Raw genomic sequence first — 247,591 nt, forward strand, 5'->3', positions numbered from 1 at the left:
TACCTGGATAGTAGGAATGTAATGCAGTACAACTTATTGTTTATAGATTTCCCTTTGTATTCCTACCTTTCTCTTATATTTTCTTAAGAAGTCTTGTTTACTATCCATCAGGGTGTATTTAGACTTCCTGTAGTGGCTTTGGTGCAAAGGAACTGATATTACTCATTAATAACATTTTGGGAGGACGTCACCAAAAACATATAGAAACTGGTCACCAGCTTGGTTTGAATTTGGCAAGTAATTTTAGCAGAATTTTTTTTTTAATATCAAAAAGTAATAATTGACATATACAAAACGTGAATTCTTTCAACATATTGGTGTTTATGTATGTGACATAAAAGTCAAAGAAAAGAAGTATTAGACTCTGCAGTTAGATCATCCAGATAAGAAATGGGAGATGCGTGCTGCACTCCGGCTTCTTGAGAGGTGTTGAAATAGTGTTACTGAAGAGTTGCACTATCCCCTCACTGTTCCCTAACACACTGTGAACAATGGGGCTTTCTCAATGTCTTTTAAGGGATACTGTTCATTGTGAGAGGCCTATTTAGAAAAGAGAGGTACAGAGAGAATGTAGTGGTTGGTGGCTGGCAAAGGCCTGAAACACCTGAGCTCAAACATTGTGCTCTAATACACAGCAGAGCATCTCCATCTTCAGAGACTGAGGATCTGCCCAGTCATCGATGCTGCGCTGTGGCGATGCAGCTCAGGGAGGAGGATAATACAGGTTCAAGTCCTTTCAGGTAGGGAAAGGATCTCCTCACCATTTGCCCCCTTCCTGGGATGTCTGATATGAGGAGAAGCCCTGTCAGTAATACCAGTAGGAAACTAATTCTCCATCTCCCTGACTTTTATCAGTGTGCACCTGAAAATTGAAACACTTTAGAAATTACAAACTAATGACTAAATGCTACCAAGACATTTCAGCTTTGAAGGATTAAAAAGAAGATTTCACCAGTCTGGAGGAATTGGGTTCCTTTCAATTTTCTGGATTTTAATCTTGGTGACAAGAAATAAAAATATTCAAATAGACTTATTGTCTGCATAATTGGTTTGACAGCTGAACCAAAAAAACCCCCTCCAAAACCCAAAAATAAACAAACAGAAAAAAACCACCACAAAACCCCCTCAGAGTCTTTGCCCCCCAAGCAAGGTTCTTTGTGTACTGCAGCAGAAATGAGTGTCACCCTTCGAAGAAAAACTCTTTCAGATTGTGTTGAATAATTCATTTTCTGTTTTCTGACTGAATTTCATAACAGTTGTTTGACTTGTCAAGAATCCACGTGACCATGTAGTGCGCATTTGGATCCATGTAAAGATGTTGAGCTTTCTCATCTGCATTTCTGGAGGTATGAAAATTGTCTCATTATCCTCTAGATTTCCAGCCGACATTTGCTGGTGTAGGTGAATGGTCACTGAGGCACAGTATTATCGTTGCTGCCACACTGCCCATATCTCAGAAGAACGTTACTGTCGCAGTTGCTGCTGTTCGCTTTTCTGTAACATGAAAAGACTTAAACTAAAAATGTCATCTGTTGAGCACATATGCTTTTATTTCCAAGAATCTGGATAATTTAATTGCATTATCTATTACAAAATGTGTTTCACATAAAAAGCAGTATTTTAACAAATTATTTTAATTAATACTAGATTTTAATGCATGTCATAAAATGTCTTTTTTTTTCCAGACAGTATGCTGTTGTTCACAGTGATACAAGTAAATTAATGCAAAAAGATGATGTAGTCTATTAACTACCACTTTCACTAACTGGCAGCCTTCATTCTCCACCTTTTTTCATGTTAGGTATTTGGTGGCAGAGAATGCTGCGTACCAGACTGCATCTTCAGTCTCTGTTCTGAGCTAGTGTACTCTCTTCCTTTTACTAACACTTTCTTTGTCTATTATTTCCATTTCTTTACACTTTTTTTTATGAAAACAAAGTTAAATCCTTGTACTTTGCAAAGACTGCATTTAGAGTCTGGACTAAGTTTCCCTCTCTGGGTTGAAAGTGCACCATTAGAAAAAAGTTCACTTAAATGTTTGGGGGTTTTTTTCATTGCCCTCTGAGGCTAAAAAAACTTGTGATCTGTCAAAATTGAAAAGGAAATTATTGTCAAAGATATAAAGATATAGGAGGAACTCTGCTGCCCTACAGAATTTATGTTGTGGCTGTTAAAGTGCCTGGGACAGTCATAGCTGGTGTGGTAACGCACACAGAGAGTGCAAATAATTCCCAAAACCTTTGGGGGAACTTACATATAACATAGTAGAGTTAATTGAAGTAAGAAGTGAGGCCTCTTAAATATCAAAAAATGCAGAAGTATTTTGTAGGGTTTTTTTCACCCAGGTTCAATATAAATTTGGTTTCGATTTCATAGGACTGTGTGAACTGAGACAGCTACAATTCTATGAAACGTGTAGAAACTGTTTGCTTCTAAACTTGCCTGTCACCAACCTCTTCCTAACAGTCCACATTTAGAAAAGAAAGAAAAGAAAGCAAAAAGGAAAAGGGAAAAGGGAAAAGGAAAAGGGGGGAAAAAGGGAAAAGGGAAAAGGAGAGCAATTCAAGCCAGGATGCTAAAGCCAGGAGGCTGCAGACAGGATATTCAGGCAGGTGAGAAGTGTCTTATGGCTGCAAAGGCAGCTTATGGATAGCTTCTTTAAATACCCAAGTTTCCATTGCTTTACCCAGCATCCCTGCATCTTAGAGAGATTTTGTCTGTATGTAGTAAGGCTTCCCTTAGGCCACAGCTAATTCAAGAAGGATCTGTAGGTGTTTTCTCCAAAAAGTCCCAGTACCTGGCAGATGAGACTAGGGGTATGTTGAAGTGTGAAGGTAGCTGTACTACCCAAACAGCACAAAATTACCAGGTACCAACTTCCCTGTCACATCCCACCCATATGAAGCAAGGATGACCGGCCCTCCTCTTCCCCACTGTCACCCTCTTCCTCCTACAGCACTGGCTCTAATTGTATTTAAAGCAACACACAGTTAAAACTAACATGCAATTATGACAGAAAGTAGCCATTCCTGAAGCTCATTGGTTAGCGGCCCTTAGAAATTACCTCCTTTATCTTATTTTAGGTCAAGATTCTTATTATTTGAATTTGCTGATTTTTCAGTCTTTGTATGTGGGATGTTGTAACAGTATAGTTTTTGCCCTCATATGTCCTGAAGGAGGACCTACAAATACATGTAGATTTAGAAACAGCAGTTTGACTAACAAGACTGGTCGCTTCAATGTGGTTTTTAAAGATGCTGGTGATTTTATCATTGTTTGAACAATAGTAATAAAGAGAAAGGAAGAGTTCCACACAAAGTATAGCTGTGAAAGAAGCAGAAAAATGCATCTAAATGGAGTCCTAAGACTACCAAAGAACCCTTTCTCTGCCCTCCTTCACCCAACATTATTTTGACAATTTCTAATTTCCTTTATGTTTTCCCCAGCAGTAAAGGTCACCAATAATCTGTCCCACCTGCAGAAATTGCCAGCGCATCGTAGCGCTTGAGCTTCCATCTGACTCATCTGAAATACATGCCACAACAAGTAAGAGAAGTCATCTGCACCGTCCCCTTATTGTTGATAAAGCTCATTTAATAGCCCTGTTGCACCTTTGTATTGACTGAAATGAGTGAAAGCTCTGCAGAGTAAAACACGGGAGAGGAAGTGGTTCAGAAAACAGGCACTAATAAAATAGTATTTTGGAATGAATGGGAATTTCTGCAAAAGACAGGGCACCTGATTGCTCTGATTTGAACTCCAAACAAAAATTTCAGATAATACGGTGGCAATTTAATCAAATATTTCCATATCAGATATTAAATGCTTTGCAGTGAAGTCCCAGGAACTGAAAAATCAGCCAGCTGCGCTGAATGGGCTTAAATATAACACCTAAGGAGAATCTGAGATCAAGTCAACACAACTCCCCAATGAATATTCTCCCCAGCAGAAGGTTTAAATAGACGCACTTTGGCATTTAAAGCAATATAATTTAAAGAACAACTGTCAGGTTTAACCTTTTATACATGTCATGACCATTAAATGGATGAGACTATTGATAGATAAATGTATAATAGGAAAAGAACAAATAAAAAATTAACCTCTAATAGCTTTTAATATAAGAAACAAAATTAAAAACTAATGTTTAGTTCACATGTCAGAATTGAAAATATCCTGATAATATTCTAAATGTTGACTCTTCCTGGGTAAGCAGTCTTGTGTCCTATTTATTCTTCTATATATGCTCTCAATATTGTCATGGTTACAGTCCAGCTAAATTATTAATATATATGTACAAAAATTCTGAGACCAGTTTTAGATTTACAATTAAAGTAAGCAGTACAGCCTTGCACATTGCTTCTGTGCCTAAAAAAAAAAAAAAAAAAAAAAAAAAAAAGCCAGGTTTCTTACATCAAAGTTCAGAACAAAGGAGAAATCTGAATCATAGTTGATTAAAGTTGTATGTATTTTGCATAAGTAATTTTTAGCTATAAGTTTATGCAGTTAATTAGAGTATTTCTATCAGCATCAGTAGGTGTTCAGTCCTTTAGTTATGTGCATAAAGCTCTTGTAATGAAAAGTTAGCTTCAGTAGGTTTTAGGAGCAAATGCATATTTCTCTATTAAAAATATGTCCATCAGACAGCCATAGTTAAACCAATACTCTCTTTGTCACTCTTAAGCTTCAAATCTCACTTATTAAAAATTGCATCTAAATAGCAAAAAGGAAAAGCATGGAATATAAACTATTTGAATTATTCATGGTGATCTGGAAAAATTAATTGATACAGAGAGAATAATAAATGTCCAAGGAGTATTCCTTTTGATAATTTTCACTTTTCTTTGCCTATTTGGTAAAAAATGAAAAAAACCCACCTTTTCTTACAACAAATGCAAAAAGATGGAATAATTTGTTACAGAAATAACCAGGTGGATTTGAAATACTGCATACTGCATAATTATATTTTTTTAAGCTTCAGCTACATAATTAAAAATACTTATATATATATATATTTAAAGTTTAATTGTACCTAAAAAATGTTACATTGAGAATGAATACCTGAAGAAGTTTAACAATTAAAAAAAGAGTACATTTATGTATTTTGTTGGTATTCATTCTGAAAAGTTCTCTTTAAAACATACGATATGATCCCAGCCACATCACTGAAGCTGAATCAAGGAACATGCTTTCTTGTTTGAAAGAAAAACAACAACAAAAAAGTAGTAGGTTGAGAGATGGGGAAATGTTAAGGAAATAATGTATTGGGAGCTTGATCTGCTGAAGCCTATATTGGACCACCAAAGAAAGGAAGGGGGCTGAAGATGCTTTTGCCCTTGTTTGACGCTGGATATACAAACTGATTCAGAAGGTGTAGGAAGGACCTGGACTTGGGTTACACCCTGCTGCCAGTTGTTCTCAGTCTTTTTCAAGTGTGTCAGGGGAAATGTGACCTGTTGTCCCCTTCCTGCTCACCTGCTCATGTTCTTGAGACAGTATCAGTGGGTTTATCCTCCTAAAAAGTACTGTAAAGAGTTGGATGCCAACAGGACTGGAGCAGCACTCTAGTCCCAATCTGGCCAAGAGAACCAGCTGAAGGCTGAGAAAAACATTTCTAAAGCTCAAGTCAAGACAGTGACAGTGCTACACTTTCTCATGAGGGACTGAGACAGAGTCTGAAAAGGCTTATATGTCCTGTAGAACATTCACAGGTGTGATCTGCTTGCTGTTTGCAAATTTAGTAATGAAAAATCACCTGTAGAACCAGACTAACTGGCCAGTGAAAAATAATATTGTACTGCTAGTCTGCATTGCTGTGAAGGCTTCAGCAAAGCGTAACAGCAAATCTTTCTCCTTATTACTAAGTAAGAAAACTAACAGCTTCACTGCCATAAAATAATAGGAGCCCTGTAGCAGTGTTTCTGGAAGAATTCAGAGATTGGCTTGTGAGAGTTGATTAACCTTTTTTTCCAGATTTGTCACCTAAACTCCCTGTATCTTCTTTTCTGAAGAAAAAAATTATTATTTTAATAACAAACATGCAAAAACATGTCAGTCAAACACTCAAGAGAACATATTAATTATATTAAACCCTAGAAAGTCTCTTTGATAATTAAACTCACTATCAGGAGTTAAAGCAGGCTAAAATCTAGCTACCCTGTCCAGAGCCTCGTTAACCCTGGGACAGGCTGTGAAAGGCTGCAATCAGCTACGGGGGCTAGACCAGCTAGCTAGGAAAGGAGAGGGGAATTTCTGCTTTAGCATAATCCCATAAATAAAGAATTTCCTAGAACGGGGGATCTGCTTCAGCTCAAAAGCAATGATGAGCAGAAAACTTCATGAGAGGAGAATGCTTCTGCTTTAAAGGGGATGACTTTGTAGGCAGTTGACATTAATCCCCTATATATTAAAAGGGAAGGACTGGGAGAGTAATACTGATGACGTCTTGTGGTTTTTATTGTTAGGATGTGATAGAACATGAGATGTTTAGGAAACTGCTAGATCTTGCAATTTCCTACCAGTGATAGGATGCTGTTCCCCATAATTGCACCCATCCCATCTTTTCCCCTGGTTTGAGAAAACTTTCTTGTCCACCTGGTCTTTACTAGTCCATACTGACCAAACCATCCTCCTTCCTGTCTTTGTTATTGCTGAGGCATCTCAGCTGTTCAGGGCTGGTTTCCTCTCACCATTGTTTTCCCAACTTCACATGACATGTTAACTTTGTGAGGCAGAAACACTTTGAGAAGATGCTGTGTTCTCTTCCTAACTGTATCACTGCCCTTGTTACAAGCAAGCCATCTCTGCCTTCCTGCTTCTTTCCTTAACCCCCACCTGCATCCCTAAACTGAAGATTCCGAATTCACACTTGAAAAGATAAATGCTGTTCAAAACACTGGGTATAAAGCCAAGCTGGACCAGGAAATCTACTGAATGTGTATTCCTGCAGTATGAAAGAAAAGGTATATGATCTTGCATGATGTTGGCTATCTTCTGGTACAGGCAGAATGCATTAACGTTTGTTAAAGCCTCCAACAAAATCCAGACTTGCAAAATCTCTCAGGCTGCTTAGCAATTTACAAGACAAATCACCATATTTCTAATTATATACAAAAATAACCCCCAAAAGTTAGCAAATAGTTATTGCTAACATACAGAAATCAGCCATGGGAGGCCAACTGATGTCACAACATGAATAAGAAAATATTCACAGAAAACAACTCCGACAATTAGTAAGTTAAGGCCTAGATACCCTTGAAAAAAAAAATCTGGTTTTTTTCCCCTAAAATATTACAAAAACTAATACAGACCAAACAATTGACACAAAAGCTGATTTATACTAACTTTTTTCTCTCACTGTAATCACACCAGAATAACTTTAGACATATGGACTTTGCAAACGGTATCCAAGCTGCGCATAGTTCTAACCAATCTGTTTAAAAGCTGAACAGTTAGATTGGCTATTTACTGTCCATCAATAGAAATAAAGAAGCTCAAGCAATTGATAGAAAAACTGGTTTATTTTGGGAAAATGTCACTGCTTTCCCCTCATAAGCAACATCAGGTTCCTAGGTTGGATGGATAACTAGCAAAACTTGATTTCCCCAACATACTTGGATGACTATCAGAAGGCGGACTTCTTCATTTGGCATGAATGAAGCTGTTGTAATCAGAACAGCCTTTGACATTGCCCTAAAGTTTTTCGCTAACGCACATCATCATCTGCAGAAATCAGGAAGGTGATTATGGACATGAATGGAAGCAAGTCAGTAGGGATGGGTGGCTTTTATGACCAGTTACATTTATCAGCATTAAAATCTAGAAAGAGCTAGAAAAAACACACACTGGAAATGTTCTGTGATTTCTTGGAATGAAAGCTTCTATCCAGCTTTAATAAAACTATAAAAAAATAGTTGTAATTTGCTAAATGAGTAAAGGTTCTGGTTGAGATTCTTAATAAACCCTGGCATCAGTGAGTTCCAGCAGTCAGAATGCAGCCGGAATACTCAAATTCTGAAAAAGTTATAGAAAACTGTCCGGGGGCTCGCAGGGGCTTATCTAGCCCCCTTGCCGTACAGCAGGATCAGCTGTAGTTGCCTTTCAATCAACTGCTGACAGCTTGTCTGGGTTATAGATTAACTGTGTTGCGAGACGGCAGGGAGACTCCTGAAAGCCCTGCCATGAGCCAGCCCACACCTGCAAGCAGGACAGCTGCGTCTGCAGGACGCTGCCACACTGGCGTCCCCCCCACCGCCTGGTCCCCACCCCCCGCAGCCACTGGTACCAGCCGCCTGCTCACTTCCCCATCGCATCCTCATCCCAAAGACCCCCCAGCATTCATCTGGGACTGCCCGCGGCCTCAGGGGCAGGGGTGGGCTTTCATACATACTTATGAATGTACTGAATGAAGTGAAATTTCTCTATCACAGAAGATATATTTTGGAGATGTTATAGGTATAATGGAGACACAGGTATATGTTACAGGTCTATCACATAGGTATATGTAGTAGGTATATTGAGATGATACAGGTATAATCCTCCTAGAAAAAGAGAAACAGATCTTCCTTGTCATTAATGTTGTTATTCAAAAATCTGTTTTCAGTGGTCCCTGAATAAAGTTGCCATTCACTCATAATTAGAGAACCTTCCTTTAAGCATTTGATTCAGCTGCAAACCCGAGGAGAGGCCATTTTGCCTCTGTTTGAATCAGTTATTTGAAAAGTTTGAAGCTCAGTCAAGTTCTGATGAGTTTGAACTGAAATAGAGTATTACAGCTTGGGCCTGACTTACCTGCACAATCCGCTACCCACCAGCTTAGTCTTTAACCACCAACTTCAGCCTCTCATGCTTTTCCTCCAAGAGTTCAAAACCTTGTTCAGAATAGGAAGCACCTTGCCTAGAACTCCATGAACTTCTCTTGGACCTACTAAACTAGGGAATTAGCTATGACAAATTTTATATCACATCCAACAAATACTTCATCTTACCCAACTTCATTTTATGCTGCAGTTATTGATACACAGCAGATTGCTCTGAAATAAACACAGTATTTTCAGTTTTATATTTTAACATTTAAAATCTTATCAGTATGTGGCACTACAAAGAGGACTGTAGATACTGATCTAATCCACCTACTTTTCTGGTGGCCAGATTTTCTGTAATAAAAAAGCATATAACGCCTAGAATGACATACCAGTGTAAAGGACTTCTACGTTTCTTTTGTAAACTGACAGCAAGTTGTTTTTCCTTGCTAACTGTCCTTATTTGCTAAAAATATTTTCTTCATGCTAAAGAAGCTAAAACCGTGACCTTGAGTGCAATCAATTTAAATACAGAATTGCATTTCTAGATATAGCAGTTATTTCTCCTGATAGGCTCCTAGTAGATAGCCTTAAATAGATACATAGTCCCTAGTTCTTTAACCTTGCAATTTTTGATAGCTATTATGAAACATTCACATCTGAAAAAATGCTTACGTTGAACGCCCGATGCTTTCAGTGATTTAAGTGCAATGGGAAGAACTGCACCTGTAAATGGCCAGTCCTATTCATTCATAGCATATTTATGTATAATTTTTATTAATGTGTAGTTTCTAAACCTGTGAAAAAGCATGCTCAAGTAAATTACTCATGCAATTGTATTTTAACGCTGCTTACGTAGTTGCTCTGGCACCATTAAAAGAGCAGGTTCTTTTTACCTGAATGTTCCATATGAGCAAAGATGTTATTAGGAAAAAGCTACAAACAATTCTGTCCTTGGTTATTCTGGACTTAGATTTTGAACTACTGAGCTGTCCCAAGCTAGGGATTCAACTGAGAGGAAAAGCTTACAGGGCTGAAAAAAACCAACAGAGACTATCTGATGGGATATTTATTTATTGTGAACTGATTCAAAACAATTCTTAAAAAGATTGTTTCTATTAAAATGAATTCTCATATTCGCTTTCCCAACTTCCCACCATTTTCCGTTTAAGGGTTTTGAAACACCTTGCAGCTACTAGTGTAATAAGTTTGTGATATCTCTGTGAAGAAGAGAGAAATTACTCTCATGTGTTTTAGACTGATTCAGCACTGCTTGTATTAGTGGCAGGTTTCATCTTTATGGGTTTTTTTTTCTGGGAGTAGAGATAGCTCATGTGTATAACCTGTTTACCAAAGAGTTTGTCAAGAGACTGCTACAAAGGAGACACAAACGATCTTAACAGACTAAAGAAAAAAGGAATTTCATGTTCAACAAAGACACAATGAGGCACAGAAAAGAAACAAAACATTTGCATAGAAAACCAGTATAACTTTGGTATTAAAATTTACCAATGTTCCCAAAATTCAGAGATAGATAAGGAGTTACTAGTATATACCAGCACAGTAGAAACAATGTTTTGAATTGAAATGAAGACATTTTGGTATTTTTTATTCTGTTGGGGGTGGAGGTGTTTTTATTTTTGGTAGTATACAGTTATCTTCACCTATGTCAAAAAATGAAATCTCTATTTCTGTTGTCATTATTGTGAATCTCACACTTACCAGGAGGTCTATGCTGAACGCCTGTTTTTTCACGTGGGGAGATTTACCAGTAGGAAAAGGAGTGAGTACAGAACTGAGGAATTAGTGAAGAGAGCAGTAGTTTTCTCATAGCGCTGCGTTGTTTTGCAAGAGCTCCGCATTACACGATGACCAAGAAAGCTATACAGCTCCGCTGGATTACTGCTGCAACTTCATCCAGCCTAGATGTGGCTTCGATACAGGACTAACACTGCAGGAAAACAAGCCCAGGAAATTTCAGCTGCTACAGTCTGTTTATCAGAATGCTTTTCTTCCTCCCACAGTTGTACTTAGCAGTATTTACAAACCTGTTTCTAGGGGAAATTAAGAGTTGGATTTCACTTCAGTAGCTGAATCTACTTACTCCTAAGCTATTTGGATCAGTAAATGAAGAGGCAGCAAGAAGCAGGGGTGAGCGAATTTCCCTGTGAAGATCCTTCACTGCTTCTTGTGGGGGAAAGCAGGTATGTGCACTTCCCCTGTGAAGTCATCAGATACCAGATTTGCTGATTTCCAGGGAGGACCTTGTTGTCCCTATGGACCCTCAGGTTTGGGGCAGAGGCATTCTCTACCTTTCCTGTTGAATCTGTGCCACTGTGCAATGAAGTATTTAGATTCCTGAGGCCAGAAAAGGGAAACAAGCATACGCACGACCAGCCTGTGACTTGCACCTAAAGGGCAAGACATAGGGAGAACCCTAAAAACCCCCTAAATTTTGGCCCTTGTCCCATAAATATCGCCATATTTTGCTCCCTTACATGCAGCTATCACTGGGTAAACGGTGTACGGAGCAGGGTACTAATCCCGTTCGCAGCTGAAGCCTCCCTCATTTGGCAGTCAGCTCAAAAGTTTGCTCTCTTTTTCTCAGGGCCCTGCAACATTCTTATCTAAGCTGCCCGTAGCTTTCCTCTTCATCTGTTTTTGTACTGCTTCTAGCGCTTCTTTGTTCATTCCCACACAAGCAAACAGGCACAGTAGGTCCAATGAATTCTTTGTGCATTGAGTATACTGCACATCAGTACAGTACATGACTGGTAGGTCTGGCATGTCTGGGAAATATTGAACCGCCTGTGCATGCAATCCAACATGTCTGGGATTTCCATGCTGGCTATGTTCACAAGTCCTGGAAAAATACCTACATATTTTTCATAGACCAGTTCATTTTTCCACATGAAGGGATTCATACACTGTGATCAGTTCTCTTTTCATCTTTTGATAAACTAAGCTTATTGAATTCAAGTCTCTGATCATGTATTGTATTGTGCAGCATCCTCTCTCGCACTGAAATCACTTTTGTGATTCCTCCCATCACAATCCTGGGTTTGTGAACAGTGTTTTAAAAATACAGCCGCTGGAGCTGTACACCTCATTCGAAAAGCAATCTCAGCGACACTATTCATAGATGGTAAAACCCCTTCATGCGCCTCGTCAGTAAAAGCCATGACCAAAAGGCAGTGTTTCCAGTTCGTAGGAAACGGCATGTTTTTACAAACTGCTCTCATCCACATCACAGTGGGGTTTTGGTGGAAACTTTTGGTGAATCAAAAGTACTCTGACCCCTGCAGGTGCTTCGGCAAACTGACACGAGAGGGCTGAGGGGAGAAGCTGCCTTCTTGAGGGAACAGTGCAAAATTTCTTCTTGGTGTGTTCCTACAGCTGCGAGTTATCATCCATTTGCCATAGTGTTCAGAGCTTAAGTGCTTGTCTAGTGCGACCTTCAGGGTGCTTTCCTGCCTTACTGCTCTCCAGAATACAGGAACACACAATGTTTTTGGTTGTTCTCAAAAATACTCATCAGGTTTGTTTACACCAAAACTTGGCGCCTTTAATGAGATCACCTTGTCAGTTACTTTCCAAATCTATTAAAAAATGTAGCACAGGATCAGTTCAAAAACTGATGCCAAGTAGATGGCTGCTTCTCAGTGCCCATTTGCTGTTGTGATATGTCAGCTGCATGGCCCTAATCCACATAATGTATGCTGTACTGATAGTGCTTTATCACAATAATGAAGTTTCACTGAAAAAAAACCCACCAATGCCTTGCAAACTACTGGGGCTAATTAAAACATTTGTAGCTCTCGCAAAATAATCATCCACAATGTAGTTTAAGTTCTGAGTGGTTGAGTCTACAGTCAGCGATTCTGATATGATTAAAATGTCATTATTGTTAATAATAGACAAATATGGGAAATGCTTTTAGACAAATATGGAAACGCTTTATTTTTCGGCGTCGCGTTGCAGGGCTGTACTGCTTCCATCAGTAACAGGCCTGGGCTAGTAATAGGGAACCTTTGCTACTGGTAGGCGTTTGGGCTGGAGTGAACGACAGTGAATTACAGGGCTTTTAAAAACACACCACAGCAGTACACCGCTGCTGAGAAAGCTTTATGCTACGGTTTCCTCTGTTAATGGCGGCAACTTGTCTTTTGCCTGGCCGATGGGGCCATACACAGCAGCTCCACCGTCGACACAAGACCTAGTTCTTTCTGCCGAAAGGGATGAGCGCGCAGGACCGGAGAAAGTGTCAAAGCCACACCTTGGCACTCTCCGTAACGGCCAACGTTAAGTTTCCAGGACCTTTCGCCTAAAATACCCGCACAGCTGGCACCAGTCCCCGCAGCCGCAGGCTCTCCCGGCACCGCACAGCGCGGCCCCGCCGCAGCCCGGGCAGCCCCAGCAGCGCAACACGCCGCTCCCAGCGCCGCCTTCGCACCCCGGGCAGGGCGTCACACGGCGGCAGCGCGTCCCGCTCCCCGGCGGTGCCGAGGGGCTGCCCTTGCCAAGGCGACGACCTCACGTTAAGCCGCCGTCGCTGCTCGCCGCCGCCCGCGGTTAGCGAGCGCAGGCAGGCCTGCCGGTCGCTCGCCGGTCGCGCCTCGGTGCCGGCGCGGGGCGGGCAGCCCCCTCCCGCCGCCCAGCGCTGCTGGCCCTCCGGGCCCCGGCCCCCACCGCCGGGCCCAGCGCGGCAGCGCCGCCGCAACCGCGCCGCCTCCCACCGCCTTCCCCGGGCCGCGCCGCGGCTGCCCGCCCCGCTCCCCGGGCAGCGCCGGCAGCCGCTCGCAGAGAGAGCGGCCGGTAGCCGCGGGCGCCAGCAGGGACCCCTGGCCGGCCCGGGGACGGCGTCGGGTGCCGAGGTCCAGGGCCAAGCCGCGGCACCGCCGCTTGTTTACGAGCCGGCGAAGGGCGGCCCGGGGCGGCAGCCGTGAGGGGCGGCAGCGCAGCCGCCTCCCGCCCCCGCGGACACCTGGGCGCGACCGGGGCCCTGGCTGCGGGGCCGGGCCGGGCCGGGCAGCGGGCGGCTCTCCCCCGCCGCGGCGCAGGGAGCTCCCGTCCCGGCTGCCCTGCGCCCCTCGGGGGAGGGCGGGCGGAGGAAGAGGCGGCGGCTCTCGGCGCCGCGGACGCGGGGCCCCTGTCGCGGCTCCCCTCGCTGTGGCTGCGCCCTCCGCGGGGCCCTCTCTCTTCCCTCCCCGCTACCCGGTGCCCCTCGGTGGGCAGCGGTGTCCCCCAGGCCGCTGCTGGCCCGTCCCCGCGGTCTGGCGCCGCGGCCGCGCTCCTGCTCGGCGCTCGCAGCCCCGGGCGGGGGAGGGGAGGGGCAGGCGGAGGGAGAGGCGGCGGGCGCTGTGAGGCCCAGGCCGCCGCTCGCCCCCGCCGCGTCTCTCCCCGGCCCCGGGATCTGGGGCTGCGGGGGGGCGGGAGGCAGGCGGGGAGGGCTGGCCTGAGCGGCGCCCAATGAGGGCGCGCTAGCGGGCAGGCGGGGCGGGGCGGAGGCGATCACCGCCCAATGGGGGAAGGGCAGAGGGCGCACTCGGAGCGGGGCGAGTCGCAGGCAGGAGGCGAGTCGGGACTCGGGCAGCGAGCGGGGCAGAGCGGAGCCGAGCCCAGCCGCTCGCTCGCAGCCGGGCGCCGCGCTGCCGGCCAGGACGGTGCTGCGGGAGCCGGCGGGCGGGGGGCGAACGGACTGACGGGCGCCGCTTGCCGAAGGGCGCAGCGGGCGGAGCCGCCGCCCGCAGGAGAAGTTTGGCTGAAGCGGCCGCTGCCGCCGCGAGAGGAAACTTTCCTCGGGGGGCCGGAGGCGGGGGCGGCGGGAAGGAGCCGCGGCGCGCTCGGGTCCGCCGCCCGGCTCGGGGGCTTCCGAGAGGCTCCCCCGGCCCAGGCCGGGCTGCGGCGGCCGGGATGTACCTGGCAGCGGTCTCGGCGGGGAGGAGGCGCCCGGGCGGAGACGGCGGCTGGCACCTGGCGGCGGCGGGGTGGCTGTCGCTGCTGGCCCTGCTGCTGGGCGAGTCGGGGACGCGGGCTCTCGTCTGCCTGCCCTGCGACGAGTCCAAATGCGAAGAACCGAAGAGCTGCCCCGGTAGCATCGTGCTGGGGATCTGCGGCTGCTGTTTCATGTGCGCTCGGCAACGGAACGAGAGCTGCGGGGGAGTCTACGGGCTGCACGGGGCTTGCGACCGGGGGCTGCGCTGTGTCATCCGACCGCCGCTCAACGGGGACTCCATCACCGAGTACGAAGTGGGCGTCTGCGAAGGTGAGAGGCGGTGGGACACCGTCCGCCCACCCGCCGTCCCCGGGTGGGGGTACCGGCCGGCCGGGGGGGCACGGACGCCGCGCCGGTGCGTCCCGCTTCCCTCCCGCCGCCCGCCTGCCCCGCACCCCGGGGTCTTGTAACCCTTTCCCTCCCCAAAAAACCTCATCCTTATTTAAAAGTTTCACCCTTCACTTTCTCAGCCTGAACTTCCAGGCTCTTCCACTTCTCGCTTTCCGTAGGGATTCACTGGTTTGCTAATAGCTGCCACCAGCTACTGACGCCCAGCTAAAAATCCTTGGTAAAGGACTTGGGAAGGGTCTGGCAGATGGAGATCGGCGGAGGTCAGTCGTGCACACATGATGCCTGTTCCGGATTCCCTCCTCCGTAAGGAAACACAAAGGCAGATCATCTGTTGTAAAGTTTTCCTTCCTGTTCCTGTCACTTAATATCTGCCCGCCTGTCCCGCTCGGTGTGTGATGATAAGCGGTGGCTTTTCCCGGCTGGAGCATCAAGGGGGAGGCAGAAATCCCCAGGGCAGAACTCCTCTCAAAGTCACTCCAGCTTCCTGCCGGCTGCTTGGGAGGTGATGAATTGGTATGAAATGCAAGAGGAGTTCACCCACCCACCCCCCCCCCCTTTCGAATTTTGTATCTATCGGAGTCCCTGCGATTTATTTTTTATAGTTTATAATTTAACCGGAGGCGAGAGGCAGACCTCTAGGCTCTTTTTGCCTTGTACCTTCAGCCCCCTTTTCCCCCAAGCTGAGGGAAAACATGGCGCTGTAAAAAGATTACAAATAACCAGTAGTTTGGGATATGTGTAAATGTATGTGAGACTCGGAGCGGGAGCTTCGACAATTCTGGAAAAGGAGCGGGAGGCGGGCGGCGCTCGGCGGGTAGAGGGCAGCAGCACGGCCGGGGAGCTATGCAGGCAGCATCTCGCCGAGAAACGGGCATTTAAAATGATGCGCTGTTTTGAGCGAGCTAAAACCGGTCGTTTCTAGGGGGCAGCTGACCTTTGTCCCGGCGCTCATTATTAGTTTAGGACGCCGTTTGCCTCCCTGACAAATAAATTGCAGATCACAGCAGAGCAGCGCGTCCTGCCTGTGCTGGAACCAATGCCATCAGCCCCTGCAGTTGGTGCTTGGGTAGGATGAGCTCCAGGGTTAAAAGCTCTATTGTTAAACGATTAAAAATAGCCCTAAACTACTCTGAAGAGCTTGGCTGAGACCATGTTGCTGAACATGTATACGTGCTGTGGGCTTTCTGTCTCGTTATTCTGATATGTATTGGAAAAGTTTTCTTCGGTAGAAAAGTGCAAGCAAAGAGGGGAGAAGGTACTTTAAAAACCTACCTGGTTTTGGATGAGTCTTCTCTTTTTGCATGTTTTCAAGTAAAAGCTTGGCTTAAACAGCTGCCCCCTCGCCAGCTCCCCCCGCATCCCCCGGTTAAAGGAACTAAAAGCCTGCAGTCATTAAATGTTCTAACTCCCTTACTGTATCACAGTACGAACGTCCCTGGCAGTTTAGGAGTATTTCATTCCTTTGAAGTGATGCAATCTGTACATTGCTGTAGTTCAACTCATAACACGTCCCATCTACTGTTGAAAATAGTGTGAAGCATTTGTTGGCAAGATTGCATTTCAGTTAGTGTTGTGGTTAGAAACTAGTTCCAGCTGTCTCTATAGGAATAGTTAAGGAGATAAGTTATCTATTCAGTTTTCATTCTCAGAAATGAAAAGCAACTGAGCTAAACTGTCAGCCTAATAAATAGTCCTGGAATACCTATTACTGAATTGTCAGGAAACTGCCTCATTCTAAGCAACAGGAGTAATGTGGTGTTCATGGGGCGTGTTGTGCATGAGGGGTGGCAGCAAGGAAAAAAGGGGACTTAATGTACTACCTCCGATGACTAAACTAAGGTTGATTAGCTCTATTTTTTTGATTGAGGTGACCCAAACAGTTGTGCAGTTTACAGGCACACGTGCGACAGGGTAGGCTGGTGATGTCTGATGTGCCAGTAGTACTACGCCGTGCCTTTATCCATTAATGAAATGAAGGCTACCTTTTTTTTTTTTTTTTTTTTTTTAATCCTGTCTGCTGGGAGTGCAAACCCTTTCTTGCCCCAGTTCAGAGAGGAGTAAATGGAAGTGACTTACAGAACTGTGTGAATAGAAATTGGTATTTTTACTGTCCTCCCTGTCTCTAGCTTTTTCTTTCACTGCAATTTTTTACACTGAAATGACCCCTACTGGCTATAGTTATAAGCATATTTTTTATCATTTTTGAAGCTTCAGCAATGTCTTATTTCAAGAGTATCAACACATACTGGGCTACAGAAAGCTTTAAGAGCTGGAGTTTCAGCAGGTAAAAATACCCGTCCATTAACTCAGTTTTAGTGTTTAATGCACTCAGCATAAGTGAACTCTGTAACACCTGATGGAGAAGTCTCTGTGGCACCTGTCACTGGTAGCCTCCATTTCTGAAACTAGAAATGGAGTAGTCTTGGTTAAACCAGTGTTTATTAATGAAATATGTTGCTGCTTCTGGGTTCTTCCCTTTATCCTAAAAGCTGGAGGAATTCCTCATTTATCTCGCCACCTTAACTTTATGCAGTTTTAAGGCTCCATTTGTGGCATTATCCTGAAGTATGTAAATGCCCTTCGTGAATGTCCTTGCATTCTTGCTAAAGAATAATTCTGAGGTCAGCTTCCCCCAGCGTGGGCAGGTACCCTTCGTGAAGGGCAGTCTTGGGAGACTTTGCACACCTCCAGCCTCTGTTGGCTTTACAGGGATGCTGCTGGATTGGTTCCATAAGGTGTTAGAGCCTGCAGCCCCTTCCAAACACTCTTAACCTTGAGAAATTTTGAGCTCAAAGCAGGGACTGCCCTGGGTCTCTGCCTTTGAAGGTAGACCTGGAGCCATCCCCTAATTAGCTTGGAGTTCCCCCAAAATACCTGAGGCTGGGCTTCTGCAGCAGTCCGGCTGGGCACAGCTCCCACTTTCTGGGGCGTCAGAAAGCCTTGGAAAAGCTCTGCCAGAGAAGTTCGGTTACTCTGAAGGTACTTCGTGTGATGACTCTCTTGTCTGTTTCAACACTTCGCCAATTTCTGGTGCTATTAGATGAAGAGGCCTTGATTGCTTTGCTCAGTCTTCTAAGGCATAACAGTAGCAAGTAAAATAACACTGAAAATGAGCTGAGCTGAAATTATTTTTAACTGTGTAATAGAAACATAACTTTTCACAATATATTTGAAATGCACAGTTAACAGAACTGCTAGTCTCACACTGTTCTTGTGTTCCTTTCAGAACATACTTCCGTATGAATTAAACACTGTGTAGTCATTGAAAGAAGGTATTTCTGCTCTAGTAACTTACTAGTAACATACAGCGCTTTGTTTGTTTTGGTGTGTTCTTTTGGTGGAGTTTGGGGTTCTTTTTGGGGGGAAGAATACAGTTACTGCTATATTCTTTTTGCTGATGGTAGGTAGTTTAAGGCTTGCCTTGAGTACTTGGGGCTTGTCTGCTTATTGTGTAGGTTCTGAACTAGAGTTCCCTCAGGACCAGGAGAAAGCTGCTGTAGCAGACTTGAGGCAAGTATATGTGTTCGTGTTAATCATCTAGGAGGATGGTAGAAGCTTGTCCTGCTGTGGCTAGTCCTGGTATCTTAGAATCATCGAATCATTTAGGTTGGAAAAGACCTTTAAGATTATTGAGTCCAGCCATAAACCTAACACTGCCAAGCCCACCACTGAACCATGTCCCTGAGCACCACATTTACTTGTCTTTTGAATACCTCAAGGGATGGTGGCGTAACCGCTTCCCTGGACAGCCCCTTCCAATGCTTGACAAACCTTTCAGTGAAGAATTTCTTCCTAATATCCACTCTTCTACTGAACTGCATCTTTTGGGGAACTTGGAGCATTACTGTCTGTCTGACTCCTTGTTGGGACAAGCAGTGAGAACTTGGGTGTCATGTCGTCCCCCGTCCCGTCCCCCCCCCATGCACCATGAAGCCTACTGTGGATTAATTTTCCTCCTGTAGAAACATGTGCTAGAGTATGATGTGTAAGGGCACACTGTACTGTATGTAACCAAACTGCAGAGAACCTGGAGCTGATGAAAGGAAAGGAAACTTTGAAAACTTAGCTTTTTTTTTTTTTAAAAAAAAATAATTGTTGCTAGTATTTTTACCATAAGTGGTGCTGCTTCTTGTAACTTCTGTAGCTAGTACCCTTGGGAGAAACTTGTTTTCAGTTGTCTTCAGACCCATGCCCTGTAGCTAATGGGTCATGGACCCAAAGCATAGCACGTGATGCTTTTTCTCCAGACAGACTTCTATACAACATGCTTGGCTTTTTGCCCATGATGCGGTCCAGACCCCTAAAGATCAGGTAGTATTTTGCTTTGAGTAAGAGTTACTGAAGTTCAGGTAATTTAGAAGTCGCATGTGGGTAACCTGGTTGTTTATATCTGTTTGACTGGAGCAGTGTTGCCCAGATACCTTAACTTTTTGTTTGGGTTTTTATCTTACTCTGAGTGGCTAGGGAGATGTCCAAATAGTTCTGATGTGTGTACACAGGACTTCCTCCGCTAACATCGCATGTTAGTACTGATGATTAAGTCTGGGACTTAATCATTATTAAGTGATGCACTAAATGATTGTTGGCATGAAGACAGTCAAAATACTTGGTTCAAAGGGTGTCAGCAATCCAGACTTTTTTTTTTGTGTGTGTGTGTGTATGTAAAAATTATTCATGGTGTCAAAAAAATACTATCACGAAAATTACTGACCTTGTGAAACTGGAATGAGAACTAATTCTTTGGTGAATGTTCAGATTCTCATGTGCTAGTCTTGACCATATTTAACAGGGTTTTTTTTATTTAACATATTTAACAGACCCTTTCCCTACCCCCTAGGAAACACTTCCTAGGCACACGCTGACTTCATAAGCACAGGCTGGGTGATTTCTAAGCTATTTCTACTCCGTCTTGTGTCAATGCCGAAATCGCAACATCAGTAAAAGCATGCATCTTTGAGTATGGCATGGAATTTGAATTAGATCAGGTGCGTATTTGACTTGGAAATGGTTTCCTTTCTGTTTCTGGGCATCATGTTTCTATTTTAGAAATCACTTGGTTCCACTATTTCAACAAAAATTAAATGGAAAACTCAGATAGGAGGAGGGATATTGATACAGGAATTGGTAGGCTTTTGCTTTTTGTGGATCAGCACAGTTTAAAACTGGAAGTATCACTGTGGATAGGCTGAATGACTACACATCTCTTAAGAGGAATACGCTTTTATTTATTTTTATTTTTTTTAAACCATTTGATTTCACATGACTGTATGTCAAGCATCCTCTGCTGAAGTGAATTTTTCCCTGAAGAAAATGGTTATTTCATCAGATTCCCTAGAATCATGCTGGGTATAAAGATTCTTATTTTTTATTTTTAAACTACCTTCAAACTTGTCAAATAGTAATTTCTGCACTCCTAGGCATGTTTGCTGGTTTAAGCACCCTCCAGCTGATTCAAGTATACTTGCATAATTTAATTTCTTGTGTAGTACTTAGTCAACCAAAATGTCATTTGACTGGCAGGCATATTATGCAATAATGAATCCATTAGTATGGCTCAAAAATACCTTCCTCTTCCCCTCCTTCCTCTGCCTCTCCTCAAGGATTCTTCATCTCAATGCATAAAGTTTACAGCATCTTGCAGACAGGACCAAATGTTTCTCTGTTTTAATGGATTAAATGCTTTGTAGAAGTGACCTATTAAATGTCTCTTGTGACTTGTAAACCGCTTTCATTTGCAAATGCATTTAATCTACAGGGAATGTAAACTTGGATATGGTGAATTCAGGGTTTTGCCTGAGACTTCAGGTGACACCAGTTGTGTAGTCTGGCAAGATAATGTTTTAACTCTCCCTTTTGGTATTTACGCATGTAGTTTGGAAAATGACGGATACTGACACAGAAAACTTACGTATATGGAGAAACTTAGCAGTATAAACTAACATGGGAAGACAGCCTTTATACAAACTAGATAAAATTCCACATAAGCATCTGAGTCAGAAGAGGGTCCCTGAGGGAGCTCTAGTCTAAGCAGACTAGTTTGGCCACGTTTGGGGGGAATAAGCCCTTAAGAATGTATTGAGATGAATGAACGCAGTTCACTGCCTTTACCAGAGGCAATATTAGCTCCCCAGCAGCTCTCACTGGGTATACTGAGAACTTTACTTCAGCACCTGCAAATCATGTTAACACCTTGAGGGTCATGAGCATGCAAGTATTTCAATAAGAAAACAAACTGGAGAGCATAGGGTTGTGGACAGGAGGGAAAGCACTGGCTCACAGGCAGGCACTCATTCCTATGTTCTTACTCGTTTCCAAAACTTTAAGCCTTATAGAGCCAGCTGTCTTGACAGTGATAGGCTTCAGGTGTTTTTTTAATTAGTGAAAGATCTAGCAAGTGTAATCTTTCTGAATCAGAGAGAGACCATTCTCTTGGGTCCCTTATCCTTGAAACTAATTAAACTTCAGTGTTTTGCTACAGCCTGTGTTGCGCTCTGTTCAGGACTTTCTAAAAAGGTTGGATGAACGTATGTGGAGGTTTTTCTTCCCCTCACTGATGGTCTGTGGATAAAGAGCTGGGGTCATACTGATAATGGTATTACATCTGCTAAAGTAAAATGTGCTACTTTGATAACAGACACACTGAACTTGATGTCCAAGTTAAGCTTTAGAAAAAGGAAAAAGCCTTGATGTTAATTCTAAATCCAGGGTATGTAGAGATTTTCCTGTGGTCTTCTGTGACTTCAGGAATCAGGTGTAATTCCTTTGAACCATCCTGCAATTCTGGCGTTCAGTGATGCTGCACTAATGACTGGGGGGAGAAAGTGGCAAAAGGTTTAGGATATCAGGTTTCTTCCAGTAGTTTGAGCTGCTCGTGGTATAGGTTGCTTTATTCATATCTCTGTTCCAGAATTTGTCTTAGGCAAAACTTCTTCCTCCTCCTGTCAGCTTTGCCTCTGCTGAGCAGCTTGTGCAAGCTACCGGCCAGCTTACTTGTTTGCAATGCAGCTGGTGCGTGCTGCTGTACACGCAGGCTTCTGAAGAGTGTAGGTACAGAGTGCAACTTGAGAAAAGAATTGGAATTTTATCCACCTTTGGAAAATGGATGTGATGGTTTGGCCCTTTGCTGAAGCTTTAGCATATTTTTTTTTTAAAGAGTTTTCTAGAGCTAGAAGAAAAATCTGCTGGGACAGCTGAAACTCTGCTGTCCGTGCTCATTCTAATCAAGGGAGTACTGGCAGAGGCTGTGGCTGACCCATTAAACCCTGGGACACCATGTAGTATTTTCAGTCAACTATTTACAAAGAAGACATGGTTCTGGTCATAAGATTGAAATAACTCACTTGCAAGTCTCTTCTTCAGATGCTTAAATGTCTAGGGGTCAGACTTCAAAACTAATTACTTATTATTTCCAAACATTTTTGAGGCAGAAGGCTATTGGACATAGCGTCCAGTCTTGTTGCGGGAATGGGGGGTGGTACCTGGAGAACTGAAATATTGCAGACAGTGTGGGCAAGGGAAAACTATAACACTTGAAATAGTTGTCTATGTCATGTGGTTTGCTTAACACTTCCATTTATCTCATTGCTTTCCTTATGGCTATTGTGGAGTTTCTGATAATTATATGGAAAGCTGGTTTGTTTAAATACTTTCTGCATTCCTTAGTATGAAATAACTGCCTTGAGACACATGCAGAGCTGCTGCAGTGAAAATCTGTCTCGCTATACCAGGGAATCACCTGAGATACACGCTCTTGAATAAGATAAATCAGGCAGTCAGATTTGAGACGAGCCTTACACGTATGGTGTTCCTGAGGTATCTAAATGTTATGGTGTGGTTTTGCTGTCTAGCTTTGACTAGAAATTTTATCAGGAGGCAGCAAAACCCTGTTGTACTGATGCACATTTCACATAAAGCTTTGATTTTGGAAAGTGCACCCTTCCAGAAGGTGGGAAAACTGCTTTATCATAAAACTCTCAGCTGGGTGTTTTACCATAAAAGTTTCTGCCAGCTCTGGTCCCCAGTTCATGGCTTCACTGATAGAGTAAGTTGGGAGAGGGGAGAGGATTGCAGCCAGTACATGAGCTCAAACTCACTTCAAGGCTAGCCTTCCCTTCTGCTGCTTTTCAAGGTCTGGGGCTGGGTTTCAAGCATTCTTTAGTGGTGATTAGTCAGTTCTATTGTTCAGCTCCTCCAAAACATGAATTTCCTTTCCATCATTCTTTTTTTTCCTGTTCAAAGAGAAGCCAAAGCTTACTGGCAAGAAGTATTTCCTTTTTTTTTATTTTAGAAAGTCTGTAGAATCTTTTCAGAGTCTCATACCATCTTAATGAATACCACTGATTTGAAAATGCTGTTGTGTATCCCAGTGTGTGGGAGTGGTGTGGCTCAGACCTTGGGTCTGAATTGATGGAGAAGCTTCTGAAAGGTTCCCCCCCTCCCTTTCCCATAGGGCAGTATCAGTCCCAGTAGTGATCAGTTCTGTGTCACTGTGAAACCCGTTCTCTCTTCTCCTTCAAATGCAGGATTTAAAAGGATGCAAGAGTCTGTAAGTTGTGACTTTATTTCATTTTCAGATCAGCACTGTATTTGATGGTCTCCTTGCTCTTTCAGTATCCTGAGAACCTGCCTGTCACGCTTTAAACAGGCAGACATAGCTGAGGAGCATGCTGTGGTTAAGTGTGAATTATGGGAGTTCACTCAATTCACTCCAGTTATGTTTACCACCACCCCTACCCCCCCGACTTGGAATTTAAGATTATTGTGGGTGCAGTGCTTGTATATTAATGTTCAGCAGTGATAATTTAGTGACTATTCCAGCATGTTGCTTGCTGGTTTGAGGTGATGCCTTATCTTTATAAACAGTGAAGGAAAACAGTATATGGTTTTCCGAACAGTAGCTGATATTAATTAAATGTCCAGAAAGGAAGAGAAGGGTTGGAGCACAAAAGAGAAGATTTTGTGGCAGGCAGAAGGAATTGGGAACTCAAAGGAAGGGAAAGCAAAAAATTTGAGCAGGGAAGAAGGAGCCTCTTAAAAGGTCTTTCCTTGTACTTTTAACTTGCACCTGTTTTGAGATGGTCCTTTGCATATGGGGACAACAATTGCAACTATAGTGAGCTGCTGTGTACTTTATAAACGCACAGTAAAATAAGGCTCGAAGTTAGTTTCTCATAGTTGCATGCTTTTCTGGAAACATGAGCAGCTGTTCAGGTGAAGAAGATGTAAATGCTTCAGTCCTGAGCATCGTGCCTTGCATGCTGCTGTGCTGCTGTGTTCTGAGTGCTGGTATGTGGGATTTGGCATGGAAGAAGTGATGGAATGCTGCTTACCAGAGGCATGTTTCCCAGACTGGACCTGTTGTTTAAGGACCTCTTGCTCAACTTGTTAATGCCTTAATCCTCTTCCCTACTCTAGCTGCATGCTATGACAGGTCTCGGGAGTTCAGCAACCCAGAGCAGCACTTGAACTGTTAGCAAGCTGAAACGTTTGCTTTGCAGAAAGCAAGTGATTATATGAATGATGGAAGAAAATGGAAAAGGTTTGGAATTAATGCGATGCCTCCCCTCGCATGCTTTCCTGATGGTATGAAAGCACACTTAAAAGAATGAAAAAAACCCCAGCTATGTCCAAGGCTTAACTTTGGTCTGAGTAAATGCAGAACTGCTTTACTGGCTGAAAAGGAAACTTGCCTGAATGAGTTGGAAGGAGTGAAGAAATGCATGTAGGTAGACATGATTTGAAAGAGTGATTTCTGTGCTATAGCTATCGGCCTGATGGGAACATGGGAACCACTTCTAGACAGTGTACAATAGGTAGCTGAGTGGCTATATAACAATCCAACGTCAGCTCAAGACTACTAAAAAGTGGCCCGTCCCTTTTTTGCCCCTACCTGGTCATGCCAGCACAGAGATGGTGGAAAGCACAGCTAAACTGAGATCAGTTTGGATGAAAACTAACAGTTTACTTGGGCTGCTTTTCAGCTGGATTGTTTGTAAAAACTCAAGAATGTTAAACACCTACTTGGTTTTTCATATTTTTAAATGTCCTTGAAGTCAGCTAGTGGATAAGATGTGCATACCGAAGCCTGAGAGGCTCTTAGATTCTTACATTTGGGTTTTGTCAACTCTGCTTGCAGAGAAGTAAAGCATTCACAAATGATTAAATCTCAGTTTCTTCCTTCATATCATCCAGATTTCTGAGAGGTACGCATGAAAGAGCACTCTTCTTAGAAGGAAGCCATAGAGGAGGTCAAACAGCATGCAGGAAAATGCTTCTGCGGTCTGAAATTGTTCATGAACTGTCCCAGGTCTCCAGATTACTGGTGTGTAAAAGTTTGTTTTTCGGAATAGTCCACAGGACATGATTATCTCAGGAGTAATAGAGGCTAGGTTATATGCTTCACGGAGCCTAGACTTTGTTCAAGACATGTTTCCATTATCAGCTGAAATACTGCTGACCTTTGAAGGAAGAAGCAATGCTGTACTACTGGGTGACCGCTTACCTGCATCAAGCACAGCACTAGATGCCTTCGCATCAAGTAACTAAAGCTTTGCATTGCAGTGAGACACAGGATTCATCCCTTTAGCTCATGCGAGTGCTCTCATGTGGTTGTACCTTTTGTACCAAGGAATTTTGTTCTGCCTATACTGATATGACTTCTGAGGGTTTACTTTGTAGTAAACAAGTACTCATTTAATGGGACCTTAAGATTCTGTTGAAAAAAAGGACAAAATCAACTAGCAAAAGGAGTCTTAAGTCTGCATGAAAGATCATGCTGGACTGCATTGATTTACTAAACTAAAATAAGCTCTCTTCTTATGACATGTTTGTTCCTTTATTGATAGCAATCGTATTTCTAGACAAAATGGTGTGAAAAGCAGACTGGCAAAAGATGTTCAGGCTGGAACTGGATTTGTATTCTTCCTGTCTGAATGATTCAAGATTCAGCTGTTAGATGTATAGCTTGCAATTATTACTGAGGGATTTCTCTTCTCTCCTGTCCTCTTAATGGCTACCAAGCTAGTTTGGGGGCTGTGGCACCGAAGACTTCAAGTGTGCCTAGTACTGGGGCATGCGCTTCGTATGTACCCTCTCTTCTGTTCCCATCCGAGAAGCCATGAGAGGTGGCAGGCAAGATATCAAACACTAACCTGTCCTGGAAGTGACATAATGTTTTGGGCAGTGCTGCAGCGTGTGGTGCATCTGCATCAAGGCGTTCTGCCGTGAGCGAGGAACAGCCCTGCTGCCCATGCCAGGTGGGTACCACCTTACGGGGGGTGAGCAGCTCCTGTGTAACAGGCATCCCGCTGATCTCTGTCAGCCTTGAAAAGATCTAGTTGCTGAAATGCCACTGGGCAGAGACACAGAACTGCTCTGAACTGGTGTGCTGGAAAAGCAAAAGCGTGCTGTCATCCCCGTCTGTGGGCTCCACCTGTCTGCACTATGCTGGTCTCGGGGTGCTGGTGGGCAGAGCAGCTCTGGGGAGGGGGGCCAGCCTGTCCACAGTGGTAGGGGAGGAAAGCCTATGTGTCAGAAACAAGGAATGATTCAAACAGTTTTCTTAAGACCATTGAACAGACCAATCTGGATGAAGCTGTGGTCCCTGTGGTTACAGAATTGGAAACACCAAGTCTTGGAGTGTAACTATAGCCTCTTTTGTTCCTGTCATTACGTGGATTACTGCTGTGATTTGTAAAATACAAATTGTCCAGGCGGTATTCCGGCTTCTCGAAAACAGGATGTATTATTGTTCTCCAAATTCTCATGATTTTTTTTTTCCTCCCTCTGCATGCGTGGCCTCCTCACAATGAAAGTGTCCCAAGTGTCCCAAGCGTTACTGAAGCGGCATCTTTTCTTGAAAGAATTTTAATAGTTTCTCTTCAGGAACTTCTACGCTTCCTTTGGCTTTTATTGATAGAGTTGTTGTATGGGATGATAGATGAACTTTAACTAAAAAAAAGAAAAAAAAAAAAAAAAAAAGAGACAAATTACTTCCTGGGGTTAATGACTGCCCTTCCTCTGCTGTTTTTATGGCGTAGAAGAGCCATGGGGTTCCCATGGAAGTTCCCTTCGTTATGTCTAAAATCGACCTGGTTTTTATTTGGTGCTTTTTGTCAGCAGGGTACTCTGCTGACTTACAACAGAAAGCAAGCAAGTAGTTGTACAGGGAGAAACATACCTCTGAGAGTTGGCTGTGGCGCTTTCTGTAGCACCATTACTTGATAGGTAAATGGCTTTTTCCAGGTGTTTCCCCCAAATGGGAAAACCTGCAGGTTAGTGCATGTTCTGCATGTTTCTTAGAGTGGACAGTACTTGCATGTCAACCCCAGAGTGTGTGTGTATGTGTGTACACTGTTATGTACTACTGGTTTTTAGACTTCTTTTGAGTGTCAGGCTATAAATGACAAAGAGTTTGTGTTTGGCTGTGGCCTCCCATACTGGAGGACACTTCTGATAACCCCAAAACCAACAACCCCCGCCCCCCCCCCCCCCCTTCATAGCTGGAAGATGTTTATCTGTTGGTTTGGGTTTTTTTTTTTTTCAGATGTTTCTTGGCAGGATCTGTATCGGAAATTTGCTTGTTGGTAGTGTATATTAAAATTGAGGTGAACCTACCAGAAGGTGTGACGTGAAAGCTGCTGTGGAATATGAGGATGTAAAGATTGATAATAAATGTTTGTTTCTTTTGTCATTACTAGAAGCCAGTGGACTTTCTGTGTGAATATTTTGTGGTACTTGTTTTGGTAGACAGACCAGGTTAGAAAATGATCTGGTGCTCTGTAGCGAAGAATACCTAATGACTAGTTTATTTTCTTGAATCTTGCATAAAAAGCACATGTCTTACTTAAACTTCTGCTTTGGTGGGATGTTGCTGGGTGTGCACTTGACCTAAGGAAGCTGAGATCTTGTAGGACTGGTAATCTTGGTGGAACTCTACCAACTGGATTTATCGCTTCCTGGACGGGGGTGGGGTGAGGTGGTGGTGGGGTGGAGTGGAGCATCTTGTTGCATGTAGCCTCCTTCTAAAAGGGAAATGGGCAGCTGTGCAGTGGGAACATCAATTACACACGTTTGACGGGACTCATTGGAAAGAAGCAGAATTATTTGAGCAGAAAGACTCGTTCCGGCCCAGCTATCCCTCCGCCCCTTGACAGCAAGGAGCGTGATGTGCTTGAGCAATTCTCCTAGAGTGTGGATGGCAGTCCAGGAGTGCTGGAAAAATCACTTTTGGTTATATTACAGAATTGGAGGCCTGGTATCTTGCAGTATTTTTGTAATGAAAAAGTTATCTCTGTGGAGTGAATTCTATGTGATGTATTTTTAATCGGGTTTAAAAATGCTCTCTTTCTGACTCAATTTTGACTTCTGTAACAGCTGCAGATTCTGTCCAGCATTCTCACTTCCATGATAAATATAACTTCAAGTATCTGCAAAAGTTATTTCAGTTAGAATAGCAGTCATTTGTACTACAGCTATGCATTTCCCTGAGACATCATAGTTTTTCATACAGATGGAAGTAAACAATGCCAGTAGCTGTAGCAAAATGGGCAATAGAACAGCTGCAAAACATGGTATTTGGCAAACCCCACAGTTTAGATTAATCCATTATTTTTTTTTAATGTGTTATCTTCTGTTTAGCACTGTTGAACTCCAAGTAGATCGCACCCAACTCCAAAGCAGCTGAATTTATATGCTACAGCCAAAATCCAATAGTGAGTGAGTTTGTTTGTTTATTTTAGATGAAAACTGGGATGATGATCAGCTTCTTGGATTTGAACCATGCAATGAAAACCTTATAACAGGTTGTAACATAATCAACGGGAAATGTAAATGTGACACCATTCGGACCTGTAATAATCCGTTTGAATTTCCAAGCCGGGATACTTGCCTGTCGGCCTTAAAAAGGATTGAAGGTAAGCACTTGTCTTCCGTAATTCAGTTAGTAATTTTTTTGTGCATTTGATGAAAAGCTAGGGTCTAGTTTAATGTGTTTTAGCATGACCTGGGTGGTTTCAGATACCTGTGGTCTTGTACTTTTCAGAAGACAGTTGTATGTTTTAAAGGAAGATAGGATTTCGGTAAGCTTGGTCTTCTGAATGCATAGGTTTGGAAGAAGCTACTACTCTATGTATTATGATGTTTTCAGATTTTAAGACTAAACCAGTTCTGTTTATAGTTCATGATAGCTACCGTAGCATATCTTTGGCTGAGAAGCAGTGGGGAAAACTCCCTTTAGATGTATTGATATATGACTGAACCATGAATAAACACAGTGGATTGTGTTAGCAAAGGCATAGAAAAAGGAGTAGTTGTTGATTATGCTTGTATGTTTTCTTGTATGAATGCATGAATTGTTATTTCTTTAGGTTTACATAACGTAGCATTACTTTAATGCTCATATTTTTCAGTTTGTGTTCCTTTGATTAGACTTGCATTACGCCACATACGTTTATGCTACTGCACGGATACATGATGGGTTTTTGTCTGGGGTTTTTTTGGCTTTTTTTGTTGCTTATGGCTGAACTGGAAATGAGTTCGCTCAAAAAAATTCAGTCGGAATTCAATTCCCACGATGTGTTTCTAGGACTGTTTTGAACAGCTATCAAAGCTTTGATCTTGGGTCCTTTCTTATGATGCTGTAATTACTGTTTATTTTCCAAAGTGTCCAGGAACATGCAAAAGTTGATTAGTGGTGTGAACCTGCTTAATGACTTTACTTTAAACATTGGTTTAAAGTCATATTGCAAAAGTAAATGTATTTATAAGGCTACTAACCATATTTAAAGTTGCTATCTTTGAGTTAAGGAGGTGTGATCTGATGTCATCTGTTGTAGTCCTTTTGTGATAAGAAAAGTGGGTTTGAGCTTTACATTAACCAAGGAGATCTTGTGAGAAAAATGCAGCTGGTGGAAGTATGTTTGTTATCATTGTACGCCTGTAGTGACTGATGTCATGACCAAGTGCATTGCGTGGGTTTGTGTTGTTTTGTAGGTCTAGGAAGAGGAGAGGCACAACCTCCGGCCTCTTGTTTGTTGTTGCAGTAGTGGGCAGTAGTGTATATGGGTTCTTAAATAACCTTACTACTTCTATTTTTATTGGTGAATGTGTGACTAAGTCTGTAGTAGTTCAGCAGGACTCTAATGGCATGACAATTTATCATGTGTTTAACTTGCTAAAAATCTCTTGTGGGATGCCTTTTTGTTTTTTGCAGGCTTGGAAGAAATGGACTTAAGTTTGTGGAATGGTATAGCTAAAGCAGGTTGTGAGTAACTTGCCTTCAGCAACTGCTTGTTTCGGCTAAAGTGGCATTTTAAAAAGAGCTGCCTTTTGAGCTTAGCCAGGTGGTAACAATATGCTACATGTAAACTGTCTGGCATGACAGTGATGGTGCGGTTGTTTTTCAGAGGTGTACTTTTCTTTTTTGTTTTCATTTTCTTGGTTTTATTTCTTTTCTGGGCGTAAAGTGGAGGATGTTCTTCCAAAACCTCAGACTATATTAGAAGAGTTTAGGACACGTTGATTTTTAATCCTTCACAGGCAGGAAAGATAGTGATAAAACAACAACGGTACCCTTATGTATCAGAAATCTGGCAGTTAGACCTTGAGTATTAGAACAGTCCAGCTTTTACTCATAAGGATGTGAATTTGCATTTGAATCCTCAGACTATCAAACCCTGCCACTGAGGAATGTTTGAAGTTAAAGCCATCCATATTTCCTAACAGAAGGGCAGAAGTCATAGCATAACTTTGATTTGTCTGCATTTGACAGCAGTAGTCAGTTAAGTCTGCCTGCTGTGTTTTGCACTGTAAATGCTTATCCCTCTTTCTCAAAATAGGATTGGGAATTGAATCATAACTGCTTATGGAGGCTGTTTCCTTAAATGCATTACTTGTTTTGGTAATTAAAACTCAATTAATGCTTCATCCTGTACCTAAGCTAATGGAAAAGAAGAGTAACTTTCTCCCCTCGTGCTTGCCACATCCCTATTCAGTAAGCAAGCCAAGTCTCTTGGGTAGAATGGGATAGGTACTTTGGTGTGTCTGTGCCGCTATTTGCTGTTTGAGTATTTCAGGCTTTCAAAATTTAAAGCCTAGAAGTTGATTTGATCCATTTGGAAAGTCTACCTGAAACATGCTTGGGCATTAAACAAAACAGGCTCTTTGAGCATGTTAAAACAAAGAAATCTTTCAGTTTCTTTAAGGCAAGTTAAGTCCTAAACTGTATTATCGTGGAAAAAGGAGTGATTCATAAGATCAGTTAAACATGTCTAAGATTTTCCTGAAATCCAAAGTACTGATGTGTACTTTACTCTTGGCTTGTCTGTTGAAGATAATAGCAGGAAGATTTGAAAATAGTAATTCAGATCTTGAAATACTCTTAATAGAATCCACTGGCATGGAAAGTAAGACCAAGAGAGGGTAGTCTTAATGTCCCTTTCCTCACCAGACTTGATATGGTAATTAAATGCACAGTGTGATTAAAAAGATGTAAGTTGAGCACCTGAATGATATCCATCTGTGCCATGTGCCATGATCAGAGTTTCTCAAGTAAACTTAGAAGAAAAGTGCCATCTAAGCAGCTACTTCTGTGTATTTTCTACTTTGAGGATACTTACTAAATAATTGAAAATGCTTTGTGTTGTTCAGTGACATGTGTCACTCTGCAAGATTTTGATATTCATTATAAGTTTGTGTGTCATTCACATGTTGTTGAACTTCCATAACACAACTGAGGCAAGGGAAGATACTTAACCCCATACTGCTGAGGGGAAAAAGGGGTCAGGTAGCCTTCCTTCTAATTATGGAGGTAATTGGGAAGGGAGAAGGTCCTACCAAGGGAACTTTTTTAACTTTACAGAGTATTTGACTAATTGGAACCTAGAAAATTAGTATACAATGGCATCTAGAGAAACTCTGGCTGAAGGAATTTCATTAAAGTTGCATAGCTATGACAAATTGTCTTGGGCTGTATAAATTCATTTAACTGAGGAGCCGTCTTTCAGTTTCCTGAGCAGTTGAGGCAAGGTGGTTATAGAGGCCAGTGGTGCTAGGTCAGTGTGGTTTGCTTGTTCTGATTAAAATGAATTCTGTGGCTTTTCTTTCTTTCTATCTCCTTTTTTTCTTTTTTCTTTCTTTTGTTTTGTTGGATTATTCTTTTGTTGTTGTTGTTCTTTCCTTGAAAGAAGAAGGAAGGATGTATTTAGGCTGCCTGAACCATGCTAAGTATACGTAGGTCTGTGCACAGGAGGTGCTGGTGCCAGTGCATAGCGTTAGCTGTAGGTGCCAGCTCTATCAACCTGTATGGCTGCCTCTGCCTGCAGGTGTAGAATCCGTTCCATAAGTATGACCTGGCAAATAACAAGTGGTAAGCTGAAATCTGAAGTACCATCTCCAGATACGAATGTGTATGTGCTTAAGGGGTCGGGGCTTTTGCACGTGCTCTGGTTTCTTCTGTCTCTTTGCGCTCACGCCTTGCCTTTCAAGTGCCTCTCCAGTCATCTTCCTTTTGTATCTAGTTTGTCTTATACTGAAGCTTTTCAGGCTGTGTGTGGTCTTCCCTTCTGGGCTTGATGTCAGTTCTAGCTTGCTTACCCAGCTAACCCAAAGTTTTTCTTGTTACCTTGGTATAGGATCTTTCCCTGTCGGCTTGTGTCTGCCTGCCTTCCTGGGCTCCTCATATTGCATTCTATTTTTACCTTTTTCTGCCTCCTTTTCTTGCTTTCTTTGCCTACCTATTTCATCCCATTCGCACCCCAGTTCACTTAAACAAGCTACATGAGGCAAATAGGGCAACTTTATCTGTCCTTCCTTCCCAAAATTGGGCTGCACGGGCTCTGACGTTGTGTGGTGTAGGTGGCACTGACAGGGCCTGAAAGCCACGTTCTTGATTTTATCTCCCAGAGCCTTGCTCTGCCCTGACTGGGACAGCCTGTAATGAGGAGAGTCTACTTTAATCTCTACCCAAATGCATGTAACTTCTGTAGGGGTGCTGAAAAAACCCTATTTTTTTTATTTGCAAAGGAAGGACTATTTGCAAGAAAGGACTGAGAGGCTGGTGTGGGGTCTCAGTCATACCGGTACTGAATGCCCTTGTCACCCCCACCCCGTGCCCTTGTTTTCCTGGGCAGATAGGGTTGGATACATTTGAAAGGATTGGTTTTGTCATAGAACTTGGTAGCTAACTTCTAACTAATCTTCGTGTAGATGTATTGCAAATGTTCAAAGACTTGTTACTTGCGTAGAGTACCACATAGTGTAAAGCATGCTGAGGCCTTAGAGGTCTCCCAGCTCTATTACCAGGCTTAAAGTGTCTGCTTCCCTGTATGGGCCGTCAGCGACTTACCATATACACGATTTGCAAGGAGGTCACGAACCATCCTACTGTGAGGAAATACACATATTTGGGGCTAGAAAGAAACTGTCTGGAAAAGCTATCGCGTACCTAAGTAATAATAGATTCCTGTGTTGGGTTTTTGTTGTTGTTATTTGAAAAGCTTTTGGTTATTGTCTTGATGAGCGCCTGCTCTGATATGGCTCAGGAAATCCTGTGTTCTTGAGCTTGGAAAGCTTGTCTCTATTCAAGAGACTGCTAACGATGACAGTTTGGTTGAACTTGGGCTGTTGGAGTGGACTGTGGAAAATACGGCCAGAGGGTGAAAAGTGATGAGATGCCATCTGTCTGCTGAGCCACAGTAACAGGCTTAAGTCTAATAAGCTGCATCGACACATTCTTGTAGTTGTGATCTGCTAAGATTTAGCTGTGGACAGTACAGAAGAGTCAGTTCTTCAGACTTTGCGTGAGACACTGAGGATTGGGGGTGAGGGAAACACTGAGGATTGGGGGTGAGGGAAGTGGCGGAGAAAGTTGTGTGGGGGTTTTTTGTTTGGTTGGTTTTTTTTTAATCAAGATACATTTGCAGGGCACTGGTAGGTAGTAGCATTGAAAACTTGTGTTGTGCCAGACCAAGTACCTTGCAAGCTTGCCTAGCATGTATGAAGAGTCACTAGGAAGTCAGTGTCTGTCTGACATGACCCAGCCTCAGTACTTTCATTACAACTCTCCTGTTCTGGCATCTTCTTTCTTTCCCTCTGTGCTAGACTCTGGCAGCAGTTCAGATGGCCCAGCAGAGCTTTAAAGAATAGGAACCGAAGTATGTCCTTGAGCCTGCTCTTCTTCCTCCTACTCTCCAGAGCAGGTCAGGGTCTGTGCTGCCACAAGCTGCTGGTGGGACGGCGGTGTGCCCTGCCGCCACCCCCCTTCAGAGGCAGCAGCAGGTCTTTGCAGTGGTAACTTGTTCCTTTAACAACCATACCCTGCTGAAACAGCTCTCCTCTCCCCTCTCTGGGAAGTGAGGGAAGAGTTGTGGATCAGAAGCATCCAGGCTTTCACTAGGTGGGCTGTACTTCAGGATGGGATCTCTTCGACTGCATTTACTAAAAAATTCAGTCTGCTGATTCTCGCAAAGATGAGAAACTTCCTGGTACTAGTTTGCTGCTTTAATATAATTCAGCAGCTGTGTTTGTTTTGGTGATACCAGGGACTGGTGTGACACACAGATAAAGGTTTCTCAAGTATTATGGAGAGCCTAAGTGCCACTGGTCGTAGCAAAGGTGGTGGTTTTGTGTCACGTTCTCTCAGTGTACACTTGGGCTCTTAAAGCAGAGAAACCAATTGACTTTCTTTATCAGTTCATGCTCTACAAAAGCGTGAGCATTTTCCATGTCAAAAGTTAACCCCTGTATTCAGAATATATGTGAAGGATAATTTTCTACCTTCTTCAATGAAAGATGCATTTAATGCTTTAGGTAAATAGACACCCTTCAGTTGCATCTTTGCATGTAAAACCTGCTGCTGGTACTAAGTTATTGAAACTGCTATTTTAAGAGTTGCTTCTTGGCTACCTGGCTTGCACCTTTCTGAGCTATTCACTGCTGTCCTTCATAGGTGAAAGAAAAAGGCCTTTTAAATCACTGGCATCTATTAAGCCGGCTTATTGCAACATACTCATTGCATTCCATTATTTTTTACATGTAACTGAATAACTTTATGCTGGCAAATGTTGCAGTACCTGTTAGACCAGTCCTGGAATAACAAATATGAGAAGGTAATTTTATTCTGAATGCTTGTTTGGTTGTTGTTGTGTCTGATTTTGTGTTAAACTTCACTTGTGTGGTCTTAATGGCTGCAGCTATGCTGAAAAACTAGAACAGAATAAATCCAGCTTTATGCTGAATTATCAAGCAAGGAGGGGAGTGAAATACTTTCATATGTGCTTAATCTGATACACTTTCCACTCCTCTCGCATAACAATTAACGTATGTTTTTGCTCAAATAACTGAACTTTGAAGGTTGGCATGCATTCGCAATAAGGAATGTGGTTGTGGCAAAGGTCCAGATTTTACCCTTGAACATGCTTGTGAGAGCCAAGTAAATGCATTTGAAGGCAAAATTTCACATGAAAACTCTGAGGAAAATAGCAGTATAGCTTTTGGGCTTTGTTTCTGGATGCGTAGATACAGAAGGAAAAAACATTTGATGTGGAAATGGTTCAGATTAGTAATAATGATATAAACTTGAATATACAAAGAAATCTTCCCAAAACCAAAAAGGAAGAGAGCTCACTCATTAATTGATGAGAGGGTTTTGTGGCATTGCAGTTGCCTTCAGAGCATAACAGAGCACTGTTAAATTTGCAGGACTTGTCACTTTTTCTAACTCCTCAGAGAACTGTTCCCTGATCAAGGAAATATGATCTTTTTCTAATGTATTGGCTCTTTCAGCATGTCCTATTTTTAAAATGAGTTGTCACACAGAGAACATCTGTGCCATGAAATTTCAAGCTAACAGTAAGAAAACCTTGCAGAAGTTTCAGAAAGATATCAAAAGGGAAAACTGACTTTCATATCTCTGTATTGATGTGGCCAGATACCTAATTTTAGGCTTAATTAGATTATGAATAATGCTGTTTGTATTAACGGGGGAAAAGCTGCATTGCAGAAACTGTTCGGAGGGAAGACTGAAGAAAGAACCCAAAAGTGAGTAGCTGGTTTAGGAAAAACCCTGGAATTGTTAGCATCACAGAGGTCATGTACGATTGTAACTAATACTGTATCTTTACATTTCTATTTTTTCCTTGCCATTTTATGTAAATGTGTGGTGTTTTTACTGTATAGTAACTGAGTTTATTGCCTTTCTGTGCTAATACGAGCTCACGTGAGCTGCTGGGCAGATGCCAGCCTTGCCTTTTCTTCTGTATCCAAATCCTGGGGTGTGGAATGCTTATGGAGAGAGGGTACAGGATCTTCAACTTGTGACACTTCTCTTTAGAGAAAACTTGCAGTTTCTGAGATGGCTGTGGACAGAAGTGTAACCTTAACTGTAGGCCTTGGGGTAGGGCTGCGTGACAAATGCATCCTACAAAGCTAGCAGTCTGCTGTGGATGGTCAAAGCGTGGTTTTTCCTAAAGACAAAGGCGCATTCTTCTCACCTTTTGCTGTTTCAAATGCTTACCTGCATTCATCTGAAACAGAATACAAGATAACTTATTGTACCTGGACCCCCTGTAAGAGAAGGGAAAGGACAGTTACCTTACAGCTGGTAAGATCTTAACTTTTGATAAGGTCAGTGCCTGCCAAATGTTCTTTTCCATGTTGGCAAGCAGGCTGTGCTGAACTGTGTCCGCTTTAACTGTAGTGGCAAGTTAGAGGTTTTAATGAATGCTTGACCTTAACCTCTGTTCCAGTTGGGGAAGAGAGAGAAAATGAAGCAGGTCACTCTTAGCAGAACACTTCCAGATGCGGTGTTGATTTTAAGGATCAAAAGTTACCTACATGTGACAGAAGAGACTTGAGCAAAGATCTCAGATCTCAAATTTGAATGGAATGTAAACATGAGGTTAATGTGGCATGCTAGCAGAAAGCTATATTCCTGTGGCACTTCATGTCCTGGGTCACAGGTCTTGTTTTGACAGGGCAAGTTTTGTTTGGATAAATGCAGCATTGATGCTGATGGAGATAACTGAGTGTTGGATGAATGTATCCAGTGATATTCTATCGGTGGCATACTGGCCAATGTGACAGTTTTAATACAATGGTTATGTCTCTGTAAATAATGAAGAATAATTTATTGGAAAAAGTTGTCTCTTTTTTGTTTGTTTGTTTGATTGCAACCAGTAACTTCACAGTTGTGTCTCCTAAAGACTGATATACCAATACTTTGTAGTTCTGAATGGTTGTATAGCATGGCAACAAATTATTTTAGATCTTTGTCTCCAAATTTAGGCTTTGAATTATTTTGTGAAGTTCTGTTGTGGTTTTTTCTCTAAATAGAACAAACATTATGCGGCTTCCACAGCATGAGGCTAAATTTTCTGTGCAATAGAATAAAGCATTATCAACAAAATGTTTGTTTCCAAGATGGATGGAGGGATGGAGACTAGAGGCAAAGCAAGATCCTGTGAACTGGTTGGCTTTTGGAGAAACTTTGAAGTTGGATAATCCCTTGCAGAGGATGGAAGGTGGGAGGGGAAAGGAGAAAGAGCAGTGTTTCTGGAAAACTTCCAATGACTCTACTTCAGAACAGGCTGCAGGTAGGACGCTTAGTAAGTTTGGTTTGCCCTGGCAGCTTTTAAGTAGAGCAAGGATACTTGAACAGTACCCTTTTCAAGACTCAGGAGAATTTAACTCAGTCCAACTTAAACATTCCAAAAATGTGTATGAGCCTGCTTTTTTATCTGTATTCACTACTAGAAGATGAAACACTTACTTCCCCCATATGCAAAAGCACTTGTTAATTAATACAGTAATAGAGGATGTCCCTATCAGTTTTCAAATATAAGATTTTCACCCTGTAAGAAAGCAAAATGATTAATATTTGCAATGGAATTGTGATATTAGTGTAATAAAAAACCCCAAAATTATTTCTGTACCAAAAATAATTTTTTTGCATTACTAACCTTTCTCCTCCAGGTTATCAGTCCTTATTAATTTAGTAGCTTTAGATCTGGGTGATGCATGTGACAAGTCTGTAGTCTGCCCTTCCCTTTTAAAAAGGGGGGGGGGGGGGGGGGAGGGGTGGGTATGTGCAAAACCATTTCAGGTTTTCCTGTACATACAACAGCTTCAGTCTAACTAGCTGGGATTGGTCACTGACAGCCTGATCTAATGATCTAGGCAAGAAGTTTTGTTCCAAGCTTCTTAGTTCTGTTTGCCTGTTATATTGATCCTAGAAGGGCAGAGTGAGCAGGTGTTGCTTGATTGCACCCTCCTGCCTCCCAGAAAAACCCCAGGTCTTTAAGTTCTTCTTACAAAGATCTCTGAGAAGGATGTCTCACTCTGCCTCAGAGTGTTAGCAATGGTATAGCTCACAGTACAAACAGAAGTCCAAATGTCTGTTTAAGGGTATGGAAACTACCTAGTTGTAAATGGGCATGTTGGGACTCGGTTGCACCTTTCCTGGTGACACTGCAGTGAGATGATGCTCTGGCCAGCATCCTTCTGCACTGGACCTGAGTGTAAGTGGTACGTGTGTGCCCTCTGTGGATGCCTGGAAATAAAATGCCTGTGCTGCAAAAGCTGGGGCATCTCTCTATTCGCTGTCAATTCATTTTTGGGCACATGCTTGTGCTTCCAGTTAGCAATAAAGGATTCCTCTACACAAATACTTGGGGGTGGTGGTGGGTGCTCTATAGGCAAAGCACTGACCTACAGGTTGAATGGCTTTCTCATAAAAAAAACCCTCAACCAAAGGCATTATTAGCCTTAGTGTTGATAAGCAATAGCTCTACCTCCTCCTGAATTCCTGCATATTCTCTTCTCTGTTCAAGGTTCCTTCGGGTGTTCTGTATTCAAAGTATTTTTTAAATTTTTGCTCTTCAAATCAAAGAAAAATTCCTTCCCTGTGTATAATGTAAGTTACTTGATGAATATTAAAAAGGTTGTCTAGAATCAGATATGTTATGCCAACTTACGTTAAAAGATGTAAATTCTGTGTTTCTGTCCAGGAGAGGTAAAGCTTTCAGTAACTTTTAGCTTTGGTTAGGAAGAGAACAAATAGTACTTTTGTATGATCAACTTTGTTCTAGAGACATGTAAAAATTGTTGTCATAGTGACAAACCAATCTACATAATTTAAGGTGCTAGAATTTAAATGACTTGTCAGATACATATGCCAGAATCGCAGCTTCTATAAATGAATGCACTAATGTTAAATGTTAAACATGTTTGGCACTAACATATAACTTTAGAAGGGCAAAGAAAACACTCCCTTGATTTAAAACAAACAAACATTTGAAAAACAAGACCCAACACTGGAAACCCAGATCTGCTTTTGACCTCTGGCTAGGAGATGTAGTCACATACAGCAGCGGAGGAAATGCCTGACATTCTAGCCATCTGAGCTGGGGCTTCCAGCTCTTTGGCACACTGACATGTGTAGGTCTGATGTTTTTTTCTTCTCAGTTGTCATTGCAGACTTCTTGTAGAAGTGAATAGGGGACAGAGTAATACCAAAAGCAACGTTTTATCTTTGTGCTTTGAGTCTTTCTGCATCATGTATTAATTGCTTTATGCAAGTTTGGAACACGACTTCCTAATCTTTTGTATGCTTTTAGAAGCCAGGTTAGAATATTAGTATCAAGATTTTACAACTTGAGTAAAAATACTATGTTTTTAAAAAGCCAGTCTGGATGCATCTGAAGAAAACTGCTTCAAACATCCAAAAATGTCCAGTGAACTTGTGACTGATATACCATACTGGAATGATGGACAGAAAAGAAGATGTAAAATAAATTTTTCTAATTATTGTGCTGTTAGTTTGTGGCAGTCTGGGTATTCCTTACCTGGACAGATCATATGTGACAGAAGGCTAAAACATCAATCTCAATGCTGCTGCTTTTGGAAAGTCTTGCATTTTGTACTGCCACATCAGCTGTACAGTTAGAGCATATACTTCAGTCCGTGACACCGTATGAAGCGTCTAGTCCTTACCAGCCCTCTGTGTACAGGCCACTGCTTTCAGCTTCCAGCTTGCAATATCTGGGTCTCTGCTGTTGGGGCTTTGATGTCCTGCAAGGTGGGCAGGCTGGGTAGAAAGCAAACACCTTGAGCCTGGAACTCTGCTGCTAGAGCTAGAGAGCTATTGGGAGCTAAGTGCCACCTGTGTCCTTGAACTGGATCAGTCCCTGAACAAGATGCTCGCAGCCCCCAGAAGTCATGAATAAGGAGAGCAAAGTAAGGCAGGACTCCTCGTCCCATTCAGAAGCTGAAAACAAGTGAGCCAAACGAGATCAGACTGCAGTGTCTGTGTGGCAGTGGGGATGAAATGAGAAACAAATGCCTGTCTCCCCCCCAGACATCTGGTGTTGGAGAGTTAAAATGCTGAAACAGATCAGTCTGTTGATGCTGTTTGTTGTGTGACACTAGGTGTGCTAAGCAAGAAATTTGAGTAGTTCAGGAAAGTGGAATTTTGGGAGAACATACAAGTAACCGAGGGTGGATGGGACTCTGATCCCGGCTTGGGGGCTGTACTTGGATAACAGGGCTCTGTTCATTATAAAAAACCTCTTGAACAGCCGATTCACTGATAGGTCAAGATGTCTTACAAAACATGATATGCATAACATCTAATGAAGCACAGCTAGAGATTCGTAGAAATCAGATCACAGAAATTATACTATGTGAAAATGGCTTACTGTCTCCTGTGCCGTTCTGACTGAGCAAGTTATTTATTGAAATGAAGTGTAAATGAGGACTCTGGTTAACAGTCCCTTTTGAATATTGTCCTATATAAGGGGCTGTGTTTTACTACTGTACTCTGCAGGTTGCTTAGGTTGCAGCTGAGTTTCAACAGAGCTGGTCGGTACTAATGTGAAGTGAGATTAAGTGAAATGTGGAAACTGGGATACATCTTGATCTTCACCGTAACACATCCCTAACTTCTTGTGAAGTACCGTGATGTTACAGTAATGTGAGTAGCTTTCTATGGGTAGCCTAGAGCATGAGCACTCGGTGTAAGAAAGCCTGACGCTCTCTATGCTGAGCCATTGTGGGTTTGGTGCAGGAGGCTGCAGACAGAAGCAATCTGTGTCTGGCTTTTACTCACAGTCCTGTATTTGTGAAGTGTTGCTTTGCCAATGCATTTTATTCCAACAATCTCTGCTTTACTTCTCAATCCTAGGGACTATTGCTGTGAAAGCTACTAGCTTGCTGACAAGGGAGAGCGAGCTTTGCTTTCTAGCAGAAATCTGGTCTGTCTTTACAGCTGCAGTCCACAAAGCTCATCAGCGAGTGGTCAAACACGGTTTCACATCAAGGTACACATTGCACCTCTTTTCATCACTGTGGTAGTTCTTACATGCTTATTTTACAACTATACCTTACACAGCTGAAATTCAAATCTGTAGAATACAGAGCAAGAAATGAAACTTGCTGAAACATTCTCTTTTTATTTTCTCATAAAAGTCCAGCAGAGATCTGTGAATCATTGCTGCCTCTGCAGTATTGGCTCACCTGTGGTCTCCTGTGGCAGATCTGCCTTTTTCCTTCTTCTTCCCTACCCCTTAAGGGGGAAAATTGCCATAGGCTGCAGTTAACAAACTTTGGGGGACGTGCAGGGATTGCTGTGGAGTCAGAGGTAAAAAATTCAGAAGGCGAAGGAAAAATGTCAAAAGGATAGGACTTACAGCTGTATAGTGCTTGTGATCTTGCTAATGTTTTGGGTTTCTTGCATTTGTGGGTTTTGTTCATTTGTTTTTTTCTGGTGGTTTGGTTGTTGATTTGTTAGGGTTTTTTTCTGGACTGAAACTAAAATATCCAAACCTATCTGTTACTTACTAAGGGGTCTGTAGTAGATGTAGCCCAGAACTGCTCATAGCTTCCCAGGTTTACAAAAATTGTCAAATAGGGGCTGGAACCTGAGGCATCTGGGAGAGTATAAGCCTAGTAAGAATAGCAGATCACTTCAAACTACATTGTCAGTACTCCATGGAGGAAGCATATCTGTTTTCTGTGGAAAAGAGTTGTTTGTTACCTGGCTACGCCTGTGAGAGGTATGTTCTCTGAATGTGCCTTTGATAAGGATTTGTTTCTTTTTAAAAAAAAGGAAAAAATAAAAAGAAGAGATGCAATATGCTGCTCTGTGCTTTGTTGTCCTGTGGTTTTGACTGATCCTAAGTTGAACAAGTGATACTTCCTTTCTCATCTGTGTTTTGTGTAAACAAAGACTGACCTAGTTTAGGCATTAAAGTGTTTCTGGCTTTGAATCCCAAGTGGGAAGGGGGTCTTTTGAGTTTATGGCCTGGCAAAAGAGGGGGGTTCTGCTAGCTGCTGGTCTTAAGGAGTTCCTGCCTCCGCCTCAACACGACACGCTGTGGCTCCTTGCTGTGAACTGGGCAGGGGAATCCCTTGACCTGCTGGGGCCCACAGAGATTCTTTACTAACAGGCTGCAATGCAGACGGTGTTGTGAGGAAACAAGGCTTTACCATGCTGCTGCTTTTGTCTCCGTCTCTGCCTTACCCTGTTTCTTGCCCACAGTTACTTTCAAGATTTACCAGATTCCAGCGGTTATGACAAATGGATAGGACCTCAAAGATACTGTAGTAATGCAAGTACTGAAAATGGGCAGCTGACTGTAAGAGAAGACTGTACAACCTGAAATAGACTTCAGTGTTAAGCAGCAGAGAATCTAATAGGAGCTGGAGGAGGGATGAAGAGGAAATATTCTATGACTGTCTGAGTAGCTAGAAAAGCTTCAATTGAAACTCTCATCATCTTGGGTGCTACAGAATGTAGTACTGAAATGAAGCTGCAGGGAACCAGGCATGGTAATTTCAATGCTACTGAAACTATGTGTTCTCTATTCTATCCTGTGCTGCCAAATGCTTCCAGTTAAAAAAAAAAAAAAACAAACAAAAAGTAATAATAATATGGTAGAAGCAATAATTTGAGGGTCTAGATGCCACTAGGTGGCAGAACCCCTGCATCTATTCTGTGTATGTCTCTTTCTGTGTCTTGATTCTTCATCTAAGTATACTGAAAATACTTTTTAGCTGTAGTGTAATGAGAATAGACATTGGTAGGGATGCTTAGATACTATCCTGATAGGGTTTATGTCAGCCGTTGTTGTGGGAAATGTGCAGGGCTTTCAATACTCTATAATATTTATTGCTGAGGCTGCTACACCTTCTGAAAAGCCTGCAACTCCAAGCAGTTTTCCTTCAGTTTAGTTGCATTTTGATGTCGACACGTGAGTCTCTTCTTCCCCTGTTTCTTGGTTCTGTTGTTAATAGATCAGAAATTAGATGGCAAAGAGGAGTATACTGTAAGGACTGGTGGCAGTGGTAAGAGCATGAAGATGGTGAGTGGTGTGACCTGTGGTGGAAGGCATGATATTTGAGTGTTGGAAGCTTACAGTGTTGTGGAGTGAGTCACTTGTGTTGACCAGATGGTTGTAGCTAAATAAAGTTACCACTTGGGAACAAATGTATCTTGAAGCAATAGCTGTTAATGACTGTCTTTGATATTCTTTTAGTGCTAGTCTTCAAATGCAAGGTGCTTGCTATCTGCTCAATGTGGGAGATTATTTTAGCTTCGTTTTGTTGCTATTTTGACTCTCAGAGCAGCTGGGGAGGTGGCTGAGAACAGCCCACGAATAGGGTCATTGCCCGTCTGTATTTACTAGGAGAGGGCCAGATAGGTCATGGGTGTGGGGACATGATAAATTATGCAATTATTATTGTAAGTTTGCATATTGTAATACCTGGGCTATGGCCCTCATCTTGCATTTGGGGATACACTTGAGACCAAGCCAGAAGACACCCACATCTTTGTGATCTAGTTCATAAGTACGTCATCTCTTCTGAGCATCCACCCATTGAGGTCTTCATTAGTTATGAGTCTGATAAATACTGAATGACAAATCTTAAAGCAACACTATGGGTTTCTTTCTTCGGGTGCTGTATTTCAGGAACATCTTCTAGATACTTCAGTTTGGGGTATTAATACTGGTTGAAACAGAAGTGTCAGATTTTGAAGCAACTTGGTTGAAGTTCTTGGAAGGGTTAGAATCACTTAACGAAATGTGATGCCTACTCTGAATTTTTTTTGTACAGTTGATGTTCTGCTGCAACAGGGCAGTTTAATACAGATGCTTCATTTCAGCTGTGAAGAAACATGAAGGAACTTATTCCATTTGTTGGGTACCTAATGGTTAGTTTATAACTTTATTTTGCAGTTCTGGAGTAATCATGTGAATGAGAGTGACCTTTTGAATGTAGTGTCTTGGAGGAATTATACAAGTCTCTTATTTGTCAGTAAGCCCAAATAAAAGTTTGCATGCAAAAGGTTTTTCGCTACTTCTAATTTTCATCCAGTGCTACAGTCAGCTCTGTGTACAACCTTCTTACTCCTTCTCCTTTCTAGCACATCTACTGTGCCTACTCCTAACCATCTTTTCCCCAGCTACCCTACATCAAACCAGTCTCCTCTTCTGGTGATCTTCCTGGGCATGCCCAAACCTCATGGACACCTCATTCCTGGCTTCACTTCTTTCCTTGCTTCATCTTCTATGGATCTGCTCTGAACAGCTGATCAGGCAATGTGGGTGGTGACGCAGCCACTGTCCAGCTCTGCCGTACCGCTTTGGGGATGTGATGCGGATGTCTGGGAACTTCTGCTCTGGGTGGTGCTAGGTATAACTCTTAGTCTGGACAGTGTTGGTTTGGTTTTGGTTTTGCTTTCTTTTTTGAATAAGGAGATCTTAGGCTGTCAAATGCAGGCAGTGTGGCCTACCTTGAAAAGCTCTTTATTGGTACATGTGTCTGAAGCTAGTTTGTCTTCACCATTTCTTTAAAATTACTGGTGTTTGACTGAAGAGTCTTTGTGGCATGCATAAAGGAATGTTGAAGGAAGTACTGTGAAAGAAAGAAATTCAGCCAAAAATTAGGGTAGTTTGTAGGAAGGTGCTACTTTGGCTGTATGTTTGTTTATAGTGGGAAGATAAGTTAAAATACAACCCCCAAATACCAAAAAGTCATCTGTTTTTAATGTAAATCTATTTTTAAAAATACATTACGCTGACAGAAATTCCTGAAGCATCTTGGTGCTCAGAATTGGGTGTATAGTTTCTCTCTTGTATCTTGTTCATGTCATCCAACTCCATATAATGGCTACCCACAAACCAATGCCACAGAGATCATTCAGCAGGATTTGTGGTGTAAAAGCTATGGGTATTTATGCATAATAATGACTTCTGTTTGAAAATTACTTATCTCTAATACATGCCTTCAGTTCTTCACTTAAAGCTATTACTGTCCTACTTACAGTATTTTGAAGATGATACATTTCTTGAAAGTTTGAGGGGTTTGGTTGTTAGGGTGATAGCGTTTGAAGAGCAGAAGTTTGATTTTTTTGTCGTTGTTGTTTGTTGGTTTTGTTTTCGTTTTTTTTATTAGACTTTACATTGCTTTAAAAATTGTGCATAGAAAGCAGCCTTCCTAACTCTGTGCTTCTGTATGCCCTGTTGAAAATAGCTGGTGGTTGGACCTTGGCAACTCGAGAGCTGTAATACACGAGATCTGTGTGACGCCTGGTGAATTCTAATACTGTCATGTAAGGCAGCATACAGCCTTGCATCATGCTAAACTGGTGGTGCAAGATAGTTTGTACTAAGCAGATGAACTGTGAGCAAGAGTGATGCCTGGATATAGTCATCCCAATGTAATTGACTGTTTTCAAGTGCTGATGATTTCTGATGAAGCTATTGTAGTGAGGTAGAGAATACACTACTTAAGCAAGGCTTGGCAGCCCTCAGGTGCTGAAGAGTTCAGTGTGGGCGAAGGGGATTATTGAAGAAAAAATAGTGTTGTGGGCATGTGGAGACACTGAAAATACTATTTTACAGATAAAACCCCGAGTACAATTGAAAAGACAGCTGTGGAGTATGCATTCAGAGAAGCAGTGTTAGAGATAAAGGTGTATTTATCTCCTGTTGATGAGAGGATGGCTAATGCTGAAGAGAAACTCTCCTTCCTGGCAGAGGTCTTGTGTGGGTCCTGATGCGTTTTTGTCTGTTTAGAGAGAGGAGCTGGAAATCCACAGTGAGGGAAAACACCTTGCACTGTCAGATAGCCTTGGGTTCTGTTAGGCTTTGTTGTGGAGTATGTGAAACACCGTATGACATCTGCCTGAGACACTGGGAGAGAATCTTGCTTGAAGAGGGGCTTGGCTTTAAAACACTGTTTTGTCCTGACATACAGGGTTGTACTGAGACTGTACGAGTGTGGTGGGCTCTATTCAGAAAGGGTGTTTCTGAATTCCTGAAATGATGATGACCCTGTAGTCGTTCTGAAATGAGAGACAGAGAAGACCGTTGTTAGTGCTGGCTTGTATGTCCAGGTTGTGGCTGTGGTCTTGTCAGCCTGGGGAGGAAACAGTTCAAGTTAGTTCCGTGCCAGCTTCTGTATGAAGGAGTTTAATTTCAGCCTTGCAGTTCTTCTTCCAGTTCATAGTAGACGTAACTGCTGACTGGGATGTAAATGTTTTAATTCCCATTGTAGTGTGCTGTGGGATATTCTTTTCCTGCTTACTTACGAGAGTGCCTCTGGGGAGAATTGCGTTGGTCTGGTGTGTCTTGTGCCCCTGAGGGACTGCTGCCACCCTGATCTGTTGGCTTCAGATTGCTTCTGTGACTCTGCCTGGCCAACGAGCTAGACAGTAAAGTTTTCAAGGGATGTCACACTGGGTTAAGTGAATTAGATTTGGACTGTGCAGCCAGTGGTTCTTACCAGCTCCAGCATGATCCTTTTTAGCAGGTGGATTAAGTCTTATCAGCTCTGCAGTCCCTGGCTTCCATCAGTCTTGAGCCTGTGGATTCGTTGGCACTGGAGAAGGTAAGTCCCTTAAAAGGGAATTTTCTTTGGAATAACAAACCCAGCATTCCTTTCAGTTAGCTTGTGAGGGAGTAACTAGGAGTTAGTGCTGTATATTTAGACCTTTCACTACTGCTGCACATGCCAAGTGATCATGCAGTGATCGCCACTCTTGCGGAGAAGTGTTTCCCAGTGTTGTTTCTCGAGGATCACAAAGCTTTGCTGGATCCAAGGGGATCATGGAGTATTCAAGAGCAGTACCATCGCTCTCCCCTGTGGCCCTGCCTTGCTCCATTTGGCCAGGGTTGGGAGAGGAGAGAAGCAAGCATTTGCAGAAACTACTGGCAGCTGTTCCTCCCCTCCGAGGGGAACGTGCCTGCAGCTGCTCCCTGCTCTTCTTGCTCAGCCGTAGTGGAGCTGCAGCCGATAGAAAGAACTGTGCAAGAACAAATGAGCCAAGCGAGAACTGTGCTTTCCAAAAGTTTTGAACCCTCTGCTTGTGCGTAAAAAGGCGTCACCCTCCTTCCCTGAGGGTGATGGTAGAATTATGTTCTTTCAAGTGTAATAAGTGGTTGTTGCCTTCCCTGCCCCGTTAAGACTTAGTTAAAGGAATGCTAAATTTTCAGGCGTTTTATCTGTGAAAACATGAAGTATCTCTTTTCTAGTCATGTCATACAGTTTTCTCTCTGTTGGTAAAAAGTTCGTAAGCTGTGGTTCTTAACATCAAAAAAAGAGGATAAATTGACTGAGACTTCTGTTGTCTGTGGCTTGAGGAGATACTGAGGTATTTGCAGTTCCTGCTGTTTGCAGTGAACCTCATGTAGGACTGGAAGCGCACAGATGACCAGTCTGAGTCAACTCCTTCATCTGCTCCCTCCGCAGGTCTTGGCTATGTAGGAATTCAGCTGCATCTCAGTTTTCCATTCTTAATCTATAAAACAGGAAATAATAGTTAAAAAGAGAGAAGAGCATTAAGTAAATAATGATAGATCAAGAATTTAAGGATCAGGGAAGAGGAATAAGTGTTGAAAGCTGTCCCTGACTCGTTCTCTAGACATTCATAATGAGAGATTTTGGGTTTCTGATGCATGCAGGGTTGAAGCTTCTCTGCAGAGGATACTGAATTTTTGTCTTGCCATATTTCCAGCCTTTTGGCCTGGAATGCAGATGCTGAATCACGAGTGAGTGTTCAGTGCAAATTATGGTATTAGAGCACTGTACTTTTCACTTTTGAAGCTTCCTTGGTTGCAAATATGAGGTTATTATGAACCATATTATATTGTTGGTAGCTTGATTTGGAAACTTCCTTTTGGTTGGTCAATAAACATGATGAAGACTATGAAACTCCTTTACTTTTCCTGTTTGCTCTATCTATTACAGTTTTCTGCCTATAGTCACTTTCCTTTACATACTAACATTTGTGTTGAATTTACTTAGCTAGTACAGGGAGGTTTATATTCTTAAGTTTCGCTTAATTCACCTCTAGGGTTAACATTTTAGGGAGGAGTTCACTGTTCTCCATAATAAAACCCTTTCCCTTCTAGTCAAGGCATCTGCTTTGTTCTGTGCTGTTTCCCCAGAAACTATGAAATGTTCCCACTAAAACATTATGCCAAAATTGCTCCTTGCTAATTGCTTGTGGAAGCGCAGGATAGGTTTTACCACTGTTTATAATACTTTTTTGTTTCTACACTTTCATTGTCAAGGAAAAAAAATATCTTGAACCTCTTTTTAGAGTTTAGACATGAAAATTTTAAGATTATATTTAACACTCAAAAAGACCCCATGGACAGCAAAAACCCCAGCCTGCCCCCCCCCCCCCTCCACCCCCACCCCCCCAAAAAAAAGGAAAAATAAAATCAACAAACAGTTGAAGGTAGGAGAAGCAACAACCACTACTTTTTTGTTCCTGTCTCTTTCTTATAGAGAAGAGATGGAGAGTAAACTGAATTAACTCCTATTTTGCTCTTGCATAGTCATACTTAGATCCTCTAGTATTGTGCAGCCTGATGTCTGCCAGTTAGATATAATTCAGGTTTTCTTACATTCTTTTAAGTTCCAGGTTGTATCAGCAGGAGGTGACTTCTGCTAGGTCAGCAGACCCTGTAATACACACTATGAAAACCAAGCGCTCGGAGGGCTTCCTAACCTTTCAGTATAGTAGAAATTTCCTTAGTTGCAGTCATCAGCTGAGAAGCAACCTCCTTCTCGTGCTTTTGCAGCATGCTTGCACTTCTAACATGAAGATGAGTAACATAAACAGAAGTAGTCAAAATCGGCTCCTTGCCAGTTCTTTTTAATTCTTGTGTGAAACACTTACCGTGCAGATTTAATTTTTTGGGTTTGGGAATAATTTCAATAATTGTAGAATAGCATTATCTTTTCTAGTCACTTTTGGAATCTAAAATATTTGATATGAATGTTGACTAAATCTCACTTTTGTCCATTAAATACTTCTCCTCCCTCTGCCCCGCATTGTGGAGAGATCTTTGCCAGTCTCAGTCTTCACCTGTGGTATTTCTACCACTGTTTGAATTCTTTCTACTCTGATGTGTTTATACAGACATACTTAATTATTTTTCATAATTCCACTCTCATCATCATTCCTATAATAATGTACTCCCATTAGTTCGTAGTACCCAGTAGTTATTTTATTTAATATTGGGAATTTTCTAGTTGCTTTTTGTTATAACACACTAATAAAGAAGATTCTTAATGATTAAATTATGTATTTGTGTATATAATGTATATGATTTTGGATTATCTGTTCTTATATTCTGGTCAACTGATTATATTGCTGACTTATTTCCAAAATGTCAATTTTAGATACTATTTAAATCTCGGTAAAAAAGAAAGGATTTTGTGTCTCTGTGAGAGTTGAAGAGCAACACAAAAATAATTTTGGAGTAATATAATATTGTACTCGGCCTCATTCCTGTCTCTGCATTGCCTGCCTGTTGCCTTTTACTTTCAAAGCTGGTGGTACAGGTAAACACTTCAAAGATTGAGGAAGAGGATGCACTTGAGCTCCCCTCAAAGCACTTTAGAGAGGAAGTACAACTGACCCATCAATGAAATTCTCTATACAGCAAGTGCTGGTAAGTGTACTAAATGAACTGGGGGAAAAAAAATTGTCTATGAACTTTTAATTTTAGCAGTCCTATAATAGGACTACAGTGTCTAGATGACAATGTATGTTTGCTTTTCAAGTTGAATGGTGCAAAATTAATCATCCTGTCTTTAATTCTTCCCTTCTCTTGTCTTGGATCTACAATTGTCTGTTTCTTTCAGATAATCTGTGAAATTGCTTTTCCTAGACTGTTGCCATTCTTGGCTGGCTTTCTTCCTTACAGCATATTCTCCTGTTCCTTTCACAGTAAGAATATTTGTCAGCAGCAGCACTACGTATCCATGTATGATCTTAAAGCATAGTTTTCTCCAGTGGAGGGAAGAATTGTTTCATGTGTGTATAAAAGTGTCTTAGATCTGCGCTTAAATCTTGCTGATTATTTGCTAACCACGCTGAGTGTTTGTTAGACCCAAACCATTTTGAATCCTCCTGTAATCAGATTTATCCTATGTTTCTAAGATGTGGAGATATATGATCTGACAGTAGATAGGTGAGTGTCAGCTGAATAAATTGTAACTGCTTTTGTCCACACGCTCAGCTTACTGCAAATGCAAATTAGAATTCATAAGTTTAGTTGGAATTTGCATTTGGGGCAGAGAAACCCGGTTGTTTCTTGTCACAGCTTAGGTGACCAAGTGCTAGGTTGGTAAGACAAGGTAATAGTAGTATAGTATAGATAGCACATTTGTGTCCTTGGCCTCATTGGAGGTATTGACAGTTTTAAACTTGCCTGTTACTGTCCATCCTTGATTTCTGACTGACTGTTCTATGTAGTACTGCAATAACTAATACTGTAGCTCTAAAAAAAAAATATTTTTTTCCCTTTTTTTTATAAGCCCAAGCGAGTCTTTTTAATAATAAAACAGATTTTTTTGAAACTTGTTTTAGAGAAATATTCCTTGTGGGTAGTTTCCTGGAAAAATTTACACAGGCATTTTCAAATACTTTGTGTTTTTTTTGCCTTGAATTCATATCCTCCCCCGCTCCCCCCCCCCCCCAAAAAAAAAAAAAAAAAGATCCTAATACACTTTTTCATTAGGTAATTCTGTGGACTCCAAAGGTCTTTAAATGCTTAATTATGAGTATCTGCCAGTGTTAGATGTTCATTTCATTGACTGAAAAGTTTTGTGAAAGTTTTGCTTAGTTTCCTAATGATTGTATCCCAGTGAGACATGGAACTTTTGTGTGTTTTATTTATTATTTTTTTTTTACCTTTTTTTTGGAGAGCTGCATGTAGTAGGCTTTCTATTGGTAGAGGTTGGAATAATTTAATTCTTTCAGCATTTTCAAACATCGTTCTTGATGGCCTGAGACACTGTATTTTAAAGAAATCACTGCTTGCTTATCTTACAGACTTTGCTTGCCTTAACAAAAGCAAAAATGCTTTCTAAAATGCTAGTTATCCCCTCGGCTGCAGGTCTGTTGAACATCCTCGATAGCATTTTACTCAGTTCAGGCTTTTCTGGTGTAGTCATTCCTGGTAAAACTCCTCCATGTTATAGTTAGGATGTAGTTACAGTGAACTCTGAGAGGCAAATAGGCTTTCGCGAGCAACTTTTTTTTTTTTTTTTTTTTTTTTTCCTCCTGTGACATGTGGATGCAAACCTGTGTTAACTCCAGTAAGGACTGTAGTAAATGAGATGCTGTCTCATGGTAGTAGTTTGGAGGTTAAGGCTCTGAGGGGCTTCCTTCACTCCAAATAAATTTTAAACCAGCATGTAGCTACAAAAAAGCAAAATTCAGAGAACGGAAAACTTAAGACCTTTGGTTTCATAGAATTGTAGAATCGTTTGGGTTGGAAGGGACCTTAAAGATCACCTAGCTCCACCCCCCCTGCCAGGGGCAGGGACACCCCCCACCAGCCCAGGCTGCTCCAAGCCCCATCCAGCCTGGCCTTGAACGCTGCCAGGGATGGGGCAGACGCAGCTTCTCTGGGCAACCTGTGCCAGTGCCTCACCACCCTCACAGTAAAGAATTTTTTTGTTTGAATCTTTTTTAATCTGTTTGAATATTGAGAAGCAAATGCTGCTTCACAAAAGTTTGCTTTTATGCACTGCTTCTGTCTGAAAATATCTGTACAGAGATGCCTTCCTTCAAAATGTGGAGTGATACTAGGCGAGGGTCAATGTGTATATATGCTTTTTCTTAACGTTGTGCAAAGAGGCTGAGAACTGAAATGAGAAAGTAAAAAAAAAAAAAAAAATGCATTGATGCCAGTTGACGTGAACTTTGATTAAAGAAGAAAAAGGGAAGTGGCATGGCCATAATTGAATTTTTTAGTTATGAAAATGGAAGAGAGAAATTAATAGGTGATAAAGTTGACAGCTTAAAGCCTGGGTGAGAATGAAAGAGGAACAGTTGAGGTGTAATGGTAGCTAGCTAGTGTGGTGCACAGAAAGGTCTAGGAATGGAAGTAACCAAAGAGGTGTTAATAATGTGACTGAAGAGGATAATTGAGAGAAAGACGTGTAAGTTCATGTAGTTTTGAGAAGAAGAAAAGGGAGAATGTGAAGACGGTAGTTACTAAGAAAAATCCAAATCCTATAGTTGTGGTTCTAGGTAAGAATAAGGCAGTAATGAGAAGGCTGCAGGGTGCTTGTGTGTCTGGAGAGCAGTTGAGAAGAGTGCCAGGAATGGAAAAGTGTCACTCTTAGGGAAAATGGTCTTCCTGGATGATGAGATGAATCAGTGACATGGAAAGTGCAGAAGATAAGACTGAAGGATGTGAAGAGTATTAATTCTCCGAGGCAGAAAGGCCGGCTGTGGATTGGGAATTTAAGGGCTCTCTTTTCTTTTGATTTTGACAGAAACATGACATCTAACAGAAACAAGTGATAATTGCCATCCTGGAAAGTCATTGTAGTGTTAAATACCTGTTGAAGGGCTTTTGGCAGCCTGATGGTTTATGAATGTGTTCAGAGAGCATTTGATAAGATAGGTACTGAGGTGTGGCAGGGTGCACTCTGTCAGGGTGAAGAACTGCAGCGTTTCCTACTTCCCACTTAGGAGCTTGTTTTCCTGGGTCAACCCATCTGTGTGAAGAAACTCTCCTGCAGTTATTGTAAATACTTGTAGATTGGCTGGGGTGGGGAGAAGAATGGAGTAGCATTCAGCACAACTGTTAAAAGCACAGGCTAGGTGTTTGCCTGAAGGTGTGCTGTGCACTTTTCCAGTGTTTCTTATATAGTACCTTCTGGGTAAAGGTTTTTGAACACCTAGTGTAGGTTAAATCTTTAGTGCCCTGGGGCAGATGGTGGTTCTTGTTTGGTTTTTTTTTTTTCTTTTTAAAGGCTGCTGGGCTTCATGCTTAATGAGAGATGTTATATTCAGCTTTGAGGTTTTGGAGGTATTCAACTTCGGGCTTCAAAGTGGGAGCCTTCAACTCCTGTTAAGTTGTCCTGGCTAATTCCATGTGCAGATGCTCTTCATTTTCTTAGAGGTCTTGGGTGGTTTTGAATGGCAGGAAGAATGGATATGGCTCCTACTTTTAATCTGGCCTTATACCAGCTAAATGCTTGTTTCCTTGTCCATTTCATATACTTCCCAATGTTTCTTTGCACCATTTATTTATTTATTTACTTTCTGTTTCTGTTGTGTTGGTAACTGTGTTACCATAATTTTGATACTTTTGGTTTTTTTAAGCACTGTCTGAAAAATACAGATGCCCAAATGCAGGCATCTGAGTCCGGTTTTGCAGAGAAATTAAATTGTAACATTTTGAGTTACCTCTGTGAGAATACCCGCCTTGGCAAGCTGGGAAGAAGAGACTCCATTCCTACAAAATTCTCACCTTCTTGGGGTGTTGTCTGGTCCATGCTCACCTTCAGCGTAGTGAGCTCACTTGGTGTCTCAACTCTAATTCAAACAGGTAGCATTTCACTCACATGCTGATTTTATCTCTAGAGTCTTTATTTGGCACACAGGAAGTTTTCTGTGGTTTGATTTATTTTGTTGAATAATTATGATTTTTCTCATTTACTAACATTTCTTATTTCACCCCTTTCTTAAATAGCTGTAGTTGCTGGTTCCTTACAACTACATGTAACATGCTGTACAGACCTAAAACAGAAAAAGCTAACTTTTTTTAGGTTTCTGTGGCTTAACATAGTAGTTTCTGTAAATGGTATTAAAATGTGACTATCCTTGAAAACTTCGTCTTATTTGTGGCATCGGTGAGCTTTTTTTTTTCAATTCTTAGCTCTTAAAAGAGGCAATTTCAAAACCTTTATGTAGAGAAACTTTATTGTAAAGAAAGTTAACACCCGGGAGAGGTGAACCTCAGATAGAAAGATGATCTCATTCTTGTTTTCTCTCATCGGCTTATGTATCATCACATCAACCTCTTCTCTGTAGCTAAGTTTTTTATACATTTGAGTTCCTCAGAGGTTATGAGTTTCAAATGTGATAATACCAGTAAGCTTGGCAGCTGAGAAGCCTGTCACTTTTACCTCAAAATAAAAACCACTTTTTTTTTTTTTTTTTTTTTTAATAAAGCAGTTGTAATACTTGGAAAAAAGCATGTTAGAGGCATGGAATTTTATGACTACTTTGTCAGGTGTCCTCATTTTAGACAGGTAAATTGTCTTACATCAGCTCACACAGTTCTGAAAAACACTGTTTTGTGCTAGTCAATACATCTTACATTCCTCCTCTTCAAAGACTCCTGAGAACAGGTAATTTTCCTCCTCTATACAAAGATTAGATTAATTTAGCAGATACTTTATAAATTCCAACAAAAATAATAGGTAAGTATAACAAGCTTGTCTACAGCCTTTTAAAAAAGTTACATGCGTGTAATGCAACTAACTAATTTACAGATACACAGGTACAGCTAGAATAGCTTAAGATGGATTATTTGCCTCAATCCTTTGTACAGTCTTTCCTCTGGAAGTTGCATTAATAATGAAAGATTCATATCTCTTGTCTTCAAAGGACAGTAAGCCAACATAGCTAAATACTGCAGATAGTTGAAGTTTATTGGCCTAGTAGCACATCGTCTTACTGTAGCAGGAACAGCAAGTGTCTGTAATAGCAATGAAGTCCCATTCCTGTGTAACTTGCTATGCCCCATTAAGTTTCAGCTGTTCTAGTGTTTAGGCTGGATGGATTTGGATGCATGCCTTGAGTGTCCATTCGGCCTCTGGTAACTGTTCATAGCAGCCTTTCTTTTCTTTCTGATTTCATTAGCAGAAGCTCCTATTTAAGAAATGTATGGCAGGGGAGAAAGAGAAATCGTCAGCAAGCCATTGCTTCTCTCCAGCCTCCTCATGCCTCAAGCAACTGCTTTCCTTTTATTCCTTCTTTGTTACAGATTGGTGATGAAGTCTTTTTAGATTCTCACATGCAGTTTAGGTCTCCCATGCTATGGCAATGTAACTGAGATGGAAGTGCACAGGCTGATACTTCCTTAATGACCTTGATTGACAATTCTTTTGCTTCCTGGTAGGTGGGAGTCGTAACGCTTAGTGTAAGGACTCTGTTGTAGGCTGGAGGAAGAGGAAGACCGTGATAAACAGGACTACCGGTAAGTAACACTTCCTCCCCTCCCATAAAAGTGCTCAACAGGATACATGGTGATTGTTCTGGAAAAATGATTTGATTCTAGATGAAAATGTGTTTATTCCTGAGGCTTCCCAGGAAACTTTCTGTGTTGCTTAGGGATGTGTCTTAAACTCTCAGGAGGTCAGAGTGGCCAAGAATAGTGGTCCCAAGTAATGGGTGTGTGAAGGGCACTTTGAATCTAAGAGGCAGTTTCAGAGCAGCAGGACTTTTCAATCTCCAGCATGTTTCTGGATTAAAAGAACTCAAACATTAAGAAGTATGTTAAGAACAGAAAGATCACCCTCGGCAAAAATTATGTGACAAAATCAGATGGAAGAGCGTGGTTTCCCTGGGAAAGGAATAAAGGTATTTCAAAGTTATGCCTGCTGTTTGGCTGTAGAGCATTTTAACACTGCAGGAAAATGTATGTTCATTAATTGAATTGCCTCTGATATGTATTTGGGAGGATGAGTTTCGTTCTAGTGCTCTTTTAAAATCTTTAAGATTTCTGGGTGATGGTATGATAGGCTTGAGGATGAAGAAGATGTTGGCGTTCGAATATTGATATGAGTAAAGCTCATAGCACATTTGTTTGTAGCCAGGGGAGAAGTGTGAAATAGTGACAGCTACCTATGTTGTCCATCTCTACATGAGAAAAATGAGCGGTGCCACTTAAATTCAGTCTGTTGTCCCTTGTATAGCCTTGCAGAACAGGTGACATCTCAGAAACAATGAGTTTTACATATAGCATCAACATTACAGCACTCTTGCAGTGTTGATTTTTCAATGGCAACTGCATGACTGCGATGATTGTGCTAGAGCCAGTGCTAAAAATTACTGGAAAGGTTTGAGGAATCATCCTGGCCGTTTTTCTACACTGGCCACTGGCTCCCTGATAACCTTCAAAAGGTATTAGAAGGTAATGATAATACATAGAAAAATAGCTGGTCGCAGTAACCTGTGAAAGTTACTGTATTTTACAAGTAAACTTTGTAATAGTATAATCACAAAAGCAGGCTGAGGAATGTTCATTCATCAAATGGTGTTTGCTATCTTTTGAGTAAGGATTGAGTTAGGATAAATCTGTGTAACCAGCATGGAAGCTTCTAGAAAGCCTTGAACAGAGTTGGTAAGGTAGTCTACACTGACAAATTTGCTTAGGGAGGTAGATTTTCACATTATTTGCTGAAAATTGCATGATAATAAAAAAGACGCTATGAGCAAAGCAGGGGTATGGATGGATTACAAATGCATTATCACTTGCGTTTACCTTAGGACCTGGGGTAGGCAGGGATAAATGGTTCCTTTCTTCAGCATAGAAGAAAGGTTTGTTGCAAAATAAAATTGCTGTCCCTTGCATTTTTTAATGATACTTTAACAAGAAAATGAAACATCAAAGGATGAGAGATACTTGCTTTGTTAATGATTTTTTTTCATATGCATGAATATAAACTAATCTTGTAATCTTTGCAAACGTCAGATGTTTCATTGACCTCCAGTTACGTGGAAACATTGCCTTATATAGTGTTTTACTTAGAGAAAAAAGCTTAAAAACTTTAAAATATGTAGTTGATGATTCATAATTTAATACTTCCCTTATTTTATTTTATGATATTATTTTTTTTCATCAGCTTTTGGAAGCTAGGGTTAATTTTGGCAACACCATCTTGTTACAGATTTCCACACAATGCTGTTGAAACCATCTCAATGTCTTAAAACTGTATTAGTGCTTGATCAGACTTTCTTAACTTCAACTCTGAATATTTGGACTGTAGTTTGGTAGCTCAGCACGTATAAAAAGCCAGAATATATCAAGTTTTTTGTAACAGCAGCAGGTTTCCTTCTGGGCCCTTTGAAAAAACAAATATTCTTTCTGCTCCAGTTTCTTAACCTGAAGAACACTATGTATCTCTGGAGCTTCATAAAGCTTAGAGGGTGCTCATGTCTTTTAGCATTTCTAGTAACAGAGGCAGGTGAGGCTGAAGGGCCAGGCTTGCTGGTCTCTACAGAGAAGTGGAGTTACCCCACAGTTGTGTTTAGTGGACAGTTCCACTTTAGTGTGGTTACAGGAGCTGAAAAGAAAATAGTAATTTAGTACTGAGAAACTACTGTCACCATCTTGGGGCTATTAACTCAGAAGCGTTAACTAGTATACATTTCCAGATGCCTGGAAGGAGAAGCATTTTGGCTATGCATTTCAAAATAAAAAATAAAAAAAGTGTGCTACAGGCTGGCATATATGCCTTTTAGCCCTTAGTTTGCTGTAAGTTATTATGTCCCTTTCACAAACAGTTCACCTCTTGCACTCATGCTATTGGAAGGATGTCCCGTAGTAGTTCTAGCTAGAAACAGGATTGCTATTTGCTTTGATATATCTAGTTAGCACCCATGCCATCGTACCGCTTCTAATTGGGAGCAAAGGGCATGCTAGTCAGCTGGAGGAAGAAACAGAATGAGTGTAAGATGGAGACAAGTCATCCCTACTCCCCTGCCCTTAGAAAGCACCAAAATCGGCTTAATCACTTTCTTCCCCCTTCCAGCCCTTCTCTGTTTTTCAGAACGTTGTAGCACTAATACTCCTGCAGGTTTCTGTGCAGCTTTTCTTTCCCATTCCACTGTTCCCACGTGTTTTAGAAAAGCTGTATACCCCTGCTCTGGCAACAGCTGTTTATCCTCCTCAAAGGAGCTATATGGATACGATGAATAACTTCTCCTTACATGTGAGTTGTCCCATACGGAAATGATCAAAAGACGTTCACTGTGAAATAGTGTATGATGTGATGTGGGAGCACCATATTTACTGATGCTCCATTGGGTGCACAGGGGAAAAATACAGCCATCTGACTAATAATTGATAGCTTGTAAGTGATTATAACTAATGGTGGTTGTTACAAATTATGCACAGACCTTAAAGAGAAAAAAATCCTCCAAGACCAGAAATTGTTTTAAATGTATACTATACTTGGAGTGAGGGAGAACAGGTCAATTAAGAAAAACTTCTGGATTAAAAGATGACAGACTTTCAGAAAAGACACTGTAAAACAGTTGGTGAGTGATATGTGATGAGAAGTAGTACTGCAGTGGGAATTAAAAAAATAAAAAAAGCAAACCTGAAATTTTCTGTAATGAAACATGCAGCCAGCTCCGTGAGAAACCAGAGATGCCCACTGTGACTAGTACACTGGGCTGAAAGAACATTTGTTCAAGAGAAATCTGGCACCTAACCAAGAGGATTGTTTCAAGTTAAGAAAGTAAAAGTTAACTGCACTAAATGTAATTTCAAGTGTAATGGTTGCAGGCTGCATTTTGGGCAGCCTGATCTGGTGTTTGACCACCCTTCCTATGAAGAATGTTTTCCTTGTGTCTAACTGGAACATCCCTTGCTGTGGTCCGAGACCCCGCTGTGCTCGTCCTCCTGCTGGGCACCTCTCGGAAGAGCTGGGTGCTGCTTTCTTTGTAGCTGCCTTGTCGGGCAGTTGAAGTCAGCGGTTCTGAACAAGACCATTTCTGTTTGCTTCTCTCTGTACCATGTGTGCTTCAGAGCTGGTTCACCTTGGTGGCTCTTTGGGGATCCTCAGTGCAAGGTACTGACAGACTGCGGCAAGTCCTAAAGTGTGTGCCCAGTGTAGCAGCCCAAGGCACAGAGAGAAATAACAAATTTTCTTCAGCCTGTTGGGTGAACTCTTACTCGTGCAGGCGGGTGTCTGGTAGCCTGTGTTGCCACAAGGCCACCCTGCTGACCCGCTGTCCGACAGTGCCCTCAGGTTGTCTTGTGCAAAGCTGCTTTCTGAGCAGCTAGCCCCAGCCCATACCGCTCCGTGGCGTTACTTTTCATCCCAGCAGCAGTACTTCTATGTTCACCAAACATGCCAGCCTGTTTTTGCAGCCTGTAAGGATCCCTGTGAACGGCCTCCCATTTATCAGCCATTCCTCCCAGTTCGATGTCACCTGCAAACTTGCTGGGTTGTGTCTGTCCCATCATCCAGCTTCAGGAAGGTGCTAATCTGTGTCAGTCACTGCAGAGGTGCCTGAGGAGCACTGCTAGTCACCCGCTGGACATCAGGTCTGTGCCCACTTGCTCTAAGCCTGGTAGTCCAGCAGGTTACTGGCTTCCCCTTGTGCTCCACCTGTCCAGTCCATTTCTTGCTTCCTTGGTTGCAAGATTGTTATGTAGGTGTTATGGGGAACCTGTGTTGAAAGCCTTGTTGAAGTGAAGGTAAAAGATGTTCACTGCTCTCCCCTCATCCACCAAACCAGCTGTTTCGTTGTAAGGAGCGATTAGGCATAATTCAATCAAGGGTGGCTGTTCCCAGTCAGTTACTTCATGTATCTAGAAGTGGCTTCCGCAGTGACTTGCTTCATATTCTTCTTGTGGGCTTGAAGAATTGCGTATGTCCACTTTGCTCTCAGCTGTCTTGAACTTTATCTTTCTCAACCATGAGATAGTCCTTCATCCTCACGAACGTGTGGTGGTTCGGGAAATACTGTGTTTAATTTAGCTCTTCACAGATTTTGGCTATTGTATACGGAATAGAACTCTGCAGACTAAAAGTTTGACCCTTCTTACAACAGATTTTAAGAAATAGTTTGCAGCAGTGGGGTTAATGATCTTTCAGGTACATAAGAAGCAGGAAAGAGGTTTTTCCCAAAATCAGCATTAAAGAAAAAAAAAAATCAAGGAAAAGCATCATTGTTGTCCTTGTTCCCAAGGTGTTAAGTCATACATTTTCTTCCTTGATGAAGTTATATGGGAAAAAATACTCATGGTTGAAGTGCAGATAACATTTAGAAAACCAGCATTTGATCAAGTGTATTTGAAAAACTTTAAAGAAAAAAATCCTCTAGATAACGAAAATTTGGAAGTTACTTGCTAATAGCAGTCCTAATATGGGTTGGCTTTTTGCACTGAGAAGAAATTAGTTTTTTCCCAGCACAGTTGTGAAAACATACAGAAGAAATTGACTGTAACTGTCTATTTTAAGTCTCTTTTCATACTTGCCTAGTAAATTCAAATACTGCAAAAGTTTTAATAGCAGTCTTTTTTATAGAACATGTACCGTACATGATGAAGGCAAGCGAGAGGGTGACTTTGTGCCTGGGTCTGTGACCAATAACCATTGCAGGTCAGAGCAGCACTTCCCCCAGTCAGTTCCTCAGCAGAAGGTCCTGATCAGAAGCATCTTTGTGAGGCTTTTCCAGTGGAGGTTTCCCACCTCGCATGTACATTTGAGGAAAGGATTTTTTGCTTTATAGCTATTCTGCCCTTTGATTTTTTTTGCATTGACTTAGTGATGTGTAGCCTCTTTGTTGTTTTTGTTGGCTATAATTTACTACACTGTCACATTTTTCATACTTACTGTATTTAAGTAGGTGGTGGGAGTTGTATAGGTGGCTCATGAATTGTAGAATATTAAGCAATACAGGAAAGAATGGGTGGCCAGAACACTGGGTTTGTTTTCACTAGTTCAGGTGTTTTTATAATGTTGTCAGTTATTCACTTTGCTCTTGAGGAATGTTGAGGAATTGGTAAGTCTGCTTTAAGCAAGTGTTAATGTAATTAAGCAGCATTTCAGAAGTACCTGAAGCTGAAACACTCACATGTATTGGAAAGCAGTGTAAGTATAACGAAGGGCAGTACTAAATGCTAGAATATGGGATGTAAGAGTACCTGTATGTTAGTGTACTGCGTCAGGTTGATAGAGTAGGTTTTTGTATTGTCAGTCAGTGCTCTGGAAGTGGTAATACACAGAATATGTATCAAAGCTTCCACATGATTGTGAATTGAGTAACTGCGAGAGGTAACATGTATTACATGTATCCAGAGAAACTAGAAATATGTAACAAGCTCGTCAATTAAATATTCTGTCCCGACTGTTTATATTTTAGAGGGAGGCAGAAGAGACAAAGACATTTGAAATAATTACTGAGGCAAAAAAACCCAAACCTGATCATTTAATGAACAATGTAATGATTGAAAGTCTGTTGGGATACAGCTGCAAGGGCATTCTTTAATTGGGTCATTTGATGATCTGTTTAAACAGCCATCGCATACTGCAGCGAGAGTAAGAGATCTTCCCTGAAGCTCCTCAGAGAATCATGATCTTTTTCATCTTTCTTCCTTCACTAGTTTTTCCTACTTCAAATATATATGCCTGGCATCTAATCAGTATTGAGATTTCATAAATGGAAATTTTAGGTCTGGTAACATATTTGTTGAAACTTCATTTATCTTCTGCTTTCTATAATCAGGCTCTCTTGTGATCTCTGTGCACAGAGGAGCATATGCAGATTTCTGCAATTTCAGAATTCCCCATATTTTTTTATTGTTTTTAAAGTAGGTATATTTAAATGTAGGTATCAGTCATATTTTTCAGATGAAAAGGAACAGTTTATGCTGCTTAAAATTTTCTGACCCTGACCGTAATATAGTCAGATATAGCAGTGACTTACAGTAAAAGGACATCCTGGGAACGACATCATTAAGGAAGCTTGGCACTGTATTTTTACTGTGTCCTTAAAAATTACTTTTTCATGCAAATCTGTTGTTTACTAATTATAAATTCTTAGTTCTGTGGCTTCTTAACAGGAGCTGTTGAAAATTCAATTGATAATTCATCATCTTAAAATCATACTCCACATTCTAGTTTCTGATATTTTTTTTTTTTTTAGAAAAGTATTCAGGAATGAAGGGAGAAATATTTTCAGCAGCGAAGTAGAATCTTTTTGGGGAAGAGAAGCCAAGAAGCAATGGAGAAGATGCTTAGGATTAATTTGAAGGATTCTCCCATTAAGTTGCTAATCATGTCAGCTTTCACCTTGTGCTGTAGTACAGATGTGGATAGTGTAGTACTACCTGTAATGGGTTTGACTCTGAAATAGCAGAAGTGAATCAAATGCAGGCATTTTTCCTAGGCATTTTTCTGAAATAAAGGGATTACAGTGTTTCTAAAGGAATTCTGAAAGCTCTTAAATTTGGAGTAGTAGTTCCATTAGACTTATTAATTGCTCCTTATCTCAAGGTAATTTTAGTATGTAGAATTCAGTGTGTTTCTGGGTTAGAACTTTTTCACACACCACATTCTTGTGGTTTAAGCATAAGATACCATCCAATCTGACCTCCAGTTTAAAATGACAAATACAGTTTTAGCTGGTGAAACTTAATTGAAAAGACGATTTGCAAGATGAGCCGTATGGAATAACCAGTGCAAGTATTCAAATGCAGTACATACCTTAAACCATAGCGCTCTCTATTAATCTTTCCAAAACAAACTTTAAATTGAAATTCAGACCTTATTCTAAGATGATAACGGGTATTCAGACTAGTTGAATATGTAGCAAAAGTAAGTGTGCTGGGTAAAGAATTGCTTATATATTACATCAAAACTTGTCCTCAGCATAATTTTAATGATTCAGAAGGAGAAGCAAACCTTTTTGTACTTGTTGTGATGGTTTTGCTGGTTTGGATACTTTGAGGTAGAACTGTCCTGCTCTAAGCTTACAATGAGTCTCCTAGAATACCTCAGTTTTCCCTTTAAAAACAGGCTATGTAAGTTAGTATTTTGTACTCTTAAGTCAGCCTGTGTGCCATAGGAACTCATCCGCTTGGTGAAATGTTAAAGGTAATGGTTTAAAATCAGAACTATGTGTTCTCTCTGGCAGAGCATCGCTCCCGAGTCACAGTAAACCATTCCAGATCGCCACCTAGACCCTGGGAAAACCTCATTGTTTTTCTCCTAGCACAGCTGTCTTAATGAGCACTTGACAGGTTAATCTGTGGTGTGCTGCCTCCGCTTTCTCTCTGATGTGTCGGTGTGGGAAACAGGCGGAACTCCCCAGCGGCCGGCGGTCTGCCTTGGATTGCTGCGGCAGCCCCACAGCCCTCCAGCTTACGGTTCACCACAGAGCACTGGCTTTGTGGTGAACCATAGGAAGTCTGACTTGAGACTGTCGCCGGTTGCTGTTCCCAGTGCTGGTACAGCTCCAGAAGCGGGAGAGAGGCAGAGCTTCTGCAGGGTGGTACAACTAGTAAGGCCAAGGCAACGACGTAAATCTAAAAATGAAGTATTTAAAATAAAACACATCTTTTTCCATTGTGATTTTTTCCTCTAAGGCTTCGTAAAAATAGCCTGCTACAAATGCTGTATTTCTGGAAACTTTCCTTACACAATTCATCATCTTCAGCCAAAGCTTGAATTTTCCCTGTGACTGTTAAATCTGAGGTGAACCTCCCATCCGTCTATCCTGCACTGAGGACATCTGTTGTCTTTCAGTTGGGCGTAGTCACCCATTCTGGTCCTCTGCCCTGTCACCTATCACATGGTATCAAAGTGCATACTTACCAGCGGGTTGCAGCTTCAGTTTTACTGAAATTTAGCTGATATATCCAGAAAGGAATCTCAGATTGCAGAAGGTAACATTTTAATGCTACATCCTCAGCATAATCTTGTATTGCAGTCACATGTTCATGAGTAGTTCTTTTACTTCATTTTATCCGCAGTATGTATGGAAATTGGTTATTTATTCTATGTTGTGAGTTGTAGTAATGAAGTTTAGCAGTTAAATAGATTGAACAACATGGCTAATAATATAGACAGACTGGGTTTGTGTCCTTTTGTGGGTTTTTTTGGTGGTGTTTTGCTTTTGTTAATGCCATTACCATAATGTATGCCTGGCTGAGTTGCATTAGGGGCCCAAATTGTGTTAGGGGCTATACAGATTCAAAACAAAACCATTTTTCTGTCCAACTTACACAGAAGCAATGGATACCAATGAACGTGTAACTACAAAGGATCAGTAAAAATTTGGCTAGTGTGGAGTCTAGCACTGGAAATCTAGTATTGTCAAGATTTGTAACTGGTACCTTAGCAGGAACTTAGTAAGGATCTGGGGATAATGACACTGTGGGACAGTCTAGTAATCTGAGGGTGGCCACCACGCTTTTGGTGGCTTCCCTTTTGGAAGGGAGTGTCCATTTGTCCTTCACCCGTGCTATTCAACCGCCTCCTTTACTTTCTCTGGGTTTCTTCAGGTTATGGTTACAGGGATACAGGATTAACATATCTGGATAATTATGCTACTTGAATATTCACCACTTGATTATTAAGCAAACAGAGGTCAGTTTAAAGCATAGGCAGCTTTTTTAGTGTAGCGAACTAAACCTTGCCATAAGTAATGTTGTTAGATGTGCACTCCACTTGTTTTTTTTATTTTTTTTTTTTTGACCTGCTCTGTATGTATAGCTCTCTTCAGTACTGTAAATACATTTCAGGGAAATCAAGATCAAATAATACTATTTCAGAGCTCTGCTATTTGGTTTTGGGTTTTTTTGTTTTAGTTGGTTCAAGAACCTTACCTATGATAACTAGCTTGTGCTCTTAGGAAAATGTTTCTAGATGTGTTTGAAACTGTTTTTATTAAGAACTGGAAAAGTTCATTCTGCTTTGTAAGGCAACTTCAGTGTGTTCACTGTACAAAGAGAAGACTTATTGGTTATTTTTTTTTTAATTCTGTAACAGGAAAAAAGATCCCTCTGAATGAGGTGGGCACGTGGGTTTGAAGATGAAGGTGTAACAGATGTAGAACCTGCAAGCTAAAGCTTAGAAAGAAAATCTCATTAATGTTAAGTCTGGTTAAGCTGTAGATTGATTTTATTTATTTTCCCTACCAGTTGCATTTTCAAAGTGAGCATCTGAGTATCTTTCTAAAAAGATTCTTGAGCTTAACTGGAGACAATAGCTGCCATGTTTTTTTTGTCTGTGTGTTACACAGGCCAGTTTATATAATAGTGATTATTCCTCTTGGTATCAAAATAGTTCAGGAAGCCATATGTATGTAATATTATAAAGTTTATTTGAATGGAGTGAAAGGTGAGGGACTAGTGTGCATGGGCTGCATTAGGAAAGACAAGAAAGTCATCTGGACTAGTCAGCATGGATTCACCCAAATGAAGTCATACTTGGCCAATTTGATAATCTTCCATGATGGAATGACTGACTTAGACCACTGCCCAGCACTCTCATCTACTACCTTGACTTCAGTAAGGTTTTTGGCACTGCCTCCAATAAGATCCTCACAGAAAAGCTGCTGAAATATGGGCTGGATGAGCAGACAGTAAGGTGAAAATTGGTTGAATGCCCAGGTCCAGAGGGTGGTGATCAGTGGTGCCAAGCCTAGTTGGAAGCTAACTAGGGATGTACCCTAGAGGTCAATACTGCGTTCAGTCCTGTTCAACATCTTCATTAATGATCTGGATGATGGGGCAGAGCATACCCTCAGCAAATTTTCTGATGATACAGAACGGGGTGGAGTGGCTGATACACCAGAGGGTCATGCTGCTATCCACAAGGACTTCAACAGGCTGAAGAAAAGGGCTGGCAGGAGCCTCATGAAGTTGGAACAGATGAATGCAAATTCCTGCATCTGAGGAGGAAAAACCCCATGCACCAGAATATGCTGGGGGATACCCAGCTAGAAACTTGACATCACAATAAATAATTAATAAATATTAATTAAATAATAAAATACACAGGAGGCTCTAGCTGTGCTGGGGGGCACCAAGTTGATGTGAACCAGCAATATAACCTTGCAGCGAAGAAGGTTGATTGTGTCCTGGGCTGCACTGGGAGGAATGTTGCCAGCAGGTGAAGGGAGGTTATCCTTTTACGTTGCTCAAGACCTGTTGAGGCCATACTTGGAGTGCTGTGTCCAGGTCTGGGCTCGACAGTATGAGAGAGACATGGACATACTGGAGAGCATCCAGCAAAGAGCACAAAGATGATTGACTGGAACACCTCTCTTTTATGATGAAAGGTTTGAGAGAGCTGCCTGGGACTCTTCAGCCTGAAGAAGAGGAGTCCCAGGGGGGATCTCTACAAAATACTTGAAGGGAGAGTGTAAAGAAAATGGAGCCAGGTTCTTTTCAGTGGTGCATAGTGACAGGACAAGAAGCAGTGGGCACAAGCTGAAAGACAGCAGATCTTTCAGAACATCAGGAAACTTTTGCTGCGCGGGTGACCAAACACGGGCACAGGTTGCCAGAAGCGGTGGTGGAGTCTCCATCCCTTAGAGATAACTGGAAAGCTCTCTTGATGGGCAGCCTCTGTGCTCAGGATGGCCCTGCTGGAGCAGGGAGTGGGACCAGATGACCTCCAGAGGTCTTGGCCTGCCTCAACTACTCTGTGATTGTGAACTAGAACACTGCAATTTCTTTAAAACTTTTTTTTTTAAAAAATAAAATTATAAATGGACCTTCTAAAATAGTACTTAACAGTGTCACAACTTGTAATGCCATTTTTTTTATTTGAAGTTTTTAACCAAATTGAAGATATTTTTATTATATGTATGGAATACTCAAGTATAACTCTGGGGCTTGAATTGTTAAAGTTTGAAATTGGAGCTTGTGTATTTCTGTCTTCCTGATTTCAACAGAAAAGTACCACTTGTCAGCCTCTGTAAGTTGTGTGCTCCAAACAAAACTTTTGCTTGTATGGTAGTATTTTAGCAGTGCACATCCCTGCCTTAGACACAAAAATATTGACTTTGTTTTATGGAAGAAAAAAATGAATTTTCTTAAAAAAAAAAAAAAGCCTACTTGCAAAGGCTTTATGCCGCCTACCACAACTGTAAACGTCACAGGTCTTTTGAGGAAGAGCATGTGTAGTATCTGTTACTTGGGTGAATTTCCCCTTTGTTTACCGCTAGGGAAGTTTTCCGGGGGGGGGGCTTACACTGGTAAGACAGGCACTGCCTAGATCATACCATTTTCTCCTTTCGAACATAAAGACTAATCATTGCTGTCAGTACTATTTATAAAATAAAGCACCAAGGGCTTTGCTTCTTTCAAAGAATTATAGATTAATAGAAATAACATCCAATTCAGAAATTGTGATCATCACAAACCAAATGTTTGAATTTCATCTTCTGTTTGTCTTGGTATACACCTATCTTAGTGCCTTCAAATTGCAAGTGTTCTATTATATAAAAGTATTAGTGATACATTCTGCAATAAATGATTGCTTTAATAGTTGTTTTACAATACCGTGGTATTGCAGGAAAATGACAGTTTTCCAAAATAACTTTCATATATTTTTGAAAGGTTATTGTAGTCTTCTGCCCTCAAACCTTAGAGGGGGAAGATTACTAATCCTTAGAGCGTGGCTTGATTTTCATAGTACTACTGTTCTAATTTGGAAGAAGACAATTCTTGGTAGTGTGCCTCACCTTGTATACAACATATACTCTCCCTTCATCCATACCAGGTTTTAATTCCAAAGCCTAACTGAGACATTTTTTCGTGGTTACTTCTACAGTCTCAAAACAAGAAGTCTTAAGAAATCCAGTCCTTAAAACAAAATGTTTGAAAATATATATGAAAACTTTGTCCATATGCATTTACATTTTTGGGGGAGAAAAAAGTCCCAACAAATACTGGCATCCAAAATTAACTTTCCCAAATAATTATCTTGCAAATAAATGTGGAGTAAGGGCAAGAGCTATTACGCTTTTGGGGTTTTGTACCTCTGTCCTTGCTGCTTTCCATCAATGTCCTACTTCACCTCAGCAATCTTTTGTTGGTGTTTTTCTGATTCATGAAAAGTGCTGTAGAGTTTAGCATTTTGCCAGTGTGAAAGTCCTGACTTGCACAATAGACTAATCCTTAACTTTCTGTTAATATAATGAGTTGCTTGGAATTCAGAAAGATGAGAGATGAATTCAGAAAGATTAAGATAAAGCTTTCTAGACTGGTCATCATTGCACCATGAAGGGCTTAATCCTGTACTTCACAGAGCTAATTTAAAGGTAAGGAAATCTTGCAAAAGTAGAATATTTCTATTTTAAAAAGTGCTTTTCATGTCACACTAGCTTGCTCTAACAAGAGAACTTCAGCAGGACAAAAATAATGTTTTGTTGTGTGAGAAGTTTCCTAACTGTCCTCCCTAAAGCCTCACTGAGGAAGGTGTGCAAATCAAGTTATGTGCTGTTTGCAGGGTAGTTTTAAAGTATGTGGTTAGGTAATCATCTGCCATTTGTCTGTGTCACAGTATCTGGAGATTGACAAAGCTGCTGCCAGAGTTAATGAGAGCACTTGAGCATCTATCCCTGAAATAAAAGACCTTCAAAAAGGATCTTTGTAGAAGCCATAAAGAGCTTAAAGCTGCCCCTTCAAACAGCAGTAGGAGCTGCTTAAACCATCTGACAATTAATGCCGGGTGCTTCCAGTATGGAGACTTTCTTCCCTCTCCTGCTTGACCAGCTCCAGCTCCTCTCACTGCCCTTCCAACTGTTTGTTCTGATCAACCTCTCCCAGACCCTCCAGCGATGTCCCTTCTGCACTTCTATCTCCTCTTCTGTGTGAATGGTGACACAACGTTCATAAATAAAAAATGACAATTGTAACCCTATCTTTTGTCCCTATTTCTAGGCTGTTTAAAGCAAGTCTTTTTCATAGCAAAAGTTTACAGTCTCTGGCAGTACTGCAGCATCCTTTCAGCCTTGGCCTTGTTATTACATGTAAACATAGTTTTAGTGTAAAAAATATTCCTAATTAAAAAAAAAAGAGCAACAGGTTAAACTTCTCTAGAGTATTTTGTCCTTGAATCTTACTCTATTTTCCCATGTCTCTGTCCAAAGAAAAGCCCTAAAAACTCCCCATGTATGTCTGTTAGTACTGTCTTTATCCTCATTTTTCTCAAATGTGGAACAGTATTTTAAGTTCTTCCCATTTTACACTGTACCAGAGTACTACTATGCATAGTAAAATACAGTGGTACATCTGTTCTTTGAAAAAGTTGAATATTTTACTGGGTGATTTGGATTAGATTAGTTTCTGGTAGGTGTAATTCTGATACACTAAGAAAGGGTAGAATGTGTCAGAAATACGGAGTCGTTGTGTGGCTGATAAGGAAGCTGGGAAGAGGATCCAGGCCACCTCTGAATTGCCTTTGTGTCTATTCCAGGCCTGGCCATAGCATTACGTCAGCATAGGGAAATTGGGTTCATAGTTTAAATACTTCAGCTGGATGCCTCAGGTTGAGTGTGTAAGTGGTATGAAGCTCCTGGTCACTGCTACACAAGCATGGGTTTTGTTTTATGTTTCCCTGACTCTTTCTGCACCTTTCACGGCACCTGTGCTAGGCAAGGAAGGATGCACGGTACGTAATTAACAGCTAAGCATATGATGATTGCCTGCCAACTATTTTTAAAAAGCAAAACACTATTGAATCTAAAAACCAATACAAATGACCCCACCCCAAAAAACCCAGCAGCAAAACTCTACTTTTTCTGTTTCTCAAGTCACTAGTTAATGGTAATAATCAGATACTGGCTTCTTGTTACCCCTTACCTTTTAGGAGCTTTTTTCCTATTTTTCAAACTCTGTCCTTATTTGACTGGAATTGGCAACAAGTTTAAAAGCTGTCAGGCAGAGGTGTTCACGGATTACCAAAGTTGTGAAACTAGAGTAAAAAAAGGATCAGCTTGCTTTCAAGAAATGCCAGTATTGCTTCTCTTATTGCCTTGAAGATTCAATCCAAGCTGATGTTGCTGAAATGTGGTGGGTTTATTTCTCCTTAATAGTAAAGCCTGGGGATCAAATACAAAGAATTCTGGGTTAAAGGGCTTGGTTTGCCAGTTACAAGCAACCAAAATCTGATTTCAAAGATAAATGATAAATGGTGTTAATTACATCTCATCATTAGAAATTGTGACCTAACCAGACTTGAGGCTCTTATTTTGTTGTTTTGAGATTCGTCCCATCCACATAGTCTTTCAGAACAGTATACTTTTTATTGTAAAACTTTGGAAATACCCATGACACTTGTGGTTGGCTTTCAAAGAAAACCACAGACACGTACATCTGAATTGTTCTGGAAATCAGGAGTTGTAGGGCAGTGTGTTGAACGGGCTGGCAGACCTAGTGACTGGGTGGCAAAATAGGCTATTTTAAGACTTTTTGGAATGGAACAGGCCGATGCTGCTTTAAAAAAAAATAAAATTAAAAAAATATTAAAAAAATCTTTGTTGTATATGCATCTTGACATAGGTGATGTCCAAAAAAGTGAACTGTTTCCATTTGCAAAAGAAAGCAAGTTGTGTGGACTATCCAGGCCTGAAGAAAAGGCAAGGGTTCTGTAATGGGCAAGTGTGTAGCTGTACAGCATCGGTCTCTTGAGAATATGCAGCAGATACCTGTCACTGTTCCCAGTGTTACGTGTGAGTCAGACCTCTCCAGAATAAATGGGAATAATGCACTGAGTAGACAGTAAGAGGAAATCAGCAAAATCAGGTAAATGGGGGGAAAGTATATCTGAACAGGGTTCAGTGCTAAATCAAAATAACCCTGATAAGTTGCAGTGAAGATGAGCTAACTTTTGTACACAAGGAATGTATGTTTTATACACAAAGTTTTTTATATATATATATAAATAATAATCTATATCAAGATAGGAGAAACAGATTAACATCCTGCTCCAGCAAAGTTGAAAAGAACTTTCTGGAATAGAGTCTGAATCCAAATGCTTCTTGCTGTTGACTGTTCCACATTCACCTTTTCTGACGGAAAGTGTGCAAATCTCAAATAGGCTGTACCCAGGCACTTGAGAAACACTCCGAGCAGAGCAGCACAACTGCTCACAGACATACTGGGGTTCCTGCCCTACAGAGGTAACAGCCACTTCCAGAGGGCAGTTGTTCTTCTGGAGCAGATTAGAAGTACAGTTACAAATGCCTTCATTCTGCCTCCTATTTCTCTCGTACTTTACAATTGCCTGTTTGTTGCATCTGAGAGATAATTAAGTAATTTAAAAGATTAATTGGTTTCATAACTGAATTTGCATTCCAGGGATTCTGGAATTGCAGGAAACTATTCATGCAAAAAATGCCTTTGTGTTAATTCTAAATAGCTTTATAAATATGAGACCTGATTGGTTTTATGACCATAGCCTTTAAACAAATAACTCGTCTGTCTTCAACATGATTAATTATTTAAAACATTTAGGGTGAGATTGATTGTCAAAGGTGATTAAGATGCTTTTATCCAATATTTTTCAATATAGGATTTAGAATTTAATTAAGATGTTGCTATCCAGCTGTCTTTAACGTGGAAGAAAGTATTCTCTCTGTATAGTTGTTTTATTGTTTTAATTAATGGTAGTTATTGGCAATAGATCTACTGAAGGTATGTACTGTAGCACAGACAAAAAAGATTAGTAGTTGAGTTTGTCGGTTTTTGTGTTTAAACCAAATGGTGTAAACAAACATACATTCCTTATCACAGAGCTTAGACTGGAAGTTTCATGTGTCTTTTTCTTTATGTTGCTAGATCTCAAGGCCCAGATTGCGATAGTGTGCCACAATGGATGTTACTTTGTGGTGCAGCATAACCCTCTATAATTTTCTTCTGGCACAATAGGATTTTGGAAATTATGGGGGGGAAATATTTATATAAACAAATGTTGCTTGCCTTTCCGCCCAAGTCCTGACAATCTTTTCAGATGCAGCACGTCTGTTTTTATTTTGGTTTAGTCCTAGAAGGCATTAAGTAATTACATAGACATCATTGCTTTGCTGTAGATTAACATGGGTGTGGAAAAGTTAGTTCATAAACTACTGATTTAATTTATTGCTTGCAGCTTTCTCATAGTTTCTTCTAGTTAATTTGTGTCTGTTGTTCATGAGATTGGTTAAAAACTAAATTCCTCATAGAGCTGTTTATAGTTGGAATGTTTCCAGGAATTTCTTTGGGATAAAATCTTCCATTTTATTAAAAACACACTAGATGACAGTTGCTAAGCTCGGGATATATAATTTGATTTCCTTTAAAGTTTCAAACGTATTTTCTTAGAATTCAGGATCCACTGAGCTTGACTCATCTGAGCTTCCCTAAATTTAATTTTACTTTTTGTTGCGTTTTGTTCGTAGGTGATCTCCCACTTTCCTGGTTGCACAGTGGGGCTTCTCCCACTGCTGCTGGTGCCCCAGATGGTGTCACTGTGGGAGGAGCAGCCTCAGCCGTTCTGCAGGTGAGTAGAGGCCATTGGGATGGAGGCCCGGACAGCAGTGCCTCTCCTCCTGCCTGTTCTCCCTCTGTCCTTCCCAGGCAGCACATGAGCTCCCCTCAATCTTTAACTAAACAGCATGCAGCGTTTGCGTTTTCCTCCAGGTTACAGGCATGGTAGAAGTCTTTTGATATATGTTTTCATCTGGAGAAAAACTCTTGATAGCCTCCCAGTGAGGTGGTTGTAAGAGTGTGCCTTTCTGCAGCTCCTGGTTAATCTGGTAACTGCTTGCTTTCACTGATAAAGAAGCACCTTTCCCATGTGCCTCCGAGTCTCTGTGACTCCTTCCTTCCATCACTAATCTCGGTCACAAAGCTACAAGACCAGCCGGTGTTACAAGATCATGTATTCTTGTGCTTCTTCTGTTTCTTTGCCTTAGTCAATCTGGCTCTGATGAATTCCTGTTTGTTAGTAGAAGTTGGTGGAGAGGTGCAGGACTTCAGAATGGGAGAGGGAAGAACAAACAAAACCTCATAGCTTTTCTCTCTCTCTCTCTCTTTGTTAAAAAAAGATCTTTTATAGTACTTTATAGAGCTCCTGTAACTGGGATGGTTTTGGAGGTGGTTAGCTAAAATAAGAGCATACTTTGAAAACAGTATATTTAGTTTTACCCCTTTAAGATCAGTTTCTTATCTTTTGTCTGAAGGAGCTCAACACAGTACTTAACTCATTGATCATGAAGCTTTTCTTGTCAGCTGGAAGTGGCGCTTGAGTCAACAAGTTAGAGAAGCTTTTTCAAATAAGCAAGTTTTCTCTTTCCTAAAATGGTGGGATTGAAAGTCACCTTCACACTGTTGCTTGGTTAGCTATTAGCTCCATTTAGGATTTACATAATGCTGTCTTTAAAATAAACCACTGCAGTTCAAAAGCTATATAGTAGCATTTAGTACTAAATGATCATCTGAGAGGTTCACATACTCAAGATTTAGCAACAATAATCTGTTGAAGCCTTTAGTGTCTGTGGACGATTTATATACCTTCACTCTGTGTGAAAGATCTTTGCAGTATGAAGCTACATATTGCACGTTTATCACCAATATATCTTGAAAATGTTTTTTGCTATTAGACTGAAAATGGTATGAATTATCTTTGATGCAGATGTTTTCAAGCCTGTTGTAAAAAAACTGGTCAGATAGAGAAAGGAGTAGGTGCCGCACTTGCAGCTGTCCGCAGCTCTTGACTCTCGGCAAGTGACAGGAGCCAGTTCTGCTGCAGGGAAATTGAGTGGGCAGGTGGCCAAGACCGCTTTGGCTGGCTGAGACACCACTGATGCTGACCAGGATGCTGACCAAGTCCAGCTTGGGATTGTTTTGGGATGTAAGTGAGCGAGCAGCCGTGCCAGGTTTCCCTCGGTTCTGCGCAGTGCCACCGTGGGGTCTGCCCGCAGCAGTGTGCAGGCATCTCGCTCTTCCCCTGGCACTGCCTGCAGGCAGAGCTCCCTGCGGTGGTGGCGATTCTCTCCTGTTCACTCTGCCTAGCAGTAAGGGAGGGTTTTGGTGTTCACCATGCCAGTGAAGAAAAGCCGTTTACACAGTATGATCTTCCTTCTCAACTTCATGTCGTCTTCCAGTCATTTAAAATTCTCCCAAACTATGTTTTTGCACATCTGGCAGTAAATTGTGTTGATCATACCCGAGCTTGTTTTGTGGTTGAGTCTGCCTTCAGGCAGAGTTGTATCAGTCTCTTCAGTTGCTCAGTAAAACAATATCTTGGACTCTTTGATGTTCCAGTAAGCTCTGCATATTTTATAACGATATTATCATTTTAAAAAATCACAACAGAACTTAATTTGGATAATTTTTCTCCTCTGTGTGCTTTTATGGACAAAGTGGACAAGTTCATCACTTGTTTTTTTGTGGTGATAACATTTAATGGAGTAAGCATGTTTGGAGCAGGTGTGCTAAAAGAAGCCGAAGGTTGCTTTGAGGGTCAAGGCATACTTGACCTATTGCGGTTTTTTTGCTACCTTCTTGATGGACTGCTTCCAGCGTGTCCCTCTGCACCACACTCTGTGGCAACTGATCAATGCACTGGCTGCTCTTCTTCGTTATCATGGTTGATTCTGCAAATGTAGCCACGTTCTTAAAAAGAAAAGGCTTTTGGGCTGCATCTTTTATTTCTGAATTTCATGTGGCTTCTGTGGTGCCGTTGGTCCTGTGAGGAGCTCAAACTCAGTTTGCAAGGGGAATGCTTGCAGTGAAGGCAGATGATTCTTGATACGCAACATTGCCTGTTCAAAGATCTGAATTATTCTTAAGTCTTTGCTGTGTTTTGCAGTCGTGCCATTCCTCACGATGTATCGAATGTAATTAACTCTTCCCAAATTTGTTGTACCTCTGACTGACTCATCTGTTTTCAGACAAAAACAGTATTTCTTGTTCATTTACTTGTAGCTTGCTTCTGTGATGACCCCTGAGGGAGGTGTTCTTGACTACCTTCTTAGACACGATGCAATAGCAAACACCTTTTCTTTTGAACTTTTTTATTTTTTCTCTTTATTAGGAGCATTAGAAAGCTTTTCAGATTGATCTGGATGTGTGTTTCTCTCCTCCGCATTGTGGTGATGCAGACAATTAGAATATCATTGAGGAGATTTGAATACTCCAGGAATGTGTACTTCAAAGTGACAATAGCTTGTTTTTGTGAAGATAAAGGTCTGGTAGCTGCTTTTCTGGTGCTTATTTCCAGTGACGGTTTTGCTTTGATTTGCAGTTAACAATAGTAAACAGGGAAAAATCCCAACAACGTGGTTTGTAACTGTTACTAGTAGTAGCAGATATATGAACAATATTGTAGCAAATTCAATGATCTTTTTAGTGAGTAGGTTTTCCAGGATGACATAACGTTGTGGGGGTTTTTGTTTTGTTTTTTTTTTTTTTTTGGGGGGGGGGGGGCAGAGGGGGTTTTCTCAGGGTAGGCGGTATAGTTTATTGATTTGGCCTTATTTGTGTGGAAATCTTCCTATCATCTGAATTCTTAAAGAAAATAGCAAAGTAGTTCATTGCTTCTGTATTGTTTCAAAGAACAGCTGTGTGTGTTGTCTCAAATGTTACGCATAGTTCAGCGTGGTCAGAAGTACATGAAAAACCAGTAGGCTTTGTGATGAGAAAAAATGCACTGGTGATAATGCAAGAGCGACTGGGTTTGTTTTTGCTAGATTACTATTTTAAGACTGTTAGATAAACTTTGGGGAAATTACCTTTTTTTCCTGTAATCAGTGATATTTAGCTTTACTGGGTAGTAATATCAAGCAGACTTCTTTATGTGTAAGGAAGCTGCTGTATAGTGACTGTGAAGCAACTAGATATCCAGGACCAAATAAACTCACTTTAGAAACTGTGGACACTTCCAGTTGTCTGAACCTTAGGTTTGTATGAAGGGATTGACAGTTTTATTCACTTAACACTTGTCTCAAAACAAGATTTAATACATTCTTTACCTTGTCCCCGCTTTGAAGCACAGAGCAGGGTATTAAGCATTGTCGGTATGTTTTAGTATATGGCTACAGCTCAAACTAGTAAAATCTTTCTCCAGGTGATTGTTGTTATGAGCATGTACGTTTTCTACTTAAATTTTCTTTTGCTCTTTAATTGTGAAGAGGTGTTACTGCCTGTACGTATGATTAAAATGAAATAATTTTAAAGCTTTGGGTTTTATCATTAATGAAAAAAATATTGGCAAAAAAATTGAACAGTAAACAAGTTTACAGCACAAGGAAAATTATGTTAGGCCAGAATGAAAATCTGAAGTCAATTTTTTTAAAAACCACATTTAAACTGTATAAGCTTTTTAAAAGATGTTGTTATTTTTTTCTGCTGCACTATTTTGATTTGCTGTTCCTGAAGAATTTGTCGGAGGGGGGGAAGACTATCGTCATTTGATATTAAGATGGTAACTTCTGGTATGAGCTTGGACACTTAGTTCAAGTACGCTGATCTCGTTGTTCCTAAATATATATGTATAGGAACTTTAGCTGGACTGTATCTAAATGATGTTTACAGCCTCTATTACTGGAAACAGCAAAGCTAGAAATAGCATACACAAGGTATAACATCCTGCCAATTATCTGGGGTCCATGTAGTCATTCAGCTGTTTGCTTGTTTAGTATTCCAGGAGGTACTTCCATACCCTTTTCTCCTCTAATAAAAACTCATTTTTTACCATCTGGTATTTGGACAGAACCTTGTTAGTCATCATTCTTGTCTGTTGCGTTTTTACTTTCTCAAAGAAATTGCTGTGCTATGTACTTCATTGGATTACACATTTTTCTTCTGCATTCATAAGTGTGTGTAGTTGCTTCAATTATATCTTGCCTGGTACAGTGACTAAACCCATGTTTTAATGAGAAGGATGCATTTAGTCTTTAAGTAATCGCTTTCCTTTTCAGTCCTACAGATCTGTTTTCTTGAAATCTGATGCAATTCTGTTGAAAGCCTGCCTTTTTTTTTTTTTAAAAAAAAAAAAAGTTATACTTCTGAGCATCTCATATTTATGAGCACTGTCTCCCTATCTGTTTTCTTCTTACTACATATTTTCTCGAGTCAGCAATGATGAATCTTCAACTCAGGCAGGTTTGGGCTGGAACCACCACCAAGAAACTACAATACGGGGAGGGTGTGTGTGTGAACTAAAATTACAGCAGGCAGCAAAGGACACAGTTTTTATCTTATTGTCTGGTGCAAGCTAGGAGTGTAAATTTACAGTGTATTATTTGTTAGGGTGTGACTGCCTGTATGTACTCTTCTGTCATAGGGTCACTGTGGGCTGGCTTGACTGGTGGAATACCTCAGGAACAGTAAACAGTCTTAACGCCTCAGTTTTGCTTATGATATTTATGGCTTTGTTCCTGTAAATAAAGAGTTCATCAGGATTTCATCTCATGTCACTTTGTGCTGTTTCATGGAAATGTCTGGTATGAAACCCGAGTTGACTCGCAGTGTCATTTTGCTGATGTTTTGATGAAGCAAGAAAAAAATTCCTTTTAATAATTCACAATTATTCTACTTTCTAATCTTTTCTACCTATTTTTCCCCATATTCTTGGGTAGATGTGAGAACTGTGTCTTCACTGAAAACTCTGTGGGGTGCGTTTGTTTGAAGCCAAATGTGAAGCTTAAAGGCCAAAAAAGCATGCCCAAAATCTTGCTGCTTCCCACGTAAGTTGTATGGGAAGTAGTTTTGTCCTCTTTCATCCTGCACCACATTCTCCCTGTTGTATTTTTCTGCTCTTAATATTCATGATCCAGATGTCTTTGGTTTAGTAACTGATAGATGCAATGACACATCCTTGCTGTATTTGGTGAGAATAATCTGACAGTTTTTACTATTCCAACTGTACTACTTAAAGCGCAGCATTTTAGGTGTATCACACTATTCTTTCTAATACTTTGTGGGGGCTAAAGCCTTCTCTCTCTTCATTTCATCTTGTATATGTAAGTGCGTTACTTTCAATGTTCAGTTGTTGGCAGCATCCGTTTCTCAATTTCTAAAGCACCTGTGCTTGGCTCCAGAATATTTATAGGAACTGGAATTGGCAAGCCTTTATTTCTTTCCAGGTTGTTACATTAAACTACAATAGATTTGTCAAAAGTGGCTTCTGACACTCTCTGTGATTGAAACTTTTACAGTGTATAAAATTACGTAAGTGTTAATTGATGAAGGCATGGAAACTTGCTTTTACAACGAAGTGAAGCTTCTAATCCCTGAGCAACATGATGTAGAGGGAAAGATGGTATTTAATTTTTAATGCCTAATGAAGTAGCCTCAACTGGAAAAATTATATACCTGTGGAATTCTGTGATGAGTACACTTTTAAAAATGAGGATTTAGATTCATATGCAGAAAGGATTTGAACCTGAGTTTCTTCCAAGTTGAAAGTGGTGAGTGTGTGTCTACTGTAAATTCCTAAGGAAGAAAGGCAATTGTCTTTTATCATGAGAGAGTGTTGCCATGTTGTAGATGTTGATCTCCAGGATAGGGCTTAAAGCCCAAGTCCTTCAGGAAGGTCTCCTTGTGACAGTCACCACATGCCGTTCTTTTTCCTTATGCAGGTGTTTATGAACTCCCTCTGGGGCCTAAACGAAACCTAAAGAAACTCAGGGAGAGGAGTATACAGGGTTTTGACTTACGCTAGATATCAGACTGCCTAAATGGCTTGAGCCCTGACATGTAGCACAGAAGATCTTTCAGAATATAATTTGAGTTTTTCTTAATTGTGTTTCTCTTTGAGGAGAAGCGTACAGTTGCAGGCCTGCCTGGTTTCTTTTGAGGGTTGTTGCTGAACCAACATGGCAATTGTACAGCGCTTACTAAAGAGCATACACATTGTAATGTACTCGTCTCAGAAAGAGCGGTCCAGTTTGGTAAACGCTATTGATGGCTTTGCTGGCACCATACAGGTGAAGTCAAGAGGACCAGCAACAACTACAGTTACTTCAGTTGTGGTGGGTCAGGCCCTTAAGGCACTGCTGTGGTCGAGTTTTGGCACAGCTGTGCTGTGTGGAATGAATACGCAAGTACACTGGGTATTTAGTGCTCTTTACGTTAGTGAGTGGGTCAGGACCGTGCTTTGCACCATGTTTCTGGTGCAGGTTTGGGGTTCCTCACCCTCTCGCTTACCTGACTGTCTCTGAACGTTACTGAGGCAGTTGTTGGGTTCTGGCTGTCTCCGGTTTTTGTTTGTGCGTGTCAAGCGTGTTCAAGCTGATGAGTTCTGGGTTTTGTGCTTCTGCATGTATACCTTTAAACGTAGGCAGAACGTCAGGTGTGTTTCCTTCCCTTGCCTGTTCCTGTCTGCGTGCACTGTATGGTACGGGATAAAAAAAGGCTCTTAAAACTGTCATGGTAGTTGCTGTGCTCTTCTCTTCAATTCTTGGTGGCATTTCCTAAGTGAGATGAGGTATGCAGGGAGCAAGTTATGACTAGTGTTGAGATAATTTAGCAATTTAAATAGTTTTGTCTTCAGTTGTGTAGCTCTTCGCTGAACTTTAAATGTGTAAATTGAAGTGCTTTTTGCTGTCGTCTTCTGGATGGTTTAAAACCAAAATGAGAACAACAAAGTGCAATCCCAAAGCAAATAATCACTACAGGTTTTGTTTTCTCTGCGTTTTAAGTACATCATAATGATCATGATTAGGGAAAAAAAAAAAATGAAAAAACCAAATCAACCCCAAAACCCCAAACTTCTTGCAGTGTTTTCACAGAAGAGCTCTGCCACAGGTATGCTGTTCATCAGATTTAACTTTGACATTGATGATTGCTGTACTTGGAGATAACTGGTAGGGGACCTGTATTTGTTATACTCTTTCCTTTATCAGCTCTTCCTTTTGTTGTCGACAGGACATTATCTGTCAACGGAGGTATTGCTTGTAGTTGGACGGGGTATAGACCATTCACAAAATGTTTGCAAAGGTTCAGTAGTGATTTAAGACAAAACTTTCCCATTTTAGTTCTCGGAGCCCTCTGTGTGCTTTGGACATGGGTAGACTGAGGAGGACTTCATGCAGGCTCTAGCTCTGTGTTGCAGGCGTGAGGGTTGAAAGCAAGGACAGAATTTTATGTTCTTGCTGCTCCACTCACTTGGACAGCGCGTGAAGGCATTTGTTTGAACTGAATGGAATAGGGATGGTATCTGAAGAAGGGGAAGGAAAAGTATGGAAGAGGGGCAGGGCCAGTATCGTAAATGTGAGGTGGCTGGTAATGAGGGAAACGGTGATGGGAATTCAGAAAGGGAGAACTGGAACAGATTGGGGGGCAGGGGGCACCACATGATAAGAGACTGGCTTTTGAAGAGGCGATGAGGAGAGGAAGATCCATGAAGTTTTGGGTCTCTGTACCGTCCATCTCTGCAATCCAAGCTTGGAATAATTGACAAATTTCATGGATTTGTTAACAAATACCAAGTAAATTGGTCTTGGCTCACTGTAATGTTGGTCCAGATTAAGCAAATTATGAATTTCTATTTTGTAAGATATTACTGTTGGAAATTATTTACAAATGCTGTAAATTGGTGGTGAATCTAATAAATGTCCTTCCTACTGATATATTAATACAGTTCCAAATTATGTAAATCTTCTATTCTAAAAATAAATGCAGCTTTCAAAAATAAATGTCATGTCAAAAATCCTTGAATTCACGGGGTATTCTATACGTACATGTTTTAAAAAGTCTTTGCTTCTGTCGTGGGGTAAAATGTTTCTGCATTTAATTATTTACTAATTGTCAGTAGTGGGCCTAGGAAATGCGTAAACTGATGTCCAGGTTATGATATGGATAGAGCTGATCTGAGAGCATAAGGAAAAACATTCCTCTAGCAGGAAAATATGGTATTTAACTAAATTCTAATCCCCTTTGAATACCTTGGAATAATCAGAGGGTTAATCTCTTAAAAATGTGTACTTTGGGGTGAATAAAGCTGTATCCCATGTGTGCATGCAGCAGAACACTCACTACCTTGTGCAAGCTGAGCTCTGCTGTTCACTTGTGCTGGTTTGGGTTTCTCCATAGTAGCTTGCATGGGGCTGTGTTTTGGATTTGTGATGAAAACAGTGTTGGTAACGTACTGGTATTTTAGTAATTGCTGAAGAGTGTTTATGCTGAGATGGGGTCTTTTCTGCTTCTCACGCTGCCCTGCCAGTGAGTCGTCCGGGGGTGCACAGGGAGCTGAGAGGGGACACAGCTGGGACAGCTGACCCCAGCTGACCAAAAAGATATTCCAGACCATATGACGTTGAGCTCAGTAACAAAAACTGGGTGGGGGAGAAAGTTTGAAGCAGCGCTGTTGCTCCGGGTCAGCTTGTTAGTGAGCAACTGGGGCTTTTTGCATCACTTGTTTCTATTGGGTTTGTTTTCCTTTGGGGAATTTTGCTTTTGCTTTTTCTCCTTTCCCTTTTTTCGTTATTAAATGGTCTTTATCTCAACCCATGAGTTTTTAAACTTTTACCCTCCGAATTCTGTCCGCATCCCACTGGTGGGTGGGCAGTCAGCAAATGGCTGTGTGGTACTTAAACTGCCTGCTGGGGTTATACCGTGACATAACTCCAGTTCATTTATGAAGGTTTATCAAAATGAAGCTCTGAAAAGTTTGCTGATTGCCTGCTGAATATTTCAAGTTAATGTGAAGTAGTAATCTAGACTCCTACATGCTTTCAGGGTCTGCCAGTGGCCTTTTGCATCGTCTCCTCTACACTTTAGGGTAGCTTTAAGGGTCTGTGTGCTTATTTTAAGACTTCACCATATTCGCGTTAGGTTTGATGTTTTGCTTCTGTATTTCACTTTGACTACTTGCTCTGGAATCTAAATTACTACAGAAATCTTCTTGTTTGGTACTATTGCTCATGAAATTGAATCACTCCAGTACTGCAGCGATCCTGCTACAGTTGATATCTCTTCGTTCCACACAGATATATGCTGTGAGGTGAAGTTTAGGTTATGACTTAATAGGCAAGGTGTTCATTTTTAATGTATAAGATTCTAGTTCCTTGTCAATTTGTCTCAGGAAACTTTCTTTTAAAGTCCAAGCAGTATTTATTTTCTGGTTTTTTTTAAAAAAAAATTGCAAGAAATTCTGATTTTGAAAGAGAGAAGAGGTTCCCATGTTCTTGTCCTTTGGGGGGGGGTGAAAAGTGCGGTGGATTATATGTTTTGTCTTGCTCAGTATGCAGATTGATTTTAATATAACATATATGTATAAAACCAGAAATATACCACTTTTAGTTATTTTACATTTTAATAATAATAAGGTTAAATATTTTTAATAATAAGTGTATTACATTTAAAGAAGAAATACTTGAAATCTCTAAAGGAAACAGCTTGTATTATGAATTTAGCAAAATAATTTTCATTTTGCACCACTTGTAAAATAGATCATTATTTCTATTTAGCTGTAGCATGGTAGTGTTCTTGAAGCACAGAAGTGATGCAGCTATAGCACCTGAGCCTTGTTAGCGTAACAAATGTTGCCCACTTACTGTTGGCTACTGTGCAACTTTATTCCCTTTATTTTCAGATCATTACTACAGTGCTAGGTTTTGTAATGATCAACTGCATCCGCTACTGGAGAATCGCTATGCCTGATATTACCAGGCAAACACAGAGCTGTGACCATGAGCATGAACACAAGTGTGTTTGTTTTATTTCAGTGTTCGTTGCAACCTAGTCTTTTTGAAGGCAAGCGCTTTGCAGTGGAAGTGAAAATTATTTCTTATTGGAAGTCTGGCTCACTTACTGAGTTCTTACAGGAAAAGAAAAAGTTACTGCAGGCCAGTCATGTATGTATAAATAATATATATCCAACTAGTTATTCTGTGTGGTCATTCTGATCTGAGACGTGCCCACACAGCACGTGCGGTAAGCCTGTCACTCAGTGTGATGGAAAGCTGCTGATAGCTGGACTGTGGCTGTTGGTACAGGTGGGCGTGTGGGGGTGGAAGAATGTAACCTGTTGTACCGAAGCTTGCTGCGTTGGGACATGCCTTCTGCTTGACCTGTACAACAAGGCTGCAGTCTTTCCAGACTTGTCTGGACAAGAGTGGGCATCTGAAGAGGGGCTGCACATTCGGAGGGGAGATGGAGGAGGTGGTAATTCTTACTGTGTTTGCTAATAAAAAAAACCAGAGACGCTGCCAACCTCGTAAGCCTTAGGGTTTTTGCTTGGAAGCAGATAAGCTTCCAGGATAACTTAAGGTTATATTAAATATTTAATATAGAAAAAAATTGTCTGGGAGTTGGGGGAAAGAGTACTATTGTTTCTCCTCAGTTGTTACTCAGCACAGATGCTCCCACAGCACACCACCCCCCTCCACCTGGTGCTCAACTACTAGAAACAAAAGCACTGAGATGAGAAGGGGAGGTTGTCATAACTCATCCTAATGCTTCTGGCACTGTCTATCCCCTTATATCAAATCAAGTCAGTGTGCTATTGCAGAATGTATGTTAACTGCAGAAGGAAGCTTATTTGCCCATTAGTGTCCATATAGCGCTCTCAGCCAACAAATAAAGCTAACTTCAGAGTTAATATTTAGATCAAGAGCAGAAAAGGGCATCTGATCTGACTGTGTGGAGATGACATTGCATACCAAAACTGAAGGCTGGATGACAAAATGTCAGGCAGGATTGTTTCCTTCATAGCCCAAACTAACAGAAGTTCCTAACAAAAAGAAATAAATACTTCTCTATGAATAGAGGAGGAAAACAGTGTAGTACTCTGCACATTTCCTTCTGTTTATTCAGAATTTGTCTGCTACAGGTGGAGTTGAATTCAGGCCACAATTTAAGAGAGCAGGTAAATTCCCTGCTGCAGTAGTAATTTGTAGACAAAATTAATTTCATTTTCTGCAGTGCATAAGCCTGTCCTACTGCTGAACGTTTGAACAGCTTCAGGAGACATAACTGATATGGAAGATAAAAACTGAATCCAAGATTAAAAAAATACATCTTTGAACTAAAAACTGAATCCAAGATTAAAAAAATATATCTTTGAACTTCTATTATCACATTTGTTGATCATAAACATCTAGCTCCAAAAGAAAAAATAAGCGTTTTGGAGTTTCTGTTTGGTTTGCTGGACTGTAGAAGCCGACGATGGGATGGAAAGCCTACCTTAAACTGGTTTACTAGTAAGGAAAAGGTCACACTGGGGCAGTATGTTATTAATCATAGAAATTTCTGCCCTCATGAAAACTTCAGCAGGGAAAAAACTTACCTGTCACAGACAGGAGTAATGACTTACCCTGACCAAGACTGACAGTGCAGCGAGGTGAGCACGAGTCAGCAGTGTGCCCTTGCGGTGGAGGCAGCCAGGTGCGTGCCAGGCTGCATCAGCGGGAGCACAGCCCGCACAGCCGGGGGCAGACGCTCACACCACCTCCTCGGCACTGGCCAAACCTCATCTGCGGTGCTTGCACCCAGTTACAGGGTCTCCAGCGAAAGAAGGGTGCTTGAGTAGGAGGCTGGGGAGCACAGTCTACGGGGAGAAGATGTTTTGTTCGGTCTAAAGAAAAGGAAGCAGCAGAAGGGACTTTCACTGATGTCTTCAGCTGTCTCATGCTTGGTTACAGAGATGGAGCTAGGTGCTACTCCAGGGTGCGCATTGGAAGGATGAAAAGCATCAGACATCAGCTGCAGCAAGGAACATTCCGGTTAGATGTTGGGAGATGCTTTGCGAGGGTGGTCAAGCGGAGGGACAGGCTTTCCAGAGAGAGAGTGGAATTCCCATCCTCAGGGTTGTCCCAACTGGACCTGAGCAGCTGATCTAGGATCAGCCCAGCTCTGAGTAGGGGATGGGATCAAGTGGCCTCAAAACATCCATTTGGACTGGAATCTGCAGTTGGCAGGCTCAGGAAGTATAGATCCTCACCAGAATTGATGGAGGGGCTCAGACTTGCCTTGAGAGTTCTGAAATGGCTTGCCCTGGGGAATGCATCCAGAAATTTTACTTAGAAACACTTACCATTCTTGAGAGCAGCTGTGGACTGCATATTACCTGCTAGGCTTTGTTCTACAGTACCTGTTCTAAACATAGCTGGATATCCCAGCCCCACCCCACCCCCCCCAAAAAAAAAAAAAAAAAAAAAAAAAAAAAAAAAGCTGTACAGTCACTGCAAAGGGCAAGAATATTCTGATTTTGCAGGGGAGAGCATTTCAGTCTATTTACAAAGCAGCATAGGCCAGACTGTACACGATGCATGCTGTTGTGGCCTTGAACACTTTACTATTATGATAAAAAATCCTGTGTAGCTGTTTCAAGAGAAGTCTTCGTATTCTGTCTCAATGTCAGGTGCAGAAATGTTTTGAAAGGAAGCGTTTAATATTTCCCTCAGCTATCCAGCAACTTTATGGTGGATTTTTTATTAGTTTAGGAATGTAGATGCCTGTAGATTAGGAAGCTCATAACAGAAATTTAAAGAGCTCAGAGTATACATGGAAGAGCACAGGCTTTGCTTCAGTGTACCAGAGCCCACGTATGTAGTTTGCCTGTTACATGTTCCCCCCTCTCGCTGTGGGTCAACACAGACAAACAAAGGTTCCTAGTATCATTACTGTGGTTTATGTTTGGAAATAAAGTCGTCCTTTCTCAAAGAGATTTGGTGATCCTGTAATACTGTTATGTTGAACATCAAGTTCTTCAGTCAGCATGCTTGCCTTTTAGGATTACTGATCCCCTTCGTGAATGACCAGTCATTTCTGGTGATGGAAAGATGTTAGACTCATTATTGGAATATAATAAGAGACCCTAAGGGCCACCTTGAGTTGTTTTTCACTCTTGCAAAAGTCTTCTGAGACCTGTGCGAAAGTTTCATAAGGGTCTCGTGCTCTATTTTATCTCTTTCTTTATATAAAAGTCAGTTGGAATAAGTAGTTTTTATGAGACATTAATACTTTACCCACTTCTTACTCTGTGGTTGGTTTAGCTTTCTTCTTTCTTATGATGTGGTTGAGACAGCTTGAAAACTTTACTGTATAGAGCTCACCCTGCTGGGACAGTGGTTGGCTCTTCTACTCGACCTTTGAAACAGCCACCTTCTGAAAAATTACTGTCTATGAAAGACTAACCAAAACGCGTTTTCTTCCATTCTTGCTTTATCCCAGTCAGTATAATATGCTACTAGCAAACTACTTAACTACATCATGGGTGTATAGACTAGTGTTTAAGGGTTAACTAAAAGAAGAAAAATGAAGACATCATGCTTTGGTTTAGTCTGAATTTTGACTACCTCAAACTTGGTAAACTGAAGTTTCTTTACAAAATGCCAATTTGCCACTACTTGCCAGTGACCGATTAGTGACTATTCATGTGATAGTGCTTTGTGTTATCTTCTGTTCAGCTGATTCTTGTCGAGGAAGTACACTCGGATGCAATTTTTCTATTGAAGATGAACTTGTGCAGTTTTTTCGCTGAATATTCCAGTTTTCTAGCAGCTGTATAGTGTTCTCAGATACATATTGAACAGTTGGAGTTTTTCTTTGGTGGGTGGTGGTACCTCTGGGGATCTTGACTGAAAAAAGGATTTTGTGTTGTACAAAAGCATGATAACCACATGCAGAACAAGTCCCCCTGCACTTGGGAAGCAATTGTGTTTATAAAAATGGTGGTAGGTTGGGAAGTGAAACAGGAACAAAATAATAGCTTGTCTGAATTACTGAAAGTAGGAATGAGAACTCAGTCCAGTTGAACGTGATGCTAAATTTTGGCTTAAGTCTTCTATCTCTTCTGTCTGTTGGAGCATCCTTTCTATCCAGTTGGTATCTCTTGGTTTGGCTGCTTAGTTACATAAGACTCTCTGTTCTTTTGTTATTTTTTGGTTTTCTTCCCTTTTATTCTTGTGATGCATTTCTCTTTGTATTTATTTGGGGGAGGGAGGTGTTGTTTTTACTAGAAGGGGGGATTTGTGTTTGTTATTGCTGGTTGTTTGTTATTGCTGGTTGTTTGTTGTTGCTGGTTGTTTGTTGTTGCTGGTTGCTTGTTATTATTTTAGTCAGCACTCCTCCTTACAACATTGTAACTTGCAGGCCATGAAACAGTATATATTCACACCAAGTATTTTGAAGTCCCTGATTACAAAATTAGGCATTTAAGGCAATTTTTGCTGACTGAAGATCTTTAATCTTCCTAGATAAATAATTTATTTCCAAAGAGAAAAATTCTGTATTTCTTAAACTGTGCCTTTACAGGTTATTTAAGCTTGTCCGTTTTTGTGTCATCTAAGTTTTGCTTGTTTTACAGCATAATAGAAATTGTGGCTACATTATGACATTCAGTTTTGTTTTGGTTTGGGGTGGGTTTTTTTATTTTTTTTTCTGAAATAGTTGGTGTTTAAATGCTATTTTAAAATGCCTTGAAATCTACAACATGATTCAAGAAGATTACATGAAATGGGAGAAGGTCAGCATGTTAAAGGTGATATTTAAAAACCTGCTTCAAGAACACTAGGTGGGTTAAGCATGAGGTTAAGATGAATACTGCAAGTTAAGGATGTGAAAGATTTATTAAACTTAATAGCTTTGCTTCCTTTTAAGCATACATCAAAAGCGTTAATGTGACAGTGGATGGGGAGGGTATGCATGTAGTAAGAAATATAGAGTAAAACTTCTAACTTTTTTCTGTTGTATTTCAATTATTCTTTCTTTTTATGCTGATGAGGTGCTGAGGGCATGCTTCACAGGTGACAGAGTTGACATACTTGCATCCTATTTTATCATTGTTGACATATCAGTATTAATTAATCTTGTCTTTCCTGCATGCTTGTATTGCAGGGATTCTGGTAAATCTTTGCAAGTCTTGATCCAGATTTCCATGAAAGCATGTATGTATTCTGTGTTGAGAAAATGCATTCATTGCATCAGTTGGAAGAAAGATAGAGGAGAGTTGTATGATTGCTAGCAGTAATACTAAGTCGTATATTATGCAAGTTGGTCTTTTATTGGAAAAAAAATGTGCGTGTTTTGTTGTGCTAATGAACAGTCTCCTTTAAAAACTCACCTCATTAATACTGCCTTCATTAACAATTAACACCTACAACAGCTTTAATTAAAGATCTGTTTTTGAGTATAGAGAAACATTTTTCATTCTTGCTCATTTATGTCTGTTGCTGCTGGTTTACCATGAGGAGTGCTGTTGGCTGAGGTGCACTGTGGGAGGGGGTATTTAAGTGACGTGTGACATAACTCATCTGTGTGATACTTCATTCTCTCTGGTGTCTCTTTCCAGCCAGATGATGGAAAATAATGAAAAGAGTGTTGTTTGAAGTAGCATCACTCTGCTTTGAGATGCATAAGCATCATTGTCTGTGGTATTTGGTAAAGCTATTTGGTAGCTTTTGCTTTCTGTTGGATGTCAACAGGCTTTCCTGGTTAGCACTGCTCAGGCTTTGCTGACTCCTGTGATACCACTTCTCAGCTTGGACTCTGTGAAGGAATATGTTCTCAGCCTTTGGATTTCTTAAATGTATTGTGTTAGTTCATACGAACAGTGCTGTATCTTCGTTATAAGGATCATTGCAGCTTTTGAGATAGAATTTCCTAGTGTTTGCTAGTAACCTCAGCTTTTTTCCTACTATTTTTCATTAGTCTGGTTTGAGCAATAGAATAATTTTGCTGACAACAGCTCTCAACTATAATTCTGGTCTTTTTGCTCGTGGTGCCCCTCAGAGTGTGCTTGTGAGGTGGGACCACTGTCCTTGCGACAGATTCCCTCGGGGCACTCAGTAGTCGCTGTTCAAAACTGCGTTTGTCATCTTCCTCCTGGTAGAGTTTTCCCAGGTTTGCCGAGGAGTCTGTCAGCTCATCAGATACATCACTGCTGGCTCTCTCCTGTTTTGGAGAGGCTAATACCACTCTTCTGGATTAGGTGCCATTTTATGTACTTGACCAGTTTATTAATAAGGTGGTATGCCTTCTTTCTGATAACTGAACCTTATACTCTCTAAACTAATGTGTTTGCTGCAGACTTACATGTGGGATTAATGTACGTTGATGTGTCTCATCCCTGAGCCATGCACTGTACAGAGTATGATCTGAAAATGGCTTTGGATGTGACTCAATCCCTGTGACCTATGCAAGGAGTGCCATCATGGGAATCTTACTGGATATTATACTGATTTTCTTCACTTACAAAGAGCGACTGTGTCTGCAGTTTCCTGGCCGTAACTTCTGTCACTATCCACAATGTTCCACAAAGCTATGTAACCTGCATTTTAGTGCTTGTCAATTAAACCTGCATTCGAAGCTTAGTCAAACTGCCCTAAGAAATTACACTAATTCAATATTTCTGCATCTGAAAATAGTATTTTGTAGTAAGGTAGATTATTACACAAAGTGTGTTGCTGTATGTTGTACTGATGGAGATACATCATTGGGAAAGATGAAAGGTTAGAAAAGATGTGAAGTAGATAGTTTTGGAGGTTTGCTTTAAAGAGGGCGTAAACAGAAAGTGTGTAACTTAAGAGGAAAGGATAAGGAAGGAAGAAAATCACAGGTTATAGAATCAGAATAAATCCATGAGCCAGGGTAATTTGTGATACTCTTCTACTTTGACTGCTAAATAAATAAATAAATCCAAACAGTACACTTGGGAAAAAGAGATTGCCATCCTTGCAGTCATGTAGATCATTCCCCTTTAAGCTGCTCTTGGGAACAAGCTTTCTAGCCAGTTAATACACAACTGTAAGCTTCAAATGAGATCAGAAACTGAATCTAATTAAAGAACATTGCAGCCAACAATATTCTGAAATTGAGAGATTATTTTAATGTATTTGGCATAGGATTGTTGGTCTTTTTCCAGACTTGCTGTCTTTTGTTCATGATAAAAGGTGTTGGCATTCCTCCAGCTTGAAATAGAGGGGTCCAAGTTTAATGACTACTGCAGTCAGCAAAATCCTTGTACTAGTGTTAACAGAAGCTTAGTGCTGTGTAAGCTCTGACTTTCTGCTTTTTTGTAGTTCTGATATTTAATTCCCTCTGTGGGATGTTGCTGTTTTGAGGTAGAATAAGGGGTGATGCAGCAGGGTGGTGATATCTGGTAGCATTTAACGTATAATGGATGTGATGCTGTGTTTAACTGATACCGTCTGTTTTGAGCATTTATCTGCCTGCATAGCCCTCTGCAGGCACCTGTTCAGTGACTATGTGAGGAATGAAGACTGCGGATATCGCGTATTCCTGAGTTGGTGTTAAAATTAATCTGGCTTTTTACATTGGGTTTTGTGCGGTGGTATTGCAGAACGGAGCAGCTTGTTTGCCCTTCCCGTACTGTGGTTCCTTGCGGTCTTCAGTCCACTGGAGGGCTGCTTATGAATACATGTGTGCACGTGACTTATGTTGCTCCTTTTCTTTTTCCTAAACGCGTAGATATTTCTGGTTTGGATACTGCTGTAGTTTGGAAGCAGGAAGAGTAAGATTATCACATTTCCACTTGTCTGGCTGTCTGTATGTTTCTAATCAGTTCTCCACAACTTTTCTGCAAACAGTTGAACACCTGTTTTCTCAAGCTTAAACTCCTTATGTCTTAGACTAAAACGAAGACGTCCTGTGCTGCTTCTTGACATATGCTGTTGTTTTTCCCAATAAATAGTATTTTTTGTGTGATTGATAGTTACAAAAAAACAGAAATCCATCCAATCTAGCACTGAAAACAGGTATTGCAAGCAGGAACATGGGATTTAACAAAATGCATTATGTGATGTTTAAGTGCTTTATTTAATTTTATTTTTCCTAGTGCAGGTGTTCTTTGGATTCAAGAAAGCCTATCTCCAGAAAATCGTGGATTTTAAATATTCCATATTTTTACATGGAATATAAGCAATTGCCTCCAGTATAAGAACCAAAGAAAAGAGTGCTTTAATTTCTTTTACAACTGAGTCTTCTGATATACTGCTTATTTGTGCATCTTGCATCTTAAGTGTGAGATGTGGCAGTTAATTAGAAGACTTTGTCTTTTGTTAAAGGATAATGTTTTATGTGGAATATCCACCATTTCTGTATTCAGTGAAATGCTCTTAACTAGAGTTTTGTCAAGTGTCATTTCTCTGCAAAAGTAAATCTAGTAAAATCCTTTATCTACTTTTTCTGGACAACTGAGCTGTTTAGTAAATTCTTTCATGTTGACAATTTTTCTTGTAATAGGAAATGTAGTAAAAATATTGTAGAACATCTTCACTGCAAGGCACCAAGAATTTTTACAAGAATTCTCTGTGTCGTATAGATTTAACCCAAAATTATAATGTCCCCTTCTGCTTTGCTGCCATATTTCTGATTACAGCTAGAGCTCTTTTTCCGTTGTCTCAAGCCAACACATAGCAATTTTGTTCAGTAAGCTGATGCAGATTTGGTAATTGATGAATTGCAAAGTAAGGCTTGTTAAAATTCATTCTAGGAAGACAAATTTAACAGAAATAGTCATGCTGAAAAGATCTTGGGTAATATGGAAATCATAGAGATACTTTTAGAGAATTTAGAGGGGCTATTTAGAAGAATTTAGGAAGAAGCCAACCCAGAGAAGTCAAGAGAGATGAACCATAGCAGCTGGAGAATGAAAACGTCCCGAAATGCTTGGGCATTGGCCCCTCACCATTGGAAGTAGTCACCTTCTGTTTGCCTGGAAGAGGGAAACTGCCTCTCTTCATACTTTCTGATAGCTGTATCTTAAGTTAGTAAAGGGAAGAATGAAATGAACAGGGTTGATTTTCCTGATGTTATGCATCTTGAGTGTTTTTGTGGAAGAATTTAAGAAAAATGGTTGAGCTGCTAACAAATAGGCAGTGGTCCTTCGAACATAAGAGCTAGGAAAGCTGCTTTGCATAATGGAGTTCACTTGCCGAAGTATCTTAAGGCATTTAAGTCCTTGTTTTATTGTGCGTGGGTTTAGATTTGGGGGTTTGGGTTGGGGGGTTAGGGTGGGGTTTTTTTACCATTAGTATGTATCAGAGAACTAAGAAAGCAGGTATCTTGAATTTATTTTTATTAACTTAATAAAACACTGAAGGGCAGACAGGAGTCGATTCAGTTTCACTAATAACAAAAAGTTGTGCTCCTTTAAATATCAACCTCCTCACTTCTAAGTTAATTTTTACCCCTTAGTTGCTTTTTTAAAATCTAATTCCGGAAAACTAATTGCTGTTCTTGTTGTTCTGAGTTTTATCCCAGTTGCTAACTTCTTACATATGTGAATTCTCATTTCTTTGTAAAATCATGTATTTATTTTAATTGTAGCTTCCATTTGTTGCAAATGCAAGTGTTTTCTTGGTCCCTGTCACGCTGATGTTTTCAGACTTTGGTTAGGAGGCCAATGGTGATTTGAGGCTACTACTTCAGGTGTGATTGTGTGGTAGAGCATGTCGTTTGGTTCTCCGTAAGTCCAGAGGTGTTTGCCCTTTGAGGGGTGTAAGTTGCATGCCCAAATCCAAATCCTTTCTCTCTGTCACACCAAGGTGTGTGTCGCAATACCTCTCCTTCAGTGAATGCTTGTGATTATTTCTCCAGATGTCAGCTAGCTTATGTTTTTCGTAAGCTATATTGAGCAGAATTGTTCCAAATATTTGTGCTTTGTCATCATTCTGGTACGCATTCAGCATTAGCTTTGGTTTGCAGCTGCTTCTATCTTTGTCATAAAGAATACTTTCTGCTTTAGGTACGTTTACTACTGGTGTACAATTTTGTAAGTCCTTGAAGTGTATGCAGTTTATACCTGTTGCGCATTTAGCATTTTCATTTTTGGGGTACTTCCAAAATGTTTTGGCATTCTTTTAAAGTCTTGGCTCTGTAGTTGAGACCACCTCATTACTGTTTACATACTCTTTCTTTCTTTGGAGATTTCAGTTGATTTGCCATTATAAAGATTGAGCAATAGTAGGAGTTGTATCATTCATCCAGAATAATATGCTCTTTTATATAAAGAAATTGCAGGGTACAATGTTATTCCAGTCACGACAGCACTGAAAACACTGGAGTTTGGTTTGATTAGGTTTTGGTGGTTTTGGCTGTGGGTTTTGTTTATGTTTTTGTTGTTGTTGGTTTGGGGTTTTTGTGGGCGTTTTTGACGGGTTTTTTCGTGTTTGGTTTTGTGGTTTTTTTTACAATGGAGGTAACAGATTTTTATTTTTTATTTTTTTTTTACAATGGACTACACATAGTTTCCTGCTCATCTCTCCACTTCTGAAGGATTTTCAATACTGAAGTGTAAAGGTGCTTTATTGCTATTGAAAGCAGTGCAGTTTCCCAGTGGCAGTGGATCCTGTCCCTGGGGTGGCACACCTCTCCCTGCCCACAGGGCAGCGGGCTGGGCTCCTGGCCTCTGCCTGTACAGTTCCATCAGGAAGCTGACGTTATCCATTCTAGGTTTTGGTTAACTTGTTGGTGTCAAGCTGTTAATTTATATTTTAAAATGTTAATGCATATCCATTGTAAGGAGGTTTTAAGTGAAATGGAGGAAAAGGAAAACTACCTTTCAGTTTCCCAGACTTGAACTGTTTCTAAGTATAATGGAGAAATACTTTGAGCTGGGAGGTCTGAACCCAAATGCAGCTACTGCCGCAAACAGTATTTGTTTCACAGAACTTGCATCTGCGTGTAGATGCAGGGAGTGATGAATACTCGTTGATTCCGTTAAAACCCTTTCTTTTGTAGACAAGGGTTTGGCTTAAAGCCTGATTGCACTTGTGCTGTGTGTTTGGTTTTGAATTACCATCTTTCTTTTTAATATTTTCAGTATTGAAAAAGAAAAAAAGTTGAGGAGGTGGATTTATAATGTCCTAATAGCTTTGCTATCCAAATGGGATGGTTGTCTTTCTTGGCCTTAGCCATCTTGAGTGGCGTAATCCTCATTCCTGGTTATTTGGTACTTGAAATGGAAAAACTTTGGCAAATCTGTAGTGAATACCGTGTTGCGAAGATGTATATTGACAAGTGTGTATTTAGTAAAACTTGTATCTGTGACTGTTTTTTAACCCAGGTTAGTCGCCGACTGTTCCTGTTGTATCACAAGAAGATTAGGCTGTAGTATGGGTGGGACAGATTGCTCCACTGTGTAGTATGTGAAATCCAGAGTGCCAGAATGCTGGAAGGCAAAGCAAAACTTGTTTAAAAAACAGAATGGATTTTAAATAAAGTTCAGTTTTAGGTAAAAGGTCAGGCTCTAGTTCTTTTTTTTTTTTTTTTTTTTTTTTTTTTTTATTTCTAGCAGTTCATCCGTATACAGTAATGTGCATATTGTATGTGTAAGGTAATCTCATTTTTTAATCTACTATAACTGTCCTTTTGATTCTTGAAAATCCTTTTGGGTATTTTGCATTCTGATATCGATCCCTGTCTGTCTGACTGCTTCAGCTGGGTAATCATTTTTCTTGTTTATCCCTAATCCTTTTAATATTTCCTTCCTGCCACTGTATAACGGTACAGTATGCCTATTGTTTAGTATGTGTTTCAGTGATGACTGTAAGACTGTACAGTAAAAGTGGCTGTATTTTAGCCTAGATTTCACAAAACCGGTTTACAGTGAAACAAAAATGCAAAGCTGAACAACACGTGTCTTGAAAGCATGTATGTTGACCTGAGTGGATCACTTTGCTTAGTCATACAAAATGTTCATCTTTATGAACCACGTTCTATTTTGAACCGCTCTGAAAAAGGAAATAGGGAGCTAGCTATTTCAAAATGCTTCTTATTCTGTATTCTTCTTAGGGACCTAACAGGAAAAAAAAAAAAAGGATTTTATTCTCTCTGTCCCTGTTTGTGTATATACGTATGTATATGTATATCCATATGTGTACATATTAAAAACTTGTTTTTAAAGGAGCAGCTGTAGAACAGTTTAAGTGTCTCGGTGGAAGCATTCGGACCTGAGCCTCCGATAGTCTGTCTTCAGCCTTCTCCTTGGATGAAAACATTCTGTCCTCGTTACTATGGTGACTGAGTAAAGGCATCTCTGGTCATACAAAGTTTTGACAAAATGATAAAAAATCCCTCCCTGAAAAGGTTTCCAGAAAAGCACGCATCAGTTTTCTTTCACCTGAAGAATGAGGAGAAGACCCTCCCACCCCCATCGGGGCTTTTCTTCTCTCTTTCTCCCACACTAGGTTATATCTCAGGATCCGTTTGCTGTGCTAACCAATGCTTTAACTGTTCTGCTTTTCTCATTAACTAAACTTGGCGTATACTTTCTCTGCGTGTCAAAGCAGAGCGTGCAAACGTAATGAAGGAAAAGAATTTGATACAGAGGTGAAGGCAAAGTTTTCAGTTCTTCTTCAGGAATCATTTGTATTTCCATACTGCTTTGGTACTAGCCAAGAGGGGTGGTGGTGGTGTATGCTTAGTTGGGTTTTGTTACAGCTGCTCTAGTTTATCAAAACAAAAAACCCCTGAGATCCAGACTTCTATATTCAGTGACTGTCTTAATAAAAACATCTCTAGCTAGTAGCCAGTTTGAGTGAGTATCATCTAAACCTTTCAGGAAGCTGAAGAAGCTACCTTCTTTCAGAGAACGCATTGGTTGTAGCACAAAGACTTTGATAACTTGCTGTTTTACCTCCACTTCCCTGTAATAACCTGGTAAGGTCATGGGAAACATAATTTAAAAAATACAGAGTACCTTTTGATATGGAGAAACTTTGTGAAGTTTTCTTTTGGCTTTATGGCTGGTGCTTTGTGACAGACTCTTTCTGGATGGCAAAGAAAAAAGAACAAATCCACATCTTGGTTTCTTCTCTTTATCCTAGCCTTTGAAGATTGCTCTCTTCCCCTTCATGCACTCCTTAATACCTACGCTGTGGTTGCAGTGAAGGGTCAGTTTGAATGCTGTTAAGCCTTGACTTCTGAGATGCTACAACTTCCCTGCGTGCCTCCGAGATGAAAATCTGATGACAATGAGAAGTGGCTTTGAGACATCCTGGATTTTAAATGAGCAATCCCCATTTTAATGCTAAAGCACACAGTACATTGTAACTTACTGAGCTGTTATTTTTCAGTTACACATTGTAACGGGTGGTTCAGTTATTCTTGGTAATTGTAGGGTGTCCTCCATCAGGAGTGTAGTTATGGCAGGGGGGTTTTGCAGGCTAGTTGCAAAGTAACAGCAAGAAAGCCTGAACCTCCGGACCTATAGAAAGTAGAATTTGTCTTGAAATGCAAATCTGTGCAAGTCTGATACCAGTAGTAATTTATACCTAGAAATAGCACTGTCTCTGGTAAACTGAATAATTTTACATTAAAAGGCCTGTGAGGCTGCCTTTTATAGGAGAGATGAAGTGTGTTTCCAAGGACAAGAGTCTTATTTTGAATTAATAAAAATGTCAGTTTTCCTGTTTGGATAGTGTTCGGTTTATTAGAAATGTTATCTTTCCAGATACACCTCTGAATTTCTTGAGAAGATTGACTGGCTTAGAATAGAGTTTGTAAAAGCTTCATTGATCCAGACTCTTCCTTTATCTGTGTAGAGATTCTTTGTTGGCTCAGGCTGGTGAGATGTCAGCAGTACCAGAGCACTTCCAGCTTCGATGGTGTTTGATGAAAGACTATAAAGAGAATGTGTCCCACAGAGAAACCTCATCAGCAAACCGAGAGTCGCTGTTCTTTGTGTAGTCATTTGAAATGCTGCTTTTTTGCACATAAAGGCGTTCGCAGCTAACTAAGTTTTTCTTAGTGGGTTGTAGGTTATCTGTTCAGACTTAATTTAGGAGAAGTTTGATGGATGCATCTTTGACAAGTAATTGTTCTCCTTGTTAATGGTTTCTGTTTTTTTTAAGGGAGAGGCTGAAATGTGATTAAGTTGTGTATGCTTTTTCCATTAACTGTCTGATTCTGTGAAAATCAAACAGCAAAAGTGTATACAACTCCTCACTTCATTAAATTAATTGGTGAGCTGTATAAGCAATTTCTTGCCTTGCTGAAACAGTCAACTTATTAAATGAGACCTATCAGCTACTTCAATGGTAGAGGTAGAACAATATATGATAAAAATGCATTTTAATTAGTGTGATAAGTGTCCTGAATAAAAACTCTTAATTCCAAAACCAGACTTCTGCTTTAAGAAATAGTTTTACTGTCTTTCTACGTACAGTTAAGGCTGTATGAAATTGTTCTTGTAAGGGGATCTACATTATGGGTTAGGAGAATATGATGCGTGTGTATCTTCTTGTTGCGTAATCTGTGTGTAAAGATGCTTTCTTATTCAGGAATAAGTATCTTCAGTATTTTATGCGTTAATTTATTTCACAGTAAGTCACATATATAGCTCTTCCTTTCCTTGAAAATCTGATTTTTTTAGGTTAGATACGCCACTTTGAAAAATGAAATTCCCCTGTTTCTGGGCACAAAATAGTAATTGTTTATGTTCTATTTATTATCAAAACTAAGATAATAAAATGGATTTTTAAGTCCTGATACCTTGTTTGACTTTGAAGATATTGGTTAGGAAGATCCTGATTTGTGTAATGGACAATAGCTTAGAACAACATCTAGGAGACAGGTCAGTGCTTTATAGTGTCTGTGTGTGTTTGACAGAGAAGCCGTAGCTGCTATTGTGAATCTGCCTTGGTCAATTGAGAAGCTACTTTGAAATAGTTCCCGTTTGGTGTGTGCAAGGGGTAAAGTAGCAAAAACATTGCTGGTGAGTGATTTCACAGTTGTTTTCTGTGGAGTGCAGCTTGCCATTGCCCTGCCTTTCTGTCTTTTGAGGTAGTCTGTTGTGGTTTTAATTATTCTGCTCTGACGTGTTTTCTTATGTGTTCCATTTGTAAGGGATAGAAGTTTGTTAATAAAGGAAAAAAAAAGCTATTAAATTATTCCTTTTGTTTGATGAAATCTTAAATAGCTGTATGTAATGGAATTAAATCAGGAATCCTGCTAAAGCAGTGACACTTACAGCTGGTTTAACGTTTGTAATTTATTTTGAGAACAAACTCAATTTTGATGCCTTCTTCGACCAGGTAATGAAAAGGTAAATAAGTTCAGTACAATGAATTGTAGAAAAATGTCTCATATACAAACCTTTATAAACAGAGGAGATGGGTATGCTTGCCATTTGCTGAGATAACAAGAAGGAAAACCTTGAAACTTTTCTGAATGGTTGCTTAAAAGTAATGCTTTTATTCAGGCTTGGTATCAAAATGAGGAGCCCTCATCAGCTTTTACTGAACTGCGGTAAAACAGGACTCCGAGCTTCGTATATTGCAGTGAGTGCTGGGCTGAGGATGAAGTTATGCTAGCATGGTGCTAGCTGGTTGGAAGTTTTAACTAAAATATAGTGATGTTACACTGGGAGCTTCTGGATTTTTCTGTTTTAGATAGATTATTTTCAGAAGTATGAACTAGGGACTCTACAAAAAAACACTTTAAATACTGCCAGTCACGTAGCATTTCAGTCACTTGCTCCTTTCTATAAAAGGAAGACCACACCAAAATTGAGAACCAAATCATGACATACTCTGCAAAAAATGTCTTTACCTGCCCTTGGTTCTGTTGTGCGCTGGAGTTAGGGAAGCTGAAGGACTTCTGTTCTTCAACAACATCTGTCTGTTGGCTTGACATAGCTTGGGTTAATATATTTGACTTTCCTCTTGCTCGGTTGTGTTTGTATACTGGGGAGGGAATGGTTTACCATGTGCGTAGTTTGAGATCATAATTTGGAAGCACAACATTTACAGAAGTAGGAGGAGGAAGGGGGCGGTTGGCTGCTTATTTTTCAGGACTATGAAGTACAAAGATAACTAATGCTGTGCTAAAAAGAAAACCTTAGGTAATTTCTAAATATCTAGTGGTGTTGTGTAACCAGGTGTTAAAACATAAACACGTACTTGCAAGGTGGTGGTTGGTTGTGTTTAAACCATTTCCTCTGAAAGCTGCGCTGGTTTTATTTAATGGTAGAGTCCTATTGTATGCTGTTACAGTTAACTACGCTGAGCACAGTAATGTGGAAAAGATTATAGAGGATGATGACTGGAACACTGAATGTTTAGTATAAAAATACTCATTACAGTTCTCTGTTTTGAATTTCTCTTTCTTCAGCTGCCTTTGATGCTCCTTACATGCTGATAGTGACATATCCTTGTTTTCTTCATATTTTTGCTAGATCCTCTAATCAGCTCCAACAGTAGGCTTTGCATTGGTCTTAAAAATATTTAGAGTTCTGAATAGTCTGAATCCCAACACTTTGACGTGTGTTTCTGACAAACCTTGCATTTCTGAAAGTTGTATGTATGTAAATGCAATAAAGTAAAAATAGTAGGTAAACTTTTAGAAATGTGTAATAAAAAGCCTCTTCACAAGAAAGACTGCATGAGGATGGAATTATCTGTGAGTGGTGTAAATCAGAAAATCACTGCGCGCATAACGCTAGGGCAAAAAAAGTCATAACTGTGAATTTAAGGGTCCAACATGGGTATGAACATCAGGGGCTTCTGCTGCACTACTGTTGTGTCACTTCTCTAGGCATAACTAAACAACATGCAGTGTAAAATGAAAAGATTTTTAAAAGCGAGAATGTCAAGCCTTTTATTATATCCATAAACTAAGGAATATCAATAAAATAGTGAAACTAGTATGTTATCTATTATTTATACAACATCCCACAGTGAACCTCTATAACCAGTAATGTTCAGTCTGAACAATGTGTTTAATAAAGCAATAAGAACTTAAATATAAGGATAGGTTTTTTAAAAAATTGGTCTTACAAATGTTGTTTAGAATTCTAGGTAAAATACATGTCTAGCTTAGGCTATTTTAAAGATTGATGGAAATAGTGGGGGTTTTAAATGTAAGAAAAAAGTTGTGACACTATCTATTATCACATTTAAGTTAGTAATCTCTGTTGCTTGTAAGAAAAAATATAAAGTACTTGTACGTGAAGGAAATACATGTAATTATTTTGTTATTCTGTGTTGCTATATTTGGTGACTAAAATTGAGGCAAATGTTTATATTCATGTTTTCCTTTTGCAATTACTAATGCTAAGACCTAGATTAATATTTTTCTAAGCACTTACGTGTCTAGGCATTATATCCCTCTAAGTTTCATTTAAACTTAAGCACAGTTAGTAAATCAACCATGTAGACAAGCAATACTGCTTTGATTTTTCAATATGACCTAGAATGCCAAAGAATATGCTACAATTAAGTGTAAAAATGATCCTCTGGAAAAAAATACTGCTGTTATTGACATTCAGTGCATGTTTGGAAGCAGAATTACACATTTGTTGCTTTTTGTTTAAGAGAACTCAAACATAATATCCAGTAATATTGGTAACTCTAAAAACAGTGAGTTACTAAAATTTTGGAGAAAGTATTCTCGACTTTTTATCAAAAATGCTCATATTTGTTACATCTTAGTCATTGAAATTATCGCTAGAGATTTCATTTTTAAAATCACATTGGCTTAAACATCAGATTTATAAACTTAGTGTTGTTTTTACTTGTTTCTACTATTCTGCATCTAAGTAATGACAACAATCAAAGTAGTGGATACATTTTGTTGGTGTAATAGTGACATTTGTAGTAGAAGCATCTAGTTTAAAAAATTGCAAATAACCAAGGAGTGGTACAAACAGTTATAAATTCAGATCTTGGATTTCTATTGTTGAGGGGGCAGGGGGGGGGGGGGTGGGTCAAGCCTGGGAAGTCTCCCTGAGTTGCCTCCGAGCACTTCACTATGTCCCATTGGCCTAAACATAGTGCTCTTCTGAGTGTCTGGAATCCACTTGGTTTTTAACTGCGTTCAGGTATATTGAGCAAAGTGAGACCCTCTTGGATACACGCAAGTTTCTCACCATTTGCATTACAGAGTAAATCAGTCACAGGAACAGTCTGATTTTTTCCCAGTATGTCTTTGTCATTGAAGAGTATGGCAGAATATTTTTGCCAGAATTAAGATTTGGGGTTTTTGAGAATGGAGGACCCTGACTTCTTTTCCAAGTTCTGGCAGAGTGTTACCCAGTTGTCCACGAACCTTCTTCTGTGTCTTAATTCTGTCATTGTCTTATCTCGTTGTTTGTCCAGCTTGTCACAGTTCCCACCAACCTGTTGACCTTGCTCCTCAATATTCTGTTCCTTCCTGCTGTGTGCCTGTAGCCAGTGCCTCAAACCTCTAGTGCCTGTAGGCAGTGCCAGGCAAACCTCTCCTCTTTTGCTGTTTAGGCCACTGAAGTATATAGAAACACGTTTAGTGTGTGAGCATTGGGAGCACGTACTGGACAAATCCTCCTCTGCTAATGCATGGCCTGTCCGAATAGGTTAGCTGTTGAACATCTAACCAGCTTTTTGAAGATGTAACATTTCAGTTCGGGTCAATCAAGTTTAATAAATCAACCCATTGAAATCAGTTGCTCCTATGGAAAGTTGTAGGAAACTGAAGGTATAGGTGTGAGCGTCAGGGCTGTGCATGATGTGACAAGGTGTTTCTTAATGGCATGGCCAAATGTGGAGCTCCGCAGCCGTTTCTGAGCGTGTGTGGCTCAGCAGTCAGGCACATTGCACAAACTAGAATTTTTGTAAAATGTTTTGTAACGCACCTGCCCTCTTGTAAATAAGATTTTTTTTTAAGCATACTCCGTAATTTTTGCTAATGAGTTCAGCAGCAGCAGTTTGCTTTTCTTTTATTGTTTTGGGGGGAGGAGGAAGATGGGGAACTTCATCTGAGCTCATCTTCACACCTTCAGTACGGTGTTTTACTGACCTATATGGCATGCTAATTTTTCTCTCCCTTTCAGAAGAGAAACCTGATTGCTCCAAGGCCCGCTGTGAGGTCCAGTTTTCTCCTCGCTGTCCAGAAGATTCCATCTTGATTGAAGGTTACGCTCCTCCTGGTGAATGCTGCCCACTCCCGAGCCGATGTGTGTGTAATCCTGCAGGCTGCTTGAGGAAGGTTTGCCAGCCTGGCTATTTGAATATATTGGTTTCTAAGGCATCAGGAAAGCCTGGGGAATGCTGTGATCTCTATGAATGTAAACCAGGTAAAAGTAGATGCTTTTTTTCCCCCCCGTTTTTCAATTTTTTCTAATTGCCTGAAAAGCACAACCACCTATATAATTGCATGTAATAAAGCCTATACAGCCTCTGATTTTTTCTGATTCTTCTTCAAAATTAAAATTGTTATATGTGGGCAATACACATTAAAAAAAAAAAGATAAGTATTATGATAAATTTTACTTCTTTTTTTTTTCAGTTAATTTAAACGGAGCAACAAAGGAAAACTAGCCTAGTGAGAATGTTGCATTTCTGTGGATGCTACTATTGAAAGTGACATACTTTATATACTGATCAGATTATACTAAGTTTTTTCGTAGTAAGAAAGTGTTGTGCGTAGACAGGGAGTTAAGGTTTCTGTCTGAATATTTCTCTAGATTACAAAGTGATGACCCTTAAAAACTGGAGAGCAAAAGGATTATGGAGGAGCATATTGAAAGACTTTACAACATTTTCAGTATTTGCCCATTTTCCATTTCACGAGAACACAAATCACCCTTTCTTGGGATTTATTTTTCTCTGTGAAGTGTAAGATGTAATTCACTCTTCTTTTTGATCCAGGCTTTGGTAAAAATGAATAATAAAAATAGAGGGATGAAAGCAGGCATATAAAATTGAATAATCCAAAATCTTAAATGCAAACAGTATGTTTAAGCTGTGCTTTTCCTTAGCTTGTTTAACATTTTCTTAAATCTTCCACAGAAGACGATTGTGCAGTCGTTGTGTCTTCTAGTGCTTCCCTTTGCGTTTTTTCCCATTATCCAATGCAAATCTGTCTGTGTGGAAATTCAGGCAAACTTTCATTCTCTGTCCTGAATAGTTGGTGAACAACTGTTTTTCTCTGGAACGTTTTGTCAACATTAATCATCTTTTACCTAGAATTAGCTATAATTTCTTATGGCATAGTTTCCATTGGCTCCTTCCTTGTTATGTTGCCCCCTCTGTATAGTTTTCTTAAGTCTATCCACATGTCTTTAAAATGTGGTGTCCAAAAGCAGAGTACTATTTTGGGTGAGTCTTCATCAGCACTAAATACAGTAGAATAATCACTTTGTCTTTCATGCAGAATTCTAAATAAGAGATGACTCTTTTGCAAGAGTTATATTTAATTTGTGAAATGCTGTGATCCCAAGATCTTTCTGTAGCATGACCGCTACTGAACCACTGTGTGTGTACATTTTAGTTCTTTATATTTATACTGCAAGTATGCCTTTTCTGAATGTTATCTTGCTGACTTTTGATTATTTCTTTATTTCTTAAAATAAACGTTAGCTCTTATCATGTCCTTCCAACTGTTATTTGCATTCCCATCTTGTAGTTTGCAAATAACTCCATCCAGACTTACCTTTGTATGTTACTTCTTGAAGGGTGTTTTCAGCTTGTTAGTATTACAGAATCTTCACATTGAATATGTCATTATTTGTTGCATTTGTGGATTTATACATAACTGCACATTGTTTTTTAAAACAGTTTGTATTTTTTGTTGTAGGGAGTTCAGGGGTGAAGGTACATGGGACTGGACAAATGAGGATGCATGTTAGGAGGGTAGAAGAGCAAGCAGAGTCTTTGAAGAGACTTGGGAAGGAGCTTAATGGGATTTAAGAGGAGTGTAGAAATTTGCGACAGGGACTAGAAACTGAGAGGCTAAGGGAAAGCAGAGAGTTCTCCCTCACTTGGGAGACAACGAGCGTGTGTTTCTTAGGCAGTGGCTAAGAGGCTGAGGAGTGTAGGTGGGTACTTCTGTGCATCCCTGCAGTGACAGCGGATGAAAGATGTAATGGCTAAACTACAAACCACAGAGTGAGTGGGGCCCCTGCTTCTTGCAGTGTTTTGGCTTTAGGGGGAAAAGGAGGAGTGCTATTAGTGTGGAAATATACAGAGTGCTATTAGGAAGAACAAGCCAACACAAGACTGGAAGACAGGGACAGGAGTAGGTGAATGTTGGCAGATCTTATTAGACTACAAATTACTTGCCACAGAAGGCTTTTTTTATTTTTTTAAAACTGCAAATCTTTGCAAATATGAACTTTTTTCAGTTTTCAGAGGAACTTTATTTTCAGAGTGTAGACTGTACTTGTATAGACAAAATAATTGGTACTTGATATATGAAGGAGATTATAAACTGAAAAACCACTGAAATCTTTTTTTTAAATGTTTTTCTTTCTTGTAGAAAGTTTTAGGGATTTAATTTTTAAACATGCAAATCAGCATTAACCTTGCTGTTTTGTTCCATTTAAACTGTTCCGTCATGTTCACCACTGTGGTTTTAAAAAAAGTCTTTGTTTAAGAACAGGCAGTGGAGTGTCTTGTTTTATTAGGATTGTATATTCATAGGCTTACAGAATTATAGAATACGTAGGTTGGAAGACCAGATGACTCTGGAGGCAACCTAGTCCATCCTGCTACTCCTGCACTGTTTTATGCCATTTATTCTCTATGTGTATATATACTTGTACTACTGTATATGCAGTAGCATATGTTATATGTATGTATGAAGAGATGCATGTGGTTCTGTTGAAGTCGTGGTCATAAAGTGAAGTCAGCTAATGCTCTTTACGTGGCAGGAATATTTATTCAGCCCATCATAAGCCTGGTAATAAACCTTGTGTCTTCAGAGTTTTACTTGGTGTCCTGAAGAATTGTAGGAAAGGAGCTGGAGAGGAGCTGAACTAGCAGTGCTCTGTTACATGCTTCCTCTGTTTTTAATGCCATGTTGGTAAAAAAAATGGGACCATGGACAGTGTAAGGCCTGGTAGGTGGGTGTTCATGCAGACCTTCTTATGGGGCCAATGTCTCTAGTTTTACTGAATAGTATCTATGTGTCTATGTAGTTTACGCATCAGAGAAAACTGTTTTCCATACTTTGCCACAGACCTAAAAACTTTAGTTCTATGAGTGCTGCTACCAGAATGTGCATCCTGCACCTTCATGGCTGCTTAACCGGCCTCTGCAGGGGTTTGGCACCAGCAAGGGCTTTCTGGTGGAAGCAGACTGCCAGGAGCTGGGAGGACTGCTTCCCATGGTAGCACTGCTGCCTTATGCTATATAAAGGTTTTGTGCAATTAAAGCATAAATTGTGTTTATTTCTGTTCCTTAAATAAGATGCCACTGCTCTCCAGCTTACAGTGGCATTTGAGTTTGGAGTCTTCTGCTGAGAACTGCGTATGTTCAAATACTGGGATTGGCAACGGAGTTACTGAAGGGAAAACAGGAAATGCTTCTATACCACTAAATATTAGAATAAAAATAAAATCCTTCATTTTGAGATCCACTTCCTCTTATACCTCATTTACTTTAGGAATACAATGATTAAAGGAATCAGCATTCAGATAAAATGAACAGTGAAGAAACTTAGTAGCTTAATCAGAACTGTCTGTTAACCTCCAGATTAATTTGTCTGAAGTGTTCTTACCCATTGCTCCACCAAGCACCTCCGCGCCGTTGTGGTGCCTACAGAGAACAGCTATGTTATGTCCCTTTTGTTTTGCTATGGTTGCTAAGCTCAGAGGTGAGAAAACACTGGTCTGGTGCCATAAGCAACCTACTTTGTTCCTACAAGCTGTGTAAAACTGGCCATTCGTGAGCAGTGAGCTTACTGCATGAGCCCTGAGTTTAGCTGGAAGCTGGGAGTTACGGTTCTGAAAAAGCATGCTCAAAAATACGTTTAGTTTTTTCTTAAAGATGGTTTGAAGGAACAGTCTTGAATGGAGCTGCATAATGTCTTGACAGTAAAAATAAAAATAACCTGACACAAGATTTGTATGAGTATATGGGCCTCTTTTGCTGAGAAGCTAAAACAGTGTGAGCAGTGATGCTTTTAAAATCCTGTTTATTTAAAGACAGAGTCAAACTCTAAAAGGTATTTTGCTGAAATTGTGATAGGAGCTGTAGCTGCTACTTCTGAATAGAGGTAAATAGTTTACTTTGGTGGTCACCCAATAGATGTTTGTTGTACTTCTATTGGTGACTTTGCTGTTGTTGTGCTATCTGGTGAGCTGGGAAGTGTCATCTCTCAGTTCCTGACATCCTTGGGAAGGCGTTGGGAAGCGTCTGTCATGGTAAACAGAACCTCTGCTGAAAAGACCGCTCATTTGTCATTCTTCTGGCAGTCCTTCTGTCAGACCTTTCGTTCACGCACCTTCTGCAGCATCCCTGCACGGCCTGAAAATTACTCTTACTCAAGTGGAGGGGTTTTCTTCTGGTACCGAATCTTGGTTGAAACACAATGGTGAAGAGTATGTTATTGTTTGGCTTATTTCTTTGGGGAATTCTGTGCAGTCAGGGCTTGATGGAAAGTCTGACATCAGCAGCGAAATTTAGTAGGTAGTATGTGATGATACACGAAGTAACTTGTGCTCCACCCTGGTACAGCTTCAGTGTTGAAAATCAGGGCTGGATTTTTTGCAGTCTTGCACTAAGGACAAGCGTCAGCAAAATCAAGTTTTCATACATAGTTGAGAGAAATAGAATTACAATTATATTTTTTTTCTGTTGCTTACAGAAATAGTACATGTGTTGTTTTATTGGATGCTTTGTTAGAAGCTGGTGTGGAAGGAACTTCAGAGAGAAGATGAGATTGGGAAAGGACTGGAGAAGAATTACAGACATGTTTTCAATGGACTTGGAGAAATGGCTTTTAAGTTGACAATGATGGTGAGGGAGGAGAAGAAAAATCAGTAAATACAGCTGTTGATGCTGGGAAGTACCTGTGATAGGAGAGTTAGGGGAGTGATTCAGACAGTGATAGAAATGCATTGAAAGTCAAGGAACTCTATCTGTTCTGGCTGTATTTAACATGTTCTGAAGTGTGAAGGAATGTAAAAAGGATGATGCATTGCCATGGAGAGATATTTTCATGTTTTCTTTCTCCTTCTCCCAGAGCAGAAAGTGTAACTACCATTATCAGATACCGTCAGGTTGCATTGTGTTATTCATGCAGGACCAGCTGAAATGCATCTGACCTGAAAGGAAGGGTTACGTGATGCTTCTTAGCTGCTGTAGAAGCAGACTCTGGACCCTCAGAAAGCGTGACTTCTGGAAAAATGTTAAATCTTTCTTATGCTGGGTCACTCTGTTGCATCAGAGATGCAAATATTGCCTTGATCCTGGACCTTTAGATGCAAGGTAGCTATTTAGATCTTGCCCCTAAATTGCACATTCTATATGTTGAAAAGCCAGTGTAATAATACTTGTGTCAACATTCTACTATAAAGTTATTTTCACCTAGGTGTTGACAGTTTCATGATCAAAGACCTTCGGTTCTGCAGTCTACAGAGTAGGTTGCACAGTATTGCAGCTACCTCAGGGTCTGCAACCATGGTAGGGTTTGTGCTACATTCCTGTAGAAAAATTAGTAACTCTCAGATGTTACTGTATACAAATTCAGTGCGTAAGAAAATTCCTGTAAGCAAGGGTTGGTTTGGGTGCATCTTCACTGATAGGAAATTGCAAAATGTTTATGCGTTCGCGAAGATATCTAGTTGTCAAACTATATATTTGCAGTTTAAAGCTTCTAGGATAGGAAAAATTAATTTTCTTTAGACAAGTTTTTTATTATTATTCATAATAAAATATATAATAACAGCTTATAATAAACCTGTTCATGAAAAGTATACTTTGTAGTCATTGGTATCAAAGAAAGATATGAAAACAAAACCGGTAGTTCAGCAGCAAATGTTTGCAGTCATTATTTTATAGGGCAGTAGTACAGCTGATCTGGGGGGCATCTTTCTAAGTAATGAAGAATCCAATTATGGACTGCTACGTAACCTTACAACATCTTCAGCTTATCTGGAAGTTTGGCTCAATACTTCTTCCATTTTGAGAAACCTATTTAAATCTGAAAAAAAGTAGGATTTTTTTTTTTTCCTTCTTCAAGTATCTTTCCACACAGAAGAGAGATGAGAGATGAAAGGTGGAGAAGTCTGGGACTGCTCAATCTGGAGAAGAGGAAGCTCAGAGGAGATCTCAACAATGCATATAAAAACCTGAAGGGAGGGGGCAAAGACAAAGCCAGGCTCTTCTCAGTGAGGCACTGTGGCAGGACCAGAGGCAATGGCCACACACTGAAACAACGGAGGTTCCCTCTGAATGTCAGGAAACACTTCTTCACCTTGAGGGTGACTGAGCACTGGCACAGGTTGCCTGGAGAGGTTGTGGAGTCTTGTGGTGCCCATCCTTGGAGGTATTCAGAAGTGATCTCGTCACGGTCCTGGGCAGTCAGAGCTCTGTGGCCTGGCTGAGGGAAGGGGGTTGAGCCAGATGAGTCCTAGAGGTCCTGTCCCACCTCCGCTGTTCTGTGATTAATCTAATAGTGTAATAATGAAGATCTCCCAGTGTGGAGAAAAGCCTGAGGTGGGATATGAGTGTGGATTATGAAATTCTGTGGGTGGTGGATAAGCTGAGTACGTACCGTTTGTTTACCAAGTCCTGCTAACCCTCACAAGAGTTGGAGGTACTAGTAAGGGATCAGTATAAAATAAATTAAACCGGATAAATTAGATCAAACGGGGGAACCACTGAGTGACCACAGGCACTTAATTACATTAAAATTTTCTATTTGAATGCTCTCGATTTGGGGTTTGCTGGAAATTTTCCTTAGGTTTGTACTGTTTTAATAAAGAGACCGTTTGGGGTGGTTTTCAGTGTTAGTGAGCCATGGACTAGCACGCTATAACCACCGGAAAGAATCTGAACTATTTGGGAAGAAAAAGCACCCTAGCTGAGACTTGGTGGCATCATTAGGGAGTGTTTCGTTGTCATTACGGGTGTATGGAAAGATGGACACATAAATAGCTGTGCAGTAGCAGCTTGCTGGTGAAACTCAGCTGGTTTTTCCCCGACTGCTTACCTGGGAAGAGGCGGAGGGGGCCTTGAATCCAGGGCGGCAGCAAGGTTATTGGTTTGGATTCAGGAAACTGGACATTGGTGGTTGCTTGGCCCAATAGAATTGTGCAGATTGTATTGGTTGTGTGAACCAGACTGGTAAGCTCATAATCCTCAATGCCTGTGATGATAAGGGAGGAACTAGATATGTATTTCTTACAGAAGAGCTGTTTCAAGCGTGTTATTTGTTAATAAAATGGAACATAGAAGTCTGGGTTTTATTTAAGGCGAAATATTATGAAATTAAGTATTCCTGTCTTAAAGGCAAATAGGTATCTTTGTGTGTTTATGAAAATGTATGAAAGTTAATTTGATAATTGCCATTTTTGAGATGAACAACTGGAATCTTTCCATTTGAGTTTAGTAACTTTCTTTATTGCTCCACAAAATGGACTTTTAATTAAATTTGTGCTTTTCTCAACAAGAACCTCTTGAACTTGTCAGGTTGTTCTGATATAGCAGATGGCTCAGTTTTCCAAATAATGGGAAAAAGGCAGATTCTGAACATACAAGCGTAATGGAGGATGACACTCACGTACTCATGGACTTTGAAAGTTGATGGTCTTGAAGACAAAGCTACTGGTCCTAACCTTGATGAGCTGCAAACTGGTTTCATTTGAACTCGTGATTTTATGTCAATGCTTAATGAGATCTGCCAAACAGATGTAATTCTGAGACTCATGTCTCATTATGACAGATTGAGTTATTATTGCTGTGTACCTCTGAGGATCAAGCCTGAAAAATGTATGACTCGAAGGCAGAAAACAGTACTTTGGAAAGTACGGGCTTTTACAAGAAGTGTCTGTAGCATTGCCAAGCTGCTTTGGCGCTGCAGTAAGCAGTCATGATAATGTCAATACTGAAGTGAAGTTGAATCGGTAATCAGTGATAACCATACTGTATAATTTTCAGTCTGATAACATTCTGCTCATCCTGCCTACTCAGTTAGTAGGTGGCTTATTTCTTTAAAGAGGGAACCATGTTTTATTCTGTACTTCCTTAGTATAATTATGGTAAGGGATGGCAAATGGATAATGCCTGAGTTGGTATCATTTGTTAACGTGGGAGATGTGGGACCAAATAAGATAAAGATGTGTTTCAGCTTTCCTGAGTATGACTTAGAGAATTAAATGTATATTCAGCCTCAGATTTTTTTTTTGTTTTGTTTGTGGGTTTTTTGCATTGGTTGCTTTCTAAAATTTGTTGGTCAGTTTTACTAGTTATGCAGAATTCTTCATGTCATTAATGCAGATAATTTGGCAATTTGCTTCTCATTTTCACCATATATAAATACCTAAACAACACAACCTAATGGAATAAGCCTTAAAAATGTAGTTTACATGTGCAGGCATAAATCCATAGTGTACTTTTTAATTATTATTTTCTATAACCCAGGCATTTTACTCTTTAAACAGACTTTAATCAGGAAGAAAATAAACAATGAATTGGTTACTGGTTTAAAAGCTATGGGGAAAATATATTCAGTAACCTAGTATATTTCCAATAACTAATATTATGCACAGGTGTAACGATTGTTTAATGTTGCCTAACTTCTATAATTTTTTTTATTAACTAATATTAGTTCAGTTGCTTCCCAAGTCAATAATTTATAAAAGTGAATCTTAAAGAGAAAGGAAGTCTCATTGTAATGTTACTGACCAAGAATACATTCATTGGATAATTTTTCTGACTGAAGAGGCTGATGCATAACTGGATGCTTATGATGAAATAATTTGCAAAAATCTTCTAAAGCATGAGTAAAAGGAATTTTCTTCTCCTCCTCCTCTGTAGTGTTCAGTGTGGATTGCAGCACAGTCGAATGTCCTCCTGTTCAACAAGTTGTTTGCCCACTGGATAGCTACGAAACCCAAGTCAGGCTGACGGCTGATGGCTGCTGTACCCTGCCCACGAGGTTGGTGTCTTGATGGTTGAGTATTTCAGACTTGTTCTCTACGCTTCATGTACCACAAATACAGGGTAATAATGCATACATCTGTTCAATAAATGTTAATACATAATAAAAGATATATGAAGTAAGTTAAAGGTGGATCAGGCTGACAGAAATAAAAAATACTGGGTTTGAAGAAGAAAAAAATTCTCAGTGAAAATGTATGAAGCTGGCTTCTGCTAGAATTACGTGGTGTATGCCTTTAGATTGATTCCTCCCCCCCCAATGTATTCAATTTTAGAAAAGTAAATTCTTTCGAGACACTTTTGAAGGCCTTTGATGGTAAGGGATTAAATGATGAAGATGGCAGAAGATATGTCAGAGAGAATCTTGCCTAGTTAAAGAAAAAAATGTGGGTTTTTTTGTATGTGGAAGATTGCTGAAAGATGATGGCTATCTGAAACTGCAGGCAAACAGAAATTTCAAGTACTTGCTTCCATTTTACTTCTGTTGTTTTTCAAATAAAAATAATTTATTAAATTCAGAAATATAGGACAATTTGAAGATTATTTTTTTCCAGAATTCTGCATTGTTCTTTTGGCTTTCGTTTTTACAACAGTCTTTCTAAAACCTGATTCAGCAATATGCCCAGTAAATATGAATTCAAGCAAAAAGTACTGTAAATGAAAATATTTTACAGAAAAAATATTTCTTGTAGATGTAACTGGTTGTGTTTATTTGGTAGGGAGGTCTTTGTACCATATGATATTGCCATATTCTCAACCCCTTCTGAGACTGTAAAGGAGTGATAAACTTGCAAAGAATTCAGGAAGTAGAAAAAGGCAAAGATTGTGTAATGAATTGGGGGTGTTCCCTGCTGGGTACTCTTTGGGTACACTTTTAATATGGTGACTTCTTTGAAACTTGTTTCCATGAAATATGAGGGTCTCTTGTTGCATGCAGAACTAAAAGCGTACCTATATTTTAAATAAATAAATAAATAAATCGATCAAGGCAAGCAAAGACATGTGAAGAACTCCATATAAAGCAGTAATGCTGTCTATCAAAATTTGAAAATATATTTATAAACTGACAAATTTTATTTGTAATTGCAAAATCCACATAGTAGTCTGCTACATAATAAGTATTAATTATCCTTATGCAGTGAATGCTACAAATGTTCTTTCTTTCTGAGTTGTTGTTTTCTTTTTTGTTCTCTGAATTTTGAACCAGAACATGGTATGGATTCTCAGCATCCTCCCTTTATTCCTTAACACATTCTCATTAAAATTTCTAGGAATTAGGATAATTTCATATTAGTCAAGAGCTGACCTGGCTAGTTGGGATTGCACTGGAGGCTGTAGATTTTGACTTGTTGTTGTACTGCCATTGCTGCCAGTACAGCTCAACAGGTTCAAGACAACTGGAATAAAATGCTACTAAGAACTGTATTCAGAAAGATAGAATATAAAGTCAAAGAAGCAATCTCAGATGAAAATTTCATCAGTTTCTAGTTTAGATGAACACCCAGAAACCGTGACACAATAGAAAACTTAGATTAATGGTAGATTTTTACTTCTAAATTTGTTTCAACTTGCTGGATTAAAAAGTGATACATAGGCCAAATTATTTTTGTTTCCCAAAAGTAAAATTGTGTTCTATTTTTTTGCAGTCTAATGTAAGTTCTGGTTTGATTTTTCTATTGCTTGGGCAGAGGGGATGAAAAATACCCGCTTTGTTCTTTGCAGATGATAACTTCAGTGTTCCTTTTATCAGGGAGCATAGAGTACCAAGAGAATAAAACTTCATTTACTTCAGAAAAATGACCAGTTGGATATATTTTCTATTTTGAGCACACATGGGAACTAATCTTAAACAAAACACAGAGAGCAAACATGTCCTTGAAAGAATCTTTTTCTTCTTTGATGGTGTTTAAAGATATAACCAGTTAATTTGCTGTGTGTTAACTATAACTGAAGTATGGAGCATACTTGTATATGTGCATGGCACTTCAGTGACAAAACCAGCGTTCTCATCTCCTGCACACAAAGACCCCAATTGTGCAAGCAGGCTTAGAGTGCGTGGATTTATTAGATAATTGCGAATTGCACTGAAACCTCTTGGAAATCAGATTGCTGTGCATTACTGGGATCAGAGTTTAACAAGAGTTCAGAGCTGGGATAGGTGAGTTCTTAGCTCCTGGAGTCTTATGATCGGATCTGAGATTTTTTTGTGTTAATATTTCTGTCCTCCTTGATGTGTAAAACTATGGAAAACCAGGATTAGTGTAACCTCGTCTGTCTGCAGGCAGGTTGAAACAATTATAGGTGTCCTGTACACCTCCATTAATTTTTAATTTTGTGGCTCAGTCTGTGTTGCTGTATGTAGTTATTATGTGGGTTGCTAGATTTTTGGATTGCCTTAATTCAGCCAAAGCAATAGTGCACTTTTTAATAGAGTAGGTGAGAAAGACAGAAGAAAAGCTGAATCTGGCAGCTGTAAGATCATATAGGTGCTTTACATGTTGTGTGCCTGCTGGAAGTGTATTGAGTTATTGTGATCTTAATACGCTACTGTGCTTCTTAAGGAAGATGGTGCCATAGTAGTCATTCGTGTGCTGTAGGTAACGATACTGTTTGAAGGGGGGAATAAAGGATCATAGATCTGGGCATAATCAGAAAAGAAAAATTAGAGGAAGGTTAGAGAGAACAGAAGTATGTGTATGAAAAGAGAGAGCAGAAGGGGAAACTGAGTTCAGTTAATTGGAACGTGAAGGTCAAAGAAGTTCAGTGTTTCCTTGGATCTGAGGAAATATTGGATCTTTATATTTGAAGCCAAGGTCTCTATCGCATATGAGACTTGCATTTCAGAACTAAAGAAAAAGTCAGATAAAGTGCAGACTTATGGATGAATGACTGCACTGGGAAAAAGGGATGTTTTTCCTTAATTCTGGAATTTCTTACTAAACTCATGATGAAATACTAACATTGCATTGCCTGTGATTCAGTTTAGAATCACTTAAATCCATATCACATCTTTTTTTAATCATTAGATTTAAGTTCAAAAGAAGTGGCACTGTGTGTTTTAATGTACATTTGAGAATAATTTATTAAAAGCAAAGTAGTAGTGTTTCATAAGGTCATAGTCTTTAGACTTCATCAAACTATTTTTGTTAAGATTATAGACTTTTCCAAGAAATTACAGTTGGGTCATTTACTGCCACTAAAATAAAGGCTTAATACCAGCAGCACCAGAGGCCAGTCACGTAGAGTGTCGTCGTGAAGGATGGATGTCACTGACTCGGTTAACAAGTAGCTGACAACTTCACATACAGCAGGAGCAGACTGGCTTCTGTCCCGCATCTTGCTCTTGGCTGGTTTCTTGTATGTAATACCCTAGGAAATCAGAGACCCTTAAATCTGGTGGCATTTGTTTTATGAGTGAGCTCTTGAATGCATATTCATAATACTGAGAACTCCTTTAGCAACGCCAGGGGAAATGTAGCAATAGTAAACAAACATCTGATACTGCAAGTTCTTGTACTTGCACTCAGAGGTTACATTTTGATTTTGATTCACAATGATTTCTAGTGCAGTGGTTCAAACAAACAGACTATTGGTTTGGCACTGATGCCAAGACACTGCTTGGTTGCTTCAGCTTTCATCAGACCGTTATGAGACACTTACCTTGAATTTCTAGCTATTGTGTTAGGAAATCTAGATGATGTGTCTGTCTCTGATGTTGGTAAAGATGCTCTCTTCTCGAAGGAGCTTAGCAAGTGAAAATGTATTAAGAGCTCTTACAGAGAATGTGTTCTCACAGCTTTGTTAATGTAAGTTTGTCTTCTGTTACAAAGTTAAATGAAGGTGTGATCAATATGAAGTGTACAGAATCAGTTATCTTCAGATGCTTCCAGTTTTCTGTTGTAAATTCATTTCCTTTAAATTTTCAGATTGCTTTGAGAATATATTTGTAAGTGTAAAAACCTTTATCGAGATCTATTTAATTTTTTAACTATGAAGAATAGACTGTGACAACAGGAGCTGATTTCAGTGATTAGCGTTGGTTTATATCTTCATTGCTCACATGGTTTTGTACATTTTTCATAGGATTATATACAGTGGAGTAAATGGCATGTTTGGATAGCTTTGCACCAAATATTTTTGGATTATCCCTTTTTTCTTTCTGTCTGCTCTCTTTATTAGAATAATTTGGAAGTTTAGTCTTTACTAGGTCCCCACTTCTTGCTCTGGTTTTATCCCACTGCTTCTGTGCTCTCTTCCCTTCACATAATCTAAGTATAGTCTCTTCCCTTGTACCAGTTTCCATTCTCCCTGCTTTTGCCTGTTATAAATCTGGTAACTTCAAGATTCATTCAACTCTGTTATCTCAGAGGTTCTGCACACACACAAACAAACCGCCAGCTGTTCTTGGTCAACCCTTTATTAAAACCCGAGAAACCAAGAAAATTCTAGAGAACTAGAAAGATGTTAGTACTGTGCCAAAATTTATGAGAACAACAAAAAAAGTAATGAAAGTCTGGTTATCTTAATGTCAGTTCTGTGAAAAATAGCGGGGAACACGGATAGAGGATTGAATTGAGGATTGAAGGATGTAACTATAGCGAGAAGCAACTGATGTTGCTTTGATAGAAACAGTTTTATAAAACTTGATTCTGTCTTTTGAAGGTACTAAGCTTGCCTTTAAAAAAATCTGACCATCAGAGTGTCTTCTTTCTCAGTTTCTGTCTTCTGTAGTCACCAGTCCTTTTCCTTGTATTGGATTCTAGGTAAAAACAAACAAACAAACAAACAACAAAAAAAAGTGCAAAAAACCCCACAAAAACTACCAACAACCAAAAAAAAACCCCACAAAAACAAACAAACAAAAAACCACAAACCAAAACCCTACAGCTTTTTAATTGATAATTGTCTCACAGGGTTCACTTTATAAACTGGAAATGTATATCGTTCCCAAACTACTGAATATTGAAGAATATTTCCCACCAGCGTCCTCCCCCAGATTTTGGAAGTGAATCCCAGTGAGTCAGCATTATGGTCCTTTAACTTCTGAGGTGAACTCTTGCACCATGCACGTGCTGGATTGAATATCTTGCTGGTAATAGAGGATATAATAATATCCTTCTCGGAGGAGAAGAGCATCCAGGAGTGTGTTCACTAAATCCCAATAATAAGTTTTCTTGACATACTTATTTAAAAAGCTCGCGCCATAAGCTTGAATGTGTTCTAGATTAGAAAAAAATTGGAAGTAATGGATATGTTTATCCATCAAAATCTCCCGCAGTGTATTTTCTGTCTGAGTCTTAGCATTAAAAAAGCAGTTTCAAGGTTGATGTGGTGGGAGAAGGGAAAAAAGGTAAATGAAGCATAACAGAATCCGATAACAAGGTAGAGAGGCAAAATTTAAGAGCAGTTCACTGCTTAATAAATCTGAATTAAACAGGAATAGAAGTCACAGTGACTATTTCATGTTGGAAAAGTGAAGAAGAGCTTTCTACAGATCCAGTCTTGCAAGATTGGAGCCCAAAAGGCTTGAGCTTGAGGGATGAGTGAATGAAGACTCTTCGAGTCGGACCATTTCACTATCGCTTAGTTACAGGTAGCTGGATGGCATTGCAAATGCAAAACTCTCAATTGTGTCGAGTAGCATGGAGGAGTAGGATTATACGTTTATTGTTTAGAAGAAAACCTCTGAAAATTTCTTAAATTAATTAGTCATAGGACTTTTTCCTTGTTTGGACGGTCATTTCTCTGATGAATTTTCTTTCCGTGTGGCTAAAATGTCTCAGTCTGGGGCTGCCCTGAATGGCAGTGCCACGTTTTGGTCTGCAGTATGGTAAAGAAGTGAAATGGGCTTAACCAGCAAAAAGTGCTGGTTCACTGGATCGTGTAGTAAAATACTGTTTTACATTGCAGTCACCTATTCAAGACTTGGAGGAGCAATTTATGTGTGCATTTTGTTTTCCCCAAGCATAAAGCTTTACTTGGCAAACAGCCCAGCTCCCCCCCTCATCCTCAACTCTTAAATACTTACACCTTTATACAGCTCAAGAAAATGAGTAATACTTTGATGTGGTAGCAAATCATTTATTTACCCAAGGTTTATATTAAGCTATATTTGGATAGAAATTGAATACATCTTAGAACAGTACAAACCCAGATTTTATTATCATATTTAATTAGGTAAAAATTACCTTTCAAGGGATTAAATAGTAGGAAAAAAGGTAAATTTACAAAAAAATAATTCACTTTAAAGATAATCTGTTAAATTAAGAAAACATTCTTTTCCATCTGTCCTGTACTAAAATATTTTTGACGTGTGCTTTATTCAGCAGTTCTAAAGAAATTAAAGAATAATAGAGGTTTATATTACAGAGTCTCTCTGATTTTTGTATGCCGTTACGAAATTGGTTTTGATTCCAAAGGAAGAAATTGCCTGTTCTATTATTTGTAGTCTTTTGTTTCTAATAGAACTTTGTGCTGTTTTAGGCACAATATAGATGCCACTTGAGAAGTTCATTGCTGGCATATTCACTTTTATTTTAGAAAACCCTCATAGATACCAGTTAAGTCAACCATGCTGTCCTTTCATGTTAGTGAACTGAAACAGAAGTCCTGTGGCAGCTGTTTATGCAAGCGTCACACCTCTTTAGAAGTCATTTAAATTTATTTATGATTTTGTTACCCTTCGTCATTACTTTGCCCAGCAAGCAATAGATTTGATGCACTTTATCTCCTTTTATGATACTTGGACCTGTTGTCACTGTAGCATCTGTTGTGTCTGCAGCCTGTCACAGCATTAGACCTACCACCCAATATTCTGTATTTCATGTTACACCAGTATCTAGGGAATCCTAGTGGTGGCTATACACAAACCAGCACAGTTCTTTTCATGTCATTTTGTGGCAGCCACCAGAACTGTAACTGGGAAATCTGTAGTTGTAAGTTCTTTTTTAAGCTATTAGCAATTTGTACTTGTTTATATTTGAGAGTACCTATACACAGTTAGTTGGGTTTTTTTTTCTTCTGATGGCATTTGTAGAGGTGGCCTGTGAATCCCTGATTATCTTTGCATCTGTCCCACTTGATAGGAGGGGTAGTAGTGTACACCCTCTCTGTTCATTCTTCTTAGCTGCTTAGCTGGGCCAGGTCTTTCCTACATCATTCTGTATCAAAATGTGATGATTCTTGCATGTTTGTCTAGATTCTTTTCTAAAGACAGGTCTTCCTGTCTTTGGAAGGCTTTAAGTTTATGATAAGTTGTTTGGGTGTTCAGTACAGGATTCACGACTTTGTTTTTCCCAGCCTTCTTTAGAGGGCAGTCATGATTTCCCAGGAGGTGTAACTTTTTCTCTTTCCCCGCCTGTACCAGTCACCTCTCATAAGCAACTTTTGCTGATACAGAGGTCTTCCTTGTATTTGTTCTAGAATTTTAGATCCTTCTCCTCCACCCATCTCATCCTCAAGAAATGGCATCCAAGAGAAAGTGGTTGTGGATCCCAGTTTTTGTTAAAGGAAAGTTCAGCTGGAACTGGTAAGGCCAAATACAAATCCAAGCACCTGTATCTTCCTTGAGATTTATTTTCAGGGCTTGGCTTCTGAATAACCTGTGCAGCTGGACCAAAGGTCTAACAAAAGCTTGTTAAGGGTTCTGCAGAAGCTTTTCTGTGCCTTCCGTTCTTTTATCAGTGCCTTAGAAACTGGTTTCTAGCTATCGTGGCCAACTTGAGCAAGTTTTTCCTCCTGTACTTTAGCAGTCCACTTTGCCATCTCAAGTACATCTGACCATCCAGTATGATGGTGTTGTAACGCTTGGTGGTGGATTGGAGACTGTTCCTTACTGCAGAGGCAGTTTTTGTGTCAAAGGAAGGCTGTATGTTGGCACCAGTTGAACCCATCCCAAGTGAAACTTAGGTTTGCAATGGATTTTTGTTTGTCGTAATATCTGGGAATAGGTGTTTAGGCATTTTCATGTATTTTAGTCCTTAAAGAGAGATCCTCAAAAGTTAGGAAAAGGCAAGTATTTTTCCCAGGAAAAACATTTTTCTTCATTCAGGTCTGCTAAGTGAGAAAATGGTATTCAGTCCTGTTTACACTCTACTGCACTGAGTATCCACAAAGAGCAAGGAGAAAAGGGCACATGTGTAACCTTTATAGGTGACCCATGCTCCATGTCCATCTTCTCCATGTTGGTCTTCCAGGAGATCTAATGAATTCATGAATTCAAAGTTCAAGCAGTCCCCTTCTTCCTCCCTTCCTACAGCTGCCTCAGCAATTCCTAGATGTTCTCAGTGTGGTGATAGTTATTGCTGCCTTGGCATACAGCCCCACAATGTGGGTTGTTTTGGCAAGCAATCATATTTTCCTGAAGTCCAGAAATGAGAAAAAGATGATAAGTATTTCTTTTTTCAAGCCATCTCAATAAAACTTTAACAGAAGCTCTTGAAACACAAGACATTTCTGGAGCCTGATGGCTGACGACTGAGTGTGGGAGACCTCTAACAAGGAGAGGAAACCTGAGATTTTCAGAAGTAGAAGGTGCATCTTCTGCAGAAGAAGCTGTAAGACCTTGTACATACACAGGTCCCCACTTGCATCTTTTGTAAGATCAGCTTTTTGCACCTGTATTGTGTAAGTTAAAAATCCACATCTATGCTCTTCCACCAACTCCTAGGAAGTACTGAATTGCAAAACATTTTAATACAATGCCACCTAAAAGAAGGAGCATATTTCCCATAAGCAAAAATAACAACATTTGCACAAGGGGAGGAAGTATTGATCGTAATTATACTAACAGCTTAGGTTTTTTAATGTATGAGCTTTTATGGAAAAGTGTATGTAGTATTCTAATCTGGCCATGTGCTGTGTTAATGATATTTTTACTTCTTCAAAGTTAAGAAGAAATTCTAACCCAAATAAAGTAACTTAATTGTATCTACTTTTAGATGGTGTTTTACGCTTGGAAGTAAATGAAATTGTACAGTGTGTAGAATTTGGTTTCATTTGCATTCTTGATGTGAAAGCTGACCTTTGAACTCTTTCAGTTTATAATAAGATAGTAGACATATCCTCCTGTTAAAAATTGGTGGTTTTCACTTGTCAGTGTAAGAATCAGTGTATACCTTCATCACACTAAATACTGCTGTCCTCTCCCCACAAAGACTTCCACTCTGTTTTGTTCCGTTTCTTCTTAATCAGCTGTTCACTTGTTTGGAAATTGAATAGGTGATTTAGTTCAGAATAATTCCTGACTTGAACAGGCAAATTTCTGCTTCTGTCATTGGAGATTAATAATGTCTTTGAAAGTTGACTTCAAACTCATAACTGCACAGATGCCTAGGGAGACCTACATACATAATAAAGCAATAGAATTATCACTTGGATGTTTGCATTTAGAAAAGAAGTAGACATGAGAATTTCCTAGCAGTTTCACAGTGCTTTGAGCAGATGATAATACCAACATTATTGAGATTATATCCAAAGAATTTGAAGTTGCATTTCCTCTAGAAAATAGCAGGAAACGTTGCGTTGGACTTCAGGGGCCACAAATCACTGCTTTCTTTTTTCCTTCTTAAATTATTTAATATATAAAAAGTGGAACTGAAGGTTGTGGACCATTTTAAAATAATAAGTAGTTTCTCACTAAGATTCCTTGAAATGTCATCGGTGGAATTTAAAGAATATTATTTCTAGAAAGGGTTTACAGTTCTTGCATATTTGGTTCCCACTGCATGGAAAAATCCCATTAAGTTTGAAACATAGAATCATTTAGGTTGGAAAAGACCTTTAAGGTCATGAAGTCCAACCATTGACCCAAAACTGCCAAGCCCACCACTAAACCATGTCCCTAAGTGCCACATCAGTGTGTTTTTTAAACACCCCCAGGGATGGTGACTCCACCACCTCCCCGTGCAGCCCATTCCAGCGCCTGACCACCCTTTCAGGGAAGAACTTTTTCCTACCATCCCATCCAAACCTCCCCTGGGGCAGCTTGAGGCTGTTCCCTCCTGTCCTGTCCCCCATCACCTGGGAGAAGGGACCGACCCCCCTGCCCACAGCCCCTGCCAGGAGCTGCAGAGAGCGATAAGGTCCCCCCTGAGCCGCCCCCTCTCCAGGCCAACCCCCCCCAGGTCCCTCAGCCGCCCCCCGTGAGCCTGGTGCTCCAGCCCCGTCCCCAGCCCCTGCCCGGCTCTGGACACGCTCCAGCCCCTCAGCGTCCCCCCTGCAGTGAGGGGCCTGAAACACCCCAGGGTGCGAGATGTGGCCTCACCAGGGCTGAGCATGGGGGGACGGTCACTGCCCTGGCCCTGCTGGCCACACAGTCTGTGACACCAGCCCGGAGCTGGTGGCTCCCTTGGCCCCCTGGGCACACAGCTGGCTCATGCCCAGCCGGCTGTTTGTCAGCTTTCAGAAACACTTGGATTCTGGAGCAATCTTCTGGCCTCATTTTTAAATGTAATACGTAATGGAAGAAATTCAGAAGCTAAATGGTCACCTAATAGTTTGCCACATTTTTAGTAAGGTCGTATTTGCCCCTTCTGCACAGTTTACTTTCTTCTGTCTCATATGAAAACAGCATGAAATAATTCTCAAGCAGAGTCTTAGTCAATTTATCAAAGGCACAGCTGGAGCTCCAGGACATGTCTGGAGCTGAACTTGGCAAGAGATGCAAAGAATGGTAAGAAAGGCTTCTACAGGTATGTCAGCCAAAAAAGGAAGGTCAGCGAAAGCGTACACACACACGCAGCTAACCCCAGCGAGCAAAACTGGCAAACTAGTAACAATGGATGAGGAGAAGGCTGAGGCACCCTTGCCTTAGTCTTCTTTGCCTGCAGCCTTCTCTATACTGGCAAGATACAGATTTGATGGTGGACTGTCTGGTGGATGAGGAATTGGTTGGATGGTTTCATCCAGAGGGTGGTGGTCAATGATGTCCAGGTGGAGACCAGTAAGTGGTGTCCCCCAGGGGTCTGTACTGGTCCCAGTACTGTTTAATATCTTCATCAATGGCATAGACAGTGGGATCAGGTGCACCCTCAGCAAGTTTGCAGATGACCCCCAGCTAACTGGTGCAGTTGACATGCCTGAGGGACAAGGTGCCATCCAAAGTGACCTGGACCAGCTCAAAAAGTGGGCCCATGTGAACCTCATGAGGTTCAGCAAGGCCAAGTGCAAGGTCCTGCACCTGGGTTGGAGCAATCCCCCCGGTACCAATAGAGGCTGGGGGACGAGGGGATTGAGAGCAGCCTGTCTGAGGATTTGGGGTGCTGGTGGATGAAAATCTGGACACGAGGCAGCAGTGTGCGCTCGCAGCCCAGAAAGGCAACCGTATCCCGGGCTGTATCAAAAGCAGCGTGGCCGGCAGGTCGAGGGGGGTGATTCTGCCCCTCTACTCCGCTCTGGTGAGCCCCACCTGGAGTGTGGCGGTCAGCTCTGGAGCCCTCAGTACAAGAAAGACACGGACCTGTTAGAGCGTGTCCAGAGGGCCCCCAAAATGATGAAGGGGCTGGAGCACCTCTCCTGTGAGGAATCGCTGAGAGCTGGAATTGTTCAGCCTGGAGAAGAGAAGGCTCTGGGGAGACCTTATTGCAGCCTATAAGAACTTACAGGGGGCCTAATAAGGAAGACGGGGACAAACTTTTCAGCAGGGCTTGTTGTGATAGGACAAGGGATAATGGCTTTAAATTCAACTAGGTTCAGACTAGATATAAGGAAGAAATTTTTTTATGATGACAGTAGTGAAACATTGGAACAGGTTGCCCAGAGAGGCAGTAGATGCCCCATCCCTGGAAACACTCAACATGAGGTTGGACGGGGCTCTGAGCAGCCTGATCTAGTTGAAGATGTCCCTGCTCATTGCAGGGGTGGGCGTTGGACTAGATGATCTTTAAAGGTCCCTTTCAGCCCAAACTTTTCTACAATTATCCGTCCTAAACTTGTACCGAATTGCCTTCCAGGGATATGAGAAAGGTGTTTAATACCACAAACGGCATGGAAAAGCTAAACATGGGATAATTATTGGGTGCTGGTTCTTTCTTTCAAGGAAGAAAGACTGGACATCAAATTAATGATAATGTGTTTTGGAGAGATTGTTGGGGTGGTTTTGCCTTTTCTTGTTGTTGTTTGGGTTTTTTGGTTTGCTTATGGCAAAGCCATCCCTTAGGGCTTATTTTGAGGGAGGTTTGTCATTCAGGTAAAGTTTGGAGTTACAGGAATATTAAAGTTAGTGAATTACTTATAAATCCGTTATTTTAAAGAGATTTTTGACATGAAGTCCTTAGAAAATGTATTTTATCTGTAAAAGGATCATATATTTATAATTCCTCAGTAAAAAGTAGTGAAATAAGAAAAGAAATGGTTTATTTTAATACCAGTTAACTAACATTTGTATAACATCTTACCTAATATCGTCTTTGTTTTTTAAGTGTTTGTTTTATTATGAAGGTTGAGGCTGATAACCCTAAGGAAAGAGTAACTGAGGTACATGGTAGTACAAAACTGAAGAGATCTTCATCAGAGGAAAACATAAGTTGGTACAGCAAAGTATGAGAAAAATGCAGAGTTGGCCTGGTTTATATTTTGTTTTATTTCCTATACTGATGAATTCAAAAGGCTCTATACATATATTAGTGTACTTGAAAAAAATCAGTGCACTTGAAAAGTCAGCGCACTTGGCCAGTGATTGTATGCCTACTGGTTCCATGGCGTGACTCTTCTTTGGGTGTCCTTTTTTCCAGTCTCATCCCTCTGGGAAACAGACAGTTGATTTAACGTTACTCAAAGGATGAAATCAAGTCTTTTAGTCAGATGAACTCTTAAGATTCGAATAAGCCTTGGAAAGATGATAATCTACTTGATGTGAATGCTGATTTTATGACTTTTTCCTTTGCTTAGCATCTGTTTGCTATTTCCTCATGCTAATAATATGCAAAAGATGCACATACCACATTCCCTTTCACAGTGTCATTAATTAAAAGCTAGATAGTTGTCTTTTGTAATATTTAAATGTCCCTTGTATATAAAGATTACTATAGTCATGGAAAAATGCAGTGTTACCTTGGGTATCTGTTTGTAACAACATCCAGAATTTTAGAAAGGAATTCTTACTTTGGAGCATGCTAGCTTTGATTTTTCAATGAGTAACCTCCCTAGAGAATTAAAATAGGAAGAACTTCCATATGTGTCAGTTCACATATAAGTGATGCATAATTTTTGAACATATGGAAATGATCTGATTACAAGTGTTACATGCAACTTCCAGAGTTCTGCCATCTCTTTCTACAGGTTTATCATTGATCTCCAAAATGAAATACTAAAAGCTTTCCAGGAAAAAGGAACATTTTCCCTACTGACTTGCTTAATCATATCTTTAAAACTTAAAATGAAAAAATGCATGAAACAGTGACCCAGAACTTGTGGGCCAAAAACTTTCCAGTCTGTATGTGTGAAGTTTTAGGAAAATTCTAGCTGAATGTCTTGGATGGAGGTGTCCGCATGTCTTTGTCTTTGCCTGCAGCCTGTGCCCTGTGCAGGACTGGAGTTTCTCTTTCAAAGAGTAGCATTTGGTTGATTCCTTAAGCTGTAGCTTGACCAGTTTAAAATTCAGCATCTTGCCTACTTAACACACGTGGTGGCTTCAAGTGTAACACAGACATAATCTTCCCCTGATTTTGTTAGATTGCTATATTAATATTTCATTTTGCTGTATCATCATCTCTTATGCCTTATGCTTGATAATAGGGAGGGTCTTTAATTTAGTCTCTTTTCCTTGCCGGTAGTTCATCTAGCTTTGATAATGCTGGGAGTTCTCTTCTGAAAATTCCTTATTTTACAGTATAACTTCAGTGTTTTTATCACTAACAAATCTGTGGGAGTTTGTCTACTACATTTAGGTAACACAAGTGCTAATAATGTTAATGCAAATTGTATTAGATTCCTGCAAGGAAAAAAATAAGTACCATGATAAAATCTCCACAGGAATGTGATGTATGTTTCAGGAATGCTTTTCTCTAGTCTCAATGCTTTAGACTTAATTTTGTTTTGATCCTGAAAATAAATATCCCTCTCCGCAACACACCACTGCCCCAACCTTCCCATTCACTGGTACTAAATCTTTTTTCCAAGGTGCTTGTTCTTATTTTCATAGCTATTATGCCTTGTGCCTGGAGAACTCTTTTGATCCTATCATCCAAACAGCTTTTCTGAGGCTAGTGAAGCCTTTCTGTCTTTTCATCTGTTTAATAACAGAAGTAAATGAACCAAGATAGTTAGATTTTAAATAAAAATTGTCATTTACAAATATTCCATTTGTTTTTTTATATACTTTTTCCTTTTCACACTTTTGGTGACATAAAGAAAAAAAGGAAAATGATGATACAATATTAAAAGAAAAAAACAACAAAACCACCCCAAACCCAAAACAAAACACCAAGAAGACCCAACTCTGACACACACAGTTCACAAGTATAAAAGAAAAAAAGTAACTAAATTATTTCTGTTTTGAAGAACTTAAACACTGAAATAAAAAAATCAGGCCATTTATATTACTGAAGCAGTTCCCTTCCTTAGCCTGTAAAATATTGGTTAGTAAACATTGTCTTGTTTCTGGTTCTTCATATACTGAAGTTCCCTTGCTCATTTCTTGCAATTTCTAGGATTATTTTTGGTTTTTCTTTTGTTGGTTTTGTTGTTGTTATTGTTGTATGTTTATTTGGTTAGTGGTTTGTTTGTTTGTGTTTTGGTTTTTGGTTTGGTTTGGTTTTTTTGTTAACCTGAAGAACTGGAGACAATTTCTCTTACCAATCAGGTTGATTTTGTTTTTTCTAATTTTCAGTACAGCTGACTTCTTGGGATTCTTGGTTCCTTCCAGGCCATCCCACCACCTTTTCAGGCAGCACTCCAAGAAGTCTCTTGCATGACTGTTTGATTCTCCTTTTGTTTTCTTTCTGGGCCCTCTTGTCAGGGGACGTTGCGCTCTCTTACAGGGCTGTTCTTCCCTGTTAAAAGGACATGTTCTTTTGACTTGACATGAGTGCTGTTGTGGTATAACCTCCCAAGAGACGTGTTTCCTTAGAGCCTCTGCAAATAAGGTGTGTGAGGGGCAGGTACAGGGTGCCAGCTTCTTGGTACCTCAAATACAGACCTCCCTTTCATAGAACTTCTGGATGCCACTGTGCTGTTTGATGTTGCAGCAGTGTTACTGCAGGCTGTGAGAATAGAGAAGGCGATGTATAAAGTTGTCTTGTCTCTGGGAAGTTTTCCATGTAGTAACTCCTGCTGTGCCCGTTTTCCTTGGGCAAGTTAACAGTGACAGAGGGAGCAGCTCAAAAGCAATATAGTGCCTTACTGAGCAGCAATCTGAGCAGCTAAATTCTATAGAAATTACTTTAAATGGGACCATGGCCACTATCAACCGGTTTATCGCAATCTGGCCTACTGAACTCCTTCAAACCAACTGCTCAGTACCAAGGCTGAGATCCACGTGCCCTGCAGGTGGATAGCTACCTGGGATAAAGCACGGAGCTGGATGACAACTTCTCTTCCGTCTGTCCCCCTGCTCCAAAATCACTTCAGAAGAATCTTGTACTATAAAGCTCATTGTGCTCTCTTACTGAGAATAGGATCGGTCATTCCAAATTTCCAGATGTTGTTTTGGCAGTGTGTCAGCCATCCCCGGCTACCAGAATTCCTTGGGCTTCTTCCTGAAAGACTTCTGTCTCCAAAACAATGTTTTCCATGCTAATAGCCTGGACGATGGTCAAAGGTTTTCCTAGCAGAGCTGGCTGAAAAGAATGCAGAATATTTAAAAGTCCATCTGAAAACATTTGCTGCTTTGACATTCTCTGATGTGTGGATTGTTTTTTAACCAAATGGGAAGGCAATTTATAAAATTTTGGAGGGTGGAGTTTTGTTTGCTTATGCTGTGAATGAGTATGCGAAGCTTTGATCCCTCTGAATGGGAGGGAGCCTTTTCTGCAAAAAGGAACGCTGGCTCCCACCAGTCCTTTAAACATCATTTTCAGCCCTTCTTCTGGAAGACTGTCCTATCTTAAGTTATTTAATCTGGTGGTTCATATTTTTTGTTGTTTGGTTTTGTGTTTTGGTGTTTTGATTTGGGTTTTTTCAAAGCAGTTGACTGGGAAGAAAATGAGAGGGGAAAAGTGCATGTTATTAATCTAATCATTTAATATTCCCCAACTCAAGTCATCAGTGATAACGAATGTGAGGCAAAGAATGGAGTAGATACAGGCGTGTCTGAAAAAGCTCATTGTGAAGACAGTAAAACTAAGAGTGGTAATTTCAGCTCATGAGACTTGGGAAATCAAGGTCCACAACTGTATTTCCATAATATATGCCATTTTCTCTGTGAATGATAGGAATCTTCAGGAAGTTTGATCTACCTCTTTTTTCAGAGGTTATCTGCATGTTGAATATAGGGTGATTGAAGTGAAACCTAATATTTTTTATCTTTTTAATAAGGTACTTAATAAGTTTTAATAACGCTTTCAGACTGTGTCTGTACTTTTTTGTTTATATATATTTTTTAAGATTTTTTTCCTTCTTTAGTAGTATGTAGGTGCTTATTTCTGTGTTTCATTCTTCTCACAATGGAAAAACATCTTCCAAAGCAATGTCTGTTAGGTAGGTTAAGGTACAAATTCTTTGACTCTTGACAGTGCTAGTTGTTCTTTTTCACTGATTGCTAGACATCATCTTCTATCCCCACCTGCCTCTCCCCCCATGCCCCAACAAGTATCTTCCTTTTATTGGGGTATCAAGGTGATATATTAGTACAGAATTCTGTAAGATTAAGAGTTGTCTTAAAGGGAAGCTGCTGTCACAAATCCTTTGGGGTTTTTGATCCCATGTAATAGAAGACATAATGCTTTTTTTTTTCCTTCTACATCTCTGAAGGCAAAGGGCATACAGTAAAGAAAATAATTAGGTTATTTTTTTGTATTTACAAATAACTTGAGAAGAAAATGTCAAAAGCAAAAGTATGGTAAATAAAACTTTGGTTTCTGTACTCTTACTTTTTTGTTGGTTTCGTTCATTATCCTTTACTGTTATGGTATGTACAATATATATTAAAAAAACCACTTGAAATGCCTCTTTTAAAACTGTCACTATACTGTAGTATGTATGTGCACATAGAATTAAATTGCTTCACCTTATCTTGACATATTTAATGTTATTTGTGAAATGTGATATAATTAATACTGTTTTTTCAAGGGTTTATTTATCCCTTTATAGTAACACCCTGCTGTAATGAAATATTTTAAGAATCCTTTTCAGATGGTATAATAAAATATCTGTAAGATGCCTTACCTTACTTGTATTTGTTCTTGCAAGCTTCCCTTTGAGTAATACCTTACTGTGGAGTATATAACAACGTTACCTACCACTGATGAGGTTAAAGGAAGAGATACTAAAGCTCTGTCTGTTGAGAGGTGGCTCTTCCTTATTCATTGAAACACTGATCCGAGATGTAATGTCTGTTGGGCAATTAAGGAGACGTGCATGGTAGAGGAGAACCGAACTTCTTGCTTTTGAAGCAGAAAGGATAAGCAAACACATTAAGTGCTGATAATGCTTCTTACTAACGGGTGGTTTAATGTGGGGGTTGTCTTGGAATACTTAAAATATTTGAAATAGTTATTAACAAGTAGAGTTCTTATTTTCATTTCTTTAACACATAATTACAGGATCTTCTCCTGAGTTCTTTTGTTCCTTTTGAATTCATGTGTGTTTGTAGTACGCTAAATTAATCTACAAGTTTTTTTACAAAAAAAATCTGTGATTTGCAATTGAAAAATTTGCTATTCCATGAAGTTGCTCAGCTATGATATTTGCATATTTCTTTCTGTTCATTTTGTCTTGCATTTTATTGAATCATTGCTGCATATCCCTATAATGTGCCCATTGTTCATGCAAGAACTCTGTTAAATGTAAACTTATGCAAAGTCTCAAGTGTTTGGCTTTTAAACTGTTATGTTTAAACTATTTATGTTAATCATAACGCACAGAATCTGGAAAGAAACATGACTATTGTTTATCTACGTTTTATGTCTTCCAGTTCTTCAGACTCTTCTCTTAAATAAGCAAATAAATATTACTTACATGGAGAGAACACTATTTAGTATGGTCCAATCTCTAACGCTAACCACAGTATTTAATACAACTAGCCTCCCACATTATTTAGCATCTCATGTAAGTGGTTGCCCCTCCGCAAACTGAGGACAGCATCATCAAAAACCAAAAGAGAACCTGCAATTATTTTAATTTGGCTTAGATATAACAATTCTGCATAGTCTTCCTTTCTCTTTAATTATTCCTTATATAAAACTGGGTATATATGGTTTCCTAATGAGAGAGCAGTCTTCTGATGAACGGGTGCAGGTACTGCTATTAGTGTTTCACCAATTTTGATTTTTCAGAGAGAACTGGCAGAGAAGCCTAATTATGCAAGCCTGGCGAATACATTTTTTTTCAAACAATCTGGAGCAGCAGTTTTCTACAATTATACGTACAGCACTAGAGAAGTGTTGGTGTTGCACAGTACCACCGTCTTGCTTGCTTGGCCAGCAAACAGAGTTCAGATGGTTAAAATCAAACCTTCAGGCTGATAAGCTTTCTTGGCTGTTGAGTTAATTAAGCAAGATGAGTCTAAGATACGAATATGCTAATACTGGAACTTGTGTTCTAGCTTTCCATTTTCCTCTTGCTTATTCTTTCCCCTTATACATGGCTTCATTTGTTTATGGAGTTTTCCTTACTGTTCTTTGGTTTCAGGTGCGAGTGTCTCTCTGGTTTATGTGGTTTCCCCATGTGTGAGGCAGGCTCCATTCCCCAGATAGTCTCGCGTGGAGATGGAACACCTGGCAAGTGCTGTGATGTCTTTGAATGTGTGAATGGTACGTAAAGCTTTCTCTTAAACCTGGAGAGGAGGATTTTATCTGTCTGTGGGAGGGGCTGGGCATTTGGTTATTTTTACCATGTTGTCAAGTTCTAGGAGAAGTAATTTTCTCGATATTAGCTCAGTAAGAAGGAGCTGGAAATTCAGCTGAAGGTACTTTAGTGGAAAACTGTGTCATTTGTAAGCTGTCATGTTCCTCTAACTTCCAAAGCACTTTTCCCTGTGACCCAGGGAATTAGAGTTCTAGCAAGACTCCCTCACTGCATGTTTTTCAGGTCCTCCTTTGCCAGTAGCAAACACTAGAAGTCCTTTTAGAAATGACAGTTTTGCTCACCACTGCAGCTGCGTGTTGCCGTACTGTAAGCAAAAGCATGCTGGTTAGATGTGGGGTTGGCTTTAAGAAACATTCACAAAGTAACATTTTAACACAAATATATAGCCTTTGGAAATTGTAAGTCAGTGTAGGAATAGACTGATTCACGTTCTTTGTTTCGCGATGTAAATGTTTAGAAAATGTTTAGAAAATGTTTAAAAACCTTGAATTTGTTACACAAGTGACCGTATCTCAGAACTGCTCTATGTAATATATAGAGAGATGCGTATATGCTAGATACGGTGACTTGGGAAGAGACTTTGATATTTAACTATTGGTAGATAGAAGGTGAAAAACACCCTTGAAGGGCTGCGTGCTCAGGTAATTTCTGAGCATAAGAAGTTACACATTGGTGAAGTATTTACTAATAAATTTATTCAGCGATATTTAATCATGTTTAGCTTTGCATGTGTCATATGTTTGAAACAGTTTTTATTTTGCATTCCTCATTGCAAATGCACATAAACGTATATAGAGAGAGGGATACTGCCCCAGGAGAATGTTTGTGTTATTTACACGTAACGATATTTTAAATACTGAATTACTGATTCAGAGTAATATTTAATACATATAACGGGACATCACATATATATAAATTAACTACTTTTATTTGAGTAAGAGAACGTGCATCAGGAAGATTCTTTAGCTTTCAGATTCATTCACTATTTGGCATAAGATTGTAGATATGGTGGAATTAAATGCAATTTACCTAATTTTTATATCAATTTCTATCTAATATAAATATTATAGTTTTATATAATCTATAAATATTGCAGATTTTATTTATATACATGTATTTATAAATATATTTTATATTTTGCCTGTTTTTTAAAATACTACCTGTTATACTAAAGTAATACTCAACTTCCTTTGCTTCATATTCATGTCATTCTGTTTAAGTATCATTTCTGAATTTGATTTAACTCCGTGTCACACCTCAATGAGATGTTTGATTCAGGATTTGTCTTAGTACTTTGAGCAAGAAATGCAAAGCCGATTTCTGATATGAAGTCTTTGCTCATGTGAAACGGTCTCAAGGTACAAACCACCTTGGTAACGTTCCTGTTTCTCTCCAGTCTGCAAGTTATTTGTGGGTACTGCTATCAAAATTGTTGCAGTATATATCATATCAGGTGTTAGATAGAGCTGTTTAAATTGCCCAGGGTTTTTTGTCCTTAGTCATTTTCATATCTTACTTCCAAGGAGGAGTTACATTCATTTTTCATTGTTAACAGTGAATTTGGACTGACTGTTGCCCTGTGCGTCATTGCCTTACTGCTCGCTGTAACTCACTCCAAAGATTAAACCTGCTTTTCGGTCAGGGTTTATTTTGCCTCTCAGGCAATTCCTAATCTTCACCTTCATAGCCTATGAAGACAGAGTAAGTTCAGGGGAAAAAAAATAGGCATTTTTGAAGGGAAGTTGATGCCACAGGGGGAAGCAGAAAGGCCAGATTGGAGGAAGATGAAGGTTTGTAGGAAGAGATACTGTTTTGTCTTATGTCCTTAAAATGTCAGTATTGAAATTACAGTCCAGTATGGAAATTATTTTTTTAATAAGTTCCTCTTTAAAAAAAAAAAATCTGAGAGAACTGGTCAGAAGAGTTAAATACATGTGTTTTTTAACAAAGAGCATTTGTCATTATGCTACTTAATGTTACAATCAGGTTTCAAAAAATAATATTGTATGACATGACTTGGAAGTGCTTTGTGTATATTTAGAAGAGAGAAACTTCCAGATGCAATTATTAATGTTGCTTCATTTTGGAAAGAGGAAATACTTACAAGCCTGAAGATGATAAATAGTTTTATCAACAAGCTGGGAGAAGCTAGTCAGGAGGAGTTCCTGATGTTTGGATTGTGTGGCAGATCATTAGTAAAGAGGACAGACTAGTCATAGAACTTGATCTGCACTACTTTATAATTTGGGGTTTTACAAGTGCATTTTTAGGATGGTTAGGTGGTTCTTATCAGGGAAAAGCCATACCACTAAAACTAATAAATATCTAGTTCAATGACAAACTAGGTAAATACAGTGATAGACAGATAGATAGATAGATAGATAGATTTATATTTATATAAAATCCCTACCATTACTTCCATCAGTTGAAAATGAAGAAGAGGGGAATGTTGTTCATGAGACTGATAGTTGACTGTCCAGTACTAGTTTTTAAAAGGGTCTTGAAATACTAACAAGTGCAGAAGATACATAGTAGGTATCAGTGACAGATGGAGAAAATATCTTAAGTGATAGGCTTAGATCAATTTCTTCATTTCAAAAACTTGCCATCAAAGTAACAAGAGCCAAATCTTACAGATCTAGGACATTCTGTTCTCAGCAGTGAAGGTGGTTAGCTCTTGGCACAAACTGCCGGGAAGAAGCTGAATTCCTTATCTTCGGCCTTTCCAATTAGGACTGGATTCCTCTTTAAAGTGTGTTTTAATCGAATGCAAGTTAATGGGTTTGTAGATGGTAAGTGGGGGAAATAGTGTAATCGGTGTTACCAACGAGTTCCTTTAGTTACTTCTGTGTTTGAAAACCTCTGAAAATAGGCAAGAGGGTGGAATAAAAATGTGCAGTCACATTAGTGTATTTTTGCCTTTATAGCATCTATTTAATGTTACAATTAAATAATGGGGGGGGGGGGGGGGGGCAGTGAGGAAACAGTCAGAAACAACAGTGAACATTTGAGTGACCTTAAAATAAAGGCACCCATTATGAATATGTGTATGTCGACTGCAAAATATCTGGTTTGTGTGTTGTGGGGTAATAAAATTTGTCTTTAGGTAACCCTATCAATGTGCAGAGTGTTAAAGCAGTCCAGCTGTCTGCAATATTTATTGCAAGCACATGGTAATGTGACAAATGTATATTTGCATGTTCAGGGAGAGTACGGGGAGGCTGCCTTGACCATGTAGGAAGGAGATCTGCTCTTGTTGAAGAACAGCACTGGCCAATGTTGAGCAAGTAATTAAAGAGTAAGAGGAGCAGAATAAGGGCAGTTAAGGAATCAACATGCATATAAATAAAATGTTAATAAGTTAAAAAGGAGGGGTAGCAATTGTTGGGACCACAGCTGGATGTGAAAGTAAACTCAAAGCTTTTACAATGGTTCACTGTGAGTGGGAGGGTTGGTCAATGGGTAGCAGAGACTGAGTTTTAAATAACATAAGGACAAAGTCTAACTGACTTCTTTTCATTCTTATCGGTTAATGAAAAATAAGATGCTAGATAGATTCTGTGGAACTGATGGTAAGTCATATATAAAAAATATTGGATGCCAGATGGTACAGTTCTGTATGGTTTTAAAAGTTTTTTAAAAAAAATAATTGGTAAACACTTGTAGTATTTACTTTGAAGTAGTAATGGGTTTTTTGCCAAAGTGAATCTTTTTGGTAAGCTGATGTCTTCAGTAATGTTCTGACTTAGATATTTCTAGATGCTTAAACTTGGACAAGGTTGCCAATGCTTTGGACAGCAAGGTTAGATAGAATTAAATATTTTTCTCAAAGACTGGAAGAAAGGGTTAGACCTGTTATAACGCCAAACCGCAGCCTTGTGTTACAGGTTTGGGGATTCTTTTTTCCTGCAATTTGTAACTTATTTTATGCACTGAAGGCTTATCACAGATGTGCTGGCAACGAGTGATGGGTTATGCCAGTACCTTTCCGTGGTGCTGAGGTTGTTTTGGCTGCCCGTGCCCTGGTGACATTCCTAGGGCTAAACTGATCACATGTATTTTCTCCTGTGATAGACTGACAGAGACTACTGGGATTTAAACACATTCCTCTGTTATGAAGGACACGGCTTCCTTCCAAGAACTGCTTGGCAATTGTATCAAGAATATCTGTCGCTGTTTGGGGGTTTTAGAGTACAGACACAGCCCTCAGTGGCCCCAGCTCCTCCTTTGGCTACTGCAGGATGTTAAAAAGTAGCACTGCTTAATTTCTGGAAGAAGGTATAGATGAAAGGGGGATAGCTCTGAGGAAGGCCACAGAAACAATCAAACACTGAAAAGCATGACCTGATGAAGAAAAACTAAAATTGAAAGAAATGTGTTCATTTTATCTGTGAAAGAGGATGGAGGCAGGGACATCCACAATGAGTCCTCTTAGCAACAGATTTGCACATTAGAGGAAGGTAAAAAACCAGGACCAACGTAGAGCTTGAAGATGGGAAAAGCAGTGAAACTTTGGAAACTTGCTTTCTGTTTGTTTGCTGTTTCTGTCTAACCTGAGTCTACCCTTGCTGTGAGTTGAGTTTAGTTACATTAGTTAAAACTGTGGAATTGTTTAACAGGCAGGGTGCAATTTCTTCATTACTGGTGGCTTTGAAGAAAAGATTAAGCCAGGAATGTAACAGGTAGAGCTGATTCTGCTGGGGGGGGTCTTTCCCTGCTCTTTCCATGGTGCAACCTCTATGCAGTATGGTGGCTTGGAAATAAGTCTTCTGTCTCTGTGGGGAACACCTTGCAGTCTTGTCTGCTGTGTGTGAAAAAGGCATGTATAGCCATGTACACAAGAGCTGTCTTCTGAACATGCCTGTAGATTACTGGATTGGGATCTGCTGCTGAAGGGGACAGAAACTTTTAAGACTTGTTGAAATTTGGCACTATATATAGATTGTGGCAGCTGGATATCAAAGTGCTTTCTAATGTGATGAAACAGACTTTCTCTGCTAGAAGCATTACTATAAAAATCTGATTATTTCCATTTTGTTTTAAAGGTGTAATTGCTGAATTTTATTTTCCTCAGCATCCCAAGTATCTTTTAATATCTTTTTTAGACCACAGCCACCACAAAATAATGGTGGTTTTTTTCCTTTATAGCTGTGCAAGGATGTATAAATAATTGAGTAAAGACATGCATAAATAATGCATTGATTTACAAATAATAGTTACAGGTTTGTTTAAATTTTGAGCTCTTTGTTTCTGGATGACCTGTTCAGAAGATGCAGGAGCAAAGGACTTTCAGAATAGTCCTGCAATTGAGTTAGTAGGGAATACACTGCACTAAGCAGTACAAGAGTAAGAACTCAAATCATTTTTTCTACCTGGCTTGTTATTATATATTTGCAAGGAAACAAAAGCATAGTGTGTTGTCCTTTAATATTGTTATGGGCTAATTCCAATTAAACTTATCCTTCTTTTTTTTTAAAACTCCTTATCAGTTCAGCTTTTGAAAAACAAAGCTTTTCTGTATTTTGTTTATACAGACACAGGATTCAAGTTTATCAGTTTCCTTCCCTTTCATTTAAATGAAAGTTCACAGCACTTGCCCCAGTTCCTTCCAAGAGCGTGGTACAAATACTGCTGCACACTGAAGGAACATGCAGAGTGCTGGAATCATGAACCTTTTAATCCTCTAAGCAACAGAAAACTATTTTGAATCTTGCTTCTGCTTTGGGAGGGCTGGAGTTTCTGATACTACAAAAGCAAATCTGCAAACTTACCTACAGGCAGCTGATGCCTGAAGCATCTCATGTGCTTGGCATAACTGTGTGCAGAATTATTGCCTCGCGAGGGGTGGATTGCCAAACTTCCATGTGTTTCTGAGCTGTTCCATGATTCTTAATCAAAGAAAACCACAAGTGTTGGGAAACTACAGAAATCTCAATACCAGAAGTTTTATTTTGGGCTAGTTCAGCCAACAGAACTGTATTTAGTTAGATTTAAAAGTATAAGGTGAAATATCTTAGAAAACTGATTTGATAAAACAGATTATGTCTGCAGTTCACATGGAAGATAAAGGTCTTGAGAAACGATCACTGTTTCTGCCTGTGTGAGGCCGTGTGGTTCGCTGCAGCATTGACTTTCAGGGCTCTCCTAGAACAGAAAGGCTGTGGCTGTGAGACCTGTAGAGCTAAATTTGTGCCAGAACTGTCGAGCTAGATTTGTGCCAGAACTGTTTCTCATTTAACTCTGTGGCAGGAACTTCAATGCCAGATCAAGTCCATTCCTTAATCGTGCTTAACTTTATATAGGAGCAGAGTTGTAATATCATCTGTCCTTCCACAGCCAGTATAAACTCTGTATTGTGCTGGGTACTGCCCGCTCTCTCCTGGCACCTTTCACAGATGGGCAGTTGTACGTCTGTGCTTGGTCTGGATCAGTCTTGTGTTACTGGGCTATCTGATAGCTGGCAGACACGGATTTTGTGTTCACAAGTCCATTGCCTGGGTGTCTGTGTCATACCCACTATTTCGTCATGGTAGTCTGCATCACGAAAGGGGTTTGGGGTTTTGGATATGTTTAAGCACTCTGTGCTATGAAGTTCAGTCAGTTGAAATTACTTTGTCATGCAGTGAAGCTTTGATACTTGAAGAATTCTACCTGTAGTATTCTCTTTATTGGCAGAGTTATGGCTACTGGCCTTCAGGAAAAGATGCATTTATTTATTTATTTATTACTAATGTTATGATCTTTCACTCCTTTATGCTGCCACGTGTAGATTAGTAAGGCAGTGAAATTAGCTTGTTTTTTGTTTTGGGGTTGTTTTGTTTTGGTTTTTTTTTTTGTTTGTTTGTTTAAAGAGAACTGAGAGAATCTTCCAGGGTATGGTGGTGGAAGAAGTACATTGTTACAGTTCCACAGGGTGGTGCTCACTCTTGCATTAGGCTTCCACTTTGCGAATACCTAAATCTAGAGTTCTTCGTTTAGTGCTTGTTTTGGCTTGACTGAGCCTTAAAACTGCAGTCTTACATATGGTTCTAACAAAAGTAATCCTTGTCTCATAGCTGGATGTATAGGCTTAGGTCAATAGTTTAGTATGAATGTATACACTTCCATAAAACTGGACAGTAAAAACACACATGTAGTGGAATTCTATGGTGGTTTTCATTGTAGGAATAAAACATATTGTTTCCTTTCAGGATTTACGGTTACTTGTTTGGTCTTGTTTGGACATTTTCACAATGAATGATAGTTCATTGAAGATGAACTTCTAACTAGACAGCAATTCAGATCTACTGATTTTGGAGCATGAGGGGCCGTCGGAGGTGGGAATAATCAGTAAAAATCTGGATAGCTGCAAAGTAAAGTCAGAAGCAAATGGATTAAAGGTCTTTTGAGTTGTGTTGGCACTTTTTCCTTTCTGAGAAGGTTTTTAAACTAACAGCTTGAGCTGTATAAACTTGAAATATTTCTCAAGTGTTTGTTTATGTGAATTGCTTTCTAATGAAGTCATAGCTGTTTTCCGGGACACAGCGGTATTTCCTCCTGTTAGTCTTTTTTTTTTTTTTTTTTTAAAATGCTGCTTTCTACATTGTGCCTTAAAGACAGAACAGGCATATAGAAATCAAACATTGCTCAGGATACTTCCAAGTTTCAATTCTAATGCTTTACAATCATACTAAATTATTTGAGGCTGGAGCCTATAAGCATATGTGGAAAGAAATAGAAAAGTCCTTGAACTGCTTTAGAGTTTTAAAGAAAACCTGTATCATTGTCAAGAGTAACTCATGAAGAGGGTTTTGCCCCCAGAAGTAAGATGATTGGCGTAGGCAGCATTTGCACCTGCAAGTGCTGGATTTCATTTATGTATTTTTCATCTCATACGTGAGATTGAGCGCTAACCAAAAAGGAAAAATAACTTGACTACAAAGTGTGCAGTTTTCAGCCCAACGTGGGCATTACACATGTGAGTAAATAAATAGTATTTTCCATGTATTCTACAGAAATAAGTAACATAGGCAATTGTCCCTTCTTTCCTTTGCTATGTTTAGCTCAGATGTTATGAAATGTGATGGTTTTATCTACAGTTTGGTAATGTTTTTAATTTTTACTTTGCTTAAATAAATAGTTTCCTGTTTGCAGAACCTGTGGCTTTTGAACCTGCTAGTTTTGCAGCTTTTGCAAAAATGCATCTGTTTACTAGATGCTGGTTTACTTCAGGTAGCTGTTTTCAGGTACCTTAGGATAGTGTCAAAAAAATGACAAAAATTTTATTCTGAAGTGGCAAAGAGAGAGGAGGCCTATGTCATTGAGTAATGCAATGATGAACCTGTGAAGTCATGATTTCCTAATGACTAATGTGGTGTCTTATAGTTGAACATAAATTTGGAGTATTTCTTCTATGGTGTCTTCAGTCACGATGATTCAGCCCTGGGCTGTGGAGCTGCACAGTGTTATGTGTGTGTCAGTTATTCAGTTGAACAGAATATGCTCTTCTGGCTGTAGGTGTTGGAGGAAGGTTCATGTGTGTGGGGTAACTGCAAGGTCAGAAGGCCTAAGGAGACCTTACGATGTACTCATGATGTATGGATCTGCTTCATAATCTGGAACCAAGTATCTTTGGTTTAAAAAACTAATACTACTACTAAAAAAAGCTGTATAAATCTGTTTTCTTGTTTCTGTTAGCATCTCTTTTTTTTTTTTTTTTTTTTTTCTTTTTAAAGTTAACCAAGTAAATAGGCAATGTCCTTCCCAAAACACTTGAGAATTTTCGGAGGCTTTTAGTTTCCCACAAAGTTTGGATTTAATTGTACACTAGGGCTCTGCTTTAGATAGAGGCATACAAGACATAGTTGTGTTGTGGTTTTGAAACACTAAAGTAATCACATAAATATTTATTACAATTGAGGTTATCTTCTGTGGGGAGTATAGGTGTGAGCTGACTAGTACAGCCCCAGGTTGCTTGAACTGAGAAGCGTTCAGTTCTGCGTAACAGATCATGCAGTCAGGAAATATTGGGGCTTTTTGAAAATATATCCCTATGGATTGAACAGCTTTAGTGCAGTTTATCCACCTGTGTACCAAGTCCTGCAGAAAGGAAGGTTACACTTAAGAAACATCAGAAACTGTCATCTTAAAAAAGAAAAATTGATTGCTTTATGTGCCAAAATTTGAAGTAGCTTCTGGCTTACCCAGAATGAGAAATATTTAACACCTATGAAGAAATACCAGTGCTGTAACCTTCCCTCAGTATTTTAAAATGGCAACTTTTAATTGTAAATAATTTCTCTGAAAGTAATTTTGAATAGCATTTTCTTTTCTTCTGTTGCTGAAACGGACAGTAATCTATAACATTTGTAAAAAAAATAAATATGTATTTGAGTTTAAAAAATGAAATAAAAATGAACAGTCTCTTTTATATCTGTTTTTGTCAGTAGCAACATGAGTTTAACTGTTTCCTGTTTACCAATATCTGTAAAATACCTTTTTTTTTTCCTTCTCCTCCTCCTTCTTTCAGAAGTGAAGCCAACGTGCATATTTAACAGCATGGAATATTATGATGGGGACATGTTTCGAATGGATGCTTGTCGTTTTTGTCGATGCCAAGGTGGAGTCTCTATTTGTTTCTCTGCCCAGTGTGGTGAGCTACACTGCGACAGGTACTATGTGCCAGAAGGAGAGTGCTGCCCAGTGTGTGAAGGTACAGTACCTTTTTAATCCTGTTTGCTTATTAATTCCACTGCTTTTTCTTTTTCTTTTTTTTCTTTTTGTGCCTGTTCAATGCAAATGAACAAACAAGTACTTTATTTTGTTCTTCTGAAGTTTGCAGGTTCCTCCTTACTCCAGTTTACTTCTACATTTTTGCTGTGTCTGAGCATGCTGACAGTGCTTCTCCAACATTGACACGCTGCCCTTTTTATATAGAGCTGTTTGGGTTTCCTTTCCCTTCTGCATCAGAACTTCCTTAGACATGGTCAAGTGCGCAGTACACTCTGGGGGGCCTCCTTCCCAATGGACATAAGAAGCTGTTCCTAGTTTCTGCACCAGGTATTTAGACAGGCTCCTCCAAAGCAGCAGTGCTGGCCCTAAGGTGCATTTCCATTGCTTTGCAGCCTCTGTCTTCCAATCTTGTTCTGTTCAGCTGGAGCAATGCGTACACCTTCTCTAAAATTATAGTCATAGGATAGAATCATTTAGGTTGGAAAAGACCTTTAAGGTCATGAAGTCCAACCATTGACCCAAAACTGCCAAGCCCACCACTAAACCATGTCCCTAAGTGCCACATCAGTGTGTTTTTTAAACACCCCCAGGGATGGTGACTCCACCACCTCCCCGTGCAGCCCATTCCAGCGCCTGACCACCCTTTCAGGGAAGAACTTTTTCCTACCATCCCATCTAAACCTCCCCTGGGGCAGCTTGAGGCTGTTCCCTCCTGTGCTGTCCCTCCTCACCTGGGAGAAGGGACCGACCCCCCTGCCCACAGCCCCTGCCAGGAGCTGCAGAGAGCGATAAGGTCCCCCATGAGCCGCCCCGTCTCCAGGCCAACCCCCCCCCCAGGTCCCTCAGCCGCCCTTGTAAGAATTGTAAAGTCTTCTAGCAAAGAAATAGGGCAGTAATCTGACCGCAGTGGTTTTCTCTGCCTTCTCTGCCCTGTTGAGAGCCATCTCCCCTGCTTGCTAGGCTTGCAGTCCTCCTAAAAAGGGTTCTGTGGAAATTCCACATTGACCCTCTTGCTTTTACACTAGAAAATACTTGACGGGTCTTCTGCCAGCACACAACCCAGATCCCAGCAAAGGGAGATGGGGCTGACGCTCTGCGCTTGGATCTCACTCCGGTGGGGGTCAGGTCATCGCTACGACATAGACAAAAGGCCTGTCAGGCACTCCTGGTCCCTACGTTTAAATGTGAACTCAGGAATGACTTCTCAGCAAGCACAATAAGCTGGAAACCTCAAATCCTTTCCTAAGCGGAGAGGAATCTCATTACTAATGTCACTTTGAAACACTTTGCAGTGTGCATAATAACAGTATTCCTGCAGTTCCTTGCAGAAGCAAATAAGCCAAAAGATCCATTAATGTTGTGCTTCATTCCAGACAGAGACTTATTAAAGTAAAGAATCTCATAAAAATGAGTCTAAAAGAGGCACCTGTAAGATTTGTAACCTCCTCAATCAGCACAGGATCTAGTGCAGGATACTCTTTGGGTCGCTCGTTTTCTTACAAACTATTGAGAGCTTCTTCAGAGATCTAAAAAAAAACCCAATGGATAATGAAATATCAGGGTGGGTAAGGTAGGAAGTCATTCTTTAAAGAATATTTGTGGGTTTATATATTTTAGTGTTTCAGTTCATATCAGGTAGGCTGATAAATGGTGTTTACATGTAAAGAAACTGAAATACAAATGCTGTAGTCTTAAGTATTCTAACGAGATACCAGTCCACATTTGCCCTGTGTTTGTGTCTGGTCTAGACATTCATTCATTATTGACTATAGTTAGAGGCAGGATGCAGACTTTTTGGTCTCTCCTGGTACAGTTGTTCCTATGCTTTTAAGAGCCTTCAATATATGGGGGGAAAAAAAAAAATCAGTGCCATACCATCATGTAATGATAGACTGAAAAAGTTTAGAGAAGGCATGTCTGATGTAGCGAAACCCTTCCTAAGTGCAGATCCACTCCTGAAGAAATTGCTGTATGAGCTGCTTTCTGGCAGTAGAGAATATATTAAATCTGTTGCTTTTTTGTGTAATTAACTATTTTTCACATATGTGTATATTCTGAGATTTGGCATTATGAAATCATTATGACAATGTATGTAAATGATCTATGTGTGTATATGCTGTATCTGGGCTCTCTGTATCAGCTCTATCATACTCAGATGTGGGTGCCGATTTTCCACATTGGACCTGCAGTTCTAGGTATTTCCTTCACCCTCTTTGGTGTTTGAAATATTCAGCTACCTTACGAGTTACCAATAAATTCTTCTGCCATATCATCATACAGTGCTAAAAGTTGATTTCTCCATTTTTCCAACTTTTGAATCAGACTATCAAGAAAACCTGCTAACAAGTCATTTTGGTTAGGCCTCCAATGGAAATTTATTTTTAAGACAGGTCCTTAGTAGATAGAGTAAAATGGATCATGGTTTGTAATTGTTTACTACAATCATCTTGTTCAGGTAATGACTGTGATTTAATTTCTGCTCGGCTGACTGAGATGACGAGTAACAGGGTCTTTCATCAAATCATCCGGTGCTGTTTGGCTTCCTTGTTTCTGTTGCATGCTTGTCTGATAGGGCTTATAGCACTAGATCAAGGTAGTCAGAGTGCTGACTTCTGAATGATTGGATGATAAGGTATATGTTGTTTTTTACTATAAACGCGTCTTGATTTAGTAGAGTTATTTTAGGTGAGGCTAGACAACTGGCTCCATTATAATTTTCCTAGTTCCTTTAAGCACTTAGAAAAAAGAAAGCTCTGATCCCTTTCTTAATTAAGTCTGGTTAAGTGACATCTGAATTGACAAGGTAAGTCTTTTAAATGAGCAGAATGTATACTTAACAGCCTACCCATTCATGCTTTTCTAGTTGGTGAAGAAGTGGCATTTTTACTACCTGCTCTCATTCTATATGTTTATTTCATGACTGATTTTCAAGGTGATTGTTTCCTAGTAATGTTTTCTTGATGATGGAAATTTAAAGAAATATAATGCTTTCTTCTTTTCTGCAACAATTTTAAAATGGCAAATGGTAAATTTGATGTGTGTTGAGTAGCACAGGCACAAGCCCTTCTTGCCTTAGCTACAGGAAGAATTCTTTCTCAAAGTCCTGTAGGATACCTCAGCATCTGGAAATGTAATTTCCTGGGCTCAATTTCTAGCTTTAAGCGCTACTGATCTTTTAAGGGTACCAGAAACTTTGTGCTTTGAGTTGCATGGGAGACTCTTGCAAATAACACAAGTCTTATATGGCTTTTCTGTGCTTTTTCTATATTCCTGTGTCAATCAGAATCTCATACGTGAGTTGAATGATAAAATTCACTTCATTTGTGTATGATCTGATTTTTGGCTAGGTCAGAATAGTAATTACATATGCAAGGTAATCCTAAAATATAAAAGGTTCAAAATTAAGAGATTAGGAAACATTTTCATTTTCAAATGACTTATTTTCCCAAACACCTTTTTTTTATATTGGCTTAACCCATTTTGCTAAAATTGGGAATATCATTAAAATTCAGGATGGGAGTGAATGCCAGGTAGAGGTAGAACCTGTGCACAGTTTCACTCCGAATGTTCAGCTTGATACCATCATAGAGGTATGCAATGGCATTATAATAATGCAACAGGTATTAGCACTGCTACTGGCTTTATCTACACTTAAAATGCATTGCTTACCTTTCAAAGGGGAGTGATGAAATTCCAAGTTTCATTCATTCCTTTTTTTTCCCTTTAGGACATCTCTTTTCTTCCAAGTCCTTTGTATTTAACATTTTTTTGAAAATTAACTTATAGGTAAATTACTTGTGCTTTTTTGATGTCTGCTATCTGTAGTCTGCTAAACAATGCTTTTAGTTATATTTATTGTTTTTAATATATTGAATTAGCTTTGATATGTAATTTTTATTATTCCTTGCTTTGAAATCTTGACCTAATTACTGTACATTCTTAGGTATTTAATTTTTGAGTCTAACATTTATCTTTTTACTAGCCACTGTGATAAGTTGCATACGTTCACATCATGCATACTTTTTTACTATTAATGTGTTGCTTATCACATTTCTGAAGAGTAAAATGTTATTTCTGAAGAGTAAAAGCTGCTTTTATTTCAAGTCATGAATTAGCATATACAGAGTTGCATTATTTGTTTCCATGAAACTTGAGAAGAAATCTTACATAAAGTATGTTTCCCAAAATTCTGTTATTTAAATACAAAAGTCTTAATATTTTTGCTAGCAGTTAAGTTCATCTTGTGGCTTTTAAGGGGAAAAAGCTCCAAATGAAATTAAGTTGAAAACTGAGCGAGATCTTCTGTTCATGAAAACTAGTATATCTCCAAAATTTTGGTGAGGTGTAGTTTAAGGCAGTCTCACGTGTTTCAGCCAGAAATGTGCTAGAAGTCTCATCTTTGCTCATACTCTAAAATAGTGGTGCAATGCTGACACAAGACACTCCAGTGGTTCACTGAGGTGTTTTCAGTTTCCCTCAGAACTTGTTAAGTTGGTACAAAAAATAGATTGATAGATCCAAGGTCCATATTGTTCTGAAGAACAAAATCAGAAAATAAAAAAAATTAAGCCTCGTAATTGTTACATACAAAACTTGAGTTGAAATAGTTAAAAATAGAACACTGAATTTGTGGATGTTCAGTATAAGTTGACTTTTTCAACAGTAAGTTTCAGCATCGACATATCTAAGTTGTTACTTATTTTATCACTGTATGGTACAGTGTGGTTCTTTCAATGTTTGATGGTGACTGTACTTAACCTTTCCAAGGTTATGTGAAATCATGGTATTGTAGTTGTTCATATGTAAAGTTTAGGTGTAAAAGGGAGGAAAAAACTTGCAATTCCTCTCATTTCAGACCCAGTTTATCCGGTAAACAACCCTGCTGGCTGCTACGCCAATGGTCAGATCCAAGCTCACGGAGACCGCTGGCGAGAGGATGACTGTACTTTCTGCCAGTGCATCAATGGAGACCGGCACTGCGTTGCAACCGCCTGCGGGCAGAGCTGTCTAAATCCTGTTAAAGTTCCTGGGGAGTGCTGCCCGGTGTGTGAAGGTAAGACTGGTATTTCTCCTGTTATGTTTTGGTCTGTCATGGCTGCTGCTTACCTGGTAATTTCTGGTTTACTTGAAAATTCTGGAGGATTAAGTAGCTGATACAGCATTGCCTGTGACCGAATAAACTAGCAAGGGTGGAAAAAATAAACTACACCTGTATGTGGCAATGCCCAATACTCCTTTGGCTCAAAAGGGTATAGTAAGAGATCATTTTAAATCCGCATGGTTCACTAATTTTACTCTTAGTTTGGCTTAAAGGTTATTAATCAACAAAAGAGAAGTTAGATCAAAATATTCATCAACTGGTATCACTGATAGTTGGATAATTCCATTTTTCATATTCATCAGTGTCATTTAGTTACAACTCAAAATATCTTTGCACATTATATTTGATATTGGACATAGTTATTTCACTGAAACTTACAAAAGATGATATTATCTAGCAAGACAGATTAAGTTTTAGAGTTTAAAATGCAATTTTCATTATCTTGTGGAAATGCATGTTTCTTTTATAACTGACTCAGTTCTTGATTTAACTATATGGTAAATGCTTGCCCAACCTGGCAGTATAAATGTGAAGATTTTCAAACTAAGACATTAAAAATATATATATTTTAATTGTATATATACATGTACATTCAGAGTTGCTTTTCATGGAGTAGTTGTTCATCATGAAAAACACCCGATTGCTAAGTTTAGAAACGATTAAGCTAGACCTGTCTTCAGAGCCATCTTCACAGTCTACTAATGCTTGTGGGTGCTCAGTGAGCTACCACTTATATTTTTCCAATTCCATCTCTGATGGAGCAAAATGAATTTTGTATAACTGCACATGTCTCAGGGCCCTTTCTGAGCTCCAGTATCCATCGAAGTTCACAGGGATACTTACTTTTTAGGATAAATCTGAACAGTGTAAAGATTTCTTACAGGTGCTCTTTCATTCCAAAATTCACATCACAAGATGTGAAGAAAGTGTCTGATAATGTATAAAAGCTGCTTGTCGATTGTAGAGAGTTGCAACTTGCACTGACTTGATTTTATGATGAGAGAGCAGGTTAACTGCTTTTTAACCCTAGTAATACCCTCATGATGGGTATCGCAAGAGTATGTGCTATCACCCTTCATTATTTAGTGCGTAGGTGAGCAGGCTTGGGAAGGTAGTAGAGAGCTTGATGGAGATATTTTCAGTATGTTGAGGAAGGAGGTTCCTCCAATTAAAGAAAGATAGACAAATGTCTCTTGTTTTCCTGTTCCAGATTGGAGAAAATGGATGAGAGATAATTGGATTAAATGCTTATCTATATCAGAGTGAAATGATTATGATGAACCGTGGGAAGCAAACATAGGGTAGAGCATAGCCTTCCATTGTTAATTACTAAAGGTTGCAGCATAACCAAGCTGGTGCTTCATAAACATACCACAATACAGTGCTTTCAGGACACAAGTTAGCTCATCTGGAATAGGTTAGGAAAATCTCTTCTATAGCATGCTTTTACTCTTAGAGGCAGAAGCAGCTAGCAACTGCTTAAGTCCATAAAAGTTGTTCTGCTTTTGTTGGGGGAGGATGGTCTTTGGTGTGGTGTTAAATTATACTTATACAAATGGTGTCAAATAGATCAAGGCTGACAACAGCACCATGGAATGAATATTTAAATCAGATTCTTGTGTCATCTTAATTGTACTTTCTCTGAAAATAATACAACTTGGTATTTTGTTGGTCATTGTTAGCTGTTGTATAATGTACACTTAATTGTAGTCATCTGGTTTTGAGTGTGTCATCTGGAGGCAAGTAATACTGAATGGTACTTTGAGCAACTTCCTAAATTTTAAGCTTAAAAGCATCACATCTGACTTGGTGTTTCTTTGCTAGCACATACTGCCAAGTAAACAGTCAAAGGGCAATAAAATTACATAAATGATGGAACCAGCAATTAGTGGAAGTGGTTTTAGTTCATACCAGCAGAGGATTTGATCACCAGGGTACTAGTGGTCAGAGGATACCTGAAAACACACTTGCATCCTCTCTTTATTTCTTCCCTTCCCGCCCCCACAGCAAACAAACCCAAACAAAACAGGTAATTATGCTCTGTAAGGCCAATTTATTTAATTTCAGGAATTCAGGTTTGGAAATACTTCAAGGATCAAAACTCTGGACTGTTAAAACTCAGCAGTGAGTTCAGATGCTAGAACTGAAGATTCAGAAAGAATGAGTTTGCAAGAAGCAGTTGCACATGACTTTGAGAAATTACTTAGCATCTGAGACTTAACAACTCTTTCTGCAATAATAATAAATCAAAAAAAAAAAACCCTGAGAAATGAACCAGTCAAGGGTACCAGTAAACTACTTGAAGTTCTGTTTTGGGGCATCAAACAAGCTGAAGGCTTCTATGCCTTCAGCTAATCTAGTGATTAGCAGCCTGAATAAAAATGCCTACATATATTAGAGATCAAGGTGTTACCAAACTGGAAGTTTAATTATGGAGACCCATTTGTCTTTCTGGATATGTTCACATTTTTCTTTGAAATCCTACATTAAGAAAATCCCAGAACATTAGTAAAAAAATAATAATTTGTTACATGTTGGCTGTCTGCGTGCTGTGTATTTTTAAATTATTTATGAAAAAACTAAATGTTTGAGCTGATGGCAGCAGGGACCTGTGTATTAGCCATAGATTTATGGCCCACCTCCAAGGTCAGATAGCGTTATGTGTCTTAAGCCTTAAATCTGAGATTAGTAGTGTTTCTACTTGGACTTTGATGCATGGGTAGAAAAAAGTACGGTGCTTTCTTTGCAATACAGCTATTGCTTGCTAACCCACTAGGCAAAGGGCATTTTAGATTTCTGTTCTCTGGTTTTCTCCTTGTAAGTAGGACTGAACTGGGGAAGTAACAGTCCTATGGGAGGACAGGCCTTAAAAATATTCCTTCCTTTGCACATCTTATTGCCCTGAATTTTGGTCATATAGTTTTAATGACTACATGGTCCTGTCTAAAATGTTGTTCTGTTTCTGTCATCATCCGGCTGGCTGACATCACTGTTCTCTTGAACAGGTAGGCTGCATGGGTCAGTGCTCCTTCCCCTTTTAAATCAGCTTCTCACTCATTTTCCTGAGCATCATTCCTGTTCATGAGGTTCTGCTGCCAATACTGTGTTGTCAGTGACCTGCAGGGGTGGTGGCATCAGAGAAGGAGGTCCTGGTGGGGAAGCTGGCAGACAAATCAATCCCTTGATTTTAATGATACCAATGAAAAAGATGTGCGGTACATTTGGTGAAGATCTACAAGCAATAAAATACATTCCAAGCACAGTTTTTCCAAGGAAGTATTAAAAACCATCAGTGTCAGCCATGTGATGTTTTTCTGTTTATTACCCCATTAAACCTGCCTATCTGCAGCTTAACCTTTATTTTGCCATCTAGTGTATTAGTGGAAGTGTTGACTGAATAGAAACTGAAATGTTGCTAATGTTGCACCAAGAGCTTAAACCTGCTATCTTGGATTCTCCAGTCTGTTGCCCTTTTTTTTCCTCATCCTTTGCATGTCTTATCTCATATTGTTCAGCAAAGAAAACCAAAATACTTATCTAGTGTGGGCTAAGTTCTGAGATCACTGGTGTTATGTAGTACTTTCAACTGTGTGGTAGAATACTGTAGTATTTTTAGCTATGAAAGTTATTCAAGAAAGGAGTTCAAGGGAGAAAGCAGTGTAACAGTGATATGTTTAATGAATGGGCAAAATTAATGTAAACTTAGCAGGTGATTTTGAGATAGTATTTTACTAGTTATTGTAAGGATAAACATACCTCATTTTATACTTTTCTTTTGAATGGCTACCAGTTCTCACTCACATCTCAACTCACCCTGTAAAGTGTTAAATCCATAGAGAATGTACCATAGTGAAATAATGTAGGTTTTGTAGATCAGTTTAAAATGACCATGTTCCGAAGTTGTATTATACAATTTTGTCACGAATATACTTTACTTTTCTAATCTTACATGTTTGTTATGTTTCTTAATTAGGCTATAGCTCTTTTCTCTTTTTGCATGAACTACACTTGGGGGGGGGGAGTGCGACTAGCGCAGAATGTAGGAAACCGTTACTTCTCTTCTAGAATCTTATTTGTGCTTCACCTTTAAAGCAGGAAGAAGACTGCTGCCTGTTTAAAACTATTGTTTTTGTCAATTTAGTTGCTGATGGACCAATTCAAACCCCTATTTCCATTTAAAAATAGGCATCAGATCAAGAATAATAAGTCACACACTTTATATGCTTACCACTATTTTTTAAAAGGTTTAATTTCTCATCAGACTTCTGTTTACATATAAGAGAACCCTCTCACCAGCAGCCAGCTTCAATTGTGTGATCTTGCTTTAAGGATGTCAGGTATTAGCTCTTCAGTATGTGAAATCAAAGATATTTCTATCATTTTTTTTGTTTTGAGTGATGAGGGATAGAGTAGTTTGTGGGACATGAAACTGATGGACAAATTGTAGTCAAAGCTGCATGTGGATCTGGCCTGGCTGTGGCTCATCTAGAGTTAATGGTTATTAGTATCGGTCACTTCTGACTTTCCCCCCCTCTGTCTTTGATCTAAATGCTGCTTCACCTACAGTTCTGCCTATTCCTGGCTATTTTATAATAGGTTTCAATGAAGAAAATCTCTATTTCTCTGGATAAGTGTACATTCCTGCAGCTAGATAAAGATAAAATTGTTCTTAGATTACATTTTCAAAAACTTTTGCAGTCAGAGATCAAATACAGTGTAGTAGAAATTCTTTGAACACAGGTTCTTGAAATACCAGCACGGTATGTCAGCACACAAATGTGTTCGCCTTTGAAGACAGTAAATTCAGACTAAACTAGAACATTCCTGCTTCCTCATGAAAAAAGTCATGGTGTTCTTACTACAGCAGTGAGAAAACCAGAGTGCAAGGATTGTTGGCTGAAGTTACAGCTGTTCACAGTTTTCTAAATTAGAGGTCAAGGAGTAGCAACTGTGATAGCAAAGGATTATTACCATACAGACTTGATTTCTATCAGTTTTCCACAGTAAACCCTTTTTAATGTTTCTTTACACGCTGCTGTATACATACCCATAGCATATATCCTGTATGTGTGTATGTAGCCCACACGATACACATTCCAGTGTTGACTGGACTGCCAGATTGGCTTGAAATGTATAATTTTCTGAATGCTTGTCTGGGGTTTGCTGGATTTGAGGAAGAGGGTAACTATTCAGCTCCCCTCACCCCTTCCATGCTGGAAACATGTCTACTGATGCTGCTGGTAGAAGAAGGAGGGTGAATGAGGTATTCTAGGGGCGTTATGCTGGAGCTCCCTGGTAGGATTGGTGGGGAGGAAGAAAAAGGAGCCTGGGGTAAGTATGTGGAGGACAGGGATATCTCTGCATGTGATGCTCCAGTATGAGGGGTTTGTACATGGATTTACTCTTCAGAAATCTGTGGGCAGCCTTTCTTGAGTTGCATTGTAGTTGGTATCCACTAATATCTGTGCTGGGTCCGGCTCTGATGTTTTCACTAGCTCAGATCGAAGCTATATTTATTTTATCTACAGACTACAAAGCTAAAAAGGCAGCCAGTGTCTTGGAGAGCATAGTGTGAACTCATATGTTTGTTATAAAGCAGAGAGTTGGCAGAAAGGTGTTGACCAGCTTCAACAAGGGAAAATACAACGTGCTACACTTGGAGGAGATTTTTCATGAGTCCAGAACCAGAGTAATTGTTAAATTGCAGTTCTGCAGGAGAAGTCTGGTGATTAAGGGGAAAGAAAGTTGAACATGGATTTATAGAGCCTAGAGAAGGCAAACACCATACTGAAATTACAACCAAGAGTACAGTGCAAGACCTGAAGTGATCCTTTTTGCTCCCTTTCCCGTGGGTGGCTATGTCCCTAGCTGACGTAGTAGGCTCTTGGTTCTTTTCTGGGCACTGTTCCTCTGAAAAAGATGGAAGCAAGCTGGAAAGAGTCAGAAGGACAACTATGAGCACAGTCCACAATTTGCAAAACATATCCTAGGAAGACAGACTGAATAAATTGGGTTGGTTTAGCTTAAAGAGAAAATTGTGAAGTCAGAATGAGAAGATACCAGTCTTCAAGTGCCCCGAAGGTTCTTGCAAAGAAAAGGGTAGGACAAGAAAGAATGGAACTGAATTGCAAGAGGGAAGATGTGTTTTACAGGAAAGCAGAAGGTTGTTGAGGAAATGAAAATTCCTCCCTTGGCCTGTCGTTACTAAAATTGTCTCTTTGATGCATTCAGGGCGTTGCAGCTTGCGTCTTCAGCCTCAGGGAAAGGAGATTCCCTCAGGATATTGCATGCATGACTGAAAGCAGTAAGGGTACTTGGCATACAGCTTTCCGTGTTTATGCAGGTGATGGCTGTGGCCCACCCATATGTAGCTGCTGGGTTTTTTTCAAGTAAACATCCAAGTGACAAAAGCCCTTTTGGTGAGACATCTTGTTTTAGTATGTCTGCTTCTGTCACTTTTTTCCTGTTTTCTGGCACTGCAGTGCCTGTGGGTTGTGCAGGGGATGTAAGGTAAGAGCCCAAGGTGTGAGCAGGGGGCTGCCTGCCCTGAGGCGGCTGTTTCTGGGGCCGGGGGGGAGGCAGAAGGCGAGGGTCACGGGCAAGGCGAGAGGCTGGAGACAGAGGCACATGAGACAGGTTACTGTGGAGGAGAAGGCCTTCCTTCGCCAGCCTGTCCCCAGACTGAGGCTCTCCAGTGGACACAGCTTTCCAGGGCAGGCGCCTCCTTTCACCGGTGAGAGCTGGGAAAGGCCGGCCCATCCCATTCTGTGGATCTGACACAAAGATTTTGTTTTAAGCTTCTGATGGATGCTTTGATACCGCTTCTACAGCTGCTGTAATCATGTTGGTCCTTAGGGATTTGCCTTTGTTTAAGCTATTATCTGTGTAGTCTGTGGGGGGGGTTCTTTGTTTTCTAGACTATCTCCATTCAGAGCCGAGGCACAGGGAACATGGCGGCCCTCTGTGCTTCCCCCACAGCTTTAGAGCTGATGGCTTCCTGCAGCACAAGGAAGTCTCAGAGAAAACCCGCTTCTATAGATCTAATGAAAACGGACAGGCAGAGGGGAGAAACTGATTTTTCAAGTGCTGTAAGGGTGTGCTCACACTTCAGACTGGGAGGTTCTCCACAGGAGCTGGTCTGTGTGGAGTCACACCTGGAGGTAACCAGATCCATTGGCCACCAGCTGCAGGCAGTACTGCTGCTGACAGAGCTGCTCGCCTCTCCCCTGGGCTAACAGTTGTGGATTTTCTAAATAAAACTGGTGTGGTTTTAAGTACCACTTGCATTTTTATTTAATTTTACCCAAAAAAAACACACCCTGAATATTGAAGCTTAAAATAGCTATTTAGTGTCAATATATAATAGCATATGAATAACACCAAACAAGCTACAGTGATAGAAATAACCATGTTTCCCTCAGGCCATCTGTATCTGTGGACAGCCATCTGCAAATTGGAATAATAGTTGTGTTCACAGCAAGTAAACTTGGTGAGGGTACTATGGAAAGACCTGATTATTTATGATTTTTTTTAACAAGCTAATAAATACAAGTGCTCAGCACTGGCACTGATAGCAGAAATGTCCCTTAGGAAAGTCTATGGTCACTTCAGTTCCCTCCTATCTCCAAGAGGCTCAGGCTATTCATAGGGAAAGCTGCAGCCCAGTCTGCTGATACACAGTAATTGGTTATCTCACAGTACATCCTTCTGCGTGAGAGCCCTCAGGTACAGGTGGCAGGGTGCCAGCATAAGCTGTGAATAAGAAATTAAGTGTTAAACAAAATCCCCTCGGAGGATTTTCATGAATAAGGCCCACATTACTTTGCTGTCATTATGGCTGACACTCTATCTTCACAAAAAGAAATTAACATTTTCATCAATAAAGGGCTCCAAACTCTAGCTGAGATGTAATTCAGTTCAGTTCCTTTAGCGTGTCCAGCACTTCATTAAGTAAAAACAGGCAGCAGAGCCCAGTGAAAAGAAATTTGATTCATTCAGGGTGAAGTCAGTGCTACTGAGCAGTGTTCACCGGCACAGGATTTGGGCCCAGAGATCTCCTTAGAGCGTGAAGTATCAGTTATTGTTCGGCAGCAGCACTGTAGCTCTCAACCAGCCTTTTCATCAAAGTCAATTAAGGGATGCAAACGCTGTGCTGAAGAGAATTGGGCTTACGTTTGCCAGATCATGATTTAGCATAGAGATTTTAGACAAGGCAGCTGAGCCTGTTGAACCACACCATCCAGGGTGTAATGAAACCTACTGCCAGTGAAAGTCTCCCTGAGTTTAAGATAGCCAGGAACACTATACTAGGGTAAAATAATATTTTCCTAGTTTTCAGTGATTCAACTGTTAAGTTCAGTGGAAGACTACTGAAAGGATAAAGAACTAAAGAATCCTAATAAATACATGTCAGTGCAGCTAAGGATGTCTCACTTATAAAGAACTTCACAGATTCTCTAATGAATTCTTTTCAGCACCTATAGCATTCATAGATTTGTCCCAGATGCACACTTATTTAGTGTGTTTGCTGTATGTTCACCTAGTAACAATAACTGAATAGCCTTCTTAATCTATTTGGACATTTCTTGATAGACTTAATTGATTCTGCTTTAGTAAAGGTAGTTATTTCTTAGTGTCACTCCACCTGAAATTGTCAAAAAAAGCCTTCTCAGTATTAAAATATATTGGAAGAGGGGTATACATACCTGTTGAACCAAAAACTGGAACAATTTGTTATGACAGACAAAAGGTTTTAACTTCACATCTTAGGAGTGGAAAGTTTGTGAGTATTTGGTTCCATCACTCCAAAAAGAAACACACACACACACACACACACATCCCCATGTGGCTTTGGTTCATAGGAGGCTTCTTCAGTTTACAGCAACAAAAATAGTCTTCGTTTATAATAGTTACTTTCAAGGAAAAATACATATTTAAGCATTTTCAGGTTGACAGTATGAATAAAATTTGAAACAAAAGCCTGCCAAACTGAACTATGTGTTTGGAGGCATTGGTGAATACATTTTCAGAGTTATTTGTGACATGAGAAAATTATACAATCTTAAGTCCTTGCATACCTTTTATAAATAGTTATGTGATGCTGAATTGTTGAACCCTGATCATTAACACAGATAGCTAAAAGCTGGGGAAAAAAATCCTGCAAGTCATAAGGTATTTCAAATCCAGGAAGGAAATTCTCTTGCCTAGGACTGGGGACTGGTATTTTTCATGTAATGAACTGGAGGGGCGGGGAAGGCTGGAATGCGAACTATGAGGATGGAAAACATTTAGTCACTCTTGGAATGATATGAATGTTTTTACAGGAAGCTTAAGTAAACACACATGCTGCTGCTTAGTAGGCTGCAGTTAACTTTTTTGGACAGCAGACAAAATCCAAACAAGTATGCAGACTCGGATGAAAGGCTGTTGAGCAGCACACCCTTCAGGACTAGTTGTTAGCCACTTATGACATAAAGCATTAGGTAAAAAGTTAGACCACTGTTCACTTTTTTTTTCTTAATTTTTGTAGTAAATGTTTGACTAGTAAATGTTTGAATGCACTGATGCTGCATTTCTTTAAATCAGGTGGTGCTGGTTTCGTAGGATCAGAACATGTAAATCTTTTGAGGTTTGTGTTATAAAATACTACAGAAGAGGGAGCTATTGCACTTCCCTAAACAGGCGTGTTCTGTATTACTGATGTTAGGGGTCTTTCTCCATGTATAGAACATGATTTTGACTAATTTTTCCTTCTTCCCTCAGAAGAGGTTTTCATTTCATGCTCCCAATGAGATGTTGGGCTTTCTAGAATCCTCTGCTCTTGAGCTTATTCTTTGAACATTTTGTACGCTTCCTCCAAATATCCAAAGACTGATCCCTGCAGAATCTAAATACACTGTTATTTGTTATGAGTCATTCTCTCTGGGGTTAAAAATCATTGTGAATTAAATGTGTAAACTTCAGACAGTTATTTTTTTGAATTTGTGGCTGACCACAATAAGACCTTTATACAAAATTTCTTACTGTTGTGGCCCCCTTGCCAAAAAACAAAAAAAAAAAACACACCAAAACTACAAAACAAATAAATAAATTTAAAAAACACCCAAAAACAAAAACCAAAAAAACAAATACCACAACCCAACCCACAGTTAATTATTGTTAAAAGTATTGGAAATATTCATGGGCAGAATGGGTAATGGAATTAATTTATTTCTTTTCCCATTTATACTGAAAAGGGATTTTTTTTGTGATCAATACCACTGGTCTAAAGGTAGGGAGAATATACATAGTGGTGTTCACAGGTGTATATAAAGCTTCCCTGTGCTATACACTGAAAATGTATTTCTGTCTTTCAGCCATTGTAATAATAGGTACAAGGAATTAATCTACTTTATCTGACAGTCTTTAGTTAAACTATGGACTGGTTCACATGAACAAGATGGGAATGTGAAAGAGGAGGTTGGGGAGCTGTAGCACTGAGTGGTAAAGCATACCATCCCACTCCTCATTCTGTAGTTCTGACTACATAGTCTTCACATTTAAGTTCAGATTATTTTTAGACCTGGTGGCTTCATTGTGCCTCATAACAGTTAATTTGTTGTGCTTGAGAAGTTTGTGTGTTACTGTTGGTATGAACTTTCATGTTGAAATGATCTTGACTGTAATTTAGCCTTTCAAAAGTACACATGCTTCTTCTTTTTTTTTTTTTCTTTCTTTCAAATATTTTTCCTATGCATGGAAAGAAATCACTGGCAGCTTTATGTTCCAGTTGCATGAGCAATATTCTCCAAATAATTCCTCAAAATATCTTAATTACAATGTACTGTATTTGTGTTATATAGTAACTATGAAAACAAACATCTGAAACTGGTTTTAAGCATGCCAGTAATAGTCAGTATACAAATGCTGAATAAATACAAATAAAATACAAAATAGTATTTTGGTGGGTTCCAGGGATGTATATATTTTTTATGTCTATTAATACAAAAATTATTCATTTGGCAATGAATTTTTAAGGCCTGTGCTCCTAAATTCCTTGTAAAAGATAGGTACTTGCACTGCACTGTAGTTTGCAGTCTTACAATGGACTGGATGAAATCCATGGTGGTTTGGCTATTCAAAGAAGGATCTCAAAAGATTATTTTCAAACTCTGTATAGTGATATATCTGTAGAGCTTATGATTTCATAGTTTTGATGAAGAAACGTGTTTCTATGATGGAGATTGAAACATCTTTGTTAGTGTGAAGTTGGCTGGAAATGAATTTTTTTTTATGAATACAGGTAAACTTGTATATAAAAAACCCATAAGGCAAGTAAAATAAGCATTCATGCATACATAAAACACTTGCAGCTTTGGGGCCCAAGATGTCCTGTGTTTGCCTGGTTTGAATACATATACATGGACTGCTGCCAGCCCACACTGGGTTGTAGTTTGTTATTACGGCATTTGCAAATAGTGTTTTGATATGTTTGAGACCCTTCACTCCAAACCTTGGTAGGACTTGCTAACTTTGAAGCATGTGCATTTAGAGTAATGCTGAATAGAGCTGTGCTGGGAGCACTGATGAAGAGAAGTCAGACCTGTGTCTGCTTAGCTGGAGTAACCATTGTACTTGAATCAGAGTAACTAAACCCAGGTATTCGATGCATACTTTTGTCAAACTAATATAGCAAGGAAAAATACAGTAATTTTATTATAATAGAGATAGCTTTTTTTCCCCTTCTGTATTGATAGGGCAATATTTATGAATAGAATACAAACTGGAATGATGAAGTATCGTAAAATACCTGTCACCTTATATTTCTAGTACTTTTAGGTTAAGATACGTGATGGTCCAGATATCTAACAATTGATTAGAAACAGCAATAGGCAGAAAAACACTTAGAACACAGTTGTTACTTCCCTACTTAACCTACTTACTTTTGTAAAAGCCCAGAGTAGGTATTTCCCTCACATGGTTTTACTGAAAGTGTGAAGCAAAACCTGTTTTGAGTTAAAAGTACTGCATTCCAAATGAAGCAAAGCAAAGTTTGTTTTAAGTATTTTCCATGTAATAATAGTAATAATAAAAATAAAAATACCTTGCCAAAAGGTGAAGCATGGGTAATGTATTAACTTAAGAGAGGACAAAAAATGACACTGATTAAAGGTGGCTGTGGCTGTCACTAAATAATGCTTTGGAAAGAATTACTGTTATAACTGCCTGGAAGACATTTTGCTTATTGAATTAAAATCTACTCTTTAAGTCATGAAGTAGATTTCAGAGAGATGATGTTAGGCAAACAGGTACTTTTATTGTGGAGGAAGGTAATCAGTACTTGGCAAAAGCATATAGAATTCATGAGAGATTGAAGTGTGTATCTTTGGATTTCAGTCCCCTGATCAGGATCCGTCAAGGATATTGCTGCTTTCACTGAAAATGTCCCGAGTTTATGGGAAACTGAAACTCATGGAGTCAAGCCAGTTGGAAAGGACCACCAGAGATTTTCTAGTCCTACCCCCTGCTCAAAGCAGGTCCAGTGGCAGCAGAATCTCAGGGCCTTGCCTCTATTAAATTTTGAGTATTTTGAAGGATGGAGGTCCCACAATCTCTCTAGGACTCTTACAGTCCGACCACACATGTGGTTTAAAATAAAGAACAAAACTACTTTTATCAGGATGTAATTTCCCATGTTCACAGTTGTGTTCATTGCTTTTCATCCTAACCCTGAGCACCTCCAAGATGAGCCAGGTCTTGTAGTCTTTCTACCCTCCCATTAGGTAGTGGTAGACAGCAGTAGGATGCCCCATCGCCCCTGCTCTCTCAGCCTCTCCTCGCATGTCATCTGCTCCAGCTACTGACCCACTTGGCCCCATGCAGGACCCGCTCGGGTGTGTCAGTGCCTCGTTTCTACTGGGGACCACAAAGCTGAACGCTACTCCAGCTGTGGGCTCACAATTGCTAAATAGAGGGGAGGCATCACTTTCCTGCACCTGCAGGCTCTGCTCTTGCTAATACCGGTCCCTCTTGTCCTTCACACAAGCCAAATACAACCACTTGGCGCTTTCATAATACATGCGGCTTTGCACTAGTACAGTTAAGTGGAATCCCTCTTCATTTTTTCATGTGATTTTGATGGCCAGAGTTAAGATTTTGAACAACTACGGGTATGATAGGAAGTTGGATATAATTTTTCATCCTGGTACCAGCCTTAGGGAGGATATTTTTTAGTTCTCTTTAGGATTAGCTAAAGAATTACATAAATGAAATCTCCAAAGTTAGAAGGAAAAATGAAATCTTCAGTGAACAGTTCATTTTTAAAATTCAGATAGACAGAAGCCAACAAGATTGCAGTAATTGTCTCAGACTTTTTTGTTTCCTTTGATTATTTTTTTGTTGTTGTTTTCCAGGGCTTCCAGCAATTAATGGTGAATTTTAGTTTTCTTTCTCTTCTTTTTGATAACTTGAATTGATCGAACTGTGTGTAATAAAATTCTAATCCTAAGAAACTATTTCCCCTGTTCTCACTGAAATATGGATGTATCAGTTTCTCTCCATTTCTGAATACTTTTCTGAATACATTTCTGAATACAGCTGAGCATTATCGTAAGACCTCAATACTCATTCAGGCATCTAACAAGACCTGTACATGAGGCACAGTACTAGAGCAGATCGATTATCCTGTGTTCTTGTGTGTGTATATGTGTGTGTATATATATCATTTCACTTTTTTAACAGAAGAAAATGTCTCCTCTTCTTAATACAAGCTGTGTCACATCACTCACAGGAGAAGTGGGAGGTCTCAGAAATCAGAAAACAGCAGAAAAGATTTGGCTTTGTTCATACTACAAAAGTATCCCATGTACAAAAACACCAATGAAAATACGTTCTTATTCCACCTTGACAGCTTTTTTTTTTGTGTGACATCCAGTTTTTGTGTTGGTATTGCTAATGCAGGCTTTGTAAGGACAAAGACAGCTCCAGGCATTACTTGGATGTCACTGTCGTTCCTTCTTTACCTATAAATGCAGTTTGATTTCAAGCTGGGATGAACGAGGTTCAGGGGTTTGATCACATACCGTAGTATTTTTCAGTGGACCAGTCAGACTGACAGACCACCAGTGGCTGAAATATCCACTGTGAATTTCAAAGGGTTTGAAGGTGTTTTAAAGTAGATGGCAGTATAAAACATTAATTCAAAGATTTGTATCAACCTCACAGCAGGCAAATTAATAATCCTCTGCACTAAAAGTCAGCATAGAAAGCATCAAGCTCAGAGGGAGTATATGGAAGCAAGATGTTCCAGTAGAAATCTGCATTTAACATTATGCACGATCACTTGACATCAGTAAATTCTCCGCTCTATTAAAAAAATCCATTGTTTTCCTCCAGACTCTCTTTAGTCCCCTTCTCCTTGTTTTCTTCTCTTTCTTTCTATGCTACAGGTTTTTTGTTGGGAAAGCACACAGGCAGAAACAGCACCCGTTTTTCCCACCCATTGTCTGTGCATTTGTGCGCTGGATCTTTCTTCTGCAGTTTCTACAAGAGCAGCAGTGAAAGCCTAGCTCAGATCATGCAGTGGTACATGCTTTTTCAAGCTTCGCTACTGCTTGCCTATTCAAATAGCCAGAAGCCTGGCAGAGCAGAGCTGGCTTTATTTGTTGAGTCTTGTCTAGCGAAGTGAAAAGGGCTGATGATTTTTTTCCTGGCTGCATTTTTGCACATGTGGGGGTAGGGAATGAAATTATTTCTTTTGTCCCCTACTTGCAGCTCATTGAGAAGCAGGCATGCATATAAAATTACTGTATCTCAGGGCTTACCTTTAGGGACAGGAGGCAGAAAAAACGGATTTATAAGCTTGTCTGGAAACACTGAGGATGCTGAGAGCAGACACAAAAGTGGGACGTAACAGAATAATAAAACACAATGAATAGAGGACTAACAAAAACCTTTTGAATTAATATGACAGTTTAATTTTGTCCCTTGTAAGAAATACCACATTACTGGATGTATTAAGGGGGCAAAAAAATGTTATGCCAATGTTTCCAAGACACAAAAGCATCAAAGCACAGCATAGGTTTGAAAAGTCACCATGAAAAATATGTAACAAAATATCCGCTCTTTTTTTTTTCCTAGCTATTAAATTATGCCTGCAACTAAAGAGAAGTTATCTTGGATGAACTTCAGTGATGGGGGGTGAAACACAATCCTATTTCTCTCTAGGTCTAGTTCACACCCAATTGGATCAATGAGTACTAACCTGCATCTCAGCTTTTCAGTGAGCTTTTGTGGATTTTTTTAACCACATATTTCACCTAACTGTTCTGCAGTCAGTGGTAAAGCTACAGTCTCCTTCAGTTCTTCAGCTTGTGTTACTGCCTGTGAACTCTGCTTTGTGTAGCATTAACCATCCCCATGATTTGTAATCGTTTTAACTACTGATGAGTATGAGCATTACTGTGGCTTTTTTGTCATTTGCCCAGTAAACTGAATGTAGCTTCAGGGTGACTCTTGTAGTTCATGTCTTTTGCATGTTTAGGGTATTTTGGTTAGAGAATGGAGTGAGGTAGAAAAGGAGGTTATCAGAACAGGCACCAGATGCTAAAAATGGCGTTTGTTTGCAAAACTAGGTTATATACTCTTGAGTCCTAAACAGATGGGAGTAATTACTGGATTTTCTGGAATATATGATATTATTGATATATATCAATATGTTCTTGATTCCTAAACTAATGGTTTGTTAAAGTTGCAGATGTTAAAGTTTAGATACGAATATGATTTAGATACAAAGAATTCACTGAGATTGAAAGAAGCCATGGATTCTGAAATGCATTGCTCGTTATGGTTACTCTTCCATACCACATGTGCAAGCTCAGAGCTGTGAAATGAAGAATTCACAGAAATTTATAACATCTCTCCTTTGACCTCCAACCTAGTAATCTATATTAAACCCTTACAAAAAAGTACAGGAAAATTTTAATTTAAATTAGAAGAGCTTTGAGGCGTCTACAGAGACATGGATGCTAATACACAAATTTCCATCTTGTATTTGAACAAAGCTGTTGATGGTGTTTTATATATGTATGAAGTGTATAGCTACTTTTCCTGCAAAAATTACACAAGTAACAGAATTTGAAGGTTCATTTGAAACTTTCAGCAAAGTGAGGAATCTGAACTGCAACATCTGAGATAAGTTTGAAGTCATCCAACTTCACTGTAGTGTCTTTCGTGCAGTTTTCCCCTCCAAACCCTGTACTTAGCTGACGTAATATAAAACGGATTAAAAATGTTCATCTGCTGTATAAGCTGTTGTGAATGAAAGAGCAGAGCTGGGGAGAAGCTATGAAAGCTGAAAATGGTGAAAGACAATGAAAGCAAAAAACCTCGTTCTTGTAGTAGGATAATTTTCACTTGACTGGAAGGCATGGGTACAAAAGCTGCCTGCTGGACATGGAGCCAATAGGCACAGAAATGTGTATTTCGGTCAACAGTGTATACTTCTAACAACTTGATGGGGAGTGGTATTTTACCCACAGTCTGAGAGTAAAGACTAGCTGCCTTTCAGTAGGCATGGCAAAATCTGCCTTTCAATGTGTTTGGTTTGAGGATGAGAGATGGCAAGATGTGGCCACCTCCAGTCCATGAAAATTTGCGTACTGTGTATAACATGCTATGGTTTATTGCCCTTATGGTTAGGATACTATTTCTCCGTATTTTCACAATTCATCAATACACGTATCGAATTTTTTTTAATTGTAATTTTCTTTAAGTCGTCTTTTCTTGAGATAGAGGAACAGAATAAACTGAAACAATTGAAACAGTGAAACAAAAGCTCACAGTTAGTTCTTTAAAAGTCATGTAATTTGTGTTTCCTGAATGCTTATTATAATGTTAATAATGCTCATAATTATAAAGTCATTGATTCTTAAGTGCTTGAGTTCTATGAAAACACGAGAAAGATTACATTAGTCTCACAGAGCAAAAAGTCGTTCAGGAAAAGATCATTCTGCATCCTCTTTTAAGATGGTAGTGATGAGGTTCCTTGTATTTTCATAATTCTTTGGGTATTATTTTATTCTAACAATTATGTATATTAAAACACATTAATATTTCTAGCTACCATATTAATTAAAACAAATTTTCTACTCCCAACGTATTTAAGTGGTGTCCAAAAGTAAGTAGTATACTGTTCATAAATACCTAATAATTGGCAATAATATCCTCATTTTCAAAAAGCATAATCTGGTACTGCAAAGTATACTGGAAGAAGTGATATATGTTTTCATTGAATAGACATATTAAGTGATTTTCAGAGATCTTTCACAGCATATCTTACATTCCTTTTTGGTATTCAAAGTCTTTCCTGCTTGAAATTTCAGCAGAAGTGATCTTATTCACACAGAGAAAGATTTGATCTACTGAGTCATGTGCTTTGATTTGCAGCTTGGTAGTCCCAGTCAACTGAGAGTCGGAGGAAGCTCTGTTCAGTTTCTAAAGTTTAAAAAAAAAAGTCTGCATGAAGTTTTGATTAAATATTTTTGGAGAAAAGTGGGCAAAATTAATAGATGACATTCAGTTTTAAATATATGCAGGAAAGCTGATTTCATCGTGAATAAAAAATGCAGTTCAGTATTTCAAAAACTTTATGCAGTTTTATACTCTGTGATGAGTGTATATCACTTTAAAACAAAGTCTGTTTCTTGAGTTGTTTGAGAAGTACCAAGAATATTCAATCATCAGAAGCAAAATTAATTAAAAATTATTCTTTTTGATATTGTATTGTGTATGCCTTTTAATGAACATAAATTTGAGGTTACTTGAGTATTTTAATTATTTTGTTTACGTTTTCTTACCTTCAGAACCGACATACATAACAATAGGTCCGCCCACCTGCGAGATTTTGGTGAACTGCACTTTGACTGAAAAAGACTGTATCTATAGCTTCAAACTGGACCAAAATGGTTGCCGCATTTGTCAGTGCAAAACTAGTGAGTATGCAAAAATACAGAGGCTTCTATCTTTTATTTTAAGATGTATGTGAAAATGCTAGTATGCTTGTTTTTTCCATTCATAACGTTGGTTACGCATTGTATTAGTATGCTTGTGCTTTATAGTTGTTCTTCTTTAAAGGATAGGTTTCCAATTTCTGACATGGCTCATTTGCTTGCTTAAAATGTGTTTGGAGGAAAACATAAAACGTCTGACTTCAGGTAGAAATTAACACCTGCATAGAAAAGGTAATAATTTGGAACTTTGTTCATTCAGACTTTGAGAAGTCAGACTTCCACATTTCATTTTCCTCTCTGTATGTAGAGAGTTTAAGAGCATCTAGGTTTGCACTTCAAAAATTCCTGTTGCTAAACAGCATATTTTCAACATAGCTATGCTTAGGTTTTGAGGATAAATGTTTGAAAATTACATGCCTAGGGGTGTGTTCGTATATATACAAACATATCCATATATATATATACTATATAATATGTTATTATATTTGTATTTTTAAAATATATAGATATAATACTTTAGTTAGGATTTATGCAGGTTTTAACATGTATTTCTTCCCCAAGGAAAATCATTGTACCTTATGAGAATTTTGTGTGTATCAGCAAAGCAGGAAAAACATATTTTCTGTATGTTTCCTTAAGAATTTGATGTTTACAGATGAAATATAAAGCAAAGTCAGGTTGGTTGTTGGAATTGACCAACAAAGGACACCTGTTGTAATACTGGTCTCAGCTGCAGGATGCATCACTCTGGCTGCCAGCCCAGCCAAGGAGCGGGCTTAAACCCTCTCTGTAACTTTATTGTGGTTCTGCAGCTTCCTTGTAGCCTCTAAGGCTTTCACAACTAAAGTCGTATTCTATTCCTCCTCTTCTGATTTCAGTCTGCCTGTTCTCAGCCACTTTCTAAACCAACATGACTGTTTTAGTGGTCCCCAGAAGAAATGGTCAAAATAAAACTCTTAACTGGTAACTGGCACAAACTGATGTTGTAGGATTGGATCGGTGTTTTGCTTAAGGAGTAAGAGAAGGGTTTGTCCTGGCTTTTTTAACTTTTTTTTTTTTTTCCTGGGGAAATGTGCTTTTTTTAATTTCCGTAAGGCAAAGGACAAGGACATCCTAACAACTAAATGTATGGCAGGCAATAACGTCATTATTGTAATATAGAAATAATACTGTTGATTGCAAGTTATATTCATGGCAAGGGCGACTTTCCATAGCTTGCATCCAAGCTATTGTATACTTACTTTGCTTAGTTCTTCCTAAGGACAAAATTAGAAATGTTAAGATCTGCCTTTAAGATTGCAGTTTGATTTTCCTTCTTTTTTTAATGTTGTTAAATTGATTGGGAAGTTTGACACAAAAAAGAAGATGGACATACTCAGCAAATGTCATCATCTATGCCTGCGCATGCAGTCCTCGCCACCAGTTTGATGCACAGAGTACCCATCACTCCAAAGGATCATTTCTTTTCTCCTAGATACCAGATTGTACGTGTACATATACCACATCCCAGGAAGTCTCTGTTCTTGCTTGGAGTGTTCCTTATTAAATAGTGCTTAAGAACCTATTCGAGGGTATTTTTCTCTTGCCAGATTTGCTTGAAATTATTTTCATTTTGCAGTAGCAAACTACCTGGAGCAAGCTTAATAATATAATTTGTCTGTCATCTTTTTTTTTCAGTTATATAACTTAAATAGTAGATTGCTTAAATCTCCTCAGTCATTCAGAGAGGGGATACCTTTATTTTTCTAAAGAAGTGAAGAAAAATAACAGATTGGAAGTCACTGTCACTCGGTGGTTATCCATCAAAATGACAGAATTTTTCTGTCAAGTAATGTCTCTACCTTGCAAGCCTCTGGACGAATGAGTGAGTGAGCACCGAGAAAAAAAGGAGTTTTAGGTCAAATGTGCTGAAAACGTACTGTGCTAGTTCTCTTCCTTTTGAGATCCTACATACTTCCATCTCCAAACCAGTTTAGTTGCATCTCAGCTCTCTTAAGTATGAGAGAATGTGTATTCTCTTTCGCTTGTGTAGACACATGTGGACTTCTGGGAACATCACTGTCTTAATACTGCACCTACTTGTTTCTTGCTGGTCAAAGCTGCTCAACTGAGTCAGATTTAAAGTGCCTGAGTAAAGGAGGCCCACATGCCTCTATTACCATTTGAATCCATCATAACCTAATTCTACTATTCTCTTTCCAATAAAGTTTTCTCTTTTGCTGGTTTCTTAGATATCTCTGCTGAAGATTTGTTATACTTTAATCTATTTCAGCCAAACTAAAAGCAAAATGACAAAGTGGAAGAACATAGAGTAAAGCTGTAAATTGTTCATCGTTACTACCGTCATTTACATTCCTCTCGCCAGAAATCAGTACAACGGGTGTATTTGAAAAAAATTATCTAAGTACGATATCATGAAACTTAGTTGGTGCTTTATTGTCTCCAGCTTGACTCAAGAAAGAAGCAAATCATCACATTTCTAGAATACAATTTTAATAGTAGTAGTTTACTTTATGCTTTATTCTTCCTGTTTTTGCAGTGAACGCAAAGACATGCTGTAACAACACGCAGTGAAAACATTCACGCTGTAAAGTAAAATAACAAGAAAAAAAAAAAAAAGAGAGGCAGACCACAGTTGTAAGAGGATTACACCTCTGCCAGTAATGTCACCCAGTGCTGGTGATTAAAGCGTATTTGGTGCTCTGCTGGCCTCAGCATACATCCTTCATGAACAGTACATGTTTGAGGGCTTTTTTGTTGCTTATTCTAGATTTGAAGCATATATTAGCAAGATAGCTTTGCATGAGAAAAGCACTACCACTGAGCAAAGAGTGATCACAGATAGATGGGGGGGGGGGGGGGGGGGGGGGGGGAGTTCCAGTGAGTAGAGACAGAACCATGAATGGTGAGGGAGAAAGAAGGAACATACTGACCCAGAATGTATAGAAGCCCAGGCAGCACTGCATGAGGATAAAAGGAAAAAATAAAACCCATAATGTAGGAAGAACTGCTGCAAAATACCACGAATAAAACTAAAACAGAAGGGAAAACATGAAATGCATTACAAAAAAAAAAAAATTATATATATATATATAAGATGATACAAGAACAAGAAACAAGTTGAAAAAAGTAAATAAGCAAAAAATTGTTACTTGTAGGATGCAGCCATTTCTGTTGTGTTTGGAGTGTCTAAGCCTTTTCTTTCATAGGGAGAACAGGAGTGGATTAAAGTCTTTAGGCGGAGTACCTTAGGGGAATGAAACGAGATCAGTGGTCGGCTACTTGTGAGGCAGAACTCCTGTTGCTCCAAAGAGGACTAGCAGGCACATTGTATAATGCCTGCTGATTGTAGTAACACAGGATTTAAAATCTGAAAGTTGCTGCCAGATACCAAATCATTCTTCAGTGAGAGTCTGCAGTGAGGGCCAGTACTTTATTTGACCTTGTCTATTCCCTGTATTATATTCACAGAAAAGAAAAACCTCTCCTGCAACAGAGCCTATGGCATTTTACCCCAAATGAACGTGAAGTACTGTTCAGGGTATGACTGTGAGCATGTATGACTTTAGTATTTTCTAACCTTTCAAATCTTACTAAAATTGAATGAAATTAGAACATTGCTGTCAATTTTAAAAATTGTTTGCGTCATTTAGGAGGCTTACCTTTGCAGTCACAAGATGCAACTGCCATGCAATTTCATTAATTCCAGACTGCTTTTGGAGAGGCGCGATTGTAGAAGGCTGAGATGGGTCGTTTTCCCTGCAAATCATAATGCATCATCATCCCCTTTGTGTTGTGGCCTCTTCTGTCTGTCAAGGCAGACCATGAAATCACTGCTCAAAAATCAGAAATCTTGGTATATTATGTGTTTGCACAGTTCTCTAGACATAAACTCACCTGTTTCCCTCAAACACATTCTGTATAGATACAGAAGTATTTTTGGAAGAGCATTGATACCATTTCCTTAAATCAGAAGAAAATGTATTCTACCATGGAGGAAAAAAGGAACTACTATTGTTCACTCTATAGTAGCAGACATCTGCAGCATGGACTTAAATATTCTGGCAAGTCACACCATCTCCCTTTATACCTGATGAAGCGGAGTGGAATTCTAGCATGAAATTTGGGGTTGGCAGTGTGGGACTTGGTCTAGTTGTGTAGATGTTGGAAGGTTTGAGAAAAGTTAAGTAGGTGCATCTACAGGCTGTGTATAAATACCAGCGGTTAAGGCTCTGGAAAAGTGTACGGAGTGATGATGGGAAAAAGCCTGAGAAAAACTTTACAGGGACTACAATGGGAGAATACATCTCAGCTCCTCTTTTCTGTGCGTTAATCATCCACTAGTTAGTTTGGGATGGGTTATCCTAATGTTTTGTAACTCTTCCTACCCAAAATTTAAATATTTAATTCCTTTACTCCTGTAAATAATCTATACTGAGGGATGTGTTCTGAGCACTTCACACCTCCCTCAGTGTTAATTTTGTTTGTTTAAACTAACATATTTTATCTTTACTTTGATATCAAACTAAGGTGGGGCAAATAGTCATACCCACTAATTGTGCAAAATGTACACTTCAGTGTAAAATCCCTGGAAATAGCAAAGGAAAAAATAAAGTAACACTTCTCTATTTTAGTAACAATTATCTCCCATTGTTACCTTGACTTACTCCATGGGGAAAAAAGACTGTAAAAAGAAAGACAATCCAGGAAGTCTCCTTTAGAGCAAAGAGAGCACATCTTCGATTTTTGAGTAATTTTGTAGACCTGGCAGAAGGAGGATGTTTTATTATCCTTCTGCAGCAATGTGAAACGGAATAGCTATTACATATTAGACCTCAGTTAGTGAAGTACAGGCACTGAAAACTGGGGATGAAACATGTTTCTTAAAAATTTAAAGCTTAGATCAGAAAAAAGTACATACTCGAACACTAAGTACACATGTGGAAGATAGCGGAAGTGGTCCCTGAAGAGGGTGGAATTATGATGAACTACTCTTGCCAAATAAATATTATCTGTCTTCTCACCAGAATAAAAGTCTTTGGCAGGGATCTCTGAAGATTACAATGTAATTGTTTTGGTAATGGTTACAATGTAAATGCAGTAGAAGCAGATAAGAACTTCACTTGACTTGTGGAAAAACAAAACAAAACCAATATGCTGCTAGAAGGTTTGTGGAAGCTTGATCATTTTCCAGTAATTCCACCTTTGAGATACCACTGCTACAAAATCCATTTTCATGAAGTCGTCATGTGTTGTATGTGAATCCTAGAGTTGTTTAGAGCAAGTATCCAAGTGGGTAATTTGCCTCAACGGACTCATGAGATTATTTTTTTAAACAAGGTTTTCTAGCATCACAGTGCCCAGTCCCTTCATTTTTATCCAGCTATTGTGAATCGTGAGTTAATTCTAACAAAAGGAGGGAGGGTTAGTGTGGATCTGTGGAGGCAATATATTCAGAGAATTCCAGTTACTGATAAGTAACCTAGTTTTCTCCTTCATAAATTTGCCTCCCCAGATCCCCACCCCTGAAGATTAACCAGCAGTAGCAATCCACACCGAGAGGACGGCTGAGGAGTGCTTAATTATAAAGGTACTGTGAAACAGTTCTCCTGATATGATCTAGCCTCAGCATCAAGAAAATAATGGTGGTAAAGGTATGTAGCTAGCTTTGTGTAGCCACGCTACAAATTTTCAAAAAATGGACACCAGCCTAAGCCAAGTTGAAATACTGACATAATTCCTGTCAAGTATCTCTTAATATTCTCTGTCAGTCATTTTTTTATCTGTGAATTAGAGGATTGAAGACAAAGTATTTCAACAGGCTATGCATCTCTAGAATGCATTTTCAAAAGTTTTTTGACTAATATGACTTTCAGTCTTTACAGTACAATTATCAGTGTGTCCATATGTAAAATAATAAATTGGAGAAAAATAAATATCCCAGTTTTAAGAGCTTAGAGGTTTTTATATGCCATATATATGCTAGAAGAAGGAAATTGAGAAATCTTTTTTTAACTGTTAGCCGAAATTGCGATCAAGCTGTTCGATTTTCAAACAGAAGACCTTTATCAGACCTAAAAATGCAATTCATGGAATTCAATTATGTTTACTTTTTGGTTTGATTTTTTGAGCAATATTTTGTAACAGTCCAAATACTCATAGGTTCATGTGAGGTGAGGACGTGAGCACTCTGAAATCAGGAATAAATCATGCATCTGATGGCTTGAATTCAGGTCAACGAATTCCTTTTGAGATCATTGCCTCTGAGATACCGTACCTGAGAAGGAGGGATTGCGTTGTATCTGAAGTATCCGACTGCTGAGTGAATCCTCACAAATACAAAGATTGCTACATTGCATATCCTGGGACAGAATTTTGTTGTCATCTCATTTGCAGGGTGGGCCCCGGACTATAGTAGGTCATGTTGATACATCAGCTGCTCTTAGGTGCTGATTTTTGTACATATCTATCTTTCCTTTAGCAGCCAGCGACTCAGTCTTAAAAACGAGGGTCAATGTTAGTGTCGAGTATGAGATACTTGGTGTAACACCACAGAGTTTGTGTGCAGTGTGCTGTGTAGAGCCTCACCGTATCTTGGTAATCATCTGTTCTTAAGACAAGACTTTCTTCTTCATCCCCCATATCCCAGACAGATTCCCCTTAAACAGTATCATGCTCTTCTGCAACTCTAGTGTTTATTTTATTATAGTCTGTGTCTATGTAGCTGTTTGTGAGTGGGTGAAGAAAAGGGGAGAAAGAAATCACTATATTTAAAAGGAATTTATAGGCAATGGTGACCAGGCTTAAAAACCTTGGTGCAAATGTTTGTTTGTTTGTTAATAATTCACAAATGTTTTTTGGAAGACCAATTCAGCTTCAACTATTCTTTCCCTTTCTACTTGTTTGTTGGGTTTTTTTTCCAACAGCATCTTACTACATTGATCCAAATGAATCCAATCATTTGAAGTTCCCATATCGCAGTCAGCAATGTGTTAAACTGTTGCAAACCACAGAATGAAGTATTTGCTAGAACTACAGCTCTCAGAGGGGTCAAAGTCTGTAAGTAATAGCTTTTGCCAGTGTAGTGAGGTCTAGTGAAGAGAGCAACTAGAAATATGGACCTGTTAGTAACTGACTTTGTTGCTGCTTTTACAGTCAAGGTTGCGCTTGGAAAACAAAACTGCATGGTCTTGTGTGGGCTGGAGTCACTGCAATGAGTGTTTAGTGTATGTTTGTCCTCAAGTGACTGTGTTCCTAGCAGGAGTGTATGTTAATAATGTCATTGGTTGAGGACAAACTCTTGCCTTTCCATGATTATTGTCCTAGCCTTCTGCTGTTGAAATCCTTCCAGAATTTTACATGGTATTTCAACTAATGTCTGTCCTCACACGAAAAAGCGAATTATTTGTGGTAATAATACAGTTCTATTGGCCTGCGACATTCAGAAACACATTCCTCCTTTTCCAAAGTCATATTACATCAGTATCATTCTGAGATCAGCTATCATCCTGCGCCTGAACTCTCAGCTTGTAGCAGAAATTCATGTTTTATTCCCTATGGGCAGCACGCAAATGTATATGTTTTCAATATTGAGTATCACCCCACTATTATTATTTTGTCCCCCTAATACCTCCTGTTACCTTGTGGGGGGGAGCAATTGTTTTCTGTGTTGATGTTACCTCATTTCATGTTTCATAAGAAAAATTAATGAACATATTTCTACTTCTCACACAGAAAACTACTCTCCAGCCAGGTATTTCCCTAAGCAGCACAATGAGAGACATCTTCCTTTTAACTGGTTTCTTATTATTTTTTTCCTGGTTTAGAGTTCTATCTCCTACCTAACAGTTAGTTTAGCTCCCTAGGTGATGTCATTACAACTAATCAGTTAGAGAAGAAAAGGTGGCTCATACTATGTAATCAGAAGCTTGATCCTATTTTGTTAGAGGTGCAGTGAAATGCAGGTGCGTAATGCAGCTTGCTCAAACTCTGAAAGGTAGTTTTCCTTCTCCATTAGCTTTTAAAATGTTTCCTGTACTCTCAGGTTACTCCTGATATACTTTTGAAGCAGTTATTAGCCCAGTTAGGGCTGGATCTCTTTCCTGCAAATACATTCTGTTATTTGGGATTCGGGTTCCTTGTGAAATTTATCTAAGCAGAGGTGGAAAAAGCCCTCAAACAACTAACCTCCTAACATTTCATCAGTTCATTGCAGTTGACTATCATGAACTAATTCTCTTTATTCTTTAGCATTTGTCACTTGAAATGCAAAACCTTAGCAGAAAATCTGCTTTTAGTTATCCTTTCATAATTAATTTGTGATTATTTTATTAATGATGAAGTTAAAGTTATAGCTAAGGCTATAGAAATATTGTCAGGATGAAAATTGCATACGCTGTATTTGAGTCACATTTGAATCTTTAGGCTTGCAACTTTTTCCCTTTTCTCTCTCTGAGAGCTACACTGTGCTTTGTAAAACTGATGGTTTACTCTGTTTTCTGAAAAAAATACTGGGTTTAAAATGCTGGACTAGGGTTTTCAGCAGGCCTCAGCAGAGAGACGTGAACTGTGTATGTACCAGATGGTACTTCAGTTTGAGACCACCTCTGTCATGTTTTTAATAATGTTTCAGTAGGAGAAATTTAGATGGTTAGAGGTAAAGTCAGAAAGCGGACTGGAATTAATCATTGAGAAATTTTTTTCAACAACTATTCAAAATCTATTTCCACAACTGGTAATGTCGTAGTATCAGAAATTTAAGTACAACAACATGTTAGTTTTAGTAACAACCATCTTCTCTGTAGGCATGATTTTTAGCTCTTATTAGAAAGACTTGTCAGCAGAAGTCTGTGGAGATTATTCTGATTTTCTCTTATAGCAGTGATATAACTCTAGTTCAGGTGTGAACAGTGAGCTGTATTGACTTCAGCAAACCTTCCCTGTACATTTGACATCACTAGAATTTTGGTGATATTTTGTATGGTCTTTGGTGTCCGTTCCTGAGAGGCAACAGTGGTTAGTCAGCTATCCATCCTAAGGCTCTGAAGAGTTTTTCTTCCTTGGCTATTTAGAAAGTGAAAATTCTTTTGAGGATAACTTGCTATGCAAAGGATTAAGCAAGGAAGATACTGCCTTGAGACTGGATCTTCTGGTTCGTATATCAGCTGGCTATTTGAGTTTTAAATATATTTAACATCATAAGCTACTTGGGATGACGCACTGACTTCCAGCTTGTATAGCACTTTTGGACACCTTGACTCTTTTAATAAAGTATATTAACTTTATACATAAAGAAATAGTTTTGCATCACTGAAAAGCAGTTTCTCTAACTGAATCAAAGCAGAAGAGAAGACTGAAAACAAAACCATATTTGGCTGTGGATTGTAAGGAATCATTATTTTGCCGTCTTCTTTAACTTCATGCTCAAAGCCGGGTGTTGCATTTTGATAGCTCTCCTTAACACATAATCTGGAGACAGGTAAGATAAAGATACATGCCAACTAAAAATATGTTCTTCTTTTTTCTATTTTTGTAGATTTTTTTTTATTTTTTTTCGACCTCTTCCTTTCACTGTTTTAAGATGTGTATTTGTTTCTCCCATGCCTTTGCATTTGTACCCTCTTGTTTCTTGACCGGGCTTTCACGAGCCTGATGTTTATGGTCAGCCACCTAAATACTTCATCTCTGTGACAAAGTATGCTTCAGGAAATGAATGGTTCAGATCGATCCAACCTGTGCGATTCTGTAATTATTCACTCATCAGTTCTGAGCACCTGCAGGAGATACCATAACTTGCATCCTATCAAAGGTCACAACTGAATTTAATTCTTTTTGGAGATATTCCAGCGTAGGTGTACTTTTCCATACATTCCTTATAAAGTTTAAGTCTAACTTTAAAAATTATGACTACTGTATGAAGACATGCATAATGAAAGTTTTAGTTAATTTTATTATCACTATATTGCTGCCAGGGAATAATTGTCTACAAACATCCTAGTGTAAAAGCTCATAAATTAAAGACAAATTCTCATTATTTTAACTTGCTTTAAGGAAAGTCTTTGTGTTACACCTACATCACTGTTTACCAGAGAAGACTATCAGGATTTCCTCTGCATTATAATGTTCGGCATTAGTGGTTATGTTTTAAAAAGATAGAGTACTCTTCATAGATCAACCTGAACCTTTCAAGAACTTGTAAGACTGCATGAAGATCTTTGTATGTGTGTTTCTCTCTGAGTAAAGAAGAACCTGAGATACGGGTTACCATTGCTGTGCAAAGGTTAGATCTGACTGCGAGTAAATGCTTAAATCTTGTGGCATTGGTACTCTGCTGACAGAGAACCTCTAGAGGATGTGGAAGGGTCTGGCACTTCTTTTTCTGTATACTGAATGACAAAAGAACCTGCACCCTTTTGGCTTCAGACACCAAATTTACATAAAAGTGGCAAGGTGGGAGAAACAAACCTGATGATCTTCATACCACTCTGCTGTTTGGGATAATAAGGCTTTGATGTTGCATTGCACCTGTATGCCCAAATTCCACCACAGAAGTAGGTGGCGAATTGGCCAGTTTTCTCTGAGGCTTCAGTTTCACTCTGAGGTACTAAGAAACGTGCCGCCTTCACCAAATGAGCATGAACCTGGTAGAATAGATACGGGAACGCTTAGCTTAGCCAATCTGGTTAACTCTATACATTGCAGTCTTAAATGCAACCTCACAAGAACAGGCAGAAGAGAAAGCATTTCAGTGAAGCAAAGAATCCTTCTGTGGTCTGCCTTCAATACATTACCTGGTTAGAGACGTGAAGATTAACTTAATTTCAGACCCACAGAAGTAGTGTAAGGAACAGAGAATGTGCTGATCTTTGGAAAAACCCTGTGCCTAAATGTTCATACACCTAAAGGAAAGTGATCTTCAGAGCTCAGATGAGGAGCACATCTGGAGGAGCGCTCTTCAGCTGCCCTCAGTATAACCAGTACTTTGTAGTGGTGTGAATGTTTCAACTGGGGATCAGCCATCCTTTAATTATCACTCTGAAAGTCGGCCCTTTGGATATCACCCATTACATTCTTCCGTTGAAGAGTCCCAATTCTATTTCCCTTTTCCTATTTTGATCTTATTTTGGCTATTATAATAAAGGCCATTTATGTCGTGTGTGTGCCCCCCCCCCCCCATGTTTTGTATCCCTAGAGTAACAGAAATCATAATTTTCTGTGTCCTCTCACCTCTGCAACTGATAAATGAATTTTGTATCCCAGAGTATGTTAAGAGTGGTCTTTGTGGCACCTTCTTTCAAGAAGAACAAAAAGAAACTGGTCATTCTCGAAATAGTAAATTCCAATGAGAGGGAATGTAATGACCGTTATTTATCTCTGTACTGGAGAAACTGAGATGCCAGGGACTCAGCATCCCCTTCATGCCACAAGATGCTGATAAAAAAATGGTAGTGGACTTCAAGGACTTCAAGAGACAGGTCTTTTAGTCTAGCATCTCTAAGCTTAGATCATATATTTGGGTATTACAGGTCATATTTTTTAAAAGTACCTGCTTAATCACCAAAGAGTTGACAGCAAAGAGCATAAAGAATAAAAGTTGTGAATATATCCTAACCTTTCAGTTCTATTTTAAATAAGTAGAGGAGAAATAAAGGTGCTGTATATTCAACAGAAACTTATTAAATCCATATAATGGGTTGAAAGTACACGTTATTTTAACTGTTCTCTAAAAGGCTAACAGAGTCACAGATGTTGAACTCCTTTGGCTGTGCATCTGTTCATAAAATCATGTTAGTTTAGGGTATCAGGTAGTACTCCCCAGGGTCTTGACTGAAACAGAAAACAACCTGTAGTGTCTGCTCATGCAGCTTCGGTCACTACTGGAGAATTCTGTTGATTATTTTAAAATTAGGACAGTCCAAAGGTAAGGCTTACCAGTATTGTAAAAGGGAACAGATTTAGTCTCCTAAAGATGTGGTGGTTTGGTATAAACAGTTGTCACGATGTGATAACCCGTGTGTCTCCTTTGCAGGGGAGGAGCTGTGCACCGGCCTCATTTCGGGCTGTTCTTTGGACTGTTCCTTCGGCTTCCAGACTGATGTCCACAACTGTGAGATCTGTCAGTGCCGACCACGGCCTAAGAAGTGCAAACCCATTGAATGTGACAAGTACTGTCCCTTTGGATACTTGTACGTATTCTTACTCTGAAAGCGTATTTAATACTATCCCTGTACATACTGAAAATATGAAAAATCCAGGCATGCGTACTTGGGTTTACTTTGTGGCAAAGCAGAGGGAAGTGTAGGAAAATAGAAATGTCAGTTCTTGATGTGAGATTGAAGTATTCTTCAAAATGGATTTTGATTAACAGATTAAGAAACAGCAACTAAGAAAACAGCGGCAGATTATAAAAGCAAAGGAGTGCTTAAATTTTTTTGGAGAACATTTGACAAACAAGATGAAAAAGCTGCTTACAAGTCATGTCTCTTGCATGTGGCTTTTTGAAATTCTGTTTGCCTGTTCTGCTGTGATACCCTTTTATTTTATAGCCCATTTATTTTGTTCAAATTATTTTCTAGTATTTCAAGGTGTTTTTCAATGTTGATATGACAGCAGACTAGTTTTAGTTAGACATTTGTGATAGTTACTTTACAGGATTTGTGAAGAACAGTACTGTCTCTTATCTAAGTTTTTGTAATTCTTAAAAACCTGTACTGTTGGCTGGACTCCTTTCTCCATAAAAGGAAAGAATTGCAGTATTTATTCATTTATGGAACAGCTGGTGAAAACTGGGCAGATGTTTTGTCATGTAGAAATGTCTTCATAATTATTCTGGTGGCTTTTATATATATATATATATCACCAATACATATTATTTTTTGGTAGGTCTATTCCATGTTATTGCCTGCTTTTCATAACAGTTTAATTTCTACCTCATGACAGCTGATCTTCAGATAATGCTCATTTGTAATTTGGTTTTTTAGGATTTGTAATGAAGTTTACTAATGTTGCAACTCAATGTTTGATACTAACACTCCTTTAATTTCTGGTTCACTTCAGAGTTCTGTTTCACACTTGTTAATAAATGCTGCAGGTTTTTACAACAGTAATCTTAGGGTAGTATTAGAAAAGTATATAATTATATATATCTTATATAAAATATAAGAAAAGTAGTCCTTTTCTTAATATGTGGGTTTAATTAACTACGGAGAAATCAAAATATGGTAGATCCCAAATGATCAGAAGATTCATAGATTTTAGAAAAATAGAAATCAAGCTGTAACATAGTGACATTCTCACAGATTAGTCAGCTCTGCTCATGGATGGTGCCAGTGACCAATTTATATTCTCTCTGGTTGTGCTTCCAAAGTAAAAACACAAGGAAAAATGAAGAAAAAGAAAAAAAAGGAGGGTACCAGCTGTACACCTTCCTTTATTCTTCATGCTATTTTTAGCCATAAAGTCATATTCTACTTCCATGAATATGCTAGTTGAACTCCCACTTATTGCCCATACAAGTTGTGCGTTGTGCATGGTGCTGAACTGTGTGTGTGTGACTGGCAGTAATGTTCTTGATTTAAGTCTACCTCATTCATGACCAGACCATGTATAACTGCTAAAAACTATAGTATTTTCTTTGGTCCTCTTTTCTTCCTTAGCTTTCAGTAAAGATGAACCCCTTACTACTTCTTACATATATTTTTACTCTGCAACTTCTGATTTTTACTTTCTTTCCTTAAGTAAAGGTTTCTCTTTACTGTTGTCATTTATGCTACTTTTTAGTATTGTTCAGTTTGCAGTGACATAGGCTGTTCCATGTGAACTGAATTAATAAGCTTTGATTCATTCAGAAATTTGTTACGTGGTTCGACGGGTCTGACTTCCATGGTGTGTGTGTCTCATGAACTGTGGCTTAACTGGTCTTCTAAAGAAAGTTGTGAGCAAAGATGAGGAAGAGCTTTACGTGTAATTGGAAGATGACCCTCAGGTTGCAGTGAATTTGACCTGTGATATTAAGTTATACTCTGACACAACAGTATAAATCATCAAGAATACCTTTTTGAACAACACTCCCAAAAAAATCTGAAATCATTCTATTGGCCTTCTCTTGTTGCACTTCATGTGAGATGTGCCTGCATTATTGTGAAAGTCCTTAAAGGAGAAATCTCTAAAAATGAGAAAGAGAAGAACCCAAGAATGGAGCCTAATATACTTTGCACCTTAATAAATTGATTTTCTGTGTTTGAGTGCAGTCCTCTTGACCTTCAGAGTCCTGTAGTTTGTTTGATCTATGAGAATCATCCTGCTAAGACTGGTGCCTAAGCACTTTAGGTGATTATTGTTCATAAATCTTTGGTATGTGTCAGTAGTAATCTAGCTGACTGTATGGGGAAATCTAAAGGTGTCCGTGCCATCACCTTCAATGTGGACATACCTGAAGCTTGCATTGATGCTGTCTGTCAACCCAGAAATGCTTCAGTCTTCTGAATGAAAATCAAAGAGGACTGAAGAGAAAAAAGATAGATGGACCTAGCTTTATATAAAGAAATCGATCAAATCATTCATTTTGCTGGAATGCTTTTCTGTAATAAAGAACTCATGTCTCAGTTTCTGAGAAGGATAGGAAAAGGCCAATGAGTATTGTCCATGAGCGGCAAGAGCACTTTAAACACAGAGATGCTTAGTTGTAGGTGCAAGTATTTTTCAGTGTCGATCATGTGTCAAGGATAATCTGTTAAAGGATACAAATTTGAGGCACAAATCCCAGCGATTTTCTAAACTCGTGAAGGAAGCAGCCAGTGTCTGAGAAATTGTGTGATACTGTCACATAGGAGTTGAAAAAATTTAGAAAAATAGTAAGGTTTACGATGTTGAAGAAGATAATAAGACAGGCTTCATTTCCTAGATTTACTGGTCTTTGTACACCTGAGGGAGACTAAAATTACAGAGTAATACCCTTCAAAATGGAAACTCAGATCTTCTAAAATGGAAAGTATCTGGAATTTAGTGAAAAAGAAGAAAAATGGTGAACAAGTTAAAGTTTAGAAGTGTAAATATTGAATCTTGCCATTTGCAGTTATTGATTTAAAGTCCTAGACATGATAAAAATGACACCTTGATCAGACATTGATTCCCAGCGTATCGGATGGGGACCATATAGTGACTTGCCCAGGCACTCCCCAGTCCAAGGCACGCTGCCTGCCCCACCATGCCGTACCCCATCCGGAGTGGCCCTGGGAGGTTGGTGAAAACATCGCTCAGGTCAGGACTGCTCCATGGGCTAGCACTGAACCACATGATTTGTCTTCAAATAGAAAGCATTATAAAAAAGATAATGTGCAGCTTCTCACAGAATTACAGTGTTTGTTAGAAAGAGTAGTAATTTCTAGCCTGTATGCATGACTTATTTAGTGTATTGACCTACAGAGGAAAACTGCAGATTTCTGTATGTGTTTTCTGCAGTTAGAGAAGCTGAAATGCACTCTTCTCTCTCTCCTTTTTTTTTTGAACTAAAGTGTACATAAAACAGTTGTATTAGAAAATCTGTGTGAACTATATAGCAAAAGCATTTTATAAATGACAGCAAATATTAATGGGCATAGTGTGGTAGCTGGGAGTAAGATAAAGATGTTTGAAAAATAAGCTGATTTCAAGCTGGTGCTAGTGTTTCAGGAACCCTGTCTTTGGGATGATCGTTCCCTTCCATTTTTTTACATCTGAAAAAAACTGAACTTCAGACTTCTTTTTTGAGCTAAATGGAAAATAATCTTCGATGTAAATTCTGGTTTAAAATGTAGTATGTAATCTAATTACACGCAATGCTTGGCTGCTGTTTTTGAATGCTGAGTGTTTAGTAAGTCTTAAGACGATTATAAAAACCAACAAAACTACTAAGCATTGGAAATGAGCACCCTAATCTTGTCACTGTCTATAACATACACGAATAATTGTCTGAATTAAATTAATAACATTTAAATATAACTATGTGTGTAACAGTTCATAGTATGAAGAGCTAAAATTGTGGTAAGAACTACTTTAAGATCATTTCCCATAAAGCCTTACTTTGCTGCCAAAATTATTTAGATTTGCAGTTGTACAGTACATTTGTTTGGTTCTTTACTGTTACCATGCCAGTTTCTTTTCTAAACTAGCAAGCCTTATGTGACTTACAAGCCTTTTATGACCATCAAAAGTGTGGGATGTAATGAAAGACAAATCTCTCTTTTAATGTAAAACTTTGGTTACAAATAGGACACTAAAGGAGCAAGCATTAAAAGTATATTAGAGAGTGAAAAGTTAAGGAGTAATCAGCATGGGGGGCGGGTGTTTGCTTTTTTAAAAAATAACTGTTAGAGCTTAGTAACTGGAAAATCTGAGTTTGTGCACCTTTAAAGAAACCAAGGACTTTTCAGAATTGTCTGAAACAAACTGCTCAATAGGTTTCACTGTTTGAAGACTCTACACATTAATGGAAAGAAGCATTTCTTTTCTTATGAAAAGTGCTGTGTTTGCAGAGGTTTAGGAGGAAAAAACAGATGGATAGGAGGAGAGAATGTCTTCCATTCTCCGTCCTACAGTATGACGATGTGTTTTCCTCAGCCTTTTAATTAAAAGTTAAATTTTTCTAGATTTTGAAGTCAGGCTTCCTAGAGATTTACATACTTTATTTCTTCTCTATGCCTCTAGGTGTTCTTCTTTAACTTCCCACATTTTGTCTTTTGTTTGGGGCTGGGAGGGTTGTGTGTGCATTTAATACTGTATTATTCAATGAGGGATCTGTCAAGTTTCCCGATAAATGTTTCCCAATTTTAATGAGTTACCTCATTAGAGCACTATTTTTGTGAGCAGACTTGTGAAAATCATTTATTGGGGTTTTTTTCCCCTCAGTGTCTTGAACTTCTTCATTTGAAAGACACAGAAAATTACTCTTATCTGTATATGACAAGAAATAGTACAGCTATGCCTAAAGTTTAAAACATTATCTGTCTTCCTGAAAAAAAGACAAACATATTCAGTATAGGATTCTCAGAATCTGAAGAGATGCTTTCAGGTGGTGCTCTAGACTCCTGCCTAGATTCACTTGGAAGCTTGGGAAGCATTTGTGTTCTTGCTTCTCTGTACTCTGCTGAAAAGTTCTCTGGTTGTCTGTGTTTCAAAATTTGTTGCTGTGAGGCTTCTACCTTTTTTTATATGGGTTACTGGCATTCCATGTGCTAGTTTTCAGGTAAGCTTTGTGTCTGTTTACTTTTTCGGGAAACATTTGTAGTTTTAATACACAAGAGAGGGAATCTACTGTACTTGTTGTTGGAGGAAAAAAGTTAGCAATAATTTTGTCTTATAAAAGCGCAGTCATTTTAACTGATTCCTACCTACCCCTCCAACTTCTTCACAGTTTTAGAAGTTTTTCTTTCTACATTTTCTCTTGAAAAAAGGATTTTTCATCTGTAGTAATCACAAGCACGTATGTCTATATTATGTGCTATGGCTTGAAAGTGAAATGCAGAGATTTTGCCAGCCATGTGGAGGAGGGAGCACATGCCAGGGATGGAGACCTGTACACCCCACAGACCTGCTGAACATCAGGGTGACAGTTAATGATAATTTTCTTTACTTGATCAGTTACTTCTTTAGGGGATGCTTTTGCTTTAAAGATACGACATGTAAAAGTAACCTGCTGACCTTTTACAAATTATTTTGGTTATCTAGGAAGAACAAGCATGGCTGTGAAATCTGTCGGTGTAAGAAGTGCCCAGACCTGCCTTGTGGTAAAATCTGTCCGATGGGCTTCCAGCAGAACAATCACGGCTGTGTTATCTGCAAGTGCAGAGGTATGTGCGAGTGCATTACCACCTCTAATTACAACTAGTTTTCAAAGCAGTTGGAATCTAGAGCAAAAGAAAAGGAATACTGCACAGAATACGTAGGAATTGAAATACAGTAACTGGTGGGGGAGTCGGTTCAGCTTTGCTCAAAGGAGTGTATTATTTTGCAGGTGTTATTATCTGTGTTCATCTGGGCATCAACAGAAAGCCTCAGCTCTGCTTCCATCTCCCATTACAAAGTCAGAAAAATCAGTTTGTTATCATTAATAAAAATTAGATCAGGCTTTTAGTAAGTAACTACTAGCAGTAAGCTAGGTTGGGTATTTTTTTTCAGTAGCACTGTTCATCTTAACTTTTTCGCCATCATCTTTTCTTTACAAACTCAACTTTTTGGATTTGATAGATGCCCTGTACACCACGTAAAATTAGAGTGCTGTTTCTTGGACAGTTTTCAGGCGGTCTTGAGAAACAATGAGCAGAGAAAGCGCTTACCCAGGAGAAAGCACTGGGTATTCTAAAGCTAAAGATTTCACACGTGCCATATCCCAAACTTGAAACCACCAAATTTGAGGTAGAGACTGAAATATGATGTTCATTGGTTGTCTGCTTTAGTTTTGTGCTGCTTTCAACATGTCTCTCTTTTAAGATATTTTCAGTTTGTGTTTTGTATTAGTCTGGGTATCAGACTTCCTTCATTGCTCACCTCCGTGTGTTGCATTTAATAACTTCGTTTGTCCTCAGGCTTTCTCTGATCCTAACTGCTCTTTCATGCTTATTTTCTTTGATTCTTACTTGTGTGGTTTGATTTCTAGCTATAGGCAAAGAAGTTTGAGTATTTTCCCACTGTTTTGTGTAATAACTCCAGTCTTAACTTTTTTAGCAGCTATTCCGATGCATATTAAGAAATGATAATACGTTAGAAGATAAGACAAGCTATGGGAACATGAGACTGGAAGAAGGTGTATGAGTTCCTGAAGTCACTGTCCTCTAGTTGGAGGCAAACTTGCAATCATAGAAATCAGAAGGACAGGGCTGGGGTAGTTTTCTGGAAGAGTCCATTTCTCTGCCCTCACATAAAATAGAGTGTATCTGGATAATCCTTGACAGATGTTTGTCTAAGATTTAATTTATTAAGAATCTCCACTCTCAAAACGAAACAAAACAAAACCTCTAAAATAATGTTTTCCAGTGTTTACCAATATGTGACATTTTAAAATAAATTTTCTAATATTTGTGTCTCCCTTTCTATAAATTGCACCATTTACTTCTTGTCCTAACTCAGCAGACGTAGGGAACAGCTAAGCATCATTCCCTTTTGAATTTTTGCAATATCTAAGAGGTTGCAACTGGAGCTCCCCAAACATTTTTTGAGATTTTTTCCTAGGTCAAATAAACCCAGTTATTTTAGTCTCCCATTACACTTCAGAAACTGCATATTGTACTTCAGCGGTAGCAAAACCTTCAAACTAGTAGAGATAGTAGCACTGCATTTAAATTTACAGTGGTCCTGTACTTGTATCTTATATTGAACTTGCCTTCCCTGCAGTGATATCACATTACTGACTCATTTTTACTTGTGAGCTACTGTAATCCCAGATCTTTTCATACCTCTAGTTATCCAGTTATTCCCATTTTGTATTTGGGCCCTTGGTTTCTGAAGTATTACCTTTTATACTAATTTTAATTAAAAAATGAAAAGTGAAAACAATTTTGGGTTGTGAAGTTAATTTTGAATAGTTTACTATATGCTTGGCTTGTTTCTCAAAATTTTGGAAGCTATTTTAGAATATTTCAAGGGAAAAAAAGATCAATTGCATCAGATACTTTATTTATTAAGGAAGGGGAAGGGTATGACCATCTAAGACACTTGTGTGTCAATCATTTTAAACTAGGACAGTATTTCAGTGATACTAACTCAAATAGGAATTAATATTTACTCTGATAGTAAAATACAAAAATGCAGTAACTGAATGTCAGTTTTTTTCATAGTATTTCTGTTTGTGCAATGGGATGAAGTTTGTTTTAAGAACTATTTTATCCTTATGCCATGGCTTTTTAATTCACAAAAGGATATACTAATGTAGTTTCTGTATATTGGGTTCTCATTCTGATAACATGCATCAAACTTTATACCATCTGCCTACCTTTAATAGATCTGCCACAGCTGAAGAAGTGCTGACCCACAACATTAGCAACAAACAAACAAAACCAAAAAAACCCACCCTTACTAAAATGACATATAAACATGACTACTTTTCATACTACATCCTTTTTTAAAAGGAAAATGAAATAAGCGACTTAATAGAAATAGCCTTATTTACAGATGTGTCAGCAGAACATGGTTGACATACCACTGAAAACAAGTCAGTTCACTGACAAACTGATCCTAAATCCTTCACTATCATAATGATGTGGGTGAGGGAGTGCTGGGCTCTGACTTTACTCTGCTGATTAAGAAAGAATGTATTGAGGCTGATTCCTGCAGCACTTAAATACCCCTTAAGAGAGAAATGAGACTTTATCCTCCTTAGACCAACTGCTTGTGTGTTCTGGCTGAGTGCAAGTAATGCAGCAGTCCAGTGCTGCAGTCTCATCTCAGTAAAAACTAGGAATGAGGGATAAAATTGTCAAAGCACTTACCTTCCAGACATCTCATTTACCATAGTAATATAAACAAATAATTTCTTGTAGGTGAGTGTTTTATGAAATATTTCCAGTATCTAGTATGACCCTGTTAGAACTTGCTTGTAATTTTTTGTCATTCATGATAAAAGACCATCCTTAGCTCTTGTAAATGCTTTTATATTCTACTTGCTATCAGATACGCACATTATAGATAATCTAATACACTGTAAAATTTAATGGTTTCATTTTAAATATGCTTTGTGCTTCGTTCTGTTTCCCTCCATTGCATTTCTTTTTTTTCTTAAATTACTTAGTGGGTTTTGCATTTCTGTATGATTAAAAAACAGTATAGGTATGCAGAAAGAAGTGAAAATATTTTCCAGGGAAATACATTCTAGTACATCCTGCCATCCCCTCCAGTATACCTTTTAACTGTTTCATGTGTGTTGTCACTTTATTTCTAAGTATAAATGATAGAATTATTATTCACTTGGTCTTAAATGTGCTTTAAAAATAAATGCAATCCAGGCATGAAAGTTGGTGTCGTTTTTTCCTAAGCAACATACTCTTACCAGGAAACTTCATTTTCCTTTGATTTTGTGCAGAGGCAACTGCTTCTCTTATGCCTCCCGTTAAAACAGGCTCTTGCCTGTCAATGGATGGGCGCCGACATGAGAACGAGGAGAGCTGGCACGATGGCTGCAGGGAATGTTACTGTCACAATGGACGGGAAATGTGTGCCCTGATCACCTGCCCTGTTCCTAATTGTGGCAACCCCACCATACATCCAGGGCAGTGTTGCCCATCATGTCCAGGTACCGTGCTTGTTTCTCTATGCTTTGTAATCAGGTTTCATTTTACATGTGTTCTGTTTCCTAGTACATGAAGATAATCTCATGCATCGTTCAGCAATAGGTATACATGAAGGTTTCTATGCCCAAATATAACATGATGAGTGTCTTTCATTGAGATTTCAGATGTGAAAAATGGGAACTTAACTATTTAAAGCACGTGCATGTTGTGGGTGCTTACATGTTAATCTCTGACACATTGAAATCTTTAAAGTAGAAAAACTTTCTGGTCTATATTAGCTATGATAGAAAATTCATACTCATATACAATTTTGTTACCTATATTAGCAAGTATTATAATAAGCCATTGCATTTTCTTTTTTTTAATTTGGAGTTTTATTAAAATTCATCTCCTGATGTATGTTTCACAAGCCCTCAGAGGAGTACATATTTGAACAGACTTCTTAAGTAATTGAACATCATAATTCTCTGTTCTGAGGGAAGGCTCCTGTGCCACCAGCAGTAGAAGATTATTTCAATACTTTCAGTGGGAAGGTAGTGTACAATTAATGCTGCATTTCAGTACATTTTTAATAAGTGTTAATGTGAAAAACATCTATGAAAGATGTTAAAGAGTGTGAGTAGAGTGTAAGATTCATGCCCTCTGTCTTCAGAATGATTCCTACAATATTTTTTCTGCGAAACAGATTCTTTTGTAATACAGTGATACTGTCTGTGACTTTATTGGAAGTCATGTTACCAGTAGGAACAACCAGGCTCATGATACTACTATAAATAGCAAAATGGTAAGACAGCACTGGCAGGGTATAAGCAATTACGAACTGTTTCAAATTCTTTGTAAGGAACGGGAAATCCTGGGGGCAAAATAAGCAGCCAGAGCCTGTTTCTAAAAGTGACAGAGAAGAGTGTATCGTCCCTAGCACCTAAGGTAACTAATCTCTTTAGATTCCTTAGACAAATGGTGATCTCCAATCTAGTTCACCTTGTGATAACTGGAAAAACATAGTTCCCAAAAAGGTGGGAGACTCCAAAAGGTCTGCCTCCCTTCCAGCCTTTTTCAGCCTGCACCAGTCTCCTCCCCTTAGCGTCAAGGCTGGGGCTGTGGTTCCTGTGGTTCCATGGCCAGCTGTGGTGTTGCTTTTGGCACTGGCTTTCAAGGAGCCAAAGCTATTTTAAATACTAAGTAATTTAGCAGTGCTCACTGAGGCCAGGCTCTTAGTGCTTAGCATCTTAGTAAAGAAAACCATTAATGAATTTTTTAGCTGAGATGGAAACACTAAGGAGGATAATCCCATCAGTTACCCACACTAGGGGAACAATCCCTCGCTCACTATCTTCTCTTCTGTTATTGAGTTTCTGGCTAGTCTGACAGGGAATTTAGAGATCATGTTTAAAGGGAACCTTAGTGTTTTATCAGCTTAGAGCACATTTTTTTGCCACAGCAGTGTGCCATGTTGGTCTGTATGCATCCCATCAGATATTGTCTTTCTTTCCTCCAGCTCCCCACACACAAGCACATCCAGTCTGTTTTAAATAATCCAGTTCTCTGCCCTGTGAAACCTCGAGCAGGGGGAGAAAACAAAACAACAAAAAGATTCAATGGCAAATATTGTTCTAGGAGGAGCAGCCAAACAGCAAATAATAAATACAGAATATCGTATTCCTAAAGTCATGTTACTAGACAGGGATGTTATTTTCCACTTGCACTAGCTGGAATTCAGGGCTGCACAGAAGTTGCTGTTGGAGTACCTGCAGCAGTCACTCACCTTTCACAATAATTTGTGTATTATTGTAGGGGATGGTATACTTCATATGGATGGGCACAGGTTAGCGTGTCAGTCTGGCGTTACATACTCATTCAAGATTCAAAATAAAAAATGTAGGTTGGTTGTTCCGGTTCCAGCAATTCTGTTGTTAGGTCTCCAAGACTTATTCCTGATTTCACTCTATTATCAGCATACTTGTGCACAGTGATTTACCTAACACATACAGAGCACCTCAGAGCATTCAAATAAGCGTAATGTTAATTTTGGTCTTTTGGAAGCACCAGTGGTTAGTTACATTGTGTACAGAGAATGAGTTTGGGTAAATCCATTCATAAGCCCAATGTTCATGGAAGAAACATCAGTATGAGATTATCTTCCTATGCTATACATTTCTTGTGGATGAGATCAGTGTCTGATTCTGAGCATCAGCAATGTTGGTCTCTAGTATAAAAGAGCAATTGCTTACCCAGTAGTGCCCATTCCCTTGAGGTATAATGTCTGCACACGTTTCTCTGATGTCTTTCCTGCTTTCGAGTACTGGTCACCTTAGCTTCTGTGTTAGCAAAGCCATACTTGGTGTAAACTCTTACAATGCAAGGGCAGACACAGCATTTTTTAAGTGATTGCATATCTAAGTGCTTGAATTAATATGGCCAAGTTAGTCCCAGTGTGGTTTTCTTTCCCCACTGAGGTTTTATATTTGTTAGAAATGTACTTCTGATTTTATTTTGCAATGTATTGATTCCCCGCTGATGTTAAATAAATATCGAGGCTTTCAGTAGGCAGGAATGCAGTTTGGAATTGTGAGACTGTGAACATATCACTCGAATGTGTCTGGCATAGGGATATTGAAATGATCAGCAATCCTGATGTACTGAGTTTTGAATTGCACTTTAACTGATCAAGAGGGAAGTGGCAGCTCTCGAGGTAATTTTTCAGACTGAACAAAAAGTTAGTTTTCAACAGAGCAAGGTATACCTTGACTGCTGCAACGTTCATTTTAATTGTGTTTCTGTATATTAAGAGATTTAAGTGGGCTGTCGCAATGCTTTTGAAAAGCTCCAGGTTTCTTGTAGGATTTAGAAAGCCATTAACTGCTAGTGTTTTGCAGAGCCACGCTGTCCAGAAAGCATGTATTTGTTTGGCTAGTTGCTCCTTCAGAAATATTGTAGCAATTGAGTTGCAGTGATACATCAGTATCCATGCAGCAAAGGGACCAGTAGGCGATACTGTATGTACAGCAGTACTATGTGGTTACGCTTTTATGATTATGAACAGTGTATGAGCTGTAGTAAAACAGGCCTGTGACTGCAGAGAACTAAATGTGAAGGAGATGACTCAGAAAATTTCCAGATAAGAATTAGTATTGCTTTTGCCATGTTAGGATGCTATGCTATAAAATGTAACATATTGTTCCAGCTGAAATAAAAACCAAACAGTGACAAGGCAGCGGACCAGCTATCTCACTTCAGGTAAATGCTGCTGGCTGCTGAATCACATACATAGTTCATAAATGTAAGCAATAGGAAAAGCATAGCATAAGCAAATAAATGAAAGATAAAATAATTCCCTGGAAAAAGAAATGTGCGAGTACTTTGTGAATGGAGTATGATCGGCCAGAGTCGGGATCCTTGAGTTCTACTGATCATTCTCCAGAAATGAAAACAAGTAATTGAGTGGTGTGTCTTCTGCACGGCAATGCTGTGGAGCACAGGGCAGAAACACCATTCTCCAGGCAGGTACAGCAGTGCTGCCGATGTGGGGCGAAGCACGTGCACTTTGTGAGCCTTGGCCTGCCTAAATGACTAGAAGAGGAGCAGCTGTCCATTTAACTTTACTGTCCTTAACAAGATACTTGCATTAGGATGATTTTCACATTAAGCGTCTTTATAATTGAGTAGAAGAGAGGGACCTTCAGAAGGTGGTTTAGAGATGTAGTGTTGTTACCTGGAAGCCACTTTCTCTTCCCCTCCGTTCACAGCACAGGGAACCTGAGGCAGCTCAGTTCTGAGTAGGCCCCTTAGTTGTCCAGTGTTACCTGGGTTGAATTCAGGCTGAAGGACAACATCACTTAGAGGCCTGAAGCTTCATGTTGCAGCACGTAGCTTTCAAACTCATGGCTTCTGCAGCTGAATAAAACATGCTGTGTGAGGCATCTCGGTTCCTATACACAGTGCATGGAAAAAGCTGGTGGACTCACTCCAGATCCAAAGCAACTGCATGTTAAGCAGGCAACTAGTATTGCCCTCAGTGCCCCTTATGTGGGAGTGGGCTGCTGATGCATTTTAAGCAGGCTGTGAGGATGCAGTTCGTGCCATAACCTTTTCTTGATTTTAAGTGCTTGAACACTTCCAAAGTGCAGGACAGGTTTCTTTTTTCTTTTAAAACACCAAGAGGTAAAAAGAGTTCCCCCATTTTTTCAGTACCCCTGTGGCTAGAGGACACTCATGCTGAACAGGGAAACAGCTTCAGTTCCTTTCTTAACTTGAAGGAGGTCAAATCTGTGCTCTAAACTGCCAGGTTAGAGGCTGGTGGATCTTTTAGCCAGGGCTGTAGAGGTAATGTAATTAATTTTTCAGAAAGGAATTAAGGTTCATTTGGTGAGATACAGTCACTGGAAATATGAGTCTACACACCCTAGCATCTCCTTAGGTCCAGTTTTTATTTCAAAGACTGCAGATTTCTTTTTTTTTTTAATTATTTAATTATTTTTTTAATGGAACGAAGCACTGAAGCACTTCCACCAGTGTTAAGTGCTTCCTGTTTCTAGGAGTTTGGGTAGGGGGTTCTGTGTTTAATCTGGCACCAAATGCTACAGACATGTATCACTCAGGAAACTTTAAGACAGACAGTTGAGTCTGGACTTTCTAAATCCCATGTGAAAAGCATACCTATCCATCCTTTCAGGAATTGCACTTAACGCTTATATTTAGCAGTTAAGAAACTGTCCAATGAGTACAGTTTTTCAGAAAATGACAGGTGTCTCTTCGAATTCCTGTGTCACTGGTTGGTTTGATTTTTTTCTGAAATGCAAGGAATGCTTCAAGACTGATTCTCAAATTGTTTCTTGTTTATATTTTTCCCTTCTTCCATGAGATGCAGGTGACAAAGTCAAAAGTGACATAAAATTGAAAGAGCTTCATTAAGAATATATTTGTAGCTGGTTTTGTTACTCCTAGTATTGTCAAGAATAACAGACATTACTAATCTTGGGTACATTTGTTAATCATTAGAGTCACAGTTGATTTTGCCTGTCTTCTAATTCTGTTTTTCCCAGATGAAATCATTGTGCAGAAGCCAGAGCTCACTAGTCCATCAATCTGTCATGCTCCTGGTGGGGAATACTTTGTAGAAGGAGAGACATGGAATATTGATTCTTGCACGCAATGTACGTGCCACAGTGGACGTGTCCTGTGTGAGACCGAAGTCTGTCCACCTCTTCTTTGTCAAAACCCCACCCGCACACAGGACTCCTGCTGTCCACAGTGCCCAGGTATATACTGACAACCAGAGTCCTTTCATCACAGTCCTTTCTTGATCTGAGAATGTAAGATGTGAATATTGAATGTTTTGCTATGAGCACAGCTGGTTGTGGTGGTGCCTTTGTTCTTCAGCGGTTTGGAGTGAGAGCCTGCAGTCCTCTATTTCAACTGCAAAACTGGACCGTGTGCAAGAGATTATCTTACATGTAAAGGGGGGTTGTGGCCCTGGAGTTTGAACATCTTTTAAGACAATCTAATAATGTAGGGGTTGCATGAGAATCAGAATCCTTAGTTGGAAGATCTTTGAAATATGCACTGGCTCATTTATGGAAGCATGCAGGATTAGAGAAACTTCGAAAGTATTGAAAGTAATCAAAGTGCTAGGCATATACAGACTTGTTTGTTTTCCTTTCTACATGCCTTGTTTTTTATGAACCATGTTGTTACTATCTTGTCTATTTGGGATTTGGTCTCAGAAATACTTCTGTTTGCTTTTACCTTCACCTGGTATGATCTGAGAGTGACTTGAAGGCAACTGAGTAATATCAAAGCATTCCAGCCCAGCAGGTGTGCCAGATTTTTCCTAGACTGCCTCACAGTGTCAGGAAGGGTAACAGAATTTTCTTTCCCCTGAGGAAAGAGATGCAATTATAAGTGCACGTGAATTCCTATTTTACATAGCAAATGGGGGAGTTTAGTGTACTGGAAATGTAGTCCAAACCTGTGAACGGTATATAAACTTGCTGTGAAAATACTTGTCTTCATTAAAAACAAAATCTAAAAAATTTTACTTTAGGAAAAAAAAAAGTTAGGTTTTGCCATTTCTTCTACAGGGTGTTTGTTGGGGTTTTGATTTGGTTTGGTTTTGGGTTTTTTTTTCTGAGAAAATATTTTCAGTGAAAAAGCTAGTTCTCCTGGCTTCCCTTTTTCTCGTTATTAATAACAGCAACATTTGCTTAACTTCAAAACGCTGTTTGAAGGAGCTGATCTTTTCTCACTGGCTATATAAGGAGCTTGGTCTCATAACTTATGCAGTTAGATTGAGAGCCTGCCCTGAGTGCCCTTATGAATCCTTTCAATTTTTTTTCTTCTTCTCCTTTTTACATGTTCTCTGCACATACAGTCATATATTTCTTGATCTATAATATTTATTAAGATACAGCTTCATTGCAGAAATATGTCTCTTCCATGTGTGGGCATGAGAATTAAAGCAGGCCCATCGGCATCAAGCTGAAGCCCAATCAAGTTCCATTTGTTTCTCAACAGTTCATAATTAGCTTGTGTAAGTCCGCTAGCAAAGGTTGACAGCAGCATAATAGCTTTTCACTTTGCATCATTCAAGGATTTGAACTGACGTTGCAGAAGCTGGGATTCAAGTTTTAGATTTAAGTTTTAAATTCAGCTGCTTCTGATGGCGATTGTTTTTCACTTTGCTGTTCTTTTTTCTTTCCTTTTCTTTTTTTCTTTAAGTAAACTCAGTAAAGGTCTACATAAACTTTGTTCTTGAGCACATCATGAGATCCTTATCGCATGAAGTACTGAAGAGGCATAATGCTCTGTCCTAGTTCTTCCGAAGTAGTGAGCCAAATTGTTACAATTCCGTTGTGTTCTTCAAGGGTGAACCTTCTGTAAGGAAATATGAGAGATGTGTCCTACTGTAAGTTAAATAACTTAATCTGTTTATATTTACAGATGAGCCTCTTCAGCCCTCTTCATCAAGCAATGAGAGCATGCCCAGTTATTGCAAAAATGATGAAGGAGATATTTTTCTGACAGCGGAGTCCTGGAAGCCCAATGTCTGCACTAGCTGCATTTGCATGGACGGTGTGATTAGATGCTACTCTGAGTCTTGCCCACCAGTATCCTGTGAGAGACCGGTGCTGAGAAAGGGACAGTGTTGTCCTTACTGTATTGGTGAGCAAATAAAAATAGTTGATAAATGCTGTCCTTCTTGGGAATAAGAAAAAAGTTTTATTTCCAAATTGAAAAATGTTCTCCCTGTTTTGGGGAGATGCAGTTTGTGCCTCGTGATTTGTCATTTTTAGGTAGAAGTGCACAAAGATGTAAATGTAATTTGTCTACAAGCTTGAAAAGACATCATCCTGAAAATGGTTATGTAACTTACTAGGTGAAAACATTACACAAAAACTGTTTTATTTAAAAGATCTACTAGGTAACACATATGTTACATCAAGATCTATGTGATGATATGAGGAAAACATTAATTACCATTGCATTGTGAAATTTCACTGAAGGGAGAAGTGTTAATAAAGCATCCGAATTAGAATACAGGAAAAAAAAACAGGAAGTTCGCTGAAGATAGTTATAGAAGAGGCGAAATAATATATTTGAGAAAAAATTAGGGAAAACATTTTTTTAAAAAAAACAATTTTTTAAAAATACTAAAAATGCGTAAAGAATTAAGGGTCGTGCACTAGCTTTGAATTTGGAGTTGAAGTGAATGGTGGATGCTGTAGACAGTGAAAATTGCCAGGCATTTTTAAAGTTGCAGAATTTGAGATTACTGATCACTTTTTCATTGTATTTTGAATAGGAGCATTTATTCACAGATTACTTTTTTGTGAGTTCACAGTAAGTACAAAGGCTGTAGAATGGAAGCTGATAGACAAGAACTTTATAATGCACTTACTGAAATCAAGTCTTAGTAGTATTGTTGGTAAGCATTCAGAGCTTATTATAACCTTCAGTTCCAAACGTAGTAGGGGGAGATACAGTAGAAAAAAATTCAGTAAAAAGGAATATAATAAAATTGACAGGCTTTAGTGTTAATTGAACATGTGAATCAACTTGCCCATCTATAAACAAAACAGTTCTTCATCAGACAGGTGCCAGAAAGGTTGTGAAGTCCTTCAGGTACGTTCCATTGATATAGCTCTTGAAATCTTTAATTCACATTAAAGATAAAAAAATCTTTAATGATAGCTGATACAGTTTTATAGGATATGAAAGGAATTCCATCAAAGAAATGCCTGGAAAGGCTGGAAATTATCAAAATTTCATTTATGCTTGGAACCCTATTTGGATTCCTGATGAGGACGCTTTGCGGGGAAAATACCATGTTATCCTATTATTACTTTCTGATCATGGTTTGTCTACAAACTGGGGAAGATTTAAAGTTTCTTTGACAACTGTCTTTCTGCAGGCTTTTCTTCCAGTGATTGACTTTGCCAACCATAAAGATAATTTCAACCCAGAATACATTTTAACCTTAAAAAAAACCACAGTGTATGCAAATGTCAACAATCACCTGTAGAGTCGAACATGAGCCTTAGTACTGTACTGGAGAATTCTTTTTGGGGTAGAGTAAGGGGTACACCACAAGGACTAGTGCCAACAACTACAACAGTAAAACCTCTAGAACTTAGTGCCTACACGTTGCATGTCAGGTTTGCAAATACATACACAACATGTAGATACGGCTTAATTAATTTACTTTGAATCTTGCACAATATTGCCAGTACTTAACTGTATGAGCTCTAAAAGCATGGTTTGGTTTTTTTAGTAGCAGCTATAAGAAATACAGAAGCTAGATTTTAATTAGTGCAGATACAAAGACTTTCAATGATGATACTGTAAAAATGTTTGTATCTAAATAACTGAAATTCATGGAAACAACTTTTTAATTTTTTTTTTACGAAGTACTCTTGCTTATAAGAGGAGTAAGATGATGCTCTTAATTTTTGTCTTCCTGGTTCTTACGGGTTTACTCTTCATTTATTGAGAGCTGTGAAGCACATCTTTGTACAGATTGGTCCTTGCTCCTTTCATGTCATTGTTGATAAAATGTGTAGTAGGCAAATTCTGTGGAAACAGGCCTTCTTCATTTATTGGAATTTCAAACATTCACCAGGGTTTTAGCACTGTGTTCTGCTTCTTTCTAGATCCAGAGCTGGTTAATGCCTAACAAGTTAGTGTAGTTTCAAATTCTAAATTTTACAGGATGCTTTGTTGTTTGTCTGAATCCTCAGATTCAGTCCTGTGTGTTCAACATTCTTCTTTCTTGTGGAAAGAAAGATTAATTTGGAAAGATAACCTTCTACTTTAGAGAGGATAAAGGGATATCTATTTGATTAGAGACAAGATTAGTCTTCTGTGGAAAACAGAGGGAGAGAAAGCAAACAACTGTTTGTTTACCAGATGAGACTGATTTACTGGTGCAGCTAGAGGAAACTGGAGAGAAGACTGATAGAGCTGCACGCAGTCTTCTTTTTTGTGTTTCTTACTGCAAGTCTCTCTTTTTTCCACTGTCCTTAAGCACTTGGTGGTGGTGTGGTGGTGTGGACTTGGTGATCTTAAGGGTCTTTTCCAACCTAAGTGATTCTGTGATGTTGTGATCTTCATCCTGTGCTTCTGCTTGCATAGAGATGGACACCAAAACAGGAGGCACGCACAGGGCAATATTTCCCTAGCACTTAAAAGTTTCTTCTTGAGGTTCAAAGGTGCAACACTGCTATTATGATTTTACCATTGTTCATTCTTCCAAAAAACATTTACTGTTATTAAATAGTAATGTGTTCTCTAAAAACTTGCAAAAGCCTGAGCAAGTTAAAGGACTTTTCCAGCAAAACCAGCTGCTGAGTTGAAGAAGCTGTCCTGAGCAGGGCAAGGTAGCACTTCGGGGGCAAATCAGCCCCGAGTGCACAGGGGGTGCTCAGCTTTAGGGATGCATAAGAGGCCCGCTGAGGCTGTGTGCCTCACCCTCTCCCCAGCCATATCTACTTTCTGACCAACACAGGGCTTCACTGGCTCTATGTGCTAACATGCACATCATCACTGGAAGAACCTACTGTGCTTTCTGCAGCTTGCAGCCACTTTTTCCTCCCGCTCTTTCTTTCCAATTTCCACCCCATATTCACTTACAAAATCTTCTACTTGGAGAATATGTTGTCACTAATTAAAAGCTGTACTGGTGGCCAAATTATTTAATACTTTTTTTTTATTTATATTTGGGAGGTAATTCTAATATTTACATGTTTACATATGTGATCTGTGTGAATGTTAAACCAGTATTTCTCTGACAGCTTAAGAAGGTTACTTTGTGATTTCATTCCTTTACTTCATGCACATGCTTAATCTGCAAATTCATGTCATCAGCAAGTTTCATCATAATAATTTTTGCCTCTTAAATAAAAAAGGCAGCAAGAAGCTAAGATGAAAATGAGGTACTGGTTGGCTTTTGGAGGTTCTGCTGCGTAGTTTTATTTTTAATTATCTATAAAGTGCTATAGCAGCAGAAAACATCCTAGAGTAAGCAATTCATGACTGTCTTCCCAGTGAAGTAGACAGTATACTGCAGACCGTCTAAAAGGCTTGCATAGGATGCAGCATAAGAAAAAATGGTGTATCGAATGCTTAGGCAAAAAATGTCGTCTTTTAAGTGTTTTCCCAAGACCTACTTGCTTCATCAAGTGCAGGTCCCTATCACATACTGTGTCAAAATCTGTCTAAACTATCTGAAAAGTTGTTAGTTTTACAGCTCTCAATCTTTGGGAAAGGTGTTCTGGAACCTCACTTTTTTTCTGAGAGTTAAGATCACACCAATTTCCAATTTATCTAATACTAACCATGAAAAAATGTATTGAGTTTGGTTATTGCCCTTTTTCTGGAGGTTTCCATTGATGTGGTTACAGGGAATGATCAGATTGGTTTTGAATCTGTTTTATCACAATAAATAGTCTAAGCACTTCTAGTTATGTCACCTGAGAGTTACTTCATCCTTCTTGGCATCCTGCCTGATCTCTTCTTCAAGTATTCCGGTTCGAGTTCATCTTCCTTTAACCTTGGTATTTAAAAACGTAGGAAGTTTGGGTTTTTTTCTTTGTTAAATAGGATTTACTCGGAAACAAGGAGGAGATGGCAGTCTCAGACAGTCAAACATAAATCAGTTTTTCCTAATTTTCACAGCAGTTCTGATACCATCATTTCATGTCCCAGTCATCCATCCTCCAGTCTCTTGCGTGAGGAAGATGAGGAGAAGCAGCCCAGGCTAATTATTTACTTCATAAAGAAGCAGGAATGACACTTTTTTTGACACAGATTTTCTGGAAGATGTAGAGAGAGTTTTTTAATTACAGATGGGATTTCTTTGTAGCTATTGTTTCACTTTTGTGTTTGGGGAAGAAAGCAGATTTGTGGGTAATTGGCCATTACCACATGATCACACCACCATTTTCCTTCAACAGAAGATACCGTTCCAAAGAAAGTGGTCTGCCACTCAGTGGAAAAACGTACGCAGATGAGGACGCTGGGACATTGACAGCTGCACACACTGCTACTGCCTGCAGGGTCAGACTCTGTGCTCCACTGTCAGCTGCCCACCCTGCTTGTGCTGAACCCATCAACGTGGAGGGAAGCTGCTGTCCCATGTGTCCAGGTAACATGATGTGAGAACCCAGGTAACCTAATGCTGGTTTTCCAGGACTGATAATAAGGTTTTTAATTGTTTTTTGAACTCAGTCCCATGTTTGAACAGTATCAAGAAGACAGGTTTAGACTTCAGGAAAATTAATATTCTTAACAGATAGGCATATTGTGCAACTGTAAGTTTGAATTTTGCTTTTCTGAGAACTGTGATTCAAAAATTAGTTGCTTGCCCCTGCTGTGTCCTTTCACAAGGTTACGGAAATAATTAGTGAAGTAGGAAAATGAATATTCTTACATCTCTGCAGATTCTGTCAGTGATTAACATTTCTGTCTTTTCTGAGTCTCTTCATTACTTTTCAAATATCGCATTGCTTTATTCATCATTTTAACTTGTTGTAAAAGTAATATAACATTTTTTTAGCTATAGACACAAGAGGCATAAGAATTGCAACCAGTTTTTAATGCTAGTTCTGACATACTTCAGTGGGAGTTTGCTCGTCTTACTCAATCAGCTGGTAACTGCTTCCAACAGGACAACTGGGGAGATTCAGCAGTACCCCCTCTTGCAATTCTCTTGCTTTGAGAATTACAAAAAAAGGAGGCAAGAAGAACCAGCAATGACAGTTTACAACTGAGCTGAGAAGATGTAGCCTTCCCTTGGTATTTTTGTTAATTAGTATCACAAAGGAACAAGACTGTAGTAAGGCATGTATTCTGAAATTGTATTTTCAAAAGCAGATTTGTCCACATGACTCTGTCATCCAATTCACATTAGGATGATAATGGCAGCAGGCATGTATCCCATATACAGTATGAAAAAAGTTTTAAAACAAACCCCCAGACTATTCATGGTGAAAATTCTGAAACAAATTAAAGGCTTCACAGGACAAAGAGCTGCAGATGGCTGAATATGTTTCCTGAATTAAGAGCCGCACTGGGAAGTTAAGCAGCCTGTAATTTGTGAAACATTTAACCTCCTTTCACAGAGATGTATGTACCTGAACCTACTAACATCCCCATCGAGAAGACAAATCATCGAGGAGACATTGAATTGGAAGTACCAAACTGGCCAACACCAAGTGAAAATGACATCATCCACATTCACAGAGGTAAGGTCTGATATGAACTAAGCTGACTTAGGTTTGTGTTTATTCCCCCTGTTTTAATGTGTCTAGGTTGTTCTATTGAGGTAGCATCTGTATAATGCTTTGAAAAGGTGGTTATCTGAGAGTATTCTTCAGCGCACGACTCTCACATGCATTTTGCTTTGAGTAAAGATGAGTCAGTCTATTAAATTATATTTATGCAATTTGGTCTCATTATCATTCCGTCTTCAACTTGGAAGAAACATCTGTGTTAGTGTGATGGAGTTCTGTAAAATGAAAAATGTGATAAAATGGTGAATGAGGAGTGATTCTGCAGTGTCTTTTCTGATACAAAAATTAGAAAGCAGGCTGTTGTCAGGCCACTGGAGTTGACAGACCTTCATTTGATCCATTTGACGTTCTTACATTGATAAATAAAAATGGAAGGACAGGTACCACAACTTAACACGTATCATATATAAATATCAGAGGTTTTTTTTAAAAAAAAACATTTCAGGTATAATGACACAGAGCTAATAAAGTTGTCTAAGGATGTAGGTGCATCTTATGTTTACAAACTGTGCTGAAACCATTATTCCAGGGTAGGAGAAACACTCTCACACAGTCTTGGTAACCATTTCTAATTGAAGGACTACCTAAACTTGTGTTTCTGTGTGTGTATATATATATATTTATTAATTTTATTTTTTTTAATCTAAGCATGGTGTCATAGCATATTACAGTTTGGATGAAAGGATACATGAAATTTTAACTGCCTTACAAAATTGTAAGCTTACACTTTTATAATTACAGCATTTTCATTTCTCACAGGCTTTACTAGCTGGCTTGCAACTATCTTGGCTGCAGATTATAAACACACTGCCAACTGTATGGGAATGTTGTATAGGTCATTGAAAATTACCATTCTTTGCAATTATTTGCAAAACCTGGTACAGTCTAGTAGACTGCCAGCAGTCTGTTTTCACAGGCTGAGTGGTGCAAGTATTGTAATATGCTCCCAACAAACGACGGAGCGAACACATCCTAATTGTCTTCACTGGTTTTTTAGAAGGGGGCGGGGAGTGGGGTGGGAGTTAGGACTTTCATCTGAAGACTTCCAGGTTTTCCTCAGCACAGAAACACAGGCTGATTTTTGTGCAAGTGGGAATTTGGTTGCGATCAGATAAGATGATGCAAATGCAACTGACCTAAGAGGTTATTGTCCAGCTGGCTTGTTATTGTGCTTTAGATTCCATCCTGTTTCCTCTTTTTGATGGCCTTTCCCCGGCTAATGTAGTCCCTGTACAAGATACTAGCTTTCAGTTGTTCTAATTTATATAAATAAAGTGACATTTCAGGAGAGAAAGTCCAAATTCATGACTGACAAGATCCATGACGGGGACTTCTATAATTACAGTCTTCTTTACGGTCAAGGCCCATGTATAATTACCAACAAACGCTCGCGTTTGCCTTGCAGACATGAGTCATCTCCAGGGCGAGTACAGAAGCAGCAGCGGACCGCACCCAAGTGAAGATGCGTCAGTTAGCTCTGTTGCCTTGGTGACAATTCCAATCACGATAGCGCTCTTACTGATCATCGTCCTTCTGCTTGTCAATCAGAAAAAGCAGTGGATTCCAGTGTCCTGCTACAAAGCGCCAACAAAGGTGCCGTGTTTATGTCTATTTCCAGGCTTTCATGTTTTGGAAAACAGGATTAACTGGAATATTGTGTAGGATGCAATTGACTTCACATCGTGTGAATGCTCTCAAATGATTTTCTCCTTATATCTTAAGCCGTTTTATACTAGCCAGTCTGTTGGTATTTATTTAGTCTCCTAAATGACTTTATTTACTACCAAAAGAAAACATTTCCTGTTCCATATAGTAATGAGTCGTCACTAGATAGAAATCAAGGTCAGCAAAACAAAAAATTCCAACTCTGTATATGTGTAGGTAAATACATGCCATTTTCTTACCTGTTGCCAAACTCTTTAAGAGACTATCTTTGCTTTTTAACTTTCATCCACTTTAAAACTCTTTCTTTGAGCAATATTTTTAATGCACATTCAAATCTGTAGATCATTACATACTCAGACTCTCACTTACTGGCATTTGGCCTTAAATTAAAACCCCTGTTCTACATTTACAAGCAAGTAAGTACAGGTCTACCAAGTGCCACGTCAACACGGGCATCTCGGCAATAACAGACTGCTCTGCAAGGAGGTAACACTTAGCAAATACTAGATAAAAGGTAGAGGATTTCGTAATTGAGGAGGTAATACATAAACCACCCCAGAAAGGAATAGAGAAGGTTCCCATAGGACACCCCATATCAGGACTATCTATAACAGCTGAGATCTGTCTCATTCTCATGGTGGAAATACAACCAGGATCAAAACATTCTTGAAAGTGATTTGCAATGAAGAGCTTGTTTAAAAGTCTCAGAAACAAGCTTGCTGCACATCTGAGGCAACAAAGTTAAACCCTTGTGTGGCCACTAGATTAACAGAGGATGGTTTAACCAGTCCATCTGGGATATGGAAATTCCAGAGCTCCATCCAGAAGATGAAAAATGGTGATTCAGGAGAGAGTGCTGGTCTGTACTGTCCTGGCATAAGCTTTTACCAAGTTTAGCGAAAGCCCAGACTCTTTCATTGCTGATTTGATTTTTGTTTTTTACTCATGGACTTGAACCACAAGCACTTTTTAAACTGTGTGGAATACAAAACAATTTTTAATGTACTCATATATTCCCTTATGTTTTTAACAGCCTTCTTTGCCTAAACAATCAACTGTATACGTGGACTGCAAGAAAGGTACCATGGTCCAGGTGGACAGTTCTCAGAGGATGCTAAGAATTGCAGGACCCAGATTCAAGATACAGTGGATTTTACAGCATGCAGAAACCAGAACAACCTACAGGCAGATAATTCTATCAAACAGTTTGAAGAATTTGCACCCTTACCAAGGATTTAAGAAAGAAAGAGAGAGTGAGAGAGAGAGAGAGAGAGTGAGAGAGAGAGACCTAAGTCTGCTATTAAAATAAAACTAGAATTGTGCACTTGCTTAGTGGATTGTATTGGATTTGTGACTACATGTACAGCTCTAAGACCTTACTGGGATGAGCTCTGACTCCTGCAATGTGCCAGAAAAAGCATTCCCACTTTTCCTTGAGATAACTGACCAAGTGTTTCCTTAGAACCAAAGTTTTAAAACTTGTTAAGACGTATTTGCTTGTAACATAGCTGTAGAGATGTTTTGGGAGGGGGAATCAGGGGTTAGGGGTAGGCAATGAGGTAAAAGGAAATTTCAGAGAAGAAAAGCTGGTCATGCTTGGCTGGACAAGAAAATTAATAAAAGAATAGTGCCGAGCAGCAGGATAGTGTTTTTTCTTGTTGCTCTGAAATCGCATCTGTTGCAGCAAAGCCTAACCCCAGGTGAAAAAATATGAAAAGGTCTGATTTTTTTTTCCCCCCAGCTGTTGCTACAGTAATATACTCCTAGAACAGAATTTGTCACATCACAGGTGTGGTGGTGTAGCTGCAAATATTTTTCTATATGATGAGAAGCTGCAGTAGTTAATGAAATAGCAAGGAAAAGGTTATAGCAGAAAATAAAGGGTGGGTTTATTAAGGATGTATAAAATTATACCTTGTGCTGCTTTTTGTTTTTATTTTTGTTTTCTTCAAAGCTGATTGGCTAGATTAGCCAGACTTCGGCAGAGTTAGCAAATGACTGAGGCCTGAATAATTCCTGATATGAGCACTGGATCTTTTGACAGCAGTATTGAAGGAAGGAAGGAAAAGTCAAGAACACCATGCAGTTCCAGGGGCTTTTGTTTGTTTGTTTTGTCTGTTGTGGTTTTGTTTTGTTACTTTGTATCAATCTCTGGTTGTTCATACAGGAGAAGGAAAAATATTTTTGTTGGACAAAGCTCTTGCTTACAAGAGAGTAAAAAAAGAGACTGTTTTAAGGTTGTTGTTTTTTTCCTGTTGATGTTCTTATTTACTGGTATGCAGATTTAGAAACTACTTCCATGCTAGGAAGCTGCTTAATTTTAATTGTATATTACTCAAGCACCTTTTTTGAAGCTCAGAAAAAAAAAGGAGAACATGCTTCTTTAAACTTTAGCATTATAGGAATATTTATGTAAATATAATTATGCTAAAAACAACAAAAAGTATTTGTATGTTTGTGTATATATATGTATATACAAATGCATGTAGGTATACATATGTATATATACATGCATGTGTATATACACTATACGTATATATACTGTATATATAAAATACTATGTATACAGTATATATTTTTTCTATTTTTTTTCTTGTTGAATGTATTTTTATCTGAGAGAGATTTTACCCAGAGCAGAAACAGATAAACAGGCATTCCATATCAATGCTTAATCGCTTGTGAGTTTAGGAAAGACAAGAAAAGAGCATCTCATTCTACCTACAGTTTGATTTGATTTGAAAGTGTTTGTGTGCGCGCGCGTGTGTGTGTGTGTGTGCACTCTTGTGTTTGCGTGTGTACAGTACGTGCACGATTATAGCAGTAAGCGTTGCTCTTGCTACTTGCTACATTTCAGGGTGTTTCTTATTTTTCTTTTCCTGCTTAGCCTTAAAAAGGCTTTTTAATGAATGCATTGGCTAGAGACACTGATGACAATATACATGCAGCACTAATCAGCTCCACAGAATATCACCATCAGCTCCTGGATTTTCTTTTTTTTTTCTTACTTTCTTTTTTTTTTTTTTTTTCAAACAATTGTTTGAAACAACTACTGGAATATTGTCCACATTAAGCTGGAAGTTTGTTGTAGCTTGCCTCATTTATAACTCTGACTGTATAATACAATGTTAACTTTCCAAACAGGTCTTGGCACTTTTATACTAATTACCCATTTGTGCATTGCCTTTTTTCTTTTACAAATGCTTGTCATAAGAGACACAGATACCCAGTATGCTTAATGTGAAAAGAAAATGTATTTTTTGTAAAGGAACTCTCAAGTATTGTTGTAAATACTTGGTCAGAGGTTGCTGAACTTTAAAACTGAAAAAAAACCTAATTTATTATTATAATGACCTAATTTATTAATCTGAAGATTAACAATTTTTTTGTTTTAGACTATCAAAAAGGTGTTCTAGCTGTTTGCATCAAAGAAAAAAATAGGTGTATCAATAAGGGTCAACATTTTTTCTGCTTATATAACTTCAGTTTCCAACCACCAGTAAGAAAAAATGTAGTCTCCCCAGTGTTTTGTACTCAATCCGATATTGAAACAGAGATGTTTCTGTCCAGTTACTACAAAGATTTTGTCAAGACAAAACATCCATTCCTTGCATAAGAGTAAGCAGTCTTTATCCAGAAATTGTAAATGCTTGCTTTTGTTTTACAATCAAGGCCATATTCTGAAAATATTAGCAGGATATAGGACATGGTGTAAAATGTTTTTTATTATTATTATTTTATTATTATTATTTTAAAGATATGATTTATCCTATGTGCTGTATCCATTACACTCTTTTACTTTGGTTCCTGTTGTGCTCTTGTAAGAGAAATGCAGATATAATTTTCTGAAAAATAGATGCATATGTGGCACTCGAAGTGCACTGCGGTTCAGCAGATTGCTTGTTTACTTTTTTAACTGTAAGGCGGTTTCTTGTAATTTGGCTCTTGGCAGCACAATAAAAAAATTTTAAACCTATCTGCCTATTTTCTTAAGTGTTTGTATTTATTACTTCTATACACTGGTCCTTGAGACATTGGTTCATAGCTTGATATTACGGTGAGTTTTTTTTCCCCTGGGAGTAGGAATTCACATTACTGTTCTGCTGACCTTAGATCAGAACAGTGGGTCAAGAACAGCTTGCAGTTACAGAAAGTTCTGAGTTTTATACTAAAGAATTTTCACGTTAGAGGGATTTGTGGAATTCCAGATAAGCTTTGGCATTCAGCAAAGATCAATCTCTTAAATGCAAAGTTAGGCCTTTGTCCTGCTATTTAGTCCACCTGGTCTAGTTGTACTGGACAGAAAGCCATAATCATTCATACAGGTCTCCAGCGTGAGGTCCTGTAGAAAGTGTGTGGAATTGGACTTCCTGAGCCGCAGATTATTTTTTACCTGTTAGCCTATAATGTTTTATCTTCTAGTAATTTGTAAGTTAATGGACTTGATATAAAGTTCTGGTATGTCACTTCTGAGGCAAGGAGTTTTTCAGCTTATCCACTTGCTCTGTGAAAAACTGCCTCCTTTTCTTTCTCTGAACGTACCCCCTTGATGGTTTAATTTGATATCCCCGACTTTCTGCATTCAAAGCAGCAGTGGATCAGTACCTGTATGGCACCCATTAATTTAGAGACCTGTATCTTTCCTCCATTTTTTTTGTGCTGAAAGCCCAAGATACGATTCTTCGGGAGCTGTGCCATACCTTCTGGCCAACCTTGCCATTCCTTGTACTTCCCGTCCTATTACATCGCTTTGAAATCAAGGGTAAAGGGATTGAAAGTGTCCACGTTGCTCAAGCACCATACACCCTGGCTCTAGCATCGTATTTACTGTTTGGGATTGCTACTGAGTCAGCGCTCTTGGAGAGGTAGCTGCAATAATCCAAAATGCCCAAGTAGTAACAGTTACCACAAAGCCCATAACTGACTTTGGCTAGGACAGACTGGTATTTCTGTGCCTCCCTTTACGTTTATATATGCTGCCTTTCCTGTAATTGCCTCTCACTTGCTAGCTACCTGTTCCAGCATTTTTGGTTCTTCCCAAGATTATGGCTATGGAAGACTATGTCTTCTAGAACAGAATCGGCAAATTCTGCCTGCAAACATCTTGGTTTCCATCCAAACGGAATGGAAACCATCGCTGCGCTAATGTACAAACCAACAGCGCATCCGCATTTGAACACGCAAACTACTCCTGGCCGCTGCTGCACTACTGCCAGGGTCAGAAACCGTCGTGCTTGGAGAGCTGTTGTATACAGTGGTGTCAGCCTGAAAAAGCTGTAGACAAGCAGGATAGGACAAAAGTCTTTGAATTACCCCAGTGGCACAGAGATGCTTAACTGGGAGTTAATTTTCCATTTGCCGTCTCTTTCCAAACACCAAGGAGGAAGCATGAAAAGAAACTTAAAAGGAGGCTCACTCAACTGAAGTTAAGCAGAGACATTTCCTGCTATGTACTGTGGGAGATGGCGAAGTTTACCGTGGCTCAGAAAAGTGCTATATAAAAAAACCCTTGTTGTAAGATATTGCACATAAGGACACAAAATGGAGCCAGCAAAGGATGGGCGCGGAGTGGCTGTGCTGGCGCCAACCGAGCGTCTCCAAAACTTGGTGTCATGTGCGTGAGGTGGCTGAACGGAGGGGAAAACCACAGCCCCAACGCCACCTGCCCCCAGGCTGCCCGGTTACCCTGAAGTTACGGCAAGCACTGCTCCATGCCCGGCCCTGTCCCGGGGAGCCGCCTCAGGCCCGGGCCCCGTGAGGCTGCCCGCAGCGGCGCTCGCTGGCACCGCCAGGCCCGGCTGCCGCCTCGCCCTGCCAGGGGCCGGCCCCGGCTGCCCGCCCCCCTGCCCGCCCCGCGGGAGGCCGGGGCCAGCCCCCCCGAGCTCGCCTGGCCGCCGCCGCCGCCCGGCCCCCCGGGCCGCCTCCCGCCGCCTGCGCACGCCGCGCCCCGCCCGCTGCGGCCGTGGGGCCGCCCCCGCCGTCACAGGCCGCGCCCCGAGCTGCGGGAGGCGCCGGCAGCGCGCAGCCCCGCGTCGCCAGCTGCGGCGGCAGCGATGGCGGCCGCGGCCTCGCAGCGAGACCCGGGGGACTGGCAGGACTTCTCGGGCTTCCAGCCCGCGGCGGGGAGCGGCGCCGAGGCCGGCCGCGACAAAGGCGGCTGGGGCGGCGCGGATCTGGGGGCCAAGCTGTCCTTCTGCTTTGAGCCCCCGCAGGCCCGGGCTGGCGGCGGCGAGAGCCGCGTTCCGCTGCGGCCCCTCACGGAGCAGAGCGCCCTGCAGGACGACGAGTGAGTGCGGGCCCGGGGCGGGCGGGGAGCGGCCGCAGCCGAGGGGCAGGAGGCCAGGCCCGGCCCGAGGCACCGCCGGCGGGTGGCGCGGGCCCCGGCGCTGGCGAGCGGCGCTGCCCCTCCGCCTGCCGCTCGCCGGGCGGTGAGGCCTTTCCCCGCCCCTGGGGGGCGGCTGGAGCCGGGGCCGGCGGGCGGGTGTGTGGGCAGCCCGGGCAGCGCCGGGGGGGGCGGCCGCGGGCCGCGTGTGCTGGGCTCCGTGCCGGCTGCCCGCGGGTTGTGTTTGGAGTTGGACACGGGAGGTACGGGGAGCGGGTGAAGGACAGAATCTCAGCCGCAGCAGTGTCGTTGGGTTTCCCCCTGAGCTGCAGAGCCTTTGCGATCTGTGCTGCTTTCCCGTCTGTAAAGTATTTGTATGTAAAATACCTCTTGTACGGGTATTTATACTTGCTATTTTACAGCAAATTTCAGTCAGCTTATCTTCGTTAAAAACACTGCGGTTTTTCTCGTACTTTGAGGTAACTGAATGGTATGTCCTCTTCTGAGAAGCAAAACAAAAAAAATCACGTTAGCAAAGGGCTGAATGCCTGTGGTGTGAGCAGTGAGGTCAGGTCTGGGAAGCATCAACCGAGAGAGATGCCAGGCAGTGATGGGGCTGTGCCTGCCCAGCCGCACCAGCCCCAGCCGTTCCTCTGGCTTCGCTGGGCATCGCTCCCCGGCATCGTCCTGCGCCTGTACCCCGTGCCTGCACCCCCGGCATCACCCCGTGCCTGCACCCCCGGCATCACCCCGTGCCTGCACCCTGTGCCTGCAACCCCGGCATCACCCCACACCTGCACCCCGAGCCTGCACCCCCGGCATCACCCCGAGCCTGCACCCCCGGCATCGCCCGGCATCACCCTGCGCCTGCATCCCAGCATCACCCCCCGGCATCGCCCATACCGGCGGTTCAGTGAGCTGACCTGGGGCACCGACCCACTGCCGAGGCTGCTCTGTTCCAAAGCCCGAACTGTTGTGCCAGTATGGGGCTGCACGTGCGAAGTTGCTGGCACAGCCGGAGAGGTTGTAACCCGTAGACAAGTGGTGGGCTGAGCTCCTCAATCGTACTTCTGGGTAAAACTAAACTCTTGCACAATTTTAGTATACTTTGTGCATGTTGGGTATTCTGTGATAAATGGAAAGGAATTAAGAAAGGTTTAGCTCAGAATTTGCTGCTCGACCTCTGCTAATTCCTGATTTTAATGTGCAAAAGTCAAGGGAAACGAACAACACTAGGTGCGGAAATTATAGCTGAACTCAAATGTCATTAGAGCAGAGGCTCATCCATGCCCAAAAAGATTGTGAGTATGGTTACATAATTAGTAAAGAAGGTGTCTCTTCATCACGTTTTATTTCACTGCTGTGCATACACTGTTGGTTTAAGAAGGGGAAAAGAATTAGGCTTATCAAAACAATATTTTCTCTGAGCTTCGAAGCATTGTAAAAATATTGTTAGTAACTTGCAGATGAGTATTTAGGGAAGGAAATAGTTGTTGATAGAAATACATTATCATTACAAATATGTTTACTGCTGATCAGTTGCTGCTTGTTTTAAGGTCTACATTTTTGTTCCTTTATTCCTCTCTTCAGGATTTGGAACGCTTTGACTGATAATTATGGTAACGTAATGCCAGTTGACTGGAAATCTTCCCACACCAGAGCTTTGCACTTGCCAACACTGAATCTTTCAGAAAAAGGGGTAAGTTCTGATCAGCAGAAATACCCTCTTTGGATCTTTTATACTCAGTACAGAAATAAAACAATTTGCATTTGTGTAAAAGAGTGTTGTTATTAAGTGCCTTAAAATATTTTTTGTGCTTGGCATTATACATGAGAGGTTTTTAACATGAAAAAAATCAACCAACCACAGATAAAAGTTTTGCATCTCCTTGGGTTGGAGTAATTTGGGGTTAGTTTTAGATGGGTGTTCATTAGAGCCAGAGCAGGACAGAAAAAAAATGTAAAATGAGCAAGTGTTTCACATAAAGTCTTTCTACAGTCTTTTTCGTGTTGAGCACTGTTCTGGGTAATGGAGGAAAAGAAGTGGGAGTAACTCTGATTTAGAAAATCCGGTGTGGACTTTCTTTAAGTTCATCTCTTCTGTAGTCAGTGGAGACTAAAGAGGCTTATTTTACAGGAAAGGTGACCCAGGAGACACCGAATTGCAAAAGTTTGTTTTGTTTTTCCTTATTTAACAAGTAGAATAGTTGTCTGGGGAGGAAGCAGGGAAGGAAGAGCTTCAGAGAGGTTTATAGAAGGGGTTGTCCTCTGATCTTAAAAGTGGATTAAAATGCTTCAGGAGGAGAAGCTAGGGAGAATTCCCATCTCCCAGGTCTTCTGAGGAAACAAGCGGTTTATCTTTTAAACCTAGTGAAGCTGAGTTATGTTGTAAAAATATCTATGTGTGTAACCTGAGAATAGGGCAATACTTGACTTCTGCCATCCATTATATAATGGCTGCTACTTTGTACTGTGACAAGAGCAAAGATTGTTCTGCTGAAGAGGATACTTTGGGGTTCAGCAGGGGAGGATGGCACTCTGGAACACACTCTCTCAATCTGAGTCTGATGGTTATCCCTTGTATTTTACTTGTGCTTATTCTGATTTTTATTAGAGTCAGATTTTCCGAGTGGTTTTAGAGTAATTCAATCTTTACCTTTAAAGTAAGAAGGCTTACAACCCCCCATGCTATGACCTTGTTGTGTGACTGAAAAATGGACTGGAAGACTGATGGATTTCTTGGTAAGGAACTAGATACAATATAAAAAAAAATGTTGCACATAGTTTTTTGTAAGTTCCTTGCCGGAGGTTGTGGAGGAACTACATGAAAAAAAGTGGTGTTGCTGGGTTAGAAAGCATCTGAGGTATGCTGCCAGTAAAGGGAAAATTAGTTCATGGATTAAACATAGCTCGAGTTTATTCAGCTTTCACTCCACCTGGCATGCCTTTTGATGTGTAAAGCCCATCTGTTTGGGAGCATTTGACATAGGTTTTATCTCTCCTTCCCTGTGTTTCAGCAGTATTTCTGGATATGTGACAGCGCATATGGACCAGCTAGTAGCTTGTTTTAACTTTCTTACAATGAATACTAACAGCTAAGCAACACTTCCTTGATGCGTTTGAAGCTAATAATATGCTGTTGAACTTGTGCTTAAAGTATTTCTTTTCCCATTTTAGTAGGAAAAAAATGTAAAGTGAATGAGGCTGATTCATCTAATCTCTGCTGCTTCACATCACAGATCTGTGAACACTTTTATACAGCTCTGACGGTGAAAGAAGTACTTGAGTGGAAGTGTTGTGCAGTGGTACAAGGGACAGCACTATGCAATTGCTTGTTTAATGTATTTTTGTTAGATTATTTTTGAACAGGTCATTCTCTGGTAGTGTGAGAACAGAAAGAGGCATAAAATGTGTCTGGGTAGAAGGCCACGTGGTCCTTTTGGCATCAGCTGTAGCTTGGGCTGTTTGAGGTGGTTTATTAGCCTAAATTATCAGAATATATTCTGATAGTCTCTCAAAATGTTGTTTCTGGAATGTCAGGAGGGGAAGCTAACCTCCTCCTAGATAAGCTGTTATCCTTGCTTACTAGCCCGTAGTTGTTGTAATCCTATATACATGGGAAAACATTTGAGGACTGCAGACATTAAAGAATGTGGACACTGGGGTGTATCGGTGCAGCAAGTAACAGATACTCTTGGTGGAGCCCTGTCACTGCATGGTTATTGGAATTCAGATTCTGGAAAAAAGTGGACATTTGACTTCATTCTGATGGCTGCAGTAATACAGATAGTATGTTTTTCCCTGTAGACTAGCTGTCTGGAGATACCAGTAACATCTTCAAAACGAATATGAAAACTATTAAGGTTTCTGAAGAAACTGGGGAGATTGGAGGAGTTGCAACAAAAATTGAAAACTGATACAGTGAGACCAAGGACTTCATGCAGCTAGTTATAATGCTTGTAAATTAGCCCAAAGATCAGTTAAAGTGATTGAGCTCAAAATGTCAAAAGTTAGGGGTTGTGGCTTTTGAAGGATGAGCATAATTTGATGGCATAAGTGTGGGAACAGCATTGCTTCTCTTTTTTTTGGAAAAGACCCTGAGATACTCAACAATATACATTTAAAATAATCTGGGGTGATAACCAGGTTTTGGTTTTTAAAACATTTTTGTTGCATCTTTTATTATGTGAAAAAGTAGACCTATAAAAGCATGTGAAATAGGAGGTTTGTGTAGTGTTAGAGATTATGGGTAGGTTTGCACCCCACACTGACAAATGTCTATGTTCATTTAAGTATTTACATTGGATTGACTGCCCTCCATGCATATATCTCCATGTCATTGTGTATATAGTCTTTATATGCTGAAGATATTTAAAGACTGATAACTATTTTAACTTTCTCCAATTGCAGTTTTAATTTCAGTTATCTCAGTTTCCAGGTATTTGACAGCAAGAATCATTGATTCCATTATTATGGACAAGGAATCTGTTTCATTCTTAAAATTCAATGATCACTTCTCTTTTTTTATATATGTACATGTGTTTTTTACATATACGCACACAAAAACATGTGTATATATATGTTAATATGTATTTTTAGGTAAATGATAACTTGAACCTTGACCTGTCAGATGATGAAGAGCTGAGAGAACAGTTGGATATGCATTCTATCATTGTTTCCTGCATCAATGACGAACCGCTCTTCACAGCAGAGCAGGTAAGGTGTTCAGCAAAGACAGTGTTGATGGTGTATTTTCTTTTAGTCTGTAATTACTTGTTTGTTCTTCCTTGCTGTTCACCATAGCTAAGCTGCTTGAGTGTTCTTTATTTAGGCTTGTAATAATGTGTGAAATATTACTATGTGATTCAGGTTTGGAAAGTATTCTTGCGCTTCAGGTGAGGTTGATAGCCCAGGGTCTTTGAAATCTTTACAGATTTCTTACCCCAAATTAGTCAGAAATACTACTAAATTAAATACATATGTTAAAAAGCAAAAATATTTTCAGGATGTTGGTATTGTAGAGTTTGTAGTTTTCCAGCGTGACTTTGTGGCTGTTCATAGCTTCACGTGGCTTTGTGGTTAGCAGTAATTCTTTGATGTTTTTGCCTAATACGAGGGCACATCAACAGTTCTACGACTAAGCTTTCAAATTGCTTAGTGTCTAAAGGTTTCTGTTCCAAGTCCGTGGATTGACTTCAGTTATCTTGAAAATTGCTCTTCTGAGTAAGGTTAATGACTGTCCATTCAGGTCTTGCTTTAGTAAGCAAACAAGAATCTATTTTCCTGTCATTTAAATGGTTGCCTGCAAACTGTGATGAACATGGTTATTAAAGAGTGCAAGAGACAGGATTGCCTAAACTCCCTCAGCTCTTTTTTTTTTTTTACTGTGAGGTGAATCTCAGCACTGTGTACAGCCTTTAAACCTGCAAAAGTCGATGTGTTATTTATTCAGCTGTTCAGTTAAGAATTTAGTCTATAAAATATGGTCATTTCTCTACTGTAAAGTACGCCCTCTATGCATGGAATTTCTGTTCTCTTACTTTCCTTCTGGCTCAGATCTTACTCCCAGGGTTGCAAAACAGCTTCAGGTTATGATGACTTAGTTCATAAAACTTCTCATAAGCACAGTAGACTTTCTGGTCATTTAGAGCCTGGGGTTTTTTTTTTTTTGGTTTAGAGAACTGTAGTGAAATGGGTGGTAGGAAGGTAATTGATTTCTGTTGTTTTGTTTTCCTTCAACTAAATACTCAGGAAAGATACTCCAGCTCACTCTTTAGTTCGGTTCTCTTAAGCAGAACCATGTGTACCTTCATATAGAAATAACTGTGTAGTTTCAAGACACTGGTTGTTATGAGATCACCGACTTACTTTGAAAAGGTAGGCTTATTCTCAGAGAGCAAAGATGGGGAGGAAAGGTCAATAAGATTTTGTTGATTCTTGTCCATCCAGTCTTGTTGTTAGTTTCATCCATCAGCATCTTCATTAATAGAAAGTGAAAAAATCCTTAATGTCTTAACAGCTTTGCTTCAAGGCGCAGTCTGTTTCTCTTCGTACAGGGGGGGTTCAGAAGGGTTTTCATGTTTTTTGAAGGTGATTGAAGAAATAGAGGAAATGATGCAGGAATCACCTGATCCAGAAGATGATGAAACTCCCACACAATCAGATCGGCTCTCCATACTTTCCCAGGAAATTCAGACACTCAAGAGATCCAGTACGAACAACAGCTATGAAGAAAGTAAGTGATATTTAACATTTTGTTCTTATGCTTATTGAAAATAGTTTAAAACGTAAGTTTGCCATGTGTTTGAGTTACAGCTAGTCTTTCTTATGAAGTACCTTCATTCAAAAATATTTTCAAAATGCCCTGAAAGGATAACCTGGATTTAGAAGATAAATAGAAGACTTATTTTTGTCAGCATTCATAACTTAGAATAAAAATAAAACTTCAGAGAATATCAAATTAAAGCAAATATGCTGAAGCCTGACTCTCTGGAGTGAGGTCCTTTCACAGGTAAAGTGATGTCCGTCTTTTTTTAAACTTCATTAATTTCTGTGTTGTAAAGTGAGACACTTTCTTGAGGCCAGTACACTGTGTTTAAGAAGATTAGTTAAAGCTTTTAAAGATATATTATAAATAAAGAAAATGGTGTTTCTTTGGTACTGTTTCGGTGACTGCAACATACCTTGATCTACAGTAGCACAAAAATAAGGCAACTGCTGCCTTTTTTGCCCATAAGGACCTTGCATACTTCTCTGTCCTGCCCTTCCATTCCTCTTCAAAAAGCTTAAAAGTTCGGAAAAAAAAAACCCCAAACTTTGTATCTTCTACTCAAAGGAAATCATCTGTTCTTCCCTATACAAAAGAAAAGGAAAAATTATGTGTGTAGTTTCATGGTAGCAGGTGGAATTGTATGTAAGAAACCCCTATGATTAGTCAGTTTCATGATGGAAATTTGTTTCATCTGTATATTTGTCAAAATCAATGCTAGAAGGCAATAGGAACACAACGTTTGCTGGGTGGTCCTTCTACTCTGATCCCTCGTAGGAAGTTTTGTGCTTTCTTTCCTGTAATCTGGGTCAGCAGTGTGGATTCTGTAGAAGATTCAGAAGACTGGCTGACCTTTTGTGACATGACTTAGAGTTTCTGCTACGCTTCTGATTCATGGAGGAGATCCTATTTTCATGGTTAAACTCTTGGCTGTCTCAACACATAAATTTCAGGAATGTGGAAGTAAAGTGTGTTCTGCTCAGCAGGGCTTCCTGCTTTTCTGACAGTTCCATATGTCCTTAGGTTTGGAGCTAATCAAGTTTGCTTGGTATTTCATATCATATTTATTTTGCTTTGCCACAGGGGTTCATCTTGTCTGTTGCTTCTATACGGTTTAAAGGTCAGCCTTGACCAGCCAATGCCTTGAGTTACTTTGTCAGATAATTTAACTTTGCTTCACTAGTTTCTCAGAATCTCTTTTCATGTCTTTCAGGTCACTATTTTATTAAAAGCTCTTGCTGAGTTGTTTTGTGTGCAAAGCTGCCTCAGAGTTAGTCTGGATCACTCTGAAGTTGTTGCAGGGTTTTCCTAGAACCTGTCTGGCTTTTATAAGACACGTCAGCGATGTTAGTGTTTAGGATTGAGAAGAAATCAAAGCTTGTGTTTACTTTTTTTTTGGATAGGAAAAGACATGTATTAAGACAGTCCAAAAATAAAGCCAGTTACAGTTCTGGTTACACAGGTGAGTCCTTTAGCCTGCATATATAAGATTTAATCCAGGAAGTCTGCATTTAAATTACTCTTGTCTTCACTCACCTGTGTCAGCTGGGTAGTTCCTATGTAGACCTTTCATAGGCTTTGATAACAACGACTGATCTATCATAAACAAGTCAGAATTGCGGTTGGGTAATCTGCACGTGGTTTTGGAGCAACTGTTCCTTAGCCTGTGAAGCTGGTTCTTAAGTGCTGGGACTCACTGGTGTTTTCTCTAGTCTTCTTTCACAAAAGCAAAACAGTGGTGCAACCTATGCTTACTAGACTGTCCTTTGTACTGAATGCATATGAAACTTATATTAATTTTTACATTGCAGTACACTCAGTTTCAGAAGCTCTAAGGCCTATTCTGCAATTTGCACCCACAGACCACCAAATAATCTTGTCGCTGAATTTACTTTTCTCCCCCCACTTATGTTTGAGTTGATGTTGCTATTTGCTGTTGCTGACAACCAGAGTTGACACGGTTACTGCTGTAGTAAGACCTACTGTGATACGTGCAATAACTGTGAAAATAGCCAAGATCAGTGTTACGAGTAGAGGCTGTAACCTGCATGCGACATACTTGGAATAGTTTAAACAACAATATAGGCGATGGATGGTTCAAACTACTTGAAAATTAGATCCTTAAGCATACAATACTGTTACAGTGTTTGAACAGATTTTAAGACCTAAGTTACTCTGAAAAACTGTGCCTCCTTGTTGGAGAACTGCCTTAACAGGTTTCATTTCTTTTTCTTTAGTAAGTGAATGACAAGGAGCTTTCTCCAATCAGTTTTCCCTGCTGTAATTTTAGAGAGGAAAATCATGTTTCTCCTATTACCTAGAGAGCTATACTTTTCATCATTTGTGGCCTTATTTGTATTTTTCAGCACTTGTCCGTAGGCACTTCCCCATATAGCAATTTTTTTAGACGTGACATCTACTAGACTAATTCAATATAACCAAATAATGACAAACATATATGCGGTGTCCTTAGACAGATTGTATACCCTTCAGCGTAACCAGGGCTAGCTCTTTCTTAGATGCCAGTGAAAACAACATTCTTTGACGTAGCAAGTGCTGGGACTTACTCACTTCCTAGGTGTGTCAGACTTAACTGGGAGTGGAAAGCAGTCCTCAAAGAACATGCTAACTTTTAACTCAGGCAAGCCTCAGAACATTCTTCTTAGTCATAATTTCACTCTTTGTAACACATGAGCCAATAGTACCTTTAAAATGCAAACCTGGAGAGGTTTTTTTGTTTCCAAACTGACATTTTACAGGCTTCTGATTTAGCTTTGACCAATTCAGTCTCATGCTATCTCAAAGCTATTAATGCTAATTTTTGATTGAAATGAGCCTGTCAGTTAATTTTGATCTAGGTTCTTGTTTCAGGCAATACAAGGCCATGCTTTTGACTGCAATCCCTAGACAAAGAAAATCTAGAGGATTTTGTTGGTTTTTCCTCTAAATGCATCTAAAAATATTATAAAAGCTTTGTTCAACCTTCTATGAATATGCATGCATACCTTAGCAATATTCCCAAGAAGATTCCCTTGCTCACAGAGTATAGTTTCAGTATTGCTGTAGATGAAAAATCCAAGGATGAGAGAAAATACGGAGAGCTTTTGCTTTGAACAGTGAATGTCAGTGGAAAGTTAATATTAACAGAGGTGTCAGTATTAGAAGTTTAGCGCTCACTTTAGCTTCCTTAACAGCTACGTGCTTTGCATATTTGTAGATTGTCTCCAATTTCTCAGAAATAAGAAGTTGAACCATCTGGTTGCCTCTGTGATGTGTTTATTCCTTTAGGAATGTTGTTTTATTTTAGGTGGTTTTAGAATTTAATTTTTTGTTTTGAAAAATTTCAGAGTACTTTTTTGCTTGTAATTCCCACAAGTATTCTCATGCTTAAAATCTTGACAGATTACTTTTTATATAAACTGTTTATAGGAGTAAAAAGACTGTCTGTTGCTGAGTTAAATGAACTGCTAGAAGAAATTGAGACTGCTATTAAGGATTATTCTGAGGAACTGGTACAGCAGTTGGCTCTGCGAGATGAGTTGGAGTTTGAGAAGGAAGTGAAAAACAGCTTCATTTCTGTCCTCATCGAAGTACAAAACAAACAGAGAGAACACAAAGAAACAGCCAAGAAGAAAAAGAAGCTGAAAAATGGTAGTCCTCAGAACTGCAAACAAGAAAGAGGTCATATGCCTGGAACAGTAAGAAAATTTTTGTAACTATTTCTACATCTAAAATATTTTTTGTTTTTTCCCTATGGGAAGTAGTAGTCCTAGATTTTATCAAGATACCTGGTATACCTGCTTCCATGCCTTCATTTGCAGCCAAGGCTTAGGCACTTTCTGTTGCAAGTATGTTTTCACAAGGTCATGTAACATTTTATTCCTGTCATACTCCTGAAATGTGTTTTTTTATTGTTTGCAAATTAGCCTGGAATCAGCATACCTTTCTTGCAAAAAATACTGTCCTTGGACGTTCTGTTCTGTTGTCAGTAGGCTTTTATCTCATTTGTCTGTTTGGTTTCGCTATGAGAGTTTTAGTATGTGTGTACCACTGTTAGTCTTGCAGGAAATTCAGTATTATCGCTGATGTAGTTGAACAGATATTTATTGATCATGTTGGGTTTTAGGTAGGAAAAAATTAGGGGCTTTATTCTGGATCTCTTGAAACCTGCAGCAGAGTTACTATATCCAACGAGAGACACAGGTGAGGCCAAAGTGTAGTGCAGGTGTACAAGGAGCCGGTAATTTGGTTTATTCTTTACTGAACATAGCAACAGAAGGAAGAATGTCTTTCAAACAGAGTTTGAATTATAGGAGGCAGAGAATGAAAGAAATTAGGTTATTATCTTGTCAATGCCATTTTTTCTTTCTTACCTGTCTGGAGTAATTTTAAAATACTTCAGTGGGATATTAATGTTAGAATTTCTTAGTGTCTCTTACAGGGCTTATAAAATGTGGTTAATGTATTGTAAGTCTTGGCTAAGTCCCAGAAAGAATGCTTCGGTTTGACGTTGGAAAGCTTTGGGGTTTGTTTTTCAACATAAGAAATAAATGTTTGCAATGAAACATTATTTCTTCAGAATCTGTTTCTAAACTTACAAGAATAAGATACCTGTGATATAGCAGAAATAGAGTTCTGATCTTGTCTGTCTAATGAAAAGTGTTTGCATACATAGCTAAGTTTTAATGGAACTCTAACTAAGTGTATGTCTGGAAAACAATACAGAATAGTCATCCCTTTGCAGGAGCACAGTGAAAGGTGCAAATTTACTCCTTTTTGGTTCTCAGTCATGGAAAGGCAAAAAGTTATATTGTAAGTAGAAAGAAAAATAATTACTTGGTTTTGAAACTTGGAGTCAAATGATTCATAAGCTATTCTGGTTAGTTTCAAGTTTAGAGTCTTGATTGATGCTTTCAAATATAACTGTATATATACATGGTCCCAATATAAGATATTTTCGTATTTGGTTGCTTCAAGAGATAGATGAGTGACATTTGTTTTGTGAGAGGGATTGAACAAACTAGCACCCAAGTAAGACTGTGGGCTGTGTATGTGTGGTTCCTATGAAAACAGCTTTCACTATCACCAAGTACAGATTTGAGAGCCTTCTTCCAGAAAGAGGTGTAAGCTTCCTTCATTCAACACTCCTTTTTTTCTTTTATCTTTTAAGGAAGTGCTGAGAATGTGCATACAGATAGTATGTTCTAGTAACTTTGTGAAGAGTGAGTTTCTGTTAATAACTCATGTATAAATTAGTAATTTTATTAACAAACTATAATGAAGTCCCATTTAAGTACAAAGCTTGGAAGTAAGGTTAACTTCTTATACTCTTCAGAAAATAAATTCTCCTGTAGATACCATAATTGCATTTTAATAAAGACAGACTTTAATTCTTTGTCCCTGATACAGTCTTTGGGTGAATCACTTTCTTAGATTTCTAAAACTTTTGCCTCTCTCACAAGGCCAGACCGGGGAGTAATTAGAAATAGTCAAGGCTTGAAGATACCAGTTCCTTTAAGTAGGATATCTTCAAAGAGTTAAGATGGCTTTGGCAACATCTATGTCTATTTACTGACCTCGTTGTGCTTTAGAAGACAACTGAATATTGTATTCCAGCACATTTTATTCCCCCCTCCCATAAATAAATACATTCAGATAAGTGTGCTGAAGTGTGCACATCATACTGCCCTGTGTCAGCAGCTTGACAGGTTCTTCTTTTTATGTTCTTGTCAGTTGCAAATTTTTATATCTCGTGCTAAACATCAAAATTGTTTTGATATTTATTTTTTTTAACTTGTCTCTCCAGCAAGCAAGAAGGTTTACAGTGTTGAAGAAAAAAATGGTTGGATTATGTATTAATTTTTCTTTACTTGTATTCCATGATTCTGTGTAATGGAGCTTGAAATTAATATGGATGCGTTCTTAACTCGTTGTGTATATTTTATCATATTACAAAGAAAATGGAGAATATTAATTGTTGCTTCAGTTCTGGAAAAGGAAGTATGAAAGCATAAAATGTTTTAAAGAGGTGTGGCTGAAAATTATTACCTCTGAATAATGTTTCTAGTAGGTTAGGTGCTCAAAATCTGAAAAACTGGTATCAGCAGTGTCTCTAAAAGTGTATTGCTGAAACACAAATGTTAAAAGAGATTATACTGGGAGCTAAACTTTCAGAAATACTATTTTTTACATTTCAAAATGAAACAGCCTTAAAAGACAAGTCTCTTTCTGGGTCTGCAGTGTGAAGACTTCGTTTGATTAAATTTTGATGTAGATATGCTGCTTAACTGCCATTACAAGATTTGCTTTTCAATTAAAAAAAATAAGTAGATGAATGAGAAATAGAAATGTGCTGAAATACATCCTAGAGCTTGTCTTTGTCATTCGTCTTTTATAGTCTTGACAAATGTTGGTTAATAGTCTTCTGAACTTTTCTCTGTCCCTTTTTTTCTTTCTGCTATGTTTTCACTACTTGTAGCGCTTCAGCATGGAAGGGATCTCAAATGTCATACAGAATGGCTTCCGCCACACGTTTGGAAACTCGGGTGGAGAGAAACAGGTGCTGGGCTATCTTCTCTCTTTTCTTCATTCTTTGCCTGCTCTTTCGGTAGGAGCTGAGCTATTGAAAATTGACAGTAGTTGAAGATAAATGCTGGGATCGAAAAACATAGGACAAAAATGTTGGAATCTGTACTCTTTCCTTGCCTCAGGACTCTGATCAGCTTACAGTCTCTTTCTCTCCTCAACAGCTCGAGACAGTCAGGATTTGATATCCTGATGCACTGGAAAAATAACCCTTGTTTCTTACACAAGACAAAAAGTCTGTTTTGGCATCATAACACATGCTTCAAATACCTTGCATGTCTCTAAAAATCTAATATCCAATCAAAGAGTATGTGTCAGGTTAGACATAACTACCTTTAGCCTGAAGGATTTGGGTAACAACTCCAACTGCATTAGAACTGTTTTCTTTGTTCTTCAGATGTTCAGAGCTGATAGATCCAAAAACAGAGTAGCATCTGGAAAATGCATGGGCTCTGCTGTATGTCTTTCTGCCTTTGAAAACTGCATGATGTTAAAAGCAGTCAAGTGTGCGCAATGCAGTTACTGATATAAAATGCATAAGCCATCGGCAAGTTCGTGTCTTTTCACTGACAATTTAAATGTGAAATATATAGCACAGAGACCTGGCTTCAGTGGGTATCACTGTAGATGTTACAGGTACCTAAGTAGCAAGATTTTTACGTTTTATTTCAAAGAGATACTTGTTTGTTTCAGAACTGTAGTGTATTTTATCAAATTATTCTGTATTTTGGCAAAATGTTAATGCTTATGCTGTTGTTCAGGCTTTTGGCATACGTTACAGAATACTGGTATGTCACATTACTTAATGCATACTCACCCATTATAGTTTATGCAGTTGTGTCGGATTAGATTCCGCACTCCTGTGAGAAGTCAGTCCACTGAGGCAATAAGCTACCTGGTACTTTAGAAGTCATGGCTGATTAGGCTTTTGTCTGGAAGATAACTGCAGTTATCCTGCAGAGGAGTTCAGGAAGTAAAACAATTCTTCTCAAGTCCTTCCAGAACCATGAGGTTACAAATCATGGACTTACCCTCTATCTCAAGCAAGGTATTTGTATGAGAGAGTTCAGGAAGACATAGATGCAGCTATTCATCCCCAGCTTTGAGGATCTTGAACACGTGCATCGAGCTTACTGGACAGAGCTTTTGTCACTCTACATTATCTCAATAATGGTAAAGTAAAAGCTGTGCTGGTTTTTTTTTTCTTTTTGTTGCTATCTTTACCACTTAGTAATAAATTACAGCTGTTTAATTGTATCTTTAGCTATTTCAAATATCATCTATTTTCATAAAGCAAACATATTTAGCTATACCAGCCCCTCTTACTTCTGGTTAAAAGACTTCTTTTACGTACATGTGTCTACTCAAATGCACCTTTTCTTTTTTGACTGCCTCCTAACTTTCTAGGCATAAGTAGCATAATCATATATGAACAGTAACACTGACTAGATAACCCTTCCAGTCATTATTTTAGTTAGTTTACTAATGCTAGTCCTCATGTTGATCATATGTTTCCCCTGATTTATCTTATACTATATCCTTGTTGGCAGGGTTATGGGTTTTTTTTCCCCCTCCCTGTATCCTAAAGCCTATCATGGAAATAACAAGAGCTTAACATGAAAAAAAGGAGAGGAAGGTAGGAAAGATAGCAGCTTTTTTCTGTTTTAGTCCTGGAAATCCATTTTTCTACGGCATTTATTTTTTGTTTGGAGTTGGCTGGTATCACATTGCCAAACCTTGGCCCTGCTTTTAAAATATTATGCAGCAAGTTGTAAAGTAAAATTATCAGACACTGTTGCTTAGTGCTGCTCTCAGAATACTCATTTGAGTGTTTTTTTCAGGGTGTATCATCACTGTAAACTCCCATTCACATGTTTTCTGCTAGCAGGGGAGCATTAGTTAACAATCTGGAGTTGTGTCAAAAAAAAAATGCAAGGACAGACAATTTTTTTAGTACCTTAGAAGGTAGAATTTATACGCACAAAGTCACAGCATAAAGTTTATGACAAGTTTGTACAGTTATTTCAGGAATCTTTCCAGTCTTTTAATTTTAATGGTATTTACCACCTTTTCTATTTCCTAGGTAGTATTACTTTTGATAGTGAGTACTTTCCTTTTTAAAATGGTAGTCCTTTTTTGTGTGTGTGTTTTTGAGACATGAGTGAAAATCACTTGGAATTTTTCAACATTTAAAGAGAAACTTCCAGTGGGAACTCCTTGTTCCCATCTGATGAAGCAGCTGGGAAAAAAGCCCACACAAACAACTGCCTAAAAGCCATTGGAGTGTTGGTTGCAATTTTCGTGATCATATTTCCAGAAGAAAATTCAAGATAGTAATCTTCGTTTTGATTTTTAGCCATATCAAACTCTTTCTATGCGTGATTACTTATCATATTGTCGAATCTGCATAAAAAATTTAGAGGTCACAGTAGACTTAACACTTGGTCATGTCAATAAGGTACACTTTAGTCACCTTTTCTTCCTTTTCATAGAATGTCATTCTTCACACAGCGATTCAGGGAGTGAGTTTTTGTAGTGCTATTATACAGACATACTGTTACAGCAGCAAAGTACTCAAGAGAAAAACACAATGATCTCTGGAAACTAAGAAAGAAATTAATTTTTTTTTTTTAATTATTATTATTAGGAAAATTGGAGGGTGGCATTTACAGGAGAAGGAAAACAGCGAATATTGATATTTGGTCCAGGAAAACGTTTCCTAGTAGTTTATGGTCTAAGTAAAGGGTAGAATGCCACTTGGTTCTGAAGGCTGAAAATGACAGCCTGAAATCTGATTTCTGAATTAGTCGATCTACTTTCATCTCTGACATTTGCAGATTTAGCAGCCTGTATCTAGCTGTTGATTCTGGTAATTTTACTAGGAGTACAGTTATCTAACGATACCTGTTGGTTACATCTGCTGGAAAAGAAATTGAAAATTGACTGTTTCCTAAGAAGTGTTGCACGCTTTCCTCTGCTGTACTCGGTGGATGTGAGAAAATGCAAAATGAAAAAGAGAGGAAGGAAAATGCCCTGTGTTTGCATAGGGTCTTGGTGAGTTGTCAGTACATCCCGTACAATAGGTTCCCGTAAGTGACACAGGAGTAAGTCTGTCTGGCTTTTAGGCAGAGGATGTGGTTGAGCATGAGGTGTGTAGTCCCACTCCAAACATGGCAACGGTTATAGCTGCTCTTGGCAACACAGAGTCTCCTTCTGTAAAGTGAACCTCTTCACCAGCGTCTGAGTTACACTTGACTCTTACTGAAGTGCCACTACTAGGAGAGAAGACCTTGTATATAGCTTATTTTCAGATTGTTACATGGCAAAACACTTAGCTCTCAAGTTGAGTGACAGAAGGTTGTTTTGCCTACTGCCTTGTGGCTGTTAACCCAGGATAGAGTTCCTATTAAATTCTTAAAAAGTTAAATTGAGGGAAGTTTTGGGAAGCTTTTTCATTAGGTAAAATTCTAGAGTTTTCACTACTTTTGAAATGCTGACTTCTTTAAGAAGAATATGCATTCATACAGGCTGCAAAGTAAGATGTCATCTAAAGGCATTTAATAAAAGCAAATGGGTTGCTTCAGGAATCTGAAAATAAATCTTGGTTGCACTGCAAGTATGAAAATTCTAAAAGATTTAAGAAAATTACTGCTTTTTTTTTAAAGCTGCTGATCAAAGATTTTGGTAAAGAGTAATTACAACAAAAATGGAGTTAGTTTGAAACAAACTGTTAGCACACTCTGCTATTAAAATTGAGAATTAAAAGCAGAATCCAAATGGGGGGGGGGCTTACATTTAATTAGGCTTGCTTTGGTCCTTTTGGTTGGAAGTACACGGCGTCAGAAGGCAAAAGCTGTCTGGTTTCATTTTCACCTAACTGTGGGGCAGCATGATCTTCTTTGCACAGAGGACTGTAGATCACCTTGGGAGCTGGTCTGGGCAGTGCTCTTTGATCTGTCAAAATTCTTGACATGTTTCGCTTCTCAGTAAGAGTTAACCAGTTGCTGAGAAAATCCTACGGCTGTTTTAAGGCTCTTCAAACACAGTATGTGCAGACTTTGAAAATGTTGCGTTTTCAGGGGGGTTTATTTCCCGAATACTTGTTAGCATGTTCCTACAAACCTGAACGCCTTACTTAAGGCACCCTGAGAGCCTGTATCAGTTGTGCTCTGGAAACCTTTAAAAAGCTGACTGTTACCAGTTTCCCAAGTTGTTTGAAGGCAATATCAGTGTTTACCTGGAAAGATGTGTTGTTTGGGGTTTTTTAATGTACTTACTGGAAAGGAATAATTACTTTCAGATTTTGGATGCAACTGGTGACATTCGCATGATATTTACACTTTTTGGTTTTTTAAGAGCAAATTTGAAAATTGTTCATCTGCATTTGTAGTGGTGTTAGAGAGGAGGTGGTTTTTCTTACAGCTTTTCCTTGATTGTAAGAAGGACTTTATGTGAAGTTGACTTCACTTCTGGTTGACTTCTGGAGGAAGAGGCAAACTTTTACTATTGCTGGCTCTGAGGAGGAAACTTAATGAGAAGTTCTACTGTGAACAGCTCCGATTTTTTAAGTACTTTTTGATTAAGTGTTTAGCTGCACAACTTCTAAAGTGATCACATAACTTGGAATTAAAACTTGATTAAAAGCTTTGGAATAGGAAAGGTACAATCTTAATCACTTGTGAACTGTGATCCTTTGAAAAGCTTTTAATTGTGTCTGTCAATTTCAGTTGCTACAATTCTTGCAAAATAAGATGCAAGTGACATGAATTTCCTGAAAGGACTGGCAAGTAACTCTGTTTTTCATTTGACAGTACTTAACAACCGTCATTCCTTATGAGAAGAAAAATGGACCCCCATCAGTTGAAGATCTTCAAACGTTAACCAAAAGTGAGCATATGAAGTTCCCCCCACTGATTCTTTCCTTTTTATATTTCCAACTGTGGTTCCTTAAAACCAATGAATCCACAATTACCCCTTCCCCCTTACCCTATGGCATGTATGTAAAGGTGCATGATTTTTAACCATGCATTTTGGCCAGCTTTTACTTGTTTCTAGAGCTTTCACAGTACATTTTTTAGCGGTTCTCTGAAACCTTAAAGGCAGAAACTTGCATGTATCAGAAAGTAAATGTTCTCACATTATTTCAACAGGTGGGCCTTACGGAAAGTACTGCGTGCCATGGAATTTGGCAGTGCTGTCTTATAGTAACTGATACACCCTTGTTTCTTAAAACTTGCAGTGCTTTGAGGTTATTGTAATGACTTTCAGAAAATGGAATGGATGTTGGGACACTTATGAGTAGTTGTATGGTCATTGCACTTGATTGCCTTTAAAATAGCCTGACTTTTGACGGTGCTTTAAATTCCCCTTTCTTCGCATCTTTTTAGGCCAAATCCTCAAAATTTTTTATGAGTCCTCTAGTTTGTTAGTTTTTTAAAAATTCTAATTTGCATGAAAAATAAGGTTGTGTTTTTAAAATTTTAATTATTAAGGTGGTTAATACAGTAGAGCATCTCTGGGAGTCAGTGGCATCTTCATTTGAGGTTTATAGGAACAGTTTAAAAATAGATGATAGAGTACATCAATGTGTTTGATCAGATATCAGGACTTTGGATTTAACTGTGTCTTAAGGTGCTTTCCAGCAGCACAGGTCTGTGATTCTGCAGGTGGCTGAGGCATGGTAAAAGGTTCACTGGCTGTTTCCTGGAAAGAGGAAATAAATGTTGTATAAATTCTGGAGTAAATTAAATGTGAAAGCAGGAATTAAATTTCCTTTATTTTTTCAAAGTAGGTACCCTTAGCTGGTAATTCAAACTAATTCTGTGACAAATAGGTTTTTCATTTCATGTTTACTCCTTACTCATGCAAATAAATCTTATCCTCTTGCCATATTTAAATTTCACTTGAAAATATTCTCAAAAATTAAATATTAACCAGAGGGAGCTTAAAGCCTCCTGGAAATGTTTTTTGGTGCATGACGGCTTATTAACAAAATGTCTTGTACAAATGCACTGTCAAGTATTAACAGTATTGCCTTCTGTGGGCTGGTTGGAGCTTCATCCTGTGCCTCAGCCGCAGATTTCTGACTCTCTCTGCTGTTAAGGCAGACAGTAAAGCAGGTGTCTGGAGTTGTTTGTTTTTTCTTTCAAAGCTGTGTTACTTTGTAGTTATGAACACTAATGTTTTCCTTCAACATCAAAATTGAAATAAAACGCTTGTTATGTTTCGAGTTCAGAGTCACGTATGAGGAATTGGGAGTTTATTAAATCCTGCTGTTCAGTATCATTCTGTACTTTTGATTCTTTCAGTTGTGTCCAGAGAACTTCCTAAGGGATTGTTCTTGGTGCAGCTAGGCCAAATGTTTTTCCTTATTTAGAAATATGCAAGGCTGGACAATTTTGACTTGATATAAGTCACAAAAACGGCATTTTGGCATTATTTTAAGTTAATGCCAAGTTCAGTAATGAATTTAAGAGTTTTCTAAGCTACAGCTGCTAACGTGCACCATTTCAGGGACATCCCCCCCCCCCTCCCCAACATTTCCATCAGGTCATTCACAGCAGTGTTTCTCCAGAAAAATGTCATTATTTCATGATTTGGGATGACAGTCAAGGAAATAAGTAATGAAGCGTACTATTTGCCTAAGATTTCCAACCTTCCAGTAGTTGTAAGAACATTTTAGTTTTGGATGTGGTGACTTTCTTTTTTGAGAGATTCTTTTTTATAGGGAAGAGGTTCATTCCTTGTTGTTATGACTGATGACATTTTACTGTAATAATTAACCACATAAAATGGGTCTGTTGAATCCACCTACTGTGGCCTTCAGTGAGAGTTACACAAGTGAAAGGTGGAGATATGATGTATTCCATTGTATTTTCTCATATTCCAGTGAAGGGTTTTCTTACTAATCTGGTAGTATATCCCTATATGTAGTTGAAACAGCTTTTGACAGTGTTTCTTTTGACAGTGTTGTCTTTGTTTTATGACTAAATATCTGATAATTTTTTTTTCATACTTTAGTCCTGCATGCCATGAAAGAGGATAGCGAGAAAGTGCCAAGCTTGTTAACAGACTATATTTTAAAGGGTGAGTATATTTTTTAGCAGGGGTGGTTTCTTATTCTAAATTAACTTTATGTACGTACACGGTGTATTTGAAGAGAGTAGTCCTGTGGCATTCGTGAACTATGTTGCTTTTCTATCAAACACAGTTCTCACTTGTCCGAGGTTTCTGAGCATATAGTTCATAAATAAAACATATTTATTTTGTGATAGTATAATACAGCAAAGGGTGCAGTGTATATTCAAGTAGCTGAAGGACATCAGCAGGAGCAGAGAAGTCTGGCTTACAGAGTTAAATGGGTATAATTAAAAACTTGTGTTGTACAGGTTTTTCAGAATCAGAATTCAAACTGCCTATGGTAATAATGCATTTGCTAGACGAAGTGCCTATACCTTCATTATAAGTGTTGCCTTCTGGTCAATAGTAAAAATGATTTTACATTTACTTGTTATGCCTTCTTCACATTTTATTTGAAAGGTTTGCGTGAGAGTCATTTATTTTCAAGTCTTACACATTGTATTAATAGAATGTCAGACACTGAAAATCAAGGTTTGCTTTAGCTTTAAGAAGTTGTTCCAGGTAGTTTCCAGGTTGATAAATTTCTTTTTATAAATTTTTCTTCTGGCTGCGTTTCTGCTTAGATCTTACTAATGCTTATGTTCTTACTTCTCAGCATATAAATGGTACAGTCTTCTTCAGTGTTTGAAGTTTAGCATATGCATCAAATTCCCAAGATCTGACAAGCAGGTGTACAAAAGAATAGTGGATGCCTTTTTATTTGGCACACAAACGTATCTTGTGTTCTGCTTCATGTTCGTATGCTGCAATTTTTTTCTTTTCTTTTGATACCGTGCTTTCCAAGTCTCAGTTATTTCCCTCCATTTGATTTTTAAAGGGTTTTGTATTTCTTACACAGACTTCTAATCACTCTCATCTCACAGAGATTCGAAAGTGCTTTCAGATTAAATTTGTGTTTGAAATTTAGTGTGCTGTTGCTTCAGAAGATCTGAAGAGAGCACCATGCAGTATTGTAGAAGCTCCAACAGACTTCCTGTTGGAAGAGGCTCATTTCTGAGTTTTGTGTAGGGTTGCAGAGCTACCACATACAATAAGAATGCAGAGATCTTTCAGTTGATTCCTTTGATTTCTCCATTGTTTACTTACCCTTTTTGAAAATCCTTCTGAAATTAGACAGATGTATTTGCTTGTGAGCTTAGAGCCATTTAGGCTCAAGATCAAGGGTTTTCTTAATGGCGATGGCACTAAACTTTATTTAGTTCGGTGAGGCAGAATCTTTGACCCAAGAGGATGAACTGTTGTCAATAATTAAAGCTGCTGGCTCTTCATCAAACATCTGTTAGAAACTGATGGGAATGAATAGTGCTCTTTATAGTGTCTGCTTTTATTTTCAGACATAGCTGTCCAGAAAAGCTTTCAGCTTACTAGATACTGAGAAGAAACTGGCTGCCTAGGGAAATGACAAAATCTTCTGCAGAAAAGGCTTATGAAAGTGTATTAGCTGAACATATGACAGGATGATCTAGTAAGCTTGAAGCTGAGGTTCCCTCCTACCTGTGCATGCTTGTGCCTTTAAAATCACCAGGGATGTTCTACTGACTAGATGTGACCATTACAAAAACTTCATACTCACATTAAATGTGTTGGATCAAACAGGTCATCATATACAAGCACTGTTGTCTCTAAATAAAATACAAGTGACGGGAGTATGAAGAGTGATCACTTACTTGCGTCACTGACACTGACGGGAAAAGGTGATTTCCCCTCAGCTACCATTTCAGTACTGAACAGAACTAAGTCTTTCTTGATTTCTCTGGGTCCTTGCACAACAGCAAGCAGTCATACAAGCTCGTGAGCACAGGTTTCTACTCTTTCTTTCAATGTAGCCCCAACTAAGATTCATATTGCTATGTTTAGAGTATGTTAAATATTCATAGCTGGGCTGGCAGTGTTACGTTGTAATGCAGATTTATTCTGTGGAACAGGCAAAGCCTTCCAATTGTTTCTGAATTTGTAATCCGTTTCTCTTTTTCTGCTACTGAAACTTCTGGCCTGAAGCTTCAGTGAGGCTTCATACATGGTACAAAATACTTCCAGCCACTTGCCTATTGTCTGGAAATTATTTTTAAAGCTTCTTAAAGGGAGATTAGATGATTCCATACAATCACTTAAAGCAACCTTCAGTTCAGCTTCTGTATGTGAAATTCCAACATCCTCCTTGGATTTCAGAATAGAAGGAGTGACCTACATTTTGAAGAGTCTGCTCTCTTCACTGGAAAGAATAAGAATGTCTTGGCAAGGTGAAAATGATATGAGAATTTAGGTGTTTGAATTTGTTTCCCAAAAGAAGCCAGAGGATAACAAATTCTGGACCCAGTAATAGTCATCCGTATGGTATAGTGATAATTGTGTTCATTTTACATTTGTTTACTCTCTGATCCAGCTATTGTCTTATACTGAATGGATGTAATTTCTTTTTATTAAGCTTTAATCAAGAAGTGAAATTTTGAAATGCGTCGATTATATCACCAGAGGTACTTTGTTTTGTTAGAATAATAACTTCTTGATCCTTTGAGGATCATTCTTCCCAATCTTAAAGCAGAAAAAAAACCAGGCAGTGACTTATATGTGACTATAGGGTACGTGTAGCTTTATGGAAAACGTGGTTAGTGTGGCACTTGGTAACACAGGTAAAACCTTGTTTCTAGCTCTATATTCCATTTTACTGAGCAAAGAAGAAAAAAAAATCTTAAAGTCAGTCCTTTTTTTTTTTTTTTTTTTTTTAAGCAGCACTGTTTTTATTCCATGGTATTTAAAAAATTAGAACATGCAGTCTTATGTGGGTGTTATGGCTGTGCACAGAATTAGTAATAAACTTACCCACATATTGTTAGTTACTATTGAAAAGTTATTTAGATTGTTTAGAAGCAAAATCTAAAGAAAAAGTATCAGGATAAAAGTGATAATAACAATTGCCCTAGTATTGTTGGCATAATGTAATGGGGCAAATAAATTAAGAACACTGTGAACTTGGAAGAGTTAATGCAACCATACAATTGAGCAGTAACTGTTGATTTAACAAGAAGTCTTGCCAAATCCACTGGTGTTCTGATTAAAAAAAAAAGACAGTGAAATAAGTTTATATTTTCTCTGGATTTCCTAGTGGTTTTGTATGTGTCACCATCTTGAATACCTTTAACTAGATGACAAAATAATTCTGAAATTTATGAAAGACTGAATTTGAATCATGTAGGAAGACACACACAGACCCCCTCTGGGTGTGTTGTCCAATACTTGTTATCTTCAATACTTGATTGAGTAAATTTGTTCTGGCAAGGCAGTTTGGGCGAGAGCTGGAGTACAGGACTGGAACTTGACTGAGGTTCTGCAACCACTTCAGCTATTGACTGCCATTGTTAACATGGATTATTCTGGCACTTTGTTTCATAGCCAGCTAATGCTGAAATGCTGCAAGTAGAAATCCTCAGAACATGGGGTGTGCAAATCTGGTATAATACAGAAGCAAAAAAGGCCAATGCAACTCAGTCCATTTCATGTTAGGGGGAAAAATAAAACAACTTCCATATGCATTTTTGTGTAGGATTATTAGTTTTGAAATTATTTCTGGTGTTTGCCTTTTTTAGAGCATCCTCTTTTCCCAATTTCTACCGCCCCCTTGTGTCTCCCAAAATATTAAAAATACCATTTTGACCTCCCTTTGATCAGTTAGCTCTTCCCTGGAGCTATTCCCTAGGGAGTACCTACTCAGAGGTAAGTATCTCAAAGCCAGGCTATGTACATATTCTATGTAGAGTCTTGTACAATGCAGTAACTTACCTTCTCTTGTTCATGTTACTCCTGATTATTACTACATTATTTTAAAGGGGATTTTTTTCCCTATATGGGTTTTCAGGTCTATTTTTACTTTTCCGTGAACATTTCCATCCTGAAGTTAGTAATAATGAAAGGGACTTCGTGATCTTTGCAAGTAAATTGTAGTTCTCCCACCAGCATATGATTCATATCAATATTTTGTAGATTTAGAATGTAGATGGGAATGTGAAATCAGTAAGCATTTGCAATTTTGCTAATTTTTTTTCTGAATATGTTTAATATATTAATATTGTTACTATGTTTTATCACTAGGGGTCATGAAACAGAAACTGAAATTTGGAAGAGGGTGGGGGAATGCATTTGCTGACAGGGCAAGAAATACCAAGCCAACACTGAAATTCTTGATCTTAGTAAGCACACTTTTGGACTGAAGCTGGCAGCTTAGTAAGCTCATTGTGTTTAAATGCTGTTTGTGCTGATCTTTCTACTGATCTTTTTTCATGGTTTAACAAATATAGCATGCTTTGAAAATATTGTATTATTTTCTGTTGAAAGACCTACATAAGCAAGTAAGCAGCAAAGTTTCTTGTGCACAAGTTAAGCTGTGAAGCAGGGAGCACAGATGGAGATTTTTTTGTCATATCTTGTGGTTGCATTGGTTTTAGGTGTCGAAACAAGAATTGGTACCGTATCCCTAAGTGAGAGCATGTTTCTTTTAACTATACCCATTTAATTTTATTTTTTTTTACAGAAACTTTCAGTCTTTCTTCTTGCGTGTATAATGTAATTATTTTCTGCATTATGATATATTTGCCAAGTACAATAATGAACAAGTAGTAGCATCTGTAATCTTTTAGGTATGCAAGTTTAGGTTCCTTTCAGAAGAAAATGCCTCTGCAGTCATGTCTATCTCTTCAGCCTTGAATAATAATGTCAGTTTCAACCCCACAAGGCAGAAAAAAGGTTTGTGGGAATAACTGCATTTCACAAATACTGTGGGGAACTGCATCGAGGTAGGAGGACTGAAACCACTGTTTCCATTGAGCTAAAGGCTGTTGGCTTTGAAAAGCCAACATCCAGCTGGCCAGATAGCTTTTATGTATTCACGTACCAGTGAATGCACTTACAATAGCTCCTGTCACTTTGGGGTGTGAGGACAGAGGAACAACATGGGGAAGACCTGCTGGGATGCAGGTCGTAGCAAATTTAAAGTAGAAGCTGAGGAAGGCATTGTGGGCAGTGGAATTACCTGGTTTTATTGTTATGAGGGGAAAGAGGAATATCTGAGGAAATCTGCTGGAAGCAAGTGTTCCTTAATATAGCTACTTACTGAACAAATCAGTATTACATATGAAATGTAAGCCTGTAGATGTACACAGAATCAAGATATTAGGGATAGGTTGTCTGGTATCACATTTAGACACGTTTTTTTTCTTCCTTAAGTCGAGAACACATGTAAGCATAAATAATTGTGACATTCTTAAAACATAAGTATTATATATGATAATATATAAGCAGGTATTTATAGCTGAAATAAATGCCTTTGAAATCAGATGTGTCCTTACAGTAAACCATTCTAAGATGTATTTATTGCCATTTTGTATTCTTTTCCAGTTGTCCTTAAACAGTAATTGTGACAATAATATACAGTGCTAAAAATAATATGCTACACATTACTACTGAGTAAAATGCATGGAATATGTCTAATAGTATTTTCTTTTAGGCTTTTTTTCTGAATGTAGATGTCATGAAAGCAGAATAATTTTCATTCTTTCAGCTTGTTTTGTTATTTCATATCTGATTTTTCAAGCTTCTAGTAAAGGCTTAAAAAACACTAGTTTTTTGTTTTAATAAAGCAAGAATTTACACCTTGTTCTATTTTAAATTATGCAAGTATTTCAAGTAAGAACATCTGTTTTCTTGCCTTTGAAGTTTTTGTGTCATTGTTACACCTGACTTCTTTATTTGCTTTTGTGTTGTGCTAGCATTGGTTTGAAAGCTGGATTGCTCTTGAGGTTTGTGTCTTACATGTGAAACAGGAATGAGAAACACATGAAGGACATGTCTTATCGTCCCACTGTGTGATTCAAGTACACGCACCAGAAGTAGAAAGAGCTAGCATCTTAAATTGTCAGTGCATATTTTTTAAATAAAACTGCATGCGTCACCTTTTACTTAATGTTCTCTTTGCTAATAGAACACTTCAAAAAGCACTGTTTAAGACATGACCTTTAGTTAACTCATTTCTGGATAATATTAGATAAAGAGAGTGGGTTGTGTCACTTAATTATCTTTCGAGAAGAGGATGATATCTTAATTGCCGGTTTCAATTGATTTCTAGATTTTACTGTGTTACTAATAGGGTAGAATTCAACATTTAATTATTTTAGTATATACATTATATTTCTATACATACTAACTTCACTGATGTTTATCAAGATGTATTTGTGGTTCTTTCGCAGTTCTGTGTCCTACATGAAGAGGGCTGCCTTTCAGAATTAGCCAGGCTCCTTCCTGAGATGAGAAGCTTTCTGTGAATATAACTCATAGTATTTTTTCATTTGGCACTATACCTAAACCAGTGTGCATTTACCTCCTCTGTGTGTGCGTGGATTTTCTGATCCTACAGTAAGTCTTCTGGGCATGACAACTCCTCCATTTTAAATTAATAGTGCAATGAACTGGAGCAGGGAACAAACATTGTACAGTTTTACTCACATTGTTCTGGCTTTTTAAAGTCTATTTTTACATTGTATAGCATGTAGTAAATCCTCCTGCACATTTTGTTGTTGGAAGGAAAAGTAATCTTCGAATAGTGTAAATAAAATAAGCCTAGTTTTAAGGAATCCATATTTAAAAGCATCCTCAGTTCCTATAGCAAAGAAGTAAGAAGGATCATAGTCAGGCTTGGACTAAAAGATGAAATGAGTTCTCCGGGAAGCGCTCCAGAACAGTGTTGGTGGGGGTCAGCACTGAACACTTAAATTTGGTAACTTTGAACTATACAACAGTATTGTTCATACAGTCAACGAATCCAGAGTCTTTGATGGTTTGGCATAAGTATTGGTGTGTTACTTAGCCTTGTTATTTAACACAAACATCTGAGTATTGTAATATTTCATACTTGATTTTAATTATTAATGTTCATGTGGCTTAGATATTCTCCCATATTGCTGCTATAACTTTACTGGTTTTAGTAAGTGTTTGATCTTAATGAAAATGCTTCAATATAAAAACATTTTTAAAAGGCTGTATCTTTTTAAAAATACATGTACAGTTTGAAAAACTTGCATCTGAGTTCCAAGTTAGTATTACATTGAGACATTTGTTGTTGTGTGTCTCTAAATTTTGCTACAGATCTCTTGTAAATTATATGCACGGTCTCCTCTGTGATGATGTATCTGCATTCAACAGATGGGAATGTATTTTACAAATCCTGTAAAAGAAACGTACCCGATAATCTCAATCTCAGTAAATACTTGTCACAAATAAATTTGCCAATCTTAAAGATTAGATTGAAATGTAAGGAGTACTAATAAAAATAAAGGAACTATTTTCTAGCTTGAGTTCCTATTGATTCTACACCTAGATTTATATACTGTATATGGGAAGGCACTGAACGATAAGGTTCTAAAGAGATAAACATGTCTTTTCTTCAATTTTTTTCTATTTAAAGTCATCAGTCTTTTTGTTGAAGAGAAATTTGCTCCTGAATACCTTGTCACTTCTTTAATACTCAATTTTATTATCACCAAAAAAACATTTTGATCAGTAAAACACATTCAGTTTTAAAATAGTTCCCATAATGCTTTATCTTTCTCTTCCCCCCCCTCCCCCCCCCCCCCAATTTTTGTCTTTTGTGCCTTTTTCAGTCGATAAAGTTTTCAGCTTAAAATTCTTTCCTCCTCCTTCTCCCCCTCATGATGACCAATGTATACTCACCAGCTTGCTCAGGAATAAATAGGCCCTCTGCATAAGTGTCGTATGTGAGGAAGTGTTTGTGTTGCTTTATTCTGCTTTGTGGTTTTTCTAACAAGAAAGCTGCTGTTTATTTCTTTAGTCGATGTGTAATGAACTCATTATGGCATGCTTTTTCTATAGAAATGCTTGATGTTGACTGTTGATGCCTGGAAATTGGCAAAGGGGGTGACCCTGCTTTGCTTCATGTTTGTTTTTTTTTTAAAAAAAAGATGCACATGTTGGGAAACACACCATGTCTCCAAATAAGATTTGTTCAGAATGTTTCAGTCTACTCTTGAGGCTTGAGGTGAAAAGGTAGAACAAAAAAAGGAGATAAGTAAGGGAAGAATAAAAAAAAAAGAAAAAAAAATTTTTAAAAGTTTGCGTTGTAAGTTGTAGCAAATCTTGGATGACTTGAAGTCACAGAATACTAAAAGTAGTAAAACTTGAAAGAAAACCCAGCTGTAGTGAACTAGGCATCTTTTTGGGTATATCATGCCCTTCATCAGACTAAACAAGATTTAATTATGGAAAGTACCTGTTTTCATTGTATGTAGAATCCTGGCATAAAGAACAGCTGCCAAAGATGGCAAGTATGTTTGTTTATATATATACACACACACGCCTATATATGTACATTTAAAAAAAAATTATCTCAAAACTTTTGAACAAAAACCATGCAAATCTGTTTTTCTGTTGAGTTCTATGTACTTCATATTCCCTATTATGCATCCTTTTTTCCAGATGCATTATTGAGCCTTGCATTTTTTCAGGGAGCTGGATTTTTGTTATTCTTTTTAGTTTCAGCATGTGATAACTGTAAATGGCCACCCAAGAACAGCAGCTGACAAATACCCTAGAAGAGATTTGATAAAAATATATTTATACCAAAATCAGTTCCTTTTTTAATTTGAAGAGGCCTGGAAGCAAAGTCTCCCTAAATTAATTGAATTTAAAGTTACTTAAACTTAGGTTATTTGTATCACTTGCTTTAATAGCGGGGGTGGGGGGGTGTCCTCTTTTTTCCCACTTTTTTTTTTTTTTATCCAACTCTTTCTGGGTTTCAATAATCTTGTTTGATACACTCTTACTCGTTTCCTGGCTAGAGTCAGGTTCTGAGTCAGGAAGTGTCTGGACAGTATGTCAGAGGTAGGCAAGAATCCTAGAATTTCTTGGTTAAGGAAAGAAACTTGAAAACAATGTCAGTTCCCTTTGGGTGAAAGGTCATGATTTAGGTGGGCTCATGGCTGGTGTAGGTAATTGGTGATAAAGAGCATCTGCTGTTGGCTGTGCGTTGTATTGTGCTACAGTGGGTAGTTGTAGCCTTTAACTTGGAATGGTTTATGGCAGTTCACATTGCTGTTGCTTCCAGGCTGGATCACCCTGGTATTTTTCCTGCATGCAGGGCACAGGGAAGCTGCAGCTAGCCGGGAAAGGGCGCTCCGTGAGCTTGGCAACAGCGCCGATAACCCAGTGTGTATCTGCACAGTGTCTTGTGCAGCAGCTGCCTCCTTGTTCCCAAGGGGACAGTTTAAGATAGAGGTTTCAGCTGCTGCAGCTGTGGATGGTGCAGGCCCTGGGTAGCGGGCTTCCCGCTTCTCCAGCTCTGGCAGTAGCAGGCAGTGGAGGTGAGCAGCTTCCTTCATGTCAAACAGCACCTACCCAATTCAGCTGGGAAGGGCCTAGAAGCAAAGCTCTCTAGTAGGTGTTCTCTGCTCTGATGCACCCAAGCCTGCACTTACTGACTCGTCTCATCATTCTGCAAAGTGCATCTTTTTTGAGGGTGATGGGACTGTTGTAACAGAATCCACGTGGGTTTTGGAACTGTTTTCTGATTCAGATGGCAATCCTAATTTTTAGAACTTCTCATGAACCTCCAAGTTATCCCTAGATAGAAAGTCACTCCAGAAACCGTAAGAACTGACATCCGTTAAAAATGGAAATACCAGAACAAAATGGGTCTTGAATCGTGTTGGGTGAATGCAGTGTTCTGCTTCTCTCGGGGGCACGGCAGTGTTTATTTTAAGCCTAAAAAGAAATGCTGATTGTAATACAGGCAATCTACCTGTTCTAACACTTAAGATAATACAGTTTCTTTTCAAGATGTCTGCAATTTAGCAGGTAGCAGTGAGTGCTAGGAGGGGTTTATAGGGCACATCTAATAACGGAGAAGTGCTAGATACCTTCCTTGCAGAGAGTTTCTTACCACTGAGGAATTACAAGGAATGTTTTCGGGTTTTAGGTGCTTTGTCCTAACTGGTAAAATGAAGTGTCTTGTTCCCTTGCTAAGTTTCTTTTGGTCAGGACCTGACTCAGGACTTCTTGCATTTTTGTTTGAATGTATCGATCAGCGATGGCTCTCTGGATTAGCTGATCAGTGTCCAGTTCTAACAATAATTGTTGACCAGGCCGTACGGGTGTACTAGTTACTGAATTTTGTCACTGCATTTTGCTTTTCTCTCCTTTATAATCTGCAAAAGTTGGATAGAAGCCTGTCTTTGCACTGAATGCTAATTTAAGCAGGGCTCATAGTTTTGTTGTTGATCTTCCAAATGGTCCCTGTGTTTGTGTTTTATGTTAACTTTATGTAATAAATACTGATTTTAATTTTCTGTATCATTGCATGCAAATTTATGAATTCAAGTGCATGTTTCCTGGAAACAACATGTTATAACTTAGACTGAATACAATGGGATGAAAACTCAGCAAAGAAGGTGCAGTGTTTGGGTTTTGTTGGTCAGGAAAACACTTGGAGAATGCCCCAGGCTTTTTTTCAGAACTATGGAAAGCAAATTCTGGTCCTACATCTTTTTCTGTTGATACACAGTCCTGTTCAGCGCTATGGCTTGATGATATTCAGGGGTCTGACCAGTTCAAAGCAATCCACATTTTACTACTGACTGCATTTTTGGCCTTCAGGAATATTCCATTGCCCAGCTCAAGCAGGCTGGTGTACAGAAAGTCTTCAGAGTGGAATGGCAGCATTGTTGTTAACACGTCAGTTCACTTTTATCTGTAGACAAATCATTGGCAGCTCCTAGGAATGTTTCTCCTTCTGCTTGTGTTGCCTTCACAGGAAAATGGATGTTGTAGAGTAAGCCCTGTACAGACCATGCTGCATATCTGCATATTTTGGAATCTGGGGTTGGAAGATTCCTGAATTAGCGTGGAAGTCCCTCAGAACACCTCACAGCTATTTCATCACGAAAAAATGTCTCCACAGTATTACCTGCATTCACTTCTTTCTAACCTGAGGGATAGAAATTGCTGTTGAAATAAATTTGAAAATGACAACTGCAGAACCTCTCACTTGCAGTTCAAGAAGCAGCTGATGTCTGCTACAGATAGCATGGAAATAGTTGAGTAGAGCGCTGCTCCCTCTGTGAGCATCTGCCACTGATGCGTGGAGCGAGGGAGCAGCCCTATCAGCCTGATCTAAACCTCATCGTCACCAGAACCACCAAGCTTGTGCCTAAAACAGAACGATTGCTCCCTGGAAATGCGTGTCGGAGATCATAACAGGTTGAGCCCTAGAAGGCTTCACTTTGCGTTTGGTGCGGTGAGCAATCCCCGTGAGCGTTCTGGCCACGGTGTCACTGCAGTTGCCTGTTACGCTGAACACAGCACGAGAGCAAGCTGTGCTGCGGAGGCACTTGGTGCTGGAGGAGCGTCTTGCAGAACCGCTGCACTTCACAGCAGTGACAGCTTCAGTAGCACAGGGCCATTGCCGTCCTTGAGATTTCTGACAGGGCATTGCATCCATGAAGGATGGACAGGGAGGTCTTTTTTCCTCTTTTCTGTAGGCATTGCTTTTCCAGCGCCTCGTTAAATTTTTGTACTGTTTCAGACTGACTTATGAAGTTGGAATTAAGTATGACTTGCTGGCTTAGAATGGTAAGTGTTGAAATTTGGGGTAAAAATCAAGTAAAAATCCTATAGTTTTCAGGGTAATTTTGAGATCCCTGTATCTAATCGTGCATGTTTGGGTTAGCGAACTATTAGTGATCATTCTTTGTCATGTACCCTTCAACATGAACTGGTAGTGACGTTTTCTTTTGAAACGTTGATCAACAGCTCTGTTGGCTGCCTACATATAATTCTGCTCTCTTACAAATAGCTCCCAGAACAAAGTTTACTGATTTAGCCAAAATGTTTTTCAAAGAAGAGTTCAGTGTTGAAAAGCCTATTTAAATAAACAAGTGTACGAAGAACACAGAATGGATTTTAATGGACTTTCCATTAGTATTGTCCCTAAACAATTTAGAGCCTGTTTCAGCAGCTAGAGCAGTACCAGGAACATGAGATGAGAACATAACCACACAGACCATACCTTTGGCATTCTTACGTAAAAACTTTATTCCCCGGAACTGAGAAACAGTCCCCTTCTCGTAGCTGAAAGCAGTCATAGCTGAGGTATCACAAGGTCTTGGAAGATCAGGAGACAGCTGTGTTCTTTGCCACTACGGAAGAGCTCAGGAGCAAGTGATCACCTGCAGACGGGTGGACCTCGGAAGGTAAGACCAGATCCTCAGTGTTGCTGACAGCAGTGACTTATGACTCAGGAGGTGAAACAGCAGGACCAGCCGGAAGGTCTTCATGGCTTCCTTCTGGCCTGTTTTTCCTGTTCAGAGCCCAGTTCCACAGTGGCCAACTTTCCCTGCCTCTGCCCAGGTTCCTTTCCAGGTGGCCCTCACCGCCCTTTCCCTTGTTTGTGGTCCTTCCTATGCCACCTCCTTCCCATGTGTCCGTGGCAGCCTTTGTGGTAACCCTTGCTCCTTGCCCCAGTACAAGGAACATGACGGGCCCACTATCCTCCCCCTACTACTCCAAACCAATGTTTTTTTTCTTTTCCCCCTTTCCCAACCTGGAGCCTCTTCATTTGCATCACCAGCTGTAAGCCCCTTCTCCCTTTTAAGTACCCCATGGAGCCTAAGTAGGTAGGACTTGTATCTTTGAAGAGGGGATGTTCCTGAAGGAGCTGGGCGTTGGGGAAATTCTGTCGAGTAATCAAAGGAGCACCTCAAACAGCAAGTATGTGTTGGGGGACGCTGACAACGCTGAGGGCAAGCGGGGAGCTGCAGGGGTGATGGGCTGCCGGCAGAGAAGCACTGCTGGGCTGTGAGGCCGATGGGCAGAAACACGGGCTGCTGCTGGCTGCTGAGCACTGAGCCTGGAAGAAAGGCGGTTCTGAGTGAGAGAGAGGAGGGAGTCAGTATGTGACCCAGGGGGCAAGAGGGAGCGTGCCGGGAGGCTGAGACTCCCACTTGGTCTGTGCTGGTGTAGGCTGGTGGGTTTCTGAAGGCTGTTATGGTCTAGTTCTCGGTCGGCTGCGTGTGGAGGGACCCCACAGTTTTTCTGCCTGCTCTGTCGTCATGTGCTAAAGGGAAGACAAGGCTGGGCTGCATGCGCACCCGTGGGGCACAATCCTGCTGTGGTCTGTAATGGCTTCTCATCTTCTTTGTGCAGACGTCCCAGTTCAGAGATGATGCACGTCATATCAACCTTCCTAGTGTCCACCTGTCCTTTAGGTTTAGCAGTCTAGCTGAATGCATGTTCTCCTGAGGCGCTGGGCAGTACAGGTGAAGTTAGCAGGAGGTAAGTGGTATTTATTCTGCTGTGAATTGAACTTGGACCCCCCACAGAACCTCATATCTGCAGGGTGGAAGAGACTCTTCCCTCACTCTTGGAGACTGGAGCATTCACGATCTGGCATCGAAGGCAGGACCGGTACAGGCAGCCCTGGTGCTTGTGAAGTGTTGCCAGTGGTGTCCGAGGGCTTGTTTTACAAAAGGGTGGGAGCCCGTCCGGTTGCAGGCTGTGTAGGAGTCCTGCAAAGGTTGCTAGATAGTGGTGTGGATCCTTCAGTGTGCTGTTTCACGGCTTCTTCAAGTGCATAGGATACGATTTTGCCTGTGAGGGACACGTGAGTGTGGGGAGTGCCTTGCTGGGGGAGGCTGTGTGTGGGCAACCAGCTGCAAAGTCTCCTGGGGTCGGCTCTGTGGCCGGGCCCGTGCCAAGGATGCAGCGCAGCAGCCTTGCACAGGACACCAGCTTGTTTCTGGTCCCTGTGAAGCCTTCGGCTCTCTATCAAGAATACAGTTCCAGAAATCTGGGTCTCGACTGTGGCCATGTTTGTCAGGGCCTGCGGTGTCTTGAGGACTCTCTGTTTCTCTCTGTTCCAGTCAGGTTTGGTGTCTCAGTCCCACATCACATTTTAGTCTTGGTCAAAGGTGAGGTTTAAGTGCCACACCTCAACCTTTCTGGTCTTTTCAGCAAACTGTAGCTTCTCCAGGACTGTGTGATCACCGTACTGTTGCAGGGCAGGGGGTGAGTTTTGTTTAGGCTGGGATCTCTTAAGCTTTCAGTTTGTCTGTTTCTGGAGTCTCCAACTCACCTGGAGTTAAAAAGCGTGTTGTTGTCAGTCTGCAAGCTCTCACGTGTGTTCCCAGGTGCCTGGGTCTCACAGCCATGTTACAGAAAACTGTTTCTGAAAGAGTAGAAGTGGGGACAAGATGTGAGAAATATATTCTTGGAAAGTAACGTCCCATTGCTCATCCACTGATTGATTTATACCTACACACCCCCCCACCCCACCTTTAGATTCAGTGCTAGGAATGATGCTATTGCGTTGGTCCTAGCAGAGGGCTTGTGTGATCTGAGCCATCCGACGGCTTTTCTGATTGAGGACACCGGCTGAGTTACCACCAGAAACAGGGACATCCTTGAATTTATATGTGTTCTGGAAGTGGCAGGCTGGTAGGGTTAGGGTGAGAGCTGGGTTATGGTTAGCATCCTTTCTGGAGTTAGACCACTAAATACTGCAATACCTCTCCATTTAAAAGGGGGACATGAGCCCCTCCTCATCTGGTCCTTACTTTCCGTTGGGGAGAGCCATTTCTGCTAGGATCGCTGTAATGGCCCATGTCTTTCTAAGAGCTGAAGGCTGCCATTTGCAGATGACTAGCTTTCCTTCTGTGGCATTTAAGAGTGAGTTAGTTAAGAGTTCTTTCTATAATAATACCTTTAAGGGGGCGCTTTCTTTCTGGCAAGTGTCAGCCTGCAATACATGTGCCTGCCACAGGATGGCAGCAATCGGTCACCTTTGAAGCATCCTCGTTCAGTTGAGTGTTACATTTCAGGATGGAAGTCCAAAGATAGACTATTCACACTAGATCACTCTGTGAAGATGATACGGCAAGCACAGGAAAGCCTTTGTGTATTTTTTATTCCTTATTAATGACAAAAATGTTTTACAAATTTTATTACAATATGATAATTTGCTTCACTACAAAAGCTGGCCCAGGGGATGAGCTCTGAATACCTTATCATATAGTAGTTTATATGGGTGTTCGTTCTTTGGGGGATTAAATGCTGAGGGTGAGGTATGTAATCTCTTTTTAATGCCCCCCCAGTGAGTATATATTTAATTCTTACCAAAATCTGAGGGGGTTCTACCATTAGACCTGGGTTTCCAATGCCTAAGGTCTCCTAAAGGATCCATCACCGCAGTGTGATGGGGTCTCTGCAGTGTGATGCCCAGCTGATATACCTTCAGTTTCCCTGGAATTCAGTGCCTGTTTGAAGGCATTCAGTGCCTGGAACCAGTCATTAGTGTGTTAATGTTTATGCACATTTACTTACGGCTGGTTTGCTGTCACCTTATTGAAACAATAGATTAATTATTACATCCAGGTTTCTTTTAAGTCACTCATAGCGGTCCCCGGCTGGTTCTGTGGTCACTGTCAGCTGTAATCAGTGATCTGCCCCAGCACTGACAGGTAAAAGCACTGTATTCAGTAAGACACTGTGAAAGCTGAAGGGGATTTACAGACCATGTACAGGCTTCTGTGAAATGAAATTGTTCTTTGAAAGTCCTATTTTGTGGAAGCTGAGCCTTTTTGTTAGAAAATACAGTTTTAAAAATCAAAAAGTGCAGGCATAAAACACGGTTTATAGCCAGCACGCTCTCTGCTGTGGCAGACTGTACGTCCTGCTGCCTTCTGCCAGGGGTGCCCATCTCCATCTGTGCCACCCCAGCACCGGTGTGAAGGGCCAGGCTCTCTTCCAAGGCACTAAGGTTTACAAATGTGAATCATGCTAATCAGGGTGGTGCTTCAGCGGTTCACAGAACCAGGGGGTGAAACAGCCAGAGCTTCAGCCTCTCTTCTTACCAGTTTGGGTATCTGCGCTGTGAGTCACAGGTTAACTCAGCCTCTTCTCTCCTTTGGTCGAGGTGTGTTCATAAGTCTACCTTTTTCACTTAGAACACCACCACCCCCTTTACCTTGGAATATTTGGAGGGCCTTAGGTGCAGCCCCTCCGCGTGGGGTCAGAAAGGCAGGATGCATGTCAGTGGGCAGAGCGCAGGAGGGTGCAGCACGCGTGGTGGCATGCCCGAGGTGAGGCCGCCACAGCTGGGAACCGCAAAACAGCAGGAGATGTGTGTGTGCTCTGGGAAGAAGGAGGCTACCTTATGTCTCTGGAGCACCAGAGACCAGAAACATTCCCAACAGGGCATAAAACCAGGGGTGAGGCAGTCGGCATGGTGGCTGGTGTGAAAAGGGGTTTGAGGAAGGCAAGTGACAAAGCTCTGGGCTTCAGGAGAACAGACTTGGGCTCCTTCAAGCAGCTTGTAGATGGGGTGCCCAGCTTCACAATGACAGAGGTAGCAAAGTAGAAGAGTAGCACAAAGGAAAATCTGTGCCTGACAATGAGCAAAAAAAGGGTGCTATAAATTTCAAATGTCTTGCTAAAATAATAAGCTCAGTATGGAGACCCTAGTACCAGGCAAGACACGAGACTTCTCAAAGCTATTAATAGCACTCTGCAGGTAGACTTCCCTGGCTGCCTCTGCTAGCCCACATACCAATGTATTAATTGCTCTTCTGCAGCAGTCCGCCAAAAATATGCTTGGTTTTGTCCATTCTTTTCCCTACGCAGGTGATGGAAAGTGTCTTCCCAGCTGTTTAACATCATGTCCCTTTGGAGTCTGAGAAGTAATTTTTGGTATTTGAAGGAAAATATCCCGAGACGATATAATACTGGGATGACACATTTCTGTATGACAGAGCTGGATAATCTGAGGCTGTGCCAGAAATAGTACAAGAACCGCTTCTGCTCCTCTTTACTGCAGAACCCTTTTTCCCATGGTGTGGGAGACGGGCTTCTTCCCAGTGCCAGCTGTGCATGATGGGGGTAAGTTGGGGCACATCCACATCTAAAATGAGAGAAAGCATACTCTCTGGTGACTGGTGTAGAGGTGCTTGCCATCAGAAACCAAAGCCACATGTGGAAAGCCCTGAGGGGGGTAAAAAAGGCACAGCCCAGATCTACCATCATCGAAGGTGTCAGGCCAGAGGTAGGATCGAGGACTTGTTTAACAAAGCTTATCTCCTGCTCATCCCTGAGATTTTAGCAAGTGTACATAAGGAGAGGGAACAACTGAGCCATTTGGCACGACCGGTATGATCTCATGCGGGATGCAGATTTAGGTTATAGATTGAAAGATTTAGGAGGATAATTCTGAATTAGATGTGTTCAGTCAGAGCTCTCCGCTTGTCATTCCTGCAGTGCCCGTGCAGGCTTCTGAGCTGTGTGCTGCAGCACGGGGATGGCGTCGAGGAAGCATGGTTTCCCTCTGCTGTTCACGCAGCTCAGAAGATTTTCATTCTTAGCTAACAACTGGTTGCAGTCTTTGTATTCATCCAGTCTCAGTCTCCTGCTGGCAGCAGCTTTTCTTCCCAGAAGTCCCAAACAGGGTGAAACACACAGCATTTCTTCAGAGAGCCGTCTCGGCTGCCGTGCTGTGGATGACTTGCCTGGCTGTTCTGCTGGGGGAAGAGAAGGAACCTCTTGGAAAACAGAGGCGCGACCTTCTGCCTAAGACCAAGTGCTATCATATTTTGTGAGTTTGTCACTTGGAATAACCTGGATGTCTTCCAGTGTGACTTTGTCTTGCCCCAAGTGGAAGAGAGCATTCAGTCGTAGTACTGACACAGTATGGATAGGTCTAGCAGCTCCTCTTTCCAGCCAGGCTGTTAAAGGCTCAGTTTTTGTAGCCTTTTAAAGAAAACTCTCAATAGCCTTGAGCTCTACAGTTCTCCTTCTCAAACCACACGATATGATTGAAAACATTATGAGGGAACAAATACATTTGATCACTGGCCTAGCACTAGAAAAGATCCGTAAAACTCGCCATGGGTGCAAACAAGGCTCAAATCACTTAACTGATACGTGACCAAGCCCTGAGCTTGGCAGGTAGCTGTTGGGTTTCCCTGGGCAAATAAAATGTCCTTTGTGGAAAGCCTTGGCACCCTAATGGTAAAAAGTGCTATTTAAATTTTAGGCTTTATTTTTCCAGTTTGCATTGGTTAAGTGACCTGAGGACTTGCTGACAGTGTTTTGAAAGCTCACTTTTTGTGTGTCCATGAACAGTGATGGTCTCTGTTTTCCCCTCAGCAGATACAGCCCTGGCTGACCTGCTCAAAGGATTATGAGCGAAAGCAGTCAGCGTGGTGCAGTACCTGACTCCTTGGCCATGTTGTCAAGCTGCACAGTTTTGATGTGAGTAACTTCTCACCTCTTCTGACCTCACTTGGTAGCATGTGCTCTTGCCCAAACAAGCAGCTCATTTACTTATACACCAAGCAAACAACCCTGAAAAGCTGATACTGCGCCTTTTGAAGTGCTGAAGAACTTTGCCGTTCATTTGCAAGGTCAGAGAGGCTATATTTTTCAGGCAAGCCACACTGAAATCCCTGCTGGAGTTGTTTGTTCCTGTTTCTTCTCTGAGGTTATCTGCTTCCATCCTTTCCCTAAGGTGCTGTCAGAGCAGAGTCCCTGCAAACAGTGCTGGTGGTTTAAAACTTTCCAGGTAAAGAAGGGGTGATGTTTTCTCTTCTGTAGGGCTTGTGTTGTGCCGAGTCTTTTTTCTTGTGTAGGGGTGCTGCATTCAGTGACATGGAAAGTCATTTGTAGCCCCGTTCTTCAGTGGAAGCTACTGATACCTATTACCTCTCCATTGCTGTCAGCCTTTTGATTTAAAGTTGCAGTGTCAGTGTCGTTTTGTAAAGTTATCAACTTAGAAATGTGAAATGCTTGAAAGTTTTAAAAATAAAAAAAAATAGTGATATTTTTGTCTCTAGATACGTCTTGCATCCGTGTTTACCATGAGAAAGGCTGGCACCTATAGCCTCTTTTTGTACCACCGTGGCAGCCTGCAGACTGCTGAGGTGACGGTATCTCTGTCTTATGTAAAACTGATAATCCCAGCCTTGCAGTGGGGACACAGACAGATACCACTATTGCCCTTTCATAACATCCTTTTAACACAAGAGGTTAGGAAAGCATGTTAGTAACTCTCACTTGGTATTATTAAAGGCTGAGGAAGCTTTTCCTGAAATGTAATCCATGCGTCTGAAACTACTTCTCTGTTGCAGGTGGTTGGGACTGGCACATAGCTTAAAAATTGCCAGGGAGGAGCAGGCTGACAGAGTAATGGCATGCATGCTTTTTCTTTAGGAAATGATGGTGAAAAGCAGTCAGCTTCAAAAAAAAAACCACCAAAGTGAGAGACTCTACTTCTGGTTTTGTACAAGTCCTTGGTTTTGGATGGGAAAGAAAATACATGAGCACTTCATCTCCATGAAATCCTTATAGAAGGGACTGCAAGGAGAATCAGCCTTTCCCTATACACAAAAGGTTTGGGAAGAGAGAGTGGGATGGGCAGTGGTGATGGGGGGAGGTACGGGCTGAAGTGCTGCCACAGGCACAGACATCTGCCTCTGTGCCCTCATCGTCCCTTTCAGATTCCTGCCTGGAACTTTGTTTGAGCTGGTTTAGCTGTGACAGCTATTTTTTTATTATTATTATCAGGTGACTATTTCCTGTTTTATTTATTTCACTTTTTAATAATCATGGCATATAACCACAATTTTTGTACAGCCAGAAGCAGCAAGTAGTTATTCTGTGTAGAACAAAATCTTTATGACACCATGTTAATGTTGCAATGTAGGAGAACGTGGACCTGGCCTGGCAGTGGGGGGCTTGCCCATGGCAAAGGTGAGAGGCATGCAGACACGGTGGGATAAGAGGAGAGGGCACAGGATGGCAGTTCAGCAGCAAACAGTTAATGTAAGCCTGGGAGCACAGCAAAACCAGCTGACAGGTAGCAGAGAAAATAGATAAGAACTATACAACGTATTTAAGACATTTTTTTATATAGGACATTCAGACATAATGTGGAGTTGCAGACCAAATAAAAAGAGCAAGGTGTAAAGCACAGAAAATGTGCAAAAATAGCCCCAAGACGGACCTTAGAAAGAGAAGGAAGAAAGCAGCAGCTTCAACATCATGCTCCTCCCAGCAAAGAAAAGGGAGAAACCTCTAGCACCACCATCAGACTCCCTCCCAGCAAAAACCTAGGAAAACTGATGACTACCTGTAACCATTCCCTCCTCCTGACTGAAGACAACAGCCCAAAGACTTTCATGAGCAGTGGAAGGGAGAAGGGTAGATGCTAGGAAGTGTGTGTTTTATTGAATTATTGAGACTTTTTCCCATGTTAGTATTCTTTATTTCTTTTCTTTTGCCATAAATTAAATACATTTTTATATGCTTTGTTTGCCTTTTTTTTTTTTTTCCTGTATAATTCCTAATTTGCAGTAGCTTGCTTATTCCCTAGAACGCAACTTTAAGATTGCCCTGATGTTAAAGTCTTGCTGATGCATGAAATGCTGGGGGTTTTCTTCTGCCTTTTCTGCAGAGTGATTTCCTCACATGAGTCGAAGTGACAGTTCATTTGGTGCACCTGCCTCTTACAGCGTACTTCAGAGTTTGGTAAGTACGTTTTGCCTTTTTGAACCAACACCTAAGGAAAAAATTTCACATCATCAAAAAAAAAAAGAAAGAAAGACATTTGTTCACAATAATCTGTAATGAAATGTCATTTACAATTAGCAACAAGCAAGCATGCCCTGTACTGAATATATCTGAGTGTGAAGGGTAGCTCGGGTTTTGATCTTGTTTGTAGGGATCAGTTTTCATGGCTCACAATATTTGCAATGTCCATAAATTCTGCAAGAGATTGCAGGCATGTGATATGCAAGCCCGTATTTCGAGAAAATGAGACTGGATTCCGACTCAGCCGGGGCACAGAAGTGCTGCTGCAACACAGATGGTAGAAGTGCCCCAGTGACAGAACACTGAAGTCAGCCACTGCTTTGAAGTAGGTTAGTCGAAATCTGTACTATAATGAGCTCACCGAGGATGACTGGAAGGCTTTTAAAGCCAAAAAGCCAAGTTTTGCTAGAGCAAGAACTACAGTAACATTTTTTTCAATACAAAAGTGTTCAGTTTGGAAATAAAAGTGCTCAAATCTTGAACTCTGGCGTGCCACGAAAAAGCTCCTGCCTTCCAGCCACATTTCCACCCTTTCTCAGTAGTTGCTGAGAGTTTCTTGTCCCTCTTTTCCTTAGTAAACTCTTTCTGTTGTCCCAGAAGCAGGACTTTGCGCTCTTCATTGTGATCTCTCATCACCAAATTCAGCTGCCCAGAGGGGTTTAGTTCTCTTTAGCATCGCCTAACCTACTCAGCACAAGTTCAGCTCAGAGCATGGAGTTTAAATAATAGAAAGCCTCAGCCACCTAATCCGCACAAGGCACTCTTCCCTTCTCCCAAATCATCTTTCAGTATGAAAGTAGCGTATATTTGAAGCTGCAAGATAGTTTGTTTTCATATTAACATCAATCTAAACACAGCATTCCCTGCGAAATTGTTAATTTTGAACTGTATACTGCAGTAATAAGCACTAACCAAGCATTTTTTCTGACAGGTAATTTTCTAGATCTGTCGCAAGCTACAGAACACAATTCCTCAGAGAAATGTTAGCTTTCAGGATTAATGACACTAAGAGTAAATTATGAAGCAGAGTAGGCTAAACTCCATTAAAATCATGGCAGAAACATGGATTTTACAATATATTAATTATACGATCTAATAATTTTCATAACTGAATTTGGCAACTAACTTAACACAGGAGCTGAAATGTGGTTTGGATATTCAACCGGAGAATGCAGCGAGCACATTTGTTTTCATGCTGAAATATCACAGCAAGGGGACAGCATAGGGTTAAAGAGGCATGTTTTGAAACATGAATGGCAAGCCTGTTTCACATTATGATCACTTTTCAATTTAAATCTTTCAGGCATGTTTTTCTGCTACAAAGTTGGAGGTGCGTATGTTACCATCAGTTGAACCTTGGCAATGGAAGAGCAGATTCAGGTCAGCTTTCTTACAGGTAAGCTCCCTAACTGGCATGCAGCTAGCACAGTCATTCCCATTCATCCGTTGCCACACTTGAAGCACTACTGACTCGACCTGTTTATAGGTCTTTCTCCTTTCAGTTCAGCAGATGCTAGAAAAGATCCTGTGCACATAATTTCAACAAGTGTATTTTCTTGGAAGCAGTGAACGAATACGTGATCAGATTTTGGAAAAATCATCTGTTACTGATGTGAAATGCATTTTCTGACTGCCTCAGTGAAATCCATAGGCATAACTGATCACTGCATGATTATTCTTTGCAAGACGAAGTGATGTCTTGTTGGATATTGGCAGCTTTTTTTCACTTTATAGTCTAACAAAAAATGTGAAGTAGAAAGGAAAATAATTTCTTTTTTAAAAAAAATAGTAGAGATTTTCCTACTAATATACCATTGGATTTTCCCTGAAACCCCCCTGATTATTTCTGTAAAATTTCACAAAATTTTATGCCTTCCAGAGACAAAACTGTATTTTTATTCCACAGAGGCAATTTCTATGAGCTTATGGTTTACTTTAACCCATCCTTTCTGCATATTTTTCCTTCTGCCTCCTTGCTCTTTTGTCTCTTTCTTTAATCCATGTGTAACAGGTATCATGCAAAAATAGTGCTGTGAGGATTTACGCTGGCATTCTGACAACACAATTCCTTTGGCAACCGCGACGTTCTCAGTGCTCCTCGAGGAAAACAGGTGTTTGTTAGGAACATACGTCATGTGTTTTCTGTCACACACAAGTTTTAATTCCTAGGGCTTTTCAAGTAGGATGTAGTGGAAACAG

At 39.5% G+C, this 247,591-nt stretch overlaps 2 protein-coding genes across 4 annotated transcripts; both read left to right on the forward strand.

Moving 5' to 3' along the window:
- The first annotated feature begins 14,341 nt into the window (after positions 1-14,341).
- CRIM1 (cysteine rich transmembrane BMP regulator 1) lies at positions 14,342-202,419 on the forward strand. Its single transcript, XM_037405516.1, is given in 21 exon segments — positions 14,342-15,063; positions 28,884-29,057; positions 101,920-102,162; positions 110,852-110,972; positions 129,761-129,882; positions 139,446-139,628; positions 144,504-144,701; positions 162,590-162,718; positions 174,765-174,921; positions 180,440-180,561; positions 183,786-183,995; positions 189,036-189,251; positions 190,933-191,154; positions 195,444-195,473; positions 195,476-195,499; positions 195,502-195,580; positions 195,582-195,634; positions 196,611-196,733; positions 198,187-198,374; positions 199,480-199,572; positions 199,574-202,419. Coding segments are annotated over 21 exon segments (3,105 nt in total). The 5' UTR covers positions 14,342-14,711; the 3' UTR covers positions 199,640-202,419.
- A 1,999-nt stretch (positions 202,420-204,418) lies between these two features.
- On the forward strand, positions 204,419-232,105 carry FEZ2 (fasciculation and elongation protein zeta 2). 3 transcript variants are annotated; one of them, XM_037405578.1, is made up of 10 exons: positions 204,419-204,729; positions 206,356-206,464; positions 209,365-209,481; positions 210,856-211,000; positions 214,463-214,731; positions 217,512-217,592; positions 222,430-222,505; positions 224,639-224,704; positions 230,518-230,547; positions 230,995-232,105. In XM_037405578.1, exons 1-9 carry the CDS (start codon positions 204,497-204,499, stop codon positions 230,526-230,528), a joined length of 1,107 nt encoding a protein of 368 aa, XP_037261475.1. In that variant the 5' UTR covers positions 204,419-204,496; the 3' UTR covers positions 230,529-230,547; positions 230,995-232,105. The 3 variants fall into 3 exon arrangements, with proteins under 3 accessions (XP_037261475.1, XP_037261474.1, XP_037261476.1); XM_037405577.1 differs by lacking the exon at positions 230,518-230,547 and having other exon boundaries at positions 204,420-204,729; XM_037405579.1 differs by lacking the exons at positions 217,512-217,592; positions 230,518-230,547 and having other exon boundaries at positions 204,421-204,729.
- Positions 232,106-247,591: the final 15,486 nt, after the last annotated feature.

Source organism: Falco rusticolus, chromosome 12 (assembly GCF_015220075.1).
Source record: "Falco rusticolus isolate bFalRus1 chromosome 12, bFalRus1.pri, whole genome shotgun sequence".
Lineage (NCBI taxonomy): Eukaryota > Metazoa > Chordata > Aves > Falconiformes > Falconidae > Falco > Falco rusticolus.

Excerpts from the sequence above, each read along its gene's own strand:
- FEZ2 (XM_037405577.1), top strand. The coding sequence starts at position 204,497 with ATGGCGGCCGCGGCCTCGCAGCGAGACCCGGGGGACTGGCAGGACTTC. Across the intron at positions 204,730-206,355 it reads AGCGCCCTGCAGGACGACGA|GATTTGGAACGCTTTGACTG; the intron begins GTGAGTGCGGGC and ends TCCTCTCTTCAG. Across the intron at positions 214,732-217,511 it reads GAGGTCATATGCCTGGAACA|CGCTTCAGCATGGAAGGGAT; the intron begins GTAAGAAAATTT and ends CACTACTTGTAG.